This window comes from Schistocerca serialis, chromosome 5 (genome assembly GCF_023864345.2).
Source record: "Schistocerca serialis cubense isolate TAMUIC-IGC-003099 chromosome 5, iqSchSeri2.2, whole genome shotgun sequence".
In the NCBI taxonomy this organism is placed as follows: domain Eukaryota; kingdom Metazoa; phylum Arthropoda; class Insecta; order Orthoptera; family Acrididae; genus Schistocerca; species Schistocerca serialis.
In genome coordinates, this window is record NC_064642.1 from 365,360,908 (window position 1) to 365,610,471 (window position 249,564).

The following is a 249,564-nucleotide window of genomic DNA, read 5'->3' on the forward strand; positions in this document are numbered from 1 at the left end:
CTCCAAACATGTCTCAGATGATTGTCTGGTTGAAGACATATGCGACACTCATCGGTGAAGAGAACGTGATGCCAATCCTGAGCGGTCCACTTGGCATGTTGTTGGGGCCATCTGTACTGTGCTGCATGGTGTCATGATTGCAAAGATGGACCTCGCCATGGACGTCAGGAGTGAAGTTCATATCATGCAGCCTATAGCACACAGTTTGAGTCATAACATGATGACCTGTGGCTGCATGAAAAGTATTATTCAATATGATGGCATTGCTGTCAGGGTTTCTCTGAGCCATAATCTGTAAGTAGCAGTCATCCACTGCATTAGTAGCCCTTGGGTAGCCTGAGCTAGCCATGTAATTGACAGTTCCTGTCTCTCTGCATCTCCTCCATGTCTGAACAACATTACTTTGGTTCACTCCCAGACACTTGGACACTTCCCTCATTGAGAGCGTTTCCTGGCACAAAGTAACAATGCGGACATGATTGAACCACAGTATTGACCGTCTAGGCATGGTTGAACTACAGACAACACGAGCCATGTATCTCCTTCGTGGTGGAATGGCTGGAACTGATCAGTTGTCAGACCCCCTCCGTCTAATAGGCACTGCTCATGCATGGTTGTTTACATCTTTGACTGGGTTTAGCGACATCACTGAACAGTCAAAGGGACTGTGTCTCTGATACAATATCCACAGTCAATGTCTATCTTCAGGAATTCTGGGAACCGGGGTGATGCAAAATGTTTTTTGATGTGTGTAGTTATTCATGTATTTAGTGTCTGATGAATGTTTCATTAAACATTAAATTAATCTGCTGTCTACTCCCACACTGTCTTCTTTTAATTTAGCCAAATCCAATGACTGGAGTGTTTAAACTATACCACTGATGCTATATTAAATCATATGCATTCCTCACACCTGCTCCACTGGTATTTTCATCAGACTTTCTCTTATCTGGTATGACCAGATAATTGGCAAATAGGCTGCAAGAAATTATTTTTGTTAGATGCCTGTAATAATCACAGTACTTCTCAGATTATGCTCTGCCTACTGCTTTAATGTTCCTATGCTTGTAGCTGAAGTTCTTCCTCAGGAAAGGATTGCTGCATTCAAACACTTTGTTGTAAATCAGTCTGTATATTTTATGTAATGTCTCCGCCTCTGATTCCCCATTCCTGACACAGTATATGCTTTCCTACTGTCTGCACCATTTGCAATTTACCATTTATAACTGACATACACAGATTTGAAGAAGAAGAAGAAGAAGAAGAAGAAAATATGGAAGTTAAAGATTAGCATTAGACAAAACCCAAGCAGGGGAGTAAAAGGATGAAGAGAAGAGTTTTTAGCACTTAAATCCTACTGAGAAACTGGGATCGGTTGCTTTGACATTGTGAAACATTAGTCTGAAGTAGGGAGATCAGAAGAAGAATGGCGGGAAGCAAGTTTGAGAGAAGAGTAAAAGATAGGGAAGAGCAATTCATCCATCCACATGAATGACAATCAGAGGTATAGATAATATATTACTGGGTTTGGGCAGCAGAATGAACTTAGAAGAATGAAAACAGGAGAAATGTAAGCCATTGCTCATCAAAAGATAAGAAATGTAGCTAAACTCGGGCAGAACAGTGGAGTAAAAAAAAAAAAAAAAAAAAAAAAAAAAAAAAAAAAAAAAAAAAAAATAATGAACTCCTCAAAATTATAAACTTCTTTATGATTACAGTTATTCTTCCAGATGATTCTGTGGGAACTAAGACAGATCTTGAATCTTGAAGAATGAGTAATTGGAGGTGCTGAGTGGAAAGAAATGTCAAGTTCAGTACTGAATGGTAATTGGTATAAATTCTTGTGCAAACATGATTGAAAGGATGGGGTAGTTATCTGTGTGAGGTCACCAATGTAGCCAGGCAAATAAAATAAAAAATATCTTAGCAATATTTGTAATTGCGTAAGAAAGACAACTACCATATTTACTCGAATCTAAGCCGCACTCGAATCTAAGCCGCACCTGAAAATAAGACTCGAAATCAAGCAAAAAAAAAAATTTCCCGAATCTAAGCCCCACCTGAAATTTGAGACTCAAAATTCAAGGGATAGAAAAGTTTTAGGCCGCACCTCCAAATTGAAATACAGTTAGTCCATTGTAATTGTTGTTGTTGTTGTTGTGGTCTTCAGTCCTGAGACTGGTTTGATGCAGCTCTCCATGCTACTCTATCCTGTGCAAGCTTCTTCATCTCCCAGTACCTACTGCAACCTACATCCTTCTGAATCTGCTTAGTGTATTGATCTCTTGGTCTCCCTCTACGATTTTTACCCTCCACGCTGCCCTCCAATGCTAAATTTGTGATCCCTTGATGCCTCAAAACATGTCCTACCAACCGATACCTTCTTCTAGTCAAGTTGTGCCACAAACTTCTCTTCTCCCCAATCCTATTCAATACCTCCTCATTAGTTATGTGATCTAGCCACCTTATCTTCAGCATTCTTCTGTAGCACCACATTTCGAAAGCTTCTATTCTCTTCTTGTCCAAACTGGTTATCGTCCATGTTTCACTTCCATACATGGCTACACTCCATACAAATACTTTCAGAAACGACTTCCTGACACTTAAATCTATACTCGATGTTAACAAATTTCTCTTCTTCAGAAACGATTTCCTTGCCATTGCCAGTCTGCATTTTATATCCTCTCTACTTCGACCATCATCAGTTATTTTACTCCCTAAATAGCAAAACTCCTTTACTACTTTAAGTGTCTCATTACCTAATCTAATCCCCTCAGCATCACCCGATTTAATTTGACTACATTCCATTGTAATATGAATGACGATACAGCTACAGTAGTTTGGTTCGAGTCGTAAGTTTAGCAGTTGAGCTTTACCAGGTAGCCATTGCTATGCGTCAGGCGCTCCGTCCTTATTTATACGGGTACCCTTACTTTTTCACGTGCTACGCCTGGTTTGAATCGATTGCTTACTTTTCTTTGATCTGATAAGTGCCGTTCTCTTTGTTATAGGTGTTTACGTCACTCTACGCTGAAAATGCGTTTTTGTACTGTGTCATGCATTGTTTGTCGCATTCTGATAATGTGTGTGTACGACCTGTCACCGCTCGCGGCATGGCTTGCTTTTGTGCGCGCTAACGCTGCTTACGATAAAAAAAAAGAGAGGAATTGTCTCTTTAGCGTAACAATGGCAAGAGACTGCTATTTGTTGTTACTTACACTGCTGCTTTCTTTGATAATGATCAACAAGAACCAAATAATAGACTGCGTATGATAGAAGATGTTCTGAACGAGAGTTTAGCTAAAATTTTTCGCCGTTTGAAAATCTTTGCAGACGCCTCTTTTGTACATCACATTCTGCACAGAAATTAGTCATCTTAGATTTAAAAATCTAGTCAATTGCCATGCTTCATTTCTGACTGTATCAGTACTAGGCATAAGAATAATACGAATATAAACATGACATGATACGTATATTCTTCCGCGTTTGCTGTTGTATCACACTAGTTTCGTCGTTTATTAGGCAAACAAGATTTGAATGAGATAGTAGCAAACACGAAAGAATACATGGCAAAATGTTTATATTCGTATTATTCTTATGGTGAAGAGAATACTGCATGTGATTCACAATTCGTAAAAATTCCTATTAGCAACCATCTCTTCTCACAGGTAGGAAAAATTCAGAACGTAGAGTTGGCCATATTGTCTAACATCCCAAACAGTCTTGCCAGTCGGATTTTCATAGTACATTGAAATGCTGCTACATTCGAAGATGAACAATACGGAATTCGTATTTACTTCGTTGGATAATGTACGAAAATGCAATGGTCGAAACTCGGGGCGGAGAAAAAAGCTCGTCTTCCACCCTTTTTTTAAATTTATTTACTGAGTCAGAGGTTTTGGCGACAGTATTTATCTTTGTGCCTGCAAAGCATGTCTGTGTAGCGCTACATATATTCAACGGCAGAAGTTAGTTGTGGCGGTACCAACATTTTTCAGAACTTCCGCTTACTTTGCACTCGGTTGTAAGCCGCAGGCGGTTTTTTGGATTACAAAAACCGGAAAACAAGTGCGGCTTAGATTCGAGTAAATACGGTATATCACATAATGTCAAGCTTTCAGATCAGCACACTGATACCACATATACTATCTGATCAAAAGTATCTGGATACCTATTAGGGGACATTGCTATGGGACATGTGCACCACTCACCTTTATGGTGACTTGAACTCTGCCATGGACACTTCCAATGAGATGTCTGAATGTCTGTAGAGGAATGGCAGTCCATTCTTCCTCAAGAGCCAAAACCAGAGAAGGTAGCAATGTCAGAGACTGGAATCTGGGGCAAGCTGATGTTCTAACTCATCCAAAAGGAGTTCTTTTGGGTCTGGGTCAGTACTATGGGCAGACCACTCCATTTCAGGAATGTTATTGCCCACAAACCATTGGCTCACAGATGCTCCTTTAATGACACGGTGCATTGTAATGCTGATACAATCAGTTGTCACCTTCAAACTGTTTTTCTACAGTTTGCAGTATAAAATACTGTAAAACATGTTCATATCCTTCTGCAGTTAGCATTTTCTTAAGCACCCACAGAATATAGCACAATTCAACACACCAAATTACTTGTTTTCAGTCAGGATTGCCCAGTTGTGTTGCTCTTTACACCGCGTCAACCATTATTTAACACAGGCAACAGAAATGCGTGGATTATGAAAAGCTGCTTGAACGTTGGCTCAGGCCTGAAACTGTTAATTGTACAATGGAATCATTTCTAAAAACCTTGCAGTATTTCCTACAGTGTTATTCTGCTGCATAGTTGAAACAACCTTAGCCCTGAATGAAGACACTGATGGCTGTCAATTTACTTCCAGTGAAGAGGTGTTTGGGTACAATCATTGATCCACAGGCTACTGCAAACATTGGTCTGTGAAGGCATTTACATCTTGTTTCTCAGTGAGATAAATGTATTAACATATGGTGATTAATTTTGAAATAATAAACAGTTTACATACTTTTCTTCTCAAGTGTCTCGTTTTCATTTGACTGCCCATTACACAAATGAAAAAACTGTAGCACACAATTTCTGGTCAGTACTTACCTTCTGGAGGTGAAATATCAGTACTGCCAATGTGCACATAGAAAAATACATGACACTCATCTAGCTTTTGGAACCAATAGCTCCTTTCTTAGAAAGGGAAGGAGAGATTGTTGGATGGGGTAAGTTAAAAAGGAGGGCAGATTACGCACACCCCAAAATGAGAGGGATCCCCCCAGTTTTGAGGATGAGGGAATACAAAGATGACAGGTGGACAGGCATCAGAGGTAAAAGATATTACAAATGAAACAGTTAATATCTTTGCAGACTTGCCATTTATTTGAAATGTGTACATAATTACAGGATGGAGGAGTTTTAATTCTTAGAAATATAATCAACAAGAGAAAGAGTGAGTGCTGGAATGCATAGCAAGCTTTAGGCTAGTTATATAAAAACTCATAGCTCCTGAGTTACTTATTATCACAGTGTTATATCAAAAAGAGCAGCATATAAATATACTTATGCTATACGATCTTAAGTGTAACTGGTTATAATAAGGCCACTTCACTGGACAGTTTTATGTAGAACAAAATCAAATAATCTGGTGAAAAAAGTAAAGACCAAGAGTCTCTTCTATTGAGATTATGATTGATTTATTGCAGAAACTGAGACTTCTTTGATGAAGTGCAGTCATATCGGAAATCTTAATTATCTTTCTCCCAAATAGATAGCTGTAAATGGTTACTAAGCATAACTTGAAAATGTTATAAATCCTAAGTACTTATGCAAAATGAATGTAATGTTATAGGAGAAGTATTGAATTCTTGGGCACTTTCAAGCCGAGGAAGAGATAGGAGGGGGAGAGGTGTAAATGAGAACTTACTTTAGGCAGGGCACCCACTGGAGTGATGTGGCAAGTGATCCGCATCATGACATGGCACAAGACTTGCATTTAACTTACGACTTCAGATGGAACAGAAACATTCTAATGGAGTAGCAGCTGTTGAACTGACATGACATAGCTGAGCTGTACAACATGGCACATCATTTCCACATGAAAAGTGACATCTTCCACTTTTGGTACACACCATTATTGTACTGGAGACAGTTTATGAAAGTTTCTGCTTTGGTTACAGGATTGTGTCTGTATCCAGGAAAATAAGAAATGATCTTGTGGATAAACATCCACGTATTTATGATCAAAGCAGTGCTGAATACAGCAGCAAGAATGCTCAAGATAAAGTGTGGGAAAGTATTGTGGATGAAATATCAGACATGTACAGTAGTTTTAATTCATTTAATTTATTTGTGACAGAGAAAGCCAACAGAACTAAATAGAAAGATGTAGGGTAGTTTTATATAAAGTACGTCTGCAAATCTTTTTACTGATTTGTTTGATCTCAAGTAATATCTGATCAGGGCTGAAAAAGAAATTGCAGAGCCAATAGTGCTGTTTATACTGTTTTCTGGCTTTTGATATGAGTTCTCAATAGGGTGGCCTACATTGTGCTGCTTGTGTGACAGAATACACCAAAATGAATCCATTTAAAATTATGGAAGAAATAGCTTAAACTATCACATCAGTTTTATTCATGTCACAATTTACTGATTATCTATACTCAGAAATTTGACACTAATGCACCTACACACCTTCTTACCCAGGATAATCTGTAATTAAATATGCCTTTCATTAGTTAATTATCTACAAGGATATGGCATTTCAGGTGAGGAAAAATCAATCTGCAGTCTTATTTTAGCAAAGGTATTGGTTCTGAAGATGGGCACACACTGCCAAACAATTCTTTACAAAGACATTTCTTTTAATAATTCTCACCATTGTTGTGGCTATTCTCCTTAATGCCACCTGATAAAAATAATCCAACTGCATCTAAGACAACTAAAAAGATTACAGACTGTTTATCTTGATTTAGCAGGAACTTCAACTTTCTGTCAAAGCTACCAATACGGTCAGTAGATCCCATAATTCCTGATAAAAATAAGCTGTTTTCTTCAAGATTTGTTGAGTTGGTATTAGTAAATATAACGAAAGTGGGGTACATATTCAACTTCTTAAACACCTCAAAAGCACCATGTCAGTTCATGCTGGTATGACAGTAAGGATGTACACAACACCTGTTGGATTTTTGTCGCTTAACGTTAGTTAAGTTGATTTAAGCCAGTACACCTTTTTGCCTGAAATAAACATGACTAATGCCGCATCACTACTACTGGCGTCAAGTCACCTGCATGCCCTGCTACACATCACGTCACTCTGGAGATGCCCTCCCTTACAGTAAGCGCAGATGAATGTAAATGAGATAGTGGTTGGGTTTTGTGTGTGGTTATCCAATAGAAATGCATGGGAGGATTGCAAAATGTGTAATGAAATACTACTACACTTTTTTTTTTTCCTTAGTATGAGTAACTACCGAGTTTAATCATTAGCCATTACTGTCAGTTTTACAGTTTAAGGATGGGTATGGGATGTGACATTCACAGGTCTGTCTACCAGGCAGTGTACAGATTTAGAATTTGAGTGACTGTTATACTGAAATGGAGGATTCAAACTTTAAGAAATTTTTGGTGGCTAGATTCATAAAAAAGTCAGGAAAATAAAAGCAAAACTAATAAATGGAGGCTAAGGGATATGTGAGCATCTTGAATAGCTTTTGTCTATTTTCAGAGTTGCAATAAAAATAAAATGAAATCGAAGGAGAGTAACCTCAATAATCTAATTTTCTCTCACTACACTTACACTTATACCAAAATTACGCTAGATTAAAATTTTGTACTGTAATTTGTAGTTAGCTTTTTTGTCCATGTAACAAATATGATTGTTGCTCTTATGGCTAAAAAAGAAGTAATTTTTTAGAAATTAACACGCAATAAAAATTTTGGTTTGTTGTAACAACTAACATAATGGAAAAAATATTCTGGATTATTGCGTTTTATATACCAGCAATTTATATTTGGTTTCCTGGTCCCTATTTTTTATGTACAAATGTTGCTCTTAGTCAAAATTGTTTTATTTTGTATCAGTTTTATTTCCTTACTGGAAAATGTGCCTAATGTTTTCATAGTAGAGTAACCAGCTCCAAGATTTAAGAGCACATAACATTATTGCAGTAAGTATAAAGAATATTACAATTACAGATACTACAAGATGGAAGAAAAAACTAAGGATAATAACCACCCACTTGCAGCTAACTGATGCATAGTGTAAAGAACCATATAATAGCATGGAGACATTACTAGCTTTTGAGCTACAACTGTTTTTCTAGTTTAAGTACACATCTCCAAGGACATGGTGAAACTGTCACAGGGGAGGGGATTGGAGATGGGAGGTGTAGGGTGTTTGCGTGTGTCTGGTTGGTCATGTGAGTGTACGTACTTAAACTGGAAAAATGGCAGTAGCTCGTAAACTAATAACTTGTGTGCCGTTATTTTTTTCCATGCCACACGTCAATCAGCTATCTGTGAGTGATTGCCTTTTATTGCTTTTGTTTACTGAACTGTAAAGAATTACACTGAAACTGTTGATACACTTTTCATTCATACAGAAAAACAAAATGTCATCATAACAGCATGTGACAGAAAGCTCTTAACATAGTCATTTTTAGATAATATTAGTAAAAGTTATGTTCTTGAACAGTTTATTAAAGAGAGAGAGAGAGAGAGAGAGAGAGAGAGAGAGAGAGAGAGAGATGAGAAAGTGGGCAATAGCTGTCACCCTGTTATGTTCATATGATGTCGGTCAGCAAGAATGAATTTAAGATTAATGATGAGATTATTGACAGTATAATGTAAATGCAAACATAAAAAATGTACTCACCTAGTGGCAGCAGGGGAGCACACACACAAAAGGGTTTAACTTTTACAAGCTTTTGGAGCCAGTGGCTCCTCCTCCAGCCAGAAGCTTGTAAAAGTTAAACCCTTTTGTGTGCGTGTTCCTTGGCTGCCACTCGGTGAGTAGATTTTCATTGTTATAATGATGAGATTAGTTGCTTTCAAATGACAATCTGTATAAGCCATTCCAAATTTTATTACAATACTATGAAAAAAGGCAATCTTAGTACTAGTTAGCTAAGGCACATTCTTTAACCACCAAAATGAAAATAATACAATTCTAAATAGATTTAAACACTTATTAGCAGTAAGATGAGGGTTTAATGCCCAGTATACTTGTAATACACAATAATGGTGCACAGTTATGTAGCAGATATTCACATAACACAATAAAGAATTGTAAGGTTTAATGGAAAATAACCCATGGAAAATGGCTAAAGGTACTTTGTACTGCCTTTCAATTCAGTGTGGATATACAGTAGCTGTGGCACAATAAAGGTATTTCATGGCCTAATCTGCAAATAAATGTCCTGCTATGAAAATGTTACAGAAGGCCACAGTTGATGCTATCAAATGGCACAAATTTAAAAAAGACACTGACACAAAAATATGGCTCTATATTTCACAGTAGCAGATATTTTAACACTATGAACTGTCTTATGAAATGAAATCGCACAGTGAACAAGCCAGCTTGCTCTTTAGGCCCTTACAATCACAATATCAGTAAGTGGTTACACAAATTATACAAAAAATTATTCATATACTCAGAGTTCTTACTGTCTTATAAACTGGTAGAAAAATTTACATACACAGCATATAAAATACTTGTAAACAGTAACAATAAATATTGAGACAAAATGCCAAATATTTGCATTTAACTTCATACAATGCTTCTCTTAATATGCAGGCTGTTTTAATAACATTGAAATTTGCAACTTTATACATTTGTCTACCACAAAATTCAGCTACAAGTCTATAAATCTGATGTGCCTGCAGTAGAAAATGTAGAAATATGGCGCTGTGCTATGCTGACAATATTTAGAATGAGATTTCTATAAGATCTCTTTAATTTGTGCTTTTCCAATTAATGTCACCAGCTTATTTGCAAGTAATACTGGTGTACTTATGATACCTTATTTCAGAAAATTTAAAAACAATCATTACACACGTTTTCAGGGTACTATTTGTACCTGAAATTTGGCACTAATCAGTAAAAAAAGCTCCTTTATCAGAACTCAACAACAGGGAAATCACATATGTATTCATTCTCATCCTCCTAAAAAGATCTACATTTGTTTGGAATAATGAGTAAGCAGAGTTGCTTCACGTACTATAATGGGCATATTCTTTTTGTATTTCATTGAAAGTAATTGTGATGTTATTTCCAACTTATTTGTTATAATACCTTTAAAAACAGTCCTTTGCATGGCATAATTGCAAGTATATCATTTAAAAAGGTCATTCAGCAACATATAAAACTTTACTTCAAACTTTTGCATTGGAAACTGCAGTGGAGTGGAAAAAAGGCTTTTTCCTAGTTATTGCTTTATGCTCAAACAAAACTATGTTACAAGACACCACGTGTACCTGTGTTTGGTACTGTAAAATTGAAGGATGGCATTTTGAATCACTGGTCAACTCACATACAAATATCCCATTGCTTTTAAAAACTCTATAGTTTTGTGGTGTATATCATATACATACACCTAGAAGTAGGAGTATTATCATTATGCCAGTCTTTCAGTAAGATGCCTCTTCAGCACTCAGTGCATCTGTGTGTAGTCCTTAATGTTCAGTTACCTGTTAAGCCAGCTTTACACAGAATTGATGTCATTTTTTTATAATCTGCTACTCTATATGTACAAGTACATGTTCAGTTGTGCCAGATGATGATAATGATGATGATGTAATAAAATCGTAAATCTTAATATTAGAAAAAAACACACTCCATTTATGCAAAATGTAATGTAATGGATATTAGTAGACTAGAGAAAAATTTGCACATTGCATCAAAATTACCACGGGGAAAAAATTTTATTTGTCAGGAGATAAACAAAATTATGAATGAAATGTTTCAACACAATTCCTTGTGCTAAAAGACATGCTTGTGTACCTCCCCCCTTTTTTTATATGGAGGAAACAATGTTTTAGAGGAAGGAGGGATAGAACCGATGTAAAGAGGAAACTGCAGCACACTAACTCATTCAGACAGTTGTGCTGCTCTAAGTCACCCAGTGAAAATAAATAACCATGCAAGACCCAGTGAAATCAAAATACCTTTCTGTGCTAATAACACTATTCTCCTTCTTTATATAAATGTGCAGTCTCTTAGAAGTAAAATCAATGAATTACAATCCTGTTGACTGTAGTGTTACATGTATTAATTAAGAATGGAGGAAAGACTGAAACAGACGTGTGTTCCTATTGGATACTTGCTAGTTACTAGCTGCTGCAGAGCAAGCATTTTACTTTATGGGGTCTCAATCTACACTAAAAGTGACCTTGATTTACACAACTCAGTAACAAACCTTAGTCTTATGTGCCTTGAACATGCATTCAAAGTAGCCAGTATGGTGAAAGCACACACAAAACATTGTAATTGTCTCAGTTTATTGAACTCCAAGTTCTTTATGAGATAGTAGTTACAGAAAAAAATTAATACTTTAATTTTACAGCTGTCCAAATGTAAACAACAAAAATTGCAGTTGATATTAACACAGATATAAAGGTAAAGATAAAAACTGTGAATCACATGGTCAATTCTCTTAAGTCACCGAATTACTACTGTCTCAATGAAAAGCCTACTAGACTAAATGCATCTTGATAACATAATTAGTCGAGTACACACAGACTCTCTTGAATGTGATGTCACAGAATTAGGAATAGTAGATCTTGAAGAGCTATGGGTTAAAACAGAAAGTTCGGCAGGAAGTATGGAAGTCTATGAGAATCTACTGTGAACTGTATGTTAAACCAGTTGTGTTGGTCTGATATAATGGATATCACTAAAACATCTGATAAATGCTTTACTGTTTTCCAAATAGAGATTATGCACATAATAGAAAAGAACTAACTGCCCCACTACAACAAAATGATATAGTACCTGTATTATACAAAAGCAGCATGACATGAACAAACTGCACATCCCACAACTTAACAAACTAAGGATACTACTAACCATTCTGAAAGATAAGTTTCATAAAAGTGGCAGAAACAAAGAAAAGTACATAAATACAAGAAAATTCTACTGATCCCAAATCAAAATTGCTAAGTGCAATGCAAATGCTGAGTATATTTTAAATTCTAAAACTACATGTAAAGCAGCTTGGAATGTCATTAAAATGGAAATTAATAATTTTAATAGTGAAAATAGTAACCCCACTATGATACTGCACTTAATAATTCTACCTTAGCTAAAGAAACCCTGCTCACTCGTGCAAAATGGACAAGAAGTGAGAGATTTAATTGGAGTTTTAACACTTCAAATGATATTTACAAATTGATAAACAAGCTAAGAAATTCAAAACAGAAAGCTATTTTGGTCTCAGTAATTCCATTATAAAATAAATAGCGAAGAAAATCAAAATGCCACTTCTCTCACTGTCAAACAGAGTACTAAATGAAGGAATTTTCCCAAAACGTCTTCACCATTACACAGCTTATGTAATAAAAATTCTCAAATAACTATGCACCCATTTCAGTAGTACCAGACATATCCAAAATAATAGAAAATTGCATTCATAAATAGATATGGAGCTATACTGAATGGTACAAAATTTTAAATGAACAACTGTTTGGGTTCAGGTCTCACTGTAAAAACAATTGAAGCTTTGGCAAATAATGTTTATGAAGAAGACTACAATAGGCTATGCATGCCCAGAACATTTACTTTGGCAGAGCATTTGACTCAGCGTCACAAGACATAATGATCAAAACTGAAGAATAGCACCACAATTAAGATAAATCACTTGATTTATTCAAATCTTATTTAAGCATTACATTATAGCTTGTATAAGCAAATAAGAAGAGATCAGCAATACTTGCAATAAAAAGAGGAATACCTCAAAACTATGTTCTTGGACCTTTTCTGCTCAACGCCTACATTAATGACTTTTTGAATTATATACCAAATAAGAATGTACTTTACATTGATGATAACAACACTAATAAGGAGAGCATTTCAAAGCGTACTAGATAACAAAAGAAAAATGATCCAAATGCCTAGTCACTGACGTCAGGCCAATACACTGTACTTTAAGCAGACAAAAACAGCATAAATAATTTTTAACCTCAAGGGAACTGAAAAGGAAACAGTGAAATTACTGCGGCCGGTCATAGTTCAGAAACTCTCTTGGAAAGGACACATCAATTATCTGCACAGCAAATCAGCTTATGAACATTTTTATTGTATAAATGAAGAAACAGTATGAACAAATAGTTGATCCTCCAATCATAATTTGTTTTCTTCTGTCGCTATCTGCAGTATGGAATATTGCTTTGGAGTAATTCACAAGAGCTAAATGCATATTCAGATAACATAAAAAAGTGATCAGATGTTTATCAGTAGTATCAGCATGGCATAATGAGTCCCTAGCCTGTACGTATATAACTTTTAATATATGCCACAGGAAATCTGGAAAAATTTAACATGAGATTTGATGAGCGTGTAAACGATACCAGAAACTGTCAGTTGTTGGATTTGCCTTCCTCAAAACTTACTATAGTCCACAATAACTGTAAGTACTTAAGCATAAAATTCTTCATTAAGTTACCACACTCATTTCATACAGTACTACTAATGAAATGTGTCATGTTCACAGAAAAAAAAGTCAAGTCTCATATTAAAATTATTGACAAAATAAGAATACATTCAAAGTCCTGTGCATGGCAAAAGAAGCCACAGTGCAGCGAGTTGACTGGCCAGCCATCAGTACAGCAGCCAGGTTTGATAAATGTAAAGATATAAGCTATGATCACAAAGAGTACCCAGGACATTACAGGACAGTGGTCCATTGATAGGCATCACATGAAAGTGCACTCAGCACACATAACTCTAGTATAACGGTGAGGCCAGCACTTCTTGCTAGACAGAGAAGTGTGGGGAAAGAGGGAGAGCCCTTGGCGGGGGCAGCGCTACTTCGTTTAAAGCCAATGAATGACTTCGGATGCAGTGTGTGACCCTATTAAGAGAGGCACCTCTTTCCCTCCACCCAACCTCTGAAGAACTGCTGAAGAAAAAGCATAAGCAGGTCAATAATGTAACAAGAGAGCTTCGACATTACCTTGTGGCAACAGCCGGTGGGTTCGAAGGGAAAATGTGAACAAAACAATGAATTCCATTCAACTGAAGAATTCCTAGAAATTAATCATTATAATACAGGGTGTACATTAAGTTCAGGAACACTTTCAATTATTTATTGCACGAGAACCAAACATTGTACACGTATCATACATATGTGATTTTGAAGAGAAATCCTGAAAGTTTTTTTTCATGTATACTGCCACAGCATAGTTCATAATTTGCTGATAGTCAGCACTAGTCACAAACATGGCAAGTTCAGGTGTGGAGTGCTCTTTCTGTGTGTTGGATTTCGACAAAAACAAGTGTGATACAGCTGCTCTATGGATGTTTAGAACCAAGTATGATAAGAAGCCACCAACAAGGAAGGCCATTTACCACTGGCACAACAAATTTGTTATGACCGGCTCCTGTGCCCAGCAAAGACAAGTGGATGTCCCAGTGTGAGTGAAGTGAATGTGGAGTGCGTATGAGAGACATTCATAAGGAGTCCAAAGAAATTGGTGTGTCGTGCATCCCATGAACTCGAAATGGCTCCAAAGAAGCTCAATGATGATGACAAAGACAAGCATTTCGAGTTTTGTTCGCAGTTGCAGCAACTGAATGAGATTGGGGATGGCATTGTTGATCGCTTAATTTTTAGTGACGAAGCCACTTTTCACACTAATGGGAAAGTAAACAGGCATAGTCGTCAAATCTGGGGTACAAAGCATCCACACAAATGCACTGAATTTGAGCATGATTCCCCAACGGTAAACGTTTTTTGTGCCTTGTCACGTCGAAAACTGTATGGGCCATTCTTTTTCGCAAAGAGCACTGTCACTGGATATTCCTATTTGGACATGTTGCAGCAATGGCTGATGCCTCAAATGCAATTGGACTCTCCGTTCATCTTTCAGCAGGATGGTGCTCCACCCCATATTCATCGTTAAGTTTGTGGGTACCCAAACACGGAGCTGTCACAGTGATGGATAAGCCGTGCTACAGAAGTGGACAGCTGTTTCATGAAATGGCCTCTCTGATCACCAGATCTCACTCTGTGTGAATTTTTTCTGTGGGGACATATTAAAGATCTGGTGTATTTACCGCCTCTACCATGTGATGTAGCAGAGCTCTGGGAGAGAATATGGGAAGCAACTGCCACAATCGACGATGCCATGCTGGGACGGGTATGGCAAAAATTCGATTACCGTATTCACGTCTGCCTGGTCACTCATGGTTGCATATCAACTGTTTGTAAAAAAAAAAAAAAAAAAAAAAAAACTTTCACAGTTTCTCTTCAAAATGCAATATGTATGACATCTGTACAAAATTTAGTTCTTGTGCAATAAATAGCTGAAAGTGTTTCCAGACTTTATGTACACCCTGTATATGCTTTTTCTAGGTGATAAAGAATACCTTTTAGTTCTCAAATGTATGTAATTGATTGTTGCAAACACTTGACTAAAGCCAATCGTATGAAAAATAATGAAAGACAAATAAAGATTCTGAAAAATGTTCCATGTATACCCCATCAAGACAGTACAGTATTGAAAATAAGGTGACATGTTTGTGGCTAGGGCGTGAAATTGTGAGATGATGGTTCTGAGATGATGGTACCATCTGATAGCCACAGTATAAGACAATGATCTCTGCCTCTATTCCAGAGAGAATATTTCAGGCACTGAAATTAAAGCAAAGCTAACCATCAAAATGGACCACTATTATTACAGTAGCATGAGATGGTTGTTATGATATTAGCTGCCACACTTTAACTGACTGTTCCATTCTTCACTGAGAAGATATTCAATGAGTTGTGGGTGATGAATTTTTTGCAGGAGGGTTGGATGTATTATGTTTTGGCTATGAATCCAGAGCAAAAAGACATAAAATATTTCTACTATTCAGCATAAGCCAATATTTAACAAATATGTATTCAGATGTTAAGAATATGGTTGTCACAAGCAGACGAATACCAACAAAAAAAGCGACAGTGAACTGTTATTTTGAAACTGTTAAAGCTTAAATATTTCTGAAGGAAGGTAAACTGTGCACCACAGAAGACATTTGGAATGGTAAAATATCAGTGAAGGATTGCTGGTACAATAGTAGTACAGCATCTTGACTGCATAAAAGTAATAGCTCTGTGATGTACATATAAAAAAAGAAAAATATCTCATTTATATTACATATACTCTTATATTAAAGTTATCTGGTTTTCCTGTGCAGTCAAACAATAAGTAGAATGCCCAGAAGTTGGCAATTTCCTTCACAGCTGCTAATTACTGTGAATTTTTATTAGGAGACAAAGATAGTTAATCACATTTTCTCCCTATGCATAAAATCATAGTGGTATTTGTATCATTGACTATATAAGGTCTGTTCAAAAAAGTCTGGAACATTCATAATTTCACACTAATGGTGTGTGAGAGCAATGTGCGGTAGGCTTGTGTTTAATGTGTAACTGCTGGAAGTTTCGTTTTATATGTCTGTTAATTATTGTTCAGACCTGTATTAAGCAGAACATTGTGTTGTACAATTTGCGAATTTTGAAATGGAGGAGTTAGAGGAGTAAAGCGTCTGCATTAAATTTTGTGTGAAACTCAAGAGAACCTTTACAGAGACACACCAAATGATGCAGGAAGCCTGCGGTGATGAGTGCTTAAGCTGTATTTTAAGTTATGAATGGTTCATACCGTTTAAAAGTCACTGGATGGAAGTTAAAGATGACCTCGTTCAGGACGCTCTTTGATGCCTACTGATGATGCTCATGTCAGGAAGGTCAACAAAATAGTGTATGGCAATCTATGACTAACTGTCTAAGAGAATGCAGAAGAATGTAACATTTCAGTTGGATCATATCATGGAATCCTGACAAAGCTTCTTGGAATGCACTGTGTTGCTGCCAAGTTTGTCCCATGACTCGTGAGTCAAGACCAAAAAGACTTTCACCTTGCAATCTGTGAAGAGCTTTTGGTTCGCGAGAATGAGAACGAGATGTTCCTTAAGAGAATCATAACTGGTGACACGTGGGTCTACAGTTATGATGTTGAGACCTAGGTTCAATCTTCACAGTGGGTCAGGAAATATTCTCCAAGATCAAAAAAAGCTCATCAGGTCAGGTCAAGTGTCAAAGCCATGCTGATTATTCCTTTGACTTCGAAGGATCAGTTCATCATGAATTCATGCCATAGGGACAAACTGTTAATCAAATGTACTATCGGGCCATTTTGCGATGCCTGCAAGAAAATGTGAGAGCCAGAAATGTGGCTAGACAATTCATGGGTCTTGCAATATGATAACGCAACCACATATTCATCCGTGTTGGTGCTTGACTACTGCACAAACAACAAAATGAATGTTCTCTCACATCCTCTGTACTCTCCAGACCTGGCCCGTGCAGATTTTTTTAAATTATTTTCAAAGTTGAAAACCCCAGTGCAAAGACAAAGATTTGCAACAATAGGCAAGATAAAGGAAAATTTGCAGCGGCACTTTCCATGATCTAGCAAGAGGCATACCAAAACTGCTTCCCGAAGAGGAGACCATGCACAATAAGTAAAAGGTAAGTACAGAAAAATCTTAAGGACAGAGTTCTGGAATTTTTTGAACAGACTGCGTATGTCCGTATAGGCAAAGCTTAATCGTGATCAAAGGATCAAGTGGGATGTTGCACATGGGGCACAAGCACAGACAGGGCACAGCAGTGGAATGAAATTGGCCATGTTGTTTTCGAAAGGAGGAATTTCAGCATTTGCTTTAATCAGTTTAGAGAAACTACAGGAAACCTAAATCAGGATGTCCAGATAGGGATTTGAAGTCCACTGCCAAATGAAGATATAAAAATGCGGAGGAGTCACGTATGAATTGTTATTAATTGTCTGTGCTGGATTTTGGCTCATTGTTAAAAATTTCCAATAATATTAATTTAAAGTAATATCATAACAAAAAAAAAACCATTCGAAAAATAGTGCTCATATGCCATGATAGTACATGCTGATGAGCATTTTCTGAAAGCTCTGGCTTCTATAGTCTATTAACTACACTGAGTATCCACTGCACTTTCCAACACTATAAGCATATGAATAGTTATTACTTAAGTCAATTGATTACAGAAATATATAATTACAAACTAGATATCATCTGAAAATTTGTTTTTTTCTCCTCACAATATATTTTGTGTCAGATCACAGCAGTTGACTAGAATCTATGAAATACCACCTGCAGTACCTACTCTGGAACAAACACACTAAACATTATGGCATTATAACACGCAGCTTCTGCACGATGTTGCTTCGGCACATCGGACATTCTGTTAGTGGATTGGAACATATACTGCAGCAGCACATATGACCACATGAGACAAATACGATGTCACTCTGAAAAAGATAATTTTGGAAGTAATATTTTTAAGCATAAAGAGTTTGATTGAGCTTATATTTAACAAACTGATGAAAAATTTCAAGGCTCTTATACGCAGCAATGAAAGGAGCATTTAGTAATGTTCACCAATATATATTGCAGTTGTTTTATAAATAACAAGAAAAATTCAAATAAATCTGTTGAGAATACTGATTAATGCTCAAGATAGAAAAAAAGTATCCTTCTTGTGGCAACAAAACTACAATGATTTCAGAAGGAAGGAAGTGAAACTAGCCAGCTGCATTGTAATTTGAACTGAAAAAATACAGTCAATTTTAGTTTTATTTTAGATAGTTTTCCAAATTGATAAACTGAATATCCATTTCCATATAAAAATTCACAGCAGTTAAAAATAACACATACTCTTATGATGAACAAAATCTGTGATGAACAGAATAATGAGGGATCATGAAATTATACACTAAACAAAGGAAAGGTGAAATACACTGAATATCAGTAGTATGGTGAGTGGAGCAGTAGCTGATGATGGCAGAGGATATAAAGTTATATGGTATTTAATAGATTATAAGACGTACTTTTTTCTTCAAAAAATTGCCTCCAAAATTCAGGTGCAACTTATCCTCAAAATTAATATAAAATGTCTAGTGTTTGATTTAAAATTACTGCCAGTCTTAAAAATGGCCATTCAATGTCGCAGGAAACCTCTCTCTATCTGGCAATACTGGAGTCAAATGGCGGCAGCAGTAGTGCACGAATGCAACGAACATGAGTTGCGGGCATTCATAAGCTTGCTAATACTGTCTCCCTCCCACCCTGCCATCACAATCCCAGAACACTGTCTAGCATATGATTTGTCATTGCAGTCTATGTTCCCAGTGAACTTTAAATGAAAGTTATTGTGTTATCGGTAACAATACAATATTTTTGTTAGTAGCTAGTTTTGTAATGGAAAAACATAAAAGGTATTCATATGATGTGGGCTATAAACTGAATAGTATATGCAGAAGAACATGGAAACAGACCAGCTGAGTGGCAGTTCAGCCCTGCACCAACAGAAAAAAACCATTCGCGATTGATGGGCTAGTGTAGAACTGAAAAATCTGAGGAAAACTAAATGTGCAAATAGAGAACTGAATGAAAATCGCCAGAACTAGAAGATGACATACTGAAATGGATTCAAGGACACCATCAAAATGGCACTGGAATAAAAAATTGATTCAAATTCACACTCGTAAGCTAGTACTACAGTGGAACTTAACAGACTTTAAGGGTGGAGTTGGTTGGTTGGTGCTACAGGTTTATGAAGTGTCATGGACTTAGCATGCAAACCAAAATCAAAATTTCTCAGAAAATGCCACAATTGTATGAAGAGAAAATATTATCTTTCCATCACTTTATTATTCAACATCGAACGAAAACCGGTGTGGAACTAAGCCCAATAGCGAATATGGACAAAACACCTCTGACATTTGATGTGCCTAGTGACAGAACAGTTGCCACAAACGGTCCTAAAACTGTAACTATAAAAACAAGTGGACATGAAAAAATGCACTACACTGTTGTTCTTTATGTTGTGCTGATGGCAGCAAACTTAATACAATGATCATTTTCAAGCAAAAACAATGTCAACATCAGAAATACCAACAGGTGGTGTTGTTCACATACATGACAAAGGCTGAATGGATGAGGCTGATATGAAGTTATGGAGTAACAGTGTGTGGGAGAGAAGGAAAGGTGCTTTATTGAAGAAGAGCTCTCTTCTTCTTCTAGACCCGTTTAGTAGTCATTTGAAAAATTCTGTGAAAGAGAAATTGAGAAAGGGAAATACAGAGGTTGCTCTTATTCTGAGAGGACTTACTTCACAATCGCAATTTCTTGATGTCTCAATAAATAAACCATTTAAAATGTATATGAGAGAGGAATGGAACAAATGGATGATGGCTGAGACCCAACATGAATTCATGCCAAAGGGAGCTTTAAAATGATCTACAATCAAACAAGTGTGACAGTGGATAAAACAGTCCTCATCTAGAGTGAGAGAAGACATTATCTTTAAATATTTCAAGAAGTGTGACATAAGTAATGCTCTCGATGGCAGTGAAGACCATTTTACATATGGAAAGGACAACGATGAAGAAGAAGAAGAAGAAGAAGAAGAAGAAGAAAGTTCAGATGACGACTTTCAGGGATTTTTAAAGGTCAGTTTGGTTTTATAAACTGAGAATTTTTTTTAGTCTGGCTTTGCAGTCTAACAATAAAATAGTAAAAATGTTATTTTTAAAAGAAAAACAGCTTAAAAATTAAGGTCCTTGTTGAAGTCCTAAGTGTCTTATAGTCCGTAAAATACAGTACTTGTCTTATGATAATAATGTGCAGCACCATACATTTGTCAGCAGAATACTTTTGTGTCTACCTACCTGTCTATCTAGACAAACTACACATTCAGCATCCATATTGTGCGTTTCTGTCTCTGGAAGAGATGGGGCTGATGGCACATCTTGAGGCTCCACACTTGATGTATTACTTGTTTTCTCTTGCAAGTATTCCATTGTGGCTTTTTTAATGGCTGCTCGATCTTCTGATGATTTAATGCCAGCCTACAAAAAAAGGAACTTAAGAAATAAATAAAGCATTTACAGCAAGTGTCAAACCTTTAGTTTTGCTGTAATCACTGGATTCCAAATATGTGGTTAGCAAAATATCTGTTTATATAGTTGTCATAACCACTGTATATTAACATGGAAGTCTGTCAGTTATTTGCTTTATTTCTCACAATTTCATGCGTTGCCTACCACACAATACCAGGCTAAACTGTCCCTCAAACAAAGATCACACATGCAATTCTTTGCACAGTCAAGTACTGTTGCAACATTACCAAAATTCACTCTGACTCGTAGTCGGCTGATACTTGTACCAGAGTTTCTTTTCTGTTGCATTTCCATTATTGCAAGGCAGTTCAGGTACGGAGATGCCTACAATGGCTTAGCTGACCGATCCTGGCATGAAACATGCGGCCTCATACATTACACATAATAGAGGGCGGAGGGTGTGGCTGGGCCTGGCGAAGTTTTCATCTCTGCCGTTTTTCATTTTCCTGTCTACAACGTTCCTGCTCAAAATGTACGACAGCAGGTGAAGTAGCTATGTGCCATTGTTTACGATCTTCTGCTGCAGCACACCGATTACTTGGGTCAATGTTTAGACCCTTAAGGTTCCTCTCGAGTTATCCTTATAGCACTTCAGAAGAGCACCGCAATTACTTGGGCCATTGTTAGACTCTCTAGGATCTTCTCAAATTGGTCCTTATAGCACTTTAGTGGAGCACCACAAGGCCTTCTAGCTGTGCTCACGTCACTGTATAAATTTTGCCAAGGAAGTCTGTTGTTTCTCATTCGCTGGTCATGCCTAATCCATCTGAGTTGGTGACAAATAATGTTGGCTCTATACTATACATCTTTGCCTTCTCAAGAAACATAGTGTTTGATACAAAGTCATCCCATTTGATGTCCGTAATGTATCCAAGCTTCCGTTGGTTTAAGATCTTAAGATCATGGCGATATAGTGTCCAGGCTTCACAATTATAGAGCAGAGTAGAAACAACTACTGCTTGACACACCATCAGTTTGGTGCATAGTGTTAGATCTTTATTCAGGAAGACCTGATGTAGGAGATGTCCAAAAGCAAAATGTGCAGCATGCTTCCAGTTCTCCCCATCCTCTTCTGAGGAGCAATTAGCTGATAGTATGCTTCATAGAAGAGGAAGTGATCTACTTGTTCCAAAGGTGTGCAGGAACTAGAGATATTGAGATCTGGAAAGGCAGTTCTGAGAGTGGGCTGTGCTAGTACCTTTGTTTTTTGGCTGTTGGTGGTCAGGCCAAACCATTTATATGCAGTACTGAAACAATTTACAGACAGTTGCAGCTCTGCTGGTGTGTGAGCTGAAGAAGCATCATCATCAGCTTATTGTAGTTCAGTTACTGAGTGAGACTTGTGAACCTTTTAGAGTGCAGCCTGGACTAATTAAATAGCCTTCCATACAATTTGTATTTGAATTCTACTCCTGTCTACAGACGATGTCTCAAAGAGCATGGCTGCTAGGGACAAAACAAACAACGTTGGCGCAAGGACACGTCGTTTGAGCCCATTAATAATAGGGAACTTGTCCGACGTTTCATTCTGGTACAGCACTTGGCCAGACATGTCGTCATGGAAAGCTAACTACAGGATTGCTTTCCAAGTCTTCTAATGTGAAGTATCATGAAAATTGTAACCATCATAAAAACTTCACCTTCTTTGAAGTCTTTACAAAATAGGACTTCAGTTCATAATCTCTGGCTATCATGACTAGTTGTGTCCTTGTGTTTTCTGATGAATGGTGCATCTTCCCGAAATCTATCTCTACCTGTCTGCCAGCAGTCTTAGCTGGAAGACTGAAGATGTCAGTGACCCGTACCTGCTTAATATGAACATTTGTGTTAACTAAAACTGAAATACTGGAATCAAACTATTCTGATAAACCACAGAAGGAAAAGCTAACAAGATCCTCTCGGGGATTTCCAATTTCCCGCCTGAAATCTGCCAACAACCTGGTAGAGAATTTTGCATCACAGTAAAAAAACCTCCATTCTGCCATTCTGGATGCTAAACAGGGTTGCATCACCAACATATAATTTATTTTGACTTCTCATATGGTGATTGTGAATTTAACTGGGACAGCTGTGAGACAACTGGGATACAGTGAAACTAAATATTTGCCACTGATAATAGGAAATCTCCTCTTGAATGCAGTGTGGATTTGGTTCAGAGGCACATCACTGAGCAATTTGTTCGCAGGTCATAAGGCTGAAATGAAGAAGTATATGGAGAAATATTTAGGGTTAGCCATAGGTGCAGTCAAGCTGATGGGTATCAGATCTTGTATTACAGTTGTGGAATGATGACAGATATTTGACATTCAGAAAGGTTTAGAGGACTATGGTGGCTAAGAAACCAATTAAGAAAACAGCTTGTGTAAAAATCATGTTGCATATCTGGTCAGATGCACCATAACAGCATAGGAAAGACTCTTGTGATAGCAGTGGTTAGCACACTGGACTTCCATTTGGGAGGACGATGGTTCAAACTTGCGTCCACCCATCCTGATTTAGGTTTTATCTGATTTCCCTAAATTGCTTCAGGCAATTGCTGGGATGGTTCCTATGAAAGGGCACCGCCGAATTCCAACTCCATCCTTCCAAAAACCGATGGGATTGATGACCTCGCTGTCTGGTCACTTACCCCAAATTGACCGACCGACCAAGCAACCAACCAACTGATGTGATGAAACAACAAAATGATTCACACACATCTTACACAACTGTTCATGGCTTGTTCGAGTTGTTTACAATATTTGTACAATGCTGAATCATACTGCAATAGTACAGATTTGACAGAAAAACATGGGTCACCATTTCTGCTTGATATGGTAGAAGCAATGTTCACAGTCCTGCTGTATCTAGGTAACAGTTACAACAATGTAACACAGACAATGATTGTGAAATATTTTACTAAATATTTGAAGAAAAGGAGTCATTTATAAATTTGTAATCTGATTATTTGATACATGTTGTTATGTTATAATATATATTTTACAGAATATATTAAGTGCAAATTATAAAAATGGGATGTACATAAAAAATAAAAACAAGAAATATATTCCACAACAGACAAAAATTTCAATGCAAATGCACAGTTCAGTTTTATGGCCACATAATGGGAATGAATGATTCCAAAAGGCTGAAATGTATTTTCAACATCTTTGACTTACAACCAAACAAAAGAATACTGTTGTATTTGAATATAGGAGAAAATAGAGGAAATGGATATAGAGCTGGAAGATGTGCAAAACTGAGACGTCTTCAGAACAGCTACTATGATGTTTGGGACTTTTTGAGATGAGACATGAACAACTGGTGCTAAATGGTTGGATGAATACTGTGCTATGCATAGTGCATTGATGATAGAACATCTGGCTTGAACAAAATAAGAAATATCAGACCATAATGGTTGTTAGCTCTTCATGGTCCTTAGATGTCAACCAACAAAATAAATACAATAATATTATGAAAAGGATCAATTACTACTTACCAGATAGAGGAATGGCTGGCCTCAGTGGCCAGAGACAGAGGTCATGTGTGTGTGAGTTCTGTATGTGTGCATGTGCGTGTGTGTTGTGTTTTCTACTTTAGAGAAAGGCTTTTTGGCCAAAAGCTAACATGTATAGCAGTCTTTTCATTGTACCTACCTGTGACTTAACATCTCCTCTACATAGTGAGTAGCAGACTATATTTTTCATAATATTGTCATTATTCTATACTGTATTTTCCATTGTTTGATTTCAACAAAATAAATATATGTACACAAAATATGGATCTATGTTATGTTCTACACAGTCCAAATTTATCAGAAAGATATATTTAATACTAATTAATTTAAATACTCATAATCAGATTTTAAAAAGTCATTTATAATTTAATTTTAGATATTTAATACACTTTTATGGCACAGATAGCGGCAGAGTGTGTGTGTGTCTCAAGACTGTAAACTCTACAAGTTAATTTTCTCTACTGTCTACAAGTACTTTAAGACAGTTTTACTGTGGAGTTAGAAAGGCTTAAAGTTTTAGAGAAAAAATTTAATTTATGTTGTTCTAGATAATATCTTTGTCCAGAAAATAGGAGATGTAAGACACCTCCAACGTAATCACTCACAACCAAATTACGAAATACAAAGGTTAAATCTTTGGATGCCAACATGAACTACTATGGTACACCTCTTGTTAAGGGCAAGTCAATCACATTTCAAAGTTGGCCCTAAAAGAAAAATACTTGTCTCAATGGCAGAAAGCAGATACAAAATTTCTGAATCAGACCTGTTGCTGACAGTTATTGATTTACTTCCACCTAATCGTATCCTACTGCTCCTTGATCTGTATCTTGCAAGAATTAAGGTTTTGTTTCTCCATGCCCTTTCCTCTATTTTGTAAGCTAGAGATCTATTCCCTACTGCAACAGTTAACAAAACTAATGTAAATGTCCTTGCTTGTTAGTAATCTGTAAGCTGTGACTCACCATCCCTTTTATTTCAGAAGACAATACATGGGATGTAACAGCAAAAGCTCATGGCTCATGACTAGAAACATTTCTGACATCCAGTGATGGCAAATTGTAAGACTGTTGGATTGGAGCTGATGTACCGAAAGCTGACAGTGTGTTAGGTGTACTGAGGGTATCACCATCTAAGCTAATTATAGGACAACTCGTAGTAAGATTTTGGTAGTAGGACATAAGGGTGAGCAGAAACCAATTTTGTTGATTACTAGTGACCCAGGCAGGTTTCACATGGGTAGCATTAAGTATCTATGGCCAGATCACTTGTACGGACAACTTGTGTGCATCTGTATGCAGTGGTACAATTGTTTATTGGTAATGAGGCCATAATTTATTCATAGATTTGGTTAAACGTAGTTTGATGAATGTACTTTAACATCTCCTCTAGTTCGCACTCATTTTAATAGCAGAAATGAAGCTGTGATAATGTCCCAAAACTGAGTGCTAAATTGCACACAGCAGATGAACTAAAATGCAAACTGTCAATCGGTGTCTATAAATTTGAGGATTAATTACAGCAGCAGTGAAGCTGCAAGTGTGTTTCATGAATCCTTCTTGGACTGCTCTGTTGTTAACAGCATCACCCACAAGAGGGGAAGGTTCAGGTTCAAGTCCCAATCTTACACACAGTTTTAATCAGCCAGGAACTTTCAAAGTATTGCACATACACACTGTTGCAGAGCAAAATAGCTCACTCTGGATGTTAACCAACATTTTTTGCATAGGGTCTAGAAAAAGACGTGTAGGCACTTATCAGGTTTCCATGGGCCTGCCACTATGCAGCTCTACCATCGCTTTGCACTGGGTGAGGAACGTTTCATTATATTTACCTGTCAGATCTCACACAAATTTAAAATGCTGCGTTTGATAAGATAAGTGAACTATGCAATCTGCATTGAAAATGTAAAACGCTGGTGTCCTTTAAGGCAATTCTGAAACATCAGGTCACATAAAATAAGCAAATGAAATATGCTAACTAAGTTCAAAATACAGCTTAACATGTAAAAAATCATCTATAAGGGCGCATACCAATCAACGATACAGATTAAAACATCAGAGATAAAAGATAATATAAACTCACTCTTATAATTTGTAGTTGTTAATTGCCAGAACTCTGGAAAGCTTGTATGATGTCTTTGCTGACAAGAGAGCCCTTGCCAATTTCTCTTGTGCGAAAGAAAAAGAGGCACTTAAAACAGGAAATAATTTACTGGCAAGGTCACGTTTATGTTCCACACAACATCCTAAATCACCTGTCCCTAAAACAATTTCACCAGTGCTGTCTAAACACTCAAACTATATCACCCCATACATTTGAGATGGAAGACAGTTTCTTTTCAAGAACTACTTCAGCATGTAAAAGAATGTTGAAAATGCTTTCGGATGGATAAGTTAAATAATAAAGACCATTTATTGAGCCGAAGTCTTTAAGGCAGTGAAGGTTGCAGCTATTGTGTCAGATGGCATTTCACTCACGAGAGTTTGAGCACACTTCACACAGCTGCTTTGATTTTTAAGCTTTTTGACAATGTAAACTGCTACACTATGTGACCAAAAGTATCCAGACACCTTGCTGAAAATGACTTACAATTTCATGGCTCCATCGGTAATGCTCGAATTCAATATGGTGTTGGCCCACCCTTAGCCTTGACGACAGCCTCCACTCTTGCACGTGTATGTTCAATCAGGTGCTGGAGGTTTCTTGAGGAATGGCACCCCATTCTTCATGGAGTGCTGCACTAAGGAGAGGTATCAATGTTGGTCGATGAGGCCTGGCACGAAGTCGGCATTCCAAAACATCCCAAAGGTGTTCTATAGGATTCAGGTCAGGACTCTGTGCAGGCCAGTCCATTACAGGGATGTTATTGTTGTGTAACCACTCTGCTACAGGCCATGTATTATGAACAGGTGCTCGATCATGTTGAAAGATGCAATTGCCAACCCCAAATTGCTCTTCAACAGTGGGAAGCAAGAAGGTGCTTAAAACATCAATGGAGGCCTGTGCTGTGATAGTGCCACACAAAACGACAGGGGGTGCAAACCTCCTTCCTGAAAAACATGACCGCACCATAACACCACCACCTCCGAATTTTACTTTTGGCACTACACACGCTGGCAGATGCTGTTCACCAGGCATTCGCCACACCCAAACCCTGCCATCGGATTGCTACACTGTGTACCGTGATTCGTCACTCCACACAATGTTTTTCCACTGTTCAATCGTGCAATGTTTATGCTCCTTACACCAAGCGAGGCGTTGTTTGGCACTTACCGGCGTGATGTGTGGCTTATGAGCAGCCGCTCGACCATGAAATCTAAGTTTTCTCACATCCTGCCTAACTGTCATAGTACTTGCAGTGGTTCCTGATGCAGCTTGGAATTCCTGTGTGATGGTCTGGATAGATGTCTGCCTATTACACATTACAACCCCCTTCAACTGTCGGCGGTCTCTGCCAGTCACCATACGAGGTCGGCCTGAACACTTTTGCTGTACATGTCCCTTCACGTTTCCACTTCGCTATCACATTGGAAACAGTGGGCCTATGGATGTTTAGGGGTGCGGAAATCTTGCATTTAGACCTATGACACAAGCGACACCCAATCACCTGACCATGTTCAAAGTCTATGAGTTCTGCAGAGCGCCCTATTTTTCTCTCACAAGATGACTAATAACTACTGAGGTTGCTGATATGGAGTACCTGGCAGTAGGTGGCACTACAATACACCTAATATGAAAAACTTATGTTTTTGGGGTGTCCGGATACTTTTGATCACATAGTGTATGTGATAAACTAAGCATTGTTTTGGAATGTTGTCTGTATACAGAATAAGAAACTCATTTTCCCAGCCCGCTATAACCATTTTGTCCTTAATTTTGACCTCAGCAGATAAGTTAATGTGTTTGTTTTGTACCTCCATTTCTTTAGCCCATAAATGCATCTGATTAACAAATGGTGTAAGGGGTGGTTCGGAATTTGGTTCCCAGTTCCTAGATGCAGATACAGCTGTCTTAATGGGGACACAAACACGCTGTAACATATATAACTGCAGAAGATCGACAGTTGATGGAGAGTCCTCACAACTTATAGACCTCAGAATCCAAAATTATGTCCTAGAGGGTCTTGGTTAAATTTTCCTGTCTTTATGTGCTTAAAATCTTTGGACTATAAATACTGAAAAACTTTCAATGTACTCTTTAGCATGACTCTGAGAGATTCCATCAGTCCGTTTGAGGAAAATGTGTTGTTTCCTGAGCAAATGGTTTTGTAAACATCAATTAATATTTTGTGTGAAGGGAATCTTTGAAAGTTCTGTGTTTTCACTGCCACAAATTCTCAGGATTGGTTTTGCAGAAAATTTTGATTTCATTTGCAATTGAATTGCTGAATAATTGAAAAGCCAACTTCGCATTCATCTTTAGAAAGATATAGGGGCAATACGGGAAGAAGTCAATTTTCGGCAAGCTCTAAAGCCTGCAAATTGATGGGACAAGTCCAAAGCATACACCTGTCTACAGAAATTAAAATCTATTTCTTGATTTTTGTGCAGCAACCTACTCTTATCGTGAAAATAGTTCATCATACATTTTAAATGTGTACATAGTCTGAAAAGGCCCAAAGTTTTCTGTCCTGATTTACTGGATTTCGGATACTACATTTAACATTTCCTGGTTTGCCGGCAATTTCTAGTTTAATCCAAGCCTTTTTATTTGATTGACTTCATCGTTTGTGAAACTTGTCACTCTTGCCCCAGCTTGTTCCAACTGTATGATTATCTGCATCAATATTTTAGCTAGCATATCACCACACATTGCATTTTTGCTTGCATAAATGGCAACTGGTTGGACCCAGCTATAAAGTAGGGGAATAAACATGAATTCCACAGCCTGGTTCACCAAAGTATACTTTTCTTCCTCTGGAGATAAATAACCTTAGTCTACAAATCCATCCACTTTGCGTAAATAGCAATTAAACCGAATGTCTTCCCTTAATTTAATGTCATCAAAAATTTCAACGCCTAAATGTTTATTTTTGTCCTGTTCATTTTTAAAATTTTCTCTGATAGCATTTATGGCATGTGTGTTGACACCATACAAGCATTTAAATCCCTTGCAGAGCTTTCTCAATAGATATTCAGAAGGCATAGGAAGTAAGTCATGCTTTTGACAATGCTTGTAGCCCTTAGGTGATTTAATTTTACAAAGCAAGCTTTCAGAGAATAAACTCATCACTATATCAAATACCAGTTGGGGTTATTTGCCACTTCTTAAGCATAATGTCTATGACTAACTTCTGTTTTTTACTCGGGAAATTCGATATACTACATGCACATGACTTGGATTGTGTTAGAGCAGAAACTTCCTTTTCTAACAAAATTACACTCTCCCTCTCTTCCAGTAGCTGATTCTGTGTTCTCACTAGCATTCTTTTTAGATTTTTGGGTTTTCATTTGACTGCTGATAATTTTTCTGGCATCAGCCTCACTGTCTAATAAATGGGAAGCTCTACATACTGCAACTGGTGTACAAATCTTTTAAGTTTTGGTACAAAATTGGACAGTTTTTTTTACTATTCTCCTTGAAGGAGATTTGCGTGCTTTCAAGTGAGTAGTTAAATAGCTCAGAAAGTTTGGAAAATAGAGGCACTGACCCTGGCTTTAAATTCCATCTTGTTCTCAGTATTTTGACCTTCTTTCCTTCTATAACGAATGAGTCCATTTTAACAAGCAAATCATCAGCAAAATCTTTTTCACATGCATATGATTTACTTGTTAATTGAATATATTTCCTCATAATAGCTTCAGCCCATTAACAAAATCACTGGCAGTCTTTGGGGGTCTAAAATGTCTATCTGTTGCAGATGACTTGTATCCTGATTGACATCTGGGAACATAAATAGCACGGCATAGTGACTAATGCAGTTTTCTTTGTCAGATAGCAGTAACTCAATACACCACACAGATTATCAGTAAATGTGTAAAAAGTCTACAAACAAACATGTAAATATTAATCTACTGTTACTTTTTCTTTGACATCATGAAACACAAGAAAACACGACAATGAGTCTAGATGTGTCTTACGAGCCGCACCATTAGAAATCTACTTCAGCCAGCCACAAGCAACCTCTACGCAGTCTGTCGTAGGGTAAAGCAACTACTGTTGTAAGAGAGATGATGAAAACAGAAGTAACAGCACTTCTCCTTCTAGGCGCTATGCTTTTTGCTTACTTTGTTAACTATCGACTTAACATTTTTCCTTGTTACTCTCATTCACTAATTCATTATTAACATAAGCATGTACTGTTTAAGGCTTTTCCAATATAATAAATGTTGTTAAGACTCTTGACTACTACAGCAGATGGTGACACCAAAACTGTAATATTTCAGCTTTGAGTGTAATGAATTCTTGCGGGATTAAATTTGGTATTTTTCTCATAAGAGCCATAGGTACAAAGTTTTCTGTATTGTGTTGGCAGAAGAGCCAACACCGTGTTGCTAGAGGAGGCCGAAATGCACGCTTTACGCTCACGCAGACTGGCGTGAGGTCTGGAACAGTTAAGGGAATTTAGAGTAGCAAATAAAGTACGTAGTTGATGTAATACTTAACTTTAATCCATAATTGGAGAACATCGCTCTTGTTGATACATCAATAACAATGTCAATATAAACTGGCAATGGCGCCTTGCTAGGTTGTAGCAAATGATGTAGCTGAAGGCTATGCTAACTATCGTCTCGGCAAATGAGAGTGTATTTGTCAGTGAACCTTTCCTAGCAAAGTCGGCTGTACAACTGGGACGAGTGCTAGGACGTCTCTCAAGACCTGCCGTGTGGCGGCGCTCGGTCTGCAATCACTGACAGTGGTGACACGCGGGTCCGACGTATACTACCGGACCGCGGCCGATTTAAAGGCTACCACCTAGCAAGTGTGGTGTCTGGCGGTGACACCACATTCTGCACCATCATTATATATAAATTTGTAAGTGTGTTGGTAATTAATGTTATGTTAAAGGTTACACATTTGAATAACACACAGGTGTGCATTTTTTATACAAATTATATTGTAGATTAGTGCAAATATTTGTTCTGTGTTGTATTATTTGTCTGAGGTACCCGTTTGCAACATGCAGCCTTCGGAGTTCGCTGGCAGATTGCAAGTACAGCATGGAGATTGAGCTTCCAACATCAGATGGACTGCTTGCAGGGAGCCTTGGAGGAGGCGACATCTACTGTCATCAATACAGAAGCTATTCAATAATGGAGTTTTGAGTACTTTTATAAAAGAAATGCAGTTAAATTCAGTATGGTTTTAGACTCTTCTCAACCGTGGTATCTGTTGTTGGATGTATAATAAATGTTGAAGTTTATTGCAAGAATAGAGACTGGAGAAGAATTAATATGTGATATGTCAAAGATGAAACTATACCAATATTTTCACAATTTTTGGCAACCAGAAACCTCTCACAACACAGCACCTATTCCTTATTTTAATGTGCAATGTCAGCTGTTGTGGAATTCCACCAAAGGCTATCATCACTGCCTGAAGGTGACACACATTTGTGGCTGGAGAAGGGACAGAAAAGACTTGAGGGAAAGTATTCTGAAATGAGAGAAAAAGAAACTATTTTTGAAACCTCAAGCTTTCATATCTGTCATCATTATTGCAAGTGCTCCTGCACCAGCAGTTCTCTCATCTCACACTGAAGAAACTTGTTGCATTTTTACCAGTTTGTATGAATTACACCCTGCTATAGTTCTCTCATATGCTACTTGTACTGAAGGCATAGGTTTTCGTTAAATTCTACAACCACAAACAAAAGAAACATTGGATAATGCTACAATTCACTTCACTCTGCACTGCACGACTCCTCTTGCAGCTCTGATAAATTTGGATGGTGGCAGTTGTTTTGTAATAATATTGTGGGGTTTACTCAATACTGTCTGGCAAAAAATCCAATAAATGCATTTGCAACAACTCTGCTGGGAAATACTGATAAGTCACACACTTCACCCTGTTCAGTTTAATAATAATAACTATTTTGTACCTATGTGTTGAAAATTTTCCTTACATGCAATGCAATTTTCTGTTTAGCTATTAAATTATTACTTGCAGACATACAATGGAACCAACCTGAATAAGGTCATAATCAGTCAGTTCCTCAAGGCGTTTTGTGTCATGTACCCATTCTGACAAAAAGGGCAAACAGTGAACAACTCCAGCCATTACAAGATGATGTCCCAAAGCTGGATCTAAATTACGTTCCAGATCAACAAGACTTGGTGGTCGTGAATCAAGCAGCCGTTGATACTGCATTAGCCAGAAGTCAGCTTGAGACTGTAAAAGATAAGGTAAATTTAGAATAGCGTCAGCACTTGATACCATGCAAGAAGCAAAATCAATTTTCACATAATGTCGACATAGTTTAAAACTTATGGTCTTACACTGATAACATTACATTTAGAGACCATGCAATTTTGATAAACCTATGTCACTAGAAATGGAGATACGCTTGACTCTGGCATGAGCAATGGTAGTTAACTAGAGGATGTTATCAAGTTTGACCCAAGTTCTCCATAGAAGTTCATATGTGCCACTGCACTTTGTGCTCTCTGCTGGAAACTGCAGAGAAAGGTCATCTGCACTGAATTATTATTTAGTTTCTGGATGCTCAACAACTTCTATTTCATATTACAGTGCTTTTAACATCAAAACCATGTCATGCTGTGTCTGCTATTTTCACCCTATTTCTGCTGGCCTTTGAGAAAGGAAGCTATGACAAAGGAATCTTGCATTAGTGTCCTGGTAGAAACACCAGATGATGATGCTGGTTGAGGAAAAGTCATGGGTGATTATGTAACTGATTCACACTGCTACAGGGCTGCATGCACAGAAAACTTTTACAAGATCATGCTGTCTGTATGTAAGAAAAGTAAAGGCATCCTCAAACTGAAGGTTGATATGAGTATCAGAGTGCTTTAATAGGCACGGTCTAGTTGGATACAGGTATCATGTTGATACTTTTATGTGTGTGAGGTGCTAGAATGTGGAATGAATAAAAACATAAATAAATATAAATTAAACAGAATATGTAACAAGGGATTTCAGTGAAAGAATGGTTAATTTACAAAAGCAGTTGAAAATAAAATAAAAACATAAATCTAGAACCAAAAAAGCAAAAAGAGAAAAAATAAATTAAAGTAAGCTTAGTGCAAGGATTAGTGCATGTACAACAATACACAACAAACAACACAGTCAAAATATATGCATAAAATAGTGCACATTTCTCTTAAAAATGCCATCTACTAAATAAAAAGTTTTATCAAGTAAACACATCTTTGTTCTATTTTATAAATAATGTGCTGTCGCAGCATAGATCTTTGGAGTTTATTTGACAGTTAACTAAACATTTTTACAGATTTCTGTACCTGGGTTAGATTTCTGAAATCAAAATGGAGGTCAGCCTTCTTTCTTGTAGTGTGATTATGGTACATTTCATTGATTTCATAGTGCACAGAATTGTCAATCATGAAGTTCGTAACAGAATAAACGTATTGGGTAGTGATGGCAAGTATCAAAATTTCCTTACAAAGACTGTAAAAGAAGGTTCTCAGAGAGACTCTGCACATGATTTGGATATTTTCCTGCGGGAAAAATTCTTTAATGTGGGTGAATTGAACTAAAAGATAATTCCATAGCCAAATACCAAAGTGGAAATACCAAAGTAAGTGGGCTTTGTGATACTGATGTCTCTAATGTGAGACTGTCTTAGTGGCAAAAGTAGCCGAAGCCACACTTTTTATGGTCTGGGGGGACATGACGTTTCCAGATAACACTGCTATCGATGTAGAGACCTAGAAATTGGAGCAGTACACTCTTAGTATTTGCTCACTGCCCTGCAGAATAGCTATCTCTTGTGGGATTTTGTGTTCATTTTGACTAGCCACCAGAGTGCATTAGTGTTGACTATGTTTGGTGTTGACTATGATTGGTGTTGACTACGTATGGTGTTGTTGTCAAGCCTGGTAGTGTATAGGCGTGAACAGAATCAGACATTTGAGTAATCGCTGTGAAGGACATAGAGATGCTACATTCTCATATGAGACAGCATTTCAGCACCTGACAGAGTTTGAAAGGGGTCTCATTGTGGGTGTCCATTTGGTTGTCTGGTCAAATTGTGCGATATCTTGATATGTGGCCCTATGTTGGACAGCATGGGAATGTGAGGGGAGGTACACTAGTCCTCAAGGTTGAATAGAGTTCCAGTTTATTCAGCATTAAATCGTGGTACAGCATTAACCTGGATGATCATCACTGGTGAGTATGGCTGCAACCTGGGAGAGGTCCCATTCTTCTAATGTTTTGGAGTGGCACAGCATTGTTTCATGGTGTGGGGAGCCACTGGGTATGTCTTCAGGTCACAGGTGGTAGGGACTGAAAGAAGTCTCATGGCACAGCGGCATGTCATGGACATTCTGGAACCTCTTGCAGACAATTATTACTTGGGCACACTGACAACAATCTCATAGTAAATTTACTACCTTATGAAGTTTCGTCAACAACCAATTAAAACTATGCCTGAACAGTTCTTGAAAAACCCAACAACACTGACTGACTGCTGTGTCATCCTCAGCCTATAGGCATCACTGGACGCGGGTATGAAGGGGCGTGAGGTCAGCACATTTGTCTCCCGCCCGTTGCTTCGAGCCGCTACTTTTCAATCAAGTAGCTCCTCAATTTGCCTCACAAGGGCTGAGTGCATGCCGCTTGCCAACAGTGCTCAGTAGACAGGACAGTCACCTAACCAAGTTCTAGCCAAGCCCAACAGTGCTTAACATCAGTGATCTCACAGGAACCAATGTTACCATTGTGGCAAGGCCAGTGGTCAACAGGCAATTACATTTTGTAAGGAACAACAACTTTCATAAACATAACAGCTTAAAGAGGAATGATCTACACTATCCATCATTCACACTTAGTGTATCAGAGAAAGGAGTAAGGTAATGAGCCATAAAAATCTTTGGCCACCTACTTAAGTGAGTACAGAATTTAATGGCTAACAAAATTAATTTCAAATACAAACAGAACTCATATCAGCTCGACAACGAATTCTACTTGAAAAAAAAAAAGGGCAAAACAGATATGAAATTGTGTAAATGGACAGCATATTGTCACCTTTTCCTCTGAGAGGATGTACAACAATTATAAAAACTGACTTGTTCAATATCATTGCAAGAGTTCATAATTATGATTCACAGAACATGGAATCAATTTAAATATTTCTTCTTAACTGTAAGAGTATGGAGTTGTTATTTAATTTTGTACTTCATTTCCCTAAAGTCTTATACTACATTAGTTTTCGACTGAAATTTAAGAAATTACAAAAGAAGACATTATTTCAAAGCCATACTCATATTACGTACATATTATAAAGACAACAGACATGTATTCCTTTACCCGTGATAATTAGAGATCTACTGTTTTTTCCTTAGATGTAAACAATCACTACTAATAGCTTTAAACACATTATTTTTCCTGCTGTGTGCTTTTGTAAGGTATGAAGAGTCCTACATTATGGTGAAGAAAAGTTTAAAAGCCCTGTGCAGCCAAATCAACCATTTCGTCTTTCAGAAGGGAAATTATAATACTAGACTTGACAACTTTTCAGTTGCAGGTTCTCAAGAAACATATTGTCATATGTCATATCAAAGTAACTACTTGTTGAACAAAATAAGATTTTTTGGTATTGGCTACTTTGCACTATACCTCTTTGTCTGATGGCCTTCGACGCTCCATTTCATTCAAGGTTCGGAGAAGTTGTTTACGCCGCTCTTCTTGCTGGCCCATCAGTTTTACAAGCAAGTGAGAAAGTGCTTTCCGCTTCTCACTTAATTCAGCCTATGAAGAAATATATGAGACATACTTAAATAGGTTCTAACAATGAACAATTAATTCATATACAAACAGACGAAGTATGCTGCCCCTACATTTAACAGATACTGTGTTTCTGAAAATTAACAGTCAATAAATTTTTGATAAAGAATATCTTTAGGCGGAAGCACTGAGGAATATGTTACAACAACAACAACAACAACAACAACAAGAATTAGTAGTAGTAGTAGTAGTAGTAGTAGTAGTAGTATATTTAGACAGGGATTGCTTTTTCAGGGCTATCAGGTATGCCAAGTTAAAATAAAGAGAAAACTCATAAGACATTTGAAATCTACAATTAGATAGGCCTCCTCCACACTTGTCCAACCATGTATTATATGTAATTCTATCTTGCCACTTTCCATTAGGTCATTTTCTCAACCATTTCTTACCTCTTCAAATCTAACAAAGAATTTACATTGTCCATCTATCATCCATTTACCTGACACTCTCTCCTGTCCACCTACATTACATTTTCATTACAATAGTAACAGTTTGTGCTGCACTCAGGTGTCCAACCAGGTACTGTCGTTTACAAAATACGATAATTCGACAGCTTACCATGCTGTCATCTTCATGAGATATCTGCAGAATGTCTCCTTTTTACTCTTATCACTCACCACCCCTCCCCTCCACTATACAGCAGCACACTACAGTTGATAGAGTGGTGGGGAACACAATTGACAAATGCTGGGCATGAACTCTTATCTTTCAGTGTCTCTTCCACCTTCTTCAGTTGCGGAAATAATTACTGGACAATGTTGTAACTTCAGCTGGCCAAGTGCTGAGTCCCACACTTTAGCGAGAGTGAAGTCACTGTCCCCATTGATCATGTAGTCAGCCACTCATATCTGAACAGCTTCCTTTAAAACACAGTCACAAAATGATGATACCTGTTTTAGGATCACCATTTGTCCATATTTCACTGACTTACTGAACAATCTTCAGCTCACATTTTACACTTAAATTTGCTGCTTCACTACCTATAGTGGAAAATGATAATACACACTGATTGTTAGCTTTCTGTATCACACACACCAGAAGCTTAGTTTTGAAAACTCTATATCATTTACCAAAAGCACTGCAGGTCATTTTTTGGACTCTGTTATGTTTATTTTATTGTCCATACATTAATCATCTTTTAACTGCAATACGTACAAAAACTGATCAACTAATTCATGACTTCACTGTGAATTTACACTATTTTCTTTCTAATATGTTGGTAAAGAATTATTTCGGTCTTATTTTAACAGATTTTCTGGCCTACTTTAATATTTGTTCTATTAAATTTTCCAGTTGTTACTGAAGTTCATTTGTACAAGAAGCAAACTGTACAATGCCATCAACAAAAAGAAAAGTTGGTTCCATCTTGTTTTATTGAGTTTAAGGGTTTGAGAATTTTATCCAGAGTTGCTGAAAGTTGTTTTGATGACATAGATTCTCCTAGCCTGACTCATCTTCTGAACTTCACCTTATCCTTATGAAGTCTAATGGGAGCTGTAGCACTGACGTGTAAGGTGGGTTCAAATGGTAAGGTACAATATTTCACAACAACTTAACATGATGAAATTTGAATATGCCACTTTGGGATTACATAGTGAGACATCTAGGAATGCAAATTTAGTGTCGTCACCTCCCCCTACAAAACTGAAAGCTGTGCCCTTAGCAAGTGACATGTAATGTGAGACACTCTGTAGCCTACACAAGTTCACCAAGAGCAAATGGCGTGGGTTGCCAATGGAGGGAGTGATTCTGCTACACAATTATGTGCACCCACATCTCCAAGATCACACAAAGTAAACTGACCAAGTAAAACTGGGAGCAGCTTGAGCATCCATTCTACAGCAGAGACATGTCGGAAACAGAGAACTCCTTGGTTTGTGAAACAGAGGAACAGTTGTGCTCAGGCCTCTTCTGATTACTTTTGAATGAACACTTCAATTATACTCACAGCGTCATTTTGTACATTTTCTTTTGAACACCCCCCCCCCCCCCCCCATACAGGTTCTTCACAATATACTGTTAGGGGCAGTCAAATGAACACGAGACAGATGAAAAAAAGTAAGGAAACTGTTTACTACTTCAAAAGTAATCGCCATAATTGTTAATACATTTATGCCACTGTGAGACAAAAAGGTCAGTGCCTTCATGGAAAAATGCTTGCGGCTGCCTATGGAACCACAATTGTACCCAGGCATACATCTTTTCATTTGAAGCAAACTGACAGCCTCAAATGCCTTTCTTCTGGGCTCCATGTTTCCATGGTGGCAACAGAAGAAAAACATTCATAGCCATTGATGTACGTCTGGGTATAACCATGGCACCATAGGCAACTGCAAACATTTTTGCATGAAGGCACTGGCCATCTTGTCTCGCAGTGGCATAAATGTGTTAACAGCTGTGGTGATTACTTTTGAAATAATAAACACTTTACTTACTTTTTCTCCATTTGTCTCGTTTTCATCTGACTGCCATTATACATAATCTGGGGCAATGCTTTCCTTCTGAAGGGCTCTTATCAAAGATTTTATTGGAAAATCTATGAATCCAGTAAGAAGCATATATACTCATTGCCCCTTTCTTTAATTTTATTCAGGACCAACAAATGGTAAATCCCCTTCTAAACCCAGCACTTTTCATCGCTTGATTGAAATCCAATGTTTTTTGTATGTAGCTAGTAATAACTGTAGAAAATATCTCATTCATTATGGAAATGAGGCTGACAGAGCTGTAAAGTTCATAAACTGAACCACCCTGGACGCCCCATTGTTTTGAACCACAAGGATTACCTGGCAGAAGGACTCTGCCAGGATTACCTAGCATACGGACTCCTCAAGCAGTCAGATTCATCCACCTACAAACCATACAAACCCTAACACAATGAGTCTATTCCATAAATCCAGCAGGATTTCCAGTCTCTCCTCAAATCCTTAAAGCCATCCCAGAACCTCTCCCTGGAGTCCACCTCTCTCCTCACCGCTACCACTCCCCGTGCTCCTGCCTTTGACATGCTTCCTAATGTCCATAAACAAAACCACTCAGGGTGCCCCATTGTGGCTGATTACTATGCCCCCATTGAGAGAATCTCTGCTTCACAGGCCAACACCTTTAGCGTATTACCCGCAACTTGCCCTCCTATTTAAAAGATACCACCCATTTCCTCCAATGACTCTCCACAGTTTCTGCTTCTTTACCACACAGTGCCCTGCTTGTCACTATTGATGCCACCTCCCTTTACACTAATATCCCAAATGCTCTCTTCAAATATAGCAACAGTCTCACTAAGGTCTTCACGGACTTACCCAACCTTGTACAAAAACAGATATTTTGTGCCTCATCTTTCCAGTCATCTACCGCGACCCAAAGTTCCACTGTCAGGCCACAGAGGAGCATTCCCCTTGTGACTCAGAACAAGCCAGGACACGGCAACTGAAGTACATTCTCCGCCAGAGTTTTAACTACCTCTCATCGTGCCCTGAAATGAGAAATGTCTTACGTACTATCCTTTCCATCCCTCTCATAGTCGTAGTCTACCACCCACCGAAAGTACACAATATCCTCATCCATTCCCACATAACCGCTGCTCCCAACTCCTTGTTCATATCTCTGTAAGAGACCTAGATGCAAGACCTGCCCCATACATCCTGCCATCATCACATACTCCAGTTATGTCACAAACATCGCCTATCCCACCAGAGGCAGAGCTACCTGAGAAACCAGTCATGTGATCTACTGAGCTGCATTCTACGTGAGCATGACAACCAACAAGCTGTCTTTCTGCATGAATGGACACTGACGAACTGTGGTTAAGAAACAACTGGACCACCCTGTTGCTGAGCATGTCACCCAACACAACGTTCATTTCAATGATTGCTTCACAGCCTATGCCATCTGGATTCTTCCCATCAACACCAGCTATTCTGAATTGTGCAGGTACGAACTCTCTCTGCAACATATCCTATGTTCCCGTAACCCTCCTGACTGCACCTAGCTGCCCTACCCTCTCTCCACCTCGTCCCTGCACACTCCCACTAGCAGCACTTTGCTGTCCCCCACTCCTACCATGCTATCTCTCCCCCTCCCCACCACAGCCTCCTCTTTATCCCTATCCTGTTGCCTCTCCCATCACGCGCTGCTGTTCATAGTCTGGCATCAGCTGACGGAGACTGTGGTCGTGTGTGTGTGTGTGTGTGTGTGTGTGTGTGTGTGTGTGTGTGTGTGTGTGAGCGCCTATTTTCAACAAAGACCTTGTTGCCAAAAGCTCATTTTGAGACAGTCTTTTTGTTGTGCCTCTCTGTGACACAGCATCTCCGCTATAGGGTGACTAGCAAGTATCCTTTTTATAATATTGTAATATTCCATATTGGATTTGCCATTGTTTGATTCTGAATATTTATTTATTTTTATTTATTATTATTTTTTTTTTTTATGACTTGCAAAGTACGACACTTACTACATTCTACAGTTTTGAGGAATTGTCTTCTTCTGCAGCCATTATGTAAACAATTTTGCAAGTTAATTGTGTATTCCTTTTCCCACAGTTTTATACATTTCTTTTGAAAAACAAATAGCTCCTAAAGCTTTTCCTTTCTCACACCCCTTCTCATTTTGTTTTGTTATTTGCCTCCTTAAGTCATTTTTTCTTAATTATCATTACTGTTAGAGATGTGCTATAATATAAAACTGTCATTCTGAAATTCCGAGTATAAGACCAGACCCAACTTTGATAAATTACATTAGTCAGAAAAATTTGCTAATTAATTTGAGCCATTTCAAATAACTAGTTTTGCTAAAGCTCAGTTCAATTAACTAACAGTAATTATTTCCTATTCCAGTCACTTTGTTGATATGTAAGCACATGTAATTACCATATTACTGATAAAGTTAGGAAAGTAACTTATAGAAGCCCTTAAACTATTCATGTAGCTAATTTCCAAAACATGGTAGGAACATCAGCACTTAATTAATTTCTGGGTAAGTAAAACTTTTATGCATGACACTATTTAGCTATTTTTGCAGTTTCATCATCAAGAAGACTTATTTCAGTCAAAACTCTTATTGTAAATAAATTTCAGACAAAAACCAATTTTTCTGTACTATTCAATTAATCTGAGATGTAAAGATCTAATTATACATTGTTGAAATGATGTATTTAGCAATGTGAAATTTTAGTAGCCATTTTTGCAAAGCTATTTAAGCACTGGGCCTGAAGTCATTTTTAGGTCTGTCTGTTCTGAGATTTCAAGAATGGAATCCATGTCAATCGGAACCATAATAATGTGATGGGGCAGTGATGTATTGTTGTGAATAAGAAAACAAACAGTGAAGTAGTACAATTAACAATTATTACTGATTTTGAAAGTGCCGTACGTATTGTTCACCTGAGTGCTGATGGCTGATTAGGCTATACTGCACAGTGACTGTTACACCTACCCAATCAACATTTGTTTGAAGACATCCTTCCTATTCACCTTAATAAACTTTATACTTACCAACAACTACTTCACCTTTGAGGGACAGACATACAAACAGATCAGATGTACAGCCATGGGAACCGGGATAGCTCCTTCCTATACCAACCTTTTCATGGGTAATTTGGAAAGAGCTTTCCTGGGAACCTTAAGTCTTCAGCCTCCAGTTTGGTTTGGATACATTGATGACATCTTTACCATATGAACTCATAGTGAGGATGACCTGTTAAAATTCCTGGAATCTCTGAATACCTTCTCCTAATCAAATTAAAGAAAGATTAAGGAAAGGCAAACCTATGTTTCTAGCATTTGTAGACTTAGAGAAAGCTTTTGACAATGTTGACTGGAATACTCTCTTTCAAATTCTGAAGGTGGCAGGGGTAAAATACAGGGAGCGAAAAGCTATTTACAATTTGTACAGAAAGCAGGTGGCAGTTTATAAGAGTCGAGGGACATGAAAGGGAAGCAGTGGTTGGGAAGGGAGTGAGACAGGGTTGTAGCCTCTCCCCAATGCTATTCAATCTGTATTTTGAGCAAGCAGTAAAGGAAACAAAAGAAAAGTTCGGAGTAGGTATTAAAATCCATGGAGAAGAAATAAAAACTTTGAGGTTCGCCGATGACATAAGAGTCGAGGGACATGAAAGGGAAGCAGTGGTTGGGAAGGGAGTGAGACAGGGTTGTAGCCTCTCCCCAATGCTATTCAATCTGTATTTTGAGCAAGCAGTAAAGGAAACAAAAGAAAAGTTCGGAGTAGGTATTAAAATCCATGGAGAAGAAATAAAAACTTTGAGGTTCGCCGATGACATTGTAATTCTGTCAGAGACAGCAAAGGACTTGGAAGAGCAGTTGAACGGAATGGACAGTGTCTTGAAAGGAGGGTATAAGATGAACATCAACAAAAGCAAAACAAGGATAATGGAATGTAGTCGAATTAAATCGGGCGATGCTGAGGGAATTAGATTAGGAAATGAGACACTTAAAGTAGTAAATGAGTTTTGCTATTTGGGGAGAAAAATAACTGATGATGGTCGAAGTAGAGAAGATATAAAATGTAGACTGGCAATGGAAAGGAAAGCGTTTCCGAAGAAGAGAAATTTGTTAACATCGAGTATAGATTTAAGTGCCAGGAAGCCGTTTCTGAAAGTATTTGTATGGAGTGTAGATATATATGGAAGTGAAACATGGACGATAAATAGTTTGGACAGGAAGAGAATAGAAGAATGCTGAAGATTAGATGGGTAGATCACATAATTAATGAGAAGGTATTGTATAGAATTGGGGAGAAGAGGAGTTTGTGGCACAACTTGACCAGAAGAAGGGATCGGTTGGTAGGACATGTTCTGAGGCATCAAGGGATCACCAATTTAGTACTGGAGGGCAGCGTGGAGGGTAAAAATCATAGAGGGAGACTAAGAGATGAATACACTAAGCAGATTCAGAAGGATGTAGGCTGCAGTAGGTACTGGAAGATGAAGAAGCTTGCACAGGATAGAGTAGCATGGAGAGCTGCATCAAATCAGTCTCAGGACTGAAGACCACAACACCAACAATTAAATTTCATATAGTCCTATTCCGAATCCTATGCCACTTTCCTTGATGTTGACCTTGACCTCATCAAAGGCCAACTACACACTTCTGTCCACATTAAACCTGCCAACAAACAACAGTATTCACATTTTGACAGTTGCCATCTTTCCCATGTCAAACGTTCCCTCCCATACAGCCTTGGCACTCGAGTACGTATTTGTTCAAATGCAGACTCTTTAGAGCAATACACCACCAATCTCACATCAGCCTTCACTGCATGTAATTACCCTACCAGCTTAGTTCAAAAGCAGATTTCCCAGGCCTTCACATTCAATCCTGGTGCTGCTGATCCCTCCAAAAAACAACTTTAGAGCACACCACTGGTGACTCAGTATTATCCTGGATTGGAATGTATTAATCAGCTACTTCGACAGGGCCACGACTTCCTGAAAATTAAATACATTCTATCTGAAATTTGGCCCATCTCACCTAGAATAGCTTTTCGTCACCCTCCTAATCTCTGGAGTATTCTTGTCAGTCCCTAAGCTGCTTCTGCATGCCGGCCGGAGTGGCCGTGCGGTTCTAGGTGCTACAGTCTGGGACCGGGCGACCGCTACGGTCGCAGGTTCGAATCCTGCCTCGGGCATGGATGTGTGTGATGTCCTTAGGTTAGTTAGGTTTAATTAGTTCTAAGTTCTAGGCGACTGACGACCTCAGAAGTTAAGTCGCATAGTGCTCAGAGCCATTTGAACCATTTTTTTGCTTCTGCACCCATCTTCCTACTCTATGGCTCCTACCTCTGTGACCGTCCCTGACGCAAGACTTGCCCTATGCACCCTGCTACCACTACCTACCACAGCCCTGTAACTGGAAAAATATTTGCTATCGAAGGGAAATGCATATGTGGAACGACAAGTCACAGCTGTTATGCACTGTTCAGTCTTTTAGATCAGCATGACTACCATCAAACTTTCAATTAGAATGAATGGGCATAGGAAGAGGGTGTATACTGGCAACACGCGATATCCTGTTGCAGAGCACGCTCTACAACATGACAATCATGGCCTCTGTGCCTGTATCAGTACATGCCCCATATCGAGTCTTCCCCCCGACATTACTTTCTCACATCTCTGCAAGTGGGAACTAGCGCTACAACACGTCCTTAGTTCTCACCACCCACCCGCCCTTAATTTACGTTAATTTCTTCTGTCTCAGCATTTCTTCACAGTAGCTACTCTTTTCTTCACTCCATTTTAGTTTTCTACATCTTTCATTGTCTTACTCACCTATTTTTCACTGCTCTCCTCCCACCTCTGTTATGTACAATGCCCTTAGTTTTTCAATCTTATTAACTCTTGCATGATGTTTAAGCAGTAATCTCTGTCTTGCAAATCACCCAGTCATCCACCGTTAAGCTCTCAGGTTTTCAAATCTTGTTTGATGCAGTCCCTAATAATCAGTCTTTCTTTCTTTCTCATTACATTAAGTAAGTCTCTCCTGACCTGTGGTTCTGGGTGACTTTCCCAAAATCTACCCCTTTTTGTAGATCTCTCCAGTTCTTTACCTTCACCCCTTCAACCCTTCTGCCTGAAGGAGCCACTGTCTCACAGAAGCTTGGGTAATTACAACCTTCTTTATGTGTGTGTTCTGCTGCCACTTGGTGAGTAGATTTTTTATCTATCTAATTAAATAATTTTGTCAAACATGGATTTTTTTCATTGTTACTATCTATATTCGTATAACATATTATCATTAATTAGAAAGGATGTGCATGACTGGTAAAGGAGATTTAACTATGTAATTAAGACATGGACAGGCCATAACTATTTCAGTGAGGAGGGTTTGATATTTATAGAAGTAAATCCAGTGAAACCAAATGTATCTGTGTACACCACATTATTGGATGTAAATAGTGCTGTACCCACCCACATTTACATCCAATTTTCTGCTGTGATCACTGCCACCAAGGAACTACATCTGATAGTTGACCAGATTTGTCACAATCCCAAATGACTTTATACACTACATCTCACATTGCTTCCAGAAAGTCTTTATTTTTGTTGTTTTTGCAATTTACTCCTTGAATTAAATAAACAGTTTTAAAAAATCTTTGAATGCCTCCTTAATTTCCTCTTTGTTTGAGTCACTATTAAATTTCCACAGTAGATTCTCCCATCCCTTCAGACACATTTCCAAATAGTTTCGTTCAGTTGAGTACATTCTGTTATGTTCTTATCATCATTTACTCATAGCTACTGTCCTCTCCTTAATAGTTTCTCCATTCTATCTGAAATTTTCTTTTCTTTTGTTGTCTTCATACTTGCAGTATCTTTTTCTGTTAGTTTAAGGGCCAGTGTTGAATAATTACTTCCTCTCATTTATGTCTGTGTATCATTTATTTTTCCAAATCCTGAACTTACTGCTTGTTTCTATCAAGTAGACCTCCCTACTCATATAAAATTATCATTCTCTGCATTTTTTTATTTCCTGCCACATTACTCTTACTTTCTGGCTTTGCATGTATTTTTAAATTGCATCATACCAGTCTATGATCACTTTAAATTCTTAGTGATTTAAGACCAACATCTTATTCTGTATAACTTTCAAATTGTTTGATAAAACATAGTTAGTTTCACTTTTAGTCCTATTTGGTCCATAAAAATATAGCTCTTTAATCAAAATGGATAGATTGCTATTCACCATGTACAGGAGGCACTGAGTGGTAGGCACGCACATTGAAGATATTATCAGCTATCAGACTAACAAACTGTTGAGTTCAATCCGACATGTCAAAATCTGTCCTGAAGTTTTTTATACAGAAAGAATACACTGAAAGAAACACAATGTCAAAAATGTAGCTGCTAAGATAGACTGGAACGATTTTTTTAGAACTGTTGAAAATTGCCAAATTCATAGCATGCTAGACAGCTAGAGAAATGTACAGCCCATAGCTGTAGCAGACAGTGCATACGCAACAAAGCGGGCAAGTATCCTTGGTCAATGGCTGATCAGCAAATAGATAACATGACACAATATGATCATAATTTGTAAAGTGAATTCCAGTTTCCATTGGCAGTTTCTCCGACACAACTGTTCTAAATTACTATTCGCTCGAATTTGCAACTCATTTAATACTCTTAATAATTAGCAATTGCCTTTTCAGTATCACTAAATGTTAACAATGGAGGTAAAAATGAATTAATTTTGTTTGTGATGTCTTCGAATATATTTGCTAATAGCAACTGTCTTTGTGCAGGTTCCAGAGTTTTACAGTAATGTGGAATCCAATTAATGTTTTCAATCTTGCAAAGGTGAAATATGCAGTCAAGTCACCTACTTCTCCTGAAGACCTACATAAGTGTCGTTTATTAGTTAATTTCTTGGACATTCACTTGAATGATGTTGACACATCATCAGAAATGATGGAAACATTAGAAGAAATAGGAAATAATTCTGACAATTTTGTGAACTGTGTTTCGACAAAGAGTGTTGAGCTAATTAAAGTCCAGAAAAAAATAGAGTACATACATATACAATAATAGTTTCCAGTGACAACGAAAAGACTGTATATTTTTTGGGTTATACGAAGGAGGGAGAAATCACACCAGCATAAACAGTGCGCAAAGCCAGTTTTGTCTTGTAAATCTGCACATGAAATGTATAAATGGAAGAAAGGTTTACAAAAAGTACAAAATATATGCAAAAATGAAACTTGAAGAAGTATGAAGTGTTCAGCACTGCTCTTGAGAGTAAGTGCATGAATACCCAGGGAGATCAATGAGACTAGGCACGCTGAACTGCAAGTGAGATATTTGTTACTGATTTTCCGGCTTCTTTGACCTGTTTAAACAGATGCAGAAAATTATAAAGGAAAGGAGGTCCCGAAATTACGAGTTCCCTCAACTAAATGGGTAGAGGAGATGTCATTAATAGGTAATACCATAGAGAATGAAAGTGTACAAACTGCTGTTATAGCTGACTAGCTTCTTGCTAGTCCCTAAAATGCTGTGTGTAAAGCCAATCAGTCGGGTTTCATGCAAGAACTGCATGCAAACTGCACTTTACCATTTAAAGTGAAGAAAAGACAGAGCCTCTCGTGCAGTTGATGAATGCTATGACACATTCTTATACAACATTGCTAACGATAAGCATCAGTGGGTTACCATTTCCACAGCTTGGTATCTGTAGTCAGAAACTTGAAGGCAAATTAAGACCAAAAAATAAAAAAAGAACTGTTTACTTGGGAAAAACTAGTAATTAACATAACAAAATCTGAAAACTGCAAGAGAATAATTTACCTTGTTACATCCAAAACGTCTTCTTATCATGTGCAGAAAAAAGTTCATTGTTTTGTTTGACTCTTGGCCTAGACATAATGATACCTCTGTAATTAGGGGCATTACAAAAAGACTGTTAATATAGCTCTGATTCCACCAGGAACTAAGAATGGGATTCACCCTCTCGATAAAAACACTTTTTGACAGCATTAACCACTTGTCAGAAAATTGTCGAACAACATAATTTATAATAGAGTTTTGTCATTTCAGGTTTACAAGCAGAACAGTATTGCTAAATTTCAGTCGTTTCTGTACTGACAGTTTGCATCACATTTAGCAAATTTGTTCACTTTTGCCTTGTATGCAGCATAATGTGCAGAACAACAACCATTTCTTTCTCCATTCCAGTGGTGTGTAAATAAAACTAGGCAATTACTGTTAGTTGCGTGAATGCATTAATTTTTCTTTTATCAGGTGTGCCTGGCATGAGGAAAACTTACATTTTTGCCATTCAACAGACACTTCGCATTTTTGTGATGACTACAGGAAATAAACAGGAACTGTTTCATTGTTATTAAAATATACATTATTCAAACATTACTATAAAGACTGTGCTACAGGAAATGTTATAAGATATTTAATGTTAACAAATTAAAGTCCCAATTGATGGAAGTTCTCGGTAATGTAGCATTATACACTGTCTTGATTTTCTTTCCTCTTTTAGTCACTTGTGGAACAACTACATCTGCAAATGTTTGCTGATACGAACTACATGTTATTCAATAAATTAATGATTTGAAACATTTTCGGTATGGTTTCAATGTTTAACATTCACATGTGTGTACTTTGTGCTATATGGCGTAACATAATCTTGTCACAGCTGTGTCTGCTTATTGGCCGAATCACATGCTAGGCAAGAAGGGTAATACAAATCACAGTTGTAAGCAGTTCTTCATGTAACACAAATGAGTAACTTCAGCACTAAAAAAAAATACTTGCAGTATGTCTTAGCAGCTAAAATTTTAACAGTGCATTTCTTTTGCTGTATTCTTCCTGTGTGAAAAATTTCAGGGTGAGTTTCATCATGTTGGATTGGACCATTTCCTATGTCAAATGTACGAGAAACACACACACACACACACACACACACACACACACACACACACACAGAGTCACAGTCACAGTCACAGACTTCTCTGAGCAATAAGGCCCAACCTTTTCTAGAGGACCGAGGCTTTTGGAGAACAGGTTCATGCTGTGTTACAGGTTTGTTTAGGCTCTTGGTTCTGCAGGGTGGCAAGAGGGACTCCTGAGGATGTGGTAAATGTAGTATGTCTGTAAGACAGAGTTTTGCAGCTATGAGGTGATGGGGAGGGGGAGGAGGTTTTAAGGAGGCTCTCGAAGTGGTGGTGGATAGTGGTAGACCAAGCCAGCAGTAATAGATAAATAGGTCGGACAGTTTTTTAAGGTGTCATTGTGCATGTTGCTCTAGTTCCTGGGGAGGGGGAGCAAGGGTTTCGGTGGAGGATTTTATGGATGGAGCAGAGGAAATGTAAGGGAACACACATTTGATTTATATGGTTTTGCAGGAGCTTTGTGATGGTGTGATGGATATGCACTACCAGAATTTGAAGAGATATAGTTTACTGTGGACGAACAGATTGCAGCCAGATACGGGTAATTTGATGTCCAGGCCATATTGAGGGGAGGGGGACGGCGTTCCATGAGTACACGAAAATGCAGGAACAGTATGTGGAACTGGGTTCTTGCTAGGGATATGGTAACTTTTATGTATTGATGCAGAAGGAAGGAGCAAGGATCCTTAACAGAGAATAAAAAATGCACACATATGCATGGAAATATTACAAAAAGATGAAACTAGATGAAGTACAGGGAGAAACAAGATGTAACTGAAATAATATTAATGAAGAAGCAGGACGAGATCAAAGTGAAAATAAAAATAAAAAGAGGATAACCAAGTGGAGTGCATGTCAATGGGTAGATATGGGTGGGGCGAGGAGGCAGAAGATGTAAATGGGTTGGATGAGGTCAGTAAGGTGCATACTTGAATAAGGGAATATGGGGCTGTTAGTTGTGAGGTGCGAGAAAATGTGTGTGGTGCAGGCAGGACAAAGAAAATACACGAAAATATGTGTGGCCTGCTGCCACTCAATGCCTTGTTTGTGTAATGAGTAGCACTCCTTCTCTTTCCTACAATTATTCTATACAAGATTTTCCACTGTTCAATTTTCTAATTGTTTTCTTCTGAAAGAATGTGTTTGAGGTAAACAAGTTTTTTCTCTCAGCAAATTATACTAACATATAGTTTGTCATTTCTAGTACCATATCCAAAGACTCCCACTGATGTATCATTCTTAAGTTTTTGTCCTATTTTAGCAAAGAAATCTCCTGTTACTATCTTGTAGTGGAATTTTCTGTTATTTATAAATTTTTATAACTCATCGTAGTGATTTTTTGCCTCTTTTTCGAACTGTTAAAATGTTGGTACAAAGGCATGAATGATTCCCATGGATTATGTTTTGTTTATTTTTAAAACAGTCTACCTATTGTGTCTGAGATTCCTTCAGCATCTTTAATACTTTTAATTTTCTAGTTTGTTATAAAGCCTACATCTGTGCAATATTTCCTTCCTGCCCTGTCTGTCTATAATAACATACGAAAAGATTGTAATCCTGATTTGTCTTCTTTTTTCATACTAGAGATAGTATTAATACATCAAAAGTGTGACAAAAATCATACATACAGGCCTATAATTGCTTAAGTTCTAGTCTGACAATGAGTTTTATGTTGGACATTTATCTGTTGTATATATATTCTTTTTCCAAACAAGTTAACAGAAATGCATCTACTCATGTATTCATTTGAATCTCATCACCAGCCACTAGAAGCTAAAAAACAGTGTAAGGTTTCCCACCATTATGAAAGAGATGTTCAGAAATATGAACTTCCATCCTTCATAGATTGTGGGCACATTATTTTCGGGTATGATACCTTATTTCGGAAAAATATGTGACAGGTATTTCATTATTAATTTATGCTTAATTTGTACCAGTATATACCACGTTTTACATAAATAGGTGCTGACAGTATAGAAACTTCCTGACAGATTAAAACTGTGTTCTGGACCAGGACTCGTACCTGAAACCAAGCCTGTCCTTATTGTCCGAACTAGGCAGACACGATTCGTGTACTACCCTCAGAGCTTAATTTCTGCCAGTACCTTTCTCCTACTTCCCATACTTTACAGGAGCTCACTTGGACACTGTAACAGGACATGCTCCTCTAGCATTACTTTTCCTCAACAGTAGTTGTCGATACCAGTATTATTTTTTGAATTTTGGACAGATCATTTATCTCATTTGGTTTTCTGAAAACTTTCATATAATTGTATACACAGTATGTCATATTTCAGGCTAAAATTTATGAAAATGAATTAGTTTGTAAAATGTTTTGTCTCGATGTTACAATCAATAAGTATTAACTCTGAATGTACAGTTAAAATTATTTTTTTAGAAACATTTGAAATTATGAACAACTGGCACACTTAAAATTTCTATTATTAATTATACAATACTGTACTGGTTACTTTGTTTATTTCTGGATTCATTCATGAAATAATAATCGAAAGTAATAATGTAAAAAAGACTAGTAGAAATTCATTTGTTAAGGAAAATTGTAACCCCTTTGGAATATGGTTATTTACGCAGATTGCGAGAGTTGTAAGCATGCCTCTGATGTGATCAGACGTATTTTTGTATTTTGTGTGAACAATGTAATTTCGGCTTTATTAATGTGAAAAATCAAAAGACTGTATGATATACTAAAATGTGAGAAAATATATTAATGTAAAAACAAAAATTTTGTAACAACAATCTTCAAAGTTATTTAGATCACTCCAAACATGAGGACCTGAAATGTGACATTTTCAGCTTCAAGAATCAGACACTAAGACAAGAAGAACTGGAGCCAACTCTACATGAAGTGCTAAGTAAACTAGAAAGTTTACTGTAATCTTCAGTCTTCTCAAATCTTCATAAAAGACTAATGTGGACAATAGATGGAATTAGGAAGGACGGGTGAGATCACAATGCCTTGCTAGACTACATGGAGATTGCAGAGAAGACACGTGCAAGAGCTTCTGGAAGTTTGGAATGTAGACCAGAGGTACTGGCAGAACTGAAACTGTGTTGTCAGATTGTTAGTCATGCCTAACTTGCTCAGTCAGTATGAGCAATGCTCATGAAAGGCAACATTCTGGGCTCAAGCTTCGGACCAGCAGACAGTTTAATCTGTCAAGGTGTCTCTGAAAAACGCATACACACTACTGCAGAATGAAAGATTCATTGTGGGAAAAGACATTTCGTACCAATATCCATCATATCAGGAGTGTTGTCTGAGAAAAGTGTGCAGGAGTGTTTCTGTTAAATTTGGAAAGCAGGAGAGAGGAAGAGGCAGAACTGAAGCCTAGATGGTGGGTCATGAGTTGTGCCTTGGTAATTTGGTGGGTTTAGAGGATTCCTCTTGAGAGACAAGGTTCTGTGTGAGACCCAGCCACGCAAACTGTTTTAATTTTTCAAGGAGTTCCAAAACAGCAAACACTGCAGAGCAGACTGAAAGATTCATTCTGGATTCATTTCATAATTCATTTTGTTTGAGTAGTAAGCTTGAGCTGCACTTCTTAATATTTGGTTTGAATCATCTATTTAATTATAATATTAATAACACTCAACATATAATAATGACAAGTAATTGAGTTTTCGGAACTATTAAAACAAGCACTATAATTCTCACTAACCATGAGAAAAAGTTTGAATATTTACATTAGTAGTTTTAGATGAACGAGATCTGTTTATGGAGGCACACCCACTACCGTCTGCAACACTGTAGTTTTATTTCCACTGTATGTTGTGTTTACAACAATAAACCCCAATGCTCATATGACACAATATCATTTCTCCAGTATATCATGTGGCTCCTGGCCTGGTGAAAAACTTTATTTGGCACCATTCTGACAGTTTCATATGTATAATATGAACTTAATTCCACACAGTCATTCATCCGCAAACTAAAACATTAGTAACACCATGAAAGGGATCATGTCCATTATATTCAAACTCGGTTTTTGATGATATTTAATGGCTAATGAAAGGTCTATACTGTTTCAACTTGGAATCAATTAGAATTTGCAACTCCAAAGACACAAATGAATTTAAACAAGAAAGTGGCTCTACTCTTTTTCCAGCCCAACAACTCAATTAATGTTGCAATAGAGAAAAGGAAATGAACTGAACATGAAAGGCTTTGATGTTTCCTGGCTGGTCTAACATAAATAAGGTGTTGCTGGAGGCTCAGTTGATATACGTTACTGAGTGTTTCCTATGAAAAGCCATTTAGTTCTTCACTGAAACATCAAGAATATTACGAAAAATTTAATTTAATAGAAATCTGAATAGAGTAGTAACTTTCCCATTATGCCTAAAATGAAATCAAATTACAATTAGATATTATTCTCTCTCTCTCTTTCTTTCTGTGTTTGTGTGTGCGCGCCCCCTTTTTTTTTTTTTTTTTTTTTTTTTTTATGAAACAAATTATCGATTGTGGCTAAACAACTAAAAATGTTGTCACACCATGAGGAGTAAATATAAAAAGTGAGCATCCGTCCATCCATCCTTCCCTCCCTCCCTCCCTCCCTCCCACACTCACTCCCACGTTACCAGTGTTGACCCACACAATCACTCCAGCTCACATGCTGTAACACAATGGAGAAATGGTGGAAGTTGCTATACCTGGGATTAAAACATGAAGAACAAAGGAGATAAATAGCAGCACAGCAAAATGAGACTGGCTGGCTGTTAACAAAAAACATGGGGGGCCAATCACCCAGTTAGGACATTAAGAACATCCCCCTAAAATCTTAGGAAACAAGTTGAACATATCACAAAACTTTAAAACTCTAATCATATTTGCTGAATTTCTCTTATGTAACAGTTCTGTCACTAAATGTAACTGGGTTTTTGTTTTGATGCTAGTCAATTGTCAGGATGAGCATTACTGCAAAGTGCATTTGATTCTAAAGCATTATGTCAGGGTGAAAATACTAAATTAATTACTTTTCTCTCTTAACAACATGTGGGCAGGGTGGGTTCTTCCTTGGCTCGGGTATGAGGTAGAATGAAACAGCATTTTTACATAGGATAACTTTTATTGAAGATTTGTACAACTGTTTCCTTACTCGATGTTCTGGCTCGGAGAACGGCAGCTGTGTCGTTTGCGAAGCCTTCTGCTGCGGCAGCGGCGGCGTCTGATTACGCATGGCAGTGTGTATCTCGTGTCGCCGTCTCGCCTAGTTGACTGGAGACGCGCAATGCGAGGTGGCCCGTTTAATCATTGCGAGCAAAGTCATGCATCGGATGGTGATACCTTGGATGTGGCGTCCCAGTGTTTCTCTTCTCTCAGCGGCCGCCTGTGTTGTGCGTCGGCCAGCGGAGCGGCGCGGCGGGGGAAGGCCAGTGTCCCAGACTCAAACAACGGACTCCCGCTTGCCAGTCTTCGGCTGTCAGATCTTCATCCCAGCTCACAGGTGACTGCTGATGTGAGGCCGTCTCCTTCCCGTCCTCATCAGTCACTCGGGTATGTAAAAATCCGTCTTCAAATACCTTTAACTTCTGTCTTCTGGCGCCGAGGCTGCTGCTTGCTATTCCATTACAGCGGCGGACTTGGTGCGTCTGTGCATGATGTAGTCTCTTCTTGCATGACGGTCTTCAGCACCGAAACTGACTGAAAACTACTGCTACTCTTCTTCACTTCTTCGTCTCGCATATTTATTCACTTCAGTTCACTGGAGGTGAACGACTTCACGGTCATTGCCTCTTCTGTCACGTTGAAAAGCTTCTCGAAGAATCTTCTTAACGTCGGTCATTGGCTCTTGGAATGTAGGCAAGGGCCTTTGCTCACATGTGACAACTGAGAACACGTGAGCCGGTCGGTCGACGCCCTGACAGCTGAATCGACAACGTCCGCTTATGTGAGGAGGGCGATGGCTCTCCTGAACTTGCTGACTTCACGGTCATTGTATCTTCTGGTCTGCCCGCTGTTTGCCAGTATGTAACTCTCTAAACTAAACCAAGTTTTTCATTTATTTTCTAATTTCTACTTCACTTTGATTTCACTAATTTATTTACTTAAGTACCACTCAACATTCCTCCACTCTTCACACGGCAAAAGCACTAACACAAGCAATGAAAACTCTCGACTTAGAAGATTACACAAGCTTCAAATTAAGTATGTTGAAAATACTTTATCACTTTACTAAAGCACTGTACACTCATGAATCACATAGTTCACACATAACTGGTTATAATAAGTGTAACAAATCTTGCTGACAATGAATAAACAAGAATAGATTTTTCACTTAGAAAATTACATAGCAACACCTGTTTACCCTATATTAATGCAAGAATATCTATTCTACAGTTTTGTTTATTTTAATATGAGACTGTTTAGTAAAGACTGAAGTACAATAAACAAAATTAATACATTAATGCTCAAAAGTAACCACTGAAGTACACCAGTTAAGATTGTGGTATCCAGTTAACAGGAATTTGATGAAGTGTCATATTATGATTTGGCTTATTTTTTTGTCTTAAATAAAAGAAAACTGTACAAAGCAGAAACACCAACACAAAGGTTCCAGATATACCCGTTCCTAGCATTATAATTTTAGTTTTGTGTTCACTTTTTAATTTTAAGACATGTTGCATCATACCATTGGCATCAATTTTGCCTTGCTGCGAGTTTATGAACATATCTAATGACTTCAGAAGGTAACTGTCAAGGGAGTCATTGAGGTAGGATAGGTTTTATGTAGGAAATGCTTGCATGACGTTTTCTGAAAAAAGCAAACAACATGGTTATTATGAACCTACCAACCTAGTAAAAACAAAAACAAAGAAAAGAAGGAATACATCGTTAACTACAAGATCAACATGTTTCTACAATCACCTTTTTTTCTTAAAAATAAACCATTATCATGTATCAATTATTTACATTTGTACACTATCCACAGTCTACTATGATTCAACTAGGACATTCGCACTCTTGGTCGAAGATTGTATGGTGCCATGTCTGTATGTTGTGCTGGCGTGGCCACTCTTTTTTCTTTTCGGGTACTTCCTCCACCCTTTGGAAAAGCAGACACTATTGTTGAAGGAATTACATCTGGAGCGCCCTTAAAAGGTTTTAAATGACTTGCATGCACAATGGTAATTCGGGTGGGCAGTTGCAGTTTAACGTTGACTGGTGACGTGATCTCAATAATTTGATAAGGACCTCTGAAGTTTGTTACAAATTTCTTCATTTTTCCTTTCACAATGTATGGGGTTGACAGCATCACCCACTGACCGATTCTGTAATTTGGATATTTAGCTTGGGCATTACCTAATCTTTCCTGTCGTTCCAAAGCCTTTGTATTAGATTTTTGAACCTTTTTCCATACATCCTTCATCACTCGACAGAAATCTTTTACTGTTTCTCCGACTTTTCCGTTTTTCTGCCTGATTACATCAAAAGGGGACGGCATTTTTCTCTCATAGACCACTTCATAAGGTGACATACCAGTTGCTTCAATCGTTTTGGCGTTGTATATCGACACGATTATTGGTAAATACGTATCCCAATTAGAATGTTGTTCGTTAATATAATAACTAAGCATCTTGCCAATTGTCCGATGAACTCTTTCTGTGCATCCGTTGCACTGAGGGTGTAACGGAGTTGTGCGTAATTTACGTATTTTTAGTAAGTGGCATAGCTGTTTCATTAATTCAGACATAAAATTAGATCCCTGATCTGTGATAATAGCTTCAGGTACGCCAAATTTAAGTATCCAGTTGTTAACTAAAGCTTGGGCAACTGTATTTGCTTGCTGATCTGGGATACTCACCATAGCTAGATAGCGTGAATGGCTCTGAGCACTATGGGACTTAACATCTATGGTCATCAGTCCCCTAGAACTTAGAACTACTTAAACCTAACTAACCTAAGGACATCACACAACACCCAGTCATCACGAGGCAGAGAAAATCCCTGACCCCGCCGGGAATCGAACCCGGGAACCCAGGCGCGCGAAGCGAGAACGCTACCGCGCGACCACGAGCTGCGGACTAGATAGCGTGAAAAGTGATCTATAATTGTAAGAACATACTTATTACCTGCAGGTGTTTTATGAAATGGCCCGTAGAGATCAATTCCACAGATTTGAAATGGACATGAAGCCTCGGGGAGCCTCTGTAAGGGTATTCTTAAACGAGAAAGTTCAGCTCGTTGTGCGCACGCAATGCAATTATGAACGTACTGTGCAACATCCTGCTTTCTGGTTTGCCAGCAAAATCGCTCTGCTACGCGTCTTTCGGTTGTCCGCTGTCCACTGTGTCCTGCTAGGATATGATCGTGGGCCTCTGCCATTATTTCTTGTCTAAGGTGTTGGGGAACAACAATTCGCGGTCCAAGTTTTGTTTTACGGCATAATACACCATCTTCAAAGCAAAATTGTTTTTGAGTCGCATATTTTTTGCATTCTGTATCCTCATCTTGTGCCTTTCTCCAGTCCTCATTATCTCTGCCTGTTGCTTCCAAAAGTGCTATTTTCCGACTTACGCCATCTGCATTCGTGTGTTTTTTGCCTGGTTTATGGATAACTTCGAAATCCATTTCGGAAAGACATAGGGCCCAACGGGTAAGACGACTAGATGGATCCTTTAACCCAAGCAACCATTTTACAGCTGCGTGGTCTGTAATAACCTTGAATTTCCTACCATACAAGTAGCATTTAAAGTATTTGATGCCATAAATAACACTTAACAATTCTTTCTCCATTGTGGAATAATTTCTTTCTGCCGTTGTTAGTTGTCTCGAAGTGTAGGCTATGGGGTGTTCCGTGCCATTAATATTCTGATTCAAAACAACTCCTACTGAATGACAACTTGGATCACAGGATAAAATATATTCTTTATTATAATCTGGGTAGGCTAATACTGGACTGTGTGTTAACTTATCTTTAAGGGTTTGAAATGCTGATTCACAATCTTCAGACCAATGAAATTTTGCATCCTTTTTCAATAATTGGGTTAAGGGTCGGGCAATTTCAGCAAAATTTTGAACATATTTTCGGTAATACGATGCGAGACCAATGAAACTTTGTTCTTCCTTAACGCGTTGTGGTGTTGGGAAGTCCTTAACTGCCGAAATTAATCGAGGATCTGTTTTAATTCCTTTTTCACTAATGACATCCCCTAGGTATGTAACCTCTGTCAATGCAAAACTACATTTTTCCATATTTAATGTTAATTTAGCTTTCCTAAGTCTCTGAAAAATGTTACGCAGACGCACAGTATGTTTATTAATGTCTTTGGAGAATACAATAATATCGTCTAGATATACACAACATTGCTGAGTTTTGAGTCCTCACAATACTCCATCGAGTAGTCTTTGAAAAGTTGCTGGTGCATTTTTCAAACCGAAAGGCATTCTTTTAAATTGCCAGTGGCCTCCAGGGGTAGAAAATGCTGTTTTATGCCTATCTTCAGGTGCAACTTCCAATTGATATCCGCTACGTAAATCGATTGTTGAAAAGTATTTACTGTTACCCAAACTGTCAATGATATCTGTAATGCTTGGAACAGAATAAACATCTGAGATAGTTTGTTTGTTAAGGTGCCTGTAGTCACAACAGAATCTATAGCGTATTGCACCGTCGGGAGACTTCTTTGGGATAATTACAATATTTGAATTATAAGGCGAATCAGAATATTCTACAATCCCGTCTTTTAGATGCTGTTCTAAAAATTCATCCAGTACTGGCTGTAAGTGATGAGGAACTCTATAAGGCTTCCTATAAACTGGGGGGCTATTTCCTGTTGGGATCCTATGCTGTGTGATATCTGTTGCTGGCAGTGGACCTTCTGCATTAAATAAATCTTGGAACTCAACTAAAACTGCTTCTATCGTGTCTCTATCGTTTCCTTTCAAATGCTCAATCTTCTGGCGTAATGCGGTTTTATAGGTGTCTGGTTTCTGACCATCAGTAATATCTGACCAAATGAAATCCTCTTCTTCAAAAGTACTGACTGCAGCTACTAATATTCCCTTATGCAACTCTTTGTCCTCCACTCCGAAATTGTCAATATGTACCGGTACTTTTCTTTCTCCCTCAACGTCTTGAACCTGTACAACACTTCTACGTACAAAACCATGTGATACATCTAATTCCTCATTTTCCTCTAATGGCTCTATTAGACACACTGTATTGTAGGTACCTCGGGGTCAACGGTCATCCAGAAAAGTTTTCCTGAGCCAAATGCTATCTTATCCCGCGAATCAACCTTCAAGGACGTTGCACGCAGTGTAGTTGATTTCGCCTTCCGGTTGGGAAATCTTGCGGCAGCGGGCCCTTTGCAGCGGTGTCACCTAGCTGAAACACAATTCCGCTAAGTTCTACAGTTTGCTGTCTGAGGTCGATTTTAGCATGATGTTTATTCAGGAAATCCAGCCCTAGGATCGCATCGTACCCATCAGTTACCTTTGTTACCACTTCTACATCTTCTAGAAATTGTACACCGTGAATACAGAAAATCAATGACGTACATCCTAATGACTTCACTCTACCTCCTCTTACTCCACTCAATCTATACCTTGGAGGGTCATATTTCTTTTCTCCAATACATTCATTACTCACTATTGATACGTTTGTGCCTGTATCCACCAGTATCCTTGCCTCTTTATCCTGTATGGTAGCAGATAACCAGCATTCCGCCTTCACATTCGCCTTAATGGCATGAAATTTTATTGGGAACGCCTGGCGGCGGCTCCGACATTCCAGTTTGAGTTTAACTCATTTCTATTTCCAGAAACTTTCTTAGACCTGCATTCCTTGAATGTGTGACCTATTCTTTGACAATTAGCGCATTGAGGTTGTCTGCAGTTTTTTGCTATATGTCCCTGTCGATCGCACCTAAAACATCGTACCCCTGCTGAAAATACATTTCGCTTCTCCTTGTATCTGGTGGCAATGTCTATTTCTTCGAAAGCCATCGCCACTGATACAGCTTCTGCTAAATTTTTAGTAAACGCTGCCCTGACACGACGGGATGTTTCAAGAGGTAACCCATGTAAAAATGTATCCAGAGCTCTATCTTCTGCGTCTTGTAAAATAACTTTATTTGCTTCATCACTAGTTGTCAACTGATAGGTGTTAATATTAACTTTTCTAATACTATCTACAAAGCTTTCTAACAACTCGTTTTGGCTCTGAGTGATAGTGTTTAACTGTTCCCTATAAAATCTACAGCTGTTCTGTTTTTGAAAACGTTTAAGCAATCCTTTCTTCAATTCCTCAAATGTTGGAGCATTCCGTAATTCTTCATGGTATAATATGTGTGCTTTAGCCTCTCCTAGCAATCTTAACTTTGTCATTTGTAAGAGCTGTTCATCTGACCATGATCCTAACTTTTCAGCTGCTACTAAATCATCAAAAAAGGCTGTTATGTCCTCACCAGGTTTACCTGAAAAAGGAGTTACTAAGGCTGCTGCCGAGGAATCTAGGGTGGGAGGGATTGAACTGGTTTGCCTAATCTCACTCAACTGTTTAAATAATGCATTATTATCATTTTTAAGCTGTGCTATTTGATTAACTAAGCTCTGAATAGCTTCCTCAGTAGAAACTGCTTGTGGTGCTGACTCTGACTTTGTACAATTTCGTGTCATTTTACACACTCTTAGTTACACAATCTTACTACACTGAATGAAAAAGATGTTTAAATATTTTCGACAAACTCTAAAAATTATGAGAGAGAATACACTTCTACATAAAGAAAATATTACGACTGCTCTGCAAACATCTATCCTTTCACACATTAAACAATACTAACTGTGGACCTTTAGTGACTGTCATTCACACCTCATATTGAGCCAAGGGTGTTTTCTCTGACACCAAATGTAACAGTTCTGTCACTAAATGTAACTGGGTTTTCTCTTTTGATGCTAGTCAATTGTCAGGATGAGCATTACTGCAAAGTGCATTTGATTCTAAAGCATTATGTCAGGGTGAAAATACTAAATTAATTACTTTTCTCTCTCAACAACATGTGGGCAGGGTGGGTTCTTCCTTGGCTCGGGTATGAGGTGGAATGAAACAGCATTTTTACATAGGATAACTTTTATTGAAGATTTGTACAACTGTTTCCTTACTCGATGTTCTGGCTCGGAGAACGGCAGCTGTGTCGTTTGCGAAGCCTTCTGCTGCGGCAGCGGCGGCGTCTGATTACGCATGGCAGTGTGTATCTCGTGTCGCCGTCTCGCCCAGTTGACTGGAGACGCGCAATGCGAGGTGGCCCGTTTAATCATTGCGAGCAAAGTCGTGCATCGGACGGTGATACCTTGGAAGCGGCGTCCCAGTGTTTCTCTTCTCTAAGCGGCCGCCTGTGTTGTGAGTCGGCCAGCGGAGCGGCGCGGCGGGGGAAGGCCAGTGTCCCAGACTCGAACAATGGACTCCCGCTTGCCAGTCTTCGGCTGTCAGATCTTCATCCCAGCTCACAGGTGACTGCTGATGTGAGGCCGTCTCCTTCCCGTCCTCACCAGTCACCCGGGTATGCAAAAATCCGTCTTCAAATACCTTTAACTTCTGTCTTCTGGCGCCGAGGCTGCTGCTTGCTATTCCATTACAGCGGCAAACTTGGTGCATCTGTGCATGATGCAGTCTCTTCTTGCATGACGGTCTTCAGCACCGAAACTGACTGAAAACTACTGCTACTCTTCTTCACTTCTTCGTCTCGCATATTTATTCACTTCAGTTCACTGGAGGTGAACGACTTCACGGTCATTGCCTCTTCTGTCACGTTGAAAAGCTTCTCGAAGAATCTTCTTAACGTCAGTCATTGGCTCTTGGAATGTAGGCGAGGGCCTTTGATCACACGTGACAAGTGAGAACACGTGAGCCAGTCGGTCGATGCCCTGACGGCTGAATCGACAACGTCCGCTTATGTGGGGAGAGCGATGGCTCTCCTGAACTTGCTGACTTCACGGTCATTGTCTCTTCTGGTCTGCCCGCTGTTTGCCAGTATGTAACTCTCTAAACTAAACCAAGTTTTTCATTTATTTTCTAATTTCTACTTCACTTTGATTTCACTAATTTATTTACTTAAGTACCACTCAACACTTAATACAGAGAGCACATCTGTTGGCAAACCTGCCACTCTCCTCTGCCACATGGTTTAATAAAATGCGGTGCACAGTGATCTGTACTCCACAAGCCCAACACACTGGAAGTCACCTTGCTGGTGCAAGAAACCATATGTCATAGGGCTGTGGCCTATGCGAAGACAAGTGGGGAGCACCTCATCCCATGTGTGTGGTTGGAAGGAGCTGTGCCTCAGCCAGGTTGTAACTTTAATAGAAGCAGATTATTTTCTGTCACTTCCAGCCACTCTTCTTCCCATCAACGCATGGTACTGCACCTCCACAGTGAGGTAATAGTATGCAGGAAGATGGCACACTGAACTAGCTGAGGATTACAACATGCCTCCTTAGTTGCTCCATTTACCCTTTTGTACCTCATACACAACACACACAGAAAAAGGGTTTGCATCACCCTGGTTCCAAGAACACCTGAAGATAGATGTTGACAGTGGATATTGTATCACAGACACAGTCCCTTCGACAGTTCAGAGATGTCACTAAACCTGTGCAAAGATGTAAACAACTATGCATGAGCAGCGCCTATTAGACGGAGGGGGTATGACAGCCGATCAGTTCCAGTCATTCCGGCAGGAAGGAGATACACGGCTCGTGTTGTCTGTAGTTCAACCATGCCTCGAAGGTCAATACCACGGTTTGATCATGTCCGCATTGTTACTTTGTGCCAGGAAGGGCTCTCAACAAGGGAAGTGTCCAGGTGTCTCGGAGTGAACCAAAGCGATGTTGTTCGGACATGAAGCAGATGCAGAGATACGTGAACTGTCGATGACATACCTCACTCAGGCCGCCCACGGGCACTACTGCAGTGGATGACCGCTACCTACGGATTATGGCTCAGAGCAACTCTGACAGCAATGCCACCATGTTGAATAATGCTTTTCGTGCAGCTACAGGATGTTGTGTTATGACTCAAACTGTGCGCAATAGGCTGCATGATGCACAACTTCGCTCCCGACTTCCATGGTGAGGTCCATCTTTGCAACCAGCAGCGTGGTACAGATGAGCTCAACATTTCAAATGGACCACTCAGGACTGGCATCACTTTCTCTTCACTGATGATTGTCGCATATGCCTTCAACCAGACAATCGTCGGAGACATGTTTGGAGGCAACCCGGCAGGCTGAACGGCATCCTCCGACCGATAGTACAACCATATTGACAGCATATTGGCAAGGCATTTGTCTTCATGGACAACAATTCACACCCCCATCATGCGCATCTTGTGAATGACTTCCTTCAGGATAATGACATCGCTCGACTCGAGTGGACAGCATGTTCTCCAGACATGAACCCTATTGAACATGCCTGGGATGGATTGAAAAGGGCTGTTTATGGACGATGTGAACCTCCAACCGCTCTGAGGGATCTACACCGAATCACAGTTGAGGAGTGGGGCAATCTGGATCAATAGTGCCTTGATGAACTTGTGGATAGAATGCCATGACAAATACATGCATGCTCAATGCAAAGGGATGTGCTACTGGGTATTAGAGGTACCGATGTGTACAGCAATCAGGACCACCACCTCTGAAGGTCTCGCTGTATGGTGGTACAACATGCAATAAGTGGTTTTCATGAGCAATAAAAGGGATGGAAATGATGTTTATGTTCATCTCTATTCCAATTTTCTGTACAGGTTCCGAAACTCTCGGAACTGAGGTGATGCAAAACTTTTTTTGATGTGTGCATGTGCCCTGGCACCCAGCAGAAAGATGCCTCATTCCCCAATCTTTATTAGAGGAGAAGAACATCCTTGATACTCTGGACTACTTTATCAGCTGGATACCAATGTTGCAGTAAAGGACACTCTGGCAGTCAGAACACACAAGGAATTTAGCAGGCACAGCACACCTCAGCTCCAGTACACTCAATAAAATATCACAAAACATTGTACTAAAAACATAAGCAGGAGTGTAATCGCTCCTGTACTGCACTAAATCTAAAATTACTGCTGGCCTCTAGAGTAACCAGGGTGGGAGTAGGTTAAAACCCCGGATTTGAGCCTGTAGTGCCCCACACCGAAGGACTCCAGTATACATTTTGCAAGGATCCCAAACGGCCTCGTTGCCTGTGGATGATTGGTAAAGAGGCATTCTATAGTTGGACAAATAATGGTATGATGCTCTCGGGAAGTGGGAGTGGTGAAGAATGTACATACCTGGTGGACTACAAGGAGTTGTCACTGGGTGGTAGTTGGTGATTCACAAGCCTCAGCAAAGAGACTGGGTGTGGGGCTGTTCCTGTAAGTGCTCGTGGCTAAACTGATCCCCTCAATTTGTATAGTATACAACTTTTCAAGATGTTAAATGCCTTTTGTGACCTTGACTAGGTCCATTAGGTGTGGTAATCATGACAGTTTTGAATTAAAAATTAGGCACTGAACCCTCACAGAGTCTTTCAAATGGAGGATAGTGCCCCACATAAGTAACTCAAGTAAAGCAAAAGCATGATAAGTATGATTAAAATGAAACACACACACACACACACACACACACACACACACACACACACACACACACACACACACACTCTTCTCTGGTTACAATGTAAAACCAGTCTTTGCAGCCTCTGCTTACAACCTCTTCACTGTAAGTTGCAATAGATGACTTCTTGTTCCAGCACTGGAGGAAGAGCAGACCACCACAAAATCGTCAAATAAGGAGCATCAGACAGGATTCCTTACTATGGACATTATACTGTGAACGGCTATGGCAAGCCTCTCCTTAGATTTGGATGACTGTGATGGCTTCTCTGTATGAGTTTCAGGTAATGATAATGATTGCAAAGCCCTGCGACCAGCAGCTGTGGCTCCTCCAGCCACTGGCTGGTGACTGCTTGTAGACAGGCAAAAGCCTTGGAAGGAATTCTCCCGAGGGACCCTGTCCTGTCAAAAGACATGGAGGTGTAATGGGTGGGAGCAGTGTCACCAAAGGGGGTGACGTCATCATAGGTGTAGCATATGGCACTGTTACACATGCTGGGTGCAACTGCTCATACTACTTCTTGGTCACTTGATAAGTTAGTTTGTCCAGAGTCTTATATTCCTATATTTTCTTCTCTTTATGAAAAATGGTACAATCTGTGCTTTTTGCATTTAACACAGATGGAGGGAGGGGCACAAGGAGTGTTTGCATGCAATATCTACAGATGGGGCTAACGTTGCAAAACCGAAGGCATGTGCCTAAATTTAAAATACACGAAGCACTGCATGGAAAAACAAACAAACACACACACACACACACACACACACACACACACACACACACACACACACACACTTTCACATCACATTGGTACACCATCACCTTAACCTTTTCAGGCAAAGAAACGTCCTCAAAGGCCAAGATGAAGGCAATGTCAGCAACCCTTTTGTCCTTTGGTTCCCTATGGACATAACGAACGAAGTTGCTCCAAGTGTTTGTAGCTCGCTATCTGATTGCTAGAGCAGGTCTTGGTGTAAAATGATGCCCTGAACCATAGTTAGACCATTATGGGGAGCGACAGTCACTAGTAAGTCACCCACTTTGTTACAAGCGAGCAGTGCCCATGACTGTGCAGGGGATGCTGTTTTGATCACAACTCATCCACTTTTTATTTTGGAGATGGCTTCCACTTCCCCAAACTCGTCTTCTATGTTCTGCACAAAGAATGACTGCTTTGTGGCCAAGAAGGAATCCCTGCAAGTCCTCATGCAAACCAAATATTGCACAGTATTTCTCTACTTGCCGCTTAGCCCTATGTTCCTCCCATGGCATAGCCAGGGAGGGGAACATTCTAGGATAATATCTTTCCACATTGTACAAGGACTTTCTTTCCATTGAGATTGCTGGAGCCCTATGGCCACCAGCAGGAGATAACTTCATCTGCTTCATTTGTGGCTCATCTGCCATGGTGCCACCCACTCTCAACATGGGCTCTTCCCATGGGCGCCAACCACTCTTAGCAATGGCTACCTGGCCAGCAATCCGTTACTCAGAATCCCCTTGCCCCAGTCACAATGGGCACATACTCCTTGGCATACACGGTAAGTTTTCGGCTCAGGCATTAACAGTGCGATCCCTGCGTGGCCAGTGGGATATTACCATGCAAATGCTTGGCGACCCTCTTCAAAGAGCAGGTATTAAACGTAATTGCATACGTGGAAGATCATCTGTAACCTACTAAAAAAAATTATTAACAGATTTTGATCAAGTCCTCAGCAATTTCACTGTTTAGTGCATAAGAAAAACTATGGCTATTCAAGGGAGGACAAGACACACTTGTTAAAATAACTGTCATTTGTACGTTTCAAGAATGTTCGAAACAATTTACAGGATGTGCATGATACTGACCTAGTACATTATGCACATCAAATTGTGCGCAACATAGGTTATAGTGATTTCAAGGGAAGCAGTGGATCGTTACATAACTTTAAACACTGCTACAGAACTAGAATATGTAATATAACAAAATTTCAAACTTTTTGTCAACCTGACAATGCTCAACAAACTGCAGAGTCAGCCAGAAAGTTTGTGGATCAGATAAACAAACTTATCCCAGCATTCAGAACGGAATTTGTTCTCAACTTCGACGATCAAGATTTGAAGAGGAAGTGCTTATGAATATGAAAGGAACCCTGGAAATTAAAGGGACCAAGAGTGTTTTATCAAGATCGTGCAACATCAATGTCATATACAATTATGTCAATTGTTAATCTGGATGGTAAATTGGCTGGAGAGTTATTTATTGTGCTGCAAGGAGTTGGAAATGCTTTGCCCCATATGATTCTTTACCACATGTGTGATCTTGCAAGAGCAGTAGGGAATATTTACATCAGAGCAAGCTCGAGGGGGAAAATTAGCACAAGAGAACTACAAATATGGCATGTGCACTGCTTTTGGCCAATAGCTGATCAAAATTACCATATTTACTCGAATCTAAGCCACACTCGAATCTAAGCCGCACCTGAAAAATGAGACTCGAAATCAAGGAAAAAAAATTTTCCCAAATCTAAGCCGCACCTGAAATTAGAGACTCGAAATTCAACGGGAGAGAAAAGTTTTAGGCCGCACCTCCAAATCGAAACAAAGTTGGTCCATTATAATATGAGACACAATTTAGGTCGAATGAATGACAATACAGCTACAGTAGTTTGGTTCGAGTCGTAAGCTTAGCAGTTAAGCTTTCCCAGGTAGCCAATGCGTCAGGCGCTCCGTCCGTATTTATACGGGTACCCTTTCTTTTTCACGTGCTTCGTCCAATTTGAATAGATTGCTTATTTTTCTTTGATCTGATAAGTGCCGTTCTCTTTGTTATAGGTGTTTACGTCACTTTAAGCTGAAAATGCAGTACTGTACTGTCATGCGTTGTTTGTCGCATTCTGATAATGATTGTTTACGGCTTGTCGCTGCTCGCGACATGGCTTTGTTATGTGCATGCTACCGCCGTTTACAATAAGAGAGAGAGAGAGAGAGAGAGAGAGAGAGAGGACTCGTCTCATTAGCGAAACAATGGCAACAGACTGCTATTTGTTGGACTGAGTATGATAGAACATTACATTCTTTAGTACATTACATTCTGCACAGAAATTATAGTCATCTTAGATTAAAAATCTAGTCAATTGCCGTGCTTCATTTCTGACAGTATCACTATTAGGCATAAGAATAATATGAATATAAACATGACATGATATGTGTATTCTTCCGCGTTTGCTGTTGTCTCACTCTAGTTTCGCAGTTTATTAGGCAGACAGGATTTAAATGAGATAGCAGCAAACACGAAAGAATACATGGCAAAATGTTTATATTCCTATTACTCTTATGGTGAAGAGAATACTGCATGTGATTCACAATTCATAAAACTCCCTATTAGCAACCATCTCTTCTCACAGGTAGGAAACAATTCAGAACGTAGAGTTTCCCATATTGACAAACAAACATACCAAACAGTCTTGCCAGTCGGATTTTCGTAGTACATTGAAATACTGCTACATTGGACAATGAACAATACGAATTTTGTATTTACTTCGATGGATAATGTATGAAAATGCAGTGGTCAAAACTTGGGGCGGAGAAAAAAAGCTTGTCTTCCACCTTTTTTAAAATTTATTTACTGACGCAGAGGTTTTGGCGCCAGTAATTACCTTTGTGCCTGCAAAGCATGCCTGTGTAGCGCTACATATATTCGACGGCAGAAGTTAGCTGTGGCGGCACCTACCAACATTTTACAGAACTTCCGTTTACTTTGCACTCGATTCTAAGCCGCAGGCGGTTTTTTGCATTACAAAAACCGGAAAAAAAAGTGCGGCTTAGATTCGAGTAAATACGGTACTTGTCTGCCTATTACTTTTCTGACAATTCCTTGTCTGCGTATAAAAATCATACTCCTTTAGAGCAAACTATCCTTCCTGAAAAGAGTGTGTCACTGCAATTTATACCATCTGGAACCACTGGACAAATTTGGCCCCTCTGGATGTTTGTATTTTCCATGTCTACAAAACATAGTATCGCACTATCTGCAACTATGCCGTAAAGGACAGCCAGTTTCACAATAAGCTCCATGACAGATTGCTCCGCATTCGGTTGTGGTGACATCACATTCCTTCAGTTCTCATCACCCCTTTACATCAATATGATTCTATAGGCATTCTTTAAAAGTGGATACCTAACTAGCAGAACGTCTTTCATGGTTTGTAATTGCCAAGGAGTTCCCCTTCAATCTTGATGGTACGAACCTTTGTGATCACTGTGGCATGCCCTTTTTGATTTGTTGTTCATGGTGCAAGTTGCTGGTTTGTTATGTACATTTCTTGAATGTCGATGATCATTTTTTGTGAACTGTAATACACAGATCCCATAGGAATGAAGTATTACATGGGCAGACCCATGCCAATTAATTTTGTGAAATGTAATTATTATTTCATAAATAATGTTTCAAAGATATAGCGGCAGTCAGCCTGTGACTGATTGTGATCGACTGTATGAAGAGTGTTCCTGCTCAGATATCTCTCTCTCTCTCTCTCTCTCTCTCTCTCTCTCTCTCTCTCTCTCTCTCTCACACACACACACACACACACACACACACACACACACTGTTTCTTGTCTGTTATCCTTTGTACTGATAGGATGCACAATAGCTGTATTCCTTGCATATCAGTAAATAATCTTTCTTTTGCGAAGACAAATCTGATGTAAGTTTCATGTATTAGCTTTAAAACCATTTGCAATTATATTAATGTAAACTAGTTCAGTCTCATTAGTTCTCATTTTAACAGTTCTCCTAGATACATAAAATGTCTTAATGTTTTACTGTTACAGCCAACAACAAATATGAGCTTAGCAGATTGTGGGGTGGAGATGCAAAGGCCGAATACAATTAGTATTCTGCTATTTATTCATTTGCAACTTGCTGCAGTGTCCCTGAAATTAACTGCTGATAATCATGAAGCATTTTGCAAACTTGAATGCAAGTGCAGAACCTTAAATGAGTTGGCCAAAGCCTCCAAGTTATGATTCCATTTCACCCATAAATAACAGATTCCAGCCCCGCAAAATTAATGGTGGTATTAAAAGACTTAATCTTCTCTAAATTTTACAGCATTTTCTAGAAGTCAATTTGGTCACCAACAGAAAAGCATCCATCATCAACAATTTCTGTCTGTTTCAGTTAGTTTTGACATTTTTTCTTTCAGTCATTAATTTCAATTTCTACTTAAAAGCAAATTTTAGTAATCTTGCATTAGAGGTTGATCACTGCATATCCCAGACACTCATTTTCTGTCACCCTCCTGATGTACATAGTGAATCATTAATAGCTAATATTTTTCCTGTCATAATTGTTACCACAACACTTTGAAATGAGCTTTACTAAAGATTGAACTTGTGACTTTGCGATGAAGTGGTTCCTTGTCAGTCTTGTGGCGAGACGAATGGCCCAGATGACATCAAGGTCCACCGGCTCTGAAGATGAATCATGAGAGACACCAAAGAGTGTCATGTTGACACTGTTGGACAACTTACATCCTATCTCTGTCTACAGTTGACGCTTGGCTTTTGATTTTTTGGCCTGGGGAGGCTTCAGACCCACAGCCATCGAAGTGGTAATGGCAGTGCTGGGTGGAGGACTAGGCAAGCCACTGGAGAGACAGGGACCTCTGCATCGTCGGCAAACACAGACACTTCTGATTTTCTGGGGGAAGGTACAGGCTTCAAAATAACTGCAGTAATGCAAGTGCATTGGCAAACACAAGTACTAGTGCTGACACTAGCAACCCCCATCTGTATACCAACATCAGCTTTCTGAACAGGCTTTTTAAGAGCTGCCGCAAAGGAGGTAGCAAATGGAGGTGGCTGCATGGGCTTATACATATTTTTGGCCTCATCATATGGGATGTGCTTCATAGTTTTAATCTCTTGTAGCTTCTGTTCTTCAAGATAAAAGCTGCAGTCCCTACTCCAGACAGGATGATTCCCAGAGCACTTCAAACACTTCAAAGGAGATGAACAAATGACTCCATTGTGGGCAGTCTTACCACATTTGCCACAAGTGGCTTCTCTCTTATATCCTAAAGCAGTGTGCCCAAAGGGCTGGCATTTAAAAAAGCACAGTGTGTTTGGGACATAAGGCCGCATACTTAAGTGAAGTAAATCTGCCCTGACATGCCCTGGGAGATTTTACCAGATTTTAATCCACCCTCTTCACGATATTTTGCATACTGACCATACCTTCTTGAGCCCACTCATCTCTCAGTCTTTCTTTGGGAATGTCCACCAGATCCCTGCATGGCACAACACCTTTGCTGTAGTTCAAGGCAGTATGAAGCCATTTCAATGGATTATTCCCCCAGGCTTTTCAGTTTCTACAGGTTTGTCACTTGTTGAGAACTAGAGCTTTAAACCAACAGTGTTCCATTGCACAACCGCTTTACAGATTTTAATGTACCAGCAATGCCCTATAAATGCTTCTGAATGAGCAAAGGGGTAAACATTTTCAGACCCACCCTCTCTTCTCTTAACTATCAAAAACACATTCTGAGCTGCAGCGTGTGTTCTGTTACTAATTACTGAACTATTCTGATAAAATACAGTATCTGGAGGACTTGTCACATGGGGCCCTTTGAGTAATTGGGAGTTGTTACTTACTGGCAGGCCACCCATTCTGCTACAAGGAGAAAATTTCGATGGTTTCCTCTTGGTTTCATGAGCAGCTGGGGAAATAAGGAGTCCACTCACACAGAGCCCCACTTGGTTAGGTAAGCCTCATACAACTGAAGTGAGATGTGACAGATTCCCCATAGATTGCCTGCTAACAACTGTTCCACCTGAACGGCCATGCACCTCACTGGAATGCAGTACATCTTGGGATTAAGGGCTTCCTTTTATAGAGGTTTTTATCATCTACCCTGTCACGCCGAGATCTCCTTTCCCTGTGACATGCAAGTTCCATCGCTGAGCTGTACAGTGGTTGCTGAAGCATGCCCAGAGCTTATAGTGACAGATTACTGGCAGTGCTTACCAGTCCCCATCTTGGGAACCCAGGGTCACCTTGCCCGTACCCAGCAAATGAATGCTGGGCTCCAGAGAGCATTTGTCATTCTAATGCACACTGTTTTGCTGTTGCACTGAAGCATTCACAAAACTATGAGGCCGAGTATGAGCAGCTGCCTATTTAGAGTGCCAGGTATTCTAAATCATAATTATACATGATTACTGCATCTCCACACTGTTTGCACAATTTGACTCCTCCTGGAGGTTATCTGTGGCTATACATTGATTAAAATACTGTTGGGACTGACATTTTAGTAAGCTCAGTGGTAGGAGCCAACCATGTCTTTTTCTCAGCCTCCACATGATCACAGTGTTGCCTGTTTTGCAGGCAAAGCTTTGTCAGGCAATTCAGATGACATAGGGTGAAGGGGGAAGAGCTAAATATTAAGTGATTTACATTGGTCACATGAGTACATGGTAAGCTGTGTTCTATCCAGCAACAATGTCCTCTCCCCCACCAACATCTGCCAACCACAAAGTTACTTTATGCGAACTATGCTGATGTGCGAGCATTACACTTCCACAACAACATCAGCTTCCTCAAGTCAATCATGCCTTTCCAAAATAGGCAAAGCACTGTTTATTAGCTAAATACAGCTTTTGCACTAGACTTCACTATTCAGCATTTAGAAACAAGTGATGGTGTCTATGATGTTATGTTATACTGTATTGTTCCTATCAAAACGTTCATTACGTAAGTAGCATGAAGCAATAAATCACATATTGAGGCACAGCTGTAATGAACTTGCGCCGCATATGGGACATGATACTTCTCACTTCCTACAAAACTCAGTTTGTAGCAGTGGACCACCTATTAGCAGTTGCATAGGTAGGTGCATTCCTGCCTCTGAATAGTTTATTCACATTATTCATTCCTTTGAATTGTGCTATGGTCTGTGGTATTCAGATCAATCAATTACGATTTTTTTTTCTCATCTAAAACTACCAATTTCTTTTCCAGATTGATTAAATTATCGCTTATGTGAAAATGTCCTTAATTTGTTAGTTTGTTAAAAAAAAAAAGGCAAAATATGAGAATCAAAAAGCAAAGTAACAATACAAAACCTAAAACTTACCACATGCTCTGCTACATCAAGACGCCTGCGTTCCAGTTCAAGGGCAGTAAGTGCACTTAGCTGGGAGCTTACAATAGCCACTTGCTGCACAAGCCCCCATGAGCGTGCATCACCTCGCTCCAACAGGGCCCCAACAGCTGCACGTTGCAACTCCTCATCTTTGTGCAATCTTCTCAAGAGCTCATTCTTGTTCTGATCCTGGTTTGACAATAAGCTCAGCAGCTGCTCGTTATTTTCCAGTTCCCTGAATTGAAAGTAGTATGTCACTGTTCATAGTGCACAAAATTCTAAAAAAATACATAATCTATGCACACAGAAAATTATACTGCAAGGCAGACACACAATATTGTCATCAAAATTTTTCCTGTTATTAACTAAACCCATAAAGTTGTCACAAGTGTATAATGAAAACCAATGTAACAAGAGTTTTATATGCAATGCAATATCATACATTCAATCACACTCGAATTGAGGATGGATGGGTGGGTAGGTGGGGGTGTTGGTGGGGTGGGGGTGGGGTGGGGAGGAGGGAGAGGAGGGAGGGGAAGAGAGGGGGGAAGGGAGGGAGGCAATAAATATGCAACAAAACTGTAAATATTCAGTTTCACTTTATACATAACTTCCTCTGACATTACTGTCCTTTACAAAAGTGACGATATGAAAGTAACAATTACAATCGTCAAGATTTGTTCAACAGTTTTCGTCAAAGTAGCCTACTATAGAATATGGAATCAGTTTTCTGACAATTGTTCAGCAAGCTTTCAGTCTGATTACAGCAACCGCTTCTATGCAAAGACAGTAACATTTCATCAAACAAAGTTCTAACAGAAATACAATGAAAATAATAGAATCTTACCATATAGAGGAGACACTGAGTCACACACAGACACAATAAAAAGACTGCTATATATTCTAGCTTTTAGCCATGAGGCCTTCTTCTAAAGTAGAAAACAGACACAAGCACAACACACACACACACAACTATTGTCTCTAGCCACTGTGCCCAGACTGATGTTTTAAACAACTACTGTTGTGATGGCATTGTGGGCACACAATTAAGGCATATAGATTGGTAATTTGTGGATCTGGGTTCGATTCCTGGTGATACCAACATTCTTTTTTCCATTTTACTTTCTTCCTCACAACGTTGAACTATCCACTATAAAATTTAAAAATAACACTTCAATTTATACACACACAATTAATATACTCCTTATAGTTATGATTGCTATCCCTGTATGTCAAAAGGCTACAGGCTAAATAGCGGTAAAACAAGTGAGTACATGAAGCAGTATGAAAGTGTTTTCTGTAGATGATCTGCTAAAGAGGCACTTTTCTAGTAGACGTCTGGAGGAGAAAGTGACATTTACAGAGTTAAGCTGATGTACCTCAAATGTAAATATAACAACAGAGGTGCATGGGATAGGCTTACTAATTTGGCATACGTAACACAGGAAATTTCGAAACACTTGCAAAATATTATGATCAGCTTCTTAACTGCTCAATCAATAAGCTCCAATATTCACTCACGCTTGAAAATTTAGAAGGTTTATCCCATTATCAAAGAAACTGAATTTGTTAAAACCTTACAAAACTAGTCGGGAAGACTCTATTATAGCGGAACATTTTTAGGTCTCTATCAAAAATAAAAAAAAAGCTAAAATTAATTATTGAAAAAATCTGGAAGACAGAAAAACTCCCAGGAGAGTGGAAGGCATGATACATCCACTACACAAGAAAGGCAATAAACAAGATGTTAACAACTTTCTTTGCAGCAAGCTGCATGTAACATATTTTCCAAGACTACAGTAAGCAGAGTGGAAACAATACTGGAGTGTAATTTAAGTGAACATGAAGTTGGTTTTAGGATGGGCAGATATGTTCTGAACAAGTATTTAATATGGAGTCAATCATTTGACACAAATTGCCGAATTCAAAAAGTCAGCAGTTTTCTTTGAACATGCATATTGTGCAAACACAGAGTATGAGGGATTTTTAGCGTGCCATTTTCAAGACTCCATGGTGGGTGAGTGGTCTCGAGCATAGGATGATAATTTGCAGATCCTGGTTCGGTTTCCCCAGATACTGATACTTTTTTCATTTTATTTTATTCCTTGCAATGTTAAACTATTAATTATAAAATTTAAATATAATATTTAGACAGTTCAATTTATAAACATAAATTAATATACTGAATTTAATTATGATTACTAACATTGTAAGTCAAAAGCCTATAGGCCATCACATTGTAACTTAAGTTTAATTGGGTATAATTTCCTTATTTGTATGTTTTTGGTACTATATAGAATGACATACAGATATATTATTTCAAATGAATAAATGGCAAGCACACAACTGAAATTAAGCTATGAGGAACATTAAAATTAAAGAACTTTAAACGAGATAAGTCCTACATGACTGCCAGTAACGTTTATATGTTTAGATAAATCCAGTCTAATTATTAGTTCAATTAATATAATACAATATTTATTTAGTTGTATCTGTATGCCACTGACTCTAGGTCATAGAATCTGTCATAAGATTAGCAGAACTTTTTAAAAGGAAAAGGCCACAATATGAAATTCCGGATTGAAATAACAACAACATATAGAACACAAATTTATTTCAATTACATCCTAACAATAGGCAGAGTTACGGTCAACATGAGGAAGAATTTTCTGAAGGAAAAAGAAGAAAGGATGCAACTTTACTCACTGGCTCAACAATGTGCGAGTTGTCTCAGCTCTGTCTTGCTCATACTCCCTCAACTTCTGTTCATGTTTCCCTTCTTCTTCTAGCAGTGCCTCCATTGCATCTGAAAATGGTTTTTGACAAATGCAGCATAACTATCTACAACAAAGAAGGAATTTTCACTTACTTGCTAGCATTGTAGCATAGCCCTGTTTTTTACTTTTTCACATACTCTTCAAAAACTTAATCATAGGGGTTGGTTCCTATACCCAACCTATAGTGTCAACCTATTACTTGCAGCGTACAGTGCTGTATCCAAGACAGTAACCACAGAACTTTCAGACACTACCGTAGGCAGCCACCAAGTTCTCACACCTGTCTGCATTAGCATGTTTCAAATATGGGCCATTTTTTGTTAATATCTTGTTAAACACCTATTATATCACTATCAGTCAACTTAATTCTTTACAGATCCACTAATGGATCTCAAATGTGGATGATATATCTGTGTTTCTATAAAAAGTGCGCAACATGATATTTGTTCGATTTCTCACAGATGATATTGACGAAAAAATTGTACAAAACGAAACCAGTTATAAAAACATTTTTGGATGTAGTTGCTATTTCTGGCATGGCAGAAAGTGAAGTAAATTATGATTGCTTCTTAAATACATTTAGTTTCAACACATAGAACCAAGTATTAAAAAAATGTGGCCTCAAAAAATTAATGTATATATTGGATGTCTCTTACCATTAACCACTACATAACTTGCAGATGCAGCATACAGACTGCTCAATTGATATAAAACTTCCTCTTCAGATTTCTGCAGTGTATAGTGTTGGAAACTTGTGCAGACTGTTGGACACATAATTATAACAGTAGATGTGTTCATTTTCACATAAGTGAACGGATCACATTTGTGGCTCTAAGTTTTTTTGTTAGAAACTATACAGTTAATTTCCCAGAATACATCTGATTGTCAGCTGGACAGAAACGGGTCATGAAATTCAATTGCAGACTTTTTTGCTTCTTCTGCTGGGAAAGTAATGAGGACAGTCTTTTGGGAAAGCGAGGGAGCCATTCTCGTGGACGTCTGCTAGAAGGGTCAGCCATTAATTCAGATGCATATGCGAAAACAGTAGGCAAACTCAAGAACCATCTGACATGTTTGGTTTGATAAGAATCCAACACGACAAAGCACGTTGACACACAAGTCTCAGAACCCAGGAACACATCAATAAATAGGTGTGGTTTTCACCTGTTTGCATCACTTACAGATTCTCTACTTAGGACACACTTTGAAGATAATGAGAACACAATTAAAGTAGTGAAAATATGGATATTAGCACAGCACAAGAGTTTTTACCACCAGAAAATATATGCTGTTCCACAATGCTGGCATAAGGCCATACAATGTGATGGGGCGCAGTAGAAAAATAGTACCTGCAAAAGAAATGTTGAACTGATATTGTCACCAAATTCTAACTCTAAAGAATAAACATTTTCTGAAAAAAAAAAACAACAACTGTGGGAGTTATTTACTGAATGATCCTGATATTATTGGAATTCCTGGCATTTACTGACAACTTTGGAAGTCTGGATTACATAGCAGATGTGCAGCTATCAAGGAGACACTCCATGATGAACACTGATTCTGTGATTACCATTTGCTGAAAACATCAATTATGACTGGCAGAACGTAATATTTTTTTGATAATCAGTATTTTTGTCAGTAAATTATAGTCTAGTATACTCTGATTAAAATTATTTTGTGAATGACAGATTGTAGGGGCAGGAGTCAGTCTCCAATTAAAATGTCTGCGATGGTGCAGTAGTAGTATCCAGAACAAAATGAGATATCAGTCCGTATATGGTCTCCTCCTCCACTAGACCTCAGCTCCACTGAAAATATGCAGGCAGAGACAAAACGGACCAGATGAGAAAACTGACCAGAACACATGGCAAAAGCTTATAACGACCTTTGGAGCACTTGGGAGGAGAATGGCAGAAAGTTAGGGATTTATTAACCACCACATCCACACACCATTTAGTAGAACACATGTTGGAAGCTTCTGGTTGAGATATTAAAGAAACAACATTCTGTATCTATTGGAGGGCGGAAATTTCCTGTTAACGATTGAGAACTGTTGTGTCGATTTTGTGTATTCAATATATTAAAACAGCAATATACAACAAAATTAATGGCTGCACTTCACAGCCACAGAGCTAAGCAGACATTGTACTAACTACTGTAACATCAAAATATTTCTTACCACTGTCTTGCCCTTGATTCTACCTCACATCACCAACTGAATCAACCAGGTCTGTAGTCTTATTTATGACATGACTTAATTTTCTTGTGTGATTTTGGTGATTGGATCCTAATTCTGAATGTCAAAAATGTGTTAAAATTCAAATTATACTGATAATCAAAAGTGTTCTTTACTTTTTGAGCAGTATTGTACACCCTCCAATGTGATTGGTTCTTGTGTGACTAATATTTAAATTCAAAATAAAACATAATTCGGAAACCACACAAAATGTGGTAACCAAAGAAATAGGAGAAAAGTAACAGTAATAGTAAAGAAATAAGTAGATATGAATCAAACTGAACAGTGAGAAAGATGGTGATGGGAGGAAAGAGACTTATTTGTATGTGTTTGGTAGGTACTTATAGAGGAGAACCATCACAGATGTGGGATGTGAAAAGCTATATTTCAGCAAAGAGAGATAGCTGTCAGAAACTAACCTGCAAGTTGTATTAAGAATTATTTATCATGAACTACAACATTCTCTTTGTGCTCACACAGCTGCAATTAAGAATAATAAAATTATCAGAAATTTTCTACACTGAAAGAAAGCTTGCATGTCCTCATTTAAGCTAAGAAGCTGCTGATTCTTTGCTACAGCTTACTTACTATTTCCATCACTGCAACTAATAATTTCCAAAGAATTAGCTAAATTATGCAAGAATAGATCTCTCTTTATGGTCAACACACTTTCCAATCATGCAGCTAGCAAGTCTTCAATTCTTGGAGTAAATGATCATATAATTTGTAGAATGGGAGTGTCTAGCAAGATGTATTTTGTTTTGAGAGGCTAATAATACATATTTAAATTTAATGTTTAATTTCCACAGTCCAAATTTCTCACTATATATCAGCCTATCATGTGTTAAAAATGTTTACACACAAATAAAGATCCCGCAATGAATCCTACACTATGAGAAAACTCTTCACAGAAATTATTTTTGTATGGTGTAATGTGGTTTCACAAATCACAGTTCATTCACAATCCATTTTCATTATTATTATTATTGTTATTATTATTATTATTATTATTATTATTATGTATTGAGTATTGGAAAATGAGTACTATAATTCCACAACTTTTGAAGCAAGTTCTGCATTGTGTATAGTCACATATTGTGCGCAGTATTTGTACTGCTGCATTACGTATTGTCTTTTGATTGGCTGAATTACTCTTGCAGATAATCCTATATGACAACAGGAAATGAAAGTATATAAAACGTATAAATAAGTATACTTCAGTCACATTATTGAAGGTGCACTAGATAATATCTGTGAAGAACAAGGTATACAACGGTGAGAACCAGTGCCACAGTCTACACACTTCTTGGGAGTCAATACCTTTTATTATTATCTGAAAGATCATATCACTTAACTTGTATGTGCAGTGGACTTTCCTAATGCAGGGACACTTCATCAAACTGTCATGGATATAAGTAAAACTATTTTATGCAGTCTATTGGGGTTCCAAAGTTTGCAACAGTTCATGGTGTGTGCATGCAGTGAGGACATTTTGGACATTCACGATTGGTTTCTGATGTCATGGTTTTGAAGAATGTTCTTTCAGTAATGAAAGATTTGTGTGTATCTGTCATTATAGTCTGCTTCTTCTGTTAGAGTGAGAAATCCACTCACAGAAGGTTGTAAAATTATTTTGGACATAAACTGTACATCACATTGTTGCTTCCTGGTGGATTAAAATTGTGTAATGAACCACGATTTGAACACAGAACATATGCCTTTTGTAGGAAAATGCTCCACTGATTAAGCTAACAATGTACAGCTCATGAAGCACCCTCACAGCAGTACTTCCACCAGTACCTCTGTCCTACTTTCCAGACTTCAAGGCAGAAGTTTTAAGTTCAAGTCATGGTCTGCCCCACAGTTTTAATTTGCCACGAAGTTTCAAATCAGCACACACTCAATTGCAAACTGAAAATTAATTCTGGAAACCATTCTCCAGGCTATGGCTAAGCTGTTTCTCCACGACATTTTTTCCAGGAGTGCTAGTCCAACTAGGTAAGCAGGGAAACTTCTGTGATGTTTGAAAGGTAGAAGAGAGTTCCTGCCAGAAGTAAACCTGTGAAGGCAAGCTGAGTGTCACGCTTGGAAAGTTTAGTTGGTACAGAATTTGCCCATGAATAGCAAAAGTTATGGGTTTGATTCTCAATTCAGCATGCATTTCTAATCTAACAGGATTTTTTTAGTGTAAATCCCTAACAAAAATTCACATCCAGCAATATTAGTTCTTAAATTTGAACAGCAAGTTGAAGAAATATTTACATTGAAACCTGCATGTTCTGCATCACTGTTGTAAAGATTCACCCAGACCCAGCATTCATTTAGATGCCTGTGATAATCCTCCTAAACATAGACTAAAATTGAACAGTGGAAACACTTTTAATACATAGGACTGAACCAAGAAAGTCCCCCTTCCGACTCCTGGTTTGACATATTGTTGAACAGTCCAACCAGTTTTCAGAATTTTGTGCTGTTGATGAAAATTTCATACTTCCCAACTGACACATTTGGAGCCACACATGAAGCACTGAAGAACAGACTTACTTTAAGAAATGACAGTATCTTTTAGCATCTACTACAACTGATTTGCTCTTTAAAATTCAGTTTAGTCTCAACAAGCTGGCTACAATCTAAGCTGTCCATGGGCAAAAGATGTAATGTTGTGATTATTAACTAGTGCTGGGAGGGGGTATAGTCCTGGGAACTTACAGCATATGATGGTCATATTTGTTGTTGTTGTTGTTGTTGTTGTTGTTGTGGTCTTCAGTCCTGAGACTGGTTTGATGCAGCTCTCCATGCTTCCCTATCCTGTGCAAGTTTCTTCATCTCCCAGTACCTACTGCAACCTACATCCTGCTGAATCTGCTTAGTGTATTCATCTCTTGGTCTCCCTCTACGATTTTTACCCTCCATGCTGCCCTCCAATGCTAAATTTGTGACTCCTTGATGCCTCAGAACATGTCCTACCAACCGGTCCCTTCTTCTTGTCAAGTTGTGCCACAAACTCCTCTTCTCCCCAATTCTATTCAGTACCTCCTCATTAGTTATGTGATCTACCCATCTAATCTTCAGCATTCTTCTGTAGCACCACATTTCGAAAGCTTCTATTCTCTTCCCGTCCAAGCTATTTATTGGCCATGTTTCACTTCCATACATGGCTACACTCCATACAAATACTTTCAGAAACGACTTCCTGACACTTAAATCTATACTCGATGTTAACAAATTTCTCTTCTTCAGAAACGCTTTCCTTGCCATTGCCAGTCTACATTTTATATCTTCTCTACTTCGACCATCATCAGTTATTTTGCTCCCCAAATAGCAAAACTCCTTTACTACTTTAAGTGTCTCATTTCCTAACCTAATTCCCTCAGCATCACCCGACTTAATTCGACTACATTCCATTATCCTCGTTTTGCTTTTGTTGATGTTCATCCTGTCCATTCCGTTCAACTGCTCTTCCAAGTCCTTTGCTGTCTCTGACAGAATTACAATGTCATCGGCAAACCTCAAAGTTTTTATTTCCTCTCCATGGATTTTAATACCTACTCCGAATTTTTCTTTTGTTTCCTTTACTGCTTGCTCAATATACAGAGTGAATAACATTGGGGAGAAGCTACAACCCTGTCTCACTCCCTTCCCAACCACTGCTTCCCTTTCATGCCCTTCGACTCTTATAACTGCCATCTGGTTTCTGTACAAATTGTAAATAGCCTTTCGCTCCCTGTATTTTACCCCTGCCACCTTTAGAATTTGAAAGAGAGTATTCCAGTCAACATTGCCAAAAGCTTTCCCTAAGTCTACAAATGCTAGAAACGTTGGTTTGCCTTTCCTTAATCTTTCTTCTAAGATAAGTCGTAAGGTCAGTATTGCCTCACGTGTTCCCATATTTCTACGGAATCCAAACTGATCTTCCCCGAGATCGGATTCTACCAGTTTTTCCATTCGTCTGTAAAGAATTCTCGTTAGTATTTTGTAGTATTTTGCAGCTGTGACTTATTAAACTGATAGTTTGGTAATTTTCACATCTGTCAACACCTGCTTTCTTTGGGATTTGAATTATTATATTCTTCTTGAAGTCTGAGGGTACTTCGCCTGTCACATACATCTTGGTCACCAGATGGTAGAGTTTTGTCAGGACTGGCTCTCCCAAGGCCGTCAGTAGTTCTAATGGAATGTTGTCTACACACACAGAGAGAGAGAGAGACAGAGAGAGAGAGAGAGAGAGAGAGAGAGAGAGAGAGAGAGAGAGGGGGGGGGGGGGGGGAGGAGGAAATGGACCACAAAGAATAGGAGCTGTAAAGATGAGCAGAAAGTAGCCAATACACACCTATGAGGCTCTTACCACAAGATAGCATGAAAGTTATGACACAATGTGTGTGTGAACAAGGAAACAGTACGTACAGGAAATTATGTATAAGTGTACAATTTGTTACATCCAATATGGTAGCAGTATGAAAATATTGCTCATATGAAAGGAGTTAAATTCATGACTACTTTGCTTCTCTTGGGAGTTAGACAATCCTGCAGTTCTAAAAAACTAGTAACACTTTTTTTAAAACTTCTAGCAATATGTATTTCTTACTGTAAATAAGCAGCAGATGAGTTTTGCTATTTGGGCACCAAAATAGCTGACGACAGCTGAAGTAGAGAGGATATAAAATGCAAACAGTCTGTAACACAAGAAGTATAAAAAGAGGTATTTGTTAACACAAATACAAATTTCAACATTACGAAGTTGTTTTTGAAAGTATTTTTCTAGAGTATGCCCTGGTACAGATGTGAAAAAATAGAAGATAAGCAATTCAGACAAGAAGAGAACAGAAGCTTTTGAAATGTGGTGCAAATAAAGAATGATGAAGATTAGACGAATAAATGGAGTAACTATTGAGGAGGTACTGAATCAGATTGGGAAAAAAAAGAAATTTATTGCACATCTTAACCAAAACAAGTGATTGACTGATATTACACAGCTTATGGGGTGAAAGAATTATCAATTTCATAATGGTGGTCAAAATTGTGGGGGGACCAAGGCTGTAAGCCAGTTCAAATGGGTGTGGATGCAACAGTCACGCAGAGGCTTGCACAGGATATAACAGCGTGGTGAGTTGAATCAAAGCAGTCTTTGGACTGAAGACCAGAACAACAACAAAAATGTGGAATTAACTGCTAATATTTTATTTCTGCTATTTTGTTGAAAACACATTTTGAGACTGTGATTGTATACAAAATAACAAAACACAGGCTGATTCTTGTAGAGAAGATGACAGCAACCAGTCAATTTTTATAATGCTATTTACTCATATAAGTAGTACCATTACTGGTTTCCAACTGACAGTTTTGTCATCAGACGGCTTGTTCACATTGGGATACATTTCTGTAGTAGTTTACATTACTTTCACTTTTTTTTCCCCCATACGGTGAAAATTCCTTGGGCTGGTGGTGCCCTACAACCAAAGCACAGTGTGTGAAACTGTCTATTTAATGGTAACTGTGCCTTATAATGATTTCAAACAACAAATGATGTAAACAAATTAACATTAATAATTTGAAAAAGCCCAAAAAATTAATGTAAAATACAACAAAAATGTATCTTAAAGTGAACAAGACATCTGATGACAAACCAGTCGGTTCAGAATCAGTAATGGTGCTATTTATTTGAGTAAATAGCATTATAAAAAGAGGCTGTTTGCTATTATCTCCTCTGCAAGAATCAACCTGTATTTTGTTCCTGGGATACTTTACTTTCTGTGGTATCCTACAAGTGTGTTACAGTATTACACAAGCAGCATGATCAATTATATCTTCCTCATCATACTCACTAAGTATTTCCTGTTGATGCAGGTGCTGATACTCCTCTTGTCGTAAATTGAAAAGCTGCTCTTCTTGCTGTCGTTCTTTCTCTAAGAGATGCTGCAAATGCTCCACATTAGCTTCGCTTGCACTTAATGACAGCAGTTGAGAAATCATATGGTCTGTTGTTTGCTCAACTGAAACACAAATGAAAGTAAATTATGCACAACACAGAATTGTCCTTTGCAAAAGGAAACTTGGTAAAATTCCCAGATAGCATCACAAGTTATCAAGAAATTACACTGGTGCTCAACTACCTGATACATAATAAGAACAAATTTGCAACTTTCTACAATGAGGAGTTAAAGATTCTGAGATGTTTAAAAAAAAAAAAAAAAGATTTTTTTTGGGTCCAATCACAATTTCAGTTGTCATACCTGTTTGCAAATGTTCAATTAAACGTCGTCTTTCTGATTCACGCTCTCGGTGAGCACGCTGAATCTCATCTTCTAGTCTGATCTGTTGTTCCAGTAAATCTCCCAGCAACTGCAAATGAAACAGTAATACTATAATTATTACAAGAATCATGCAACATTAGATTTATAAAATAAAAATAATCTTGAAAGGGCAAAGAATTGCTAAATGATTAACTGAAGATTATTTTTCCAGATAATAATCATGTAAAGTGGAAGATGACACTGAAGGCACTACTGAGGACGTGAGTCCAGTGAGCAACAAGCTAAATTACAGGAAAAGGCATAATATCTGTGGAGGTGCTAGGGAAAGAAGGGTAAAGGATCCAGACAAAAGTTTACAATCTTGACAGTCAATAAGAGGGTCCACAGACACTCTGAAGAAACTGAAATCCATTGTAGTCTCCCACTGCATCAGCACAGTAACAAAAGAGATTGAAACAAATATGGAAATATATCCACTACGAATAGCATACAAAGTTACATCCCCAGTAAATTTAGAAAAATTAAAAGCAATTAATCATGAAAGAAATTTTAGAGTGGCCAGGAGGGTTTCAGGTAGAAAGATCATTATGGAACGGGCACACACTATGAGGCTGAGCTGGAAAAAGATTGGAGCTTTCTGCAGATGCACTTTTGTCAGGCTCTTTAAAGCTTGCAATGGGATCCCTAGGCTATGTCTTTTCAGCAGCCTAAATGAATATGAGAGGAAATAGAACTCCATTGGGTTGATCAAGGCATACATGGCAGAGATGGATTTGAATGGGATGTGCACAGGTGTGATGCATGGTGGTACCAACTCAACAGTACATATCATTGCAATTTAGGGTCTGATCTGAGGGGGGGAGGGGGAGAGGTTGGGAGAAGAGGAGTATATATTGAGGCAAGGATGTATATATGCGCATTTTAGTATTCACAGATTTCACTTCAGCACTGACAGATTATGAAGCTGATGCAGTGAAAGATCAAAATTTATGTGTATAAGTATTGATATAATTATAGCATAAGGACTGACAAATAGCATGAAATTTTAAGACAATTTTCTGAGTAAGACTAATAAGCTGCTGGAAGCAAAGAAAGAAGAAAAATGGATTGAAGATTACAGTTTAATGTCCCACCAATAACAAGATAATTAGAAACAAGCTTGTATTGGACAAGATGGAGAAAATAATTCACATATGATCTTATCAAAAGTAACATTCTGCACTCATTTCATATAATTGAGAGGAACCACAAATAACCTAAACCAGATTAGTTGGCTGGGGATTTCAACCACACTCCTCTCAAATACGAGACCAGTTGTGACATATTGCTTTTTAGCCTTAGGGAACAAACTTTCTTTATTAAACAATGGAAAATCCAGGATGGAATGCAACAATATTGTGGAAAGGAAAGTTGCTACTCACCACATAGCAGAGGTGCTGAGTTGCAGATGGGCACAACAAAAAGACTGTCACAAATATTAGATGGCAAACACACACACACACACACACACACACACACACACACACAACTGCAGTCTCGGGCAACTGAAGCCAGCCACAGTTGCCTGAGACTGCAGTCGTGTGTGTGTGAGTGTGTGTGTGTGTGTGTGTGTGTGTGTGTGTGTGTGTGTGTGTGTGTGTGTGTGTGTTATGTTTGCCGTCTACTTCTGATGAAGGCCTTACTGGCTGAAAGCTATTATTTGTGACAGTCTTTTTGTTGTGCCTATCTGCCACTCAGCATCTCCGCTATATGGTGAGTAGCAACTTTCCTTTTCACAATATTGTTACTTTCTCTATTGGTTTCCTATAGAAGTGGGATTTATTTTAATTCGCAGTAAGTTTAAACGAATATGATGTGAGATGAGAGACCACCACAGCAGATATATAATGCAATGAAATTGTAAGAATTTTGCCGACTGTGGCAGGTCACAGCAGACGTTTCAGGCTGTGTCCCGTGTAAGTATCTCTACTAGTAGGCAATAATCAAGTGACTTGATTTATTCAGTACAACTGGCTTCTGGGTGGATTCTAGTGCTTCAAACTGTTCCAGCACTGGCATAGCCTAAAACTCTTATGATTTTTCATGATGTTAATAGAAACTTTTCAGGATACTAAAGTAGAAAGAACAGTACCAAAAGATCTACATCTACATCATATTCCGCAAGCCACATAATGACGTGTGGCAGAGGGTACTTTCAGTACCACTATCTGATCCCTCCAACCCTTTTCCACTCGCGAATAGTGTGTGGGAAGAATGACTATCACTAAGCCTCTGTATTGGCTCTAATTTCTTGAATTTTCTCCTCGTGGTCAATACGCGAGATGTATGTGGGTGGGGGTGGGGTGGGGCGGTAGGGGGTGGGGGGGGGGGGGGGGAGGGGGAGGGGGGAGTAATATGTTGTCTGACTCCTGAAATTTCAACAGCACAACGTCTCTCTTGCAATGTCTGCCAGTGGAGTTTGTTTAGCATCTCGGTATTGCTTTCTCACCAGCTAAACAATCCCGTGACGAAACACGCCACTCTTCATAGGATCTTGTCATCTCCTCTATCAGTCCTATCTGATAGGGATTCCAGACAGATGAACAATACCCAAGAATCAGGGGAACAAGCACCTTATAAGCCACTTCTTTCATGGGTGAGTTACATTTCCCTAAGATTCTTCTGATATATCTGAGTCTTGTGTCTGCTTTTCCCACTATCTGTTTTATATGGTCATTCCACTTAAGGTCACTCTGGATAGTTACGCCTAGATATTTTATGGCAGATGCTGTCTTCAGCTGTTTGTCATCAACAGCGTAGCTGTATAGTAGTGAATTTCTTTTCCCATGTCTGCGCAATATGTTACATTTATTTAGGTTCAGAGTCAACTGCCAGAGTCTGCATCATTCATCAATTCTCTGCAGGTCGTTCTGCAAATTCTTACTATCTTCTGGCGTTGATACTTTGGTATAAACAACTGTACCATCTGCGAATAGCCTTAAAGAGCATCCAACGCTTTCTACTAGATCATTTACATATATTGTAAACAGTAACAGGCCTATCACACTTCCCAATAGTACTCCAGATATTACCTTTACCTCTGTCAATTTAGTTCCATTAAGAGGGACGTGTTGATTTCCATCTGCAAGAAAGTCCTGAACCCAATCGCAGCTCTGCTCTGATACTCTGTAAGCTTGTATTTTTTTTTCATTAAACGGCAATGCGAGATGGTGTCAAATGCCTTACTGAAGTCAAGGAACATGGCATCAGCCCGAGCGCTGTTGTCCACTGTGCTGTGGATCTCATGGAGGAACAGAGTGAGCCGAGTTCCGCAGGATGTCTATCTGTGGAATCCATGTTGATTTTTATAGAGGAGCTGTTCATTTTCCAAAAACGTCATAATTGATAAGCATAAAGCATGTTCCATAATTCTACAACAGATTGATGTCAATGATGTAGGTCTATAATTGTGTGGATCTGTCTTACAGCCTTTCTCAAAAATGAGAATGACCTGTGTTTTTTTTCAGTCATTAGGTACCTTTCGTTGCTCAAGCGATCTATGATAAATTACTGCTAGAAAGGGAGCAAGTTCTTTCGCATAATCTTTATAGAATCTTATAGGTGTCTCACCTGGGCCTGAAGCCTTTCCACTACTAAGTGATTGTAGTTGCTTTTCAGCTCTGCGATCGACTATCTCAATATCTGCCATTTCGACATTCGTATGACGATTGAAAGGAGGGACAGTGTTATGATCTTCTGCGGTGAAACAACTTCAGAACACTGAATTCAATTTTTCGGCCCTCTCTCTGTTATCTTCCATTTCGGAGCCGGTGTGGTCGCTGAGAGAATGAATAGATGATTTTGACCCACTTGCTAGGAGGTATAAATCAGAAGACAACCTCAATTAGTGGAAGAGAGAAGAGCATCAATGGAAACTTTCAAGAACTGAGGCAAAATTCCATAAATATGTAACTACTGAAATACCCACGATTATCATCTTCAGAATATATCAGAGATGATGGTAGCAGCACAATTATGGAGCATGTCACTATAGTTTGCACATGGCAGCCACTAATCTCCTAGTTCGTGGCAGATCTTACAGATCACAATGCTAAATGTACACTCATGCTCATAAATTAAGGATAATGCTGATACATGGTGAAACAACACTCTTGCAGGCAGTTTCCAGGTCTAAATCACCTAAGGGTTTGACCGTGTGGAGCATTTGAACTGTGGTCGTTGCATGGTGGCGCAGGCAGCAGTCCACATATGCAGAGGTGTGTTGGTGCATGTCAGAGTAGGGTGCAGCGAGTAAGTGTGCAGATGTTTTCAGACATGCTAATGGTGACTGTGTGTTGAAAATGGCTCAAAGAACACATATTGATGACGTTATGAAGGGTAGAATGCTAGGGCGACTGGAGGCTGGTCTAACACAGCAGGTCACAGCATGGACCCTCCGTGTGCCACAAAGTGTTATCTCAAGATTATGGCAATGATTCCAGTACACAGGAAACATGTCCAGATACTACAGTATGGGATGTCCACAGTGTACAACACCACAAGAAGACCGATACCTCACCATCAGAGCCCGCAGACAGCCACGGAGTACTGCAGGTAGTCTTGCTCGGGACCTTACCGCAGCCACTGGAACAGTTCTCTCCAGACACACAGTCTACAGACGATAGAACAGACATGGTTTATTTGCCCGGAGACCAGCAAGGTGCATTCCACTGACCCCTGGTCATAGGAGAGCCTGTAAAGCCTGGTGGCAAGAACACAGTATATGGTCATTGGAACAGTGGTCCCAGGTTATGTTCAGGGACGTGTCCAGGTATAGTCTGAACAGTGATTCTCGCGGTTTTCATCTGGCGTGAACCAGATACCAACCCCTTAATGTCCTTGAAAGGGACCTGTACGGAGGTCATGGTTTGATGGTGTGGGGTGGGATTATGATTGGTACACGTACACCCCTGCATTTCTTTGACAGAGGAACTGTAACAGGTCAGGTGTATCAGGACGTCAGATTGCACCAGTATGTCTGCCTTTTCAGGGGTGCAGTGGGTCCACCTTCCTCCTGATGGATGATAACGCACGGCCCCAACGAGCTGCCATCATGGAGGAGTACCTTGAAACAGAAGATATCAGGTGAATGGAGTGGCCTGCCTGTTCTCCAGACCTAAACCCCATTGAGCACATCTGGGATGCTCTCGGCCAACGTATCTCTGCACATCTTCAAACCCCTAAGACACTTCAGGAACTCTGACAGGCACTGGTGCAAGAATGGGAGGCTATACCCCAGCAGCTTCTTGGCCACCTGATCCAGAGTATGCCAACCCATTGATTGGCCTGTGTACGTGTGCATGGTGATCATATCCCATATTGATGTCAGGGTACATGCACAGGAAACAGTGGCGTTTTGTAGCACATGTAATTTGGGACGGTTTTCTCAACTTATCACCAATACCATGGACTTACAGATCTGTGTCGTGTGTTCCCTATGTGCCTATGCCATTAGCGCCAGTTATGTGTAGTGCCACGTTGTGTGGCACCACATTCTGTGATTATCCTTAATTTATGAGCATGAGTGTAGTTGTAGCACAATGTGGTATAATGAAACATTGCTTTGCTTCACTTGGGGTGCTGACTGATGTTGCTAGCAATGTGCATTTCCAAACAGCTTGGAAACATGGGCAGTAAATCCACTTATTGCCCCCTGTGCACGCCTATGGTCACATTTGTTAGTTCAAAGAATACTCATAAACCACTTCCCACATTGCGGCACAGTGATTCATCAACTTCTGACGTGGTGATAGCTCCTGAAAAGCCTGTCACATAATGTCAGTGAGGGCAGCAGGGTCTTCTGTATGTCCACAGTGTTTTGCAGTGCACATGAATGTGGACTGTCTGGATCAGTGGGCACACTGTGTCCATTGTGGAAAACATGAGCATCTCCAAACTGTCTGCCATAAACCAGCAGACACTGAACCCTGTTCTCTGCATGTGCTATGGATGGTGCATGAAGTTCATGCAATTGTTCCTCAGGGTGGCCCTATCACTATTAAGTTGTTCATCAACTTCACAACTGCGAACCAAGACTTCAACTTCCAGGTGGACACAGGACTTCTGTTTTCTTGGTGAACCTCCAAATGTATGTTCATCTGAAGTCCCCAGAATTGGCCAAACCCTCCCGTTTGTTGGTCACTTATGGTGACAATTCAATCAAAACTAATCACAAAATGATTTAAACATATCTGTATGGTGCAAAAAGTGACAACTGACTATGAATAATGAAAAGTGTGAAGCAATTCACATGAGTACTAAAAGGAATCTGCTACATTTCAGTTACGTAATAAATCACACAAATCTTTGAATTTAACTGAATACTTAGGGATTACAATTATTCTTGTCCGTCCTCTTCTGGAGTATTGCTACATGGTGTGGGATCTGCATAAGATAAGACTGATAGAGAACACAGGAAAAGTTCAAGAAGGGGAACTCATTTTGTATTTTCATGAAATAGGAGACAGAATGCCACAGACATAATACGTGAATTAGGGTGGAAATAATTAAACCAAAGGCTTTTTTCTTCTTCTTTTTTTCTTTTTTCTTGCAGCAGGATCTTTCTATGAAATTTCAATCACCAATCTCGAAATGCAAAAATATTTTGTTGGCATTAACCTAGACAGGAAGAATTGATCATTGTAATAAGTAACAGATCTCACACGGAAAGATTTAACGGCTCATGTGCTGTTCGAGACTGGAACAGCAGAAAAATAGCTTGATGGTAGTCTGATGAACCCTCGGCAAGGCACTTACTTGTGAATTGCAGAGTAGTAATGTAGATGCAGATTCCCCTCTGCGACAAATTTGCAACCACTATTGCCTACAAAAAGGTCACACAGCTGATAAAACTGTTAGTTATCAATAGCTGCTCATCCAGAAACATTTTTGGTCTGGAAAACTTCACATTGTTTGCATTCTAAATCACTGTCGAGGTTCATGTCTCCTGGGGAACTCAATGACCTTTGTGCCACTTTTGCAACTACCTTCAAACATGGTCTGGGTTGTGCCGTAGATTTCCACGCTCATATCTTGTGTCCAGACGCAGTGCTCCATTTCTGCTGGGCACAACCCATTCCAATCTCCTTATGGAAGGGCATCCAGCAGAAACTCGAATGCAGCCATGAGGCTGGGGAGACTGAACCTGTTAAAACCAACACTTGGGGGACATTCCTGGTAGGGGTTAAGAAACCCAATGACTCCCTCCCGATATCTGTAGACTTTATACCGACAATCAATGCCCAGGCACAAGTAAAGACCTACCTAATACCACGTATAGACAACCTCGTCACAAAGCTTATTGAAGGTGAATATTTTTCTAAGACAGACCTTGCCAATGTATATTTGCAGATCTGTCTGGATGAGGAGTCACAATGCATCATGATAATCAACATTCCCTTCAGCTAATACAAATACAAGCACTTGCCTTTTGGGTCGCTATCATTCTGGCAATTTTCCAGAGAAAATCTGAACAGTTACCCATATCCATCCTTGCTTGCTCTAACTAGTTGTCGTGGGCACTGCAAGTCAGGACCACCTGCGCAGCCTTAGCGCCCTATTTACTATGTTGCATGATGCAGGGCTAAAGTGCCGCTTACTTAAATACCATTTTTTTCATGAGCTGGAGGATAACTCAGACACTTGCTTGACAAAGAAGGGATCCAGTCCACTGACTGCAAAGTCATGGCTATTGACACTCTACCTAGCCCCTAAAATGTACAGGAGCTGCAGGCTTGATTGAGAAAGGTAAATTATCACTCAAGTTCCTCCCACTAAACCAGTTGAGGGAGAAAGGTATTCAGTATAGGTGGACAGCTGCTGTGAAGTTGAAGTGTATGCTGCATGTAGCGCCCTGCCTTATGCCCTTTTCCCCACCATGTCCACTGATTTTGGGCACAGATGCCTTTCCATATGGCATTGGTGCAGGGCTCTTGCATAGGAATAATGATGTTACTGAGCCTATGTGTCAAAGATGTTGGCACTCACTCATAAGAACAAATCCTAGATAAAAAAAAAAAAAACTTTAGCGACTGTCTTTACAATTAAGAAGTTCCATGTCTACCTGTCTGGGACAAAGGTCAGTTTAATTATCAACCACAAACAGCTGGTAGCACTATTTGGATCGCATTATAGTCATCTAGAATGTACAGTGCAATGATCCAGCATTGCAAGCTTTTGCTCAGCTTCTATATTTATACCATAAAATACAACCTCACAACATAACACATGCATGCAGATGCTCAACCTCATCTGCCTGTGGGATTCATCCCAGCATTTGATCAGTACAAAATCCCACGTTTCCACATAGATAAGGAATGGTGACAAACTTTTGACAAGTTTCGCATTACAGTTATTCAAATCACTCATCGTGACCCTCTCTTGCAGCGAGTCATGTGGCAACATGCTTACCAGCCAGTGATAAACAAGGATGTGGAAGCCATGGTGCACAGCTCTTCTACTTGTGCCCATCATCACCCTGTGGCCCTTCCCACATCACCTCTGGGACCACATTCATTTGAACTTAGTAGGCCATTTTCAGGGCACGATATGGCTTACTGTCATGGATGCTTACAATCCATATGCAGTCAGCATGTCATCCACTGCAATGCACTCATCCAGACTCTCACCATAGATGAGCTTCCTCAAAACATCGTGTCAGACAATGAAGCCCAATTCACAGCAACACTGTTGAACAATTCTGTTCTTTAAACGGCATCAAACACCTGTTTAGTCTGCCATTTCACCCATCCTCCAATGGTGAAGGCACAACACTTTTACAGAGACAAAAGACGCATGGACACTGGCTACAGCAGTTACCACCCTTGGACAGCACCTTACGACAACTAACTCTTCTAGGGGTTTGGAGCACCGTCATACCTACCAACTCCATCCACACCTAATGATTGCACCACTGTTGGTGGTCCAACTGGACCTGGAAAGCCTGCCTATGCTGGGCCCATAACTGCACTGGTATAACTTGCATTACAGAACCCCAGCAGCAGTTTGCATAGATGTGGGCAAAGAAGACTCCATGCATTCTCTGCAATCGTGGTCAACATTACCCATGTCACTGCATCCCACTGCTTTGCCAGGTGCTCCCTGTTCCTCACACCAGCCAGAAGGCTTAAGTGCAGGGCAGTAATCATGCTGCCAGTTTACCTTCCGAAACATCACTCTGGTTGCTTCTCCCAGCCCTGTATGCCTATTTCACAGGGGGTGGGATCTGGTATCTGGCCTGGTGATTTTGAAAGCCCACTGGAGAGCAATGAATTCAACTTTGACTGTTAGATGCCACTGCTACACCTGTGAATGCTTGTGGCACCACACTGCAGTTCTGGCCTTAATGCGTCACAGAGCCATGCCTATCTTGAAGGCCAATTAGCGTTTGTTGTCATATCTTAAAGCTAGCTGTGTCACAGCTCTGACTTCAGTGTTGTCTTTGTCTTGCACTCTTACTGCTAGCCGTAATGCACTGTTGTTCTTGTTTTCCCACTGTGCTACATCATTGGTTACTCTGGATTACCTGATGGACTTATTTTTTTTTCATGGCAATTCCACTTATCTTTTCTCTGTTGTTGTCTTTCCATCAGTGCTCAGTAATTTGTTGGTGACAACCGAAAGCTGAGTCGAAACAAGGCCCCCGGAGTAGACAATATTCCATTGGAACTACTGACGGCCGTGGGAGAGCCAGTCCTGACAAAACTCTACCATCTGGTGAGCAAGATGTATGAAACAGGCGAAATACCCTCAGACTTCAAGAAGAATATAATAATTCCAATCCCAAAGAAAGCAGGTGTTGACAGATGTGAAAATTACCGAACTATCAGCTTAATAAGTCACAGCTGCAAAATACTAACACGAATTCTTTACAGACGAATGGAAAAACTAGTAGAAGCCAACCTCGGGGAAGATCAGTTTGGATTCCGTAGAAACACTGGAACACGTGAGGCAATACTGACCTTACGACTTATCTTAGAAGAAAGATTAAGGAAAGGCAAACCTACGTTTCTAGCATTTGTAGACTTAAAGAAAGCTTTTGACAATGTTGACTGGAATACTCTCTTTCAAATTCTAAAGGTGGCAGGGGTAAAATACAGGGAGCGAAAGGCTATTTACAATTTGTACAGAAACCAGATGGCAGTTATAAGAGTCGAGGGACATGAAAGGGAAGCAGTGGTTGGGAAGGGAGTAAGACAGGGTTGTAGCCTCTCCCCGATGTTGTTCAATCTGTATATTGAGCAAGCAGTAAAGGAAACAAAAGAAAAATTCGGAGTAGGTATTAAAATTCATGGAGAAGAAATAAAAACTTTGAGGTTCGCCGATGACATTGTAATTCTGTCAGAGACAGCAAAGGACTTGGAAGAGCAGTTGAATGGAATGGACAGTGTCTTGAAAGGAGGGTATAAGATGAACATCAACAAAAGCAAAACAAGGATAATGGAATGTAGTCTAATTAAGTCGGGTGATGCTGAGGGAATTAGATTAGGAAATGAGGCACTTAAAGTAGTAAAGGAGTTTTGCTATTTGGGGAGCAAAATAACTGATGATGGTCGAAGTAGAGAGGATATAAAATGTAGGCTGGCAATGGCAAGGAAGGCGTTTCTGAAGAAGAGAAATTTGTTAACATCCAGTATTGATTTAAGTGTCAGGAAGTCATTTCTGAAAGTATTCGTATGGAGTGTAGCCATGGATGGAAGTGAAACATGGACGATAAATAGTTTGGACAAGAAGAGAATAGAAGCTTTCGAAATGTGGTGCTACAGAAGAATGCTGAAGATTAGATGGGTAGATCACATAACTAATGAGGAAGTATTGAATAGGATTGGGGAGAAGAGAAGTTTGTGGCACAACTTGACCAGAAGAAGGGATCGGTTGGTAGGACATGTTCTGAGGCATCAAGGGATCACCAATTTAGTATTGGAGGGCAGCGTGGAGGGTAAAAATCGTAGAGGGAGACCAAGAGATGAATACACTAAGCAGATTCAGAAGGATGTAGGTTGCAGTAGGTACTGGGAGATGAAAAAGCTTGCACAGGATAGAGTAGCATGGAGAGCTGCATCAAACCAGTCTCAGGACTGAAGACCACAACAACAACAACAACAACAACAACCGAAAGCTGGTCAGCCTGTCTCTGTTGGTTCTTTTAGTCATTCCAGGTCTTTGCTACATTCCATTCACAATAGTGGCAAACAATTTTGACTCTTTTTGATGATTAAAGTACTGATGATTTAAAGGAGAGGATGCTACAAAAATATTATGTTATAAACGTACCACACAGGAAATCAGGAGTTGTTCCTAAGAACATCAACTTCAGAGGAAATCATGAATCAACAATATTTATCAGCTGCCCATCTTCAGATCATATAGTGTAGTTACAGAGTAACTTGTCCATACAGAACACTCGGTTCGCTTATGACAGCGAACCAAGTGTTCTGTACGGACAAGTTATTCTGTAACTACACTATATGATCTGAAGATGGGCAGCTAGCGTGAAACCGGTAATTGAAAATAAAGAATAGCGATCGAAGACTGAAACGCCATATTTTATTTAATGAACGATCACGGAATTCCCATTGAGACAATCACGTCTAGTTTTGATGAACAGTAAAATATGTCAAACTATAGTAGAACAATGTAGTATATCATAACTATTTTATTTATTCAAACATGGTATTTAAATAAAATGGAAATGACAGACAATGCATTTCACAGTAACACTTCCTACAATAGTACATAATACACACTACCTGATCGGAAGTATCCAGACGCTTATCAGGGGATATTAATATGACGGGTTGAACCCTGCTGGAGAAACTTTCAGTGAGGTGTCCAAATGTCAGTGGACGATCAAGGAATGACAGCCGGTCTTTCTAATCCATAATTTACTGTCCCCAAACGTAACTGTTGCAATGTGACGACTCTTTATTACACACTGTACAGACAGGCAACCTTTCAATAGCAGATGGAAAAGAAGGATGATTAGGATTTAATGTTCCATCAACAACGAGATCATAAGAGATGGAGCAGAACCTCAGAATGTTTCAAGGATGGGGAAGGAAACCGGCCACACCCTTCCACTGGAACCATCCTGAAATTTGCCTGGAGCAATTTACGTAAATCGAGGAAACCCTAAATCTGAATGGCCAGATGCAAATTTTAACTGTCATTCTTCTGAATATGAGTTCAGTGTGCTAACCACTGCACACCTCACTCTGCCATTCCAGTCACTGAACACTCTTAATTGTAACTGGATTTGACGTAAGTAAGAAGTAACAACAACTAAAAGTAGTTTTGGGAGTCCTTCACGTGTTTGTTTGCTAAGGTAAGGCCTCAACCAAGAGCTTGTACAAGAAACACAATTAACACTATCTACCTTCTACCAAAGAATACAACAATTACTTGTCTTCTGATAGCTGCAAAAGGAAATGCCACTGTGGTCTACTGGTTAGTGCACAGGATCATTTACAGAGGAGGTTGAGGATTCATTTCCTTACCTTGGATTTTTATTTACCGGAAAGATGGATAATGTGTTCCATTCATCCTTTTGAAGCCAAATAAAAAGGTATATAATAAAGTAATAAGCAAAACTGACACTTTACACATAGAAGTTGTCACATATCAGAAGTCTTGCACCAGGTTGAGAGCACAGCGATAATCATGTATGTGTTAGATTATGGGATAATGATCTAATACAATACTCTTCTGAACAGAAAATGCGGCCCACAGACACCCACTACATAAATAAGCTATGAGGTCAGCAACTCGCAGTCATATGGTTAGTGCTGCGGACTCTCAATCATGGGGTTCTGTGTTCTATCCCAGACCAGGGCAGGGATTCTTCCTGCTTGGGACTGAGTTTGTGTGTGTCGTCCTCATCATCACTTTGTCATCACCAATATGCACATTGCTGAAGTGGCACAAAATGCAGAGAGATGCACCTGCTGGCCAAACATTCCAGGTGGGACTCCTGGCCAATAATGCCATTGGCACCTTCCAACACAATGTGAATACCATTCAAGAATAAATGAAAAAGTTGTTCCCAGTGAAATAAAATATTGAAAGAATACATTTATAGCTTTAGACAGGTCAATGTGTATTACTTATAAAACCAGAGGGATAAAATATTTCAGTCTGAAAGAATAATGACATTATTTCACATGTTTGTTGGCAAACAACTTTTGACAGTTTCTGATAATGAAAATAACGTATGGTTTGAATGAATGGATGTTGTATCAATATTACTTTATAAAAAAACAATACAAACAATTGAGAATAATGTTAATAGAGATAAAGCAAGGGCTTTAAAACTTCAAATAATTCTAAGAATATGAAATTGAGAAGAATTAAAAAATCAATACTATTCATCAATAGAATTGGACGGGCTTCTTTAATGCAGGATTGCAGAACAACACAGACAAAAAAAGTTGTTTCAGATGGTAAAAGTGTTGTGACTTGCTGATCTTTCAAAGTGCCGCCGCACAGTTACACGCGTCCGCAACATGCGGCGCTGTCTGCCAGCCATGCAGCAGCCATACCACCTAAGCGGCCAGCCAGCCAGCGGCTGCTAGACTTGGACTCAGGCTGATTAGAATATTACCGTGTACACCTGTCTTACTTTTTCTACTTGCTCTGTGACTTACATGTGTTGTGTCGTTTTTGAAATGTGTGTGTTCAACTTGACATTATAACAAAAAGACTTCCTTTAAATGTGGTTTTAGGTACAATAATGGAAGAACAGAAATACATTGTCACAAATCATACAACATTTTGAAACTGAAAATCCCGAAACCCAATTTATTGTTGGAAAATACAGAACTGACTTAAACTGCAGAAAATGTAAATTGCTGTTGAATGTGATGAAAATGGTCTTAAAGACTGAAATGAAATAAAAGAAACAGAAAGACAAAAATTCATAGAAAAAAGTTAGGATAATGTGATTATTCTTTCCAATACAAATCCAGAAAATTTTAAAACTGCTGGTATTATCAAGTAAAATACATACAGCTACAGAAGAACAAGCTTATAACTGGAAAGGGGGAAGTGATAATGGTGCACAAAGTACCTTCTACTGCATACTGAAAGTAGCTTGTTGAGTAGAGAGATGGATATGTACAATTGAATAATAATATTTCTTGTAATGTAAAACAAGAAATTACAGTCCTTGATGAACAACATGGTTCATGGTTTTATGCAAATAAAGTTATTAATTTTTGTCATATTTCATTTTAGAAACTCAACTAAAAATCCATAAAATAAAAATAATGTAGAAGACATAGATCAAACAAAACATAGAACTGAAATTATGCTATCTATGTACATATTATATTTTTGTCTGTGACCATGGTCTTTATTGTAAATTTAAACACATCCTTAGCTCAAAACTTTTAAGACTGGGGATATGAACTGGTTTCAGCATCAATTCAGAACTCTGATTTAAAAAATGGAAATTCAAGATGATAAAATTTAATTATTGAGACAAATTTTTAATGTTAAGGATGAGGAAATCAAGAAACATTAGAAATTTTCTGAAATTCATTTACCACCTTGATTGGATGTCATATACAAATCCCAGGATGGTTATTTTCAACAGGACATTACCAGTTTCTTCCGCATTATTCCCCAATTGGAGCTCTTCTCAGCTGCTAATGACATCATCACTGACTGGATGCAAACTTCCTCCCATCCAGGAAAGATTCCCACCAACCCTACATTCTATGCCTCTAGGATCTTCGATGTCCACAAAATTTTCTCTGGTGGCATGTCTCAATAGATTTTCTTGGTATTCATGCTGATTGTGAGTCACTTTGAATGAAACACTCCATGTTTTGACAGCTGTCCCTGCCAGTGTCTTCCTGAAGACAATGGTGTTGACTGTTGATGAAAGCTTGAGAATTTTATTCGAAATGAAACAAAGGCAAAGGTCCCAGACTCGAGTCCCAGTCTGACACATGGCTTTAATCTGCCAGGAAGTATTCTCTCTCTGCATTATTCCTCACTTCCTCGTCTTGGGAAATTACCAAGTCCTCTTTTGGCAGCTATTAAATTATCTGTCAGTTCATATGGACATACAAAGAACTGGAGTGAAGTTCTGGGCATATTCATGAGCATCCACAGAAATTTTACCAGACATGTCATGCTTTAACAATGAAATTTTATAGGTGACTCTAAAAACTTATTATCTCAGAGAACTGATGGTTATCCAATTAATATATGAATAAAAACTCGGTTCTCCAGATTTCAGAGAAGGAGAGAGGGTGTGGGGGGGTGTGGGAGGGGGAGTAACAGCAGCAGGGGGAGCAAGTACCCATGGCGGTTTACTTATATCTCAAATACAGATCACAAAACTGCTCAGAATATATTAATATGAGACTGTCACAATAGCACACAAAATAATACATTAAATTAGAAGCTGCACAACTGGCTGTCAAACTTGTTTATGTGTGATACTGTTTCACAAACATTAATGTAGTATACTCCCTTGTCTTAACTGTAAGTGTACAATGAAAGATGTGCTTTAGAAATGTGTACTGATACTACACAAAGGTCTTCTGACTGTACACTCTTTGACAGGCTGTTCCATATTTTCCCCAACTTACTTGTAGACATGTAGCAGAACTGAAAACAGCTGTGTGTATGTCTAATTTGCTCTTCTTGTGCACACATTACACCACACACACGAATGACAAAAGCCAGGGAATTCTTGTGTGGTGAGCAGTTTTGGACCTCGCTCTCATTCCTTAGTTTGCCCATACTGCAAAGTCATCTGAAATATGCCCCTCATTTCCACATATTACCCTAGTTTGGGTGACTTTTTCTGGGAGGTGGCTGGCATAGATCTACATGTAGATGGTGGCTACGATGGTTGAATGAAAAGTAATGCCTCCATCTTTGTTAATTGGGTTTGGATGGGAATATTTTAATAAATCGAATGCAGAAATAATCCTTAGAATATGATCTTTAATTACCAATATTCACTTTTTCACATAACCACCAGCCAATTGGATAAATTTCTGCCAACGATGAACAAGTTTTCTGAAGCTGTCACAGAAGAAGTTAACACACTGTTTCTGCAGCCACAGTCTCACAGTTCCATCAACATCATCATCAGATCCTTAAGTGAAATTAAGTAGTGTATAAGCTTAGGGACCAATGACCTCAGTAGTTTGGTCCCACAGAACTTAACAAAAATGTTTTCTTCATCAGAATCATAATGATGTCTCCGCAGATCGTCTTTCATTATCGCGAACAGGTGGAAGTCAGACAATGCTAAAGCTGGACGGTATGGAGGATGCCGTACGGTGGTGAGATTCACTCTCAGAAGTTCTGCTGTGGTAGTACCTGAAGTGTGTGGTTTGGTATTGTCAGATTGCAGGAAAACATTTACCCTTTCCTTTCGGACCCTTGTTAGCTGTCGTTTCAGAGTTCGCAGCGTTGTGATGTAACACTCTGAATTTATTCTTGTTCCACGGTCAAGGAAATAAACACGGATAACACCATCTGCGTCCCAGAACACTGTGGCGATAATTTTTCCAGCTGAGGCCTGTCTCTTGAATTTCTTTTTCTGAGGCGAGTCTTTGTGTCAATATTCCATAGACTGACATTTCATCTCTTGGTCGTAATGGTGTACCCACGTTTTGTCTCCTGTCACAATTGAATAGAGAAAGGTGTCACCTTCATTCTCGTAATGCGAGAGGAGTTCCTGGCAAATTTCAAGTCCGTGCGCTTTCATTTCAGGAGTCATCATCCTGGGTAACCATCATGCACAGATCTTCCGATAGCCAGCAAAGCAATAATGTGAACCACATGTTCTTGTGAAACTCTGATTAGGCTTGCAATTTCTCTCTGAGTGATACGACGATTGTACTGAATCAATGTGTCTATCTCATTTGGGGTTACACTTTCTGCTGTCAAGAATTCAGTGACTGCATGTTGCGTAAATCGCATTGACTGACTGACTGTGCAGGGTTCCATACTTTACACTGTAACATAACCGTTCCATGCTAAAGCTTCTGCCAACTGTAGCTGTAGAGAAGAGGCTACGGAACAAGCCAGTACCTGCTGCATACCAATGTTGCCAACTGTCAAAGAGTTAAGAAGGTGGAGGCATTACTTTTCAGTCAATCCTCATTTTAAGGAGACGATTTCCAGCACCATCATGACCAGTTATGCCTATACTTGCTCCACAATTCAATTCTACCACCTCTGACACTGCCACTGTTATGTCCAAGAGGCAGAGTTCACCAAATCTGTTAAGGTGCTATAAAGCTATGTTGCTTCTGTGATCAATTAATATCTTACTTTTATGTGACTACTGATTCTTATGATTTTTCTGCATGATCAAGATTTTTTATCTAGCTAAATAAGGACAGTACTGAGAACAAGTTGGTGGTTAGGTGGAGATGGCAAGTTGTGTACACAACATATGGATCATGAGATGGATTACGAGGTAACAAATAGGTCAAACTAAGTGTTATGACAAACACAACATCAATTTCATGAATATAGTAGCAAAGGACTGAAAATTTTCACTGATGACTGTGAGGTGTTTATGGTACACAGCAAAATCAAGTGCACATGTGGGCCATGTGACTCACAGTAGGGGGTGCTTCCTGAAAATTTGAAATGATGGAACACTCAACAATCATTTAAATTAGTGAACAAAGATTGAAAGTAAAGAAATCACTGTTGGCAGAACATGTGACACATGTGACTGAACATCTCTGAACTATGGCCATGTTAGCTGGAAAGAGTGATGGGAAATCTTCTCTTGGTCAAACCAAGAAACAATGCTAGGGTAGCAAACTGTAAAAACCGATGTAACAGATAGCTGACATAAATAGATGAATATCACATAGATGTCACATGACCACAGTTACTGAAGGTATAGTGACTGGTTTGTTCATGATTTTTCAGTTCGGTTGACCATAAGATATGAATATATGCATCCATATGTACAGAAAATACACAGGAGCAAATCAGTTGCCAGATCCAGATTTTAGTTCTAATAAACGATGCTAGCACAGCTGCTTCATCACAGTACACTGGAAAATGACACAATTAACTCCTGCCAGTTTAACTTATCATTATAGCTGTCATATAATATATGAGCCGTTTAGAACTAAGAGAGTGTACAATATCCGATCAAAACTAACTATATGCACCTATGGGATGTGGAACTGATCAACAGATATCACGAGAGGCAGACCTACAAGCATAAAAAGAGAGAGAGAGAGAGAGAGAGAGAGAGAGAGAGAGATAGGACAGTGTTGTCAGTAGAGAAGCAGCACTATCAGAATGGGTTAGTCAGGAAAGCTCAGTGTCTTTGAATGACAAATAGCCATTAGACGTCACCTGAGTAACTACTATATTAGGGTCACGTCAATCTTTCTACAGCTGCCCAAGTCGACTGCTGGTGATGTGATTGTGAAGTGAAAACTCAACATGTACTGACAGACAGTGACTATTGAGCATTGCGGGGCTGGGGTTGGGGAAGGGAGTGATTGAAAAAAAAAAGTATACAAATTTTGCATGAAATCAACAGAAGGAATCATTTGTGAGTTCCAAAGTGCTATCAGCAGTCTGGCTTGCACAATGACTGTGTGTCGAGAGTTAAAAAGAATGGTGTACAATGATCAAACAGCTCCTCGTAAGTAGGACATTTCTGTAGGCAGTGCTGAGAAACACTTGAGGTGATGTAAAGAGGGAAGCCACTGGGCAATGGACGACTGGAAGCAAATGATTTGGAGTGATGAATCATGATGTACCCTATGGCAATTCAATGGAAGGGTTTGAGTTTGGTGAATTCCTGGAGTACATTACCCTGCCGTCATATGTAGGGCCAATGGAGGAAGTACAGGGGAGACTATGTTATGATGCAGAGATGATTTTCCTTGTTAGGGCGTGGCACCTTATTGCACTTAAGAACAAATTAAATGCAGAACCATCTACATCTACATACATACTTCACTAACCAGGTTTCATTTGCTAACAGAGCAAGGGAAAAACAGTTGTCTATAGAACTCCATAGGAGCCCTAATTTACAATATTAATGCTGTATTCAAACATTATGAGATTGTTTTTCCTACTCATCTGCATTAACTCACATTTTCATACATTTAACTGCCATTCATCACACCAACTAGAAATTTCATCTAAGTCATCTTATATCCTTCTATACTCATCTGCATTAACTCACATTTTCATACATTTAACTGCCATTCATCACACCAACTAGAAATTTCATCTAAGTCATCTTATATCCTTCTATAGCCACTAAATGATGATACTTTCTCACCACCATCACACTTAGTAAAAAGGTGCTGATTGCTGCTCACCCTATCTGTCAGATAATTAAGTTATATAGAGAATAAGAGTGGTCCCATAATGCTTCCCTGGAGCACACCTGATGATATCCTCATACCTAATGAACACTTGCTGTTGAGGACACCATAGTGGGTGCCATTACTTAAGAAGTCTTAGAGACATTCACATAGCTGGGAACCCTACCTGTACGGTTGTATCTTCATTAAAGCCTGCAGTAGGGCACCGCATCAAATGCTTTCAGGAAATCTAGGTGTATGGAATTTCTCTGTCACCTTTCATTTATGGCTCACAGGATATCATAGGAGAAAAGAGCAATCCAAGTTTTGCACAAATGATGCTTTGTAAATCTGCTCCGATTTGTGGACAAAAGTTTTTACATCTCAAGGAAAGTTACTATATTCAAACTGAGAATATTTTCAAGAATTCTGCAGCAAGCTGATAAGGATATTCACCTGTAATTTTGTGAGTCTATTCTTTCACTCATCTTATATGAGAAAACTCATCTGTCCCCCCCCCCCAAACTGGGATTCCACCCAGAGCTACCAATTGATCTGTTTTCAGCTCTTTCATTTGTTTCTCTATGTCAGGGCTGCCTACTACTGCATCCTCTGTAAGGGAGTCTGTGCAACAATATGTTTGTATGGTTCTCCTACATGAATGAGTTCTTAAAAAATTTAAAATTTCAGCTTTCCTTAGACTGCCTTCTATTGCCACATCAGACCAGCCAATGAGTGACTGAATAGAAGCCTTCAACTGCTTAGTGACTCTATGCAGGACCTGACTTTTCTTGGGCTCTCAAGTGAGATCGTTTCCTAAGAGAGAACAATGCAAGTTATTGCATGCTTCATGCATCAATGTTTTTCAGATACATGAATTTCTACTAACTTTTGCCAGTTGTCATTTGCACATTCTTTTTTGAACCAACAGTGCAACAGTCTCTGCTCCCTCAGCATTTTCAGAATTTTGTTATTAAACCACAGTAGGCTTTTTCCTGTGTGATTTACAATCAATTTAAACTGTGGCCACAATTCCTCTATGATTCTAATATTGGAACTACATTACGTCCATCCATTGTTTAAGTGGGATGCTAACATCTGCTTATCCACTCTATCAAAAATACTCTCCTAGCCTTCTTGATGGGTTTATTAATTTTAGTAATCATTGTCGCTATGATGATATCATGATTGCTAATCCCTGTCTCCATACTGACACCATCTGTAAAGTCAGGTCTGCCTGTAGCTTCAAGGTTTAAAATAATTCCTACGCTTGTAGGCTGTCACACTAGCTGCTGAAGATAGTTTTCAGAGAACATGTTCAAAACTATTTCGCAAGATTGTCTGTCTGTACCACCTGCAATGAATACATAGACATCTTAGTCTATACTTGGGAGGTTGACTCTGCCTCCAGTGAATACTGCATGAGCTCGGTATTTCTGAGCTAGTGAACATAGAATTTCTTTGAATGATTCTGAAACTGTCACTGCCTACTCTGACAGTTTCAGAATCATTCAAAGACAGTCTATGCAATACCCAGATTGTGCAATATTAGTTGGAGTTTATCGAAAACTATCTTGAGCAGCTAGTTGAACAGCCCACATACAAGAACATTCGATAATTAACTTGAGTTCAGCAGGCCTGCTACTCGTGTCCACATATCTCCACAGATTCAATTTTGACCTTGATACACAAAATAATGTCACATAGAAGAAGGTGTAATTAGATGAATGACGAACACTAACTGCACTTAATGAAGGTTTATTCAGCACTTGCACATACAAGAGCGTGGAGCGAACTGCCTCCGGCCACAACACATACAGTATATTTACGGCTACAGAACATACCAGTACAATGATTCTTGACATTTGTGGATACTTCTAGAATGTACTCGAACAGAATATAGAAATTAAAATTTTACAGTCCAGGTGAGTTTTGAACTCACAACCCTCCATGCAACAGTTTAGTATCATAACTGCTACACCACGGTGCTACTCAGCTTCTTCTGTGACTTTCCTCCCTCCTTAAGAGAACAGCATCTCTGTGTTAAGTCCTCCTAGTCCAGAAACGGGTCATTGATCCTGCATACTCTGACTCCTGATGACTGATTCTCACCCTGGCGGCGATCTTCTTAGAACTTCTTTTGCCGCTATGGTCTTCATCGCCTTTCCGCTTGTTGCCTGTCGCTGGAGCTTCGAATTTACCCCGGGTTTCAGGATCCTTATAGGGCTTCATTTGAAGGACATGGACCGTATCTCTGATTTTTCATTGTCTTGTGTTGGGGCCGAAATCCTCAACTTCATAAGTAACATCAAACAACTGCCTTACAACCTTATCAGGTCCAAAGTAGCACCTGAGAAGCTTCTCAGAGAGACCAGCCTTCTGAACAGGAGTGAAGATCCAGAAGAGGTCACCAGGCTGGTAGACAACAGGGCAGTGGCTCGCGTCATACCTTCAGTGCTTGTTTTCTTGAGCCTGCAGTGTGCAGAGTCGAGCTAACAGCCGAGCTTCTTCAGCTCTGGTTAAAACCTAGCCGATGTAGTCATCGTCCACGTCATCAGGATGTAATGGAAACACAATGTCTATCGTCGTTGTTGCCTTATGCCGACGCACCAGGAAAAATGGTGTAAATCCTGTGGTGTCTCGTTTGGTGGTGTCGTAGTCAAACGTCACAAAAGGTAGCACCTCATCCCAGTTGCTCTGCTCAACATTGATGAACATTGATAGCATGTCGGCCAAGGTCTTATTAAGGCGTTCAGTAAGCCTGTTACTTTTCGGATAGTAGGCAGTCGTCATGTGATGAGTAATGATGCACCAACGGTTTATCACTGTCACAAGGTTCGATTGAAAAACTTTTCCTCGATCCTTAATTAATGACGTTGGGGCACCGTGTTTTAATACAATGTCTTCCATGATGAATTTGGCTACCCCAGATGCTTCGGCTGTTTTCATGGCTTTTGTAATGGCATAGTGTGTCAGATAATCAGTGCAAACAATAATCCATCTATTGCCACTAGCAGACATTAGAAATCGTCTGAGGAGGTCAATCCCAACACGCTGAAAAGGCGTTTTGGCTGGTGGAATTGGTATGAGTCGGCCAGGTGGTTTCTGAGGAACTGCGTTTCTCCTCTGGCACTCTCGACTGTGTGACACATAGTTACGGACAATTCTAAATAAACCTGGCCAGAAAAATCTCTTGCTGATTCTATCGTATGTCTTAATAAATCCTAAATTTCCAGCCTCAGGTGTGTCATGGAATTTCTGTAGAACATCTAAGCACATGTGGTTAGGAATCACTGGTAACCACCTCTTTCCAAATAGATCAAAGTTTTTCTTGCAAAGTAATCCATTAACTACCTTAAATTGTCCTTTCATATACTCTGGCCTTCATATACTCTGACCGATTTAAGGCAAGCATAATTTGATATATCTTGGTGTCATTCTTCTGCGAAGCAGAGAGATCCTGGAGGGCAGCAAGATAGTCACTATCTTCATCAAAGTCTTGATGATCTTGTACAGGATTTCTTGAGAGACAGTCGGCATCTTGGTGTTTTCTTCCACTTTTGTACACTATGGTAATGTCATACTCTTGAAGACGTAGTGCCCACCTGGTGAGTTGTCCTGTTGGATCTTTAAGACCTGTCAACCAGCAAAGTGAATGATGGTCTGTAACAACTGTGAATGGCCTTCCATAGAGATACTGTCGGAATTTGCACATGGACCAGATCACTGCATCGATCCCGTACCCACTGGCATCTGTGTGTAGTTCTGTAGGTGCTCTCTCATCATATAGACCAAGTATAGGATCAGTCTTTTAACATTTTAATGTTCGGATAATAAGTTGCCGTCTCTTTAATCTGAGAATAGATTATCAATGCAGCTAGCCGCTACCTCTGTGTAATGTCTTGTCTGTATAGACGTGTATCTGTTGTCTTTAAGATCCCTTCACCTTTACACATAAGTCTATACAGTGAAGTAAGGCCCTCCCAGTTCTTCGCTGATCCGTGATAAGACAGGCAAAAAAATTAAACTAACGGATGATTATTAGTATTATCTTTATTTTTCATTCGCTCTCTCTCTTTCTCTCCTTTATCTATGTATAGTTTTTAATATAAGATTTCATTACGTGATATAGTGGTAAAAAATTCAGCCACATAGAATCTTTGGTGGAGTCCTTCGTCTTGGTAATCAGTGGCTGGCTTGCTGTAAGAGATCTTTACATTTATTATTACTGTTAAACACTGCCGTCAGTCGGGAGAATCAATCGTTTGGACAATTTGTTCATTTTACGAAAGATTGCGAATTCCAGATGTGTACGAAGCCTTTTTGGACGATTTAACACAGACTCAGTAATTGCAGGCTCTCTTCGACACAGCTGAAACTTCCCCACTAATTACAGGGCCAACACAATCAACAAATGATTCAGGAAAAACTCATTCGTTCATTCACTACAGAACAAAAATGTCACAAACCTTATTTATGGAGGAAATCGTGTATTAAATCCATCTCCATTACATGTCCAGATCTCTGGAGATTCCACACCTTAATTATTTTCCTTTTACAATCTCTTTCTCTTCAAAACAAACCGCTAGCGGCACGAATGTTAATTGGCTCGCTTTTGCGAGAAGAAAAGCAGAATATGTATCTCTCAGAAACACGTCGATCCCTCAACAGACACTCCAGAAGCTGTCCTAGTTACCACTCTAACAACCATGGAGAATGCATATATGCATCTCTGCTATTTCAAAGAATAAATGCATTAGAAAATACTTTGGCGTCGACGAGCTGTCGCCGCATATATTACAAGAAAATCAGATCAGATAACTTTTCCAAAGTGAATGAAGGTGGATGGTTTGACTGAAAATGATTAATTGGTGTGTGGTAGAGGTTATTTGCTGTGGGACATTACAAGTCGTCAGAGCTTTTCGCAGCACATCGAAAGAATCTTGTTGAGCACCACCCCAGATCAATTTAGCATAGGCTTTTAACAATTCTTGGAGTGGCCTGGCTTTGATATAAGTCTTTGATAAAACGATGGTAATAAGAACATAATCCGAGGAAACTTCTCACATCTCTAATACTTTTAAGAATAAGAAATTCCCTTACAGATCTCTCCTTTTCTGGGTCTGGCCGCACACCTTCATTTGACACAAGGTGTCCAAGTCTTGATTTATTTTGCTCCAAAGAGAAACTTTCTTGAATTACATTTCAGTCCGTCTTGTTGGAGACACTTAAGAATGGCCTTCAGTCTTTTTGTACATTCATCAAATGTCTCTGAAAACACTATGTCATCTAAATAACAAAGACACATCATCCACTTCAGGTGCCTTAGAAGACCATTATCCGTTCAAAAGTTGCTGGTGCGTTACACAAACCAAATGGCATTACCTTAAACTCAGACAGGCCCTCAGGGTTGATAAATGCAGTTTTCTCCTGATCAGCCTCATCTGTGGGCATATTATAAGCGAGACGGAACAATTCCAGTTCCTAGGCATTCAGATAGATAGTAAGCTGTTGTGGAAAGCCCATGTTCAGGATCTTGTTCAGAAACTAAATGCTGCTTTATTTACCATTAGAACAGTATCTGAAATAAGTGACAGTTCAACACAAAAAGTAGTCTACTTCGCATATTTTCATACGCTTATGTCGTATGGTATTATTTTTTGGGGTAATTCTTCTGATTCAAAAAGGGTATTTTTGGCCCAAAAATGGGCTGTTCTAGCTATATGTGGTGTAAGTTCGAGAACCTCTTGTCGACCCCTATTCAATAGTCTGGGAATTCTGACATTGCCCTCGCAGTATATATTTTCTTTAATCTCATTTCCTGTTAGCAGTATTAGCTTATTCCCAAGAGTTAGCAGCTTTCACTCAGTTAATACTAGGCAGAAATCAAATCTGCATGTGAAATGCACTTCCCTGACTCTTGTGCAGAAAGGAGTGCAGTATTCTACTGCATCCATTTTCAATAAGCCACCACAAGAACTCGAAAATCTTAGCAGTAGTCCAAACACTTTTGAGTCTGAACTGAAGTTTCCTCATGGCTCACTCCTTCTATTCTGTTGAGGAGCTCCTGGAAGAGCTCAAAAATTAAGCAAATTCCAGTGTTACATTGTTGATTTTCTTTATTTAAACTTACAACTTGTCGCCTGAATATGTTTCTTATATTTCATTTTATCTGTTTCTACTATCGTGTTATAATTTCATGTATTGACTCGTTCCATGAACATGGAGACTTCTCCTTAATTTGGTCCCACAGAACAATAAATAAATAAATAAATAAATAAAAATACTTCGATTTGCCAGTATCCCGAGTACATGTCCATGGTTGAGAAAAAATAAAATTGTTCAAATGGCTCTGAGCACTATGGGACTTAACATCTGAGGTCATCAGCCCCCTAGAACTTAGAACTACTTAAACATAACTAACTTAGGGAAATCACACACATCCATGACTAAGGCAGGATTTGAACCTGCGACTGCAGCAGTCGCGTGGTTCCGGACTGAAGTGCCTAGAACTGTTCAGCCACCACGGCCGGCGTTGAGAAAAACTTAGCCCCCTTCAGACAATATAGTGTATCATCAATTCGTGGAAGAGGGTAAATGTCCTTTTTAATTATTTTATTAAGCTTCCTGTAAACAACACAAAAGTGCCAACTGCCATCCTTCTTCCTGACGAGGACCAATGGTGATGACCATGGGCTCTGCGTAGGATGAATGATGTCATTCTTCATCATTTTCTCTACCTTGTTGCAAATTATTTGACTTCCGTTGCTGACACACAGTATGCTCTCTGGCTTATTGGTTGATGGTCTCCAGTGCGTCCGGTGCTTCACCGTCGATTTGTCTAGTTTGCTCTTCATCTGTGGATTGAAGCATTCAGAGAACTCTTGAAGAATGGCAAGTAGCTTCTTCTGTTGTTCCTTAGTGAGATTTGGTGATAGTCGAACTAGAAGATCTTTTCTCAGAGTGGTAGTGCTAATTTTGCCCACAGACTGAGCATGGGAGATTTCTATGACGCAAAGCTGTTGTTCTATTAATGGCTCAGCATTTGCTATGCACATGCGTCTTGGAATTATCTGCGGTTCTCAGCAACAGTTAACTATCCACAATTTAAATGAGACAACAGAGGCTGGGATGACCAAGTTATTGTTCAGTGGTATGCTTCTCTTACATTCCACTACAAGATCCATGGGTTGATGCATGGCATGACACGTGACAGTTACATTTCTAGCACTGACTGCAGGAATGATCACTTCATCTAGCACACATAGTCTCCACACACTCAGATGTGAATCTTCCTGTCCACAGTATCTCATCTCGTCTAGCATAATCTTCGGGTGACCACAATTTATAATTGCCTGAGAAGCTTTCAAAAAGTCCCATCCGAGAATGACATGGCGACTACACTCTCGTAAGACAATGAATTCTAAGGGCTGTGTATGGCCACTTATACCCACACGAATGACACATCTTCCTGTATGTTTTACATATTTCCCATTAGCCACCTTCAGCAGAGATGTTTTGTTGTCGATGAATACGGTTTTCTGCAAATGGCGATGGTACTTCTCCAAAATGACTGAATATGATGCTCCAGAGTCTACAAGAGCTTGGGCCGGTCGGTCACCCATGAGGCTATCGACGTAGTTTCATATGATTTTTGTAGTGATTGACGGTTGAGGATTTTTCTCTTCAGCGGCCTCACCTACAAAGGATCGTCACACCCTTTAGTTTTCCAGGTTGCGGCAGCTAGGTGATCGGCTGAAGCTTCTAAATGGCGATGGAGATGTTGATCTGCGTGTTGGGGAGCATCCTTTCCAGCGGCTAGCTTGCGGCGATGTTAACCTACGTCGTCCTGCACTCACATCTTCTTGTTCATCTTCGCTGTCCCGGAGTTGGTGTTGGCTAAGATTGGTCTGCTGTCTTCTGGCATGGGTGTCATCAAATATCCGCCGCCTTTCTCAACAATAGCGCACTGCATGTCCTGGTCATCCACAGTGGAAACATACTGGTTGGTTATCCTGGGTCCTCCAGACGTCAGTCTTCCTTGGTGCCCAAACAGGTTCCTCATGCGGCATTGTAGAAACGTAACTCCACCTGGGTCTCGACTTTTTCATCATTTTAAACGGAAATGAAGGATGAGAGATTGAGTTCCATATCTGTTCCACTTCCTCGCTTATGACCTCTTGAAGCCTCTCAGTTTTTGCTCGCTGTGCAATCCAAGTGCTTTCTGAACTTCCTCTCTCACCATCTGACGAAGAACACTTGTGAAATCAGTTGCTTGCTCCATCAGAGACATCGATACAACGTTTGGAAGCCATTCAAACTTCTTGTATGTGATTCATTTTTGATGCATTGTCTCGATATACTGGTACAATTTTATGAAGTCGTCTGCTGTCGAAACCTCCTTCAGGTTTTGGGCTTGATACATTTCCTCAGCAACACCTTTCATGAGATGTGCAACCTTATCTTCCTCCTTCATTCTAGGATCCAGTATTTTACACAGCTCCAAGACATCTTGAATGTACGATGCTGTCATTTCTCCTGGACGCTGTCCCCTGTACTTTAATTTATCTTCAGCCTTACCCTTCTGTTGCTGTGTGTCGCCGAAATACTTGCGCAGTTCCGCCTGGAATACTTCCCAGCTTGTGAACTTCTGCTCGTTGTTCTCATACCATTGTTTGGCAGTGCCCCTCAAGTAGAAAAATATGTTTGCCAAACACACGGTGTCATCCCATTTGTTAAATTTGGCTATACACTCATATACCTTCAGCCACTTGTTTGGATCTTGGCCATCATCATCAGAGAACCCGGAAGGATGTCTCATGTGGTGGCACACAGTTGCTGTCATCATAATGTCCTCTTCTTCTTCTGCCTCCGGTAGATTGCGATCTATTGAATAGGGCTCGAACTCGGGTTTCTTGCCACGTAAATGGCAGCTCTGTCGTGGCGTGATGGGAGCCACTGTGTCATTGATACTGTGTCATTGATAATGTGTGCTATCACAAGTTCCAATACCCAGCGCCTCCACCAGAATAATGTCATGTAGAATAAGGTGTAATTAGATGAGTGACGAACACTAACTTCACTTAATGAAGGTTTATTCAGCACTTGCACATACAAGAGTGCAGAGCGAACTGCTTCCGGCCAGAACACATACGGTATATATATGGCTATAGAACATATCAGTACAATGATTCTTGACATTTTTGGATACTTCTAGAATGTACTCAAACCGAATATGGAAATTAAAATTCATACAGTCCAGGTGAGTTTTGAACTCACGACCCTCCATGCAACAGTTTGGTATCATAACCACTGGCCTGCCTGGTTGGCCGTGCGGTCTAACGCACGGCTTCCGGAGTTGGAAGAAGTGCCTGGTCCCCGGCATGAATCCGCCCGGCGGACTTGTGTCGAGGTCCGATGAGCCGGCCAGTCTGTGGATGGTTTTTAGGCGGTTTTCCATCTGCCACAGCGAATGCGGGCTGGTTACCCTTATTCCGCCTCAGCTACGCTATGTTCTCCACGTATGCGTACACCACCATTACTCTACAATAGGGGTTACACTCGTCTGGTGTGAGACTTTCCCTGGTGTGTGTGGGGGGTGGGGGGGGGGGCACCATGGGCCGAACCGCACAATAACCCTGGGTTCAGTGTGGGACGGCGGAGGGGTGAAGTAGACTGTGGTAGCTGGCGTGGGATTGTGAACCACTGTGGCTGCGGCGGGGACGGAGCCTCTCCGTTGTTTCTAGGCCCCCAGTTAACATACAATACAATACAGTACAATACAATACAATCATAACCACTACACTACAGTGCTACTCAGCTTCTTCTGCGACAATATTTTTGTCAACTGCAATAAATGCTCTCCTCCTATGGCATCTAACCTGTCTTTTTGATTACGTTCCTTGTCTCACTAAACATTTTGGAGCTTTCTACTACAGGTTTCAGCCAGCTCTTGGTTCTGAAAATAATTACAGCAAAACAACTTTACCAGGGGTGGGGGACAGTAAATTCAGGAACTTTGTTAAGATTAGTTTGGCAATTTATTGTTAAAATTTTGCATTCACAGTGTCTTTACTTTGAACATGGTCCAGTTTTGTTCTCTGCGTACTGACTGGCAAGCATTCATCAGAGGATCTCAAACTACTGCCTAGGTTAAAAACCCCCCATGAGCACTCCACAAGTACTCTGCTACCCGAGTAGCTGCTTCCTTTGTGTAGTGCATCCCTGACCCATCAAGGGAAGTCCTACAATCCTTCATCTCGCAATGCAGGTCCAGAAATCTGCAGCGAAGACCACCACATAATTGATAGAGACTATGGCTGAGAGCACCCACTTGGCCTCCAAACCAAAGGACCAGTGGTGGCTCACACAAACTCTCACCAGTGTGCTACAATGTGTGAGCCTATAGGCTTTTGACTTACAAGGGTAGTAATCATAAATAAATTGAATATATTAATTTTCCATATAAAAACTGAACTGTTTAAATATATTTAAATTTTATAATCAATCTTTTAACACTGCGAGGAATAATAATAATAATAATAATAATAAAAAAATATGATGGCAGCAGTGGGAATCTAATCTGAATCCACAAATTGCCTGTCCATGTGCTTAACCAGTACGTTATGAAATTGATATGTACATCACTGCTTGAAAATTCCTCACACACTATGCTTAGAGAACTTAAATGCTATTGGCACATTTATGCTTCCTGTTTCATCGACTCTCTCACTGTTGCGGATGAGTTACTTTCATATCTAGGCGAATAAAAAAGTTTAGAATACTTATCATTAAAAATACGAGCCTCTTTGCATCCTATCTTTTCCAAAATAACTTGTTTTGATACCTTGAACCATTCACAAAACATGACAACTGTTATGACCACACAATTCTTTACATGCAGGGACAGATATGGGCCCATTGTGCTGACTGTCTGATAGATACAAAAACAAATATCTCAAGAATGAAATGAGATCATTCTGCTCTCAGTTTTAAATAAAATTTCAATATCTTATCTACATTTCATATACAGCAATGTATGCACTCGAAATCAACCATAAGGAAAGTGTATGTACTGCGCTTTACTTGTGAAAAGCATTTTAAAAATGTTGTGCTAAGCTTTACTTAATTTGGTGCAGCCAGCAATTATTATTATTATTATTATTAATAATAATAATAATAATAATAATAAGAAGAAGAAGAAGAAGAAGAAGAAGAAATTCAGTCCTTCATCAAGTGAATATACAAAACTATAAGATGTGCAAAAATCAAATTTTTTCTCTAAATAGTTCTCTTAAAATCGGATGATAAGTATTTTATACCACCCAGAGCATCGTCTCGCAGCACAGGTAGCAGCAGTAGGTGAGTAGTACGTTGAGAACAAAGCCACTTTCAGCACACCAATGTAAAGGGCACGCTTATAGCAGTCAGAGGGTTAAATTTTACACAGTAGTTTAACGCAGAGAGGGGGAAAAAAAGGGTTTGCAGCAGCAGGATTCAAACCCCAGCTGATAAATTGCCAGTCTATGTGCTAAACCTCTCAGTTACAGCTCTGTTATCACAACGAACACTCTAAAATCCCTTATACTCTACATCTGTTCAAAGAAAAACACTGACCTGGCGCTGTGAACAATGTAGCACCCTCACTGCTGGCAGGGATGACATCACATCAGAGAATGTGCAGTCAAAGACACACAGCTGTGTCCCTTCTCTGAGTTGCTAATAGTGTGAATGACCATCGTCACAGCACATGATACTGGTTTCTAGTTATGACAGACAAAGTTCTACAAAACAGGTTTTTGTCCATTTTATTTGCATACCAGCACGCATTCAAAGAGAAAGGCATAACTTTAGAGCCATTTCCAGCTAGTATTCAAAGGTAAATGACACAATTCTAGTGCAATTTTTACAATATGCTGTAGAGAATTAGCCCAATATCACCAGCTGCTAATGCAAAGAATCCTGATCAACCCTGCATATGATGCTGCAAACTGTGGGCCCCCCTTGCACCCTGCAAGTGAGGCCAACACTCATCACCACTTCTGCAAATTTCCCATACAAATTGAGAATGATGTCAGAGCCCATGTGACAGGTCATTGGTGCCAATTTGAGCCATAACTTGCAGGCAACTTCACCCTGCAACCTCAATAGCCATGGTCAGGGCCTCTTCCACATCTCGGATGAGCCCTCTCAGCAGATATACCTAGTACACTTAAGATTTCTTTGTGGCTCTGGATACTGTTTCCCTAAGGGGTTCCAAAGCACACAAACTCCCGATTACTAGCAAACGTGCCTACTTGGACCCTGCTAAAGGAGCAGCTACCAGTCTACTCAAAGGACGAATGGACAAGGTCAGATGGTCAACCTCCACACTGAACCTCCGCCTTGGGCTACACGAACACATTACAACCTGCCATTCACCCTGCACTACATATAGACTGCAAGAATCTACATTTCACAGAGCCTAAAACAGAAGATTACACTTCTTAAATACAAAAACATATGAAGACGTTATGAGTTAAGCTGTGAGGGGACACAGAAAAAGCTGACAATCTAACATGCTATTTTCCTCATATGTCACCAATGGAGGATGCACATGTTTTACTGCATTGTGTACTGCAAAAAGTAGAGGAATAGTTCAGAGATAATGATTGTTTGGCATAAGTCATATCACTTCAGACAGGAGGGGTTACCTTCATAGTATCAGATGTTTTTAAATTTAGCATATGTTAAAATTCAGGAGTATGTAAGAAACACATTTTTTTTGTTTTCTCCAAAAGAATTCCTGCCCTGAGATACAGGCCTCCAAAGTTGACACTCCAAACATCATTTTGAAGATGTGACTTTTGGAAAAAAATTTTAAGATCTCTTTAACAATTCTAGATATTTTGCTAGAGTTTTTTATTTTATTTTATTTTTTTATTTGAAAGATAATTGCTTTATGATTACAATGGTATCCTCCATTTGGACATATCTGCCAAAGTTCTTTTACTGTTGCCTTCTGAATTTTTTTTATAATTTACAGATTTTTTTTTTTTTCCAAAAAAGCCAATCCAGAAAAGTTAGATTTCTTCTGTTAATTAGTACCATATAGTACTATATTTTCTGTAAAGGGGAGCTTCCGCTTTTAAGTTGGACAGGTTTTATTTTAAAAATAATTTTTTTTTAACTTTCAAGGGTAGTTTATGTCTTCACTGAATTTGTTTCTTACTAATTTCTCTGTCACAATGTTTATTTCTATTGTCTTTCTTGCAGCTATTTCTTATCTCTTCCTTTGTAGCAGTTATTTCTTTTTGCTCTCATTGTTGCAGATATTTCTTACACTTTGTTGTAGTTTCTTGTAATTTTCTTTCTTATGGTTGTTCATTGCAGGTTTCTGTATTGTAAATGTTCAGTGCTAATTTGTTTACTGAAGAGACTTCTAAGAAATCTGAGACCATCCAGTGAGTTCTGTGTTTTCATGAGGAATTTGCCAGTTGACGCAGTCGCAGTGTGTTTTGTGAAAAGGACTGTTTGAAATTTCTTCTGACTGGGGCCACACAGAAGAGTGAAGTGTACTGACTATTTGCATATCCATAAAAGGGTGCTATATAAGACAAACAAAAAAAAAAAAAAAACAGACTTTGTTCAAGTTGGGACTGAAGACTCTGTTTCAAAGTGAAGATGTTTCCAGTGATGACTTTTTAAGCTCTAAATGTTTTGACAGAACAACAACAATGATAGTACCTGAACAAGGTGCAGCCTCCCATGGTGCAGATGATGCAGATTTTGCATCAATAGAGGAAGAATTAAATACCCTGAATCAGTCAACTACAGAGGTAGCTGTTAGTCCTGTTGACAAACTGTGGTCAGTGAAGTCGAGTCATAAGCTCTAAGCATTAAGAAAGTGCAGAGAAATTATTAAAGCTCTGGATGAATACACTACAGCAAAACTAACCACACTCTTCAAAGTAGAAATTCAATCTTCAGAAGACAATGAAACAAAGCACTCTTGCAAGGAATTTTTCACAAATACCAATTCAGCTGTTGAATATTGTGCATCCTACAGTGAAAAGCTGCAAGTTTTAACTATTATTCCAGAGACGTTTTCAAACAAAACAATTTTGAACCACATTCCATCAGTATCAAAGTACACGGTAGACAAATCAAGAAATGTGAGGTTTGTAAAAGAAGTCTTTGGGACACCAGATCCCTATTATGGTCATCCTCTAGAAGCAGCTCAAGTTAAAATAGTGCAGTCTTCCACATAAATGGGACTGTTCTCACCAGCGTGCCAACAAAAAAGACAATATAACTGTAACAGTTGAAGGTCAAAAAGTTGTGAAAGTGAAGAGGTATGAGGGTAGTTTGAAAAGTTCTCGGAATGGAATAGGAAAAAAAGTACTTAAATCACTGAAACTTTTTTTATTTTTCAATGTTGTCTCCTTGTAGATTAATGCATGCGGTCCAACGATGTTCCAGTGCCTTGATCTCATCTTGAAAATGAGTTTCCTCCAGGCCTGCAAAATAGTTGTCAACTCTGGCTATCAATTCTTTGCTTGAAGTGAATCTTTGTCCACCAAGAAAAATTTTCAGTCTTGGGAAGAGATGGAAGTTTGTTGGAGCTGTATCAGGTGAATAAGGTGGGTGTCACAACAATTCATACCTTAGTTTCTGTAATTTTGCGATGGCGACAGCACTTGTGTGCGGGCACATGTCAAGAGTCGCGGCACCCATCTTGCAGATAATTTTTTTCATTTCGAATTCTTCAGTTAAAATGTGATATACCCTTTCAGACGACACCTGGCAAGCATGAGCAATGTCACGCACTTTCAACTGGCGATCCTCCATGACCATTTTGTGCACTTTTGAAATGATTTCTGGAGTAGTGACACATCTTTGGCGACCACTGTGCGGGTCATCATCTAAACTCTCCCAAACCGAAATTAAATTCATTTGTACACTTGGTAACAGTTGAATATGAAGAAGCAGAGTCCCCCCGTGTATTGTGGAAATCGGAATGAATGTCGTTTGCTTTCATACCTTTCCTTATGAAGTACTTAACCACTGTTCGAATCTCAATTCTTTCCATCGTCCCAAATCATTACATGGGAACAACAGAACCAAATCACTGCCGCAGCTCTCTTCCAAGAGCGCTGACATGGAACGTGTTTACAGGGAACAGTCCAATGAATATCACGTGAACAACTCGTTGTGCTAGCACTGACCTCTTATGGTGATTCCGTGAACTTTTCAAACAACCCTCGTACATGACTTACAGTATTAAAGAAACTTTTGCAATTTATAGAAGCAACTATACAACTCCATGTATTGGAAGATCAAAATTTTATGCCCTACGACCTAAGTGGGTAGTTCCACATCCACCCACAGATGTATGTATGTGTATGTACCACACAAATTTTGAACTTCGTGTGGTAACTTTGAAGAACTTACTGGAACACGTGACATATGACACCTTGGTTGGGAGTGTGAAGTCATTAGTAGTTTGCGATGTAAAGCGAGAGACTTGTTTGTTTCAAGAATGTGGTGACTGTCCTGGAAAGGAAGGACTGTCTTTACAGACACTTGGCCTGTAAGACGTAACAGATAACTCTGCAGAAATTACATATGCGACATGGGAGGAAAATAAACGAATTAAGAAAACTGTTGCCTTTGACAGTTTCATTGATGAACTTGGTAAATGGTCAGTGAAAACAGTAACACACCAGCGTCTGAAGAAATTGCAACAACAACACATTGCAGAAGTGAAAGAATGTGTACAAGCTGAAGAACTATATTTAGTGCTTCACTGTGATTTTGCTGAGAACTGGTCTGAATTCTCCCACATGCAGTACAAGGGTACTATTGGAGTAATGATCAGGTTTCAATTTCTAGAGGAGTAACATATTTTCAAAATAAGAGAACAAGTGTTGCAGTTATAAGTGATGACACAGGCCATGACGCAGCACATTCTTTGCTAGCAATGTGCAAAATTCTTCAACTGCAAACAGTGGCAAAGAAGATCATCATCATTTCTGATGGTGCTCCTAGTCATTTTAAAAATCGTTACCAGCTGTCTGAATTGAGTAAGTCACTTTTGCCAAGTGAGTTGGTATACAGTGCCACTGGTCATGGGAAGGGGCCTTGTGATGGTGTAAGAGGCCTGCTGAAGTACCGTGCTACAAAACAATCTTTCCAGACCAAATACACCTGCAATTCAGAATGCTGAGGATTTTACGAGCGTTCTGAAATCTTACACATCCACAGCCCTCATTCTTTTGTCCAAAGAGGAAATGGAAGAATTCTGTGAGCAGTAAAAAGAAGAATGGTACAAACAAACTACTCCCATGAAAGGAATTCAGAAGACACATTTTTGGACTCAAAGTGATGGGCGAACTCATGTTGCATGCACTTTAAAGAGCAACAAAGAGGAAATTTCGTTCGTTCCGCCAACACCTCAGAAACAGCATGATAATATTCAGATTCACAACCTGAGAAGGCGGATGTTTGTGGCATGTATGTATGACTGTGGCTGGTGGCTTGCAGAGATTATAGACACCGATTATGAGTTAACTGAAATTGTAGTGAAATTTCCAGCTGAAGGACAGCAACAATGGCACCAATGTTTTGAAGACTGTAAGTGATCCAGTTCATTGGTTCAACAGTAAGGCATCACTCTATATCAAATGAAGATATTGAAGCAATGGAACACATTTTTAGTCCATTGACTGGCTAATTTCAGTGCAAAACAGAGTGCACAGAAGTTGTATAAATTGAAACATTTAAGTCTATGGACCCTTCACATACATTTTGGGACCATTTAAAATGCTTGAAAAATGAGTCTCTTACTCAACTTTCAAAACTGAAATTATGTTAAATAAGGCTAAGTTTTGGTTTTTATGAGCCTGTTATGTGATAATATGGTAATAAAACAGTATGTATGGCAAAAATTTCAATTGTTTATAAAACCTGTTCAACCTAAAAGTGGAAGCTCTCCTTTTCTGGGAATTTAGAACTACAAGGATAATCCCAAAAGTAAGGTCTCCTATTTTTTATAAGTACACAGACCTGTTTATTTCAACAATAGTTTACATCAATTTACAGTTTGAACATTTAGCTATTTTTCGACATAATCACCATTTCTGTCAATGCATTTTTGTAGACGCTGTGCCAATTTTTGTATGCCTATGTCATACCAGCTTGCCACCATGCTGTTCAGAAAGTTATGAACCTCTTCTTTCACCTCATCGTCGGAACTGAATTGCTTTCTGGCCAAATGTTCTTTTGACCTAGGGAACAGGTGATAGTCACTGGGTGCCAAGTCAGGACTATAGGGTGGGTGGGTGATTATGTTCCACTGAAACTGTTGCAGGAGAGCAACCGTTTTCTGAGAATGTGTACACCCTTGCCCAACATTCCTCTTCTCTGGTTCTGAATTGCCCATTTGAGTTTTTTTCAGAGTCTCACAGTACCTGTCAGCGTTAATTGTGATCCCAGCGATTCAGCTCCGGCGACAAGGTGAAAGAAGAGGTTCACAACTTTCTGAACAGCATGGCGGCGAGCTGGTATGACATGGGCATACAAAAACTGCCACACCATCTACAAAAATGCATCAACAGAAATGGTGATTATGTCGAAAAATAGCTAAATGCTCAAACTGTAAACTGATGTAAACCATTGTACAACCAAACAGGTCCACGTACTTATAAAAAAATAGGAGACCTTACTTTTGGGGTTATCCTCGTATATGGTACTAATCAATAAAAATCACAATTTTATGGATTGGCATTTATGAAAATAAATATTTTTTACATAAATTATAATAAAAGTTCAGAACGCTATAGTAAAAGAACTTTGACACGTAAGTCCAAATGGAGGATTTCTTTGTAATCATAAAGAAATTAGCTTTCAAATAAAAAAAGCACCAACATATCTAGAGCTCTTCCAAGGATACAGCATTTTAAATTTTTTTCCAAAATTCGCATCCTCAAAATGGTATGCACTGTGTCATCTTTGGAGGGCTGTATCTCTGAGCAGAAATTTTTTTGGAGAAAAAAAAAAAAAAAATGTTCCTTACTTAGTTCTTCATTGTAACATATGCTAAATTCAATAATATCTGAGACTTATGAAGGTAAGACTTTTCATAGCCTGCCTGAATTGATACGGACTATATTGTTTATATCAGCACGACAATGTACGCTGTTATAAAGCTGCATCCGTGAGGCAATGGTTTGTGCACAATAACATTCCTAAGATCGATTAGCTTGCCCAGAGTCCTGAAATAAACCCAATGGAACTCTTCTGGGTTGAGTTAGAGAGTTAGCTTTGCTTCACACCCCAGCGTCCAGCATCACAATGTACTCCGATTTTGGCTCCCGAGGGAGAAATGGCTGCCGTTTCTCCAAAGAAATTCAGACACATCACTGAAAGTGTCCTCAGCTGGCTTCAAGCCATAATAAAGGTGAAGCATGGACAGTTACATATCAATGTGCACTAATAGGCATCCGGATATTTCAGTTCAGGCAGTGTATGCTTAAATGTGTGTGAATTCCTAAGAGACCAAACTGCTGAGGTCATCAGTCCCTAGACTTGCACACTACTTAAACTAACTTAATCTAGCTTATGCTACGAACAACACACACACCCATGCCCGAGGGAGGATTCGAACCTCTGGTGGGACGGACCGCGCAATTAGGGACATGGCGCCTCTAACCGCATGGCATACAGTGTATGTCCTGGACAAATATCACGTTACAGTTTCCATATTAATGTCCTCTAATAGGTATCTGGATACTTTGGTTCAGACAAATATCAAATTAAACAAGTTTCTTTCTCCCTTGGATCTTTTACTCAAAGAAACTAATATATTCAGAATTACACTTACTAAAAACTAAAAATTGGTCCTACAGGTAAAGAAATAATGCCATTATTTGACAAAATAGAATTATCTGAAAGTAGTGATCTATAACACAAGAGTGAATTTTTCGTGCCTTGCAAAACGTAATCTTTTGTTAACCATGTACACAGTTGCAAAACTATACTCACTTTTTCTTTGGAAATTCTCATAACATTTTGAAGCTCTAATTCTTTTCTCTGTTGCTCCTCTATACTCCTCTCAAGCTCCAGCATTTCTCTTCGTTTCTGCTCCTGTCAAAAAAATTCGGTTTTGGGAAGTTATAAAATGAGAGTATACATAAAGGGCATTATTATAAATGGTTCAGCACATTGTCTCAGACTCAAAAAATTTGTAATTACACAATACTCAAATCCACTATATCCTTACAGTAATTATACAGTTTGAAAGTTACTTCTTTCTTCATTGACAAGTTCACTTTTAACCTCCACCCTCATTTAGATACTGGAGAAAATTAGCAACTATCACATTGAACTCATCCACTTTAGCTGATCAAATATCTAAAAAGTGATACACTTTTGGATCTTAAGCCAGGTGTTAAGTTCAAAGACATTTTGAGAGCCTTGACATGTACAGTGTGTTTTGAAGAGCTAGTTACAGTATCTGGAAGTTAGAAGTGAAAAGACATTCCAGACATTAAAATAAGTACTCAGATAGTTGGTATGTATTAGTGTTCACTTTGATCTTGTAGTGGGCACATCAATTCACAATATGTTAAATATGTATTTAAGGTACACTGTAATCATCATCATGTGTTTTACACCAGTTTGAGCCATAAAGTCTACCACATGATGACACTATGTCAAAAATAGTCACAGTACAACCAAGTATTATTTAATCTTGGGTTTTGGTTACATAAAAGACGCCTTTCATCCAAAATGGCAAAGCTGTAGTGCAAAAATTAAAGACACTTTTAAAGACTACAATATAGAATTATGGACAAATCTATCAGGCCAGTTTGTACCATGCTGCTACAAAAATTTACAGCACAATCGCAATATATGAAGTCAATACCCTGCATATTTGAAACTCTTCCAAAGAGAAGATACATACTTGACTTAACTAAAGCATTTGATTGTGTCGATCACAAAATATTGCTCCAGAAGTTGGACCATTATGGAATATGGGGAGTGGCTCTCCTCTTACTTTAATATCAGACAGCAAAAGGTCATTTTCCACAGTACTGAGAATGACTATGATGTAGGGTTTGAGTGGGGCATGGTTTCTTATTTATACAAACGATATGCCCTCTAGTATTACAGATGATTCTAAAATATTCCTGTTTGTTGATGACACTAGCTTGGTAGTAAAGGACGTTGTGTGCAGTTCAAGACATAAGTTCATGGGTTGTAGAAAATAAACTAATGTTAAATCACAGTAAGACTCAGTATTTACAGTTTCTCACACACAATTCAACAAAACATGATGTTTTAATTTCACAGAATGGGCATATGATTAGTAAAACTGAACAGTTCAAATTTCTAGGAGTTCAGATAGATAGTAAACTGTTGTAAGGAGTTCAGATAGATAGTAAACTGTTGCAGAAAGCCAATGTTCAGGATTTTGTTCAAAGACTTAATGCTACCATTTTTTCTGTTATAATGGTGTCATGATTGAGTTGGACACAAAAAGTAATCTAATTTGCTTATTTTCAATCGCTTATGACATATGGTATTATATTTTGGGGTAACTCTTCCTACTCTCAAAGGCTACTTTTGGCTCAGAAATGGGCAGTTCAGGCAATAAGTGGTGTAATTTTGCAAACCTCTTGTCGTCCATTGTTCATTAGTCCGGGTGTTCCATTATTGACCTCTCAATATATTTATTCTTTACTGTCATTTTTTGTTAATAATATCAGCTTACTCATAAGAATTAGCAGCTTTCACTCAGTTAAATCTAGATAGAAATCCAATCTGTATTTGGATCGTATTTTCTAGACTTGTGCAGGAAGTGTTCAGTATACTGCTGCATCCATTTTCAATAAGCTAGCACAAGAATTCAAAAATCTTGGTAGTTATTCATGCGCAGTCAAGTCTAAACTGGGGTCACTCCTCCTATTTTGTCAAAGAGTTCCTTGAAAAATTAAGCTGATTCCTGAGTTATATAGTTGATTGTGTTTACATAAACTTATGGCTTGTCTCTTTTTGGATTCGTAAACATTTTCTTCTCTTCCTTGTTTCAAATGGGCCTACTTTGGACCATGCTTGTTGAACTGTTGGGCTTTGATCTTTGCCCAGAACTGTCGCATCCTTTGCCAATGTAACTCCTTCCTTTCTTCTGTCCAGGGGGTATCGTTCCTTCAGGGCTTTTCTGGAAATCTTCAGACTTCCTTCGGGGTACATCTCACAGACTGTCCGTTGTGGAGATCAGTTATTCTGAGTTCTTTAACGTCCTTTTCAGTTTCTGTCAGACAAGATGTGCAAACCTTCTTGTTTTAACAGAAAGTGAACAGACGGTTGGTCAACCTGTTTGGAGGCAATCTTGCAACATGGCTATAGAAAGCTACCCTTCTTTTTCTTGCATAGTCTGACAGCCTCTTGATATGTTCGTAGAGCTCCAAATAATGTCATCTTCTGAATTCCCCATCTCCTCCTACCAGGCCTAGGATCTTCCTGGGGTTTCTCCTCTCTCTGACTTCCAATTTCTTCATCAGACCTCTATGGTTCATGGAAAGACATTCCATGGCATACAGTTTTTTTCATAAACTTATGGCTTGTCTCTTTTTGGGTTCATAAACTTTTATTTTATCTGTTAATACTTTTCTGCTGTAATTTCATGTCCGGACATGTTCCACGACCTTGAAGGTTTGCTCCTCAATTTGATCCTATGGAATTAGACTTGTAAAGTAAAAAACAAAATAAAACTTTAAATAGTGAGAACATATGCCAACAAATTACATTGCTATGCCATGATGGAGGCATTTGAAACAAACTGGTAGTGCACAGCTGAAAAACAAACAGAAGCACTCATAAGATTTTTGCAGTTAGGTGGCATAAAACCCTGATATTCATAGATGGATAGTGGAAGTAAATGAAGTAGTTGTATTACTAAAGGAAGAGTACATGTTTTTAAAAAAAATTGTAAATTTCAGTCACTGATGAGTAAGTTCTGGTTATAGAAACATGACCATTACTGATGAAAATGTGGGATTTGTTGACAATGCAATTTGCAATAATGGGAGTACTTTTTAGACATTTTGGGCACTGAACTGACTGTCAGTGTTCAATTCACTCATATCACTGTTATAGACTTTCTCACTGGGTTTTTAGAAATTTCGGGAAAATGGGCACCTGATTTGGGATCAGGCAATGCTGAAGACATAGCTTTCTGGCATACATTGTGACAGCAGATGAACCACTGTTGCATCAGTCTGAGGCAATAAGAAAAAGGCAGTCTTCAGAAAGATGGCACAGGCCTTTACTAGTGAAGCAGTAGTTCAAGCCTTATTCATTATCATTTAGTTTCCATCCCCTGGCTGGTTCTGCTTGAAACATAAGCTTCTATGCTGTTTCCTGTCATCTCACAACATTTCTCTCTCTACTGTGTCACAGTCTTTTATTTTCTTCTCCACAAATTCCCTCAGTTCAACAATCCACCTGTCTCAGTCTTTCTCTAGGTCTCGTCTCCTATTGTCATACCATGAGCCTGCCTTGATATCCTGCCAACTTCTGTTCTTTTAACATTCCATACCATCTTAATATGGACTTTTCAATCGTCCCTTGCTTGAACTTCTCTATCATCATTTCTCAAAGTGTTTCTAACACATTCTAGTCAGTCCTATGCTGCTTCTTCAAAATTTCATCTTGCAAGCCTGTATCTTGCTCACCTGCCTTTTCTTAACTAACCATGTTTCTAGTGCATACAAATTAGAGCATAATTCGCTCATTATGATAGTCAAGGAGTGTAGTTTCAGCTCTCTCAGACTGCAGATGCGTGTGCAAGTTGCGCTGGCATGTATGTGTGTGTGTGTGTGTGTGTGTGTGTGTGTGTGTGTGTGTGTGTGTGTGTATTGCTGACAAAGGCCTTAATGGCCGAAAGCTATGATTGTGTGAATCTCTTTATTGTGCCTATCGTGGCTCAGCATCTCCGCTATATGGTGAGTAGCAACTTTCCTTCTTTCGTATTGTTACAGTATGATAGTCATTTACACTTTCTCCAGACCAGGCTTCTTACACTCTGCAGGAATCCATGTGCTTGCCTTCTCCTTTCATTAATCTCCTTAGCATTCCTCCCACTGTCTTCCATTATGCTCCTCAGGTACTTAAAAATTTCCATTTTTTTTTTCTTTTTTTGTACCAGCTATCTAATAATTTTACCCGTTGATACTCTCATCTTATTCCTCACTGCCATATGACTTCACATTTCTTGGCATTAAATTTCAATCCATACTTCCCACTTCCTCTCATACATCTAATCCTTTTTGTACATTCACATTTCCCCACACTATAAAAGCATCTGCACAAGAAACTGCTTTCATGTTTTCATCTTGTATTGGTGCTGCCACTCTGGCCATTATCTCATTGGTAAGGACGATGAATAGTAGGCGGGATAATGCACTCCCTTGCTTCAACCCATTTTCCTGTTCCAACCAGTCACATCTTCTCTTCTCCCACTTTTACACAACTGTACAATGTTGACATCTTTCCTTCATTCTTATCATAGTCACCTTCCAATTTCACTTTCTCAAAGGGCTTCCCAAATCCTATTTCTTTTCAGACTATAATAGGCTTCTTTACTGTTCAGGGACATCACTACAAAATGCTTAACGTATCTGTTGCACGTCACTTGGAGCTGCCTTAAACTAAAAATTAGACCCATTGTTAACTTTTCTGGCTTAAACTCAAATTTCTCCTCACTCAATTCTCATCCTACTATTGTCTGTATTCTCCTTTCTAGGACCTTCTCAAATACCCTGGCCGCATGACACACTAAAGTAATTCCAATATAATTTTCCATAATTTCCTGGAACGCTTATTAAAAATTGGCACTATGATTCCCTTTTTCTAGTCTTCAGGCATCCTTTCATTCCATACTGTTCTTATGACCTTATAGAGTCACTGCAATCCAACAATGCCAGCTGCTCTCACCATCTCCTCATTCACTCCATCAAATCCAGGTCACCTACTTGTGTCAAGGTCTTATTGTGATAACAAATGAAACAACACACAGAATACCCCATTGCTAGCCATCAATATAACGGGTCATGTTCCCCAAATGAACTAATGTCTTCTGGATCTGGCGGCACACATTAGAAGAGCTATATCAGAGTTTCAAGAAAAAAATCCTGTGGTAATGCTGGGAGCAAATTTGCAGAACAACACTGTGACTGCAAGGTAACAAGACTAATTTGCAGATAATTGTTATTTCTTAAAACTCTTATGAAATAAATTTTTTAAAAATATCTTGTGATCCAAGATTGGAATAAACGCTACTAAACACAGTTTGGTCTGCTAACCAATATTAGTGACAATCAGAACCCAATAAATACCTCAATGTAGGTCTTCAGGCTTTCCCATCTTGCAAAATCGTGTTTTCTGCTGGTAATCCATGTCATACTTGCATGATACTTCGATTGCATAACTCACAATCTTTATCAGGTGCTCCCTGAGCCTGAATTCAGTGGATCCAGTATTTACACCTACATGAGGCTAGGCACTCCAACGTCAGTCTACAGCGTTCTAGGATTTCCCTCTGAGATATACGCCTGTCAATAGCAGTAACCATAGCTGCCCCAACTGTTATGCTCATACTTTTCAGTTGTTTTCAGTTAATAATTCTGTCATCTGACATTTTGTTTCATGTCCAAGTTGTAGATGTGGAATGGAATATTGCTGCTATTGACTGATGCATTCCTTGGATAGAACTCCTGGCATGCCGTGGACTGACGGTGGAATGCCTAGCCTAACATAGGCATAAATACTGGACCCATTCCACACTGAGTTCAGCATCAGGGAGCACCTGATAAAGACTGCTAGTTATGCGATCAAAATATCGTGCAAGTTTGACAAGGATTATTGGCAGAAAACTCTATTTTCCAAGATGACAATACCAGTCAGTGTTATTTCATTTCTGTCAATTTGGCTGATTCCATGAGCTATTTCTGAGAGAGTCTTCATAAAGTGCATATATACTACTAACACCAGCAATAAATTTATGCAAACAGCCCTTGACATGAGGCATGGGTATTATCAGTTTTTAGTTCTGGTTTTATTCAGTCTTCTATCGTTACATGATAGTATACTTGCAGTATTTGTAAAATGTGAGTCTCATGGGTGATTTTTCAGGCTTCTTTCTCATACTTAAATCAAGCTACAGTCCACATACAGCAATCTGCCAAAAAATCAACAGGAAATATGCTGGAATACTGGTTTATATCATTTAAGACAGTAAGGAGACTAGAAACGATTTAACTTCATCAACTGATGCCATGCCATTCTGATGGGTGGTTTTCGATCTGGTAATTAGAAGTAGTTGATGTGGAAAAATGAAAAATAATGATGAGAGCGAGAGAGAGAGAGAGAGAGAGAGAGAGAGAGAGAGAGAGAGAGAATGTGAGGGTGAGGGGAGGAAAACACAAAGTATATGTAAATAATAATAAATGTGCTATCAATGTGGCATCCAATGAGCATAGCCAAAGTTATCCTCTGTTTCCTGTGCTATTAATGTATGTGAAATCCCTGTTGATGACGAAAATACAAACAGATTAAGAAACTGATTCATTTGTCAATATTACCTACAAAAAATTACAAACACTGCATCACATAAGAGTGTTACAAATGAATAATGAGGAACATATTATCAATGTTACCCATGTATGTGTATTTGTTTCACTTTTTGTGATATTTTTACAGTGTGCAAATCCTTACAAAAATGTCAAACAATTTCACAAAAATCACAAAAGTATGTACCCAATTACTTTGAAGCCTTACAATTATTTTACAACAAATCACAAATTCTTTTGCAGCAAATCATTACAGACACACACACACACACACACACACACACACACACACACACACACACACACAGAGCCAAGATTGCACATTTCAAGCACTGGCATGTAATAGACTCCTTAGTTTTGCTCTGAGAACATCACTCCTAATCTACAATAATTGTTTACTAATAATAGCAAGAGGCATTATTGCACATATGTTTTTTAATGCATGGACTGGACAGCCCCCTTCTCACCAGTTTCTGAATATCAAATGAAACTACATGGTTTCAGAGACCTTTCCAAATCTCAAACATCTATGATGTATATATGCAGACTGAAGCGATGTATGAAAAGTTGTACCAAGGCCCGGATTCAAACCTGGGGTCTCCTGCTCACTATGCAGATGCGCGAATCACTGAATAAACACCCATTACACAGCATTTCAATTGGTCATTAAGTATATTGATACACAAACAAAGATAAATAATATTTAGGTACCACCATTTGGAATTTATTTTTAATTTACAGGAAGATTATTATCGTTAAAGTTAAACTTTCAAAGTGCTGTAGAAATAACACTACTGGTCAGAATGATGTCAAATTGCAACACAATGTTATCGGAGAAGGGGAAAAATTTATGGCAGGAGAAAAAAAAAACTTGTGAAAATTTATCATTTGATGGTGCTGTATGTGTCAGAATATGTAAATTAAAACATCTGTCATGTGCACGACCAATTGAAGTTGGTATAAACATGCCGGGTACATGGCTTTTCCTCCTTTCAAGTCTCTGATGTTTGCCATCACTGTCTCAATGCAGGATCATGCTCTGCTTGTAAAGCTGTATTAGAAGGATGATGACTATGCACATGTCGCTCTACAGAAATTCCAGACACTGAAGTGTTTGAAAAAAAGGTGGCCCGATGACTGCTGTGGCTCTGGAGAAAATGATTTGGAAATTCAAAAAGACTGGTTCTCTTGTTGTGCAACCTGGTAGAGGGAGGAAATGAATTGATTGGACATCAGTCGAAGTAGTGACCACAGCAATGCAGGAAGGGGGGGGGGGGGGGGGGCGAGTGGTGGTGTGTAGTGCATGAAGAATTGCCTAAACATTGGACATACTTGTGAGCACAATGTGTAAAATCCTACGAAACATCCTTCTTTGCTATCCATTCTAAATTACCCAGGTGGGCGAGTTGCTTCCTGTTGACCTGCCAGCAAGAGAGAACTTTTCTTTAAAATTTCTTGCTCGCATGGAAGAGGACAATGATTGGCCGTGGGAGATTTTGTGGACAGAAAGGCCACTTCCATCTGACAGGATATGTCAGTATATAGAATCGTCGAATAAGGGCAACCGAAAATCCAAATGCAAATCAACCAGTGCCATTTCATCCTGAAAAGGTCACTGTGGGGTGTGGGTTTATGGCATCATTTATCTTAGCGCCATATTTTTTCGAAGAGACAGGTGCTTCCAGTCCTGTTACTTGTACTGTCACCAGTTAAATGCTATGAGTGTCTTTTACGCAACCACGTCATTCCAGCTCTCCAACAGCGTGGATGGGATCATTTTTATGCAAGATGGCACACCTCCGCACATTTAAAATCCAGTTAAGCAGCTGCTGGACCGCCATTTCGAAAATGCTAGAATTATAAGCTGCCATTTCCCTACAGCCTGGCCATCTTGATCACCTGATCTTAATCCGTGTGACTTCTGGCTGTGGGGCTATCTGAAAGGTGTTGTTTTCAGTGTTCTGATGGCAAACTTATCTGCACTGAAGGCACATGTTGTGCAACACATTCTGAATGTGACCCCAGAAACACTTCAATCCATTGTGGAACATGCTGTTTTTCGATTTCAACTTGTTGCAGAAAATGGCGGACACCATACTGAACATGTTTTGGACCAGTTACATGGAAATTAATAATCCGATTTCATTTTGATTGATGCTTTTTGTGCAGTTTTTGGCCACAGAACAATTAAAAACTGACGTGATTGATGCTTTTTATACGGTTTTTGGCCTCAGGACAGTTAAAAACCAGTTTTTCCCATTCCATGTAATATGATCTTGCTGTGGTGGATGGCCTTACATGACTAACAGTATCACACCTGTACACCCATGCACACTGCGTAGTACAGTTTGCTTAATGTCAAACATACACCTCAGGAGTTGATACAGAAGAGATAGGGGATCCAGTATTAGAATCAGAATTTAAAAGAGCTTTGGAAAAATTCAGATTAAAGAAGTCAGAAGGGATAGTTAACATTACATCAGAATTTCTAAAATCATTGGGGGAAGTGGCAACAAAACGACTATTCACATTGGTGCATGGAATAAATGCGTCTGGCGGTATCATTAATTTGTCATTTGTTGTCGACCACTATTAAATTATGATGCTTACAGCACCATCTATTGCTACATTTTGTAACTATTTATTTTTCTTCTGCCATACATTTTCCCCTTTCTCCGATAATATTCGATTGCAATTTGATGTCATTCTGACCAGTGGTGTTATCTCTACAGCAGTTTGAAAGTTTAACTTAAATTATAATCACCCTGTACTTCTACAGAGGGAAGACACGAAACTAGGAAATAAGCATTGAAGAGAGAGAGAGAGAGAGAGAGAGAGAGAGAGAGAGAGAGAGAGAAGTTGCTTCAGATGCTACATGAGGTGATTTGTAAGGTATAGGAAACCACTCACACTTAAAAGTTGCTTAAAATCTTGAGTACCGCTCTGCCCTTCTTCAATTGTTCCTCTTTGGACAATTTTTTTGAGTTTTCAATGTTGACTGTGCAGTTCTCAATCCACAAGGCAAGAGTGACAAACACAGATGCATACCTTGCCAGCATTCATCAAAGCTGCCATTAAATTTCATACAGACTGACGATTTTCATTTATATTTATGCTACAAGAAGTTCAGAGCTCAAATATCAGTCAGCCAAAGTAGTTTGACGAATCTCTCAAAATTCCTTGAGAGATTGAGAAAATCGATTTTGAAGCTTTCCAAGTGTATTTAATCCACTAAAATTACAAAAGTTATTCAATAGATCACATGGTTCTGTGGTAGAATGGCTGCCTGCTATGAGATGGATGAACATACCCACTGCCATAATGATATAGCAAAAGAAAAAAAGACAAAACAAATTTTGTTTCTTTAAATGTGTTTTACTATCAATTTCAACAGTATACAATAGTACAGGGCAGGAACATGCACCTGAAACATCTTACAGTCTCTCAAAATAGCCTCCCAAAAAATCCACCACATACTACCAATGCTGTACAAGACACTGAACACCCGTCACCTTGCCATGAGCGAATCATCAGGTCTCGCGCATCACTGTCTTGCCCATGTCTCCACGTGTTCAAAAGCGTATTCCATACAGTGGCTCTTTCAGTTTTGGTATGAGGTCATCATTGTAAGCTGATAAGTCTGACAAATATACAAATATGGTAGATGCTCCAGTACTTCCTATCCCCATTGTGTGAGCAGATTCCACACACACCTGAAGAATTAATGCACTGTGTAGACATTCAGGACGTTTATCCTAAATATCCCATCGTGGGTGTTGTTGCAGGAAAATGCGAGTACATAGTATTGTGTACTATTGTGTACTGCTGCAATTGACAGTAGAACACTTTGGCATCAACTAACCTTTTTTCATCTTTTTCTTATGCTATATCTTTATGGAAGTGTGTGTGTGTGTGTGTGTGTGTGTGTGTGTGTGTGTGTGTGTGCGCGCGCATGCAGGCATCCAACTCCCTACATGCGATGTTTACACATGAACTAACCTTTCACTTGCATATTTCAGAATTTTTTAAAATTTGTTACCATTTTTGAGACAAAAAATATTTGCCATGACTTTAACAACGATCCTCATGATGGTGGTGGTAGAAAATCCCTGTTTTCATTACAAATATAAATTCCTAATTACTCATCTTTTATAAAAGATTGTTAATCAAAATTGTTTCAATTAAAATACATTAAAAATTAAATTTCTGAGGTAAAAATGAAAAATCAACTCCTACTTATTTGCACTGTGTCCACTGTTTTATACCACATACATGATGTCATGTGAACTAGAGTGATAAGTGTTGTAAAAACATGGAAAACAATCATTTTTCAGAGCATTAACCACACTGTACAAGTGCTGCATTTTTATAACATTCTTCAAAACATTAAAGATAGCTATGTGTTAATTTGCATATTTTTTATGAATGTTAATAGTCAAATGATGTAAGTATTGTAACTGAATGAAAAAAATTGAAAAAGGTAGTTTTTTCAGAATAAAATTCAGTCATTAATTGCAAATGGTGGCCAAAGACTTCCAGTATAAGAAGTCACACTCATTCTGCTCATGGCCTTGTCAGAGAGGGTGGAAATCGGCAATGATCAATGACATGAGGATGCAGACGGCAATGGAAACCACTGCATTAAAGACACTTAATGTGTATCCACAGGACATAAGGCCTGTAACTGAAAAAGTGTCATGATGATCTCACCATTGGCAAAAGATTCTGGAATAGTCCCCCATTTGGATCTCCAGGCAACTGCCAAGTGGGAGGTGACCATGAGAAAAAGATTGAATAACCAAATAAAAGATAACGTTCTATGACTCGAAGCATGGAATGTAGAGAATTCTGAAAGTGGTAATGAAGCTAGAAAACCTGGAAATGGAAATGCAAATCCTCAATCTAGATAAAGTGGGGGCCAGTGAAGCGAAGTGGAAAGAAGACAAGGATGCCTGGTCAGATGAGAAAGGGTAATACCAACAGCAGTAGAAAATGATATAATGGGAGCAAGATACATTGGGGGATAGGAAGGTATGGCAGAGAGTGAGTTATTGTGAACAGTTTAGTGACAGGGTTGTTCTCATTAGGATTGACAGCAAACCAACACCAACAATGAAAGTCCATGTATACATGCTGATGGCGCAAGCTGAAGATGAACAGACAAAGGAAGTGTACGGGGATACTGAATGGGTAATTCAGTATGTAAAGGGAGATGAAAATCTAATATTCATGGGGGAATGGAATGTGGCTGTAGGGGAAGAAGTAGAAGAAAGGGTTATGGGAGAATATGGGCTTGGTACTAGGAATGAGAGAGGTGAAAGACTAATTGAATTCTGCAATAAAGTTCAGCTAGTAACAGCAAATACTCTCCTCAAGAATCACAAGAGGAGATGGTACACTTGGAAAAGGCCAGGAAATAATGAAAAGGTTCCAGTTACATTACATCATGAGCAGACAGAGATTCCAAAATTAGATACTGGATTGTAAGGCATACCCAGGAGGAGATATTAGACTCCTATCACCATTTGGTAGTGAGGAAGGGTAGAATCACATTTAAGACAGTCATCAGGAAGAATCAGTGTACGAAGCAGTGGGATACGGATATACTATGGAATGAAGAGACATGCCTAAAGATCTCCAAGGCTATAGATATTGCAATAAGGAATAGCTAAGTAGGCAGTTCCGTGGAAAAGGAATGAGTATCCCTAAAAAGAGCAATCACAGAAGTTGGAAAGAAAAATAAAGGTACAAAGAATGTAACTGTGAAGAAACCATGTGTAACAGAAGAAATACTACAGTTCATTCATGAAAGAAGGAAGTACAAGAATGTTCAGGGAAACTCAGGAATACAGAAGTAAATGTTGCTTAGGAATGAAATAACCAGGAAGTGCAAGGAAGCTATGGCAAAATGGGTGAAAGAAAAATGTGAAGAAATCCAAAAAAGAAATGATTGCTAGAAGGACTGACTCAGCATGCAGAAGTCAATACCACCTTCAGTGAAATTAAGTTGTTTGACTAGTAAAATCATCAGAAGATCAAAATGATTTAGAAGAGACAACTGTATGGTGCAAAAACTGACAGTTGACCCTATATAACAAAAAGTGTGAAGTCATCCACATGAGTGCTATAAGGAGTCTGTTAAACTTCAGTTACATGATAAATCAGTCAAATCTAAAGGCCATAAATTCAACTAAACACCTAGGAATTACAATTATGAACAAGTTAAATTGGAAGGAACACAAACATGGTGTGGGATTCTTACCAGATAGGACTGATGGAGTACACCGAGAAAGTTCACAGGAGGACAGCACGTTTTGTACTATTGTGAAATAGGGGAGAGAGTATCACTGAAATGATACAAGATTTGGGGTGGACATCATTAAAACAAAGGCATGTTTCATTGCGGCGGAATCTTCTCCTGAAATTTCAATCACCATCTTTCTCCTCTAAATGTGAAAATATTTTCTTGGCACCAACCTACAGAGGGAGAAACGATCATAATAATAAAATAAGGGAAATAAGAGCTCTCATGGAAAGATACAGGTGTTCATTTTTTCTGCTTGCTGTACGAGATTGGAGTATCCATATAGATCTGGATGCAGATGAAAGATAGCAAAATTAAGAGTGCAATGGGAATTCCACTGTTAATTGCAGCGGAGAGACTGGATAGATGGAAAGAGTACATTGAAGGAGGAAAACCTGACTGGTAGGATATAAGAAAAAACAGGAGTTGTAGAAGAGATTGGGGATCTGATATTAGAATCAGAATTCAAAAGAGCTTTGGAAGAATTGAGATTAAATAAGTCAGAAGGGACAGATAACATTCCATCAGAATCTTTAAAATCATTGAGGGAGGAGGCAACAAAACGACTATTCACATTGGTGTGCAGAATAAATGAGTCTGGCGGTATACTATTTGACTTTTGGAAAAAAATATCATCCCCACAATTCTGAAGACTGCAAGAACTGAAAAGTGTGAGAATTAATGCACAGTTAGCCTAATAGCTCATGCATCCAAGTTGCTCACAAGAATAATGTACAGACGGATGTAAAAGAAAATTGAGCATGTACTGAATGACAAGGAAAGGTAAAGGCACTAGAGAGGCAGCTCAGACATTGCAGCTGATCATGGAAGCAAGACTAAAGAAAAATCAAGACACGTTTACAGGATTTGTTAACCTGGAAAAACATTCAACAATGTAAAATGGTGCAAGATGTTCGGAATTCTGAGAAAAATTGGGATAAGCTATTGGGAGAAGCAGGTAATATACAACATGTACATGAGCCAACATGGAATAATAAGAGTGGGAGACCAAGAACGTAGTGCTTGGATTGACTGTAAGACAGGGATGTAGTCTTTTGTCCTTACTGTTCAATCTATACATTAAAGAAGCAATGATGGAAATAAAAGAAAGGTTCAAGAGTGGAATTAAAATTCAAGGTGAAAGGGTGTCAATGATAAGATATGCTGATGACATTGCTACCCTCAGTGAAGCTGAAGAAGAATTACGTGATCTGCTGAATGGAATGAACAGTGTAATGAGTACAGGAGACAGATCTAGAGTATATCAAAGAAAGACAAAAGTAATGAGATGCAGCAGAAATAAGAAGACCAAGAAACTTACCACCAGGACTGACAGTCATAAAGTAGGTGAAGTTAAGGAGTTCTGATACCTAGGCAGCAAAACAAGCCATGATGGTTGAGCAAGGAAGACATCAAAAGCACACTAGCACTGGCAAAAAGAGCATTCCTGGTCAAGAGAAATCTACTGGTGTCAAACATAGGCCTTAATTTGCAGAAGAAATTTCTGAGAAACTATGTTTGAAGCACAGCATTGTATGGTAGTGAAACCTGGACTGTGGGACAACCAGAACAGAAACAAATCTAAGCATTTGAGATGTGGTACTACAGACGACTATTGAAAATTAGGTAGACTGATAAGGTTAGGAATGAGAAGGTTCTACACAGAATCGGCAAGGAAAAGAATACAGGGAAAACACTGACAAGAAGGTGGGACAGGATGAAGGGACATCTGTTTAAGATATCACAGAATAACTTCCATGGTACTAGAGGGAATGTAGAGGGTAAAAAATTGCAGAAATAATACAGGATGTATGTTGCAAGTGCTACTTTGAGATGAAGAGTTTGACGCAGAAGAGGAATTTGTGGCAGACTGCAACAAACCAATCAGGACAAAAAAAAGTTGCAAATATATATTTATTATGCTTCACCGGTTTTGGCAAATTAATTTGTCCTCTTTAGTAGCTTAGTGCTGATTTAACAGATGTCAATATCTTCTTCATAGACACATAATGCCATAGCATGTCCACAAATGTACAGTCTTATACAATAAAATTGACCACCGGCCGGCCGCCACAGAGACTAAGTCCGAGTCATTCACTTAAGGTGGCCAATATAATTGACCGCCCTTGACAACTCTTTAAGTCCGGCAATCTGCACAATCTGGCAACACTGTAAGATGCGGAAGTGTCAGGAGAAAGTGTTATCTACTTCCGAGAGGTTGCCGGACTACGTGAGCCTGTGGTCTAGTGGCAAGCGTCGTGCGTTCTAAACTTATAGTCGCCTGTTCGCGTCCAACTGTATACCTTATTTTTTTTTTTTTTTTTTTTTTTTTTTTTTTTTTTTTTTTTTTTTTTTCACCACAGTCGGTCTAAAGTTATGAGTATGACTGAACATAGAAGATAATTCGCTTAACATTCTACCCATCAGCAATAACAAGTATTCCAGAAACAATTCCGCAGGATAGCTCGTGGCTGCGCCGCGATCACAACAGCTTACGCTCGAGCGTTTCCTCGCGCTGCAGCGGCTACCGGACACCGGCCAGACGCCACCCGCCGCCTGAAATCCGGCGCCGCCCAGGTGAACGCGTCGCGACGCTGTCAGTGTGTGTCTCAACTGTCATTTTCGAATTTGAAGTTCTAGTTATCATCTGGCAGTTAAGCAATGGATTTTGCAAACTTTAAAATTATGAACTACAGTTAAGCATTGTAAAATTGAGTCGTAAGTGGAAATAGGTGTAACATCTGCAACACGTTTACTTTTGGTATAACAGAGGGGTGAATGCAGAGGAGGCAGCTAGAAAGATTTGAATTGTGTGTGGAGCGAGTACTTTTGGGAAAAATACGCCAGAAAAAGATATTCTTGTTTCAACAAAGATCGTTCTGGCATGAATGATTTTCCACATTAAGGAAGTCTCGACTACTGATATATGTGATAGATTACCATTTTACCATCATGTAACATTCAACAGAAGTCTGGTGTAGGAGTACTGCATGCTCTAATTCCAAACAACAAAAAACAACGGAGTGACTATTATTGAACGTCATCAGGTCGCTCATTGAGCATTCGTATGCAGTTCTGTTACTGGTGACGTGTTATGATGCCTTTATCGTTAACTTCCTAAGAAGAAATGAAAGGCTGAGCCCCTCCAAAAGACATAAACTCGAGCAAAGAGTAGTATGAACATAATATTTTACATCTGATAGCTCCAAAAGTGTGTTTTGGGCTACGAATTCTGCCCCAAGGGCTGTGTACAACACAGCTGGAATTTGTTGCCAACAACTGAGACACCTGTCGGTCTTAAAGTAAGAAAGTCGAGCAACACAACTACATCACATGTGCCACTGTATGATAACGCACTTCTTGATTTGAGAAACAAAACTACCCAGGAGATTGAAATTAAAATCGTCTCTCAAGCACTTGTATTGATAGAGAAGTCCTCCCTCAAGCACTTGTCCCTCTCGTCATATATTCGTAAAGATTTACCTTCCCCGCTCTTGATCGATCAACCGCCAACGCAATTCATTTCTAGACGAAAATACTCTTAAAACTAATCTGGTATAATCATATCGTTGGAACCAGTAGGTTTCTACTGGCGTAGAATTTGTAAACAACTGTAGCATTGTCAGATCGTTTTAGATATCGTGAAAGAAAATTCTTTTGCTGATTAATTTCTCTTTGATGATTACTGTTGCGTTTAGTAAACTAATGGAAAATCCAATTAAAATATTCACTGTACTAATGCAAATTAAATTCAGCTTACTACAGAAACATCACGACGGCAGACTATCTTAATAAAGCATTAAGTATCTGTAAGACGATTGAGCCTATTTTAACACGAATTAGTAGGACATTACCGACTTTTGACTTCGAAAAGATCTGTATTTACTTCATTTCCTGTATCGTTCGCAATTATTATGAAAATGTGGCATTTCATAGATAAAATTATGTATTCACAACAACAAAAAATATGTCATTATGAATTTGGCAGTACCGTAAGGTTTTCGCTCTGACACTAAGGGTTACTGAAAGTAGCAAGGCGCATTTTGCTCGAGCATTGTCTTACGATTCCCTTATTGCGTTTGTATCTGCCTGCTTGTAGCTCTACTACAAAAGAATTAAAAATCTGGCTCTCAGCGAGTCTCGAAAGGCGATCGAAAGCAGCTTGCACCTGGTAGCCAAACATGTTTCTTGGGAACAGGCTCCTTCCTAAAGTGGGAAGACATTCTTTTGTGGTTGAATTGTTGGCAAATGTCAGTCAGACGTGTGCCGTTGGTCTAAGCGTTTCGGTGTGTTGAATTTGTACCAATTATTTTTCTACATGTTTTTTCCGTCCCAAATAGAGAGTTCAAGTCTCAGATTAGTACTCTCACGTCATCTTGGTGAATTTTGCTCATAGTATTTTCGAGTGTATATCTTTCATAGGGGCTCTGAATGATCATAGTCATAAGTCGACTGTTGATGGATGCGATTTCTTTGACAGAGTTGATGATAGATATGTGTTCGAGAAATGCAGTGCCGAAGATTGGTACGCCTTTCGCTACCTTTCGTTGTATTTTTTGGCGGACGATTTCTTTTATGAGATTATTGAGGTTTCTTGTTTGGGTCAATGTATCGATGTTTAGTTTTCAAATGAATGTTTTCTGCTTATAGGGAAATTTACCAGAGATCTTCGATATTCTCTGCCGTGCTAACCTGGACTCCCCAGAGTGCGAAAATCCAACTGCCGCCTATCGGTGGCCAGGTTGTGTACCACCTGGGGTAAAGGTACCTTTGCTTGCATAGTTAATGTTTTCTTGTGTTTCATTGGTTTGGCCTGGGTGATACCGGGACCAGAGGGTGTTGAACCCTTTGGAAGCAAATATTTTCAGCCAAGCTCATTGAGCTAACAGACGGTGACCAGAGTAGCGGTGATTTTCACTCAGATGTGTCTGGATTTTGGGTTCAACGGATTGAGTAGCCGTTCAGGATTGTGTTAGTATTTGGTCCACCACAAGTATTTGATTTCCTCGATACCACCCATATGGGGGACGGTTTCCCCTATCGGCCACACGGGATTTTTATTATTATTATGTCATCAGCAAATCTGATATGGAGTATCTTCCCTCCACTGAAATAGATGTGTATTGTTCGATTCAATATTTCCATCAGATAAATATGGGTTATAATTACGTTACAATGCTGCTAGTCGACATATTTCTCACTTTTTCTTAGACAGTTGCCAACTGTTACTCCATCATAGGAATTTATGTGCGCAGCATTGTTGCAATACAGACGTTCAAATTATCCGATTTCTATAATTTCATTTCGATACAAGATCGTCCTAAGCGTTTCGGTGTGTTGAATTTGTACCAATTATTTTTCTACAGGTTTTTTTCTGTCCCAACTAGAGAGTTGAAGTCTCCCATTAGTATTTTCACGTCATGTTGGTGAATTTTGCTCATAGTATTTTCGAGTGTATATCTTTAATAGGGGCTCTGAATGAGCACAGTCATAAGTTGACTGTTGATGGATGCGATTTCTTTGACAGAATTGATGATAGATCTGTGTTCGAGAAATGCAGTGCCGAAGATTGGTACGCCTTTCGCTACCTTTCGTTGTATTTTGCTCTTGAAGATGCCATGGTTTCCGTAATGCAAGTTTTAATTGTCAATTAATCGTGGTTCTTGAAGAGCAATGATGAGAATTTCATGACGGACGATTTCTTTTGTGAGATTATTGAGGTTTCTTGTTTGGGTCAATGTACCGATGTTTAGTTTTTAAATCAATGTTTTCTGCTTGTAGGGAAATTTACCAGAGATCTTCGATATTCTCTGCCGTGTTAACCTGGACTCCTCAGAGTGCGAAAATCCAACTGCCGCCTATCGGTGGCCAGGTTGTGTACCACCTCAGGTAAAGATACCTTTGCTTGCATAGTTAATGTTTTCTTGTGTTTCATTGGTTTGACCTGGGTGATACCGGGACCAGACAGGACCAGAGGGTGTTGAACCCTTTGGAAGCAAATAGTTTCAGCCAAGCTCATTGAGACAACAGACGGTGACCAGAGTAGCGGTGATTTTCACTCAGATGTGTCTGGATTTTGGGTTTAATGGATTAAGTAGCCGTTCAGGATTGTGTTAGTATTTGGTTCACCCCAAGTATTTGATTTCCTATGTACCACCCATATGGGGGACGGTTTCCCCTATCGGCCACAGAGGATTTTTATTATTATTATTATTATTATATCATCAGCAAATCTGATATGGAGTATCTTCCCTCCACTGAAATAGATGTGTATTGTACGATTCAATATGCCCATCAGATAAATATGGGTAATAATTACGTTACATTGCTGCTAGTCGACATATTTCTCACTTTTTCTTAGACAGTTGCTAGCTGTTACTCCATCATAGGAATTTATGTGCGCAGAATTGTTGCAATACAGACGTTCAAATTATCCGATTTGTGTAATTTCATTTCGATACAAGATCGTCCTAATCGGATTCAGCCAGTCAGTCTTAATGTGGATATCCGATTACGACTTTCATCATATGGTACACTGGGCGAACCACATTCTTAATCGGACTGATGAATCCAGATCACTTATCTATGACAGGGAATGAACTCATAAACACTGTGGAAAATAATAAGTTATTTAAATATAAATATATGAACTAACGAGATAACAATGTATTTACAGGAGCAGAGACCCATCCATCATAGTAAAGCAGTGCTAGATTGGTTTCAGGGTCAAGAGAGGATAAAGCTGTTGCCGTTTGTTCCACGATCACCGAATATCAGCCAGATAGAGAATATGTAGGCAGAGGTAGCAAGGTCATTGCCATGTGTCCCTACAAATGCAAGCGACCTTTGAACGAATATAGAAAACGTATGGTAGGAAGTAAACCATCACGCTACACTGTCGACGACTTAATGAAATCAATTCCCCTACGCCCTCGAGAAATCTTACGTAATGATCGTGGGTGGGTTGGTTACTAAAAGTATACTAGCCCACAAAGCCCATGTGGACAATTATCTGATAATCGGTCAAGCTTTGCTTTGTCGTAGCTCTTTAGCATACAACAAGTCCACTTACGTTCACTCCCCTCCTTACAATTCTTGCAATGCAAGGTAATTGAAAAATCTCATCCACTCTATGCCAACTGAGGAACTGACTGGTGCATGTGTTGTTCAACCCACAGTAGTTGTCACCCTCACTGGAATCAATGACTGTTTGTGTGTGTGTGTGTGTGTGTGTGTGTGTGTGTGTGTGAGTGTGTGTGTGTGTTAACGCACATGTGTGTGTTCAGCAATGACTGCCAGCTGCCACAACACTTCACAGAATCCTTGCGGCAGGCATCACAACTGTGCGTGCACTTCAGACTTCATTCAGTGAGACGTCAGGAGACGGATGAAAACGTCAAATTAACGTCGCTTTCCGCGCGAGCGCGCGTGTGTGTGTGTGTGTGTGTGTGTGTGTGTGTGTGTGTGTGTGTGTGTGTGCGTGCGTGCGCGTGTGAGAGTGTGTTTTCGTGTTAACGCACAATCTGAATCAATACTATTAACATTAGAGAGACAACCAACAATAAATATTGCATCAAATATGACTGTAAAGTATTTTAATGCGATGGGAAGTTACAAACTGAATTTTTATCCATCCCACGTCCTGCGTATTACTTTAAGTAAGATGTATTAACTCCATAGTATCGTTAGCAGAGACAGTGCGCTCTTGTTGTCGAGGCTCGCGACAAGTGCAGCGATCAGCAGTGCCCAATGCCGCAGCGATTTGTTTATGTTGGCTGAGCGTGGACACTGCAGCAGACGCTTCGCCCTAAACAGAGAGAAATCCCCCTTGCTCTGAATGCAGTGAGCGGATATCACTGCCTGCGTGTTCTTCTAGTAACCAACGTGAGACTCTACTTACAGGTGCCATGGAGCAATTGCAACGGGTATCATGTCATTAGTCATCAGAATATTGACCAGTGATGAAATGTCCACTCTATTTGAATCCCAAGAAAATAGGAACCTTCTCACAAAGGAATGTGAGGTGATATCAAAATATATCCAACATACAAAAATTAATTGGAGGGCTCTCATGTATGCAGTTATAGTACACAAGGAAATATTATATCTTGTAAGCGTATATTTCATTTCCTCTTCTCATATTAACGCCCTTGTTTTAATATGAAGTGAGAAAATAAACACGAAAAACTAAAGCTCCTGAGAAGCATATAAGTCATTTCCTCTTCTCATATCACAACTTTTGTTTTAGTATGAAGTAAAAAAATAAACAGTTTAGAGTTCTGAAGCATAATATGACACCAGATTCTTATCGTAGGCACTATCGGAAACGCCAAAAGCAGGGAGCTGTCCATTCTTTTTTCCAACAGTCTGTTTCCTTTCATGTATTACTCCCGCTAGGAGATTCTTATTTAAGGACTTGTGGGCATCAAGTTCTTCAGCAGAACAAGCCTTATGTTATAGTGCTAATTACGGTATGGAAAAAATGCAACAAAGACGAGTTCCGCTAGAGCAGTGAGGATATTTGCACATGTGTGTATTCAGCAATGACTGCCAGCTGCCACAACACTTCACAGAATCCTTGCGGCAGGCAACACAACTGTGCGTGCACTTCAGACTTCATTCAGTGAGACGTCAGGAGATGGATGAAAACGTCAAATTAACGTCGCTTTCCGAGTCGTATTCAATCCAGAATGAGGTGTTACTAAGGTAGTTGAGCATTCTAGCAATTACACTTTTATGATTCCCATTTGAGTATTTCGAAAGCCAAAAGAACCCGTTAGTGTGAAACTATCGGGAACTGCATTAATATCAAACTGCAAGAACTTGAGACAATACGTGGACTCTTCGCTGGGTGACCTATTACTGTTACTTAGCATTCTCTCCGTCCTAGTCGTAATGCAAATGGAACTTCAGAGGCGCTTTCCGCTATTCTTGATAAACATCAGCAACCTGTAACCACTGAGAGTCACAACTGCGTGATGATAATGGTTCAGGTTGTCAGTAGTTGTGGTGGTGTTATGCTGTCAAACTGCTTACAGTAACGTTAATGGTGGCGCACATAATTTAGCGCTGACTACCTACTTAAGTAAAGATAGTGATGTGGCGTCGTCGCTTGTCTTTATTTGGCCTCAGCTTGAGTAATCCGATTGAACGAACATAGTACTCCAATCACGGGCTCCTAATACAGTATGACTGCAGAGATTATCTTGCGGATATTACACTAATTCTGCCATGAAATGCTTAACAAATCTTACCCTCAGCTATGCAGCTGGAATGACTCATTACACAGGTACTCCATGTTGCACTTGGTTAAGTCATCAGTTCACTGCAATCCTGCTTGTACTGTTCGTAAATACTCGTATGCTTTTGAAATGGTTCAAATGGCTCTGAGCACTATGGGACTTAACTTCTGAGGTTATCAGTCCGCTAGAACTTAGAACTACTTAAACCTAACTAGCCTAAGGACCTCAGACACATCCATGTCCGAGACAGGATTCGAACCTGCGACTGTAGCGCCTGGAACCGCTCTGCCACCCCGGCCTGCATACTTGTATACTGACCATTCGTTATTTGACTAAATATGAACTACAATCTGATTCGCATGTATATGACACGGGTTAGCGCCGGCACAAAGGTATGACTAAGGGTTGGATGCCGTTGAAGTCCTGTTACATTGATGGCAAGACAAATGTTCGCAAATCACCTCTATTGCCTCAAAAAGAATTGCATCTTAAATATCGAAGGACCGACGTCCACACTGTCACAGCACGTTGAAATACAGCAATGACGGCAGATGAAAATTTGTGATCGACTGGGCTTCGAACCCAGACCTCCTGCTTACTAGACAGACATTCTGATGACTGGACTATTATTTTTTTGTTTAAAGTTTGAGAAGACTTTCAGCACCAGGTAGGCGGAGGCAAAGAGGGCAGGGGTCGAAGATCTGAGGCCTGGCCACAATGCCTCTCCCATACCTGTACTGAGCAGCTGCTATTATTCCCACGTATTCCATGCTTGCACCCGTATATTCTTTTAAATTGCAGAACAAAACTGAAGTAGTAATTTAGGTAAAATAAATTACAGATTGCCGCTTCCAGTGGAGTGCGTTCCTTGTAGAACATAACTTACAACAATGGAAAGGGTGACGGAAAAATCCATAGCAACATTCATTCAGAAATATATTCATATTTTAATTTATTATGCACTGGATGGATATGAGGTCTGTAAGGAAGCCATATATTTTTCAACAAATAAAAGAAATTTCGGAGCCGGTGGGGTTTTGCCAAATTAGAACAGTTCTGATTTTAGATCCAACGTAAAAGAGTATTCCAGGAATAAAAAAAGTGAAAGAATAGTATTCCTCTTCTAATGAATAAAAGTGCCCACCTCTTTGTAGATAAAAAATTTAAAACCATTCCTTATATTTGTTATTCTTCTTCAGCTTGAAATGTTCTACTGCAATATAGAACATATACTCTACTAAGTTTTGTTTGTTATGACGTAAAACACAAACTGTCCCAGAAGCCACGAATAACTGTTATTCTTTGCGGACGGGTAACATTTCCAGTCAGGTTGTAAAGCTTCAGTTATCGGTATTTGACTTTCTGCGGTTCTATTGACAGTGCTAACTTCTTCGAAGTCCAGTTCCAAATTCTGATTCTATTTTCACATGAGAAGACGTGCGCTACAGTTTCTACAAGCCGTCATTTGTCGCCGTATGGTGATGGTCTCAATTTGATTTTACATAATCGTTCCGCTGTGGGTATGGTTTCGTTTACAAAGTCGCACCATACGGCACTTACTCTAGTTGGTATAATTTTATTGTTGATATTTTTCCAGACGTTCCTCCAGTTTTTTGTAGGTTAAGTTACCGGAATTGGTTTGTGAAGACGATGTCTGGTAATATAATCATAAATCGTTCTAGTATTGGTTTGTGCTCGTGGAAGTCTTATACAGCTCCAAACGCCATAGTACTTTTGGACGTAATCTAGGCTGGCGTGCTACATTAACAGGAGCGTTCCTATCCCCAGGATCTAACGAGAGGAACAGAAGTTTCGTGATGCCTGTCTTAGTGGCGTGTATTAGTTTAAAAGCACGTCTTTAATTCCAAGTCCTCTGTTTTGCCTCTGCGAAGTCGCTGTGTCGAAGGATACTTTGATGATATTTTGTTTCCACAGATACCAAGAGGCTACAACTTATATTTTTATGTGCAGTGACCTGCAGTATCGGTAAGACTGCTCCGATGTAATATATTTTTCTAAGTATGTATGTATTTATAATCTGAACTTTGTGCAGTCGGTCAAATGATCGCATGTCATGGTCCTTCAACAAGGTTCTGATGACATTAAGTTTCCGCTCCCAATTGTTCGTGGCCTTGCGCTTGGGATTCGCCCTTAACTACAATCCGAGTTGGAGTCTCTCTTCAGTTACATCCAACCAGTGCGCACCTATTGCACTATTGCAAGAACCGAGATGCAGTATTTTGGCATTAAAATTTTGTAAATCCGGGTTCGAATCTGGTCAGCCACAAATTTTCATCTGACGCTGTTGTTCTATTTTAATGCCCATGACAGCCTGGACATCTGTCCTTCAATCTTTAATTGATTAAGAAGTCTGTCTATTTCGATTCGTAGTGTCTGTTCTTTCGGAAACGTCCTATGAACAGACACACACACACACACACACACACACACACACACACACACACACACACACACATTTATATCATAAGTGCTATTCGGAAAACGTTTGGCAACTCAGTGATAGTGCCGGACTGGAGCTGCATCAACCTACTCATTTCACTAGATATTGTTGTAATTTTCTGAACAATTCCTGTTTAATAAGTGACAGCGACAGTGTCACTCATCGTTTACTTTGTCAGAAACCTGCTTCTTTCTGCCCTAGGCTATACTATAGCAATGAGTGATTGCTCACATTCTTGATATCTCACTGGACGTGCTACTGCAACCGTAACCAAAGATTCAAATCCCACTGGAAAAGTATGTTTCAAGTCAGATGGTTTTGCTCCTCCCCTACTGTCATTGAAAACGATCACAACGAAATTAAGTATAGGTATTCTATGAAACCCTTGAGTTCATACTGCGGTGCTGTGAAGATGAAAAAGTAGTTTTCACAATTATCAGATGACAGATGGAACTTGTCAGATTCCACTAATTATGATTGCATCATTAACTGTTGGTTTACAGCCGCTTTTCTGCTGCTTATTGTAACTTATTTGTATGTTAGAGCTGGAAGAATAGAAACATAAAATTTCGCCATATGGAATGTTCGAATTCACCTTAAGTCTTCACGTTTCGAGCAAAGGCAGAATATCCATCAGGAAAGCTGACAACAATAAGCCAGGCCATGCCTGTCTTCTGGTGGATGTGCCAATGACAGTGATTGTACAGCAAAGAGGCATTGCCAACTCAACCACTAGAGAAGCTCCAAAATTGTGAATCGCGTATGGTGAATACGCTTTCAAGGTTTCGATCCGATTAAGACAGTAAAACACAAATAATTGTCACAGTTATTAATATATGACATTTACTTTGCATTCAGTGCATCGATGTATTACAAGTAATTGCACTCTAGCCTCTAAACCTAGTTACAGAAATGCGAATAAGACTCATGGGCATATAATGAGGATCTTGCGGCCCTTGCCACCAGCAACTTTGAGATGAAGCTGTAGTCACTTCCGAGGTCACTCACAGAACACATCAGCTGGTATCCTTCCTGGCACTATAACTGTAACTTGGCAACAGCGCAGAATATGTTTGGCAACTCTGTGACCGACGAGTTACTTCCTTGATGGCACAGAACTATCCTGCTAAATTCACTTGATATTATCGTGTCATTTCAATTGAATACTGTAAGTGATTTTCTCTTGAGACATGACATAAGGATATCAGTTAATGCTTTTGGGTCAACGAAAGTGGTTTCACACGGGAAATACAACTACTCTCGTCTCTTATGTTGCGATTTATTTGCCATAGCGGCTACTGAGCCAGTAAGTACGTCAAATACCCGCACCTGTTCGCTAGCTCCTAGGTAACGTGCTTGCCTGTCAGATGCACGCTGCCCTTGTTCGCCTTTCGACACTCGCTGAATGCCAGATTTTTAATTCTTTTGTAGCAGAACTACAAGCAGACAGATGCAAATTCAATGAGGGAATGGTAAGACAACGTTCTAGCAAAATTCGTCTTGCTACTTTTAGTAACCCTTAGTGTCAAAGCGAAAAACCTTAGGGTACTGCCAAATTCATAATGCCACTTTTATTCTCTGCCGACATACTTTTTTCTTGTTGTGAATACGTAATTTTATCTATGAACTGCCACATTTTCATAATACTTACGAAGCAAATCATGTGAGGTAACACTTCACCAACTTGTCGGGAAGGTGGAAAAAGCACTACCCTTTCTGGATGCTCTCTTTATCTTCCTGGATGTCGAGGGGGTTCTAGTAATACGACCTTCGAGTAAATGGTTAGAGATGAAGAACCTAGTGGTGAATGAACTCATAGATGAGCTGAATGCGAGAGACTACTCTTGCAAAGAATAAGTAGACGATTTATTCACAGTAAGACTTAGAAAATTTGATAGTATTGTTAAACCTATGTGCACTGAACATTGTGAAAAAGTATTTAAAGACAAGCCGCACGAAAATTGATGTAGTATTATTTATGGGAAAGCATGTCCAGCACATATACTGAAAAATTATGTTTCTCGATGAAACTTTAGAGAGGGTTGAAGTGTATCTAGAGGTAGCCCTGGATGGAAAACTATTATGAACACCTCACATAAAGAATATATTCCACTGCGAAAGATAATCTTATAAGCACTAGAAGCTGCTGTATGGTAAACTGGGGTCCAAACCCAGTACGTACTGGATATACACCTCTGCAAAAGTACCAATGATAAGTTATTGTCATATAATATGAACAAAGTCGAACAGAAGGTGGCTGCTAGGGAGTCTCGCAAAGCGCAGAGACTGGCCTGCTTTCACAAACAGACGGAATTAGCAGGACATCCACTCTTGGGATGGATATTAGGCTAGACATGCCCGCCTTACACCTGTGGCTTAAAATGGAGGCCGCAGCAGGGACATAAAGGCTAAAAATTGTAAATAACTGGATATAGTTAGAATATACGGAATCCCAAATCAGTATGGCGATGGCTGGGGAAATGCCGACTAACTATACAGTAACTTCTAGCTGTTTCAATAAACCTTGCCATGTAACAGTTGGAAGCAGGGAGCAGTGGAAGAACGAACCACTACACCGTTCAGGAGACACAATATAGTTGTATACTGACAGGTCGAAAACAGATGAAACCACCCGGTCTGGTGTACTGCCTAGAATCTCTTTAGGGAAGATGGCCACAGTATTACATAGTATCTTCTATCAGCATGTGCGCGGAGGAGAATTAGAGTAGACCCTACAAAAATCGTAGCATCTACTTTTATTCAGACAGCCAAGCAGCTCTGAAATCTCTATCAGCCCCTGCGACCGAAGTTCGTTGCAGAATGCCATGAAGCATTTTCTTTCGGACATGTCCGAAAGAACAGACACCACACATATATCCATACACAGAGTGTTTCAGGAGGAATATTAGATATTTTAGTAGGTGGTAGTACAGACGAATTGCATAAAAAAATTCCATATAAATGCGTCCACTTTTTATTTTGTACAGAGATACAGCTGTTAGTACGTAACCCTAACAAACTGAAAGCAAAGGCAACGAGGACATTCAAAGTTGATTTTCAAAAATTCCCCCACCAACTTCAATGCACATTTGACTTCTCTTGATAACACCACGTGTAGGTCGTCTTTGCGTTCTTTTATGAGGGCTGCACTATTCATAATCCGAACGATCAAATTGGCTCTTGGGTTTACTTTTTCTTTGTAGACTTCGCCTTTAACCATCCCCGCAGACAAAAATCGAAAGAGACAAGGTCCGGGGACCTTGAAGGCCAAGAAAAGTGCCCATATCCAATGATCCATCTTCCAGGAAATGTTAGGTTTGGATAATGTGTCACCTGACGACTAGAATGTGCAGGAGCCCCGTCATGCTGGAGGAACATACGCATTCTTGTAGCCAAATGAACCTCTTCCAATGACGCTGGAAGCTCATTTTCAAGGAAGTGCAGACAACTGGGTCCTGTAAGGACCAACATACGAAACGAAAATGCATTGAACCCAGCTATCTGTATGTTCAATAAAAATTGGACGCATGTTATATGTCATTATTTCAACAATTTGTCTATACTACCATCTCCTAGAATATTTACTATTCCTCCTGAAACATCCTGTATTATTATTTAGGTCTCCACGGGTCAACGAAAGTTTTCAGTGCTAGACGCACGACATCGTCCGACCCTCGCGGGAATACAGTGTGGACGCAAGGTAGTGGAACAATGACCGGGGGGTACCGCGCATGTGGTATGCGGCAAAAATGGGAATTTGCGTCTGACGAGAAGCGTGTGTAGATAGGTGCTGCAGAGAGGTTGACTGCTGTGTCATCATAGTATCCACCGTCGGAGGTTCGAATCCTCCCTCCGGCATGGGTGTGTGTGTGTTGTCCATAGCGTAAGTTAGTTTAAGTTATATTAAGTAATGTGTAAGCTTAGGGACCAATGATCTAAGCAGCTTGGTCTCATTAGTTCTTACCACAAATTTACAAAATTTTAATACCAAAATACTGCACCTCGGTTCTTACAATAGTGCAATAGATGCGCACTGGTTAGATGTAACTGAAGAGAGTCTCCAACTCCGACTGTGGTTAAGGGGGAATCCCAAGCGCATTGCCACTAACAACTGGAAGCGGAACCTTGTTGAAGGACCATGACAGGACCGGATCTTCGACCCCTGCCCTCTTTGCCTCTGTCTACCTGGTGCTGAAAGTCTTCTCAAACATTAAAAAAAAAAAAAAAAAATAATAATAGTCCAGTTATCAGAACGTCTGTCTAGTAAGCAGGAGGTCTGCGTTCGAATCCCAGTCGGTCACAAATTTTCATCTGCCTTCGTTGCGGTATTTCAACGCGCTGTGAAAGTGTGGTCGTCGGTCCTTCGATATTTAAGATGCAATTCTTTTTGAGGCAATAGAGGTGATTTGCGAACATTTGTCTTGCCATCAATGTAACAGGACTTGAACGGCATCCAACCCTTAGTGATTGTGCCAAAGCTAGCCGATGTCATATATATGCGAATCAGATTGTAGTTCATATTTAGTCAAATAACGAATGGTCAGTATACAAGTATGCAGGCCGGGGTGGCCGAGCGGTTCCAGGCGCTACAGTCGCAGGTTCGAATCCTGTCTCGGACATGGATGTGTCTGAGGTCCTTAGGCTAGTTAGGTTTAAGTAGTTCTAAGTTCTAGCGGACTGATAACCTCAGAAGTTAAGTCCCATAGTGCTCAGAGCCATCTGAACCATTTCTGAAGTATACGAGTATTTACGAACAGTACAAGCAGGATTGCAACGTACGGATCACTTAACCAAGTGCAACATTGAGTACCTGTGTAATGAGTCATTCCAGCTGCATAGCTGAGGGTAAGATTTGTTAAGCATTTCATGGCAGAATTAGTGTAATATCCGCAAGATAATCTCTGCAGTCATACTGTATTAGGAGCCCGTGATTGGAGTACTATGTTCGTTCAATCGGATTACTCAAGCTGAGGCCAAATAAAGACAAGCGACGACGCCACATCACTATCTTTACTTAAGTAGGTAGTCAGCGCTAAATTATGTGCGCCACCATTAATGTTACTGCAAGCAGTATGACAGCATAACACCACCACAACTACTGACAACCTGAACCATTATCATCATGCAGTTGTGACTCTCAGTGATTACAGGTTGCTGATGTTTGCCAAGAATAGCGGAAAGCGCCTCTGAAGTTCCATTTGCATTACGACTAGGACGGAGAGAATGCTAAGTAACAGTAATAGGTCACCCAGCGAAGCGTCCACGTATTGTCTCAAGTTCTTGCAGTTTGATATTAATGCAGTTCCCGATAGTTTCACACTAACGGGTTCTTTTGGCTTTCGAAATACTCAAATGGGAATCATAAAAGTGTAATTGCTAGAATGCTCAACTACCTTAGTAACACCTCATTCTGGATTGAATACGACTCGGAAAGCGACGTTAATTTGACGTTTTCATCCATCTCCTGACGTCTCACTGAATGAAGTCTGAAGTGCACGCACAGTTGTGTTGCCTGCCGCAAGGATTCTGTGAAGTGTTGTGGCAGCTGGCAGTCATTGCTGAATACACACATGTGCGCTAACACACACACACACACACAAACACAAACACAAACAGTCATTGATTCCAGTGAGGGTGACAACTACTGTGGGTTGAACAACACATGCACCAGTCAGTTCCTCAGTTGGCGTAGAGTGGATGAGATTTTTCAATTACCTTGCATTGCAAGAATTGTAAGGAGGGGAGTGAACGTAAATGGACTTGTTGTATGCTAAAGAGCTGCGACAAAGCAAAGCTTGACCGATTATCAGATAATTGTCCACATGGGCTTTGTGGGCTAGTATACTTTTAGTAACCAACCCACCCACGATCATTACGTAAGATTTCTCGAGGGCGTAAGGGAATTGATTTCATTAAGTCGTCGACAGTGTAGCGTGATGGTTTACTTCCTACCATACGTTTTCTATATTCGTCCAAAGGTCGTTTGCATTTGTAGGGACACATGGCAATGACCTTGTTACCTCTGCGTTAACACGAAAACACACACACACACACACACACACGCACACACACACACACAAGCGCGCGCGCGGGCACACACACACACACACACACACACGCGCACACACACACACACGCAAATAGTCATTGATTCCAGTGAGGATGACAACTACTGTGTGTTTAACAACACATGCACCAGTCCGTTCCTCAGCTGTCTATCTGGCCCTGAAACGATTCTCACACTGCCCTGCTATGATGGATGGGTCTCTGCTCCTGTAAATAAACTGTTATCTCGTTAGTTCATATATTTATATTTAAATAACGTATTTGTAATAATCACATTGGATTATCATTTTCCACAGTGTTTAAGAATTCAGGCCCTGTCATAAATAAGTGATCTGGATTCAACAGTCCGATTAAGAATGTGGTTCACCCAGTCTATCAAATGATGCGAGTCGTAATCAGATATCCAAATTAAGACTGACTGGCTGAATCCGATTAGGACGATCTTGTATCGAAATGAAATTATAGAAATCGGATAATTTGAACGTCTGTATTGCAACAATGCTGCGCACATAAATTCCTATGATGGAGTAACAGTTAGCAACTGTCTAAGAAAAAGTGAGAAATATGTCGACTAGCAGCATTGTAACGTAATTATAACCCATATTTATCTGATGGAAATATTGAATCGAACAATACACATCTATTTCAGTGGAGGGAAGATACTCCATATCAGATTTGCTGATGACATAATAATAATAAAAATCCCGTGTGGCCGATAGGGGAAACCGTCCCCCATATGGGTGGTATCGAGGAAATCAAATACTTGTGGTGGACCAAATACTAACACAATCCTGAACGGCTACTCAATCCGTTGAACCCAAAATCCAGACACATCTGAGTGAAAATCACCGCTACTCTGGTCACCGTCTGTTAGCTCAATGAGCTTGGCTGAAAATATTTGCTTCCAAAGGGTTCAACACCCTCTGGTCCCGGTATCACCCAGGCCAAACTAATGAAACACAAGAAAACATTAACTATGCAAGCAAAGGTACCTTTACCCCAGGTGGTACACAACCTGGCCACCGATAGGCGGCAGTTGGATTTTTGCACTCTGAGGAGTCCAGGTTAGCACGGCAGAGAATATCGAAGATCTCTGGTAAATTTCCCTACAAGCAGAAAACATTCATTTGAAAACTAAACATCGATACATTGACCCAAACAAGAAACCTCAATAATCTCATAAAAGAAATCGTCTGCCAAAAAATACAACGAAAGGTAGCGAAAGGCGTACCAATCTTCGGCACTGCAATTCTCGAACACAGATCTATCATCAACTTTGTCAAAGAAATCGCATCCATCAACAGTCGACTTATGACTACGATCATTCAGAGCCCCTATAAAAGATATACACTCGAAAATACTATGAGCAAAATTCACCAAGATGACGTGAAAGTACTAATCTGAGACTTGAACTCTCTATTTGGGACGGAAAAAACATGTAGAAAAATAATTGGTACAAATTCAACACACCGAAACGCTTAGACCAACGGCACACGTCTGACTGACATTTGCCAACAATTCAACCACAAAAGAATGTCTTCCCACTTTAGGAAGGAGCCTGTTCCCAAGAAACATGTTTGGCTACCAGGTGCAAGCTGCTTTCGATCGCCTTTCGAGACTCGCTGAGAGCCAGATTTTTAATTCTTTTGTAGTAGAGCTACAAGCAGGCAGATACAAACGCAATAAGGGAATCGTAAGACAATGCTCGAGCAAAATGCGCCTTGCTACTTTCAGTAACCCTTAGTGTCAGAGCGAAAACCTTACGGTACTGCCAAATTCATAATGACATATTTTTTGTTGTTGTGAATACATAATTTTATCTATGAAATGCCACATTTTCATAATAATTGCGAACGATACAGGAAATGAAGTAAATACAGATCTTTTCGAAGTCAAAAGTCGGTAATGTCCTACTAATTCGTGTTAAAATAGGCTCAATCGTCTTACAGATACTTAATGCTTTATTAAGATAGTCTGCCGTCGTGATGTTTCTGTAGTAAGCTGAATTTAATTTGCATTAGTACAGTGAATATTTTAATTGGATTTTCCATTAGTTTACTAAACGCAACAGAAATCATCAAAGAGAAATTAATCAGCAAAAGAATTTTCTTTCACGATATCTAAAACGATCTGACAATGCTACAGTTGTTTACAAATTCTACGCCAGTAGAAACCTACTGGTTCTAACGATATCATTATACCAGAGTAGTTTTAAGAGTATTTTCGTCTAGAAATGAATTGCGTTGACGGTTGATCGATCAAGAGCGGGAAAGGTAAATCTTTACGAATATATGACGAGAGGGACAAGTGCTTGAGAGAGGACTTCTCTATCAATGCAAGTGCTTGAGAGAGGACTTTAATTTCAATCTCCTGGATAGTTTTGTTTCTCAAATCAAGAAGTGCGTTATCATACAGTGGCACATGTGATGTAGTTGTGTTGCTCGACTTTCTTACGTTAAGACCGACAGGTGTCTCAGTTGTTGGCAACAAATTCCAGCTGTGTTGCACACAGCCCTTGGGGCAGAATTCGTAGCCCAAAACACACTTTTGGAGCTATCAGATGTAAAATATTATGTTCATACTACTCTTTGCTCGAGTTTATGTCTTTTGGAGGGGCTCAGCCTTTCATTTCTTCTTAGGAAGTTAACGATAAAGGCATCATAACACGTCACCAGTAACAGAACTGCATACGAATGCTCAATGAGCGACCTGATGACGTTCAATAATAGTCACTCCGTTGATTTTTGTTGTTTGGAATTAGAGCATGCAGTACTCCTACACCAGACTTCTGTTGAATGTTACATGATGGTAAAATGGTAATCTATCACATATATCAGTAGTCGAGACTTCCTTAATGTGGAAAATCATTCATGCCAGAACGATCTTTGTTGAAACAAGAATATCTTTTTCTGGCGTATTTTTCCCAAAAGTACTCGCTCCACACACAATTCAAATCTTTCTAGCTGCCTCCTCTGCATTCACCCCTCTGTTATACCAAAAGTAAACGTTGTGTTGCAGATGTTACACCTGTTTCCACTTGCGACTCAATTTTACAATGCTTAACTGTAGTTCATGATTTTCAAGTTCGCAAAATCCATTGCTTAACTGCCAGATGATAACTAGAACTTCAAACTCGAAAATGACAGTTGAGACACACACTGACAGCATCGCGACGCGTTCACCTGGGCGGCGCCGGATTTCAGGCGGCGGGTGGCGTCTGGCCGGTGTCCGGTAGCCGCTGCAGCGCGAGGAAACGCTCGAGCGTAAGCTGTTATGATCGCGCGCAGCCACTAGCTATCCTGCGGAATTGTTTCTGGAATATTTGTTATTGCTGGTGGGTAGAATGTTAAGCGAATTGTCTTCGATGTTCAGTCAGACTCATAACTTTAGACCGACTGTGGTAAAAAAAAAAAAAAAAAAAAAAAAATATATATATACAGTTGGACACAAACAGGCGACTATATGTTTAGAACGCACGATGCTTGCCACTAGACCACGGGCTCACGTAGTCCGACAACGTCTTGGAAGTAGATAACACTTCCTCCTGACACTTCCGCATCTTACAGTGTTGCCAGATTGTGCAGATTGCTGGACTTAGAGTTGTCAGGGGCGGTCAGTTTTATTGGCAACCTTAAGTGAATGACTCGGACTTAGTCTCTGTGGCGGCCGGCCGGCGGTCAGATTTATTGTCTAAGACTGTACATATTGTATATGTTTATTGTAAATACAGACAGAGAAATTTATAGCACCTGAACAATAACAACATCTGTTGGGAATCAAACCAGACACACCCATGTGGCAGGCAAGCATTCTACCACAGAGCCACGTGACCAATCGAGAAACAGCTTTAAGTTTTAGTGAATTAAAGACACGCGGAATACTTGAAAATGCATTTTCTCAAGAACTTTTAAGAATTGCATCGAATTGCTTTGGCTGGTTAATATTTGAGCTCCAAACTTCTTGTACCATAAATACAAAAATTTACAAAATTCTGACTGCCATGTAGAGTCTATGTTATCTTTTATTTCTTCATTTCCAGTAATAAGTTCCTACAATTTCCTGCTGTGATCTACGTATAGATCACTTTAATACATACACTGATGAGGCAAACCATTATGACCATAGCCCATTGAGAGGTTGTATGCTGCCTGGTGATGCTGAGGGCACATGAGTGGACAGAGGCAAATGGGGAATCGGTCTAGTTATAAGTTGTTGAAAATGAAGAAAGCTGCCAACTAAAGGGATTTTGACAATGGCTAAACTGTTTTAGCCACATGCCTGTGAGTGAGCAGCTTGGAAATGGCAAATCTAGTTGGCTGTTTGCATGCTACTGTCGTGAGCATCTATGGAAAGTGGTGCTGATTCACGAGTAGGTGACAAGAAGTTGGACATCCATACCTCATCACAGAGCACAGAGATCAGTGGCTTGCCCACTCTCTAAAGCAATATAGGCAGACATCTGTGGCAGATCTGATGACAGTGTACAGTGCTAGCACAGATGCAAGTGTTTTGGAACACACTGTTCAGTGCACAATGTTTAACATGGTGTTCCACAGCAGAGGGCCCCTACCTGTTCCCATGTTGACCCAACAACATCAATCAATTATGATTACAGTGAGCATGGGGATATCAAGATCGGACCATGGATCAATGGAATCATGTCACCTGATTGGATGAATCCCCTTTATTGTTAAACCTAGTTGATGTTAGCGTCCAGGCAGGCTATCATCAAGGTGAAAGGCTGCTTGAAACATGCAGCATGCCACGAATGCAGGCCGGTGGGACTAATATTATGTTATGGGGAACATTGACTTGGGCTTCCATGGAACCTGCAGTAATAATCGAAGGCACTGTGACAGCTGGAACTACTTGATCATTATTAAGGAGCACCTGTAACCCCCTATGCTTGATATCTTCTTCAATGCCGATGGCATCTTTCAGCAGGACAACTGCTCTTGGCACAAGGCCAGAGTCACACAGCAATGGTTTGAGAAGCATGATAGTGAACTCACCTTGATATTTAGCCCATCAAATTTGGTTTATCTGAATCCGATGAACTCAATTGAGACCTTTTGGTTGTCAGCTCTGCACCCACAAACCAACGGCCCATTAATTACGGAAAATGTGTGATCTGTACATACGCATCTAATGCCACAAACCTCTGGATACCTATCAAGTATTTGTCAAATCGATGGCATATCACTGCTAAACTGCGTTCCAGAAGTGGACCAATATGGCTGCCAGTAGGTGGTCCTAATGTTTTGACTCATCAGTGTATGTTAGTAAGTTGACCTTGTGTAGTAATACATCTGTTTCTCCCAAAAATATTCCTAAAAGTTTCCTTCTGTTTTCATTTCTTTGTGTCACCTAAATATTTTAGTAGAAGCTCCTTTGAAGATTGCTACATATGGGAAGTGAGACGTGTCTAGCTTGGAGATTGTCAGTTACACAGAACAAATATTCTGATTTTAACTGCTTATAACAATACACACATTGAACAATACGTTACAAGCAACATGAGCTTATTCCTTGTAAGTCATCTACATTGACTATATGACTACTATTGACTAGCATGTCACTGTCTCTTAACTGAAGCATGCAAAGGAAAAGGGTGTGTGAATCATTTGACATTATACTGAGACATATCAATTCTTATCATATGCCTGGTGCACAAATTTTAATTGAAAATAAGTGGTTTTATATGCTGCCAGAAAATAGGTAAATTCACAGTACAGGCCTGCACAGCACCACGAATAAAAATTGTGTCCTGTAGGATACAAAGCGATGTCATTTCCGTGTCAGTATTCACTGGCAGGGCTACCACAACATCTTTCCTATTATCTTTTGATTGTAATAGAGAGTGACATTGTAAGACTTAATACCATTTACAATTGGGCTTCTTATTTTAAAAGAAATTGAATGAAACTTCTTTTTTGTCAATTTTGTTTTATAAAAGTACAAATATGATGACTGACGAAAATAAAAACTGAATCCAAAAGGAAAGTGCACTGTGCGTGAGGTCATGCTTACATTACTTAATGTGTCCAATTTAACAAACACGTGTTCATGGTAGCGGTGCTTACTATGACCAAATAAAGGAATGTAAGAATATTCACAGAGTAGCTGAGCACAAAAAATGTGTATTAGTTCATCTTGGTAACAATGCTGTCCTTGGTCACAAAACAGTACAACATTAGGGCTAGAAACAACTGAACACAATGAATTAAACAAAAAGTGTGACAGGATTTGGAAACCATACAAAACCTAGATCATGTTGACTGTAGCATAGTCAAGAGCAAAAAAATTAAATGCTGGAGAAAACAATCCTGTCGCTAATGTGAGCTGAATAGTTCTGTGTGCTGTGCAGGATTGTTGTCAAACCTCCTAATTAGCCATTGCCAAAGAGCAGGCAAGACACACTACATCAGTACATTTGTTTGCAAGTAGATTGGAGACCATGGTGTGTGATATCTCTCCAAGATCATGATGGCACTGGTCTCCTCAACATGATGACGACGATGATGATAATGCCAGTTACAGTCAGTAACAGTCAACTATGCTCTGTAACAGTCGATAGGTAGGCCACATGGTAGTAAATCACTAGCCAAGTCACCCCCCCCCCCCCCCAATCCTTGGTTGCTTACAGCAAATTTTGCACCCCTACACAAACTAATCTTTGTTGCAACGCATGTCCCATGTGTATATACTGATTTATACTAATTTTATAGATTAAGCCTCTGTCAGTTGTGCCACCTACTAAAATAAATTACATAAAAAGCAACAGGGACATTCTGGTAACAAATTCCCTGTGCCGTAATGGTATGCATAAGATTCTACTTGCCTGATTAGAAATACAATTACTAAATTAATTCACACACAAAACTTCCACACAGTGCACAAGCAAACAAATTTTGGAGTTCAAAGTAAACTTAAAATGGTTAAATGTAACTAAGCAAACATAAAATGGAGTTGAAAATAGATATAATAAAGTAAAACTCAATCTCACAAAGTAAACAAGCAGATTAACAATAAAAAAAGTTATCAGAAAAGAAAGAAAAGAAAGCAAGGAAATTATAAGAGGTTTACATTTACTCAACATGCCTTCAGTCTCTCAAGCTGCAGGATTTTTGCCTAGAATAAAAAATAAAAAAAGACAGGAATTAATATTCAAAGTTTTTTTTGGCTAAAGGCATAAAGGAAAAAAAAGGTCTTCAACAGCTCCTGTACAATTAAAAATAAATAGTAACTATGTAACATAACTTAGCCAATTACATCTGCTTCTCTACTGTAGCAATTTCTAGATAATGAAGACATGCACTGTAATATTTACATCATTGTAAAACAATCAGCAATATGACTGACAACAGAAAGGGTTAAAAAATTACCAGGTAGGTCATAATCAAAAGTTCAGCAGGCACTCTTTTTTGTTTTGGTTGTTCTCGACATCTAAAGCACTAAACTAATGAAACCTACAACAGGAAAACTACAGTGAAATATTGATTCACTTCAATGTCAACAAAACAGCCCATGTACCTTAAACTTTTAACATCACACATAACTTTGCATTAATGTTAGTGCCCACATGTGCTGCAGAAAAGTTTGCTAGCATAGGAGCTATGGTCAGCTAGTATTCCTAAGTGTGACCCATTTACGTATAAGATGCTTGTTTACTAGGCAAGAACTGACAAAATTGTAAATGTGGAGGGCAAGAAGCTTATGTGTTACCAAATGATTTAATTTTGATAAGTGTTTCAAGAATAAAAAAATCTACAGGATTTTTAACTTAAAGTTTTTGAAGTCATATACCATACACTGGTTAATGAGTAAGGATAAAAATAATTTAATGTTGCACAAAATTGTAGGAGCAAGTACGGCAGACATATTTAGATGGTGCTTATTTTAAATACAACTGTTATTTGTGCTTCATGAAGATAAGCATTGATAAAGTTTTTTTGTCAGGAACAGATACTATGAGGGTTCTACGCCTGTATTATACTCAATGTCATAAAAACAGATACCAACCAGCAATTTAAAGTATTTTTTTAAAGACATTTTATTTTTCCATGCCATTATCAGTTTCAAATTTTCATTCATTACAAGATAGACTGCTAAACAGATGCTGATTGTTAATTTTGGCATGGTGCTCTATCTTGAAAATACATTAACTAATAAATATGAATACATCTTGAAACTTCCTGACAGATAACAACTGTGTGCTGGACCGAGACTCTACTCGGGACCTTTGTCTTTCGTGGCAAGTGCTCTACCGACTGAGCTACCCAAGCACGACTCATGACCTGTCCTCACCTCTTTAGTTCTGCCAGTATCTCCCCTCCAACCTTCCTAACTTTACAGAAGCTCTCCTGCGAAACTTGCAGAACTAGCACTCCTCATAAGAATACATCTTCTCTGGAACCTGCTTCACTTGGTCTTCCTCAACCCAACCTGTCTCCTTCCTAGACATGGACATCCACCTATTTGGTGGCTCCATCTATACCTCTCTCCACAATCACCAGCAGTACTTGTGTTTTGACAGCTGTCTCCCATTCCACACCAAAAAATCTCTCCCGTATAGCCCTAACACCTGTGATGGTGTATCTGCAGTGACAGCAGTTCCCCTGCCCAGTACATGAAGGTCTCACAAAAGCTTTTGCAGACAGGCACTAATCCCCCTCACCTCAACATACGCCACAAATGAATATCCTCAACACTCCCAATCCTCGAACCATCCCCCAAATATCAGCTGAAAAGCAGCACCCTCCTAATCATTAAAGACATGAGCAATAAACCATATCCTTCACCAGGGTTTTGATTATCATCAAGCCTGGAAATGTGGGATAACATACACACAATTCTCCACACCCTTCCTAAGGTGGTACTCCATCCACACAACCTACACAAAATCCTGGTCCCAGTTGTCTCAATCCATTGCCACAATGGTCACATTCCTGTGAAATACCCAGGAGCAAGACCTCCCAAATTCACCCATCCAGCATGTTCTCCAATCCTGTCCTCACCTTATCCTATCCCATCAAGGCAGGACCATCTGCGAAAGCAGCCATGTCATATACCACTTCTGCTGTAAGTTCTACGAATCATTTTACTTCACCATGAACACCTGCCAGCTTTCCACCGGAATGAGTGAATGGGCACCGTCAAGAATAAAGTTGACCAACATAATCGAGTTCAGTGGCTGCTTCACAACTACTGCCATCTTGAGGCCTTCCTTTCTTAACTATGTATATGACAGTTATCCGTGCAACACATCCTTTGCTTACATTATTGTCCTGGCCTCAGTTTCCACTAATCCACTGTCCCCACACCCCCTGCCCAACATTTTCGCCTTCCTCTGTCCTGTGCACCCCCCCCCCCCCCCCCCCCGACTCCATGCATAGTGCACCGCATCTCACCTGCTCCAGCTCCAGTGTGTGTGTGTGTGTGTGTGTGTGTGTGTGTGTGTGTGTGTGTGTGTCACTTACCTTGCCAGGTCACCTCTGCCACCTCTCTTCAACTGCCACCTCTCCCCTCCACATCCCTATACTGCACATCTGCTGCAATCCTCTGAGCTGCTACTAGCTACCCGTCCCCAAACCGTTCACCCAATTCTCACCTTTTCTCCTGCTACCCACCCCATCTGACACAGCCCTACCCCAGTCCACTTGCTGAACTGCAGAACCAGCATTGTGTGTCCAGCTGGCAAAATGTAAGTGCACAGGTGTGTGTGTGTGTGTGTGTGTGTGTGTGTGTGTGTGTGTGTGTGTGTGTGTTGAAAGAGATGGGAGTCTGAAAAATCAATGAAATTATCTGAAATTTTTTGTGTGCTTATCTGTCATGCAATGATAGCCTGCCCATTCAGTCAATGTCTATATTTTATGATATCTCAAGTGAACATACCCTTTTCGGTATGTTGTAAACATAAATAATAAAGCAAATTGAAGAGTCACTCTTGTTACTACCAAAAATTCTTTACTGCTTATAACTTTGTTTACAACATCCAGAAGTAATCAAAATTATATATGCTGAACTCATGATGAAGAAAAATTGTAGCACAGACAACAGAACCTTTGAGTAATTCCATTGGAATTTGTGAAATTTGTCAAAATACTTCTCAAACAAACTTTAAAAATTTATGCAACTACAATCACAAAACCTCTTGACATACTGTGCAGTCCTAAAGCATCAACTGCATACTGACTGGCACAGTGCCATGAAACAGCATCAAGAAGACAGTGACCTATATGCCAATGGCAAGAGCAAGCAGAGCCACACCTCCAGGAAGAGAGAGTTCAGTGCCCCAAGTCAATGCTAATTTAACCAGCTGTCTGTCACTGGTCAGCACAGTTCGGTCACAGACTTACAGAGCACCAGTAATAGCACGCTGAAGCTCAGCCTGTGTTCTGCGAGTAGTATTAGTGAAAAGTACTTGCATGTAGGATGCACAGGAAGCATGTTAAGTTATGTTTATTTTCTTTTTAGTAACAAAGTGTTACATTAATCAGCATGTGATATGTACAGTTCATTTGGGATTCCTGCCACCAGCCATCACAGCTTCTGTCCTTCCTTGTTTGTGTTGGTGCTGACTCCTACAGTAGCCAAAAAAACATCAGATGATGACTACAGAACCAATGCTGCATTTGCTCTTTGCTGCTTTGTCACAACGTCTCACTAATAGTTCTCTCTTTTTCCTTTCAGATGTAAATTGCTACTAACTGTGTTCTTTATTGAAGATTAGCCACAATGCTTTCGCAGTGTGTGTATGTATAATTACTTCACATTCCTCTCATTAAAATGGTCTCTAACCCATATCCTCCTATGCCTCCAGTTGCTGCCAGCTTTGATCTTTAGCAGTTTATTCAGCTTCAGAACAACCAAATGTTACAGATAATGATGGCAGTCCAGTGGCTCATTAATGCACAAGCTGCTGCTGTATCATCTTCACCACAACAGCCAGCAACATCCAAGGCATCCTGCATTGTGCATTTTGCCATGTGAGCTTTCAATGAATAACAAAAGGAATGGAATGGGTATTGCACTCAGTTCAACACTCACTGTGCTACACATCAAGTGCAACATACTGTGATACTTTCTTATTTTTAGTCAACGGCCAGTACAGGAGTTTACTGCCTTGCTCAGAAGTTATTCCTGATTAGAAGGCCACGCTTGCTAGTTTTTGAAGCATTGGTTTCTGCCCCCTCTACATATTACAAGGGTCAGGTACAGGTTGCTGTGGTTCGTTACACATTCTTTCGACTGTGGAGAAACCCAGAACAGACATACCATCACTGGGTCGCTGAACTTCATGGTCTGACACAACAGTGTCATTTTCAATATGTCTGTGGACAGTACTATAGTGGCGCAATGATTCATGATGCAATTACATATGATGTGACAAACAGTAGGATTCATGAATAAATTTTCAAACATTCTGATCCTACTTTGAAAAAAGTGTTGCAAATCATTGAATATCAGGACCCATGTGACAGTGCCATGGAAACCTTTGAGGTAGCTCCCATCTGCAGTATAACGCAAAGTGACAAGCAGGTACGGACATGTGACTGACCATGTGCACAAATAGGCCACTGCACCATGGACAGAGTAAACAAGTGTTAATGAGTGCAACAAAACCATGTTCCTGCTGCTTTTCCATGCAGAAAAGACAAAACTGCTCTATGCAGAATGCAACTTGCTTAGCTTGTGGGAAGCCGGGTAACATATAGTCTGTGTGCTTGCAACAGAAAAAGAACTCCACCCAAGTTTGCTCTTGTAAGAGCAGAGCACCTTCTCACTCAGTACTAGATATGAACAGATTCAGAATGTGTCTTCTGCCCGCCCAAGTGCTTTGCAAATATAGTGAAACAAACTGTTTGTGAACTTAGTCATTGCCGGACACTGTGTGTGACTTCAGTTAGAAATTACATTGCTTAATACGCTACATGTGAACAGTTGGGTGCGCCACAGTTGACAAAATCTCGCGTATAATGGTCTGGACCTTACAGTGCTTGGTACATGCAGTTTGCCTACCATATTCCAGTCTCACACCAGAGCAGTGACATTTACAATTTTGCATTCGAGAGACTGTCAAAATATTTTTGGGTTACATTCTTCTGATTTGTTTGGTCTTTGTATTCAGGATGATGTACTTTCTGTTTCTGATTTCAACCCAAAAGACAGTATTACTCAACTGATTGCAGAGTTTCCTGATCTATTTTCTGAAGAACTAGGTGGAGACAATAATTTTGGGGCGTACGTTGCAATGAAGGACAAAGGCCAACCTAGGTTTTTATGGGCATGTTCTATCCCTCATGCACTTAGAGACAAAGTTGCAAGAGAACTTAAAGAATGGCAACACAGTGGTGTTATTGCTCGTATCCAAATGGTCAATGGGCTTTCCCCTTAGTCATATTGCCAAAGCCTTCTGGAAGACTTCATCTTTGCATTCACTTTAAATCCACTGTGAATCCACAAACAATAATTGATTCTTATCTGTTGCCTTGCCCTGAGGAGATAATGGACATGTTTGGTGCAAGCTGCTATTTTTCAAAAATTGACTTACATGATGCGTATTTGCTAATTCCACTAAATGAGGAGACTCAGAAAGTGTTTGTGGTCAACACACATTTATGGTTGTTCAAATTTTTGCGCTTACCCTTTGGCAGTGCTTCTGTGCTTGCCATATTCCAACACTACTTAGAACAGCTTACTGTAAAAGTTCCGTTCTGTTCAAATCACTTGAACGATACTGTGGTGTCAGAACATACACAGGGGAAACATATCAGTAGCCTTTGTACATTTTTTCAACTGCTTTCAGATGCAGGTTTGAAGTGTTGCCTGGTCAAATGTGCCTTTTTCAGACCAAAATTCAGTATGTAGGCCAATAGCAAAGGTGTTCATCCCTTCAACCACAACTGCTGACTATCCAGGACCTCCTTGCCCCATGGAACAAGACAGAACTGCAGTCAGTTCTTGGGAAGTTGAAATATTGTATCTGGTTTATACCCAATGCAGTTCAGATCGTGCCTCTGTTGCATCCTTTGCACCAGAAGAATGTGCCTTTTGTTTCAACCAAAGAGTGTCAGGATACATTCCAGACACTCAAAAATGCCTTGGTGAGGGGCAGATGCCTTGTTATTTCGATCCCACGAAGCCTGTGGTTTTGGCAGTGGACACTACTTCGTATGAAATCAGTGTTGTGCTCTCACACAGATTTGGTCCACAGGACAGGCCAAATGCTTTTGCTTCCAAGTAATCAGACAAGACCCACTGTAACTATTCCCAAATCATGAAGGAAGCACTCACTATTATCGGTGGTGTTCCATAGTTCACCATTATCGATTTGCTGCTACAATGTCGAAAACTGACATTCTGAGCTTATGGCTGTGTACAAAATATAGGTTGACTCTTACATAGAAAATAACAGCAACAAGCCACTTTTTACAATGTTATTTATTTATTTAAATAGTGATGTTATTGGTTTTGAACCAACAGTTCATGATGAGATACATTTTACAATAGCTTTCACTTTATGTTTTCCCAAATGACGAAATTTCCCTTGGGTGGTGGTGCCCTACAACTAAAACAAGATGTGAGACAATGTATTTCTAACTGTAATTGCGCCCCACAATGGTTTTAAATGATTAAAATTACTGTGAAGATGTTTTGGTTACAATGTAAGTAACCAAAACATTTTCATTGTAATAATTTGTTTACAGCATTTAAAATTATTGTTTTTCTCAGCCTCAGATCAGACAAATAGTATCATGACTGGTTTTGACTTCTTTGTATCATCAGAGGTTTTGAATCTGTTGCATGCTAACTGCCAAACTCAGCAGGTTAAGAGAGACACACTCAATTATCAATGCACCTCTTGGCCTGTTCAGTTGAGTTGCTATGTAACTGATTCAAAGCATCTGATGATTACTTAGTTAGAAGCAGAAACCAATCACAATACGATTTGTGTGACTTGAGGTGAGAAAACAAAATGAATTTTGTTGATGATAATTTTAGTGAATAATTTTTAGACCAAGTAAAGTAGGCTGCCAGGTCTACATTTTTTCCCTTCTTGTGATGTAGAATAAATGCGACAATGTTCCAGTTTTGGCTAATCTTGGTCATCTGTAGATATTCTGTAATCAAATTTTAAGTATTTCTTTTTGAAGTGGTGGCAGAAGAGCCAACACCGTGTTGCTAGAGGAGGCCGAAATGCACGCTTTTAAGCTCACGCAGACTGGCGTGAGGTCTGGAACAGTTAAGGGAATTTATAGTAGCAAATAAAGTACGTAGTTGATGTAATACTTAACTTTAATCCATAATTGGAGAACATCGGTCTGACGGTACAGGCATCACAAGTTAAATATCTATTGATAATGGCGCCTTGCTAGGTCGTAGCAAATGACGTAGCTGAAGGCTATGCTAACTATCGTCTCGGCAAATGAGAGCGTATTTGTCAGTGAACCTTTCCTAGCAAAGTCGGCTGTACAACTGGGGTGGCGCTCGGTCTGCAATCACAGACAGTGGCGACACGCGGGTCCGACGTATACTAATGGACCGCGGCCGATTTAAAGGCTACCACCTAGCAAGTGTGGTGTCTAGCGGTGACACCACACTTTTATATTACTTTATCCTGTAACACCATCATCCTTAGGTGTCCTTATTTCTTCATAAATTGAATAATTTCATTCACCTCATCTGGACTTTAATTTTAGAATGTTGTTATTTTTATTGTCAGTAATCTGCATTCCTGTTTCACCTCTTGAACTACTCACACATTTAAAGATATCTAGAGTGTGATGTCTATCCCATTTTCATTTCTGTTTTAGCTTCTCCATACTCTTAATGATCTAAATTATTTATTTTATCATATTTTCATTGTGTCTCTTCACTATCTCTCCAAGCCATTTCCTGCATCCCTATTTCCTCCTTGCTCTGTTCCACTGTAATAAAACATTAACTCTATTTGATTTTCATTTATGTTGCCGCAGATCTGGTAACCTTATTATATCACATCTGGCCTTATTTCAATTACTCTCCAACTCCACTAACCTCTCTTCAGATCTTAGTGTTCTGCAAATAAAATGCAGTAGTGCAGTTTGGATTCCTAAGGTCCATGATATTACATATTTAACAAAACTTTGTTTAGCAAGATGCTTGCACCAAAGTAGCCATTACCCGAATTTCCACTATCAACTACTTACAATATTTCTTCTTTCACACCTTATAATGGATTATAGAAAACAAATATGCTGTAGTTATAAAGATCACCTGGAATTCCCAGTCTATGTCATCACTTTCAGTCACTGTTGGTATGCCACTATCAGGCTCGGATTCACTTGGTGGTATATATTCTAAACCACACTCTGAAATGAGAAAACAGCAAAAGTCAGCTTTCATAATTGAATCATTATGCGCTAAAGGTAAACTAAAATGATTCTATGTTTCTCATTTACAAAATACTCTGTTCAACATTCCATAAAAAAGACCACAAACATTCTTCTAATAAATATTTACAATACTATAGTATTTTCAAAAAGATTAATCTGTTTTTGCAAAACTATATCTCCTGCATGAATGAAGGTAGAAACTTGGGGTGGATTTTAACTTGTGCATCAAATCCGTAAGTTTAGCTTTGCCCAAATGCATCTAATGAAGATAGTCAAAATACAGCAACAAAATGAATTTTTGGTTCTCTAGATCAATTCAGTTATAACTGTGATTGTTTGTCGAGATTATGGGTCTGAACCTCCTACAGCATATGGGCCAAACAGATCTTGCATTGCACTACAGGTCACCAAGGTCGCTTGATCTCATTTTATGAGATTTTTATTTTGGTAAGGGCTTGTGCCACCCCTTCAAATAGTGTTGGATGAACTGCAATGCCACATTATAGCAGTACTGAGTGCAGTAACTGCAGACATGAAAATATAAAATATGTTTGTCTGCACTCTGGATGTCTGTTGAGCATCTAGTGCAAGGCACATTGAAAATTAGTGAAAAGTGAATGAAAACTGATTCTAAAAATAATTGTAAGAAGTACCACAGGATTGTATGAGCACACATATGTGCAAACTTTGCAAAATAGGATGGTTCTTTTAAAATTAAAATTTAGCAGCCTTACGCACTGTTTAAAATTTCACAGTTTACGTTGGTATAATATACAACCAGTTGCTGCTTGCATTTGACATGATTTATTGAACTGCTAACTAGTTTTTAAGTGACAGCAGGCTCACCATCACATTGGGGGTTACAGGAACATAATATTCTGGGCCATCTGCACCTGATAGGGTGGTGATGTACAGGCCCATGATAACCTTAACAAAAGCTGAGAAAATGAAGGTTATCAAAATGAATTTGTCATGGATATGTTGTGTGTGTGTGTGTGTGTGTGTGTGTGTGTGTGTGTGTGTGTGTGTGTGTGTGTGAGTGTGTGAGTGTGTGAGTGGGTGCGCGTGCGGGCAGAGAGAGTGGGCGGGCAAGAAATGGTTGGAGATATGGGCAAAGGAGATTAAAAGAAGAGGAAAGATAAGATGGAGAGAGGGAAAGAGTGGGGAACAGGAAATACACAGATAGAAGTGGGAAGGTGAGTGGAGAGACAGAAACGGGGTAGGGAGAGGAGAAGGAGAAGACGTGTGCAATATATCCGATATGTGTCAAATGCCTATGCCAACAAAGCTGCAGGGAAAGAGCTAGTACCAACAAAAACTGCCAATTTAAATCACAGTTACAGTTAATCATCCACAATAAATACAAGGAAGTTAAAATTTACCTCTAGTTTCTATTTTCATTTATGAGGAAAATGTAGTATTGTGAAATTGAATTAATCTTTATGAAACATCTAATATCTCTCCCAAATTACACAATATGTGTGCATATATTTTGAGGACATCAACCGATCTAGCTCATGTCAAACTTTTTTTAGAAAAAGTATTGATACTACAGGGCAATACTTCATAATAAGAGTAATAATAATAGAACTGCTGCTGCTGATGATGATAATGAAACATCTTGACACTTAACAATATGAGAATTTGAGGAAACAAAAATAAACCAGAAAGAAATTTCCTGGCAGATTAGAGCTCTTTGCTGGATTGGGACTCAAACCCAGATCCTTGTCTGGCTAACTTGGTCAGTAAAATCTGGGTCTGAGACACAGTCCAGCAGCTGTAGTCCCATACATACAAAATACTTTCAATTTTAACCTGCCAGAAGTTTAAAAAAATGGAAGCTGCATACAAAAATTTTAGTCCTACATGGTGCATCCTGTTCACAAATTTAAGGAACATAGCAATTTTGCTGTTTGGTTATCTGAGCGAATACAACTCACAAGAAAAAAAAAATAATGACATAAGTGGAGATCACAGCCAAACATAACAGTTAAATAACAAATTTCCTGCGATTGCATAATTCAACTGAATAAGACAACTACAAAACATTTGAAATTTATTTTTCTCTTTTGAGCATAAATTAAACACAGTACCTTGTGACAGAAATGTAACAACAGCTGTAGTTCCTTGTTGTACTATGTTGGGAGGTGGGTATCTTAAGGAGTCTGTATCTGCTAATAACTTTTTCAAATGTACACAATGTCCAAGGGAGGTTGGCAGCTTAGACAGTGATTTATTTCCCCGAACATCCAAAGATTCCAAATGTCTGAGTTCATTGAACTCACATAAAATATCTTTCAGTCTATTGTTTGATACATCCAATGTATTTAATAATTTGAGCTCAGATACAGTGGCAGGAAGCTGTTTTAAGGAGTTTCTGCTGAGATTCAAAACCTGCAACAAACAATGGATCTTCAAGCAACCTGTCAAAAACATAATAAAAGTCACAGTATATTTTAGTGATACATCCCATTCCTTGAATGAGAGGTATCACATCCTTAAATACACATGTCAGAGAAAAGGTGTTCATGTCTGAGACTAGTTGATAAGTGGGGAGCACCCCACTGGTGGGAAGTATTTTAAATGGTAGGTGCTGATACCAGAGGTAAATGATCCAGTGACTGTACGGAAGTGGATAGCAGTCAGACAACCCTACCTGCTGAGGAGGAGATAGGAGTTCCATGGAGCAGGTGGTGCAGAAGAAAGAGTTCCTTGAAATCTAAGAACGCTAAATGTCAAAGAAAATAAATGTAGTGTAGCTGTTAATTATCAAGTGGAATATCAGCTCTGTTATGAATGTAGTACAGACAGGCAATATACGAGCTGCTAGCTGTCCTCATTTATCATGTGTTGAGTGTTAACTTTGAAGATAATATAAGAAAGTGAACTGAATCTCACTTCTTATTTATGTGGTCGAGTGAATGAGAATGAGAAGTTATTTTCAGCAGCTTTATCTGCAGCCAGTAAGGAGGTGAAATCTGAGCAAAGTTGGAGGAGGAAAACACATGGATTCAGGGTACAGACTAGATGGACCCTGATTAATATTACTGAACAGTGAACAAATATTCAATAAGCAAATACTTTGTACATACAAGGAATGTTCAGGTGGCAACTTAGTTGTGCATTTGGTGCATGAAGTGAAGTATAACAAACTGTCACATAGGCCAAGCCAACCTGAAACACTTCAATATATAAAATATCCAAACATCAAATATGTGAAAGCATTCCTGATCAAACAATGGACTCTGTATCTTTGCTATATGGTGAGTAGCAACTTTCCTTTTCATAACTAATGTTGACAGCATTCCTGAATGTGACAAAATGCATTCTAAGGCAAAATTGTGGACAGTTCTATTGGTATCCAGATAGTGAGCAACAGAAATCTGTCCTCAAAACTCTTTAAGAAGACAACTAGGTAAGAGTCAAAATACAATGAAAAATCATCCTTTTCTGATTTATGGGCTCTGTTTCCTTCTAGAACAAATGTCTTTAAATTCATTCATGTTTCCTGTTAGCATTGCAATCATCATGGAATTACCTGGCATACAATAATTATCTTCTGTATTCTGTGGCCATAAAACAATGCATCAACAGTATTTCCATTCCTTTAATTGATATATGATTCACAGGACCACATTTCTAAAAACTTTCATAATGACTCCACGGAGACTACGAAGACTGTCATCAGTTGTTGCAGCACTAACTGCAGCCCACCTGTACAGAATGTTGACTAGTGGAAAAGGGGGACACACTGTTGTATTGGATGGTGGAATCACTGGTTATCGTAAGTTGAGGCCAGGATAATTTTGGGGGCAGAGAATATGTTATCAGGATAAATACCATCTTCAAAGTTCAAAGAGCTGATGGTGGAGGCTGCCTTTGACGTGGAAGGCTACATTTTGGGCAACTGCATGGAGGTGTTGGTCATGCCAAAGATAAGAGTCACTTCCTTCACTGGCTCTCCGTCATCCTCACCCCTTTAGCACCTGGATCCCTGCTTGTCACTTCCCCATATGCCACCATCCTTCCTGCCCATAGTCCTGGTGAAACTGAACACTATCTCTTCCAATGTCCTTTAGCCTCCAAATCCACTAGCTCATTCTTTGTTTACTGTATTAACTCTATCCTAACACAAAGCTACTTCTCCTTTGAATGTTAAGGTATACAAACAAATTTGCAGCACAGGCACCCACTTGACACCCTCGTATGCCTACTTGTTTATGGGCCATCTACAGGAAATCTTCCCAGACTTCTAAAACCCAAAACCCTGGCTGGTTCAGGTTCACTGACAATGCCTTCATGATCTTTCATCATTCCTTCACACCCTTAACACTTTCTCTCCCACACATTCCACCCTGTCCTCCTCAACCCAAAATCTTCCTGGACACTAACCTCATCCTGTCTGATGGCTCCACACATGCCATTACACCCACTAACTACCAACAGTACCCACATTTTGACAGCTGCCATCCCTTTCACACCAAAAAGTCCTGGCCATCCCCAGGGACCTGCAGTGACAAGAACTCCTTTCTCCAATATACTGAAGGAGTTGAAAAGGTTTTTACAGGCAGGCACTTTGTGTAAAGTTGGTTGCAAGTCACTAAATACTCTCATTCTCAAATACTGTGTGAATATAGTCTGGCTATTTGTGTGTCATGAGCAATGCTTCCTTTTCATCCCCATCCCTTTGGAATGTACATGGCTCTTTCACCAAAGTGGTTCTTTCCAGAGAGTAAGTTATGTGTGCATCAAGTTTGGTCACGATCGATCTAATTGTTTTGGAGGAGATGTGGAAAACACACACACACACACACACACACACACACACACAATGTATTTTATAATATGTAGGGATGTGTGGGTTGTATGGCCAATTTTAGCTACCCATATAATACACTGTTATCAAGAAGAATAAGTAAATAATAAAAATATCCTGAAAATGACCACAAACTCATCAGGTGGCATAACAGAGAAAGCAGCTGTTAAAACTCAGCAGCACTTGCTGAACTTTTCTAAGGGCTAAAGCTGGGTTTCCAAGCTGAAATCTATGAGCCTACATCTTTGCACCACTCCCCATAACAGACAGCAACTAATATGCATTAGTGATAGGGTCTGAGTGTTTTTAAAGGAGCTTGATATTGTCTAATTGCAAAGTTAACAATTTTTTACATCAGCAATGTATGTTTTTTGGCTGCCTATAAATTACTGAATATACTGGGGAGGGGGGGGTGGGGGTGGGGGTGGGGGGCGGGGGTGGAATGCCGCACTTGACAGTGAGCATGTGATTCTTCATCCCAATTCAAGTCATAAGTGTACCTAGCAAAATCTAGCCCCACCAATAGGTTTAACAGAAATACAATTTAAAAAGTGAGGCTATGCCAACACCGTAACTGTGTGCAGTGTGAACAAGAACAGGAAGCACAAACTCTGCACTGTGCCAGAGCCTTGGCATTAGCTCAGTTGAATGAGGCAACGTTGCGGGTAACGGATATGCAGACTTACCAATGTTTGAGTTGCGTTCATGCCAAACTCACCCCCCTAGTTAAACCATTACGCTGTATCCAATTTATGCCTCCACTATGTGATAACTTGTGTATTTATTTCTATGTCACCTTTATTTAAGCATTAAGACATAATACAAACTTCTTACAGACATAAATGATCACTCTGGTACATCCACAACAACATTGGCTGTATCCAATGAGGCTCAAAAAACACAGTAGGTAGGCTATACTAGATTGCACATTATGCTATGCATAAAAATTCTATTCTGTACGTCTGACGGCCATGCTTATCCTCAAAGAGCCAGTACGTACACACACGAGCAACATGCACTTTAGAGATGATGTTCAAATGACCACCCTGCATTTGCAAACACTTTGCCACTTGCTGGATTGTGCTTTCCTGGACCCTACACAATCTTCCTGCATGGAATATTGCTGAAGCATCAAGCACGCAGGCTATCAGGCCGTGTACGTCCATGGGTGGAGTACTATAAACTTGTTCCTTTAAGTGTCCCCACAAATAAAAATATAGTGAATTAAGGCTCAGGGAACATGGAGGCCAGTACACTGGACCTCCATGACAAATCCATTTCCCTGTAAATGCTTCCTTTAACTTCATAATGTACCTATTCTTGCCACAAAACTTTCAAAGCCTTACTTATTTCCTCTACTACGTAATTTTACGTTTTTTTGAAAATATATTGCTTTGGCAACTCATTCCTACATTTATCAGAAAAATGTAAGGAGATATTGTAGGACGAGGTGGATAAATGGTATTATCCCAAGATAACTTGGGCTCATCACAAATCTCTGCAAATACTTGTTACAACACACTGTTTATTAAAAAGATGAAATTTATTTTATTTAAAGATATAGATCAGATGGTACATACAAACGAGAATCAACTTAGAATGGTATTATAAACTCATTTCTGCATGACAGATTATGAAGTAGGGTGTGATGCACAAAGGGACCTGGCATTGGGGGCAGTAGTATCGTACTTCCCTCCAGACGAACTTCCCATGTGCATCCTGTTTCTAGGAGCAAATTGTGCATATTCATGTCAAACTGCTCTTCTTCTCTGTCGGCTTAATACTTCTGGAAAATGTCTTTCTGTCAACCGAAGAGGGTGGTGTGTTCATCCCGGTCAGCCTGGCTCAGGAGAAATGGCACCCTCTTTGTATTTCTCAACTATTTTTTCCGAGAAGGTCAACATAAATTCCAGTAATTCCTGCTTCTCTCCAGACATGCCACACAAAATAAAAGAATTCCACACAGGAATTTCCAGGAAATGGACAAAGATTTTTCTTGTAGTATGTCTTGCCTTGCTTTCTGGTATTGGATATGATACCATTCTCTGATCAGCTCGGTCCACTCCTCTCAAGCAAAAGCTTTGGCTTCATTATTTTCTTTGACCTTTTCTCAGTCTCCATCATACCCATAGTGTGGATAGTTGAAAGAAACACCACATCTTTCTAGTCTTTCCGACGCAATGCTACAGCTTTTCCTCATTTTTCACCTGCAACTTCACCTTTTTGTAATTTTTTATTTAGGAGATATTGTGGCATGTCTTTTTGGGTCATTTTTACTGTTCCATATCTACCGCTGGATTTCAAAATTAGAAAATCTGCTAACTCTGGGGATGTGTAAAAGCTATCTGTCATTAGACAGTAACCTTGCTTTAGGAGTGGAAAGTGTCAAAACAACTTATTACGACACTGGAAAATCTGTAAAGTTTGAATCCAGCTTCCTCCTTTCCCCCACATAAGTAATCAGGGACCACATGTATCTGCTAGATGATTCACACAGCATGTAGCATTTGATTCCATATCTTGATATTTTCATCAGGATATACTGTATCCAACCCAGTTGGCCATTGTGAAAAAGTAGATCTTCAGCCACCATAATGACCCATTTAGGAACATAAGAAGCTTTGATTTTATTTTCAACGTGCTGGTAAACTGGCCAAATTTTGTTCAGCCAAGGATCTGTGTGATTTGCAGCATCATACACTCCATTACAAGAAAAATGAAGATACTTTTTCATTTAGCAAAACATTTTGTAAGACATTACGTCATTGAAAAATGGAGTTCATGTGCTTGTCTATTGCATCCAGTCCATCTGCAATTCAGGTTTGTGAACAACACCTTGCAAAATGGTTAGAGCAAGGAAAAGAAGTTCTTCACAAGATGGTGGCAAAACATTACATCTAATGGTTGAAAAACACTGACTGATATATTAGCTGTTTCCAACCAAATTATTTCCACCAAATCCCAATTAAATAAGTGTTCAAATATTTCAAGATCATAATCAGCAAAAGGAATCATACAGCCAGGATTAGCAGTTAGCAGTAAATGGAAATCTTAGTGGAACACAATCATTTTTATCCCAAATATGCCATACTCTCACAATACATATCAGTGTCTTCATCATATTCTTCCTCACTTGACGAAAGGTCAAAAGAGTCATCATCAGATTCTGAAACAGGGATGTCTTCCCACTGATCTTCATCACTGGAATAATCACTGTTCATTTTAGAATGCTGCAAGCAGATGTAATACTGTAACAACTGCACTAACATGCTACAAAACAACACGGTAATGTTGCAAAAACTACACAAGCACAAGCCAGTAGCAATACACTGCAGCAAAACACTAACAAGTGACAGCAAAAGGAATTACAATGATTATAATCTGGACGCTGGTGCTAACTATCAGCAGTGAGAGAAACTACAATGTTCATAATTGTGACGTTGGTACAGGAATGCATAAAATTTGGAGGGTAACACTTCTCAGCAAAACAGTTAGGAGGTTACATACGAGGGTAAGTTGCATAAAAAGTTCTCGGTTTACTTGCCCTGTCAAATTTGGATAAAATCCCAAGCTTTCGATGACCACCTATGTAATCTTTGTCAGGGGTAAAACTGACTGTCATGGGCTGGTGAGGCTTCCGCTTTTATAAGCAGTGAAGGGCTTCTCATTGGCTGGATGACATCACAGTGAAAACGGCGTGTACGGAGGTGGCGGCCTCTATGTTTATAGATTTTGTTTGCGCACTTTATCCAGCGTTGCTTGCAGCACCATCCATCACAACAGGCGGAGAACTGCGAGGAATGTAAGAATCTCCCTCTGCGCTCTTTCTTTATCAACTGCGTGCTTCCATGCATTGATGAGTGCATATCCGGAGTCTCTGTTGAAATTATTTTAACATAGTCTAATTTCAACTGCTTCCCTGATGACAGAGTCCCAATAGTTTGAAGTGTGAGCAAGTATTCTTGTTGCATTGAATAAAATCTTATGTTTATTTAACAAATTGTGCTCAGCCCCTGCTGATTTTTCTCGATACCTGTATTTCAGGTAATGGATCCAACTGTCATGTGATAAGTTACTGTCAGTGACAAAATGATGTCCTATTTATTAACAACAAAAACTAGGGAATGGATGTCTAAGAAATCAAATAGGAGCCTGATGAGGATTCGAACCACAGTTCCATAGTGGATGTGGATTTGCTGTCCCAGCAATCTTCTCAATGAGCTACGATGGTTTGTAGGTAGTCTGGGGTGATACATGTTCCTTTGTACAGTGTTGCCAGCTCCTTGTTCTCATACATGTGTTTTCAAAATGCATCCAATCTGATTTTGCTTGATAAACTTTTGTCTAGAATCTGATGAGAAATTGCGTTCTATCTCCAAGTGCAACATTTTTTCTTCATCATGTACTGATTTAGGAATGTACAAAGTCATCATGTCACTATGCTTATTCTATTCATTATGTCACTTCATTTTATTCTTGTATTTTTTAACGATTTGTCTTTCAGCAGCAGATATGCACTGTAGCATTATGACACCATTCCAATAGATTATAATGCACAACTTGCAAATACTGTCTTAAGTTCCATCTAAACTGCCAGTTATAGTGAGTGACACAAAATACTCATACATGATTAATTAACTTACATTAGAAGGGGTCAGTTGACAGGACATGTTCTGAGGCATCAAGGGATCACCAATTTAGTATTGGAGGGCAGCATGGAGGGTAAAAATCGTGGAGGGAGACCAAGATATGAATATACTAAGCAGATTCAGAAGGATGTAGGTTGCAGTAGGTACTTGGAGATGAAGAAGCTTGCACAAGATAGAGTAGCATGGAGAGCTGCATCAAACCAGTCTCTGGACTGAAGACGACAACAACAGTGTTGTCACATAACTTTAGTAGTAAAATTTCCAGAGCAACATCCTAAAATTCTGAAAAACATACTGACCCATGCAAATGGCCTTTTGAGATATTTGTTACCTTATTTTCCTGGGCACATCAAGAACGATATTCTACTTCTGTAATATTGTGTTTGGTAGCTATGCAGAGCTGTAGCAGCAATTAATATGGGTGGAAGTAAATTTATGCATGACTTTCAAGACACAAAAAGATAATCTTGTTTTTCAATGTACACAATGCCACTTTTTGATATATAAATGAATAAGCTGTCATCCTTATTACAAAAAGGTTCTTAAATATTATGCAGCTGATGTAATGTTTTATTCTGTTTGAGAAGCCTGGAAAACTATGCAGTGGAGCAAAATCAGTGCCAAATGCCAAGGCTGTTGGGGTAGTGTGTACCCAAAGATACTAGCAGCCGCTGTTTGCTAGGATATAATGGCCATCGAAGTATGCTTCACAAAAAATTATGCACGTCAGAAGCATGGAAAAACCAAATACATACCATAATTTTATATAAATAGAGAGTACTTAATTTTGTTCTACTTCTGATGCATCATAACTCCAAGAACTCACAAGGAAACATCACCAACTTGGCCTCATATTTCAAGGGGGGAAAAGAGTGCATTTGCTGAATATCAGCTTCAGCAACTGATCCTGCATGAAACTGTGACCCACATTTCTGGTAGTACACAGTTATGACTTCCTGGAAGCACAGTTTTTTGATATGTACATGCACCAGTTGTCACTCCCTCTGCCCCCCTGCAGCCACTTAATGCCCGAGCACAAAGTACTGCACAGTGGAGTGAATAAGAGGTTTGTGACATACCGTTTTGACACTGGTAACATACTTTGTTCATTTTGTTAAACTGAGCAGTTTCTAATATGTAGCTGCTGCCAGAGATATCCTTACTTTGAACACTTTTACACTGCAATTCACAAATGCAGTGCAAATGAATGAAACAGGTACGTTTGTCATCAAAGAAGTAGTGTAGCACCATGTAATTATTAACATCACTGATGTTCAATATTTTCTTTTTGAATTTTAAAGCTGGCACTGTTAAAGTGAAGTACATTTGTTGGGATGTGCTATTCCTTACTATTTTTCTGGTAAAATAATGTGTGTTCTCAAACAATATTTAAAAACACGTTGGCCAGATGTGTCCACCTCCACCTCCCTCTTCCCTCACCTTTAATATTCTGCAAACAGGGGAGTTCTGGTTGTTAGTCAACTGTACAGTACTTTATGTTCATGCATTAGGTGGCTGAAATGGGCCAAAGTGTGTGACAAAAAACTGGTGTGCACAAAAATTTAGGGTGTATGTTCAGAAGCACATAACAGCCTGTTATCAGAATTAGAGCCCAAATTTTCATGCAGGATCAATTGCTAGGGTTGATATATTGCATATGTGCTTTTATCCTTCTTGAAATATATGGTCAAGCTGGTGATGTTTCCTTGTCAGACAACGGCATTGTTGTGGTCTTCAGCCCATGCTGGTTTGATGCACCTGTGTGTGTTATCCTATTCCACATACAACTCTCCATCTTGACAGAACTAATGCTGAAACTTCCTGGCAGATTAAAACTGTGTGTTGGACCGAGACTCAAACTCGGGACCTTTGCCTTTCGCGGGCAAGAGCTCTACCAACTGAGCTAGCAAAGCATGACTCACACCCCGTCCTCACAGCTCCACTTCTGCCAGTACCTCAGTACCTTCCAAACTTTACAGAAGCTCTCCTGCGAAAGTTTGGAAGGTAGGAGACGAGGTACTGGCAGAAGTGAAGCTGTGAGGACAGGGCGTGAGTCGTGCTTGGGTAGCTCAGTTGGCAGAGCACTTGCCCGCGAAAGGCAAAGGTCCCGAGTTCGAGTCTCGGTCCGGCACACAGTTTTAATCTGCCAGGATGTTTAATATCAGTGCACACTCCGCTGCAGAGTGAAAATCTCATTCTAGAACTAATGCTACCTACAGCCATTTCAACCTGCTTACTGTAGTCAAGCCTTAGTCTCCCTCTACAATTTTTATAAGCCCTCCCCCCCCCCCCCCTCCCACACACATTTCTCTCCATTACCCTACTGAAAATTCCTTGGTGTCTCTGCCTCCAGATATGCCCTATTATTCAATCATTTATTTTAGTCAGGCTGTGCCATAAATTTCTCCTCTACCCAATTTAATTCAGTAACTAATCATTGCTTATTTGATCCGTCCATCTAATATCCAGCATTCTCCTATAGCACCACATTTCAGAAGCTTCTATCCTCTTCCTGTTTGAACTACTTGCCATCCATGTTTCACTCCATATAAGGCTGCACCCACAACACACAAGTTGGGACACTTCATTTTATATTTGATGCTAACAAATTTCTCTTTTCCAGAAATGCTTTCCTTATTATTACCAGTTTATAATTTCATATACTCTCTAGTTAGGTCATCATCAGCTATTCTGATGCCCAAACAGAAAACTCATCTCATTTCCTAATCTAGCTCCCTGATTTGTTTCTACTACATCAATAATAATATCATAAATACGAAAGTCACGCTGCCTGTTATGCTTTCATGAATAAACCACTGAACCAATTTTGATGAAATTTGGTATGGAGATAGTTTGGACACCAAGGAAGAACATAGGCTATTTTAGAAAGTATGTAGTGCATGATATTTATTGATTTGAGGAATATGGAACAATAATTACCCTTTGAAAAAGATATTTCTTCTTTAACTTTTGAACTGTATCATATTTATGAATATGCTTTTATTGTTTGATACACTGTACATAATACAATTCAACAAAATGAATACAGTACTTATACAATCCTCAACATGCCTAACCCATACTTCTATACTAATCATTCACAGGACTGTCACATTTTAGCTGCTGGCAGTCACATAACTTATAGCTTGTGAGACGCTTGAAGAGTCGCAACAATGTCCTTTAAATGCTGTATGACAAACAAAGAGATGTCAGGCTTTTATAAGCAGAAAGTGAGAGGTATTTACTGAGGCTGTATTGGATTATTGTATGCAAGTGCAGACACAGGTAAAAGACAGAAGTGTGAGGGCAGCTGATTTATACAAATGCTAAAAAATTCACACTACACAGAACTACAAATTATTTATTTTCATTATTCATTAGTTTAATGCTATTTATTAGTTTTAGGAAGTCCACATTTCATTTTAGTACCATCGTCATCACTCATCATAACTAAACTACTGATAAGCATGGTCTTATGGTAAGCATTGCTGACCCTTGATCACAGGGTTCCGGGTTCAGTGCCCAGCTCGGTTGATTTCCTCCCCTGGAGACTGGGTGTATGGGTGTTGTCTTTATCATCATTCTATCATCATCAATTTGTAAGCCGCTGAATTGGTGTCAAATAAAAAGATTTGCACTAAGCGCCAAACATACCAAATGCGGTCTTCTGACCAATAAAGCCATATGCACATGTCATTTTACTGATATGTGAGCACAGCTGCAGATAACAGATAGTTCCATTATTGCAGTTTTCCTTTGTTGATGTTCCTCCTATAATCTGTTGTGAAGACACTATCCATTCTGACGAACTGTCCTTCTGATTCTCTGCCATCTGACAGAATTACAATGTCATTGGCAAGCCTAAAAGTTTTTATTTCTTTTCTTTGAACTTTAATTCTTTTTTTATTTCTCCATGGTTCTTTTACAGACAGTTCAATATAGGGGTATTGGGGATAGGTTACAATCTTGTTTCATTTCCTTCTTGACTACTGCTTCCTTTTCATGTCCTTTGACTCATATGACTACAGTCAGTTTTCTGTACTAGTTATAGATAGCATTTTCCTCCCTGTATCTTACTCCTGGTGCTCCTTCAAAATTTCAAAGAATGTGTTCCAGTCAGCATCATCAAAAATCTTTCTCAAAATCTACATTATTCTCGAAGTCTGAGGGTATTTTGCTTGTCGCATATGAGTTGCACATCAAATTGAATAATTCCATCATGGATCTCGGAAATTCTGAAAGAGTATCATCAACTCCTGGGTCTTAGTTTCAACTGAGGGTTTTCAGTACACTGTCAAATTCTTCCTGCAGTATCATATCTCACATCTAATCTTCATTCTTTTTCTGTAACATTGTCTTGTAGTTAATTTCTCTTGTATAGTACTTCTTTATATTCCTACTACCTTCTCTGCTTAGTGTCAGAGGTCATGATACCTATACAGGTGCTTCTCTCTTCTCCAAAGATCACTTTACCATTGACTAAGGATGATATTTCCCTTTTCAATAGTCAAGGATTGACTAACATATTTTTTAAAGGAATTTTCAAGTCCATTCTCCTTCATATAAAAATTTCATTGCTACAGTACTGTCACTGTAAGCAGAATATACACCGAAGGAATGTGCATGATCATGACAATTTGTCATATTTTCAAAGGAAATGGATGAACTACCCATGTTTTTCTTTCACGTCTGTCATTAAACTGCCAATTCTTTTTGTATGCGAAAGAAACACTTCTTTTTGAAATATCACTTGACATACACAAGCACATAAAGACATGCAGTATGCATCTATTACTCACTAATACTTTTCAGTTAAAATGCTTCTTAAGGAATTATTTTGGGCTGAGATCAGATTCAACAATGATTGATGGCCCAATATCACTACTTGATTATCAAGGGAGATATATTACCTACTAAGACTGTGGTGTCACCGCCAGACACCACACTTGCTGGGTGGTAGCCTTTAAATCGGCCGCGGTCCGTTAGTATACGTCGGACCCGTGTGTCCCCACTGTCAGTGATTGCAGACCGAGTGCCACCACATGGCAGGTCTAGAGAGACGTACTAGCACTCGCCCCGGTTGTACAGCCGACTTAGCCAGAGATGGACACTGACAACTACGCTCTCATTTGCCGAGACGATAGTAGCATAGCCTTCAGCTACGTCATTTGCTACGACCTAGCAAGGCGCCATAGCATTTGATATTCTTTTATGAAGCATGTACAATCAAGAGCGATGTTCCACAATTGTGGATTAAAGTTAAGTATTCCAAGAGCTTCGTACTTTATTTATTAGACTCAACTTCTTTAACTGTTCCAGACCTCACGCCAGTCTGCGTGAGCTTATAGCGTGCATTTCGGCCTCCTCTAGCTACACGGTGTTGGCTCTTCTGCCAACACTTCAAAGACAAGGCTGAACTTACCTAGTGTTATCAATTCCACAAGACATGCAGTTTCTGGAAGGCTCTGTACATGACTTCCTTCACTTGATCAAGTAATGGTATGATTTCCGCTACCTCATTTGACAAGAAAAAAAAAATCTGATATAATACCACTGGGTAAGGCCTATTATCATGAGAGGAGCACAATCCCATAACTAAATAGAAAGAAAGCCTCAGATCCTGAAAGAATCTCTTTCAAGGTTCCACACGGGGGGTTAAGAGAATTTAAAGTTCCCCATCACACAAAACAACACACATGAAACTATAAGTACATGCCAAATGTGCTACTAAAATCATATTAGTTTACATTAAAATAAGTTCAAACTGTTGCTGCCTTTGGTCACTACATACCCTAAGGTTTTGTAGATGCCTTAAGTCATCTGGTAACTTTGAAAGAGAATTGTTATGAAGATCCAGCACTTGCAGAAGTGAAAGGTCAGCCAGATTCCCTCCTCCAGATAGAGATGTCAAATGATTGTCCTAAAAGGAACAAACAAAATACTAAAGCTACAAAACAACATAAATGGAACAGTAAAGAATATTTTCATGGTGCAAACAAATTATACCGATAAACAGATGAGCTGGATTAAACTTCTGCATATAACACAGATGTGCTCTTTCCTATAGCCTGTGTCCCACAAAATTTTTACTATAGTATGAGCTACCTTTTGCATAACGAACTTATTTTAAGCATAATATCAATACTATGAAAGAAATTATGGAGAATGTATTTGTAATTAGGTATGCATTTAGTTTCAGAATCTAGCAAGTTGTAAGATAGCTAACATATGTAAGTTCTTTTAACTGGGTTAAATACTCACATATTTTGTGCACTGCACTTGAATATTTCATTCAACCCAGAAATGAAATTGTTACATACATTTCTTGATTACAGTTTTGTACTAATTAAATTTAATGATGCCTCCTTCCAACATTAGCTCCCTTTGAAGTATTCCCCTAAATAGATTTGTAATGGGGAAATTGATTTTACAATTACACAGTTTGGTTAAGAACTGCCATGTTGTGTTAGTCAGCTATATATTTTTCTTCTTCAACATACTGTAAAGTTAGCTTGGAAATGCAGTATCTGATATTAGCTTTATTATGGAAAAGGTTTTTGTTAGTATTTTTAATATCCAATTAAATACATTAATCCTGTCTGGCTTGATTCTACAGGTACAAAAACCATATGCATTTTCTATTTTCGTTCTTTCTAATACATCAGAAAATGCAATTCTTGAGAACCACTAAAGCATAACACAGAGCCAAGTTTATTTCAGTAAAATATACAGGACATGCAAAACTGAGCTTTCAGTCAATTATCCCTTGCATACTAATCAAAAATTAAGCAACTCTCCACAGTTCATGCAATAAGTTCCTAAGAACTACTTTTTCCCTTAAGAAAAAAGTTTACTCAGTTACCACAGATAAAATTTACGGAGGAAACGATATCCCTATATCTTTAATCATCACAAGTGGCATATTCTTGTGTGTACACAGCTACCTCTAGTTACATGTGTCCACTAAAGACATCAGTTTAATATAAGTTTTGGCTTGGAACTCCTCTGTAAATCCACAAAAGGGAAAGAAAGGCAATTTCTTTTTTGTACACTGTACATAATCATTAACAATAATGATAACTGTTAGCTCTTGCTTGCCATTTCCCAGCATAGTAATCTTAAAATCCTCTGTGTGAGACACTTTGCTTGGTTTATATTTTACATTCCAGAAAATGTTTGCCTCCAATGACAACAAACGGATTGCTTAGGAAACAGTGTCGTCAAGTGCCAAATGCCAGTAATTTGACCATGCTTCACACCTCGCAGAACGATCTATCTGTATCTTTCTTTCATTTCAAATACCATTCCTATAGAAATGATAGTGGGATAAGGCTTTGTGACAATGGTTGAAAATACATTATCGCAAAATGATCCAAATTGGCGTGAGTATTATGTAAGTTTTTGATGCCATCTTCTCCAAATGTGGCCTTGCCAGAAAAAAAGAAAAAGGTGTGTGTGTAGATCATTTCTGTTTCTTGTGTAGTTAGTTATGAACCTGATTATTCAATGCTGAAAATCCTTAGCGAGTTTTCAAAAAGCACACACACATCCATCAACATATGAGTCAGGAAGTGTAATTGTTTTTAGTCCTTTAAATATTTTTCTGCATGGCTTTCTTTGGGAAGTGCTTTCATTATTGTGATAGTCCTTTTTTTGGAGTTTGGAAGTGTTTTGCCATACCTGTATTTCGCAGTAAATCACAGCAGATATAAGCAAACAATAGGTACACGACCACAATTCAATGCTGCAACAGTCCTAGCATTCTTAGCACATAGCAATGTTTACTTAGCACTTTATTCAAAACTTGCCGATGCTTTTCCCTACTTCAGATGTCCATCCATCAATATTGTTAGGATTTTCTGCATAGAGCTTGTGCAATAGTGTTGTTCCATAATTCAGCTCTTTTGCTGCTTCTAACTTTACTATTTTTCCTTTATTTATGATCAAAGTGTTACCCCTAAACCAGTTTCCATCTCAACCCCCCCCCCCCCCCCCACACACACACACACAGTGCATGCCCCCTGAGCCCTGAGACACTAAATAAAAGGTATTTCTTGCCTTCATGACCTTTGTACTATCTGTTATCTACCAGTTGAGCTTGTCACTCTTTGTTCATAGTGCAGTCTGCATGTGTAGAAATGTTGGATCTAAGATCACCAATAAACAACATAATTCTGGCAATAGGTCTTCTCAATCCATTTTTCAAGTATTTATCTTTACACTACTATATCATTAGTTACAGTTTTTTATTTAAATTTTAATATGTCACACATTAATTTTCAGCACATTCCTAGTACATGCCAAGAACATCAGTTTCTTGTTGTATCTGTCATGCTCTATGAAGAACTTGATCAAACCAAAATTTTGTAAAGATTAAAATCTTTGCAGGACATTTTATAAGGAGGCTGACGAGTATTTTGATATGAAAAAATTTGGTAAAAAGTGGTAAGAAGGTAGTTATCAGAGAATGAGAATACTGTGAAGGTTAACACTGGTCAGAAATATTTGTGACTAAATTTTACCATGTATATTCAAGAACAAGAAACAGAAAAATTGAACAGAGGTTGAAATCACATCCAAGGAAAACAAGATTACTCCACAGTCCCAGAAAGCACTTTTGTTGCCGTCACAGCATTGGTCACCATCAATCATCGTTTACATCCTTTCCTGTCCTTTTCATGTAACATATTGATATTATTCCACTTTATTGCTATTGCAATATCTGTATTCCAAATGTCTTTATTCCTGATGTTTTTTCTTAGTATTTCAATACTTTGCAGCAAAATATTCCCAGCAAGAGTATTTTTTTATGTTTAATTTACCCAATATCTAGCATTCAAGTCAACAGAGCACTCTTACCAAACCACTTTACACTTTCTCTTCTCAACATGTGTAGAAATATTAATGGACAGACACAATGCTTTGTTGCAGATTTTTCTATCAATGCAGCATTGTTGCTTCCTACAACAGTTTAAGATTATGAGTGTAACAGTTCTTAGTAACAAGAGCCTCAGCACCCTAAGAATAAAGTTGAGAGATGACTGTAATAAGTATAACCTTTAACTGTGCAACAGAAATGAGGTACATGTCCTCCACAAGTTTCAGAATACTTTTAGATGCCTGAAGGAAAGAACTACTGTTGTGCTTGTCACTCTTGTACACAGCGGAGTGGTATTAGGGAGTAAATACTCATAGATGGGTCACATTTTTTGATGAGCACATGGGCTGTGACTTTAAGGATCTACTCTTCTTTAATAAGTGAAAGTTTTCATACGAATATACTTGTTGGTTGATTGATTTTTTTATTTGGTCCCATTTGATTACACTATGTACAGAGTGTGTACTAGAAATCTAATGACTTGTTCAGCTTAATGTAGTCTTAAAGCATTTACCCTACATATTACAACATAAGGCATTAAGATGGAAATAATGATAGTACTAGAGTATACATTTTTTTCCTCTAACAATATATGGTCCTTAAAGTTATTTACATGACTACCGAGTAGACATACAAAAATATGTGTTTCATACAATATATTCAAATGATAGGGATCACACACAAACACTGGAGAGTCAAGAAACATATCTGAAAGACGCATATACTCCTCTGCACTATAAAATTCTTTTTACATTAAATAACCATTTAGAAGTTTCTGGAATGTCTTTTCATTCATGTTGTCCTATAGACTCTTATGAAGACATTTTACCAGATATTCAGCTGAGTAAAATGGCAAATTTTGAATTAGCCAACAGCTTTCGCAGATGAGAGAAATCACATGGAGAATCTTGCATACTTACTCATTCTAATGAAGAGCGTATATTTGAAAGCTGCTGTATCAAGTTGAGGAACCTAAATGTCATAGTAGTTTCTATTTGTAGAGTACCAGAGAACGCTACAATTGAAGCCTTTCTGGTGAAATTTCATTGCCTGCTTGAAAAGCTCACAGAAGAAAAAAAGATAGCAGCTATTACTAACTTCAGTATTAATATCATAGCTGAAAGCAATGACATGCCCACTGACTTAATAAAAAAACTTTGGCTTCAAAATAAACTTCATGCAACCCACTAGAGTAAATGCACAGTATATTGATAATATTCTAATAAATTGTGTTCGAGACATTTATAAATTTTGTAGAGGTTTAGGAATCTCTGAACACTCTGCATTATTCACTCAAATGCCAAAAATTAACAAAGAAATTTCATGTAACAAAAGCCATGGAAAGGAACTTCAATGAAAGAAATTCAGTTACATTTAGAAATACGTTAAGAGAGGTTGTATGGCTGTACAACAGGTGTATTTTGAGTATTAGTAACTTTAACAATTCTTTATGCAATTTTCCTGAAATATTTAATGAAACTTTTCCACTTAGAACCACATGTAACAAAACGACTAATAAACTTAAATGGGTAACTGAGGGTATAAAAACTTCCAATGCCAGGAAGAGGAAACTCCACAGTGAACTGAAATATAATAAAAACAGACATTTTACTGAGTATGTTCATCATTATAAAGCTATATTTTAAAAAAGTTGTGAAGGCAGCCAAGCAAATGGCAAACATTAAATTCACTGTACAACATAAAACAAAAGCAGTGTGGTACATTGTCAAATCAGGGTTGGGTTTTAAGAGTTAGTAATAATGAAATAATTAGGATTAAAGTAGGTGATAACTTTATTGTAACCTCATATCAAATATCAGTGTGTTTAAATGAATTCTTCAAAAATTTGGGAAAGTCAGATAGTGATATAACAGAGTGTCAGAGTAAAGAAAATCCCTTTGGACTCCACCAAGAAGCTAAGTATCTTACAGATTTTAAAAAAGTCACACTAAAGTATGCGGAAAATGTTACATTATCATTAAAAAAAAATAAACACTCTGCTGGGTGGGAAGGGATTCCCACTAAAGTGATTAAAACAGTGTGTGACGTAATAGCACCTCCCTTAACTAAAATATTCAACCACTCTTTTAAACAGGAATGCTTTCCCAATGTTTTGAAGTATGCCGAAGTCAGACTTCTGTTCAAGTAAAGGTCGAAGGAAGACATAGGAAACTGTTATCCTATTTCTATTACTACAGTCCTGTCAAAAGTGAAAATAACTGCAAACCAGGTCAAAAAATTTTTCATAAAAAATGATATTATCACATATAACCAATTTGGATTTCAATCAGGAAAAAACACCTTGGATGCAGTGAATAACTTTATTGAAAATATATGGAAATCATTGGATCAGAAAAGTAAAGTTGCAGGTATCTTCTGTGAACTTGCAAAAGGATTTGACTCCATGAACCATGACTTGCTTGTCTACAAGTCAGACAAAATGGGATATTAAGGACAATGCTCTAAACTGCCTCACATCATACTTGCACAACAGAAAACAAAGCATACTGGATACCTCAGAAATCTGGTTCTAGTTAAATAGGTTGGATCTGAACACTGCAAAAACCCATATGGTATATTTCAAAACCAAACATTCAAAATTTGGGGAACTGAAAAAACAATATAACAATCAACTTATGAAAGAAGCTGACACAGTCAAATTCCTGGGAGTAAACGCGGACAAAAATGTTAAGTTGGAACACACACATCAACTTCCTATCAAATAAACTATGCAGTTTTGCATTTGCAGTGCAAATACTAGCAGATTCCACTGAATTGAGTACACAAAAAATTGCTTATCATAGTTATGCTGAATCTTATCAGACATGGCAAATTTTTTGGGGAAGGTCAATTTATGTATATTGAATACTGAAACTACAAAATAAAATTGTCAGATACACATGTGCTACACAGTAAACAGTCTTTTTGCCCATTATTGCACAAATTATAATTCCTTACTGTTCGACACCATTTACATTTATGAAATTATGATCTCTCTACACAGCAGACAAAAATTATTTGATAACATGAGAAATAAAAACAGTTTTATGGTACACACATTCCAGTTAATTTTATATGCATGGACTCCACAGTATGTTGGGATGACAATACATAGCAAGTTAATGACAACAACATATTTAATATGAAGGCATAAATTTTAAAAATTAGTCTACAGCAGAGTCTGTGGGAGAAATGCTACTATTCAATATAAGAATTCATAGAGAATGAAATGATAATCTGAGCAAGGGGTAATTAAGGGTTAGGTTTCATTGTATGTGTATATAACAAAATAGTATTATTATTATGCTACTGTTTATTAACATCAACTGTTCTGTGTTTATGCTCAAATTTTACTGCAATTTTGCCATGTCTCCTGTACCTGAATCAAATGATTTAAGATTATGCATTTTATGGGAGACCAAAGGAAAAAAAAAGAGAAGTAAGTGCTGAGGACTCTTTTCAACAGCTGTCAGTCTGTTTGGAATACTTCTCAGCTGATCTTCACTTCTTGTGTCATATGTATGAACGTCTATTTTTTGGTGGTGTTTGGAGAGTAGGAGATGAGCTACTGGTGAAAATACAGATCGTGGGTCATACATGGGTAGATCAGTTGGTAAAGCACTTGCTCGCAAAAGGTGAAGTGCCCGAGTTCAAGTAATGGTCTGGTACACTGTTTTAATCTACTAGGAACTTTCATATCAGCACACATACTGTTCCAGAGTGAAAATTTCGTTCTGGAGCAAAGCTAATGTTTATCTGGAAATCTCTTAATAAATGATTTCCCTTACTATACACTTTGCATATCAGACAACTGGAATTACAAAAACATTATTAATAATAATCTTACTGTTGATAGCTTATTACAGAAACAGGCTCCATCAAACAAACAGCAATTTAGTTGAATTAATATATACACAACAAAAATGGTTAGTTATTGATTTTACAATTAACATATTCTTTTACTACACAGAATCAGTTGGAAATTGATTAGTCGCATATTCTTTGTTTAAACTGAAGTTCTGGAATATCTTGTACAACTAATGACAGTTTTCTAAATAATTTATGTCCTTTGAGCTCAAAGTTGTTAACAGATCTTGATAATCTATGATGTGACTCTCCATAATATAGAATATAAGTCGGTTTATTGTTTCTTGTACAGTGCACCTCTGTTCACTGACAAAAATTGTTAGTAAATACAATTTTATTACTGTAAATTTTTTTGGTCAGTGTGCAGTGTGCTGTACACAAAGACCTAATAATTTCTCTAATGGCTTTCTTCTGCAATAAAAGGATACTGTGTTAATTGCATAGCCCTGGAAGATAACATACGGCATAACATTTTAAAAATAATGATAAGGTGTTCTAACATGTATTACTGGGCATGTAGTTCATTAGACATGTTACCAAATAAATTACTCTAGAGAATATATCACTACTATACCTTACACACTGCCCCATGATAAGTCATCTAACTTGAAAGAAATAATATCACAGGGGTTTTTCTTTTTCATCGACATCAAAATCAATTTGCTGTAATCTGTTGTACCATCAACACAATTTTTCTGACTACTGAGATAATTATATCTGTGCCTGGATGTTGTCATCTGCATATAACATTGTACTAATCTTATAAAGAAGGGCAGGTCATCAATTGCCAGAAATGAAAAAAGGCCTCAACACACATCTCTGTGAAACACTTACAGTGATTTTTATTCTATATACACAGATCTTTCATCAACTACAAAGATAAACTAGCTTATAGTTCTCTAGTTTACAATTTTAACAGTTGTAAGTTGTTGCTTCAATGCAACAAAAATTCAAGTCGGACAGGAGTGATACATTTTTTAAGCACTTAAAAGACGTTACTTACATTACAAATGTGACTTACATGCAAAACCTTTGATGTCAAATACTTTAAGGGTACATTTAATTGGTCAATGGTCTCAATAGTTAATAAATTTTTTCTTAAAGTCATATTGTGCTTCACAACTCTTTTTAAAGGATATCTTCAAATATTTTGTAAAAGCAGGTATTATGGAAACTGGTCTACAGCCTAAAGAAGTCTATTTCATTTTTATGTATCAGGTCCATCCTAGATAATTTATATTCTTTAGTAAAACATCCTGTAGACACTCATTTATGCAATACGTCAAGGAGTGAAAACTACATTACTTTCTTAAGCAAGTTAGAAAATATGTATCACATACACTGTATCTGCTATGTCCGATGATTTGACGTTCCTTTTTTCCAGATTTAGGGTGAAACTAGAAGAAACTTCAGAAAACGTAAACATATTCATATTATGTGATGATCTACAATGGTTTTCTACTTTCAGGAAACATTCCTCACACACAAATAAAGAAAAGATGTTATGTGGATATGTGTTAGAGCTCATTTTAGTTTTGTCAGTATGTACTGTACTTCCTCGATTCACCACCAGTTGGCCCAATTGAAGGAAGGTAATGTTGACTTCGGTGCTTGTGTTGACTCATTACTCTACAGTACTAGCATCAAGCACATCAGTACACAGCATCAACAGGTTGTGTTCATCACAAACATGGTTTTGCAGTAAGTGCAATGTTTACAAATGCGGAGTTGGCAGATGCCCATTTGATGTATGGACTAGCACGGGGCAATAGCCGTGGTGCGGTACGTTTGTATTGAGACAGATTTCCAGAACGAAGGTCTCCCGACGGGAAGATGTTCGAAGCAATTGATCGGCGTCTTAGGGAGCACGGAACATTCCAGCCTATGACTCGCGACTGGGGAAGACCTAGAATGATGAAGACACCTGCAATGGATGAGGCAATTCTTCGTGCAGTTGACGATAACCCTAATGTCAGCGTCAGAGAAGTTGCTGCTGTACAAGGTAACATTGACCACGTCACTGTATGGAGAGTGCTACGGGAGAACCAGTTGATTCCATACCATATACAGCATGTGCAGGCACTATCAGCAGCTGATTGGCCTCCACGGGTACACTTCTGCGAATGGTTCATCCAACAATGTGTCAATCCTCAATTCAGTGCAAATGTTTTCTTTACGGATGAGGCTTCATTACAACATGATCAAATTGTAAATTTTCACAATCAACATGTGTGGGCTGACGAGAATCCGCACGCAATTGTGCAATCGCATCATCAACACAGATTTTCTGTGAACGTTTGGGAAGGCATTGTTGGTGATGTCTTGACTGGGCCCCATGTTCTTCCACCTACGCTCAATGGAGCACGTTGTCATGATTTCAAATGGCATACTCTACCTGTGCTGCTAGAACATGTGCCTTTACAAGTACGACACAACATGTGGTTCATGCACGATGGAGCTCCTGCACATTTCAGTCGAAGTGTTCTTATGCTTCTCAACAACAGATTCGGTGACCGATGGATTGGTAGAGGCGGACCAATTTCATGGCCTCCGCACTCTCCTGACATCAACCCTCTTGACTTTCATGTATGGGGGCATTTGAAAGCTCTTGTCTATGCAACCCCGGTACCAAATGTAGAGACTCTTCGTGCTCGTATTGTGGACGGCTGTGATACAATACACCATTCTCCAGGGCTGCATCAGCGCATGAGGGATTCCATGCGACGGAGGGTGGATGCATGTATCCTCGCTAACGGAGGACATTTTGAACATTTCCTGTAACAAAGTGTTTGAAGTCACGCTGGTACGTTCTGTTGCTGTGTGTTTCCATTCCATGATTAATGTGATTTGAAGAGAAGTAATAAAATGAGCTCTAACATGGAAAGTAAGCGTTTCCGGACACATGTCCACATAACATATTTTCTTTCTTTGTGTGTGAGGAATGTTTCCTGAAAAACGTTGGTACGTTGATAGAAACAATAACAAACACAAACACACACACACACACACAAATTTCAAGCTTTCGCAACCTATGGTCGCTTCATCAGGAAAGAGGGAAGGAGAGGGAAAGACGAAAGGATGTGGGTTTTAAGGGAGAGGGTAATGAGTCATTCCAATCCCAGGAGCGGAAAGACTTACCTTGGGGGGAAAAATGGGCAGGTATTCACTCGCGAACACACACACATATCCATCCGCACATATACATATATGTCTGCTTGTGTCTGTATGCTTGAAATTTTTGTGTGTGTGTGTGTGTGTGTGTGTGTGTGTGTGTGTGTGTGTGTGTGTGTGTGTGTGTGTGTGTGTGTTTTATTGTCTCTATCAACGTACCAACGCTTTCGTTTGGTAAGTTACAGAATCTTTGTTTTTTTTTATATATATATATGAGGAGAAACATTGGTACTGTCACTGTCATTTCTTGAATCTTTGACAATACCATTTATTAACTTCCACATATCTATTGCACAGGAACTCTCCATATTACTGCAATATGTACATTTCCTCCCACGGTGGCATTTATAATAATTCTGCATCTAATGTAAGCTACTTTGTAGTCTACTGGATGATCATTTTACGAAGCTTTTTATCTTTCTTACTTAGAGCAATTCTCCAACCATGAGCTGACTCTTCTAGTTCATTCTTGTAAACCTCGATCGTTTTGTTACTGATTGTAATGAACAAATTTTGCGGCATACTATAGCCTGACTGTGTCTAGTTCCACAGGTCTGTGACATTTCTTCCACACAAGCACCATGTTTTATGAAACCTGTAGCTTTCAGTCCAAACTCATAACAAAGTTTTGACAATTCCTTTGCTCTGCCTGTCTGAATACATGTCAGTCTTAATTATGTTAGTATTGGGAACCCAATGCTTTGTTTTGTGTATGGCATGATACTTTTCCCACATCACTGTTAGTGCAGAAATACAATTTTCTGTGGCATATCACTTTTTACACTTTTAGTTTGTCAAATAACCAGTGGTCACAGAAAATAATTTCTTACGGGGCATATCATCTTGTCAGACAATTCAATACACTATATCTGATGACTCAACACTGAGACTGTTGCTACAACAGTGCACTTATCTATGGAATCTTAGGTCGCTAATTTTTTTGGCCTAATATACTGGCAGACACGCCGACATTTTGAACTTACAGAATGTTCTGGTATGCACTGTATCAGCTGTTCCAGCTTACTGCTATAGTAACGCAAGGCTGTTAGGTTCTGGTTCAGTATGCCCAACTTGTTACTTTCCATACCTTAACAACATGTTTCCACTGTCACATCATGACCACACACACACACACACACACACACACACACACAAAAGACAAGGAAACCATAGAAACTTAATATGTATATTGTGTTAGTGAATTTTTGGAGTGTTTACCTATTACTTGTACATGTGTTTCAATTTCCCTCACACTGCGCATTAACTTCAATACTTCCTCACTTTTTCACTGCATTTGCAACAACTAGATTGTCTGGATTTGATCAGGGTCTGCACACACGTGTGTGTGTTTGGGGGGGGGGGGGGGGAGAGTTGCACCGGATGTACAAAACATCTTTTGCAGCTTCTTTTCTGCATACACCAATTCATTCATGCAGCATGTTGCTTAAACCCCATCATGAAGGAGAGTTTTCAGGAATGTGGAACAAGTCAAATTATATATCAACAGGTCCAAGTAACTACTGCTGGCTACATCTGAGAAATGTACTAACAACAATTATGACTAATTTTACTCTACCCCTGCGCTTTACATGTGTGTATTAGGATGACAACAGCTACTTCGAAAAAACCACTGCTCTTCTCCCTACACATTCAGCTGCTGTTTTTACCTAATACTTTACACATACCCCTTTCTGCTGTCTATATAATATGCCAAGATCTGTTCCATATAAATATTAGAGTGGCTACTGATGTGGTCTTGTACACTGTTTCTGAAGATTTTTCAATTTCTTGCCTGATGTCTACTGGCAACCTGCTCTAGACTTTTGTACATACAGCAGTATAAAACTCCATTCTGAGCCATGGAGAGATGCATGCTCTACACGGGATGGAAAGGACACATTGCTGCTCACCATATAGAGAAGATGCTCCGTGTTGTAGATAGGCAAACCAAAAAGACTGCTAAACATGTGAGCTTTCAGCTAAAAGCCTTCTTCCACAGTAGACTACACATACAGTTTCGGGCAAGCACAACTCACAGAGACAAGAAGACTGTCTCTGCCCACAGAGGAAAGACTATGAGCAATTGCACATGATGGGAGAAGTAAACTGGGTGGCAGGGGTGAGGAAGAAGCTGGGGCTGGGGCAGGGATGGGGTAGGGGTAGGGTGGGGGTGGGGGTGGGGGTAGGGGACCATAAAGTGCAGAGTGGAGGGAAAGGAGGAAAGTAGATTGGTTAGTTGCTTGGTTGGTTAACTTGGGGGGAGGCGACCAAACAGCGAGGTCATTGGTCCATTATCAACGATTATACAAATCAAGGATGGACCAATACAAACATCACAGTCCAGTCAAGGGGAAGGGATAACGTGCAAACAAAAGAGGGAAAATGGACGTCAAGGCAGCAGGAAGAAGAAAGAGCAGGGGACAAGTGGAAACTGGGAGAGCAGGGGTGCCCCAGAAATGCTATGCATGGTGGGGAACCACCGCTGCCACCGAATGCTCCTGACACCCACCCCGTACCATATCATACCATTATCACAAATCAATTGGGACAACACCATGGGATTAAGACAAAAAAAGGGGGAACCACAACAGACCAAACAAAATGTAGGGAAAAAAGGCAGGAAGAACCTGGTCAGTGTGAAGGCAAAATCAAGGCTTCCATAACCAATGCCTATGCTAAGTGAGGGATTCAAATTCAAGAAAAAAATTCAAGGAATTACACCTGAGAGTACCAACTACTTTCGCGAAAAAAACCAAGGACAGACATAACCATGTGTGGGTCGTCCGCAAACACCCAAGACAACGAATGTGGGAGGGCATGCTTAATATGAAAGGCCAAAAGTCAGGGTTTGTCCACAAAATATCTGTCACCATTAGTGCAGCCTCACAACTATACATGGGTGCTGACTCACTGCAGGCTAAAAATCTGTGGGTCAACCTAGTATCGTCAATATGAAGACTGAAGAGGCTAGTAGATTACTACCAGGAGAGGCAGAGATCAGCAAATTAATTACCCAGGATACCTACGTGGCCAGGAACCCAAAGGAAGTTGACAGAAGAATCAGCATCACCAAGTTCATATGAGAAAGTCGTGGATGGTAGAGATAAGGGATGGCAGCAAAAACACCGAGCAATAGCCTGAAGGCCACTCATGAAGTACGTACATAACAAAACTTGGGTGAGGGAGAGCCGTTTAATTAGAAAGGGCCCAACAGATCACCATCAATTCCGCAATAAACATCCCACATGTGGCACGCAAGAGATTGTGTCCCTGCCACAGAAGATCCCACTTGATCAGTGCCATCGGTGTAAGAAAACAGTGCAATCCTGAAATTCCAGTAACAGCATTCAGAACAAACAATGGAACGTCATTCGAGCAATGGAGGCTTTCAGATCCCAGATGATCTCCATCCAAATCTGTGGCCATGCAACACAGAAGGCAACACTTCCGGAAGGCGTTCGATACAGCCTGTCGCCTGATAAACAAAGTAAGAGCCTACGGAATATCAGACCAGCTGTGTGGCTGGATTGAAGAGTTTTTAGCAAACAGAACACAGCATGTTGTTATCAATGGAGAGACGTCTACAGACGTTAAAGTAACCTCTGGCGTGGCGCAGGGGAGTGTTATGGGACCATTGCTTTTCACAATATATATAAATGATCTAGTAGATAGTGTCGGAAGTCCCATGCGGCTTTTCGCGGATGATGCCGTAGTATACAGAGAAGTTGCAGCATTAGAAAATTGTAGCGAAATGCAGGAAGATCTGCAGCAGATAGGCACTTGGTGCAGGGAGTGGCAACTGACCCTTAACATAGACAAGTGTAATGTATTGCGAATACATAGAAAGAAGGATCCTTTATTGTATGATTATATTATAGCGGAACAAACACTGGTAGCAGTTACTTCTGTAAAATATCTGGGAGTATGCGTGCGGAACGATTTGAAGTGGAATGATCATATAAAATTAATTGTTGGTAAGGCGGGTACCAGGTTGAGATTCATTGGGAGAGTCCTTGAAAATGTAGTCCATCAACAAAGGAGGTGGCTTACAAAACACTCGTTCGACCTATACTTGAGTATTGCTCATCAGTGTGGGGTCCGTACCAGACCGGGTTGACGGAGGAGATAGAGAAGATCCAAAGAAGAGCGGCGCGTTTCGTCACAGGGTTATTTGGTAACCGTGATAGCGTTACGGAGATGTTTAACAAACTCAAGTGGCAGACTCTGCAAGAGAGGCGCTCTGCATCGCGGTGTAGCTTGCTGTCCAGGTTTCGAGAGGGTGCGTTTCTGGATGAGGTATCGAATATATTGCTTCCCCCTACTTATACCTCCCGAGGAGATCACGAATGTAAAATTAGAGAGATTAGAGCGCGCACGGAGGCTTTCAGACAGTCGTTCTTCCCGCGAACCATACGCGACTGGAACAGGAAAGGGAGGCAATGATAGTGGCACGTAAAGTGCCCTCCGCCACACACCGTTGGGTGGCTTGCGGAGTATAAATGTAGATGTAGATGTAGAAGGGGGAGGGGCAGGGAAGGTTGGTTGTTTGGTTGGTTTGGCGTATAAAGGGACCAAACTACAGGGTCATCAGTCCCTTTTTGCTGACACAAGCAAGGCTCCAGGTACAAAAACACCTAACACCACACCTAAAAAGAAAACAAATGGAATGAACGAAAAATGGGAAAAACATACACCACACAGAAAAGTAGAAGAAGGTATTAAAACCATAGAGCAGATAGTCTGGGTTAGCTGATCACAATAATAAAAGAGGATTAGCCAGCCACTCTGCAACACATTAAAATGTCCACCCCAAAAAGACAAGGCAAGATGAACACATTTAGGGAAAAGATGACCACCAAGACAAATAAATGCAAAGAAAGTGCACCAGAGTTAAAATGGAGGGAGGGTGGCGACCTCAGAGAGAAGGCTAAATGCCCGACCTCAGATGGTACAATCTGCTGTTAAGGCATTGTCACCCAAGACCAAAGGTAGGGTGCAGGGAAGGTTAAAAGTCCGCCGAAGAGCGGCTAAAAGTGGGCAGTCCAGCAAGATGTGGACAACAGTCATATGTGAGCCACAGTGACAGCAAGGTGGGTCCTCACGACAGAGGAGTTAGCCAGGTGTTAGCCACGTATGACCAAAGCAGTGCCGGCAGAGAACCACAGAGTCTCTCATGGAGGTCTTCTTAATGGCACACAGTTTGTCGTGTGTACTGAGATTATGCCATTCCGTCTCCCAAAGCTGAAAGACCTTGCGGCATAATAATGATCACAGTTCATGTACAGGGATGCCGATCTCCAGAAGAGGTTTCCGTGTAGCGCGTCGGCAAGTTCATTTCCTGGGATTCCAATGTGGCCTGGGGTCCACACAAACACCACAAAATGACTGGACTGTTCCAGGGCATAGATGGTCGCTACCAAAGGATGGAGGGGGTAGCAGTAGTTGATAGCTTGTAGACTGCTGAAAGAGTCAGTACAGAGGAGGAACAACTTGCCAGGGCATAAGAGGATCCACTCAAGAGCATGAGAAATTGCCGCCAGCTCTGCAGTGAAAACACTGCAGCCATCTGGCAATGAGTGCTATTCAACATGTTCTCCATGAAGATACACAAAGATAACGTGACCATCAGCCATCGAGTCGTCAGTGTAAACCACTTCACGGTCCCGGTACATGTCAAGAATCGAGAGGAAGTGATAGTGGAGAGCCGCAGGGTTAGCAAAGTCCTTAGCACCATGTGGAAGGTCCAGGCGAAGCTTCAGTCTAGGTGTGCACCATGGAGGTGTATGTGATTGGACCTCGAGTATAGGTGGTAAAGGCAAGTACTTCATTTTAGACAGAAGAGATCGGACACAAAACCGCAATCTTAAGCCCTGACCTGGGCCTCCGTTGCGCGAGATGAACCACTGTGGATGGGAAAAGGAGATGGTAATTTGGATACTCAGGAACACTACGAATGTGTGCAACATAACTCACGAGCAGTTGTGCATGCCTAACCTTCAATGGAGGGAATCTGGCCTCCACCAGGACACTGGTCACCAGACTCATCCTAAAAGCTCCTGTTGCCAGTCAAATACCACAGTGGTACACTAGGTCGAGTAAACACATTGCAGAGGGCACCGTCGAATGATAAACAACACTCCCATAGTCAAGGTGGGATTGAACAAGGGCTCTGTAGAGCTGAAGCAGCATAGAGCGATCTGAACCCCAGCTGGTGTTGCTCAGGCAGCAGAGAGCATTGAAGTGCTGCCTGCACTTCCACTTCAGCTGAAGAAGATGAGGAAGCCACGTCAATCGGGCATCGAAAACCAGTCCTAAGAATCAATATGTCTCCACTATGATGAGTGGAACGTCATTAAGGTAAGTTTCTGGTTATGGATGAAAGGTACGATGCCGACAGAAGTGCACGACACACGACTTCACGGCTGAAAGATGGAAGCCACGGGCTAGAGCCCCATGACTTCGCCTTGTGGATGGCTCCCTGTAGGCGCTACTTGGCAACGCCAGTACTGGAGGAGCAGTACAAAATGCGGAAGTTGTCTGCATACAGAGAAAGTGAGACCAATGGCCCAACAGCTGCTGTTACACCGTTGATGGCCACTAAAAATAGAGATACACTCAATACAGAGCCCTGCGGGATCCCATTCTCCTGGATAGGGGGTGAACTATGGGAGGCACCGACTTGGACACACAAAGTATGGAGTGATAGGAAACATGGATAAAAATTTGAAGTGGCCCCCGCAGACCCCACTCATATAATGTGGCATGGATATGTCATCACCAGGCCGTGTCGTAAGCTTTCCGTAAATAAAAAAAGACGGGAACTAGGTGTTGGCGTATGGAAAAGGCTGTTCGGATGGCAGACTCTAGGGAAACTAGAGTATCAATGGTAGAGCAACCCTGGTGAAACTGTCTTGGCATGGAGGCAGTAGGCTACGTGACTCCAGTACCTAACACAACCGGCGACTTACCATATGTTCTAACAGCTTAGAAAGAACGTTGGTGAGGCTGGTGGGCCGATAGCTATCCACATCAATAATGTTTATACCAGGTTTGAGCACTGCAATGATGGTGCTCTACCACCACTGTGATGGAAAGACGCTATCACACCAGATCCGGTTGAAGATGAAAAGGAAATGTCGCTTGCAGTCAGACGAGAGATGTTTGATCATCTGACTGTTGATCTGATCTGGCCCAGGAGCTGTGTCGGTGCAATGTGCTAGGACACTGAGGATCTCCCACTCTGTAAATGGAGCATTATTGGGTTCACTGTGATGTTCCTTTCAATCCGCTGTTTGAGGGTGCGAAATGCTAGGGGATAATTCCCAGACACAGAGGCTCAAGCATAGAGCTCAGCAATTGCATTTGTGTTGGTAGATAACACACCATTGATGTTAATGCCAGGGGCACCTGTTGGGGTCTGGTATCCAAAAAGACATCTGATCTTCTTCTAGACTTGGGAAGGTGACGTATGGCACCTAATGGTCGAGACGTACCTCTCCCAACACTCCTGTTTCCATCTTTTCACAAGCTGGCAAACGTGGGCACGGAGCCGTTTAAAAACTACTACGTGATCTAGAAAAGGGTGCCACTTATGTCACTGTAGAGCTCGCCCACACTCTTTAATGGCCTCAGCGATTTCCAGCGACCACCAAGATACTGGCTTTTGCTGGGGGCACCTAATAAACAAGGGATCTTGTTTTCTGCCACAGAAATGATTGTTCTAGTGACCTGCTCAACTACCACATCGATGGTACCATGAGGGAGAGATTCAATGGTGACAGTAGAGGTGAAAGCGTCCCAGTCTGCCTTGTTTAAAGCTCATCTTGGTAGGTGTCCAGGGGAATATTGCTGGGGGAGTGACAGGAAGATGGGAAAGTGGTCACTACCACACACGTCATCCGTGGGCTCTCCAATGGACAGATGGGAGAAGTCCTGGGCTGTAGAGGGATAAATCAATGGCTGAGTACGTGCCATGAGCCACACTGAAATGTGCGGGGGCCCCAGTATTTCAGAGGCAGAGGTCCAGTTGAGATGGGAAAGTTCTGACACCTTCACCTCAGCCAGTAAGAACAGTGCCATCCCACAAGGGGTTATGAGCATTAAAATTTCTCGAAAGTAGGAAAGGTTTAGGGAGTTGATCAATCAGTGCAGGCAATGCGTTCAGGGGTACTGCACCATCTGGAGGAAGACATATTTCCTCCGTTGTCCTTATGCTGACAGCCACAGCTTCAAGAGAGGTTTGAAGGGGCACAGGTTCACTGAACACTGAGCTCAGGACATAGACACAAACTCCACTCTATTATAGTTACTACAGTTCTTGTAATATCCCCTATAGCCGCAAAGGGCAGGGGTCCGCATTGCCAGGAACCAGGTTTCCTGTAGGGCAATGCAGAAAGCAGGTGTAAAGCTTAACAGTTGCCGTAGCTCAGCCAGGTGATGGAAAAAACCGCAGCAATTCCATTGGAGGATGACGTTATCGTGAGGCTGGGAAGGCACGAAGCATGCAAGGAGGCAGGTTCCACCTCAGGGTCACCTGCTGCCACCAATTGAATATTTGTATCCATTCCTATTGTGGATGAGGCATCAGTGAGATCCAGGGCCTCAGGGGATGCTGAGATCTCCACCTCATCCACAGGTGCAGAACTGGTAGGGAGTGGTGGTGTTGGGGCCACCGGAGGGTCCTTTTTCTTAGCAGACTTTGTTTGCTTATCCTCTCGCTTCTCTTTAGCGGCTTGCTGGGAGGACTTGACCGAAGTAGCTTCAGGCAAAGAGGAAGACCGTGAAGCTCTTCGTCCAGCAGCTTTTGGCTCCTAGTGTCCGCTGTGGCATTAGTGGAGACCTTGGGAGAGAGGGTCCCAAGGGACCCCTTGCACATGAGGGGAGCCAGAGGCAGCTGTTGCTTCTCCAGCTGTGGGGAGGGGACTGATGTCCCCTGTGTTTGGTGGGGCCTTGCTGCCAGAGTAGGTACTTCGAGAGGAACAGAAGGAGATTTTCCCCCTACCACCAAGGGGGCAGATGTGTTGTGGAGGCCCGGAGGGCCCATTGTTCATGGTACAGTGTGTGGTACGACTGGTTCTTGTGATGGCGATGGTAGTGTAACTGCAGCATACGTGGAAGTCAACCAAATGGAGTGTAATCTTTCAAGTTAACTGGTACAGTGTCTTGTACTCCACGATTTTCCACTCCTTTTGGAGTACTGTGCAGTCTGGCAAGCAGGGGAAATACTGCTCTCCGCAGCTGATACAAGTGGGAGGAGGTGCACAGGGAGTATCTGGATGCAGTGGACGTCCGCAGTCTCGACGTGTGGCATTGCAAGGGCAGCGGGAGGACGTGCCCGAATTTTCAGCATTTAAAGCACTGCATAGGGGGAAGGAGGTATGGTTTACCGTCACAGTGGTAAACCATCACCTTGACCTTTCAGGCAATGAATCACCCTTAAAGGCCAAGATGAAGGCACCGGTAGCAACCCTGTTGTCTTTGGGTCCCCTGTAAACGTGCCGGACGAATTGAACACCTCGCCATTCTAGATTGGCACGGAGCTCGTCATTAGACTGTTAGAGGAGGTCACAATGGAAAATAATCCGCTGGACCATGTTGAGGCTTTTATGGGGAGTAACGGAAACAGCCGGTCACAAGTGAGTAACGCCCAGGATTGGGCTGGGGATGCTGTCTGAATCAAGACTGCACTGTTTCTCATATTGGACAGCGCTGTCACTTCCCCAAACTTACCCTCAAGATGTTCAACAAAAAACTGAGGCTTCATAGGGAGAAAGGAGCCCCCATCCATTCTGCTACAAACAAAATACCAAGGCGAATAGGACACTCTTCTTTCTGTAGCCCTACGTTCCTCCCATGGTGTAGCGGGAGAGGAAAATGATTTAGGGTCATATCTGTCAGCATTGTACTCGATCTTGTCCTTCTTAGAGACTGCTGGCACTGTATCTTCACCAGCAAGAGATGACTTAATCGCTTCATTGCGGGTCATCCGCACTGATGCCACCCACTCTGATCAGGGGCTCACCCCACGGACGCCACCCAGTCACAGCAAAGGCCACCTGGCAAGATGGCCACTGCCTCGAATCCTGATGCCCCAGGAAGACAGGCATCTATTCCTTGGCATATGTAGAGAGTTTACAGCTCAGGGATCAGCTGTGCGATCCTTGTGTTGTCATGGGGCTATTACCAAATGGGTACATGGCAGCCTCACCACAATGGACTGGCTACCATGCTGGATGCTGGACGCAGAGAAATTCAATCATCATGGGGGTGAAAGAGGACAGGAGACGAAAGAATATGATGTACCCCAGAAAGTATCCTCACCCAAATAGTTGAATTGCAGGTGGAGATACAAATCCATGACAAGAGGTTGAGGAGACTGAATCAAAGGGCACTATGGATAACTCATGCACCACATAAGGTGTCCTTCCCCATATGGCCCGCACTTCTGTAGAATTTGCTAAGTTGCAGGTCAAACCATAAAATGGGACCTGAACTTATAGGGCCAAAAAGTGAGAGACTCCTTTTAGTCGCATCTTACGATGGGCAGGGATATTTCGGGCCTATTCTAACCCCCAGACCCAGGGAGGGGGGGGGGAGGGGTAGGAAAAGAGGTGCAGGGGAGGAAAAGAGGTGCAGGGGAGGAAAAGAGGGGCAGGGGAGGAAAAGAGGGGCAGGGGAGGAAAAGAGGGGCAGGGGATGAAAAGAGGGGCAGGGGAGGAAAAGAGGGGCAGGGGAGGAAAAGAGGGGCAGGGGAGGAAAAGAGGGGCAGGGGAGGAAAAGAGGGGCAGGGGAGGAAAAGAGGGGCAGGGGAGGAAAAGAGGGGCAGGGGAGGAAAAGAGGGGCAGGGGAGGAAAAGAGGGGCAGGGGAGGAAAAGAGGGGCAGGGGAGGAAAAGAGGGGCAGGGGAGGAAAAGTGGGGCAGGGGAGGAAAAGTGGGGCAGGGGAGGAAAAGTGGGGCAGGGAGAGAGGAGGACTAGTGGGTGTGTTGGTGGAATACAATGTTGTGTACTGCTGGAGTGGGTGAAGGGAAGGGGGCAGGTGGGTGAAGGACAGGGGTAACAAAGGTTGAGGCCAGGTGTGATAGGGGAACATAATATATTGCAGCAAGAGTTCCCCCGTGTGCAACTGAGGAAAGCTGGTGTTGGTAAGGAGGATTCAGATGGTGTAGACTGTGAAGCAGTCATCAAAGTGAAAAATAATGTGTTGAGCAGCTTGCTCAGCAGCTGGGTGGTCCAGCTGTCTTTTGGGCACAGTTTGTTGGAGGTTATTCACGCAGACAGATTGTGGTTTGTCACACCCACACAGAATGTAGCACAATGGTTGCAGCTTAGCTTGTAGGTCACATGACTGCTTTCACAGGAATCCCTACCTTCAATGGCGTAGGTGATTCTTGTGAATGGACCAGAGTAGGTGGTGGTGGGCGGATGTATGGGACAGGTGTTGCAGCTAGGTTTATTACCGGGATATGTGCCATGAGGCAAGGGGTTGGGAGCAGGGGTGGATGGTGGTGGCATAAGTCTGTGGCAGGGGTGAGAAGGATAGTGGGTAGGATATTCCTCATTTCAGGGCACGGCAAGAAATAGTAAAAACCCTGGCAGAGAACATGATTCAGTTTCTCTAGTCCTGGGTAGTACTGAGCCGCAAGACGAGTGCACCTTTGTGGCCGGATGTGGTAGCCTGGGAGGTGGTGGGTGACTGGATAGAGAAGGCACAGGAGATCTGTTTCTGTACAAGTATGGGAGGGTAATTGCAGTCTGTGAATGCCTTAGTGAGACGTTTGGTATGTTTGGAGAAGGGACTGCTCATCATCTGATGTGCAACGACCATGGGTGACTAGGCTGTGTGGAAGGACTTCTTGGTACAGAATTGGTGGCAGCTTTCGAAGTGGAGATTTCGCTGGTTGTTGGTAGGTTTGATATTTATGAAGTTACTGATGTAGCCACCTTTGACGTGGAGGTCAGCATCAGGGAAGCTGGCTTGTTCGGTCAAGGAGGAGAAGATGAAGTGAATGGGAAAGAAGGTGTTGAGGTTGTGAGGGAATGTGGATAGGATGTCTCATCCATGATCCAGATCATGGTGATGTCATCGATGAATCTGAACCAGGTGAGCGTTTTTGTGTTCTGGGTGGTTTGTGTCTTTTATATAGGAGGGTAGGATTTGGGTAACAGACTGAAGGTGCTGGTCTATGAGAGCAGAGATTCTCTGAGTGGGGGCATAGTAACCGGCCACAGTGGAGCGTCCTGGGTGGTTGGGTTTATGGATTTTAGGAAGCAGGTAGAAGATAGGAGTGGTGGTGGTGGTTGGTGGGGGTGTTAGAGAGGGGAGAGAGAGAGAGAGAGAGAGAGAGAGAGAGAGAGAGAGAGAGAGAGAGAGAGAGAGAGAGAGGTTCTGGGAGGGTCGAAGGATGTGAGGAGAGAGTTTTGGTGTGCCTGCCTGCGACTCAACATCTCCTCAACATGGTGAACAGTGATTTGTTCTTTCATAATATTGTCATTATTCCATCTTGGATTTTCCATTGTTCTATATGGGAATTATTTTTACTTCTATTGCAGCAGTTGTGAATTACGGAGATAACTCTAAAAATCACTCCTGTTATTAACCACTAATACCATAGGCTGATATATGTAGTAATCCCTGGCCCTGAAGATGCTCCAAAGAGATTTTCTAAATCCAAAACAGGAAGAATTGAATGTTTTAATTAACTTACCCACTTACCGGCACACACCACAGTTTATTGTCCACATGGACATCCAGAAACTTCCTAACAGAGCCTCATTCAGTGTATACTCATTGATCTCTCCTTGTGGTACCTATATGTGATTAGTTTTTTGGAATTGTCATGTAAGTCTTTGTAAGATAAAGTGTTAAGCTGCTGGCTGTGAACAAATTATAAACCTGTTCCAGTCTTCTCCTGGTCAAATCTGGCATGGATGTGTTACAGACCCTTTATCAATATACTTGTGTAAAAGTAACTGTGAACTAAACACTTAAGAATAAGGTAGCTGTGCCAAGAAGTGGGAAGGCTGGAGGTCTCAAGAAATCAAGAAATGTAATGAAGCAGGTATGTCCTTTGTAGTAAACAAAGGACCAGAAACATCAAAAGTGACATGAGCAGAAGCTGAGAGTGCTAAAAAAGAAATTCACATAGATTAAGAGTTTCAGGAGCAGCTGAAAGGAGAGGTAACACTTGTAATGGTAAACAGTATATTTTATTAAAATTTCTAGTGCCATTTGGAGGCTACTGACAAACAATCCAGCATACAGTAAGAGTTGATAATCTGGATTTGATAATAAATTTTATGACTTCTTTTTCTACATGAATCCGTTGGTGATATTAAATGGGACAGAGTATCTACATACTATATTCAAGTCACTGATTAATGAAGGTTGCAGGTACCCTACCTTGTCTTTAAGGGTTTGGGCAAACAATATGCTGTGCATAACACATTGAAGACGGAGCAACTGATAATCCTGTCGACCGATTATTTACCAAATGATGACATTCTGTAGTCTCAGAAAATGGAAGTAACAGAATTAGTTACGACATTCGGCATGACAAAGTTATTTCTTACCCAAAGGATTGTCCATAAGATACCAATTCTCTTGGTAAATGTATATGGACGGGTAATCTTATATTTAAATAATGTGCACAAACTCAGATTGGATAAAAATAGGTAAGGAAAATCAGTATAGCATTTCAATGAGACATTTCTGAAGACTTAATTCAATATATTCTCTATTTACTAATATTTCTCATTCAATTCGAAATCTGAATTCTAACAAAATTTACAGGGGACCTGATACGCCTCCCGTTCTAACCCAAAAACACTCTGACCTTATTACATGAAAAAGCACAAGCACACGAGAGAAAGTAAGTGGCCAGCACAGCCTTGCACTCCAATCTGTATAGTCATTAGTTCTAACAAGGGGTGCAGCTGGCAGGCTGCTGTTGTACTAGCAGACTGGGTGGCCTCCAGTGACCGAATCAAGCACAGACTTCATGCATGAACTGTGAAGTGGTGCACACACGAAGTTGATAGTTTCAGCAGCTCCAGTGCTTACATTCACACCATACTGAAAAGTAAAAGGAGTATCCAATATGTAACTTTTACACAGAATGACAAAAGTTTTACTACACGTCAGGAGAAAGGATTCTGCAGTTCAAATGTTGATCTGCATTGGGCTAATGTCATATCTAGTGCAGTATGGATTGTGTTAACGTTTCTGTGCTCTAAACTATAGTGACTCACCAATTGCACATTATTGTCCATAGCCAAACAACAAAGTGGAAGGTATTTCACACATATTGCTTACATTGTCTATTTGGCGAGGGCCGTTGAGGGGGGGGGGGGGAGATTATGCTTATATTAGTATGGAGATAGAGTGCTATGTCGGATTGGTCCACACTCCAGGATTATTGTCAAGCTCCAGTACTCTAAGATACTAATCTCCAGTCTCACAGTGTGCAGGTAACTTTTCTATCTATGACTCTCAGTATAATGAACTAGAAGGTGATTAATCAAATACAAGGGCAGCATACCCCATGCTAACTAAGAGGTTTTTTCTATAATTATTGAAGCATATAAATTACAAAATAGATGTAATGTCATTTATAAATATCACTTTTACCACGAATAAGTTTTCCTTAGGTTGCAGAAACAAGCTTGTAGTACCAGAACTGCTTTTCTTTGCTACTGCAGTTCTTGCCTTACGGATTCAGTTTTATTCATTCAGTAGGGAATTTAAGTAAATGAGTTGGTGATTGAGCTAATATACTTATGTGAGGATTACAATCTACCAACGTGCAGACAGTATGAACTTACTGACCAGATTAAAATAATGAAAGATTATCTTGTAAACATTTATGTGGAAACACCACACAAAGTGTGTAGTTAAGTACCGTACATACTATATAACCATCACTGTCACTCCTAAATTAATATTCATGCATTTAGGCTTATGTGCTAAGTAATCTGAATCCATAAAATAACAACGGAATTTTCACTCTCTTGGGATATTCAACGTAGATTATCAAGAGCAATCGTTTGCTTACAAATTGTTGTTAGGCTAACAAGCAACTCTATCTGAACTAATTTCGTTTCACAGTCTTCCCTCCATCGGATGTCTTCATATTGCTTTGACCCTTCAGACAATGTGAAGTGACAAATTCACTCACTCGTCTTCAGATTTTCTGCCAGTCGTTATTTATTGCCAGCAATTCACTGTATAATGTCAATCACACCATTTCAATCAATGGTGTTATTATTTGCTTGTATAACAACTGGTAATTCCCTGCAACAAGTGTAATGCGACTGCCAAAGGATATTAAAACTGACTCCCTGTAGATGTCACTATTATTTGAAACAACAAGTTATGAAAAATGTAATAAAGAAGATCGCTCGAGTACCTGCATATAAAGCGCTTCTTTCCTGAACACTTTACAGAGCGTGTAGACACCGGATGGCACATGTTTCAGCGCACAATCGGACAAATCGAAAACTGGCTCCGGATTTTCACGAGCCTGTAAAATACCTTGAACTGTAATTAATGCGATTTGGGGCAGAAGACGAGTATCTTAATCTGTGATTGTAATATATTTATACTGTCATAATCTCTAGACTCACCAAATATAGTTTATGCTCCAACCTAGATTTATAGTCAATACCTCTGTCGTCCTTTTTACCAAATAGTGGCATTATTCTGGGCCCTAAATTGAAAGTACTCACACCTTAAACAAGTATCTCAATTTGCGGTTTGTCAACACGGACCGAATAAGACAACGCCTACGTTGATACCAACCGCTTACATTAGGTCAAATCCTTTCCGCGTTGCACATGACAAGTATATTTACGGTACTACCATCGTGCATTACTATTAAAACTTTCGACATGTACACAACTTCAATTGTACCACATGAAACATCTCTGGAGTGATGACACACGCACACACACACACACACACGCACACACACACACACAATGTTTATTTACACAAAGACAACAATACAACATTTCACATAACAAAATAGAAAGTTCTTGATGTGTAGGTTTACACTCATGCGTATTTCCTTTCTTCCTCTCGACATTTGCTCATTCGAACGTTCTTATGTTGGCCATTTCAGAGTGATCACAAGTCTTTGGTCAGAGCTGTTATTATTATTATTATTATTATGTGTCACTAGCACAGCTGTCTGCAACTGTCAGATGTGTTAATTGGCTCAGTAGTAGTGCTATTTACGTTTCCTTTTGTGTTGAATCCATAGAGTGAGAATAGAAGAAGATATTACGGCAACAGATAGCGGGGGAAGATGAAAACTGTGTGATTCAACTTCATAATCACGCAGAGTCCAACCAGGATTTTGACGGGACAGCGGGGTGGGGAGAGCTCATAGAAATTTTGTGTCTCAATGCTTCTCCAAATTCTGTAGAGTAAGCAAAACTGTTTTCTAAATCCAGTATACTACCAACTACAATACCGACAATATTTTCGGAACTGTTAAGTTTGGAAGCAACGTTACAAAAATCATCTTTTTTTGAGTCAAGTTCGGTGTTCGGCGGACAATCACGGGAAGCGTATAGCAGTTTAATTGCTGTAATCGAAAATACAGCTTTGGATTTCATACAATAATGAAAACTTCAATCATTCGCTAGCAAACTGTCGGTTTGTGCGGTACCGGTGGATTCCGCCGACGAACAACATCGCCCGCCCGGAAACGGCCGATCTTTTCAAATCAGTACGTCACTACGTGCGCGGTCACGTACAGACTTCTGACGACAAAGTGTGAAATTCAAATCAGTTGGTTTTCTTCGGTCAAATCGACCGACGATCTCACACACGAAATATGGAACGTGAGGAACTGGTGAGTGTAGTCAATGAAAGAGTGAGTTTGTGTCGTTCTGAGGATGAAAGTATCATAATCGGGATACAGTTCGGAATCTATGGATTGAAACCGCAGGTTTATTCGAAACCTCAAATAAGCAAAATCTTTATTGGAAATTTTAGGCATTGGTAGTAACCTCAAAAGATAATTTGTTCAAGTGAAAAGGGCTGCGTATCATAACATGCTTACAGCTACTGTACTGGATCTTTTTTGTGGTAGGTTTCATTAGTCGTCTATAAATTATTATTACTGCATACTAGCGTTTTATGCCTCTAGGGTAGTGATTCTGTTAGTAAGAGTAAGTAAGTGCTGTACGTTATCAGAGCATCTTATGGCTACGCTTAATGCTTGTCTTTCACTCGTATGCTACATGACAATCATTGATGATTAATTGACGTACGTCTGAGCAACTTTAAACAAATACAGCGAAACAGAGTGTTCATAACTTGTTTTTCAATTATCTCGAGTACGTGACAGAGCTTTTCTCCCGTGATCTCATATATTCGTAAAACTTGTATGGTATTCCGATAACTGAGGACGGAATATATAGTACTCGACACGTTCTTTACGAGACAGGAAATTCATTCAGATGCATTAGGCGTCTCATTAATAGTACAAGCCGCTAGGACACCTCGTGGTATCCAACCCACCCTAAGAGGTTAAAATCTAGCCTACATCATACACAGAATGAATTCTAACCTAACCTAATTTCCTCTGACCTTGCCAAAAACTGATGGAGGAGATCGGACGCACTGTGACCACACTATCTGCCGATTTTATCGGGCGACCTCTAGCAACAGTGCCTGACGACTGATGTTATAAGAAATATAGAACCCACAGAACACCAAAATATAATAAATACACTACCATATAAGTAATGCACATGTGGATACAACTTTTAAGTAACAATGGAAAGGAATTTTGTGAAGCCTGGCAGTCTAAACCTTACCAAATTTTATGCATATATAGTTTACATCGATATCGTTCTACAACGAAGTAAGCCTGCATCCCTCTCCATTGAACCTAGCAGAAATATTTGACATGTTGTGAATGGTGGTCGTGGCCAAATGATTAAGGCTAGAGATTGCAGTGCTAAAGGTTGTAGGTCCGTTTCCTGATCCTGGTGGGTATTATTGTGCAATGCCCATGTGACAATACAGAAGCAGCAAACGATATGATGTGCACAGCCCACGTTACAGTATCGAAGCAGTAGCCTTATTCTGTATCGTTCATATCTATCGGTGTGGTAGGCTAGCCTCGGTGGTGGTGTCATTTATCGTTCGTTAAGGGGCTCCGGAACGCCCTATACTTGCAATGTTAAAATAACGCTTATAAATTACATCTTTCCTCACAAAGTATTTGAGGTAGGAAGTTGAACTTTTTACAGATTATTTATTGGAATATGGGCTACAACTTAACACAGGGATTTTACAAAATTTTAGTTCAGTTATTAAAGATGATTTTTTTTCAATTGTAATGAAAATTCACAACATTTTTTTGCAATTTTTTATTTATATATTCAAAAATATACAGTTTTTTTGGAAAAAGGCTGTGTTAAATTATGCAGAAGGTACTGTGTAACATTTACTGAAAGTTTGAAACAAATATGTTTGGAAGATCCTTAGAAAACATGTAATTAGTATAAGAAAATAAAAGTTTTGGGAATCGAGCGACAAAGATTGGATTAACTTTTTAGTGCATTCCAGGTCCATAGGATGGATTATCTTCATCCTCTGCAAACTCCTCCTCCAGCTTCCTCTTGTTCCTCCTCCTGTTTACTCTTGCTTGTATTTCTAGACTCTTTACAGCCCTGTGTGCAGCCCGAAGGCATTCCTTGTCTAAAGCAAGCATCGCTCGTTGTTGTGTTCGTAGATTTTGCTACCATTTTCTTCAGTTGCAGTTACTGCAACACTGTTCCAAAAGGTGGTCATATACGAACACTTATCACATTTCCGTTGTATTTCACTAGCAAGTCCTACGTGCTTTATTATGGAGAGTTGCAGACCAACTTCACTACAATGAATACATCTTACACAGTTTGAAAAAATTCCTTTGAGAACCGACATATCAAATATTTCATTCACATCCGATTCGCCCATAAAACATTCATAGTTTTCACTCATTGAACCAAGCTTCTTCTGTGAAGTATTTTCTTTCCCACTTTGACTGCTATGGGCAGGTGTACTTGAGAGGTTAGGTTCACTCACTTGGTTATCGTCTTTATTGTTTACAGTAATAACACATACCTTTGGCTTTCCAACATTTCTCCTTTTCTTAAAAGGCTTCAGAGGATTTCTAATAACTTTACTTTTACTCATTATTATACTTCAACAAAACAGAGACTCAAGAAACAGAATTAATTACGAATATTTTCGAGATAACGACAGAGTAAATAAACATGAAACAATCGACAATCACACCAGCGATATATATTGAACCATCACAGGTTAGCCACAACACATACTTTATCTCACATCACTAAAATGTACCAGATGAACACGGACGTTAATAATAACACCATTTGACAGCAGTTTAACAGCGCCACAGTGGGTCACGCCCTTGTAGAACGCATTTAAAAAAAAATTTAAAAATAGTTGTAGTCTTCAGAATTGAATAAATTATATATCTATTAAAAGGTAATAGTCTGCAGATTCAGAAAACGCAAAAAAGTAAAAATTGAACTTTTCATGATTTTGAGCCTTTCCGGAGCCCCTTAACTGAAGTTGCTATTCTGTAAGATTCTGAGGCCTTTTACCGATCAGTATGGCACTACACACCATTCCTAAAGCACCATCATAATGTATGCTGATAGCAATGACAATGGACTCTCGGTTTCACTTAGTGAAAACATAAACTTAGATTATTCTGTGTTTTCTATTGTCAAACATGGTGCTTCGTTTATGTCTGTTGTAGGGAACTTAACAACTGAAACAAAGAAACTGAAGAAAGATGGATCATAGGAGGCGCCAACGACTTATACAAAAATGAAAGCTAATACGCACTGCAAAATTACAGGAAGTTATTGCCACAATTTCACCACACCAATGTTGTGATAACTAATTATGGGTATGGTACGACCTTCCAGAGTGGTCTTGTGTAAATAGGGAAATAGAGGATCACAATGGAGTGTTATAGAAATTATGTAAAAAATTCAGCTATGCACACTTGGTAGATGTCAGCAAACTGAACAGGGATGAACATGCATGGCATGGACTTCCCATGAACATGAAAGGTAAATTAAGATTAGTGAACGAAATGAAAAGTCTCTGTGCCTTGTTTTATGCAAGAAGAAGGAACCAATAGCCCTACATTACAGTCATGGCACTTTTTCAGAGAAGAAAACACTACAGCAGTGTTCAGCAACAAAAACTACAATAAATGATAAGGTGACATCTACAAATAGTTATTTGTCTGTTTTAAAAGAAAATAATATAGAACAACTAGAACTGACAAGTAGTGTACGTGCACTGAATAATTCTGCAGTAGACTTATTAACAGCTCGTATGAAAGAAGCCTAATGTTGCTTCATGTAAATGTACAGCCTTTAAAAAATAAACTTCTGGATATTCAATATTGGCTGGTAAAGTTAAACTGTAGCATACTTATGATAAATGAACACTGGTTATCATGTAGAGAACTAGATTTACATGTACCAAATGACTACGAATTACTTACAGGCTACAGCAGGACAAATATGAAACATGGTGGCGTGTCTCTCTATATTAATAAAACTCTAAAACGAAACTATAAAATTATAGATGTACGTTGTGTAGACTCTAACTTTGAAGTTTCAGCAGTACTGTTGCCAAAATTGAAAACTGTAGCAGTGTCTGTGTGTCGCCCTCCCAATCACAATGATGATTTGTTTATAGAAAGTCTTCAGAAACTTATAATCTTGTAACTTAAGTATAAAAATTGCAGAGTTTTAATATTTAGTGACATTAATATAGACAGTAGGATTAGGAGTAAAAGTAAAAAGAATTTACTCAATACACTAAGGTCACTAAATTTTTACTGTATAAATGACAAGCCCACTAGACTGAATGCAAGTTTGAATAACATTGTCTATAATTTTCACATCAGTGGGTATCAGTACAATACAATAAAATTAGGTATTTCTGACCACGAAGGATTGTGGCTAAGAATTCCCCTAGATCATGAAGAAGATAGCTGCCAGAAAAGAACAATGAGACCTATTAATGAACAGAAGCTTAACAATCTAAAATCTAGATTAACATTAATAGACTGGAATGAAGTACTTACTCATGATATGGATGCTAATGAGTCGGCCAGAAGATTTTTAGAAGTGGTAACTGAGATCTTTGAAGAAGTATGCCCTAGACATTATAAGAATGATTACAAGAATAACTTATAAGAAAGATTACAAGCATAACTCCCATTCTAAGCCAGGAAGTTTAAAACACTGATATACACCACAACTAAATAACTTATGAAACTTGATCCTCCTGTATTATGGTAGATCACAACACAATAAAACAGATAGGGATAAATACAAGATCATAAAAAACACTTCAGAACTGTAATCGAGACAGCAAAATGCAAGGCCAATGATGGATACATTCTTAACTCTTCAAATATATGTGAAGTGGCATGGGAAGTTATCGAAACTGAAATAAATTGTCAAAAGAAAGATTACAGCATTCCAGTTCCTCCTGATACACTAAATAAATGCTTTGCCAATCCTATACCAGAAACTAACTTCAAGGAATATGTAAGCAAGGTCGAAGGATGCTGCCACCATTACACAATAAACCAACGGAATGTTTTGAATGGAGTCTTGTAACTTGCCAACATGTCATCGAAGCAATAGCTAAACTCAGTGATTCCCGAACAGAAGATTAGTATGGCTTTTCTAATTTTATTACTAAACAAATAAGAAAAGAGATAATAATACTCTTACTAAACTTAATAAACGAAATATTAACAGAGCGATTGTACCCAGAATGTCTAAAATATTCAATATCAAGCCAGTCCATAAGAGAGGTAGCTCATCACCATGTGAAAATTACCAACCCATTTCACTAGTCCCAATTATTTCTAAAATAACAAAGCACTGTATGCACCAGCAGATGAACCAATATTTTGAACATAATAAACTAATCTGTCCTGCACAATATGGCTTTACATCTACCCTCACTACTGTGAAAGCAGTTGAAGGCGTTATAACAAAAGTATATGACTGCTTTGAAAATGAGTCACTTCCTTGTGCAACACTACTGGGCTTAAAGAAAGCCTTTGATACAGTGTTCCATGTCATCCTAATAAGAAAGCTACAGACATGTTCAAATTATTAGACAAAACGATTATTCTTGATACTATTAAGTTTTATGGTGTAAAAATAGGAGAGAAAGGTGTAATAATTGATTTGTTTTAATGGTTTGATTGAGCCCACAAAATTTCTCTTCCAAGCAACTTGTAGATCACTGAATTTTTCAGTTATTGAGATTTGTCATTTTCCCTCCAGATCGTGTTGGTGTTGGTTGTATGTGTACACGCTTTGTAACTGTGTTTATAGTAATGTTTTATGTTTCTGTGGTGTACTTCATCTTGTTATTTATTCTATCAACTTCTTGCTACTTTAATAAGACATTATATAACTTGTGAACTTGCATGTTTTTAGCTATAGGAATAAATCGTGGAGTTTCCAAAGAAAGTGAGGTTATGGGGAAGACAAAAGATGTTTCACCTCGGAAAGTTTCGGTTGTGGTAGCACTTCTTGCTGAAAATCGTTATAGACAGCAAGAAATTGCTGACAGAATGAGAATGTCACAAAAGACTGTCAGCAGAATCAAACTTTCGGTGCAGAAAGGTGCTGAATACAAGCCAAACAGGAATGGAAAATGTGGACATAAAAGAAAAATCAGTTCTAGAACAATGAGAAGACTTACAAACATGGCAACAATGAACCATTAACTTACTTCTACCGACATGAGCCATCAGCTGAAAGGTTTGGATGTTGCAGTTTCACCTGTGACAGTGAGTAGAAGGCTGATTGAATGTGGTTTAAAGGCATGCCAGCCAAGGAAAAAACAGAAAATTACACCTGCCATGAAAACTTTAAGATTGCAATGAGCTAAACAACTTCAGGAGTGGACAATTGAGGACTGGGCTAAAATATGTGCAATGATATAGTAAATTATGTGGGTCTGATCTCTAAAGTTAGGAGTTTTTGCTGGAAATTGTGATGTTTTATTGATACTAAGGAAATGCACATTTGAATTTTGGGAATGTTCAGGTCTCCTACACTACTATTCGCAACTTTTCTAACTTGTAAATTTGTGCACATGTTTCAGGTATGCTTCAGTGATGAATCTTTATTCACTGTGATAGAAGAAAGTAGCCAGTATGTTCATCACAGACCTGGAGAACTGTTCAAAGTTGAGTGTATACAGCAATGGGTGAAGCATCCAACTTCCATTATGGTCTGGAGTGTGATGTCCGTGAAAGGTCCTGACAGATTACATGTTGTTGAAGGGACAATGAGACACGAACAATATAAAGAAATCCATGAAAACGAGCTTTTCCCCAAATAAATGAGTGGTTTCCTAATAAAGATGCCATTTTTATACATCATGGGGCACCTTACCACAAAGCCAAAATTGTTTGCACATGCTTGAAAGAAAAGAAGCTGAAAGTGTTGCCCTGGCCAGGAAATAGCCCTGATATGAACCCAATTGAAAATTTATGGGCTACTGTGAAATAGAGGATAAGTAAATTTACAATAACCATCAAACAAGATCTCATGGAGAAACGAGAGGACGTCTGGTATGCTGACAATGATGTTAAAGTGTCATGTGAAAATAAAAACTGTACCAAACAGGATAAACATGTTGATTAAGAACAAGGCATGCATACAAAGTATTGAATGTACTAATATAATCTGCATGTGGATGTAAATGTGTATTAAATCTAAAGTTTTGGAAAAAATGTCATTAGTCTAATAATTTGAACATGTCTTTGCAGTACTATGGAATTGAGAAGAAGGCCCTCCTCCTATTGCAGTCATACCTAAGTAATAAAAAACAGTTAGTGTGTGTCAATAATAAAAAATCAGATCCTTTACCTGTTAAGAAATATATATATATATATATATATATATATATAAAATTATTATTATAATTGTATACAGATTATTTAGATACAATGAGACTAACAAGACATGCTGATTAATTGTGGCATACTGTATTTGGTTTGCAAAAGTGGATCAGTTTGTGTTACAATATACTTTTCTGAAGTAGTTATTTATTGTAAAACCCTCCTTGCAACACAATTAGGCAAGTATAATTGTAAAATAACTGTAATGTTGTAGCTATATAACATGTGACGACACCAGCTTCATGTAAACATGTTCAGTATAATTATACTGAACTCACTCAACGTGAACACACTGGTGAAGGCAGGAATGATGAAACAATTCACAGACACTCTTGAAAAATTTCAAATCAAAATATGTGCACTTCAAGAAACACGATTCACAGATGAAGACCATTTCAACATGGAGAACTTTAGAATATACAAAGGAAAACCGCCGAGACAACTGAAAAACCTACAGCTTTTTGGCTCAGGATTTGCGGTACACAGGTTCATCACGAACAACATAATCGACTTTTCGTAACCAAACGAAAGAATCAGTACCATCACAGTGAAGTCAGCCAACAAATCCTACACAATAATCAACACACACGCATCGACTAATGACTACAAAAGGAAAAACCAGGACGAAATTGATGTCTTCTGGACATCAATGGAAGAAACTATCAGGAAAATTCCTGCTCATAGAATCAAAATAATACTGGGAGACTTCAGTGCTAAACTCAAAAAAGAAAAGGAATACAGGAAAATATACTCCACACAAGGACACAAACAAAAATGGAAAATACCTGATAAACTTTTGCAAAAGCCACTACCTCACCATTATGCCAACAAAATTCAAGAAGCCAACACGGAAACTTACCACATGGAAATTCCCCAGCAGAAAGCAAGAACTACAAATCGGCCACTTAATAGTCCAGAAAGGCTCACAAAAAGAAATTTTGAACATAGATACATGTAACGGGTACTTCAACTCAGACCACCACCTACTACAGATCAGGATTCGTCTTTGGCCCAAGAAAAAGCTCCAGAAGAACAAAATTGTTAGAACAGATTCAGAATACCTTCTTTAAACCAGACACAAATATTAAACAAAATTAAAATGGAGAAAACGACAGACTGGACACAACTTTCAGGGGAATCCGAGAGGCCATGAAACTAGCACAAGTACCACACACAAGGAAACACCGTTGGTGGAACCACACATGGGACCAAGCAATTGACCAACGAATCAGCGCCTGGAAAAAATTTAGTAGCCATAAATCTCCAGAGAATTGGATGAACTTCCTACAAACACAGAACAATCAATCAAAATCATTCGCAGTGAAAACGACAGTACGATAAATGGCGACTGACGAAGATCGAATTGGACTTCACGTAGAACAGTACAAGAAACTTCTACAGAACGTTCAGAGAAAATATGACTGGATATCAACCACCGAACTTGTGCTTCAGAAGACCAGATGGAACCCTAGAACCCAATACCAAAAACAATTGTGACATTATGGCAAAGTACTTTGAAAAATTCCTCAACATGGACCCTCCTATGGAAGAATTGGTGACAAAAACGAGTATGTACAATCCAGATAGTGAACCTCCAACTCTAGAAGAAGTTAAACAAATAATCAAAACACTCAAGAATCGTACAGCACCAGGGAAAGACGGCATCATCGCGGAAATCTGGAAATTACAAGACCCAAAACTCACCAAAGACATCCACAAGATCTTGGAAGATATCTGGGAGACCATGAAAATACCTGATGACTGGAAAACTGCTCTGATACACCCACTACACAAAAAAGATGATAAGACTGGCCCAAACAACTACAGAGGAATATCCCTACTAGCAGTCACACACAAGATCCTCTCTGAAGCTTTACTAAACAGACTAGAATGGCAGAATGACCACTTGACTGGGGAATACCAAGCAGGTTTCAGTAACGGGCGGTCTTGTGATTTTACAACACAAACAGAACCTGATCATTACCTTTGTCAACTTCATCAAGGCGTAGAACTCTATCGACTGGAAAACTCTCTTCAAAATTCAAGATGACTACAAAATAGACAACAAAACATGGACTATCATAGAGCAAACCTTGACCAACACGGCCTCCAAAGTGAATTTCTGTGGGGAACTATCAGAGCTCTTTGAAATTTGCACAGGTGTCCGACAAGGCGATGGTGTCTCACCTCTCCTTTTCGATCTAGTGTTAGATAAGGTAATAAAAGAATGGGAAATATCACAACAGGGCATAACCTTAGGAAACCTACAGATTAAAAGCATGGCTTTTGCAGACGATTTGGGAATCGTCACGAAAGGTATAAACGAAACCAAAGGAGCTATTGAAAAACTACATGAAATCGCTTCCAAAACTGGACTACAGATCTCTTATGAAAAGACACAGTTTATGAGTACAAAAAAACTCACATCCCTGAAAAAGTATGGCACGATTCACAAAACGACAGATTTCAAGAACATCGGTGGAAAACTACAAATGAGCAGACATAACACAGACTCAAACAAAGAAAGAAAAATTAAACTTGACAAGGCATACAAAGTAATATGGAATCATTGCAACAATAAGTGTATCTCACAAAAAGCCAAATTACGCCACTACAACATGGTGGTGCTCCCTGAAGCACTGTATGCAGCAGAGACCACACTAATCCTTGGGCGTACAAGTACCAGACAACTAGAAAAAGTAGAATGGAAAATACTTATGAAAATATTTTGCGCAACTGACAGCAATGCAATATGGATCAAGAAACCTACAGAGGAACTATACAAACATACAGAGACAATTACAGAAACGTTTAGAAAACAAAGTACAATTCTATGGATACCTATACAGAATGCCGTCACACAGACTGACCAAATGGATCTTTGACTGGGTAACCACTAGAAACAACAAAAGCGTGGCAGAGGTAAAAAAAAGACCTGAACAAACTCAACACCACACCAGACATAAAATTCAGAAACATCATTAAGAAAAGTAAACTACATGAGATACACTGTGACAAATGATCAGGCGTAAAATGGTCTGAAGAACGCAAACAAGATCACAGAGAGAGGATGAAAGAAATATGGGCAACCAAAAAGGCAACCAAGATAAACCAAAGACATGAAGCTGACAAGAAGCATGGACAGAGGACCGGAAACAGAAACACAGCGAGCGAATGAGGGAAGTTTGGGCAGCAACGAAGGCAACAAAAGGAATTGGCCATGTAGTTTAGTCCAACTGCGCTCTTTAAGGGCAAGCCACCAATTATATATATAGGGTGTTACAAAAAGGTACGGCCAAACTTTCAGGAAACATTCCTCACACACAAATAAAGAAAAGATGTTATGTGGACATGTGTCCGGAAACGCTTAATTTCCATGTTAGGGCTCATTTTAGTTTCGTCAGTATGTACTGTACTTCCTCGATTCACCACCATGATGTCATACGGGATACTCTACCTGTGCTGCTAGAACATGTGCCTTTACATGTATGACATAAAATGTGGTTCATGCACGATGGAGCTCCTGCACATTTCAGTCTTAGTGTTCTTACGCTTCTCAACAACAGATTCGGTGACCGATGGATTGGTAGAGGCGGACCAATTCCATGGCCTCCACGCTCTCCTGACCTCAACACTCTTGACTTTCATTTATGGGGGCATTTGAAAGCTCTTGTCTACGCAACCCCGGTACCAAATGTAGAGACTCTTCATGCTCGTATTGTGGATGGCTGTGATACAATACGCCATTCTCCAGGGCTGCATCAGCACATGAAGGATTCCATGCGACGGAGGGTGGATGCATGTATCCTCGCTAACGGAGGACATTTTGAACATTTCCTGTAACAAAGTGTTTGAAGTCATGCTGGTACGTTCTGTTGCTGTGTGTTTCCATTCCGTGGTTAATGTGATTTGAAGAGAAGTAATAAAATGAGCTCTAACATGGAAAGTAAGCATTTCCGGACACATGTCCACATAACATATTTTCTTTCTTTGTGTCTGAGGAATGTTTCCTGAAAGTTTGGCTGTACCTTTTTGTAACACCCTGTGTATATATATATATATATATGTGTGTGTGTGTGCGTGTGTGTGTGTGTGTGTGTGTGTGTGTGTGTGTGTGTGTAAATGATCTGCCTTCCATATTGCCCTGTGACTCTGTACTATATGGAGATGACACCACATAAATAGCTCAGAATACTAACATGGATGAGTTACAGCTAAATGTAGCAATAGCAGTAGATGAGTGTGTAAGGAAAATACATCAGTGAAACTTCTTGGATTCCATATTGATCAAAGTTTAAGCTGGAAAACACATACAGATAAATTATGCTCCAGACTAGCTTGTGTGATTTATCTGCTGTATAAGTTGAGAGGCTGTGCAAGTGAAACTCTGCTGCTCTATGCATACTTGGCTTTCTTGAATTACTTACTGACATATGGGATTTTGCTATGGGGAAACTCACCTGAATCTGAGACTGTATCTAAATGGCAAAGAAAGGCCATCAGATGCATTGTGCGACTCGCACCACACGAATCATGTATACACTACTTTAAGGAAATGGAATATTATGACAGTACCTAGTTTATATATTTATAGTTACCTAGTATATAAGAAAGAAAACCTGGATAACTTTGACCTTAGGATGTCAATACACCATCATATCAGTAAACAGAGACATGCAGTTGACAAGCCACAAGCTAGACTAGCAAAGATCCACAATAGCTGTAAATACCTGCCAGCTGTGGTGAACGAGTGGTTCTAGGCACTCCAGTCCAGAACCGCACTGCTGCTATGATCGCAGGTTCGAATCCTGCCTTGGGCATGGATGTGTGTGATGTCCTCAGGTTTAAGTAGTTCTAAGTCTAGGGGACTAATGACCTCAGATGTTGAGTTCCATAGTGCTCGGAGCCATTTTTTTTGTAAATATCTTGGTGTCACATATTTTAACAAACTACCTAAAAATGCCCACTCATTGGCCTGAATAAATTCAAAAGTTTAATAACGAAGTGGGTAAAAAGCAAAGTTTTCTATACAGTGAAATAATTTTAAGAATGTGTCATAGATGATTTGGAGTTTTGAGGTATGACTATATACTCAATTATAAATTGTAATATTTTGTGAAGCTACCCATGTGGTATGTTGATTCCCTGTGCCATATTGTATAAGGCAATTTAGAGATAAAATTTATGATTATTATAATTGTATAGAGATTATTTAGATACAATGAGACTATCATAATATGCTGATTCATTGTGGCATACTGAATTTGGTTTGCAAATAGTGATCAATCTGTGTTACAATGTACTTTCCTGAAGTAGTTACTTATGTAAAACCCTCCTTGCAGCATAATTAGGCAAGAATAATTGTAAAATAACTCTAATGCTGTAACTATAAAAAATATATGATGACACCAATTATAGGTAAGCATGTTCAAAGGCGAATAAATATTCTATTCTGTTCTATTCCATTCCATTTTCCGAAATACAAAATCCAAAACAAGATGAACGTGAATGTGAATATAATGACATAATATGGTAATTATTATGCACGCATGGAAATGTGGTCAGGGAAATTTGAGCAGTACTAAGACCTGCAAACACGCTTTCCGGTACTGCGAAGAATAGCATGCCCTTGTCACCTGCTAGCCACTTCTGGTTCATGGCAAAGTGCACAGGTGTGGACCTGTGGCCGCTTGTATTTAGTTGGTTGGCGCGAGGAGAAGCAACAACAGTGCCTCGGTTTGCTAGAGCCGTACGGCATGACTTCCGAAATGCTCTCCTTCGATAGACAAACCACTCAGTGTGCTTACCTACCGAACAGATAGGGAGAGCGGCTGAAAGACACCGTGTAGGGCTGCTGAGAACGACAGTAGCGCTCCTAGTGGCCAGACAATGAAAATCGAATGCCCGTAAATCTATATTCTTCTATACAGGGTGGTTCATTGATCGTGACCGGGCCGAATATCTCACGAAATAAGTGTAACACGAAAAAACTACAAAGAACGAAACTTGTCTAGCTTGAGGGGAGAAACCAGATGGCGCTATGGTTGACCCGGTAGATGGCGCTGCCATAGGTCAAACAGATATCAACTGCGTTTTTTAAAAATAGGAACCCCCATTTTTTATTACATATTTGTGTAGTACATAAAGAAATATGAGCGTTTTAGTTGGATCACTTTTTTCGCTTTGTGACAGATGGCGCTGTAATAGTCACAAACATATGGCTCACAATTTTAGACGAACAGTTGGTAACAGGTAGGTTTTTTAAATTAAAATACAGAACGTAGGTACGTTTGAACATTTTATTTCGGTTGTTCCAATGTGATACATGTACCTTTGTGAACTTATCATTTCTGAGAACGCATGCTGTTACAGCGTGATTACGTATAAATACCACATCAATGCAGTAAGTGCTTAAAATGATGTCCGTCAACTTCAACGCATTTGACAATACGTGTAACGACATTCCTCTCAACAGCGAGTAGTTCGCCTTCTGTAATGTTCACATATGCATTGACAATGCGCTGAAGCATGTTGTCAGGCGTTCTCGGTGACTCACGATAGTAAATATCGGTGAACGTGCGGGCCATGGTATGGTGCTTTGATGACCAAGTCACCTGACATGAGATATGTTATTCAATACCGCTTCAACCGCACGCAGGCTACGTGCCGGACATCCATCATGTTGGAAGTACATCGCCATTCTGTCATGCAGTGAAACATCTTGTAGTAACATCGGTAGAACATTACATAGGAAATCAGCATACATTGCACCATTTAGATTGCCATTGATAAAATGGGGGCCAATTGTCCTTCCTCCCATAATGCCGCACCATACATTAACCCGCCAAGGCCGCTGATGTTCCACAGCCATCGTGGATTTTCCGTTGCCCAATAGTGCATATTATGCCGGTTTACGTTACCGCTGTTGGTGAATGACGCTTCGTCGCTAAATAGAGCGCATGTAAAAAATCTGTCAATGTCCCGTAATTTCTCTTGTGCCCAGTGGCAGAGCTGTACACGACGTTCAAAGTCGTCGCCATGCAATTCCTGGTGCATAGAAATATGGTACGGGAGCAATCGATGTTGATGTAACATTCTCAACACCGACGATTTTGAGATTCCCGATCTCGCGCAATTTGTCTGCTACTGATGTGTGGATTAGCCGCCACATGCAGCTAAATCACCTACTTGGGCATCATCATTTGTTGCAGGTCGTGGTTGACGTTTCACATGTGGCTGAGCAATTCCGAATAACGTAACTATCTGGCGAACGGTCTGGACACTTGGATGATGTCGTCCAGGATACCGAGCCGCATACATAGCACACGCCCGTTGGGCATCTTGATCACAAAAGCCATACATCAAAACGATATCGATCTTTTCCGCAACTGGTAAACGGTCCATTTTAACATGAGTAATGTATCAGGAAGCAAATACCGTCCGCACTGGTGGAATGTTACGTGATACCACGTACTTATACGTTTGTGACTATTACAGCGCCATCTATCACAAAGCGAAAACAGTGGTACAACTAAAACATTCATATTTCTTTACGTACTACACGATTATGTAATAAAAATGGGGGTTCCTATTTAAAAAACGCAGTTGATATCCGTTTGACCTATGGCAGCGGCCTTCAAGCTAGACGAGTTTCGTTCTTTGTAGTTTTTTTCTTTGAGATATTTGGCCCAGTCACTATCAATGGACAACCCTGTATTTTAGATAACAATATTTTAAATTTTTACGTTATGGGTAGGCCTCGGAGTCTAGTGGTTTAGGACCTGCCTGGAAACATTTCGTGACCTTGAAAAGTAATATATTCAATAAACCTCACTCGAAAACTAAGATTAACTTCTCATAGCTAGGTCCACTTTCATATAAGATATTGTAATGTCATCCCATTCTCCTTTTGATAGTATAAAGATTTTTGGTAAAACATAATATTGCAATTTTGCTGTGTGGCCATTATGAAGTGGAAATAATTTTGCTTTAGCACTTATCGAAACCTAAAAACCATGTGACATGACATGACATGGCACAGAAGCTGGTTTTCTTACATTGTGTTCCTGATTACGACATCTTGCGTGTATTGGACTCAATGAATGGAATTATGATATGTTGCAAGCATTCTGCTTTATTTTTGTTCACACCTGTGATAGTAGGTGAAGAAACTGATTCCAGATTTGTTTTTGATGCATATGAAAGAAAAGCTGGTTTTGTCAAATGGTGTTTTGTGAACTCACGCATTGCTGAACCTGATTATGAGTCCATATGTAAACTACTTTATTTAAGTTCACAGTAAATACACTGATTGTATTTTACTTTTATTGTTTGCATCTACTTTTTGTACTTACTCGCATTTAATGGAGAACTCCGAAATTTTCATTGGAATCGAAAGATGATTCTAGTACATTAATTTCTGCTAAAATGTATCGAAACAATTTGCGTAACTACTGTTTTATTTTTAGTATTTGCAAGGAAAAATGCTCTAATCACTAAGACTACAAAGCATACTCAGTGACAAGAAGAACACTTTCAAAGAATTACATACTCATTCAATGACAAGATGTAATGAAGCTGGATACCAATTCTGTCTAAAGCTGTCAACATGGAGTTCTCCATTAAATGAGAGAAAATAAGATAAATGGACGCCAACAAAGATATAGCAGAATAGGATCACTATATAGGGGATTCAAAAGGTCATTAACATTTGAAAATTCAATACTTCTCGGAATAATATAGTAGAGAGGTAAAAATTGATACACATTTCAAATCAAACATCTATACACTTCCCAGCATAGCACAAGTGGATTTAGAACAAGTCAGATACAACCTTAAGGCGACAATCTGTGACATCAGAGGGGAATTGGGCTTTAACTTAGGACAAACAGTACGTGTGACACCAGAAGGTGAAAAAAAAACAGCAGCCAACTTCAAATTTATAAGTGACTTGACAGGTATGACTGTGGGTCCCCATACATCTGAATGAATAATAGATTGGGGAAAACATGTTAAGTGGTTTCTCATGTTGCTGTGAGTAGGGCAGCTATGTAAATGGTAGGAAAGTTCAGATAGGTTACTACACAAGATTGCCTTCCTTTATTCTAGTGTGTAAAGATTTTTGGATTCTTACATCATAAAGATGGGGAAAACCCAGGGAATCCGGCAACAATACAGGCTGTCCTAGTATCCCCTGGTCAGCCATCTTGGATTCTGATGTCATTGAGCCTGCCCTTGAATTTTACATGAACAGAACAAAGTATGATCTTGGATTTTCTACAAGCTTATACTTACAAGAGACGTACTTCTGCAGTTATGTTAAGAGTTGGGGAAACCCTGTAGCGTAATTGGGCTTTTTTGAATTTCCCATCATTCTTTTTAATTTTTCACCATTTTCATAAAGTGCAATTGGCTTCTGTCAGAGGGAGTGGGGAGGGGGAAATCTGGCAACAGCACATGATGTCACTGTTGACATCATCAGAGATCTGACAACAATGCACTCTGTCACAGAACCCCCTCAGCTGTACTACTATTATGATTTGCTGCTTGAGGTTAAGTCACAAATGTTTCTTGACAACAAATGTAAAATCGCTAGTATAGCTTCTGCAGATGTACCCAACAGCAGTTTAGTGTTTTTATTGATGCACAGCACAAATATTGAGATTTGATAGAGGGATGTCGTGACATTCTCAAAGAGAAACCTAATTACAATTTTTCTGAAGTAAGTGTGCAACATACGACCTCAACTACAGACTCTCCAGTGCTTGCACTAGTCAGACGCTTGCCATCAGCAAAATTAGAGGAAGCAAAACTCGTATTTCAAGAGATTATCAACAATGTTATATATTGCCCATATAAAAGCTGTTATTCTAGTCCTCTACATCTTGTTCCAAAGAAAGATGAAACTTGTACCTATGGAGATTGTAGAATTTTATATGCTCTCACAGTGCCAAATTGCTATCCAGTACCTTATTTACAAGATTTCAACTGACGGCTCTCCAACAGAAACGTATTCTCTAAAACTGACTTTATTCAGGCGTATCACCACATTCCTGTTGCGTCATAAGAAGCACATAAGATAGCTGTGATTACACCATTTGGACTTCTCGAGTTTCTGAAGCTGTCATTTGGTCTTCAGAATGTAGAACAAGCATTACATCGATTTATTAGTAACATATTGAATGATTTATCTTTTATGTATTCCTATTTAAATGATATTCACTTAGCTTCAGCACCAGATAAAGAACATATAATGCATCTGTAACAGCTTTGTAAATGATTGGATGAAAGTCACCTTAACATTATAATACGTTTTTGGAGAGAAAGAGATATCATTCTTGACTTATTATGTGTCACATCAAGGAATTTCACCATCAGAAGATAAGGCGATAATAATCTAAGACTTTCCTTATCCTAGAGCAGTAGCAGAACGATGATGCTTTTAGCACTGGTGAATTTCTGCAGATGTATAATACCACATACTGCAGAAATCTAAAGCCTTTGTTCAATTTGTGCAAGAATGCCAAGAGGAAAGACAATAACCCTGTGGTGCAGAATGACAGAGCAGACAAATAATTCAGAAAGTTAAAATCAGAACTAGCTAATGCAACTCAGCTTCCTCATCCCTCGGCAACTCTTCCATTAATTTTTGTGGTTGATGTTTCATACTGTTCTATAGCTGCTTCCTTACACCAGCTGCAAGAAGGAACACCTGAACCACATTCAATTTTCTCCAGGTCTCCCTCCAATACACTGTGACTGTGAATTATTGGCAGCATATTTGGCTGTCAAACACTTTTGCTATCTTCTGGAAGTCAGAAAATTCACAATATTCACAGACCAGAAGCCATTAGCATTTGCCTTTAAACAGCACCCAAATAAAGCAACACATGGGCAACTGTACCGTTTGGAGTTTCTCAGTCATTTTGCCATAGGTATTTGATGCCTTCAGGGAGGAGAGATTATTCCCAGTGATAGATGTTCCAGAGTTGCCAGCCAGCCAGGGAGAGATGTGAATTATGTGAAATACTTGTATCTGAAATACAAATGCAAAACACATTTTTATTTTGCTTTTCAAATACTTTTTTTAAAAAGGTATTTTTTATTTCATTTGAAGTACAGTACTTAAAATATAGATCTAGTTATTTTTCTGAGATGATGGGAAACATTTACAAAAAAAGTAGTTTTCAGAAATCGCACTTGATAATTGAAGTAAAGGAAAACTCACTGTTGAATGAAAAAAGCAGCCTGAAAGTCTATAGCTTTGTAATCATTATTTTCTTGAGGATCAACCAGATGCAGTCTCTTTGTTTGTCTGAGGAATCTAGCTGCTTCCGCTGTATTTTTGACCACAGTTTATGCCTTGGGGACTCGCTGCCTATCTAGTTCTAGTGGGACTGCTTCTGTATTAATTCCAGATTGCTTCAGAACTTTTATTCTGCCTGCACTTCCATCACTGAACAGGATCACAGTATCATTGACCCCAATCTCCAGTGTTTTCAAGCCCACAAATACGGTTTTTGGCACCCTGGTTGATAGAACAGTTTTGAAAGACTCATTTACATTTCGAATTTTTCCTGTGAGGTATTCCTTCAGAATTTCTGGAGGTGGGAGTTCTCTACATGATAGCCTTATTACTGACGTTGCACCCCCTATAACCAGTACACATTAGGCTCTGAATGGTGTCACAAAGTCGTAATCTCTCGTGAGGCAAACTGCTGTAACTGGTCTTTGATATCCTTGATACTGCCATTGAGACCCGAGTTTACTCCTGAATTGGCGCATGGGGAGGGGTGCTTTGTTCTAATATTACCGCTTTTCTGCCCTTTTCGATTCGGACACTGAACGAGAGAAGTATAATTTTCTTTTGTACGTGCCCTAATCTCTCTTACAGTATTCATATGAACCCTACAGAATGGTCGCATGCACATCCTCTTCTATTATCCTGGCCAATAGTGTTTCGCGAACATTATGATGTCTTTCTTCCCAATGATTCCATTAGTATCCCGGCCAGTGGACACCGCGACAGTGGCAAATGAACCGGCGTGGGCAGCACAGCGAGAGAGAGCAGAAACATGCCATGCAGGACATATGCGACGTGTAGTGTAGGCAGATCTGCTGACAGACCTGTTTCCTGTGGGCGGCGTTAATCCGAGTAGGGCAGTGCTTAAGGCGTCGGCACACGGACCAAGCTGTCGAACGTCAAATTGAGCATACTGAGTTCAACGTGCTGCTGAACGCTCAGAAACGATGCGACTTGTGCATACGGTACATGGATCCCATTGTTGTTTATGCGACTACAACGCACTCCAGCGGCAGTTACAGGAGGTTTCTAGTTCGTAAATCACACTGTTTACTAAATGGGCGCGCGTAAAATTCCCCACGTTAGCTCTATAAAAAAAAGCACATTTCCTCCATTGTCCATATGTTAGTCTAGTTCTTCTATATGTAATACACACAAATAAAAACTTCAATATCGATCTACATGTTTTAAGACGGAAGGGAAAGTACCATGCCCAATTAATAAGGACACAGTCTTATAATAGTTCCATTACAAACAGTGTTATATAAATTTACAGTAGTTCTCCACATATGATAAACATTGTTCCATCATTCCCACATTTTAGTAAAACCCCAACGTCTTTCTTACTTGATCACTGTTCTTATTCAGTAACAGAATCTTTGCAACACGCTCTCCTGTAGATGAAACGCCGGCCGGAGTGGCCGAGCGGTTCTAGGCGCTGCAGTCTGGAACCGCGCGACCGCTACGGTCGCAGGTTCGAATCGTATCTCGGGCATGGATGTGTGTGATGTCCTTAGGTTAGTTAGGTTTCAGTAGTTCTAAGTTCTAGGGGACTGATGACTTCAGATGTTTAGTCCCATAGTGCTCAGAGCCATTTGAACCATTTTGTAGATGAAGCCAATCGAACAAACTCACTCCTCAAAAAGAGGTGAACTTCTATTTACATAACATCAAATATTATAGTATATACTTATACGAAACTAATAATGAAGCATCAGAATCTATTAAAAATGCGAATGTTACGGAAAAAAAACTTATGTGACGAGACGCGAACCACTGCCATATATCTCGTTGACAGTCAGTAATGCTACTCAGTACGTTAAACCGACACTTAATTGCTGATAGCCAATTTTTATCATGTTTCCAGTCGCTAAAAGCTTTAATTGTAGCTATGTTACTAATTGAAATTTAATTATAACAAATTGTACAAAGAACAGTGCGTTTTTGTTGGATCCTCAGCTTGCTGTTGCCTTCAAATGGCATACTCTCATAATACGCAAGCTACAATAATACTTTTGCCACGAATAAGATGTTTCTCATTATTTTATTGTAATGAACCACACAGTTAACAATGGGTTTTCGAGTGATTCTCAATTTGCTGGTGCGCAGAAGCAGCACATACACGTAAAGGCTTGAAATGAATGCCAATATGGCGCCTCACAGATCTGTGATGGAAGGAGATGGCGTGCATGTGACGTAGATAGCGTTGTGCCATCTCATTGGTCAACGCTCAGATGCACACTCAGAATATCTGACATGCTAGATACTGCTCTGCACGTTTGGATAGACTCCCGAAAGCCGTCGGCACACGAACCTTGCTGTCGAACGTCAACTTTGAGCATGCTGAGTTCAACATCCTGCTGAACGCTCAGGAACAATGCGACTTCTGCATATGGTACATGGGCTCCAACGTGGTATGTGCGATTACAACGCACTCCGGCGGCAGTTGCGGAATGTTGCTAGCTCGTAAATCACACTGTTTACTAAACAGGTTATGTAAAGTTCCCACTATTGTCCATATGCTAGTCACGTTGTTCTGTATGTAACATTCACAAATAAAAATTTCAATATCCATGTACATGTTTTAAGACGAAAAGGAAACTACCATGTCCAATAAGACACAGACTTATAAAAGTTCTATTACAAACAGTGCGATACAAATTTGCAATAAATCTCCACATAAGATAAGTATAATTTCATCATTCAAACATTTTAGTAAAACCTCAAGGTCATTCTTATTTGATCAGTGTTCCTAACCTATGGCAGAATCTTTGCAACATGTGAATCATGAAACATAGAAGAAAAAGGAGCAAAATATCTTCATACAAGTAGCGCATGCTGTCCTGTATGTGAAACCAATCGAACAAACTCAAAAAAAGCAATCTGTCTTCAGGCCAAAAGTGGCCCATTGGGACCATCCGACTGCCCTGTCATCCTCAGTGGAGGATGCGGATAAGAGGGGCGTGTGGTCAGCACACTGCTCTCCCGGTTGTTATGATGGTTTTCTTTGACCGGAGCCGCTACTATTCGGTCGAGTAGCTCCTCAATTGGCATCACGAGGCTAAGTGCACCCCGAAAAATGGCAACAGCGCATGGTGGCCCGAATGGTCACCCATCCACGTGACGGCCACGCCCAACAGCGCTTAACTTCGGTGATATGACGGGAATCGGTGTAGCTATTGCGGCAAGGCCATTGCCAACTGAACAAACTAACTCCTCAAAAAAAGGTGAACTGATATTTAGGTAACATTAAATACTATAGTATATACTTATATTAAACTAATAACAAAGCATCAAAACATATTACGTGAATGTTAAGACAAAAAGATTTAAATGTGGCGAGACGCGAACCAGCGCCATATCACACAATTCAATTGGATTCAGTAATGCTACTCACTACACTAAATTGACAACAAACCTGGGTCAGCCAAAAATGGTCCAAATGGCTCTGAGCACTATGGGACTCAACTTCTGAGGTCATTAGTCCCCTAGAACTTAGAACCAGTTAAACCTAACTAACCTAAGGACATCACACACATCCATGCCTGAGGCAGGATTCGAACCTGTTTTCAAAGGGATTTTCGAGTGATTCTCAGTTTGCTGGTGCGCAGAAACAGCATGTATACGTATAGGATTGAAATGACTGCCAATATGGCGCCTCACAACTCTGTGCTGAAGGGAGATGGCGTGCATGTAGCGTAGATGGCGTTGTGCCATCTCATTGGTCAACGCTCAGACGCACGCTCAGAATATCTGACACGCTAGATATCGCCCTACACGTTCGAAAAGACTCTCGAACGTGCTATTCCACCATATGACGTCAGAAATCGGCACGCTCAATGCTCAACATTCGGATGCACGGACCGTGTGCCGACGGCTTACACTGAGTTCAACCACCATGGCCTAGGAATGGCGGTTATTGCTGAAATAGCCGGTTTTCGATTATATGGTTTTTTTTTCTGCACGCCAGTTTAACCTGACTGTTAAAACCGCTCAGATTAACCGATTTCTGAAATAATAGATTTCCGGTTTTTTATTCCTAACTCTAATAAACGTAGAAATCGGACAAAAATTGAAAAAAATAATACTTTCTCAGTTTCCAGAAACATAGAATAAAAATATTAAAGTAAATAGGCAAGTAAAAGAAAACTTAGTCAGTCCACTGTTTCCTACTTTTCTGGAAAAGTGATGAGTGATTGAATACCACAAAAAATCCCTGAACTGCAAATACAAGAAACTCTTTTAGGCAAGTAATGTGATAGCACCGAAATGTTGGCAAAAATGGTGAAACTGTTCAACTTTCACAGGTTACTCAACTTGCAGTCACTGCTTCGTCAACAGGAACAAATAACAGATTAGAATTATTCAAATATATAAGAAAACAGGGTGACCGAGAGAGAAATTCTGACAAATAATATGACGTCAGCAGAACATTTAGCGTTACCTGAGCAACAGCATGGGTGATTTTACGCACTTCACAGACATCATTGTAATACCTGATAATCAGGTTGTCGCAACTGGTGAGCAATAAGATGCTCAAATGGCTTGCTCGGCTAAAACCAGCAGCCCTCCCTAATCTGGTGAGCCTTTCAAACTCAGGAACATTGCTGCAACATGCCCCATAAACTCTTGGACCATGTGAGTTGGAGGTTGTTTGTACCTATTGTGGAAGCACATACCGACTTCTCCATTGCAGTCCAAAAAGTAAGACCTACTGTTCGCCTGGCTGCCTATATTTAAGACCCAAACACTAGCAACGAACCGGCGAATTGGATAAATGCAGGATAATACTTACAGAAAGAAAGCGATAGTACTCGATTACAAGACTGGTGGTGAATGTCACATTGTTTAAGGATCTACGAGCAATACTAAGAAGATGTTTGAACTGGAACGATCATGTAAGATCCGTTTTAGGCAAGGCGAATGGAATACTTAGATTCACTGGAAGAGTTCGTCTTAGCGCCGCCCGCATTAAATACGCCTGTCAGCAGATCTGCCCACACTTTGCATCGCCCATGTCCTTCATGGCATGTTTCCGTTCTCTCCTGCTGCGCTACCCACGACGGTTCATTTGCCACCGTCGCGATATCCACTGGCGGGGATACTAATGGAATCATTGGGAATAAGAGAACGTAATGTTTGCCAAACCCTGTTGGCCAGGATAGCAGAAGAGGATGAGTATGCGACCATTCTGTAGGGTTCATATGAATACTGTAAGAGAGATTAGGGCACGTACAAGAGAAGATCATATTTCTCTCTTACAGTGTCAGAACAGGAAGGGGCAGAAAAGCGATAATATTAGAACAAATCACCCTCCCATACGTCAAAATAGGCGTCAACTTGGTCTCAGTGCCAATCTCCAGGATATCAAAGACCAGTTACAGCAGTTTACCTCACGAGAGAATACGACTATGTGACACACTTCCGAGCTGGACGCATACTGGCTATAGGGGTACAACGTCATATTGATAAGTGGCCACATATTGCCACGTTCTTTATAAACTTGGATCTCTTTTGTGATAACTACAGTAACAGCACATATCCTCTCGACTCGTGAATTTTCATTACGTTACCACTTACCCTTCTGGGTGCATCACGTTTTTAAACTGGTATTGTAGTTACCTAAGGATATTTGGAAATTTTGTAAATCTCTACACGCAGGATACCTGAACGTATCATTATTATTACTATAGTGTCCATTAGTTACTTCACCAATAGTAGCTAGTGCGAAAGGAGCTCTGCCGTAAGTAGGGGAAAATATGACAAAATTTACTCGTACTCTAGATTCTGTGCTCTTTCGTGGTTCTCCGATGTGGATGAGACGAAACGACTGCACGTCTATACTATCGGACAGCCAAAATTTCGATACCAAAGTATGTCATAAACAATAATCCCAGCCATGACAAAACTCTACCATCTGGTAAGCAAGATGTATGAGACAGGCGAAACACACTCAGACTTCAAGAAGAATATAGTAATTCCAATCCCAAAGAAAGCAGGTGTTGACAGATGTGAAAATTACCAAACTATCAGTTTAATAAGTCACGGCTCCAAACGACTAACATGAAATCTTCACGGACGAATGGAAAAACTGGTAGAAGCTGACCTCGGGGAAGATCAGTTTGGATTCTGTAGAAATGTTGGAACACTCGAGGCCGTACTGACCCTACGACTTATCTTAGAAGATAGATTAAGGACAGGCAAACCTATGTTTCTAGCATTTTCTGACTTAGTAAAAGCTTTTGACAATGTTGACTAGAATACTCTCTTTCAAATTCTGAAGGTGGCAGGGATATGGCTCTGAGCACTACGGGACTCAACATCTTAGGTCATAAGTCCCCTAGAACTTAGAACTACTTAAACCTAACTAACCTAAGGACATCGCACAACACCCAGTCATCACGAGGCAGAGAAAATCCCTGACCCCGCCGGGAATCGAACCCGGGAACCTGGGCGCGGGAGAAGAAATAAAAACTCTAAGGTTTGATGATGATGTAATTCTGTCAGATATGGTAAAAGACTTGGACGAGCAGTTGAACGGAATAGACAGTGTCATGAAAGGAGGATATAAGGTGAATATCAACAAAAGCAAACGAGAATAATGGAATGTTGTCGAATTAAATAAGGTAATGTTGAGGGAATTAGATTAGGAAATGAGACACTTAAAGTGGTAGATGAGTTTTGCTATTTGGGGAGCAAAATAACTGATGATGGTCGAAGTAGAGAGGATATAAAATGTAGACTGGCTACGGCAAGGAAAGCATTTCTGAAAAAGAGAAATTTGTTGACATCGAGTATAGATTTAAGTGTCAGAAAGCCTTTTGTGAAAGTATTTATATGGAGTGTAGCCATGTATAGAAGTGAAACATGGGCGATAAATAGTTTAGACAATAAGAGAATAGAAGCTTTTGAAATGTGGTGCTACAGAAGAATGCTGAAGATTAGATGGGTTGATCACGTAACTAATGAATAGGTACTAAATAGAATTGGGGAGAAGAGGAATTTGTGGCTCAACTTGTCTAGAAGAAGGGATCGGTTGGTAGGACACATTTTGAGGCATCAAGTGATCACCAATTTAGTATTGGAGGAAAGTGTGGAGGATAAAATTCATAGAGCGAGAACAAGAGATGAATACACTAAGCAGATTCAGAAGGATGTAGGGTGCAGTAGTTACTCAGAGACGAAGAAGCTTGCACAGGATAGAGTAGAATAGAGAGCTGCTTCAAAGCTGTCTCTGGACTGAAGACCACAACAGCAACTGCTACAACAATGATATGTCGTAATAACAAGGACGAAAAAAAATCACAACAACAAGAAGGAGTTGTGCGACATAAACGAAAGCTGGTAGGCGTGTTTTTATATCTGAAAGATGATAACTATTCCAATTTCGCGCAAGTCGCATAGGAGTGGCACTAGAGCATTACAGTGAGTACAGAAGTCAGATTTGCTTTAAATACACACTGTAACGGACCTGAGATTTGACGTGATGAGTTGATATTAGTCAAGAATGCCTTTAAGCCGACAAAGACGCCATTATCAACACCTCACTGAGGTCCTTCAACATGGCTACTAGAAAATGGATGTTCCTTCTGTGATACTGCAAAAAGACTTCGCAAGAATGTAGCCACTGTACATTACTGCTGGCAGCAGTTGTCATGAGAATGTAGTCACAAAAATACCGGGCTCCGGACGTCCAGATGGCACTACCGAGATGGGAGACCACAGTGTTTGGGGTGTGATTCTGACACATCTTATATGCTTCTGCAACAGCAATTTGAGCACCAGTTGGCACCACAGTGTAACAAGGAACTGTTACAAATTTATTGCTTCCTTATTTCGAGATAAGTAGAATACGGCATGGAAAAGCAGGTTCCTGCAGTATCTGAAAGTAAATTCAGAGAAATTTTCGCATCTGAATTTAAATAGGCTTCAAACTACCAAAAAGTGACACCCGTTCAAAATGTGATGGATTTCTAATTGCAATAAATAACCCAGAATTATGTGCAGAAGAAGTCACAGAAAAGAAACAACAATATGAACTGCATCTCAAAAAGGCTGACAGAGGACAAAATACAATTGCGTCTTTAACTGCTCTGGCTAAAGAAAATTCGAAAGAGCATCATGTGATAGCAATGGACATTCAGCAAACGTTCCCCACACTTAAACTAACAGTTGGTCCAGCATTTTACAAGAGGAAAATATGGACATACCACTATTGTATTCACGACTGTGGATCAAATAAGGGTTATATGTTTCTGTGGAGCGAGAAAGATGGAGGACGGGGTTCAGATGAGGTTGGGAGCTGCTTATTGAAGTACTTGGAGATAACTAATCCTCAGACAAAACATCTGCACATAATCACAGACAACTGGAAGGGTCAGGCAAAGAATTGGACTATTATTGCTTTGGAAAGGTCCCTTGTTGCTACCGAAAGATTTGATTCTTTCCAGCATTACTTCCCTGTGGTAGGTCACACCATGCAATCGTGATTTTGGTCGCATTGAACGGTATGCAAGAAACAGACGTCCAATAGTGTACACTCCAGATGAATGGGCAGAAGTAATAAAATCTGCGAGTCCCAAACATTTCATTGTAACTAAAGTGGAAAGAGAAGACTTCAGAAGTTTGGAAAGCCTGAAGACACTGATCTCAAAACGTACAGAATCCACGTCTGTAGATCCCCACCATTTGAGTGAAGCTACTCAATTTAAGTTTGAGTCTGAAGAGCCCTTCAAGCTAAGTGTAAAGTACTCTTATTCAGACGTAGGAGCTTTCATGTCAGTGGATATTCGTGTCAAAAAGAAAGGAAGGCTAGTTGAACCAAATCCATATCAGCTGCCAATAAAGTACAGAAAGCCACTACCAATTAACCAGAAAAAAACTGATGGTGTACTGTCTCTTATGCCATACATACCTGAAGCAAATCAAGATTTCTTTCGGTCATGTAATGGAAATAACGTGTACAATGATGAGGTAGAGGAACTTCCTTGATGTAACTGTATCAATGAAAAAGTAATTTATACACCTCAGATACCTGATATGTATGTATTAATGTGTAAAAATTATATATTCTGCTTGCTGTGTAAGAGTAGTTAAAATAAATCCTTACAAATTGATACTTTATGTTTTAAACAATTTTTTGGGAGATATAGTCATAAGCCACCGTTGACTACATCTTAATTAGAATCATTCTAAAATTGATATTTTATAGCACGCAGAGAGTTGACTATTTAACAACATGCTTCGCAAGTATTAAGCAAGTGTTTGCAGTAGAAATAAGGTTTCTATTTTGTATTAAACATTTTCAGACCTCCGTGGAACTTTAAACTCGCTGTATCTCAAAACTAGTTCGATGTGGCTTATGACTATATCTCTCCGACCCCTTCAATTGATTACTGCAAGGCATCTCCGAGCCAGACGCCTGTAGCATGCATTCCCCCCGACCCCAAACCACCGCCACTTGCGACTTCCGTGGTGTGAAGCGAGAGCTAATTGCAGGGTAGCGGGGAGTTGTTTTCTGATGGGAGCTGGCTCTGCTTGTGGCCAGTGATGGTCGTGTGTTGGTCAGGAGGAGGCCAGCTGAGGGCCTGCAACCAACCTGTCCTCGTGCTATGCACACTGGACTACCTGGAGTTATGGTCTGGGGTGCGATTCGTATGACAACAGGTGCGCTCTCATGGTTATCCCACGAACCCTGATTGCAGATCTGTAAGTCAACCTGGTGATCCGACCTGTTGTGCTGCCATTCATTTGATTGACCAAGTGCTACAGGCATGGAACTCCATCCCAAAAACTGACATCCGACACCATACAACACAATGCACAGACATTTCAGTGCTTGCATTCAACGTTCTGGCGTTTACACCTGTTATTGATGTACCAGTATTTCGCATCTGCAATGGTTTATCTAATGCGTACACTAAGCTGTGATCTTGCAATGTTAATCACTTAAATATGGTATCTAGACAAATCTATTCACGAAATTTCAGTACTCTCCATTAATTATTCTTTGGTTTTGCGATTTTTTCGTCACTGTTTAACCCAGATGAATACCTTTCTTATGTTTCAGGTAAATGGGAGACGACGTATGTCTTCAGCAATGGGCGGTGGTCGGAGTATTAGAGACCATGCCGAGATGAAAATACCCAGTTAGAGGCGGTAATACATTGTCCAACAAATTTAAAGAGTCACATTTTTGAACTCCCGTCATTTTCTCCCACTCCGACACAGAAGTTCGAAGTTTGGCTCAAAGATACCTACAACCTTCCTCTTGAATGGTGCAGAAGCAGGGCGCCCTGTTGTCTCACCCTCTGGCTTGATGATGCTGTCGATATGTGCAAAAAAGGATAGAAGTTCAGATGAGCTGTAAGATGGGTTAATGATGTCACGTAGGCACCATATTTCACTACGATTCTGACCATTGGCATTGTGGATGTGTCACTCCACGGAAGTTGTCACACCTCGTCTTACCCACCATTCAGCCCTTCTCCTGTCGTGTCTGTGACGGCAATCAGAAACGTGATGCCAAGTGTTGAAATCACGCAGTTTCTTATCTGAGACTGAGGAAAAATTTCGGACACATCGCTGCTCAGAATCGACACGAAGAGGCCTCAGAAGGTATCACAAACGACAAGACAGAAACCAACCTTCCTTTGCGATATTCATTTTCACACATTTCGCGATCAGAAACAACAGTTTGTGGAGTGATATCCAACAGAACGACTTTCTTGAGCACCTTTGACTCTGCTGATATCCCCCGGACGTTTCAACACTTCTCTAAGGACAACAAGGGGCTGTAATGCCATTTAACGTGACATTACTCCTTTAGAACGTAGCGTGACTGAAATCTTCGCTCTTGTATACAGATCGCAATCACTAGGTACCGTTCAAAACCATTCGACGAAATCTGAATGTAATTAAGAGTAGAAAACGGTACTTCTCATCCATCCTTTTTCGTACCCTTCTGTGGCGTGTGCGTGGGAGTGTTCTAAGTTGACGGACACGCCAAGAAAACGGCAAATGGTCCCTCTAAGACCGCCCAGTTCGGCAACATCCTTGGGCAATTTAAAAATGTCACTGTACAGAAACACTCATCCACCTATCCGTACACACCAGCAGGATAACAAACCCGCACTGGCCACATGAGAAATGTGATGTCGAATGTTGTCTCCTACCTCGCTGGCGGGAAGGGTGCGGTGGGTGAGTGTCTACGTACAGGGACATGTTAAAAGCACCTAGCAAAGGTGCGCAGATGGCACCCAGAGTGTTACTGAACTGAAAGGTCTTAGAGCGACCCACTGCTGTTTTATTCACGTGCGTGACAATGTTGCACCCCCCCCCCCCCCCCACGAACCCCCTTGCACGTGCCACAGGAGAACGAGTAAAAGGAGGGATGAAAAAGTGAAAACACTCTTTTATGCTTCAGATCGTGTTAAAATTTCGTTGAATGATTCTGAACGGTTCCTAATGTCTCCACCCTGTATAACAGAGCAAAAATTGCGTTCATGCTACACTCCAAAGGGATGAGATCATGTTAAATACGGTTGCAGTCCCGCGGTCTCTTTAGATAAGTTTTGAAACGTCTAAGAGGTACCAGCAGCGCCGAAGTTTCTCAAGAATATCGTCCTATTGTACATCTCACTGCAAACTGTCATTTTCGACAGCGAAATGTGTGAAAATGAAAATTCCAAGGGAAGAGGTGGTTTCAGTCACGGCCTTTGTGGCACTTTCTGACGCTTTTGCCTCTTGATTCGGAGCAGTGGTGTGTGCGAAAGGTTTTCGTCGGCCACTCATAAGAAAAAACATGTGGTTTAAATGCTGCGCGTTGTGGTTCTGACCTCTGATGCAGAAGCGTCAAGAGAAGAGATAAGGAGGTATGGGTTACACACCTTCCCATCGTGTGTAACGTCCACGGTGGCGCTAGGCAGAATTTTGATGAATTATGGTCACAACGTGGCTTCATCAACCCATCTTACACCCCGGCTGAGCTTATGATATCCACCCATTCTTGCACATGTCAACGTCTTGCTGTCTGAATCATATCCATACGACAGGGTGACATCACAGCGCGTGATTACACAGGAAAATTGTAGGCATCTCCAAGCCAAATTTCGAACATCTGTGTCGCAATGGAAGAAAATGACATGGTTTAAACAACGTGACCTTTTAATTTTTTTGTGCAGTGCAGAAGTTCAATGAATGAAGTCATTACCCTAGAAGAGTACTAACGTCCACATACGAAATATTAGGAGAACACTGGAATCAAAATCTGTGAAATAAATTTGAGTTCATTTTGAATTTTATGAGGGTTCAGATGGAACTATGTTGCCAACACATGGTGGGCCATTTGTGCATAAAATGCAATGAATATATTATTACTGATAGTAAATTATGAAGCTGTTATTTAAACAAGTTGTTGTGCACAACAGGCTCAATCAGTTTTAGATGAAAAAGACTGCCTGCCTGAGAGGTGCACTTGGGGAAATGAGATCCAGAACAAATTCAAGTAACTGAATAGATAACGAGAGCCTCGTGATGTAAAATATTCACATACAATCTATGGAAAGAAAAAATCTAGCGAGACGAAAATGTGACAATCCACCCACTATCAGTTCAGATAGTTTTCTTAATTTGAAGAAGACTTCTAATTTTCAGAACATTTTTAACTTTAATGATTATTTTAACTTCCAAGAACTCTTTTTGTAATTTTCAAGAAGAGTTTCAGTTTTCAAGAAGATTTCAGTTTGCTAGAATAATTCTAGTTGTCCAAAGAATTTTACTTCTGAGGCACAATTTAGGTTTGGTAAATACAAATACTATAAGGCATTGTTGGCTGTGATATTCCACAGGGAGAGTTCAGCTGCCTGTTGGAAAGGGTGTTCTTACTCCGTGCACATTTATGCCTTTCCTTGCGGATATGTGGGAGCTGTGTTGTGTATGTAATTGGAGAGTGTAGGAGAGAGTATAATGGATGTGTGTATAGTAGTGCTATGTTTGTGTTACATGATGAAGCTGAGAGAAATGAAAGGGTGAGATCTGGTACCTATTCTCAAACAGCAGCAAGTGGACCATCTGCAGTTTACCAGGATGGTTTATGGTAGCAAAATTATTGAGTGGAAGTAATCATCAAGCTCTTTTGCTACTTTTCAACCACCAGGTAGGCGAGAACATAACAAAATACTAAGTTCATGATTCACCTACTAGTTTAGGGGTTTGATTATGCACTTTTACACTGTGTCCTCATGGAATCATTTGAATCACGAAAGCACAGCCTAAATAACAGTTAATGGAGAAATTGAAAAAGACAAGTAAATGTGAACATTAATTAAAGTCATGCAGGGAAATGCACACAGTTGCAAACTGATGCACTAAAATGAAGTCATCCCCCAGTGATAAGGCTATGTGAACCCTTCCCTGGATCATTAAGTGTCTGCTGTGCATTGCTCTCAAGAGAATGTTACTCAGGAAATGAATATAGAAAACACATACAAAATTCAAATATTAGCACACGTTCAAAGTTTTTCATGCGCTTTTAAACATCCGTTATCTCTCTGAAGGTATTATCAAATGTGTAGTTTAAATTAATGTTACCAGACAAACATAATTTGTAAGAAAGCAGAGTTACATATTTCCTTGCAGATCAGTCCTTAGTGGCACTGGCAGGCAGCTGTTTGGTCAGCAGCATCCTGTGATGACTGCAGTGTGACATTGGCAGTGTCATAAAGGTGGCACAAACGCATAACAGCACTTACTTGTGATGCAAAGACTGTGGTAAAGAATGTGGCGGCAGGAAATCAGCGTATAGCATATACATTCCTGTATTCCATATGCTGTAGCTACTGCTGCCGCAGATGTACACCCATAAACGATGGGCGCACTGCTAATGCTGTTGCTAGTGCGGTGACTACAGATCAGAGTCCCCATTCTGTCTGTCCAAAGCCCTAAACTGTTTATTGGGACATTCAATCCTGAAATAAATCATGTAATAGATTGCCACTATAGTCATATCCCAGACGAGCCAACCAAATTGCAACGCATTGGGGAGGTTTATGGTAGCAAAATTATGAAGTGGAACTGAGCGTCAGATCACCTAATTTATTACTTTCAAAACAGCAGATTGCGAGTACACAACCATATACCAATGTAAGGGCTTGTCTTCTGATATGGTGGTCTGGTTGTACGCTGTTGAGTTGTTACCTAATGAAATCTTTTGAATCATAAAACCCCATCCTAAGGAACATTCAATGAATAAATTTCAAAATACAGTGGAACCTTGCTTAACGAGCACCTACCATAACGCGCAATTTGCATCACGTCCAAAACAAATTGAAAGAAAAAAAGACTCGCTTAACGAGCGATGTTTCGAATAACGAGTGTCGACGATGTAGTGTGACGTCAGCAGCCATCCGCGCGCGCCGGGGGAAAAGTTCAACAATATGAACACCCTTCATTGTCGGCAGCGGCTTACGAACAAAGTCTTTAGTAAGTACTGCAGTGTGGATTTAGTGCTCTTTCTGCTACCATCTTAGTGCAGCTTGTGATCACACATTTTTCTAAACGTGTTCACACAGTGTTTTTTTTGTGTGCAAATTTTAATAACCTTCGTACAAATGTCCCCAATGATGAAGCAGCTAGAAGACGACTATGAGATAAAGGGAATGACCTTAGAAATGAAATGTAAAATCACTGAAAAACGCGAAAGTGGTGTGAGCGTCGCTGATTTAGCACGCACATATAATCGGTCTGCACCAACTATTCGCACTTTCCTCAAGAACAAGGACTAGATTAAGGTGATGGATGCTTCAAATGGACTGACAAGAGTATCTAGACAACGGTTTCGTATTCTGGACGATGTCGAAAGATTGCTCCTTATATGGATAAGTGAAAAGCAACTGCAAGGCGACACTAATAACAAGAACATCATTTGTGAGAAGACAACAATAATTTTCTCCAATCTCATTCAGAAGGCGTCAGGACCATCAGCGGCTGAAGAAGTGTTTAAGGGAAGCTGTTAGTGGTTCGAGAAGTTTAAAAGAAGATCCAACATCCACAGCGTTGTGAGGCACGGCGAAGCAGCCAGCTCCAACACAAAGTCAGCAGAGAACTTCATCAGCAACTTCAAGATGCTTGTAGAATGTGTGGGTTATCTGCCGCAACGAGACGGGTCTATTCTGGAAAAAGACGCCGAACCGTGCTTTGTAACAGCAGAGGAGAGTGCTTTGCCAGTCACAAGCCAATGAAAGACTTTCTCACACTGCTATTCTGTTACAATGCAAGCAGCAATTTAAACATTAAACTCGCTGCTTGTTTACTATTCAGAAACTCCACAAGCCTTCATGAAGTGTAAAGCCCAGAAGAGCAGGTTAAATGTGATGTGGAGGTCCAACAACAAGGCTTGAGTGACGTGATCTTTTTCGTGATTGGATCAAATAAGTGTTTTGTCCTTTGGTGAAAAAATATTGACTTGAGATGAATTTGGCACTCCATGTCTTGCTTGTTACGGACAACCCTCCTGTCCATTCCGCAGGCCTACAAGGCCACCTCGTTGAAGAATTTGAATTCATCAGGATCCAGTTTCTGCCTCCCAACACCACTCCGTTACTCCAGCCTATGAACCATCAGATTATTTCTAACTTTAAGAAGTTCTACACTAAAGCACTCTTCGAGCATTGCTTTGAGTTGACTGAAGCTACCAATCTCACTCTCAGAGAGTTTTGGAAATATCACTTCAACATCGTTGCTTGCGTCAAGATGATCGAAAAGGGGTGGGTTACCAAGAGAACTTCCACTTCTGCTTGGACCGGAGTGCGTTGTCGAACGTGACTCTGAGGCATTTGAATCAGTACTCTTGGAGCCTAAGTCAACGAGATTGTGCCTTTGGTCAAGAGCATGGGTCTAGAAGTGGATAACAGTGATATCGATGAGCCTGTGGAAATCACAGCGAGGAAATGAGCACTGAAGAGCGTATGGAGTTGCTATGTGTTTCACAGCAGGAAGTTGTGGAAAGGAGTTCTTCAGAGGAGGAGGAGGAGGCGGTAATAGCAAAGCAGCATCTTCTGATGCAATAACAGAAATTCTGGAAGCACGGGAATCGGTTGTATCGTACACTGAAAATCATTATCCCAATAAAATGGTGGCTATGCGTGCTACAAATTTATTTGACGATAATGCTGTATCGCATTTTCGCCTAAGTGTTGAAGTGCTGGCAGAAGCAAATAACAGTAGATAGCTTCCTAGTAAAATAGAATTAGTTATGTATCGTGAATAATAAAGTCCATAAAATTTTATGTATGATTTTCTTTGAAGTACTTTTAGTACTTTTTCTGCATTATCGTATTTTACTTTAATTTTTACAGGCTCAATTGTTTCTCTTAACGATAGTTTCGCACTACGAGTAAGATTCTGGAACGAATTATGCTCGCTATGCGATGTTCCACCGTAATTAAAACAAATTAATTTGAAATAGCAGCATGTTCAAAGCAAGCAGAGCGTACACAGGCAACGTTTAACATGTGCCTACGATATTGTGCAGTGCACCAGACGGTTAACCTGAACAAATTCAGTACATTTAACAGTCGTCTCAAGTCTATCTGAATGCCAAATGACCACCAACAACATTCAGTATCAAAATTCTATGTTAGCTCACAATGAATACACAATATCAAGCTGCAAACTGAGATACTAAAATGACTGTGTCCAATGCTGCTGCATCCCAAACAAATACTTTAACAATAGCGATCAAAAGACCCTGATAATGCTCTGCTTGCTCCCTCTTCAGCTATCTCATGTGACTGGACTGACATCCTCAGTCATAAGAGCTACTGCACTATATGATGTTATACAGATTTTCAAACACATTTGAATATTAGTAAGAGAATGTCATTTGCTTTTAAAAAAATTAAATGAACGTGTGGCATCGTTGGCCAGGAGGCCCCATCCGGGAAAGTTCGGCCGCCAAGTGCAAGTCTTATTTCAGTCGACGCCACAATGGGCGACTTGTGCGCCGGTGATGAGGATGAAATGATGAAGACAAAATAACACCCAGTCCACGAGCGGAGAAAATCGCGAACCTAGGTGGGAATCGAACCCAGACCCTGTGCACGGGAGGCAAGCACGTTACCATCCAGCTAAGCAGACGGACATTTGCTTTTAGTTACACATTGTTAATTAACTAGCATAGACTTACAGTATGTATTCTGCACGAAGCAGAACAGTGATTGCTAGTAAACTGACAGTCTTTCTTATCTTTTGATGCTTGCGCACTATGAGTATGTTGTTCAGATAACTTCCTTATAATAGTTAATCCACAAATTTCTTATTAAATGAAATGAACATAAGCAATGAAAAATATTGTATACAACTGATTCAGTGGGTAGCCTTTTCGAGTAACTGTGCAGAACTATTTATTTTGGCACTCAACAATTATAATATATATTTTTATCTATAATAAATACATAGCATGTTTTGTCTGTATGTCGTTTTATGGTTAATTTCAAGCGCTGGCAGATGATGTATCATATGTATTTGTAGCGCGTCTGTAGTTTTGGTTACTGTTGTTACAAACAATTTTCCACACCAATGTTAATATCTTTGCTAATATTAATTGTACAAACCTGGTAACAATTTTATAGATTCTCTGTAGCCCATTTGGAAGCGATTTTAATATTCTTGATGAATATTTGCACTCCACAAAAGAATTAATGGGTGACTTTTTTGAAATCCCGACATTTATTATGAAGAGAACTACAGTCGTTATTCACATTACATGTAGCGTCACACCTAATTAAATTCCTCTAGCTGAAGTGGGTGAGTTAAAAACCTGAACTGAAGCCATCGTAGAAGGAAACAGTACGTTTCCAGACGTGGGTTCCTATTCAGCATACAGTCACCGTTGATCTTGATTTTATAATTGCCATTGCCGACTTTCGCCCACAAAAAGAGGTACTCATCAGCATTTAACTTCTTCTTTCTTCTAGTAGACAATACAAATGGCATGCTTGGAACAAGAGTACCATAAGGCTGTTTAGCCAACAGTCCTGTAGTCTCAACAATACTCCACGTCTTCCAAGCCAATATGTTAGCATCTGGAAATGCTTCAAGGCCACCATAATCTGCTTGGTTGCCCCATACAGCAGCCAGTGTCAGCCATGTACTACCTCCGAACACTGCTTGTACATCACAAGTGAAGTTCAGATGCAGTCCACGAAAAACTTTTGACCTCCAATCAGTTGCTGTTTATTAAACTGCCCAGCCAAGTCAATATCAGTCGCCTTCAAACTGCGATACACAGGTACACTGCGCCGCCAGCGACGACGGTAACCACGTCGCAGAGCCATCGCTGTGGCACGCTAACACACTCCCCTCTACAAGTCCTAGAGATTTGTGACGGGAATTTCCAAACACCCTGTATTTTATGGCCAATAATTCATAAATATTACTATTGACACCGATCATCTGCAATAAATGGAGGCACTTCTCCCCCACCCCAAATCTTGCCCTGAAGGAGGTCGTTGTACGAGGGTTGAATGAAAAGTAATGCCTCCACCTTCGTTAAGCGTGTTTGGATGGGAATACTTTAATAAATCAAACGCAGAAATAATCCTTAGAGTGTGATCTTTAATTACCAATATTCACTTTTACACATAATCACCAGCCAATTGGATACATCTCTGCCGGCCGCTGGTGGCCGAGCGGTTCTAGGCGGTTCAGTCTGGAACCGCGCGACCGCTACGGTCGCAGGTTCGAATCCTGCCTCGGGCATGGACGTGTGTCATGTCCTTAGGTTAGTTAGGTTTAAGTAGTTCTAAGTTCTAGGGAACTGATGACCTCAGATGTTAAGTCCCATAGTGCTCAGAGCCATTTGAACCATTTTTTGATACATCTCTGCCAACGATGAACAAGTTTTCTGAAGCGGTCATGGAAGGAGTCGACACTCTGTTTCCGCAACCACAGCCTCACAGTTCTCTCAAGCCTTCATCGGAAGCGTAATGATGACCCCGCAGATGGTCTTTCATTATCAGGAACAGATGGAAGTCAGATGGTGCTAAATATGGACTGTATGGAGGATGCTGTATGGTGGTAGGATTCAGTCTCTGAAGTTCTGCTGTTGTGGCACTTGAAATGGATGGTTTGCCAAGCAAAGAAATAATGTGACCCACGCGTTCTTGTGAAATGCCGATTGTGCTTGCAATTTCTCTCTGAGTGATATGTCGATCGTCCTGAATCAATCTGTCAACATTTTGCTTGTGAAACTCGGTGGTTGCTGCCGCAGGACGTCCAACTCTTTGTTTGTCACGCAGTCAAATGTTCCCATCTCAACATCTTTAAACTTACTCGCCCAACGACGCACAGTCCTCACATCAACGCAATCGCCATAAACTGCTTTCATTTTCTGATTAATCTCCTTTGGGGTGACACCTTCTACTGCCAAGAATTCAATGACTGCATGTTGCTTAAATCGCACTGACCGACCGTCTGCGCAGGGTTCCGTACTTTACACTGTAACATCACAACCGTTCAATGCTAAGGCTTCCCGCCAACTGGAGCTGTAGAGAAGAGGCTACGGAACAAGCCAGTACCTGCTGCATACCAATGCTGCCAACTGTTGAAGAGTTACGAAGGTGGAGGCATTACTTTTCAGTCAACGCTCGTAGCTTTGCAGCAAGTCCGGAATGTTCATTCAGATTGACTTTTATAGATAGAAAGTCTCTCCATCATAAAATTATAATAAAATTTTCGGAGTTCTCCCTTTTTGTGCTATGTATATAGTATAACTGACCAAGCGAACACGGTGTTTTTACTAGGTGTGAAGAGTAAAGCACGACTGTTTCGAGTTGTTACCATCATTCGAATTACCCACAAGCAGAAATGATAACTGTACGCTATTGAAAGTGCCGACTTTTACAGACTGTCTCGAACTTGATTATAAATTACACTATATGATTAAAAGTATCCGAATACCCATCTGTAATGCGGAATTGACCAGTAGATGTCACGAAAGAGGACACACCAGTACAAAAGGAGGTGCGGGTACTGTGTTGTGGTTGGTGGAGCAGTAACAGCAGGGTGAGTCTGTCAGGAGAGCTCAGTGACTCGAGTGCGGGCTGGCCGCTGGATGTCACCTGAGTAATAGATTCATCACGGACATTTCAACCCATCTAAAACCGTCCAAGCCAACCTTGGTGATGTGATTTTAAAGTGGAAACGCGAAAGAACAGTCGACTTAAACCAAGGCCAGGCAGATCTCATGTACTGATGGACGGGAACCGTCGAGTATTACAGCGGAGATGGTTATTAAAAAGCACATGTAATCAGCGGAAGAAATCACCGATGAGCTCCAAAGTGATATCGCGAGTCCAGTTAACACAGTGACTGTGCGTAAGGAATTAAAAAGACTGGGGTACAATGGTCAAACAGATGATCATAAGACATCCAT

At 39.6% G+C, this 249,564-nt stretch overlaps 1 protein-coding gene across 1 annotated transcript; it reads right to left on the reverse strand.

Moving 5' to 3' along the window:
• Nucleotides 1-18,420: 18,420 nt before the first annotated feature.
• Nucleotides 18,421-209,736, reverse strand: LOC126481941 (E3 ubiquitin-protein ligase LRSAM1-like). The gene is made up of 15 exons (XM_050105900.1): nucleotides 209,457-209,736; nucleotides 209,240-209,353; nucleotides 183,710-183,838; nucleotides 170,547-170,847; nucleotides 168,335-168,429; nucleotides 160,178-160,207; nucleotides 122,414-122,515; nucleotides 84,012-84,120; nucleotides 83,604-83,771; nucleotides 75,475-75,574; nucleotides 72,760-73,003; nucleotides 36,455-36,586; nucleotides 32,822-33,025; nucleotides 20,965-21,144; nucleotides 18,421-18,543 (listed from the first exon to the last, which is right to left on the reverse strand). The coding sequence occupies exons 1-15, from the start codon at nucleotides 209,526-209,528 to the stop codon at nucleotides 18,421-18,423; spliced, it is 2,103 nt and encodes a 700-aa protein (XP_049961857.1). The 5' UTR covers nucleotides 209,529-209,736.
• Nucleotides 209,737-249,564: the final 39,828 nt, after the last annotated feature.

Coding starts and splice junctions, on each gene's coding strand:
- LOC126481941 (XM_050105900.1), bottom strand. CDS start 209,528: ATGCCACTATTTGGTAAAAAGGACGACAGAGGTATTGACTATAAATCT. Junction 83,772..84,011: donor AATTGAACATTTGCAAACAG/GTATGACAACTG, acceptor TTTGTGTTTCAG/TTGAGCAAACAACAGACCAT. Junction 73,004..75,474: donor ACTCGCACATTGTTGAGCCA/GTGAGTAAAGTT, acceptor CTTTCAATTCAG/GGAACTGGAAAATAACGAGC.